General features: G+C 40.7%; 1 protein-coding gene and 1 long non-coding RNA gene across 11 annotated transcripts; both read right to left on the reverse strand.

Annotated features, from left to right (window-relative positions):
• Window positions 1–17,206: 17,206 nt before the first annotated feature.
• LOC120402972 lies at window positions 17,207–129,825 on the reverse strand. 2 transcript variants are annotated; one of them, XR_005597392.1, is made up of 5 exons: window positions 129,461–129,825; window positions 86,313–86,406; window positions 65,574–65,652; window positions 25,608–25,895; window positions 17,207–18,661 (listed from the first exon to the last, which is right to left on the reverse strand). It is a non-coding gene; the product is annotated as an uncharacterized LOC120402972 (long non-coding RNA). The 2 variants fall into 2 exon arrangements; XR_005597393.1 differs by lacking the exon at window positions 129,461–129,825 and adding an exon at window positions 116,222–116,313.
• An 85,188-nt stretch (window positions 129,826–215,013) lies between these two features.
• Window positions 215,014–280,658, reverse strand: VRK1 (VRK serine/threonine kinase 1). 9 transcript variants are annotated; one of them, XM_039536436.1, is made up of 14 exons: window positions 280,543–280,658; window positions 253,696–253,857; window positions 251,769–251,824; window positions 244,938–245,007; window positions 244,045–244,132; window positions 242,607–242,715; window positions 242,368–242,460; window positions 241,179–241,311; window positions 239,503–239,623; window positions 236,586–236,644; window positions 234,820–234,998; window positions 226,228–226,333; window positions 225,855–225,927; window positions 215,014–216,455 (listed from the first exon to the last, which is right to left on the reverse strand). In XM_039536436.1, exons 2-14 carry the CDS (start codon window positions 253,850–253,852, stop codon window positions 216,368–216,370), a joined length of 1,332 nt encoding a protein of 443 aa, XP_039392370.1. In that variant the 5' UTR covers window positions 253,853–253,857; window positions 280,543–280,658; the 3' UTR covers window positions 215,014–216,367. The 9 variants fall into 9 exon arrangements, 7 of the variants coding, with proteins under 7 accessions (XP_039392370.1, XP_039392371.1, XP_039392369.1 ...); XM_039536437.1 differs by lacking the exon at window positions 280,543–280,658 and adding an exon at window positions 263,509–263,739; XM_039536435.1 differs by lacking the exon at window positions 280,543–280,658 and adding an exon at window positions 263,370–263,488.
• Window positions 280,659–287,207: the final 6,549 nt, after the last annotated feature.

Raw genomic sequence — 287,207 nt, forward strand, 5'->3', positions numbered from 1 at the left:
TTCTGGATTTAGTTCAACATGGGTCTTAGTACTAAACACTACAGAATGCAAGCACCTTCCTTAAATAATATTTCATATGTTTAACTCTGTCAGTGACTAATCTGCTTTCTAAATTCTGTATTTAACATACTTTATCATGACAGAGCCATAGATTCTGATATCCTTTCTCATATTGGTTAGCACTTTCCTCCCCAATTTGTTATTACTATTTGATTATGGTAGCACCCATGGTCCCCTGTCAAGATCAGGGCCTCGTTGTGGTAGGCACTGTATAAACATAAGATACAGTCCCTGCCCTGAAGCATTTAGAATCTAAATTGACTTTGATAGGACAATTTGTGGAATAAGGTACTACTAAACATGAGACAGGATCAGGGGTCAAAGTAACATTCAAAACTTAATGGTACGGGGACCAGCTCTGGCCCCTGGAAGGGGCGAGGCTGGACTGGGGGTCAGCATCCTCCAGCCAGCCCATCCACACTGCTTGGCCCGTGCCACTGGGGCTCCAGTGGCGATTTAAAGTGTCTGGGGTTCTGGCCACTGCTGTGGTAGCGGCAGCAGCGGCCAGAGCCCTGGGCCCTTTTAAATCATGACCCCAGGGCAGCTGCTCTTTTTGCCTCCCCCTCCGCGTTGGCAGCCTGGGGGGAGGGACGGGGCAAAAGGGGCAATGACATTAAGGCGCTGCTGCAGCAGTGGTTTAACATCAGCTGAGTACGAGCCAGTACTGGCGGCCACTTTTTACTGGTACGCCGTACCGGCCCATACCGGCTTATTTTCACCCCTGGGCAGGATTATCAGTCTAGGTAATAGGTAACTTTTGTAACTATAGTTTAAATTTAAAAGAGCTACAACAGAGATGAATAATCCCCATACACAGTGATAATCCCCAACACAGTGATAATCCCCATAGAACATCTCAGTGGGAGGACTGGACTTAACTATTCACATGGTGGGGTGGGGAAGTTGACCTGCTGCTGTCATCTTCAGGTATCTTAGGGTGTTGTCAGTGTTTTAAACAATAGATACACAAAAGTTACTGTCTCCTCTGACAGTAAATATGTTAAATTCAGGAGTAAGTTTACAGATTGATCTGGGAAGAGTCAGTACTGGCTGTGACACATTTTAGGTTCATAATAGATAAAGTGGAGCAGCCTGACCCATTGTCAGTCTATTTTAAGATGAACATTTGTTAAATTTTAATGAAAAAAAAATGTAGCACTTAAACTTTGGCAGAAGGACAATTAGTTTCTTTCTGACTTGAATAAAACTGTATGGCACTGATTTTTGCTTTAATTACAGGCAGTAAATATGCTCCATAACAGTTTTGAAAAGCTATTGTGTTGTTGGTCAAAATGGATATTTCTCCTCCAGTATGGCTGTAGGAATCTTCACATAACAGGCACTGCTATATTCCCATCCCTGTTCCATCAGGTCAAAGCAGATACAGATATGCTTTGGGATGGAGGATAGTAAATTACGCAGTTTCCCTTCTGATGGCAGTAGATTCTTAATAAAAGTGGGCCCTGTTTAATAAGTGACATGCCTGAGAGTAATGCATGGGCAGTGATTGCTGCATACTGCTGTGTCTGTTTGAATCTCATCTTATATTCCTAAAAGTATTAAATTCTGTATTTCTTACCATTAAAAAAAAAAGTGATGAATGGAGAAAAAAGTTCAGTCTTTATTGGTTTGACACAAAATAATAAAAAATTAACCAATCATTTTCCTTTCCTTGTATGTTTCAATTTAAGGAATTCTTTATTATGGATGAAAAGTAAAACATTTTTATTAAACAGACTGTGGTAATCATGAATGGCATTAGTGATCTCATCAAGTTGTGGGGAGGAAATACACTGTTGTTACTGAATCTCTACAGGCCAGGGGCGGCTCTACAAAGTAGGCTGCCCCAAGCAGCGCGGAGCGCTGCGCCGCCCTTCCCCGGTCCCGCGGCGGGTCCCCTCTTCCCGCGGCTCCGGTTGAGCTCCTGCCGGCATGCCTGCGGCAGGTCCACCGGAGCCCGGGACGCGCGGACCTGCCGCAGTCAGGCCTGCGGGAGCTCAACCGGAGCCGCGGGAAGACGGGACCCGCCGCAGTCTTGCCTGCGGCAGGTCCGCTAGTCCCGGGCTCCGGTGGACCTGCCGCAGGCATGCCGGCGGGAGTTCCACCGGAGCCAAATGCCGCCCCCCCGGGAAACGGCCGCCCCAAGCGCCTGCTTGGCGCGCTGGTGTCTAGAGCCGCCCCTGTCTACAGGAGGGACTTTGATGGGGAGTCCGGAATATGGACCAGTCCAAACATTACAACTTCAGACCATTGTCTGTAACGCAATCTCCACTCTCTCTAATGTCACTTGCAAAATTAATTTGACTAGACATTGGTGTGCTAGATATAGTAAAATATATAGCCAAAAAGTTTCTCCTATCACAATAAACCCCTGTCTAATCCTACCTGCTCTTCCAACTGCCACCCAATCTCCTCTCCTACATGTGTTTGGATTTATTGTCCTCCAGTTCAATGCTAGACCCTTTTCAGTCTGGTTTCCACTCTATACTCCACTGAAATTGCTCTCAGAGCTTTTAAGGAGCTTTTCCTAGCCAAATCTGACTTTTCCCTCACTCCCCTGGGCCTCTCAGCTGCTTTTGACACAGCCAACTGTTGTCCTCTTTGTGAAATCTTGTCCTCTCTCAGCTTTTGCAACTCCATCTTCTCTCTAATCACCCCTTTAGCATCTCGTTCAGTGAATCTGCCTTGTCGCGCCCTTCACCTACTTTTCGAGTGATCTCATTCAAAAACATGGATTTGGCTATTGTTATGGTTTGGGCTAAACCTCATTGAAACCAGCCACGCAAAGGAGACATAACTAATTCCCAGTTCAGACAGTGGTAAGAAACAGTTACGCTCCTTTATGAAACCAGATAACTGAAACAATAGCACCCTCCACCCCCAACCGCAGGCACACAGTACCACCCAAAACACAGGCACATGCAAGGCCAATGTGGGTGGAGGGGTTTCTCCGGGTATTGACTTGTGAAGAGTTGTGTGTTAGTGAAAGAGAGGCAGAAAGAGCAGAGAAGCTGAGAGAGAAGGCACCAGACACAGCCTGAATAAGCACACAGAGTGTGGCCCTGAGAAAAGTTTAAAGAGAAAGCTTGGGGGGCTGTGTAGTCTGAATGCAGCTTGGAGCTGTGAGCAAAGAAACTATCTCCTGTTTGATTCTTGCTGTATTCAGAGAAAAAGGACTCTGCACATTCTTTGTAAATCAACAGGATTGCATCAAAGAAACACGTGACTCAGTCATCGATTTCTCCTCCCGGTGGAAACAACCTACAACACTCTGAACTAGACTAACTGCTCAGGTACAAAAGAGGTAACGCTATTATCTGGATTCTGACGACTCCCAAATCTACCGTTCTGCTCCAGATCCCTCTAGTTCTGTCCAAAGTAAAATCTCAGCTTGTCTTCCTGACATTCTCTTCATGGATGTTCAGTCATCAGTTTAAGCTGAGCATGGCTAAAACTGAGCTCTTAATCTTTCTCCCCATATCCTGCTCATTTTCTCAGTAATCATGAACAACACCATCATCCTCCAACTCACTAGGCAGCTTCATTTTACTATCAGCTACAATCTGTACCTTTGTGTTGTGTGACCCAAAGGCCTCTTGATGCCAACTGGCAGAGAGCACATGGGTACATAAAGATTACAGAAATCCCCTGGGTCTGGTATCTATGTATTACACTGCCAAAGAATGTCATGTGGGTTCTTTAACAAAAGTCTGTGGCACACTGGTCATCATAATAAATGTGAAATATATATATGGAAAATATGTGAAAATGTTTGAGGTACACATATTGCTAATGGTCTAAATTCCATATTATTTCAGGAAATGAGCAGGACATTGCAGTGAAAATTAAGCTAGTTAGGTTTTTTCAAGGTACGTCGTATATGAGCAAAAGATGAGGGGTCTAAATTAGCTGTTACAACTCAAGAAAGAGATCCTGGGGTCATCGTGGATAGTTCTCAGAAAACATCTGCTCAATGTACAGTGACAATCAAAAAAGCTAACAAAATGCTGGGCACTATTAAGAAAGGAATAGATAAGACTGAAAATATCATAATGCCACCACATAAATCTATGGTACATTTACACCATGAATAGTGTATGCAGTTCTGGTCACCCCATCTCAGAAAAGGTATATTAGAGTTGGAAAAGATACAGAAACGGGCAGCAAAAATGATTATGGGTATGGAACGGCTTCCATATAGGATAAGTTAAAAAGATGGGGACTGTTCAGCTTACTAAATAAGGGCTAGTCTACACTTACCAGCCGGGTCGACGCGGTGAGTTCGACTTCTCGGAGTTCGAACTATCGCGTCTAATCAGGACGCAATAGTTCGAACTCCGGAAGCGCCGGGGTCGACTCCGGTACTCCACCACTGCAAAAGGCGGTGGCGGAGTCGACCTTGGAGCCGCGGACTTCGATTCCGCGGCGTCTGGACGGGTGAATAGTTCGAACTAGGGTACTTCGAATTCAGCTACGCTATTCACGTTGCTGAACTTGCGTACCCTAGTTCGACCCCCGCTCTTAGTGTAGACCTGCCCTAAGTGAATTATAGGGGACATGACAGAGGTCTATAAAATCATGAATGCTGTGGAGAAAGTGAATAATGAAGTGTTATTTATCCTTTCACATAACACAAGAATGATGGGTCACCCAATGAAATTAATTGGGAGCAGGTTTAAAACAAACATCAGGAAATACATCTTCACACAATGCACAGTCAACCTGTGGAACTCATTGCTAGAGGATGTTGTGAAGGCCAAAAGTATAACTGGGTTAAAAAAGAATTAGATACATTCATGGAAGGTAGTTCCATTAATGACTATTCACCAAGATGGTCAAGGATGCAACCCCCATGCTCTGGGTTTCCCTAAACGTCTGACTGCCAGAAGTTGGGACTTGACAACAAGGGATGGATCACTTAATAATTGCCCTATTCTGTTCATTCCCTCTGAATCGTCTGGCCCTGACCTTTTGCCTGACCCCATATGGCCATTCTGATGTTCTTAACTTCTAAAACTATATCTCAGGTGCAGATGAACCCCCCAGGTAGTCCTTCAATCTGTGAGAACAAGCCGCTAGCAGGTTTGATCTTATGCGAAGGGATTTCAGCCAGACTGGTTGAAGATGCTGGGGAAAAAAAACACAGAGTAAGCTATCTTGTAGGACATAAGCGAATGCCTTGTAAGTTAAGTTTAGGCTGTAGAAAGTGTGTTATGATTTTTTGTTTCCAGTATTTTCACTCTATCACTTGAAACTGTATTCTTTGATAATAAACTTATTCTTGTTTTCACTATATATATATATATATATATATATAACTGCTGAGTGTTAAGTAAAGTGGTGGTCCCAAATTTAATCTCACAAGCTAGTGTGTACTGTTCCTTTGGAAACAGCGGATATGAGAGTTCTGTGACTGTTCAGTGGAATAAGGGCTGAGCTCAGAGGACTCAGGAGCTGGTGTGTGCCTGTCGTTAACCTGTACAGAAAAAATGAGGCCTGCAAGGTGGTGCTTATGCTACCAGCAGCCCATGGTTTAAGGGCACTGATCCATAGAAAGCACAGACAAGACTGCCTCATGCTAAGAGAAAATGGTGGCAAGGTGCCTCACAACCCTAGGTACTGCTGGGTAGCGTCACATATATAGAATTGTTTAGTTGAATCTGAGAGCATACAGGAGCCAGGGGTCAAAACTGGGGGATGTAGGGTTCAATTCACTGCGTGTTCACAGGAGCTGTGTGGCTTACTCCAGATGCTGCCATCGCTATAGTAGCATGGAGCTCCACATCTTCCCATTCTGTATTTTAAATGTCTCATTAGATGTTTCTAGCCACACCCATTGGCTACTACAAACAGTTTCCTGGTGACTGAATGGCCTGACAATATTAACTTACACAACTCAATTTCATACTACGTAGCCCTTTCTGGACTTTTTTTTTTTTTTTAAATACAAAGGATAGCATATGGCCCTTTGTTAATAATATGCCTTTTCTTTGATGCGATATGAATAAATAAATCCTCTAACACAATTACATTTATAAATAATACAAAAGTGATATGTGATCAAAAGTATTTATTATGCAGTAACTGCCAAGTTAGGAAAAATCCAAGCTATATAAAGATGTGATATCTATTTTTTTAAAAGGTATTAACCATTTCAGTGGCCAAGTTAAAACAAGATACATTTAGGGCTAAATTGGCCTCCTTCCTAAGCTTCATAAATTCACACATGTGTGCTCCAGGGAGAGAGATAATGCAACCCTAATTGTGTCTTGTTGAACTTGGACATTTAGATGGCTAACCCTTTACTAACTTGGTCCTTTTTATATATTAATAACGGCTCCAAATGATGTCTTTTTCTATTAGAGTGTCATTCTGTCAGCAATTTGGGCCTGATGAAAAAGACCACGAGGCAGTGAGGCAAAGCAGACTTGGCAAGATAGAGAACATGTGACACTCAGCAACAGCCTTTGTTAATTTATTATAAATACCCTGGAGTTTTGGGGGTTTTTTAAATTTCTTTTCAAGATAAAGTCTACAAAAATAACCCTTCCTCTCTCTCACACACATACACCCTACTCCAAACACAGACAATGCAATAATCTACTATGTAAAGTGGCATTGCTTCTCCAGAAGGAGATGTCATATTGTTCAGTCAGTGGAACAGTCTGAGTGGTTGAACATTCTTGGTACCGTCATAAAGATACAACACTCAGCTCTAATTTCAGATTTATGTTTGACCCTTTTTATCCACTGTTCTCAAAGCAGTTTACAAAAGTGGCTCAGTATTTGTCACATGTCACAGATAGTGGAAGTGCTGCAGTACCTGGGGTGGTGAGGAATCTGCCTAAGGTTATACATCAGGTTAGATGCAGAACTAGGAACAGAACCCTTCCATGTTCTATCCTCTAAACAGGTGTTTCTCATCTTTTCCAAAGCATGACCCTATGTTACCGCAGAAAGAACTTGAGAGACCCTCCTCTCATCTAGCCATAAAGAGGGTGGTTGCAACAAACCTTCCCACTGATCTGTTCATGACCCATTTGGACTCTCATTCATCATTAGACCATGTAGACTAAAGTACTTATCACTTTTGTATATGATTGACTTTTCCTAACTTGGCTTCATTTTATCACCTTTTTGTTCAAACAATGTACTGTCAGATAAAGCAGGTGGCCCCAACCCTGTCATATCAGTCATGATGCTGACTTCAACTAGATTACACATGTGAGCAGAGCTGGTCATACTCTGCTAACAGACAAACATATCAGTTGCAATTTCATGATGAGCATTACTAATTGCAAAACCAAAACTTGATTGGCCTAATTTTTGCCTTCCAGCCTCAGTAGTGTCATCTATAAGTTATGACGACTGCCTGGCTCATTTGTAATCTAGGAACATAAACTGGTGAAAAGTCATATTATTATTATTATTTTATTTAATAATTATAGTGCCCAAATAGGATCAGGGCCCATTCTGCAAGGATCTGGAGAAAAACACATGAAGATACAGTCTCTGTCCCAATGATCCTGAACAATCTAAGAATTTGACTCCAGAAAGCAATTCCCCCCATTATAATTATAATGCTCAACATTAATATCGCCCTTTTCCTTCAAGATTGTCAAAGTGCTTTACAAACATATGCAAGCTTCACAATACACCTGTCTTTCAAACCAGGTAAATATTATGCTCCCTATTTTACAGACAGAGAAACTGAGGCAGAGAGAACATAAGAACAGCCGTACTGGGTCAGACCAAAGGTCCATCTAGCCCAATATCCTGTCTACCGACAGTGGCCAATGCCAGATCTCCCAGAGGAAGTGAACCTAACAGGTAATGATCAAGTGATCTCTCTCCTGCCATCTATCTCCATCCTCTGACAAACAGAGGCTAGGGACACCATTCCTTACCCATCCTGGCTAATAGCCATTAATGGACTTAACCTCCATGAATTTATCCAGTTCTCTTTTAAATGCTGTTATAGTCCTAGCCTTCACAACCTCCTCAGGCAAGGAGTTCCACAAGTTGACTGTGCTCTGTGTGAAGAAGAACTTCCTTTTATTTGTTTTAAACCTGCTGCCCATTAATATCATTTGGTGACCCCTAGTTCTTGTATTATGGGAATAAGTAAATAACTTTTCTTTATCTACTTTCTCCACATCACTCATGATTTTATACACCTCTATCATATCTCCCCTTAGATATGATATCATATCTTCCAAGCTGAAAAGTCCTAGCCTCTTTAATCTCTCCTCATATGGGACCCTCTCCAAACCCCTAATCATTTTAGTTGCCCTTCTCTGAACCTTTTCTAGTGCCAGTATATCTTTTTTGAGATGAGGAGACCACATATGTACGCAGTATTCAAGATGTGGGCGTACCATCGATTTATATAAGGGCAATAATATATTCTCCGTCTTATTCTCTGTCCCCTTTTTAATGATTCCTAACATCCTGTTTGCTTTTTTGACTGCCTCTGCACACTGCAAGGACATCTTCAGAGAACTATCCACGATGTCAGAGCCAGGATCAAGAGCTAGCGCTCCTGCCCCATAAGCCTGTTCTTTAACTACAAAACCTTATTGCTTCATTACGTGAACATTATACCTAGGACCACTCAACTTGAGCCATTTGTTCATTATGTTGTTTTGGAAATTGCAGGTTCAAAGCATAGTAATACCAGGAAATACTAATCTCTACCACTTGGGGCATCTGTCCTCTGATGCTCAATGCAAGTTATGTGAAACCATGGGCAGAATTTGAAAGTCACCCAAGGTCAGAGGGGCTCACCAAAGCCCATGTACTCCACTTAAGTCCTGCTTTTGTCCTGTGTGTGTGACAAGTATGGAGGATGCCATTAGGGCAGGTAAGAGGAGAATGGCCCGAAACCCGCACAGATATAGAGGAGAAGCAGCCATTGGTATACAGCAGCTTCTCAGTGTGTGCAAGCTGGGGCTGCAGCATAGCCCCTTTGGAGGCTACTATTGTAACTATTTTATGCTGGGGCATTGGTCCCATACTGATTTAAAGAGAAGAGTGCCACCTACTGAATCACCAATACCGATTACAGCACCAGTTCCTGCTGCCTGGGATAATGTATTCCAGTCGAAGGCACAGACACAGCCTGACATCTGAAATGAAGCAAACAAGTTGCTCTGGATCTGAGCATGAAAGTAAAGAAAAAATCATGATGTGAAAAATAGAAGTGTTAGATCATAGAGCAGATGTTGCTAAGTGTTGGTAAGCAGTACAATACATGCATGTGACTGTATTGCATACGTCAGCATCTGAGGCAAGAATACCACTCCAGAGAGACAGAACTATAACATGCAGTGGACTAGGAGAAAAGCAGGAGCTAGGAATCCTGTCCCAGAGGACTAAGATGCCCCACAGCCATTCATAGTGGGGTTGCTGAAGCTAGCTAGAGAAGAGGATACACATATTCTGTCTGACACTGTGAAAGAAACATGTAGAGATTAAGATACACTTTAAAAAACACCACTTTTCTTTCTGCTGTTTTCATCTTTGGCTCCATCAGTCTGTCTGCAGGGGAACGCAGGACTATTCTGTAGCTGCTAGGCTTGCACTGATGAAATACTAGTGACTCTACCCCCAGTACATAATGTAGGTGCTGTGTTATTTATAGCCATAATCCAAATCATGCAAAAATGACTTTTTCCAAATAGAATCTAGTGCGTGGCATCGTGCCATATATGCATCCATGTCTAAAAATACATACACGACGTACCTTGAAAAAACCTAACTAGCTTAATTTTCACTGCAATGTCCTGCTCATTTCCTGAAATAATATGGAATTTAGACCATTAACAATTTATGTGTACCTCAAACATTTTCAAAAAGCACTGTAAGAAAAATAAACCAGAAGTGAAATGGTTAACCATGTTATTATTCATGTTGCATTCATAGTAAATTGCGTAATAGTTTTCATGTCTTAATTACTTAAATTTTATATTGAGCTATAGTGATATTATCTCTCTTTTTGTCTCCACACAATTGTATTTTATAATAGCTTTTATTAGAGCTTACATGAATGGAATTTAAAATGAATGCATCATTTCTGTTACTTGTGCAGTTGAGAAAAGAGAGCACTTTTCTGATATTTGGCATGAAAAGTGCCTTCCTTTGTGTTTTATGACATATAGCAAATTGTATTAGTTAGGGACATATTTTGAACTAAGAGGAATAGAGAACAGTTCTGTTGCTTATAGTAGCTCCCTCTTAATGTGAAAGAGGGTGTGAAGTTCAGTGTAAGGGGGTGGGGGCGAATCCCCCAGGAAAGGCTTGATCCAGCTCCGAATGAAATCAAAGACAAAACTTCCATTGATTCAATGGGAGAAAAACTGGGCCCTCAGAGTAGCATCTAGTTAAATAGACTGTACATTAAAGCAGTTTGTCTGTCTACTCCCTGACTTCACCTCCTTACCCGCCTCCTCTCATGCATCAATCTCTCTGCTCCACCAGCAATGTCAGTCTTGATACCCTCACAAATATCTCTGGAATTTTTTCCATGTCATTCCTTATGTTTGGGACACCTTCTTCAAGCCAACTTACTCACCTCATTCAAATCCCTATTAAAGACTCACATCTGCCACCCCACCTACACTCAATGTGTAGGGAGGATGTAAAGAAAAATATTTGTTTGAAATCGTTAACAGAACCATCAAGACCTGCACATGCTTTAACAAATAACTGTCTAATCGTATTACTGTCATTACTGTCAATACTTATTACTGTCATTCTTGCCCTTCCTCACAAGGTATTTCAAATAAAAAAAATTCAAAGGCATTTTAGACATATTTCACATATTAGAAATTTTTGACACAGTATTTTTTGGGCTTGGAGGGGTGAGATTGGGGCTATTAACTAGAGGAAGAAATGTAAAGAAACCCATTGGCATGTATGAGATGTCTTGTTTATTACTTTGATCAGAAACCAATAACAGATTCTAAATAAAATCAGGTCCAATCCTGCAGTCCTTACTTGGGCAAAACTCCTATGTATGGCAGTTAGCTGGAGATTTTGCTCAGAAAGGACTGCAACATTGAGCCCATACTACAGCAAGCAAAGGCCATTGTCCCAAAGTATAGATGAACACATGAACAAAGGATGGCTACCAAACAAAGTTTATCTCCATAGGAATATACACGGGTGATCCTCCAACTCCACATCCAAACTTAGAGTCAGGTTTTGCCCTAAGTTATCCCTATCTGCAATGGGAGGGCAGAATTTGTCCTTTAAGCCCTTTTCCAAAGCCCAGTGCTATGAAATCTCAAGCTATTATTTCCTTACTTTACGAATCTCAGCCCTTTTAGCAAATCCTAGAACCTGCCTAGTGATTCCATTCAGTCCCTCCATGGGTTTTGCTAAGTGCAATACCTTCTGTATTGATCTCCAGGAACAGTCATTCTTTCTGAGCTTTTTTATTCCAAGGACTGGTTCTTTTTTTCCCTCTCTTTTTTATTAACATGTCCACACTATTACTAAACATAAAGGGTTTCTCAAGGAACCAATTTTACCACATTTGTTTGGGTGTTATATGGATGTTCGGAATGGAAATCAAGAGTACAAAAATAGATTTTGTTGATTTATGAGACAGTCCTGTTTTCAATTCACCATCAGTATGTGCAGACACGATGCAGTCAAGAAATGAAGCATCTGGTTCCCCCACGTTTCATTTATGAACTTTAGCACCAGATGTAAATCATTCATAAAATCCCAAAGTGTTGGAAGGGTCTCTTCCTTCATTTTAACAAACATATACTCCAAGTACTATACCTAACACTTCACATCATTTGTTATAAACGATGGGATCTGAATTTTAACGATGTACAGAAATAAATTTTCAAGGGGGGGAAAAACAGAAAACAGGTGATTGTGGCAATCCTCATTTCTAACCGTGAATTCTCTTTGAAACTAAAAGATGTCACTTTAAGTTATTATATCCAAAGTCTACATGTTATTCCCTGCATGCAGGATGCTTTGAAAGAGAACAAACCTATTAGCTTGTAACTACTCTTCCCCAAATCCTTTCCATTAGTGTCACATCCATGTCAATAAACAGTGATTCAATATCAAATCTGAATAGCTGCCTTGGTCTCATCTGCCAGTCGCCCTCCCTCTCCTCTTTCAAATCCCTGCTTGAATCACACTTGTTCACACAGCCCCCTCCTCCCATCATTTATAATCCCCACACTCTCCCTCCCCAGAACAGTTGTGTCTGTTTCACTGCATCTGGGTGTTGAACGCAACAGGACAACTCACAGGTGAAAAGTTAAGCACCTGCATAAGTGACTGTAGGATAAGGGTCTTAGACTGTAAGCGATTTGGGGCAGGGAAACCTGCCTTCTCCCATGTGTATAAAAATCCTTGCAGTGCTCCACACAGGATTTAAATCCAATGCTATTATTAACAACAAACATTTTCTTCTGGCTCTTGCATGACACTATCCAGCAATATCAGGCATGCATTTCACGTATTCAGGATGTTCATACTGTATTCAGAGTTGGGCAAATCCTGATTGCTGGGAAGGTGCTGAGCAGATACATGGGTGGAGGTGGCAAGAGGAATCCTCTATGAAGACTACTGCAATCCAATGGCCAGAATGGCCTCTGCTGGCCTTTACATGGGGGGATCAGACAAACTGGGAGTATCCAGGTAGCAGTGGATCCTCCGTTACTGCTCTCAGCCTGCGCCTGGTTCACCAATGAACCCCTTGTGCTGACACATGGAGCACCTCCTACACCCAAAACCTGTCCTCTTTCTTCTTGCACAGTAGAACCCACTGGTACCATTGCCAGGACCTTAGAGGCAGGGGCATAATTTGCCCCTGTGTACAGACATATGGTATGGCACATATATACAATGTATATGGTACATATTAGTAATAATACACTGAGACAGACTATACCCTTGTGTTCACACCCTATACACTATTGTAATAGTATTTGTAGAAGGTTTGCCTTGTGAGGTCTCATTTAAAAACTCATAACTTGCTAATCAATAATATCATGGCACAAGGCATATTGCAACACTATATGTGATGTTATGACCATAAGCTGAAATAATGACTGGAGGATGTTTCCCAGATAAGTCTGGAGAGGAGCCAAACCAGTTTCTCAGAGACAAAGGGCAAGCTGACAGCTCAGCCAGGGGTCAATAAGGCTGATGGACCATTAGCTGCTAAGTGGCCATTCTTTGGCAAGGAAGGGGACAGGGACAAAAATCTACATATTAGCAAAGAAACAGCACGGAGTTTCCTTTTTCCACATAGACTCTGTCTCCTGTGTCGTAGCTGGAAATGTTTTTCAAGAGAGGGATTGAAAGGATAGAAAGGAGGGACAAACACTCCAAGGCATCCCTCTCTTTTTTCTTGCCCATCACGGTCACCACATAGAATTTCAGGGTTGGAAGGGACCTCAGGAGGTCATCTAATCCAACCCCCAGCTCAAAGCAGGACCAATCCCCAACTAAATCATCCCAGCCAGGGCCTTAAAAACCTCTAAGGAAGGAGATTCCACCACCTCCCTAGGAAACACATTCCAGTACTTCACCACCATCCTAATGAAATAGTGTTTTCCAATATCCAACCTAGACCTCCCCCACTGCAACTTGAGACCATTACTCCTTGTTCTGTCATCTGCTACCACTGAGAACAGTCTAGATCCATCCTCTTTGGAACCCCTTTTCAGGTAGATGAAAGCAGTTATTAAATCCCCCCTCATTCGTCTCTTCTGCAGGCTAAATAATCCTAGTTCCCTCAGCCTCTCCTCATAAATTATGTGCACCAGCCCCCTAATCAATTTTGTTGCCCTACGATGGACTCCTTCCAATCTTTCCACATCTGTCTTGTAGTATGGGGCCCAAAACTGGACACAGTACTCCAGATGAGGCCTCACTGATGCCGAATAGAGGGGAAAGATCACGTCCCTCGATCTGCTGGCAATGCTCCTACTTATACAGCCCAAAATGCCATTAGCCTTCTTGGCAACAAGAGCACACAGTTGACTCATATCCAGCTTCTCATCCATTGTAACTCCTAGGTCCTTTTCTGCAAAACTGCTTCCTAGCCACTCGGTCCCTAGTCTGTAGCAGTGCATGTGATTCTTCCATCCTAAGTGCAGGACTCTGCACCTGTCCTTTTTGAAGCTCATCAGATTTTTTTTGGCCCAATCCTCTAATTTGTCTAGGTCCCGCTGTATCCCATCCCTACCCTCCAGCGTATCTACCACTCCTCCCAGTTTAGTGTCATCTGCAAACTTGCTGAGGGTGCAATCCACACCATCCTCCAGATCATTAATGAAGTTATTGAACAAAACTGGCCTCAGGACCTACCCGGGACACTCCGATTGACACTGGCTGCCAACTAGACATGGAGCCATTGATCGCTACCCGTTGAGCTCGATGATCTAGCCAGCTTTCTATCCACCTTATAGTCCATTCATCCAGCCCAAGCATCTTTAACTTGCTGGCAAGAATACTGTGGGAGACTGTATCAAAAGCTTTGCTAAAGTCAAGGAATAACATGTCCACTGCTTTCCCCTCATACCCAGAGCCAGTTATCTCCTCATAGAAGGAAATTAGGTTAGTCAGGCATGACTTGCCCTTGGTGAATCCATCCTGACTGTTCCTGATCACTTTCCTCTCCTTGAAGTGCTTCAAAATTGATTCCTTGAGGACCTGCTTCATGATTTTTCCAGGGACTGAGATGAGACTGACTGGCCTGTAGTTCCCCGGATCCTCCTCCTTCCCTTTTTTAAAGATGGGCACTAAATTAGCCTTTTTCCAGTCATCTGGGACATCCCCCGCTCACCATAAGTTTTCAAAGATAATGGCCAATGGCTCTGCAATCACATCAGCCAACTCCTTTAGCACCCTCAGATGTAGTGCATCTGGACCCATGGACTTGTGCTTGTTCAGCTTTTCTAAATAGTCCTGAACCACTTTTTTCTCCAGAGAGGGCTGGTCACCTCCTCCCCATACCGTGCTGCCCAGTGCAGTAGTCTGGGAGCTGACCTTGTTTGTGAAGACAGAGGCAAAAAAAGCATTGAGTACATTAGCTTTTTCCACATCCTCTGTCACTAGATTGCCTCTCCCATTCAGTAAGGGGCTCACACTTTCCCTGACCTTCTTCTTGTTGCTAACATACTTGTTGAAACCCTTCTTGTTACTCTGGGGGAGGGGTCCTGACCTGAGAGTTTGTACAAGACAGTAATATGCTGGACCATCTGGTGAGAAAGTTTGTTTTGCAACTAAGAGAGTTTCTTAAGTAAATACTAGTAAATGTTTTATCTTTATTTTTCTTGTAAACATTTCTGAATTTTATGCCTCATTACTTATACTCACTTAAAATCTCTCTCTTTATAGCTAATACACTTGTTTTACTGTTTTATCTAATCCAGTGTGTTTAAATTGGAGTGGCGGGGTCTCTATTTAAAATAATAAACTGGCATATTAGTCCCTTAAAGGAATAACAGAGTTAATATATTTGTATTATTGAGGAAAGGGCTGGGCAGGACATACATTTCTAGGGGAAGATCCAGGACTGGGGATATGTTGGGGTCACCCTGAAATATAACCAAAACTGGTGAGAGCTAGGGTGCAGCTGGCAGTTGGCAGTTACACAAAGACACTCAGGATGTAACTTGCATGCTGGAAGGCTGTTTATGAGCGTCTCAGGTGGGAGCTACTATTGCTAGGCATTGTAAAGTACCTCAGGTTGCAGGGCAGGGTTGATTGAGTCCCCCTCCCCTATTCTGGGCTGGTACAGTTCCATACACCTCCTTGTAAATTATCCCCAAGACATTTCCCTTATGAGCTTCAGCAAGAATATAACCTGACATTTATTTATTGCCATTTCTATAGTGCTCATCACTACAGAATCTGAGCAACTATAGCCATTGATACGATGATATTCAACTCCAAGAGTTATATGAAATTAGGGAGAACCCTCTCAGCTGTGGACAGGCCATGGGTAGGCTGCATGGATTTGCCAGGCCCTGGAGCAGCCACAAACAAGGATACATATAGCTCAGTCCACAGGAGCATGCTGGGAACATAGCAAGTTGGTTTGGTCAGGCTGGGGCTGTAGCAGGGGCAGGTCCACTGGCTACAAATCCCATGGAAAGGTCACAGTTACTACTATAACCGATAGTTTATAGTATTAATTGTGGACAGATTGTTTGGACCCCCTAAACCCTTGGGAAGAGAAGTATTCTTTCCATTCTGTCTCAGCCTTGGACCCCTCCATAATCCGCAGTTATCCAAACTCTGCATCAGGGATAAGAATTTCTCCTTAAACTCCATAAAAGGATCTCTTCACCCACAATTAAAGTGCAACGTTCTCTGAGGTGAAACACCACACACGTTCAGCAATGTGAACAGCAACACTGCACTATAGTTTAAGGCAATAAATGAAGAATACTGCATCTAATTTAAACTTCAGGGGAGATTTAGGTGCAATATTAAGTACCCAAACTGAAATTTGACCAGAATATTGGCCTTAACATCTCTATTCTTAAGGAACGCGATATGAGAACTTTAATTATTAGCATCTCACTTTCATGCATTGTCCAAAAGACTCCATTTCTAGGAACACAAGGTCCCTTTAGCACCATTCAGGGACATTGGCTCTTTTCCCCCATAACCACTTACAGAATGATCAGCACCACTTCCTGTGTCCTGAAGATGCTCTATCTTGCATTACAGACCAACTGATTCAGTGGCTCCCAGTTACAGCCACTTTTGCACAAATCCTTTACCACTGACCTCCACTGGGCACAACAGAGCTGAGCCCCAGGATCTGGCCTAGAATGCTGTAACATTATTACAATTAGGTGGTGATCAAAGAATGGGAAAATGATTTCATGAAAAATTTCCAAGTGTCTCAGAGGGTTCAGAATGGGCCTCTTTTCCAGTGCCTCCAACATTTGCCTTGATATTTCTTACCAACATGTTTACTGAAACTGATTTTAAAATCATATTTGATTTACTGAAAATCCCAATTTTCTGCAAGGAAATTCAGCTTTTGGTAAACAAAAAATTTCAAAAAACAATTTTGATTAAACGTATAATGGAAAATTTCACAAAAGATGGGACATGCCAATAGTGTTGACAATTTTTTCCTGAAGGTTTGGTTTTATTTAAGAAAAGGTCATTTTTATGACAAAAACTTTGATAAGAAATTCTGATCAGCTTTCTTTATAATGTTTAATGGAAGGAACTCCCACGTACTCCCAAATTCATACCCTGTATCAACAGAAGTGGACTGGCAAAGCTTCAGGAATTATTGCAGTATGTTATGCACCCAACTGCACTCCAGTATCGTAAAGAAGCTGAATCCAAAATTCTCTCCCTCTCCCCTATTGGAATCTGGACTCATACATGTATTTAGGTAGATAATTAACACCATTCCATTCCATTCTCTCTGATGCCCTGTGTATCTCCGTATTATCTTGTAATATGAGGCCAGATTCTGAAAGCCATATTCATGTTAAGTAGTATGTTATTCCATGAGTAGTCCCCACTGATTTCAATGAGGCTACTTATGAAGTAAGATACTACTCATTGTCAGTGAGGGTTTCAAATCTGGCCCTTACATTGTAAACAGAGTGGCATGTACTTATAACATTTAAATGATATAGCATTTATATTTTATCCTCTTGGAATTTGTTGTGTCAACATATTTCCAATATATGCGTAACTGTTGCATACCTCCAAAAGATATTTTACCTCACTTTGCATTCCTTCTTTATCAACATTGACAATCCATGCAAGGGGAAGGAAAAATACCAGAATCCAAATGAGACTGATGGAGGGATTTGTTCAAACAAATGACTAATGTCATGCCCGCTATTCGAGAAGCACCATTAATTATTTTATTCCCCTTCCCACCACGTCAGAGGCTGCAGATTGATCCTTTCAAAGCTCCACAGGCAGAACTGACAGTCTCATCCCTGTCCCACAGTGCTTGGGTGGTCTCTCTCAAACTCCCCAGGACAGGAATACCACCACCTTGATCCATAATGGGATCATCCATTTCAGTTGTCTGCTCAGGCTTCCCAGACTAATGATTTATTGCAGAGGTGAAGCCAGTGAAATCCTCCCACCCCCTGCCACCGCAAACAGACACACACACTTTTTTAAACTGGTCAAAATGTTCAGTAACTTCCCAGTGGGGAATGGGTTCCCTCCTCCCTCTTGTATATATTTGTATGGTTTTTGTTATCATTTGATAAATGTGTTATGACACGCTATTTACCTCAGCCTGCAGCTCTGGGGAGCTTTAAGTAGCCCCCTTTCCCACCTCTGCCACCCACTAGGAATTTCCCAGATAAATCATAGTCCCAGATTAAGACAATGCAGTTTAGTGCTGAAAAGGGAGAAGAGATTCAGGATCAGGTTCACTGGAAGAGCCTCTGGCTTCAGTTCTCTCTCTGCTTCTGTTAGATGTGTAGGAGTTGCTTCTGAGTCTGTGGTGGAGTCTCTGTTTCAGTTGGCCATGTTTTGTCTCTCAGGGTGACGTTTTCTATCTGCTGCTATGATTCACCGTCCTTGGATCCTCCAGAGAAACACTCTGGATACAGTCCTGGTATAAGTGGGAGCAAGTGCAGGGAAATCAATAGCATTGTATCCATTTATACCATGGCTGAATTTAGCCTTTTGCGTCCAAGAGCAGGAAGTCTGCCTGCATGTACAATATAAAGGATCTAAGGCAAAATCTTTCTGTTGAAAAGAAATATATGTTTAACTCAATAATCAAATAATTCTTTGTATATGCTTATTCAATAATCTATAACAATCAGGAAGTCTCATGTATTTCTGTGTGAACCATCTGCCCTCAAACTGGTGACGAAATAAAACATCTCTGTGGCAACTACAACAGTTGCCTACATGAAAGAGTGGAAACAGGGAAATATTTGATGCAATTTTAACTTTTTTTTTAAATGAGATTTGGCAACAGAAAATCAGAGAGAACACCATAATCCAGGTTTTCAAAAGTGACTAGAGTTTTGGGAGACTCAGTTTGCGGGGGGTGTCTAGAAAAATCTGAGTAACAACACTGCAGTCCATAAAATCTGTGTGTGCATGCCCAGAGGAAGAAATTCAGGTTCCTGCAGGGTTTGGTGAGAGCTTTGGGGATTGCAGTGGAGCCAAAACTGGGACTTGGGCACCTAATCCCAGCCTGCAAGAGAGTAAAGCGCTCAGTGACCTTCTGTATCAGCAGTTCTAACCTCCAGCCTCTATCTGAAGATAGATTGGCCTGTTCCTAGGTTATTTTGACATTGTACAGTGGCAAAGAGTAAAACAACAGCTCTTTAAATAGCAAAGCTGGATTTGCAGATGCAGCAGCAGCAGCAATCCATCTGCTACATGGCTAAAAGAATGTCCATCCTTACCCCTCCAGTATCTGTTTCTGTTTATCGGAATTAGGATGAAAGGTAATTATGCCTATGGGTATGTCTACACTGCAGTTAAAAACCCATAGCTGACTCAGGCTTGCAGGGCTTGGGCTAAGGGGCGGATTAATTGAAGTGTAGATGTTTGGGCTGAGGCTGAAGCCCAGGCTCTAGGACCCAGCAAGGTGGGAGGGTCCTAGACTTCAGACTTCAGCCTGAACCTGTACATCTACACAATTAAACAGCCCCTTAGTCTTGCAGGGCTCGGGCTGAGTCAGCTGACATGGGCCATCCATGGGTATTTAATTGCAGTGTAGACACACCCTATATTTTTTAGCACCAACCCCCAAAAGAGTGGAAAGTAGGTTCTTTCCTACGAATATAGGTCTACAGTAAAAAAAAAACAAAAAAACCCCAATATATTCTCCTGCATTTGAACTCTAACAAAATAGTTTGGCAAATCTCTGTCAGAAATAAAATTTAGAAATATGAGCTAGATAATGAATGGGATGATACATCATGCCAGGTTATATTAATAGATGGTGTTATGCAACAAAAACAATATGCCAGTGTAAGTAGGTGTGATGTATTATAAAGATGATGCTTCAAGCCTAAGCAACAGTAAAAGAGAAAAAAAGCACTACTAAATCAATCATGGCTAAAAAGTAGTTAGTGGTACAAATATAATTAACTGAGGACTCATCATCTGACTCCGTTAATAACTCATGTGGCAAGTGTGGCTATTTTGAATGACAAGTCATATTTCTATATTTCTGAGTCCAGATTGCTACAGTGTTTGTTTGCTGTTGTACCTTTCTGCCTCATCAATGCTATTTTAAAAGTATGTACACTCAGCTCATGGTTAAAAAAAAATTCTATTTGATTACACAAAAAAGAAGTTAAAATAGAGGTTGGAATCGGCTGGAAACGTCACTTGATGTTCCATGACTTTGCTAAGGAAACTCATAGAAGTTGGTGAAGTATATTTACTTCCTTTGTAATAAAAAAATCTCCACAACCTCATCAGTGGGTCATCAACCTGGAAGACCATTCACTTTGAAATCTCCAAGTTATGAGCTTTTAACAAGTGGAGAGTAGGGCTGGTGGAAAAAATGGAAACCATTCTGTGTGAAAATTTTTGCAACATTTCCCCCTGTTTATTTCCCCCCTCAACATTCTAAATGTTGATGAAAAATTTTATCAAGGTTTTGCAATTTTTGTTTTTTAAAAAGTCAACTAGCTTTAGAGTACAGAATAACCAGGCACTCCGAGACCATGTTATAAAAAGCTTGATTAGATTATTTAATCAAATCTAGATTTCTTGCTAAATCTATCTAAGCTAAGAAAAAAGGACAATGGAACACCTGATGGATAATTCTACTCTAAAGATTTTGAACTATTTAAAAAAAACATTTGTAACAAATATTAACAGAATCATATTCACCTGATTAAAAACGATTTCCTGTCACTAGTTCACACATGTGAGCTGGGTCATTTTGTGTGCTTGCCTCTCCCTATAGAGTCAGGTAAGTGGCTTAGCAGTCACACTCTCTATGCCGATGACTCGGTGAAGTGCTTTTCCTGTTTTATTCTATGAAATACATAATTTTATGTGACTAACACAGCTCGTTTTGATGAGTCAGAGCCAGGAAATGTACAGAAGACGCGGTTTTCTGAAAAGTACAGTCCAAATATCTGCTGGAAAAACAAAGTTTAAAAAAATGCTTGAACTTTTAAACAAAAAAACAAAACAAGTCCTATGTGGTAGCAAACAAAGTTTCAGAGAGTAAAATGTTACTGTCCAAATGTTTGTGTTGCTGTTGCAAGTAGTGTAGTTAGTTGGATTGAGGGGAAAACCATTATTCCCTATAGCTGTTACAGGTGCCCTCAGTTCAGTCAGACCATTTGGGCTGACATTTTCAAAGCTGCCTAGGGGATTTAGACACTCATATTTTAACACAAATTGGATGCCCAAATCCCGTAGGTGGCTTTGAAAATCTCAGCCTTGTGGTATTTGTTTCATAAAGGTCCAGATTGATTAAACTGGTTCTGGGAAGTGAAAATTACTCCCATTCCTTTCCATCTCCCTTCCCCTCACCCATGGCCCCTACAAAGGAGGAACTGCTTTTGTTTGCACGACAGACTTCATAAGAGCTGGGATTGAGATGATGCACAGAATCAGAGCATCCCCAGCCAGCCTGCCCAGGGCCTTATAACTTCCTTGGTCCAAAGCAGCACTGCCTTTTCCGCTATTAGTTGAACTTTCTACCTAGGTGGCCCTCTCCCAGGATTGTACTGGTTGAATTTAGGCAAATAACTGCATGCAGTTTATTCTTTTTGCTGAAATTGTAGCTATATATGTGTTGTCATTTCTTCCATCTACTAAAGTAACATATTGCGAGCCTATTGCACCAAGTACAATCTATACCAGCGGTTCTCAAACTGTGCATCAGGATCCCGAATGGGGTCACCAGGGCTGGCTTAGACTTGCTGAGGTCCGGAGTGGAAGTCTGAACCCACTGCCCAGGACTTTAGCCAAAACCCGAGGGCTCCAGCCATGGGTGGCAGGGCTCAGGTTGCAGTCCTCCTACCTGGGGCTGAAGTCCTTGAGCTTCAGCTTTGCCCGCCCAGAGTGGTGGGGCTTGGGCTTTGGCCCCTCTACCCGGGGCAGTGGGGCTTGGGCGGGCTCAGGCTTCGGTCCCCCCTCCTGGGGTCGCAAAGTAATTTTAGTTGTCAGAAGGGGGTCGCAGTGCAATGAAGTTTGAGAACCCCTGATCTATACGCATAATGAGACAGTCTCTGCTCAAAAGAGTTTATAATCCAAAGAGAAAAGACAGACAAAGGGTGACAAAAAGAAGTGTTATCTGCACTGTGAAGATGGGGAACTAAGACTTAGAAAGCTTGGGTACATTTTCCAAGGTCTGTAGCAGAATTGAAAGTTGAACCAAAAACTTCCAAGTCCCACTCTAGCGCTATAAACACAAGATCATTCTTCCTCTCTGACCTACCTTGCTCGTACACATAGTTATGGATACTGTGTCCTGAAATGTTTCTATACAATAGAATCAAACCCCATCTAGACACCAGATGACAATAGTTAGAATATTTCATACAGCAGTATGTCTTCTTAAAGAATTCTTTAATTTTAATTTTGCTAATCTGTTATAGCCTGGAAAAAGGCTGCCAGAGTATTCATTCTTTCTCCCTCCGCAAGCTATTGGAAGCCACCTCTAACCATAATGTTATCACCATGCCAAAGGGGAGAGCTGGGGAGATAGCCTATCCTCTCCCCCCAGCCCCTTAGGAGGCCAGTGAAAAACTCCTTTGAGGGGCTGATGGTGAGGACAGAGAAGAGACCTACAGGGGCATTATCTTCTTATTCTACCCTTAGTGGGAAGAGAAGAAGGGTCTATAAAGAGCTTTTTTACACCCCATAACCACCACCTTGAAGAACAACATTCTCCCTCTCAAAGGGGCTGCTGCCCTTATTCCCACAAGCAAAAGGCCCTCTTTCTGTCCCTTGAATAGGTCAAAAGGGGAGTGGAAAAAGCTGCCCAGCAGCACCTCAATCACCACCACTTCTACATGGAGAATAAGCAGAAGCTCTGGCAAAGGAGTCAGACATCATGGAGCAGACACTAGAGGGGACCCAGCTCTGAGACAGTGCTTTGGATGGTTACTCTCTAAAGTGCCTTTACTACTCCAGCTGCAGCAGACCAGCTGTGATTGATCGGGGACAGGCTGCAGAAAGCTTTGTCATCATTGTGGCCCTCTAGCTTTATGAAGTCAATGGCACAGCTGTGTCAAGCAAACCTCAAAATAGTCAATGCATTACATGTGTGGTTTTTTTTTACTAAAAATAAGTTACTTATTTGAAAAATAATGAAAAGCATGATTTTTAACTGAAATGGCAGCCAACAAAGTGTATGAGGCAAAACTTTCTAATAAATGAGATTTACTGTGAAAAAACATCCAATAATTGCATTTTCAGGGGAAAGGTCATTAGTACTTAGAAAGAGGTTAATAGAACAATATTAATATCTTTCTACAGGGCAAAAGAGATAGATGCAGTATTAATATGAATAAAAAATAAGAATGAGGATACTCCCTGTTACCAAAGTTAGGCTAAAATTCAAAAGGTCACATTCATCCCTCGTGTGCCCAAAAATAAAGCATTAAACAGTATAAAATATTATCCAGTCTTTTCATTGAATGAATTTCACTGAAAATAGCAGGAATAAAGTGATCAAAAATTTTAGCCTGAAGCCAACAATTAGAAGCAATGCTCAAGCTGTATGTTTCTGGGAAGCTTGTAAAGTAAGATTGCTGCAGATAAAACTCAACATGACTCCATTACTGAACTTCCAACCAAAGGAATTTCAGTGGTTCTATCTGGCCAATACATTAGATTAGACTAATTTTCTTAAGCAGTGGAAAACCACCATAGATAAAAATAATGGGCAATATACATTAATAATAATTACACATTCCATATCTTAGTGCTTTCCATCAAGAAGTCTGCAAGTGCTTACAAACAGTTTGATTAAGCCTCACAACACTCTGGAAAGTAGGTGAGTATTCCCTCTCTCCCATCCACATATGGGTAAAACAAGGCACAGAGAATTGAAACAACTTGTTTCAAGTCACATAATGACTACAGCTGTTTGAAAAAAAAACATTGGGGATGAGAGGAAAGTATGAAAAAAATAGATAACTATTTTTTGATTTTTATTTTTAAAAATCCTTTGCGTTTTTTATTGTTTTTGACAAAAAAAGTCCTAAAAAAAAATCTCTAAAATGAAATACATTTTCATTTTGGGGTTCTCATTTTTCTTTTTGTTTTTTCAATGAATACATTAAATCTTTAGAAGAAAACAAATATTTTCAACTGTTAATATGTAAAAGGCATTTTTCATCAAAAAACTTTTGAATAAAAAATTTCCACCATCTCTAATAAAGACTCACTGGAGGAGCTGGATACAAAACCCAGGAGCCCTGTCTCTTAGTCCCCTGTTCTGACCATTAACAATGCTGTCTGCCCTAAATATTATTAAGAAAAGGAAGGCAGCTGGGGGGGAAGACGGCGACTCTAAAGGTGAATACAAAGATGCTTATTAACTAGTGGCTTGTACATGCTGTGACAAAGTTCCTCCTCTACCTTGGTGGGTCCTGCGCTTCTTGGCAGATTTGCTCACCTCAGTGATCTTCCTCACAGTCTGGATCAACTCCTCCTGTGTCTGATCAGGAGTTGGGAGGTTTGGAGGGAACCCGGGCCCGCCCTCTACCCCAGGTTCCAGCCCAGGGCCCTGTGGATTGCAGCTGTCTATAGTGCCTCCTGTAACAGCTGCATGACAGCTACAACTCCCTGGGCTACTTCCCCATGGTCTCCTCAAAACACCTTCTTTATCCTCACCACAGGACCTTCCTCCTGGTGTCTGATAACGCTTGTACTCCTTAGTCCTCCAGCAGCACACCCTCTCACTCTCAGCTCCTGGTGCCTCTTGCTCCCAGCTCCTCACACACACTTCCTCTCCTCTGGCTCCTCCTCATCTGAGTGGAGTGAGCTCCTTTTTAAACCCAGGTGCCCTGATTAGCCTGCCTTGATTAGCTGCAGGTGATCTAATCAGCCTGTCTGCCTTAATTGGTTCTAGCAGGTTCCTGATTACTCTAGTGGAGCCCCTGCTCTGGTCACTCAGGGAACAGAAAACTACGCATCCAGTGACCAGTATATTTGCCCTCTACCAGACGCCTGCACCCCACTGGCCTGGGTCTGTCACAATGCGTAAACTATTTTACTCTACCTTATGCCCTAGACAAGAGGATATGCTTGAGGAGTCACAATCAAGCTAGGAAACACACAGACACCATCTTTACAGAAAACTGCACATGTAAGTCAAAAGTCAGAATTCTTCATTGGGAGGAAGAAGTGAGGAATCTTTCTGTTGAGTGTTTTAGCTGAAAGAGAGAGCAGCCAATCCCACTTCTCTGAGGAAGGGAGCTTCATAGCAGATATTTGTACAGTATTTGGAACGCAGTTTTGTCATGGAATTCAATAAAGGAAATTTCAAGGGGCTACTGTATGTATTTATAATGGTGTGAAATCTATTTTACCATTAAACAATATAGTCCACTAACCGTCAGTCATCCAAGGAAGAGGTTATCCAATTACTGTGCTGTTGGTGCTAATTGTATCAATTAGTCCTTACTTTTGCACTATAGTATTTCAAAGGCTTCCCTTTATAGTGCTTGCAGTGGTCCACATCTGAGAGGATAAAGATGTTGCCTAGCCTTTGTCTCAATGAAGTCGCATTGCGTTCATTGCTTTGCTCTACAGGAAAAGAATTTTGGAAGAAATCCTTAGCACAGGTCAATCCATGTCATCTTGATGCAGTGCAAAGGGATTAGGCTGGGCAGGTGCCAGGGCTGAAGGGAAAAAAATGCCAGTTAACTCCACATAATGGTTTAATTTTCCCATCAGTAAAGCACAACAGATTCAAAGCAGGCTGGCAAAACAGGGCATTCCATCATCACATGATTCAGAAGGAATGAACAGAACAGGGCAATTATCAAGTGATCCATTCCTTGTCATCCAGTCCCAGCTTCCAGAGGTTTAGGCACACACAGACCATAGGGTTGCATCCCTGACTAAATTGGTCATCCATGAACGTATCTAATTCTTTTTTAAATCAGTTATACTTTTGACTTTCACAACAACCCCCGGCAATGAGTTCCACACGTTGACTGTGTGGAAGGGAAGAAGTACTTCCTTATGTTTGTTTTAAACATGCTGCCTGTTAATTTCATTGGGTGACCCCTGGTTCTTGTGTTATGCAAAGGGGTAAATAACACCTCCCTATTCACTTTCTCCAAACCATTCATGATTTTATAAACCTCTATCATATCCCCCCCTTACTCATCTCTTTTCTAAGCTGAACAGTCCCAGTGTTTTTAATCTCTCCTCATATTTGGAAGCTGTTCCAAACCTTTAATCAGTGCTTAGTATGTGCCAGGGCTTGCCAGGGTTGAGACCTGGCACCTCTAAGCTTGGACTTGCTGCATCAGTTATGAATGTAAAAAAATTGTTTGCGCCACAGCACCTAATTGCTTGATCCCCAGCACTTCGTTCACTACAAATTAAGCACTGCCCTTAATCATTTTTGTTGCCCTTTTCTGTACCTCTTCCAATTCTAATATGTCTTTTTTCAGACGAGGCAACCAACACAGCACACGGTATTAAAGGGGTGAGTGTACCATGAATTTACATAGTGGCATTAAGATATTTTCTGTCTTATCTATCCCTTTCCTAATGATTCCTAGCATTCTGTTAGCTTTTTTGGCTGCCACTGCACATTGAGTGGATGTTTTCGGAGAACTATCCATGATGACACCAAGATATCTTTCTTGGGTGATAACAGCTAAATTTAGACACCATCATTCTGTATGTAAAGTTAAGATTAGGTTTCCCAATGTGCATTACTTTTCATTTATCAATTTTGAATTTCATCTGCCATTTTGATGCCCAGTCATCCAGCTTTGTGAGAGCCCTTTGTAACTCCTCACAGTCATCTTTGGACATTGTTTTCTTAGAGTTAAGAAAGGTACCTAACAACCACATCACTTACAAAACCCGAGCACCGAAAAGCAAGAAAATGAGTAGTTAAGGATATCAGAAAGCTTACACAGCCCACATAATAAACACTCCAGCTCTGATTCTCAGCAACAACCAACAGTAGATTTAAGGACAGAGGGATGCAAAGGGCAGGATTCTCTTCCCAGCTCTGCTACAAGGTTTCTACATCACATTTGGCAGATCACTTGGGCTCAGATTCTCAATGGGAGTTAAATGAGTTGAAATCAGTGGGAGTTAGGCACCAAAATATCTTTGGGGATCTGGGTCTTAGCCTCTGTTCCTTGGTACCTCATCTGGAAAATGGAGCCAGGAATGTGGAAAGATAAAATCATTTTCCCAGATGTTGTAATTTCCTCCCACTTTTGAAAAGCAGCCTGGTGCAGTTCAAAGTTGGATGACAAAAATATTTTGGGCCTGTGTACAAGGTGGGGTAATGTGCACTATGGGGTTGTGATTTTTAAAGAGCACTGACGTGTTGCACATTAATTGGTCCATGTAGGCCCTGCTGGTGCACACTAAAAGTTCCCTAGTGCTCTCTGAAATAGTACTATGTCAATTAATGAGCCACATGTTAGTGCACTTTAGGAGTCACACCCCATAATGCACATTGCCACACGATGTAGACAAGCCCTTTTGTCTCCCTGATATTTTCCCTGTTGAATTCACTGACAAAGAATTCAGTCTAGTTTTCAAATAATGGCATTTCTTAAACATTTTATTATTCCTGCCCTGAAAAACTGCCTCTTGCACAGTCAGTACAAAAATCTGCTTATGTTTCAGATTCTGTGGTATTATGTGATTTCCTTGGGCAGAGAGAAGGACACAAAGGAACAATAGACATTGCATATTTTGCAAAAAGAAGCTATTTTAAGTCTTTTAATCTGAAAAAGTACTGACACAATTTAACCACAGTTTTCAGAAAGCGTTACCATTGTCAATAAGTCTTAACTCTAAAACGTGATGCCGGGAGGGTTTTTAGTTTTCTTTTTTTGAACTTCAAAGGTGGGGGAGGTCAAAATCAGCCTTATAATGAGGCTGTGGCTGCATGCTTAATTGTGAACAAGTTGTCACCTCTTCAAATAAACTACACACAGGTATAGAGCTACGCCAGAATCCTGGGTCTACAGTTCCTATATTTACAAAAGATTGTGAGGTGTTCAGACGCTATAGCATTGAGGGCCATATAATTGTCATAGATAGATAGATCCAAACACAAGCTTCTACCACTCAAGCTGAAATATCTCTGTAAGCAGCTGTCTATGGAATAAGCCTTAAATTCTTTAGAACATGTAACCATCCAGTAAAGGGCACATGTGCAAACATACACACATGGAGTGTCCAACCCTGCTCCTGCAAAGATTTAATGGCAAAAAAAGTCAATTAATATCAATGAGAGCAGGACTGGGCTAAGAATTCCCATCAGAAATTGCCAGATTATGAGAATTCAGTGTGATTTAACTGTGAAAAGTTTGAAGGGGTAGTAACAAGCCATTTTTGATCTAGAGGGAAACAAAGAAAGATTAGGCAAAACTCATCATTGCAAGTCAGGGTATTTTTTAATGGCTGGACTCAAGAATAAAGCTGGGCAAAATTTTTCAGACAAAAACTTTTTTTCAATAAAACAAAGCAGATTTAGGCAGACCAAAACATTTTGCAAATTTGTGCTGAATTCGCCTAGTCAGTCCAGTAAAAAAGAATTCCAAAATTATTTCAGTGTTTTATTCTGCCATTTTCTAAATAAATTTTTCAATTTGAAACAACTTTTTAGTTTCAATTTTATTTTTAAAATAGGTTTAAAAAGTCAAACTAAACAATTTTATTTTTATTTTTACAGTTTGCAAAAAAAAAAGTGCTTTTTGTTTCTGGTCAAGCTAAAACTAACTTTATTTCCTCTTGGGTTTTTTTGTTTGTTTGTTTTTGTTTTGTTTTTTGTTTGGCCAGGAAAAAAAAAAGTTTACTCTACTCAAGGACCATTTGGATAATTCTGAGTAATTTTCTTATACCTGCACAGTAAACTGGCAATTTTCAGGCCAAATTTTGAGTCCTAATTCAGTCCCATGTCTTCTCTTTGGGTAGTCCAGCTAAACACTTCCCCTTGCTTAGGGCTTGCAATATCTCCACACTCAAGCCTTTAGGAAGCAACAGATCACAGCCAGGGGCGGCTCTAGGAATTGCGCCGCCCCAAGCAGGGCGGCATGCCGCGGGGGGCGCTCTGGCGTTCGCTGGTCCCGCAGCTCCGGTGGACCTCCTGCAGGCACGCCTGCGGATGCTCCACCAAAGCCACGGGACCAGCGGACCCTCCGCAGGCACGCCTGCGGGAGGTCCACCGGAGCCGCCTGCCGCCCTCTCGCGGCACGCCACCCCAAGCACGCGCTTGGCGCGCTGGGGTCTGGAGCCGGCCCTGATCACAGCTATAAGAGAAATGTCTTCCCTGTATTGCTGTTTCTCTGATTATTTATAACCACTGTCCTTTTCAGGTAGAATAGCTTGCTTTGCGCCTCCCCCCCTTTTATATAAGTGAATGCCATGATCATGGCAGATTGGAAACCCTAGGTGGGGGGGTCAGCATTGTTGATGTAGTAGCTAGCATGGCTGCCTTCCAAGCACTTGATCTGGGTTCAGTTCTCAGCCAGCACAGTGTCTTGTCAGCTGGAAACATTAGGGATGGGATTTTCAGAAGTTCTCACTAGTGATCTAACTCCACTCACAGTGAAATCTGGGAGTAGAGTTAGGCCAATGCTGAGAGCAAGTTTGGAAAATCTTACCCTAGGAAACAAGTCCTCAGTTCATCCATTGCATGGATGCATTGGCAGGATAATCCTTCCTCACCTTGCAAGCCAATATACTTTTACCCTGACTGAAAAGATAACCTCAAAAGATAGTTCCATTTCCATGTCCATTCTGTCTTTGATCTGAGGCTGCCAATTGTGATGCGGCCACTTATCCGCTAGGAATCAGACTGAAAATGCCACCTTATTTCTCTTAGGCCACTAAACAGAAATCAAACATTAACAACTTTGAGTCATTTTTGACATAGGTTGGTTTCAAACTGATGCGCTATACTCTCTATATAGCAGTACAAATCCCTTGAGATATCCAGCCCTCCCGCCCCCCGGCTTCCCTCAAAATATTATATTCCATACTACATTTCTCAGCTTATGGTTTAAGGGTGTTTGATGGCTTCATTTTAAAGATGGGCCCAAACCAAAATTCTGGATCTGAATGTCCCTGAATTTGGGGAAAGTTTGAATGTGGATCCAAACTTTGTGGGACATTCTTATCTTCACAGGTCTAAAGCAAAACTCCATATACCAAAACCCCACACTCTGGAAAGGTTTCACATCCAGATTTGAAGGCTGTGGTCAAGGGTCATCTTTAATTTACATCAGGGTCTGTAAATAAAGAATTGGGAACAATATATGTGCTTTTCTAGTTAGGCTTTTAATACAGTTGTGATTTTATATTTGTTTTTCTTACTTTGAGATCTTTCCAATTCATTGCAACCTTGAGTGTGAATATTCTCCCATAATTTTTTTAAATCCGTTTAGTTTACCACAACCAGGAATGAAACTGATCTAGTATGTGTGAAAAAATGTTTATGAAATAATCCTTCATGCTATCTAGCATGAATGTATTGCCAGACAGACAGTTTGGCGAGCAAATTATTTGTTTTCCATAATATGACCTATAAAACTATTCCATCTTATGTGCTTTTCTGAACTTTACTTTCACATAATCTACTTAATAAATTGTTTTGGCCCTTTGGCCAATTGCTGGATCTACTGGTGTGTCCTGTGTTTCTGTCTGTCTTCTACATTGTGTGTAGGGCCAGACACACATTTTTTTGATGAACAGCTTTTTAACCTTAGAATGCATTTTTTTGGTGCTACAAAATAAACAGCAAATTCTGGTCAAATTGACAACTAGTTTCTACCAAGAAAAAAATAAAAAACCAATTCAAATATTTCAAAATATATTATTTTGACATTTCATTTTGAAATGGCTTTTCAAATTCAAATTTGACCAATTTAAAAAAAAATACAAAAAAGGGTGACAAACATCTGAGAATGGCCAAATCAAAATGAAAACCTCACAAATAACAAAAAAATAATTTTGAGACAACCAAAACACTTCAGTCAAGTAGAAATGAAATTTTAAAAAGTTTCAAATTGACCTGAAATTGTTTTTGACTCAAATTAGAATTTTTTCAAGTCTTTTAATTCAATGAAAAAATTTTTAATGGTTTCAGTTTGAATCAACCTGGATTTTTTCCTGATTTTTTTGTTTTGTGGATCATTATTTGCTCAGCTTTAAGTGTAAGCTTTTCAGGGTAGGGGTTGTCTTCTATTTATGCCTTGTACAGGACCAAGTACACTGTCAGTGCTTAATAAACAATAATTAAGGCATATGTACATGGGGAAAAGTGGTCCGCGAGGTATAGTGATGGACAGGGCATGCAACTTGTAAAATAATCTCTAGGAGTGATGGCTCACAGGGCTTGGTTACAGAATACAGATCCTTTTACCTCTAGATTGCCAGTTTAAATCCAGTCCTACTAGGTAGATATTACAACAGCAGCAGTTTAGTGTCTTATGAGAAAGGAGTTTTTTGATCCCGGTCCAGTTTGCAATGGGTGTTTCCCATCACACAAACAACCACCATGTCTAAAACTAACTGACATGCCTGTTTGCAGTTTCACTAGATTGACTGGGGATGGGAACTGATTAACCCTTTCACCCTTAACTGTGTTTCTTCCAGGTTAGAGATGAGGAACACTGTGAGGGAAGTGTGTGCTGCTACCCACGCTATTTGTATTTTTGGACACTGGATTTATCATCCCAGGGGTGACAACATTCAATCCCCTTCATCGGAGATAAATTCCCTTCAAGAGTTAAAGAAAAAATATTTCACTAGAATGATCAGATTGCATCCAACATAAAGTAGGTGTGTAATCAGAGTATTAAATGTGAAGGGGTGGACAAGTATAGTAAAAACAACAGAAGTTGTCAATGAAATATCTTCATAGAATGAAATATTTGGAAAGATTATAAAGAGTTATGTAACTTCTAATATATCAGCATGTCAAAAAGATTGGTAATGTTTCTTACACCAGTAAGAAAATAAAGAGATTTCACCGAGGTTTTATCCTGACAAAGATTTTTATTTTAAATACAAAAATATATTGAAGTATTTAAATGCCATGTCAAATGTAAACCTACCCATGCACTGACACTTCAAAAATATAATCAGACATCATTTGTACCTGATAGAATTTTTCATGTTATATTATTAATGGTGAGGCGCAGATGCAGAAATACTAGTGGATTTGTAATTTCTACTTCTTTTCTCTTTAATTTCCAAAATGTCATTCTGCCCCCAGCTGGTTAAAACATGGTTGACATAGGAGGCTGAAAGGGAGAGAATACTGAACCTATGAACTCTGCTGATCCTCAGATGATGCTTACAATTTGCATGCAAAGTATCAGCAGTTTTACTGTGCAGCATAGGTGCTAACACGATTCTCAGTTCTTATGCAAGTATAACCTGCACCTGCTTCATTATAGTACTAACAGCAAAAGATTGAAACAGTTTTCAGAAAACAGAGCTCATTGACTATTGCCACAGTACATTACAAATAATGAACTACAGATAATTAGTCATACGGTAATTTCTTGGCCTGTATCAGATAAACTGAAAAACAGAAATTTAATAATGATTCTTATTGCTGTGAGACTCCAGAAAGTTGCATGTATCCGCTGGGGTTGAATTTCTTCATGCCTGCTAATCTACCTGTCCATTTCTCTTTTTCATTAGAGTTTTAGTCTATATTCCTGAAAATGGCACATACATACATAATGATTTACATGACTTTTACTTTCTTTTTCAGATATAATTCCACCGCATTCTGTGTCTCTTAGGGAGAAAGAAAAGCAAAGCAAAAGAGAATGTAAGGAGGTAGAAAAGGAGAGAGAGAAAATGCTATTCATCTTCAGAGCCAAAAACTTTCATTCACCCCTCAACTTCCCTCTACCATCTCCTATCATAGATCAGGGCATCTTTTCTGATGAAGCTAAAGAATAGATTACAGACATCTTCAAATCCATTTAACTTACTTTCTATTCCATATTTACTTTCTATTTTTCATATGCAGCTGCCTGTGTCACTTCAGCAATCCACTCCCTTTTTGATGGCTCTGATGCATCCTTCCAGGTTCTCAGAGTTCGTTTTTGACATCACCAGACTAAAGGGGACGACATCAAGTAGCCTAGGCCCAAAATTTAGGCTTTGTGCATGAAAGTAAAGGTTTTAAAGAAAGTCTAATACAAATGGAAATGTTCATGTTTTGTTTTATCTAACTTAAACATTCTGTTAACACTTAACAAAAGAAACAGAAAAAAGAAGGGATTTTAAACAGAACAGTGAAGTTGACTAACAGACCAGTCTAGTTTCCCTGTCTGAGCTGAAATTCAAAGCACAAAGAAAGCACTCCCTCCCCACAGCCTCTAGTAATGATGTTATATGACACAGAATCTACCAAGCACGGCTATCCAGAGTTTTCTGATATTACCACATTCTCATCTGGATCTGCAGTCCTGGGTATGGGTCATCTCAAGAACCGTTAGTCTCACATGATCTGTGCTGGAAGTGAGGGAGCAAGACTGGGAGTGTTGCAATCCCACAATGCATTATGGGAGCATAAACTTAATTGTGAATTTACACTGTCAAAAGATAAAGCTTCAGGACCTAGCAGAGGAGTTGCTGGGACATAATGCTTCAGGATTGGGATGAGGATCATTCAGTTACCCTCAGAAGAAAATTAGCAGAGTGGATTTGGGAGGGAACAGGCCTACCAAGAACTAAAGTTGCCAAAGGATGCAGTAGATGCACCAGGTTATCTCCAAGAGCAAGCAAGCTCAGCAAGCCCACTGAAGATGATAGAGAAGAAGATGGACAGAAATGGCTGTCCCTGAAGACTCTACTCCCTGAAGCAGAGAGGGGCAGGTCTACCAGGCCACACCATGAGATGCCTGTTTGGAACATGAGTCCACCAGATCACAGAAGGCTACTCCCCAATGAAACAATAGCAGGTGGAAGGTACTAGTGCTGTTTCAGAGAAGGTGATTGGAAGTCTGAAGGGGTGGGAGGAAGGCATCCTCGGATGTTCAGCTAATTCCATTAAGAACTCTAGTCTCTGTGGGAGTTACTTAAACCATACAGACATATTTGACCCTTTTCAAATTTTCCTTTCATTCATTTTAAAGCTTTAACTTCGCTTAGCCACTCACCTTGCAACTCTGGTTTGAATTTTCCATTTTCTATAACCACACCCTGGTGTGTGTACATTATTTCTTAGATATTACAGCAGCCTTGCTCCCTCAGTTCCTTTGTTTTCCTCCTCCTTTTACTTGTCCCATGGCAGTGTCTATAACATATTCCTAATCAGATGAGTGCTGGATATGGTAGCCCCTTTCCATTGTCCTTTTTAAAATGTCTCTTCATTGTGCCTCTGATCAGAGATGATCAGAAGAGGAGCCTGGGGAAGGGCTGAGCACATGCCAAAGACATTGAGAACAATTCTCTTTTGACAAGCAGCCAATCTGTGAACTACTGTGTCGGCAAAGAAGAAAAAAAATATACAACCAGATACTTCCAATCTGACATTGGAGAGTGAACTGACAACAAGGATCCAATAAAAATAAATGTGTTCTCCATTACATACTAGCTATCATGCTGTGATTATTTTCCATAGGGCCAAATTCTCTGCTGGTGAGAGTTCAGTGGAACTGTGCCCATATACACCATCAGAGAATTTGGGCCATAACATGTTCCAAAATTACAGTACCTGGTACTTGCCGAGATCACAAACTCATGGAGGCCACTAAATTGCTAAAAAGAAGAAGTGAGAATGACATAAAGAGTAATTTGACACATTTCCAGTTCTGATTTATTTTTTCTGTGTAACCTTTTCATTTAAAGAACCACAAAAAATTATGATCCTAAAAGCTTTGATTCTATATTTGACTTTTGCAGGTTTCCTTGACCCCAGCAGAATTCTTTTCAAAATCCTGTCATGATTTCTGGTCAAACCTAAATCCAAATCAAGTCCACGTGAGGCGAGTGGAAAAACTCTGTCTACATCTTGTTGTCTTGAATGTCCTATGGTTGCATAATAACAAAATGCCTTTGTTCTCATGACTAAAGTATGCATCAAGAATCAAAGAAGCAAGAAAAAAAGGAATGTTCCAAGCTATTACTGTAACAATCCAATTACAATGCCTATCAAACTTAACTTCACAGGTTATAGCTCCTAATTGCCTGACAAAAATTGACACTTCAGTCGCAACAGCATAATATAATCAGAGTCCAAATTAAATTTGATCGTGGGCAGAAAACGATGCTATCATTCGGCGGCATGGAAACAGGAGATCAACTAGCATGATATCAAGGATCAGAAATGAAAATTATTCATTAATGGCAATGGTTTCCTGATAATGGAAATGACACAGTTCAGACGGCTTCGTAAAAACACTATTAATTAAAAAGATGATAGACCTAACAAGGCATAGAAACCAGTGGAACCTTTTTGCTGTGCTTGTTAAGGTGAAGGATGACAATGTTTAAGAACAGAAGTTTATGCACTTTTGTGAAAAGTATTCCGCTGATTCTGTAGCAAGTTTACTGGTTCTTGCTTAGTGAAGCATCTTTCTCTAGGGTACTATGTTACAGGGACATAAAAAGTGGCTAAGGCCATAATATGGCATTGTAATAAGCATGACTAGTAGTGGCTATAAAATAGAAGGGTCCAATTCATAAAAAAATGCACATGGGATTTTTGCATACTCCCAAGAAAAAAGTGCAGAGAAAACTGTTTTATTTTCCTGTGCAAGCAGCTGTGTCCTACAGAGGCACAGTAGCAACCCAGTAACCCTCCTTCAAACATTAAAGCTTTAGTTGTTCATCAGAAAGAAAGGCAAATGTCCAAAACACTGTTCTAACATCTACAGTGTGGCATAGCATAGCCTATGAGATCCTGTGGATAGGAGAGACACTTATAAGTGCTACTATAACACTACTATGTTAGAATAATAGAATCATAGAATATTAGGGTTGGAAGAGACCTCAGGAGGTCATCTAGTCCAACCCCCTGCTCAAATCAGGACCAACACCGTTCAGTTCTGTATGCAGTACAACAATAGCTATGCCCCCTGAGATACTGGTCATTGATGCCAATGAACATTTCACCACTGACTTCACTGGGAGTAGAATTAAACACAAAGTGCCCAGTCCAGCAAGATGGTGGGCTTGCTTGGCTGCCATTGAAGTCACAGGCAGATTAAGGTGCTCTGCCAGGAGGCATTCATCATCCCACAGAACAGTGAACATCAGCATTTATTTTCTAAACTCATTTTCTGCAGTATGTTTCTTTGCCTTAGTCAATTTAACAGGAAAGACAAAAACATGAGAACAAAAGTCTGCATTGTATTGTCCTCTGTGCTATGATTCTGTTACCATTGAAGGAGTCATGGGGTGCAAGTTTATAAGATCCTGAGTTCCTCCTGCCAGGCCAAGCATTCCCCCCAGGAACAGGAAAAGGAGATTATTGTTCCAATTTAAGATTCACAAAACCAGTTACTTCAATGGATTTCAGATATATCTCTCTACAGTTGTATATGTATGCCCCCATGAGCCTCATCACCACTGAAATACAGATCACACATTTTAAAATACCTTGAATCCCAAATTGGAATAATAATCTCCTTTTCCCCTTGAAATCATTTCTTAATATACTTCTAGTATATTACAAAGAAAAAAATAAAATAAAGAAAAACCCAACACTAAAATAGCAGAGCTAGATTTAAAGAGTATGAAGTAAACAAAGTTCTCTACTGCAAGAATTTCTATAAATCTCATGATGAGAGATTTCTAAAGGTTCAGGATTGAATGCTTTTATCTAAACTTAGTTTAGCCTGAAGGCCTTCTGTCTCCATACAATCCTACCCCTTCCAATGGGCTCTTTGACAGACCTCCCCCAGGGGACAACCCACATAGTCAGTATAGTCTTCATATGGATGTCAAGGGATGAAAAAAGATTAGTGGCTTGTTAACCTCCTGCACTATCTACCCTCCTTCTGTTATCTTTGGAAATTGCATCATGCAGCAGGGACACTGCACAGATCCGGGACAACCTTCAGTGGCCCTCACCTCCTTCTTCCTTAGCAGCTGGGAGAGGAAACGGGCATTCTGTGTTGCTACCACTTGTTCACAGGAATCTGGTTTGGAGACACACCTGCACAACCATCTGCAAGTTGTTACTAGGGAAAACCCAAGGTTTAGACCCCTACATGGTCCCATAATTGCCCTTAACCTCCTCTGTTCTAGTGTGGGGTTCGTATACCACATCACAGAGGTGTCAGAGCACCAGAAAATCTTTACTGTATTTAGCCTGAGAGGTAGAGAAGTGCTTTTATCCCCAACAAAGAGAACAGGGAAACTGAGGGAGAGAGACTAATTTACTTGTCCAAGGTCACACAGGAAGCGTATGGTGGAACAGGGAATCAATCTAGGTTTCCCAAGTCCCAGCCTCATGCCCTAGCTACTGCACCATCCTTGCTCTCCTCTCAGCATGCTATCTAAATTGCACAAAAACAGTTGCATCACAACCACAATGTGCATAGTAATCGTCCTCCAGTTTCAGTGGGTCTTGCTAAGGCAATTTGCAGCTTTTTAAGTATGAGAATAAAGACAGATGTCAGGACGTGTTGGGAGGGGAACGAGTAAAATATTAAAAGCAGCTACCCAATACTGGCAGCAATTGATTCATAAGTCAGTAATTAAGCTACTACATGATCATACATAGGCACTAATATACTGACCCCTGCTGAAAGGACTTTTACAGAAGACTAGAATAGAAAAAAAAAAGTCATGTAAGATTTCCCCCCACCACCTCCATTTTATAAGGAAAAACTACATTTCCATCTCCAACCTTTCTGATCACCCCATGGTAAATTTAAACTGAGGTAGATGTGATTATTTTAAGAACATAGGGTCAGATTCAAACCTGACTGACACCAGAATTACTCTAATGGATTTGCTCTAGATTTATGCTGGTGTCAATAAGGTAAAAAATGGCTATTGTGGTTAAAATATAAAAAGTATTGTTCTTATGCTGCAAAGAGATCCACCCATCCAGACTCTTATGCCCACATGGAATCCCATTACCTTCAATGAGACTTCACCTGGGCATAGCAGTTGGGGCAGGAGGACCTTTGCAGGAGCTAATGTACACTAGCTACCATTTGTATGGTTTTAATGTGGGTTTCAGTATTTGATGTATACAGCCTGATTCCTCAGTTTTCCAGCAGTGTGCGCTGGACCAGGAAATACAGGGCATTAGGAGGAAAATAAATAATGGAATTCAGCTTAACAGGGTTGCTGGCCCATTTTCAGATCCCCCATTCTAAAACTTGCAAGAATCACCATTAGGCATTTTGCCAAGACCATTCCCTTGGTGAATGCAGGCTTATGCACCACTCAAGAGGAGTCCGTTAATGACTACAACGATCCACAGCTGTTTACAGTTTTATACTCAGTGGTGGACCAGGCAATAAGCTTGATCCGACAATGAGGCTGTTGGGCTCTCACGGCAAGAGGAGACATCATGTCAGCTATTTATTTGTTCATATTGTGAGTGACTAGCCGCATAGCTTGGAAGAGCTATAGGAAGCAGGCAGAGGAGCAGGTGTGGGCAGTTGTGGAGCTGTGCATGGGCTTGAAAACGATGGAACAAATGTACAAAGATACATTTAGAGACAGACTTAAATATAGTAGAACCTCAGAGTTAGGAACACCTCAGGAATGGCGGTGGTTTGTAACTCTGAAACGTTCGTAACTCCGAACAAAACGTTATGGTTGTTCTTTCAAAGTTTACAACTGAACATTGACTAAAACAGCTTTGAAACTTTACTATGCAGAAGAAAAATGCTGCTTTTAACCATCTTAATTTAAATGAAACAAGAACAGGAACAGTTTCCTTACTTTGTCAAATCTTTTTTAAAAAACTTTCCCTTAATATTTTTTAGTAGTTTATGTTTAACACAGTACTGTATTGTATTTTATAACCAGAACTTCTGGTTCCAAATGAGGTGTGTGGTTGACTGGTCAGCTTGTAACTCTGGTGTTCATATCTCTGAGGTTCTACTGTAGTTCAAAAATGTAATGAAATAAATAGGAAATTTGGAAGACTATTAAAGTTGCCCTAGAAAAGTATATGGAGATATTCTTGGTCCCATATGTAAAGAGACAAAAAAGGATAGAAAGGATTCATCAGCTAGATACACATTTAGTGCAGTCTTCTATGAATTAATATAATCCACTTCAAACTCAGTGCTTTTTCTGTGAATGAAATAAACTAGTACAGCCACTTTCCATAGTACAGGCTGGTCTCCAGAAAAATGACATTTGAAGTATAGACCAATTGCAAAACAACTGTTAATGGACCAGTAGGAGGTTATGCATAAGGGACATGCATAGTAAGCTTTTTATTAATTATTATTATTATTGGACAATACACAAACATTGCAACTTTTACATATGTGGTTATTTGGTAGTGTTTGGGGTGAAAAATAAGGTAAGAATATACCATGGTGGCAGGTGTCTTAAAAATACCTCAGCTAGACAAGGCAAACATTATGGAGTCATTTGGGCATACTAGCATTTGATAGCATGAGACACAAAAATAATAAAATGAAAATAAGGATTGAGGCCAGTTTATGCCAGCAAGGTTTAGGCTACAAATTTAGACCATGTCAAGGACTAACATGATAATCCAGTTCAAAAAAGAATTAAGCACTCCTGAAACAAACACTCCTATATATCAAAAGCATTCAGCACATGGTAATTCCCAGGCAGCTTTGGAAAGAGACTAACCACACAGCAGCAATTGATTAAATCAAAAAAATTAGCCAATGAGTAGGTTTTAGATTTTATAGTATGACCTAGCAACATGTCCTAAGCCCAAGTGACTTTGTTCAAGCTATGAGACCATTTACACCAGCTGAGGATCTACCCCAAAATATTTTGTCAAAGTTTAAGCAATTAAAAGACGAAAAAATGTCAGGAAATGCAAAAATGTAAATTTCTTTAGGGACATCAACTTGGCCATGTTGCCTACATGTAGTATTTTACAGGATATATTTAACCAAAATATAGGCATAGAAAATAATAGATATGTACAATATATGGCTGTAGGAAAATGATCTTTCATTTCTTGATTCCTCAATGTTAGGTGGGGAAAGCACCTATAATATGAAACAGGGAGCAGAACAGTGAGTAAAAACTGAACCATACAAGAAGTGCTGAAGATTCTATTGACTATTCTATTGACCTACTATCTGCCTGAGTGCATTCATGTCCTTGAGAACCCAAGACAAAGCAAATTTCCCAGTAGGAGCCCAGGCCACATTCAGCTTTGAAAATTCCCCTTTTTATGTTAGCACCCAAAACTGGATACCCAAAACGTATGTTGCATGATTTTGAATTACCTTCTGAAAATTCCCCTGTTCATTTCTATGCCATGTATACTTAGAAGGACCTTCAATAAATAGGATAAAGGTGATTCTGAAATCATCCACATCTTCCTAATATAAGTTCTTGTCAAAGAGTGCAGCTGGATTTTGAAGGAAAGCCTTTGTATTTTACCTTTATATATTTTTCTTGGAGTGACTGCCATCTAAATATTGACAGCCACTCAGAATGACAATAGTACACTGCACTATAAAATACTATTTCAGCTTGAACTATTATCCTAACTGCTTGTTATTTAGGAGTTATGGGGCTTTAAAAAATTTGAAATAAAACTCCACAGTACCTAAAATGTATCATGTTTCAGGGGACCAGGACTTGTGGAAAATAAGTATTAGATACATATAGCGCTCTTTTAAAGTTTTTTGAAATCTTACATGCAGTTTCTTAAGGCTTGGAAAACTCCTTCAGTATCATGTTAGTCAGATCAAAGTAAATATACAATTAGTATGAGCAGATTCACTTTGTATAATATTCACAATCTGATTTCTGAGAGAAAAAATAAATGATGAAAGTAAAACAATTAGAATATGATTAGAGGCAATGCTGTAGCAACAAGCCATGCCAGGGGTTTGGAAGAGGATTTTTTTAAAAAAATATGAATGAGGTTTGTTGCTTTCCCTCTCACCCCATTTTATAGCCCCTTGCTTCAGCAACAACTCTGCTTCTGGATTTTATTCTCTATTGATACCTAAGGGATTAAACCAGTGAAGAATCCCTATTTCATATATATATTTCTTTAGACACTCAAGATGCCAGTTTATACTCACAGACAAAACTAAAACTGCAGTCTTAGCAATCTTCTGTAGACTCTTCTCTTATCAGATTTTGTTACAGCAAAGTGCTAGCCAAGTAAAGACTTACACACTTCTACTTCTATTCATTCTTACCTGCAACTATCAAGGTGGAAGTAGCTACTGTAACAAGTGCATAGTACTGTATCAGGATATAGGATGTCATGTGATCTAACAAAACCTGATGTAACAAGGCGGATGTGCCATGATTCATCAGTCAGGCGGAGAAACGCTACTTCTCTTTTTTATTTTACTTTAAAAAAATAAATGGGTAATTCCCCAGAATTCAGCTATCAGGCTTCAATGCATAGGAGTCTGCTGCTATCTGCAGGTAAAATATTCTACTACTGAGCAAAAAAAATTAAAAAAAAATCAGAAAACAAAGCCAAGCAATTAGCTTTCAGTCTTAATTTTGCTTTCTGCAGGATGAATGGAGATGGAGATTCCTCAGACGGGGTGTAAAATACCTTCCCTTCACGCTATTGCTACAAATAATACTAATTCCACACTCACAGTGCAATTCATTGCTGCCCTGGTTCCAGGGCCAGCCAGGAACAGAGGGCAGGTTCAGTCCAAGCCCAGGCCAGGGCAGCCCTGATTCAATTAACTCTAAATGCCATTGCAAAAGCATAGAATCAGTGGGCATAAGAGCACTCTGGCCACTCCCTCTCCCATTTTACCCCCAACATGCTTCTCACCAGCCCTGGAATGCCTCCTGGAACTGAGATCTCCTGCTGAGGGGGTGAGACACAGAGCTGGTGCAGTGGGTGCCAGGATTATTCTTCAGGAGAGTGGCTGCTCTGCCCACACACCAAATGTAAAAGAGCCACAGGCCAACAGTGATTTGGGCCTTCAGAGTCTCTGCTGTGAAGGTTTCTGCCATCACAGTAACCCAAGTATCATTCAAACCTCTACAAACTCTACTCAGTCTACCGCTGGTAGGTTTTTTCCCTTGCCTTTTTCTCCCCACTTTCTACCATGAGAATGAAACTAACAAAGTCTTTCAAGTCTGATAAAGGTTGAGTTGTTAATCATTCCGAATTTGGATAATCTGAGGGAGGCAAGGAGTTCTTGAGAGGCCTTGTAGCTCTCCTGGTATGACTCACTCTTGGATTTCCCAAAGCTAAATCTACTGCAGAGCAGTGAACCACGTGGAAGGGCAAAAACTCCAGTATCCACTTGACCCTCCCATGAGCTAGGAGTTTAAATTCCCTAGCAAAATGGGGGAAAGTAAAGTATACCAGTAAAGTAATAATATCCTTAGCACTTGAAGGAACGGATTGTTACAGGCTCTCAGAGAAACATGCGTGTGCTAAAAGGGTATGGTATTCCAAATGAACCCAGCTGAATGGTTAATCAGGGGTTCATACAGCTCTATCCTCACTTCTCTAAGAGGGGAAGAGAAAATGGAGGCTGAGGAATTAAAATCTGAAGAACAAAGGGAGACAAACTTCTTGGTAAGTAGTCCCATTAGTTTCTAAGAGGAAAAAAGCCATGTTTTTTCAGACTTAAAAGAGTCTTTTTCTTAACCTGTTACAGAGTTGTCCAGTAGCATGAACAAAGACTTGGAACTTGCTGATAAATACTATATTTTCCTTTGATGGCATCATTTTGGTCAGTGGGACACCAATCACGAGAACTGTTCTGACTCCTGAACTGGGCAGAGGAGAATATCTGAACCACAAAGACCAGAAATTAGAAAAAATGATTGTCTCGTTCCTGTACAAAACACACCAAAAAGACTGAACTTTGGGGAGAAACCTTGGGTGACCTGTAGAGGTTTAGGCTGTGTTATTTGGGCAAGTTCTGAATGATAATATCAGGGTATATGAGAGACCCACCTGTAACCAACACCCACAGTTCATAGTTATATAATTTCACTGACTGTCAAAGAATATACAGTGCTTTGCTTGTCACTAAACAATTCCTAGGAAGAATTCATTTAATTCCCCAAGAATACTGCAATGGCATGCACTGTCTCTTCTCCATTTTGGGTAGAAATGAATATTTTACGATTGTTCTGACTGAAATGAGGCTGTTTTGACTATTGTTCTGTCCAAAGGAGATGGATTTGAGTGATTAAACATGCTTAATCATGCAGGCTCATATCTGAGGAGCCATTACAAGAGATATGGGCAACAGGAAATGACATCTCCTACAGCATCGCATCAACGCTTAGATGTTCATCTTACGGTTTTGCAGTGCTGTGTTGTAGCACAGCACTGCCCCACCTTTCCAGCAAATACACATCTCCACAGCTGTGATCAAAATGTTAAAAGATCATCACCATCCAAACCAAATGTTGGGTAGTGGGGGAAAGTTTAAGTACAGCCTCACTTACACAATTAAAAGAAATCTGGCTGTTTTGTTGAGAAAGGAAGGTTTAAATGTGAGCTGATTTGTACACAGATGAAGAATTACAAAATTACTAGCACCAGAAAACCAGATTTTAACCCTTAAAATGTAGTTAAAACCTGGGGATTAGCGAATTTCCAGGAGTTTAATGAGGTCACTGAGGGCACATCTACATTGCAATTAAGCAGCTGGGTCTGGCCCATGTCAGCTGACTCAAGCTTCCGGGGCTCAGGCTTTGGGGATATTTAATTGTGGCGTAGACATTCAGGTTCAGGTTGGAGCAAGGGCTCTGGGACCTCTATTTTTAGCAGGACTGCCCAGAGGATTCAGGGGGCCTGGAGCAAAGCAATTTTGGGGGCCTCTTCCATAAAAAGTTCCCCCAAAAAAGTTGCAGTACTATAGAATACTATATTCTTGTGGGGGCTCGAGGCCTGGGGCAAATTGCCCCACTTGCCCCCCCACCATGGGCAGCCCTGATTTTTAGCCCCGCAGTCTGAGCCCTGCAAGCCAAAGTCAGCTGACCCAGGCCAGCCATGGCCCTGCCACGGGTCTTTTATTCCAGCATAGACATACCATAAGGGAAGACTGTGCTGCAGGGCACCAAGTCTATGACTGCTCTCAGGATCTGGGTTGTGGCTCTGACCTGTAGTGAACCCTCCTCTGCCCCAATTTGGTGTCTAAATTAGGATTTTTCCTCTGCCAAAATAATGTCCCATTGCTACTGCGATCAGTAATTTAATCAGTGTGAGCCCTAGTGTAGACCAGGCTCCAGGAAGCTGCCAGAGTTTTAAGTGCTGTGTTGACTAATCTTGCTCAGAGCAGATCTACCCATTGCAGTGCTTAAAATATCAATGGCCACTAGCACTTTGTCTGTACTTGGAAACCCACCGTTTTTATCAGCAATGGAGCTGAAGCAATGGGAGCAAGAGTGAGAAAATTCCAAGGATAAACCTGGCCTCTGTGTAAGAGTTGCCTCTCTCTGCCACCAGGTCCTATTGTCTCAACCTCTTAAGCAGCAGGAGAAGCCCTGGGCTGAGCACTTCCTGGCATGGAGTCCTATTGAGCAGGCTGACCACTAAGAACAGAGGAGTGCAGACACAGAGGCTGGCTGGCCAGTCTAGGGGTAAGGGAATATCCTCAAATGACCAAAGCTGAAGCTAGGACAGGGCTAGGAACGTAAGGGAAGGTTCATCTTGGAAAGGAAAAGAGCGGGGCTAGAATGGTACATGAGCCACATATTGCAAACATGGGGCTGAGGCCTCAGGATGTCCAGGAAAAGTATACGCACACTCAGTTTCTCACAAGAACACCATGAGGGTGATAAGGGTTAAAGCCAGGATTATTATCTACATCGTTCTTGTTCCTGTTGATTGACAACAATAACAGTAAAAAAAAAAAAAGCATCAGACAACCACTCTTTTAGTCCATAAGATTCACTCCTTTGGAGGATGCGGTTTGGATCCCAGTGCTATGGGATGGTTTAGTGTTGTGCCCTTGGTGTCTACCCATCAGCCAGATCTCAATCATGAATAAAACTCCAACCAAGCAAGGGAAATAGTTCTAAGAGCACATGCAATGCCTGATGTGGGGGGAAACACCATCTCGTCCTTTAACCACAGGAATGCACGCATTTCGTTGGGTCTCGGCCCATTTGAGAGTTAGTGCATGAAATAAATGGCTGTACAACATATAGGGTTAGCAGAGCCAATTAATACTGTCTTCTGGAAATGAGTTTGGAGGTTATTTCAATTAAACTGACTATACTAAAGAAATTGCTGTACACTGTATTTTTAGTATTTCTAAGAGGTTGTCCTTTTAGCCTTCCTTGGAGGGTAGTTAAAATTCAACGTAGCATTTACCTCCCATCTCAATTACTCCCTAATATCCATGTCGCTCTTTTCCAGCCCAACTAAATGCAGCTGTTAAAATTACTTCCTTGCTCCATCATACCATGTCAGCTCCACAGTTCAACTTCCCCACGGCCCATCACATCAATTTTTAGATTTTTGTTCTCACTTTCAAGGCCTTACACAGCTCTATCCCCTCCCAAAATGTGCTAGACGCAGTCTCTGCCCCAATGAGCCCACTATCTAAAAGACAAAGAATGCTGGGGCAGGGATTCAGCATACAAGGTACAAGCAAGAGAATGATGGACACATCTTGTTAGGTCCATGCTTTGTTTTGTTAGTAAATAAAAGTTTTCCCCCGCTGCCCCTCGAAGGAGCTATTCATTCCTGAGCCAACCCTCACCTACAAACCCAAAGTACTTGAATTAGTTTTTCCAAAGTCACTGTTATTCTGGCTAATCTACTCAGAATCTCCCCTGTCCTTCCCCAATGCAGCAAATCCTGTGTCCTTCCTGCCAAGAATCTTCTCCCTCCTTCTGCACAAGTTCCCCCTTCTCTAGAGAGAGGAGAAATTCAGCAAAAGCTACTGGTGTCAGAGAGGCTCTTGGGATAGTGGAGGTTCTTCCTTCACATGCACACTTCCATGTTGCCTGACAACTGCTCAGGAGTCTGCAAGCTCAGTCTCTGGGCTCCCAGGGCCTGGTTTTGTTCCTGAGAGAGACAGGCTCCTGTCCCCAATGCAGTCTTGATGGCGTACTCGGGGGACTCTAGGTTCCCTAGGTTCTCCTTGCTGATGTCACTGCCAGTGTGTTCTTCTCCCTCCCTCTATCACGCTGTCTGCACCAGTTGCCACAGGCTAATCTCCAGGCTCCTGGCCCAGCTCCAACACACACCCTCACTCCCACTGATTCGTCCCTAGTTAGAGCGAGTTCCAGCCTTGTCCATTACTTACTTCCAATGCAGTTATTACCCATTTTCCCACCACAAACTGCAGCCCCACAGAACAGCTCACAGATGGTCTGAAATTCCTGACAACATTGGGTCTCCTGAGGCTGTAAGGGCATCTCTCACTGGCACTGCTGGCTTCATGTGCCCCCAACCTCTGGCTCAAGTGGCAGAGCAACCCCCCTCTCCTTGCCCCCTCATGCTGCAGGCAATGGCAGCTGTTAAAGATTCGCTCCTTCCAGGAAAATGTTGGTGATGGGGATCAGGGTGTCTTGTTAGAAGACTGCTCCCTGGTATCCCCAGGAAGGAAAGGGAGGATGCGTGCGAGGGGGCGGGATAGGTTGCTTGGCCTGTGGGTCTACAGAGTAATTTCTCCACAAAGCTATGCAGAGTTCTATCAGGTGCCATTCCACTGGTACCACAGAAAAGTCCTGCACTGCTAAGCAGAGTTAGGACTGCCACCCTGCAAACACTAACCTTCCCATCCCAGTGCACAAGGCCTCTATTCTCTCTATAATGGAGCCACTTCTAAAGACTCAGTGCTTCCACAGGGCCCACGAAAACTGACATATATCAGTCAAACGGTATGTCCACACCTCCCTTTCATTTGGTGTTTAGATTTGCATAGAGAGTGTAGTAAATAATCTTTTAGTTAAGACACTGGAGGGTTCGGGTCCTGCTCTACCACAAACTTCCTAGGTGACCTTGGGCATGCAGGATTTACTGTCTCTTTGTGCTTCGGCAACCTATCTGTAGAATGAGGGATAATAGTACTCCCCTTTGTAGGCCTGGCTTCTTCCTCAATGCTTAGCCACAGAGTCAGCCATACTGGTCGTTCACTATTTAGTCCGTTCCTGTGCAGCCGCAAGAGCTTGATGGGCTGAGAGTCCAACATTGGGACAGACTGGATGTACCCATGTAATAGGGGGTTTGACTTTGGGCCGCCTTCACCCATCGGTTGGTGGAATTTTATCCTGGATATTACAAGCCACCTGGAGAACAGCATTCGCTGGAACATCTTGTGGCATTCTTGCGACATATCTGAAAAAGTACGATGCTGACTGCGGACAATGGCCCCAGTAGTCTGTAGATGGGAGCGACAGTAAACATCTGCATTACAAATGAAGTCATTCCATTTTATGCACAATATACAACGTTGGCATTTTGTGTGGAAAGCCTCCGGCTTTGCTCAGTCTGAGTGGCATAGTGTCCCTGTTTCACAACTGTGGGCCTGGCTGGGCATAAGAAACTTGACATAAGTAAGACCTGATTTCTTACTGGGCATGATTGGGAAGGTGAATGGAAGGTTAAGTTGTAACAAGCAGCATTCTGGGAGTCAGGATGTCTAGGCTATGTAAGATAAGCAGGAACACCCTACTGCTAGGGATAATGGACAAAATAAACTTGGAATGTAAAGATCAGCTTATGTATGAACAGCACATGGACAGAGCCCCACACCTACTGCACAGTGGTGTTGCAAGCGTAAGTATAATAAAGATTGTGAGATGCTCAAATACTGTGCTGCCAGAAACCTTTTAAGTATCTTAGATAGAATACAGATTTTTAGAAGTATGGGATTGGAGGACACAGAAATAAATTCTTATAATGTAATACCTTCCCCTGACCATCTTCTCTCTCTGGGACTTTTAGTCCCCAATTCTGGAAGTTATTCAGTGCAAGCACAAGGCTCTGCCTGTGTAGTGAGACTTGTAGGATTAGGGCCTTAGTCTGCAAGCTGTTTTGGGCAGGTATTGTCTTTGTCTTGTATGACACTGAGCAAATTGTCAGAGCTTACCAAATGAATAACAAAGCCCCCAGCTGTACATTCTCTCTCTTTATGTGTGAACGGATGAGCAGTTTTCTTTCACAACTGTTAAAAGGCCAAAGAGGCCTAACCACTCTCTTCATAGTCCTTCTCCAACTAATGCCTCCTCTGACTTATGAGGCGACGCTGAGGGAACTGGGCTTATTTAGTCTGCAGAAGAGAAGCATGAGGGAGATTTGAGAGCAGCCTTCAACTACCTGAAGAGGGGTTCCAAAGAGGATGGAGCTAGGCTGTTCTCAGTGGTGGCAGATGACAGAACAAGGAGCAACGGTCTCAAGTTGCAGTGGAAGAGGTCTAGGTTGGATACTAGGAAAAACTATTTCACTGGGAGGAAGGTGAAGCACTGGAATGTGTTACCTAGGGAGGTGATGGAATCTTCATCCCTACAGGTTTTTAAGGCCTGGCTTGACAAAGCCCTGGCTTGGATGATTTAATTGGTGTTGGTCCTGCTTTGACCAGGGGGTTGGACTAGATGACTTCCTGAGGTCTCTTCCAACCCTAATCTTCTATGATTCTATGGGGCCTGCTGCATCTGGTTCCCTCTCTTGTATGGTGTCTAGTGTTTCTCCCTTCTCCAGACCTGAGTCTCCTTTACCAGGCACCTTAAGCAGCCATCTGCACCTATGCAGGATTAATATAAAACACTAGAATGGTTATGTCTTACACTCACTTTGCAGGGGTGTGAATGAGTACACAAGGAGCAAAGAAGTGGAACATAATTCCCTCTGACTTCAAATCCCCCTTCTCTTGCCGCTTACATCTGCTCTACATAGATTCAAAGATTCCAAGGCCAGATGGGCCTTTGTGATCATCTAGTCTGACCTCCATAGAACTTCCCTCAAAAAATTTCTAGAGCAGATCTTTTAGAAAAAAAACAGTCAATCTTGATTCTAAAATTGTCAGTGAGGGAGAATTCACCATGACCCTTGATAAATTGCCCCAGTGGTTAATTACACATAGAAGAGTTATTCTTTATTTTACTATAAAAGGCAAGGCAAAGCAAGAAAACCCTGTGTACTGCCCTGTCACACTGTGACTTGCTGGCATCATACGCACTGTCTGTGCTTGTTGTTTTGTTTGCCTTCTTAGATGACAGTCCCATTGTAGGTAGAGCTAAGGTGTCCTTTTTATTCTACAGCACTGAGGACCTTGTCAGCGCTCCACATACACAATAATAAATAAATAATAATAATAATAAAGGGAAAGGAAATAAGAGTATGGCATGATCTAATCACTCTCATTCATGTTTCCTATATGAATCATGTTCGCTAACCTGTTTTGCCAGAATTACTAAATTGTAAGACAAAACACAAATGAATCGCAGAGAAACGGCAACAAAAACTATGAGTTAAATATCTCTCATTGTAATAGAAGTTGGTCACGCTTAAACTTTGCAGCTGACTTATATAACTGAGTACCATTACATTCTGTTGTATATCTTATTTATTCCGGTTATCGCCTCAAAGCTAAAACAGTCCATGAGAAAGTGAACTGGATTCTGGTCCTTTGTGTGAGTAAAGAGAATTCCTTACTAAGTTCCAATCAGTTAGATCCATACCGCCCTACAGAAGGCCATGGCATATACAAAAAATAACAGAGGGAAAAATTTTGGCCTGCAGAATCTTTATTATTGGAATGAAGTGTGAGAAGGAAATAATCCATCTTGACTCTGAGAGCTTAGGTTGAGTCTGCAGGGCTGGCACTTAGAAAATACATCATTTTGTTTGTAAACTGAGCACATTTGATCTGGAATCAATGAGACCCAACAAACATAGACATAAATGATGTTATTTGTAAACTGTTCAGTTTTCAGAGTAGCACCAGATTTTAAGGGTGATCATGGTACACAAGTCTCAAATGTCTTCCCTTTTGAGAGGCATTACTTGTTACAATACCAAAGTTACTTGTGTTTCACACAAATTAGCTGCCCCTTCACTTTTATTATTGAAAATTATTTGTATCAGAGATAAATCATCATCAAACTGAGGATCTAGAAAGAGATATTTGGATGAAAGGAGTGAATCCCACAGCAATCTTAATTTCCTGGAAGAATAATTTTTAATGCTCATTATTTTGAGTCTTTGTCCCACATTGCATCCTCCAGCTGGGCCTTGGTAGGTAGAAAGGTATGTTCTTGAGTTTTGCTAGGAGACCGTGACCTACGATATCACAGTGGTAATAAGTGGCAGGAAAATGCAAATTTATTCACTGAGCAAACATGAAATATCCCATTTATATCACATTACCCAATATTTTCTATTGCGCACAGTATTTGAAACATATGTTTGATTGTCAGGGTTTCTGTCAGAAGGCTGTGCAGGTTAGAAGTGGAATCTGACTGACAATTCCACCACAGATGCGTTAATTAATGTGGTGGCAGTTTGAAATGTTGGCAGGCAGCCAATTAGAGTTATGTCTGTTTGCTTTTGGTACAGGTGTGAAATGACTGACAATTGATTTCAGACAGTGGGGTACTACTTTCACCCTCCATGGACCTTAAGTGATGGGAGGAACTAAAATAAAATGCTTCATTATGAAATAAAAAGTATGTAAAATTAGGGTCAGCCTGGAAATTGCTGGGAACATCTAACATTTGGGGAGACCTTAGCACTTCAGCCAGAAGGATGACTGATTATGGAGGTTCCTGAGAAAGAAAGTGAGCATGACAAGTATGCACTACCATATGTGTTTCCCATAGAGTAGGCCGCAGGTGTGGTTTCACTAATGGCACTTGGCAAGGAGCTGGTGGAAGGATTTAATGGCTTAAAACTGGCCCTCAGCATGGTGAAGAGAGAAAAGAGCAAAGAGCTGGCACCAGAATAAAACGTTTCAGAAATAGCCAGATTACCAGTCTAGTCACAATGTTTTCAAGTATCACTCAGAAACATTCAGCTCTGGGTATTTGGGTCATCCATCCTGCCCCTCCACTTCTCTTTAGTATCCTTCTCCCCTCACAGCTCCTGAGATCACCCAACATACTGCTGATGTCTGGTGAGTGGTTGCATGAAAACACTCCTTGCGTTCATATCCAGACCAGGGAACCCGCTCTCCATTTCTATGGCTCTACAGAGAGTGCCAGTTTGCTCCTCCCTTCAGTTAATATCTTCAAGGAGCTAACTGGTGTGTTTGCTCCCTCTCCAAACCCAGTTCAAATCAACCCACCAGAGGGCAACAAAAATTATTAGGGGGCTGGAGCACATGACTTATGAGGAGAGGCTGAGGGAACTGGGATTGTTTAGTCTGCAGAAGAGAAGAATGAGGCGGGATTTGATAGCTGCTTTCAACTACCTGAAAGGGGGTTCCAAAGAGGATGTATCTAGACTGTTCTCAGTGGTACCTGATGACAGAACAAGGAGTAATGGTCTCAAGTTGCAGTGGGGGAGGTTTAGGTTGGATATTAGGAAAAACTTTTTCACTCAGAGAGTGGTGAAGCACTGGAATGGGTTACCTAGGGAGGTGGTGGAATCTCCTTCCTTAGAGGTTTTTAAGGTCAGGCCTGACAAAGCCCTGGCTGGGATGATTTAGTTGGGAATTGGTCCTGCTTTGAGCAGGGGGTTGGACTAGATGACCTCCTGAGGTCCCTTCCAACCCTGACATTCTATGATTCATTTGGGGATACTGAGACCCCCTGAATGAAGCCTCTGAACCCCTCAAAAGATCCCAGAGCCTGGAGGAATTGGAGGGATGCAAGAAGAGTCCCAAGGAAGTGGTAACTGTAGAAATAGGATAATATTCAGATTCAGGGTCTGATTATCACCTGAATCTAAATGTCATCCAGCCCAAATATTATACTCTTACATACACAGCAAAAATAAAAACAAAAACTCTCCCATTCAACCCAAGCATTTTTCTTAAGCTCCCTAATTTTCTTTATAGTAGCCATGATGGGAGAGGGGATAAGGGAGCCCACATTATGATATATGAGGGTCACTCAGTTACAAAGATTTTAATTATTTGCAGGAAGCATTTGAACATTCCAATTATCCCAATAACTAAGAGAGAGATGAATACAATATAAAAATTGAATATGTCAGGGGGACATGACATAAACTCTTTGTTTTCAAACAACCAGTACCAATTTATTCCTAGAAATAGCTGTGTACTTTTTTGAACTTGGGACAGAAAATAAAATAATAATAATATAATCTGCACATCTATGGCACCACCCATCCCAGGGTCTCAAAGTCCTTCATAAACATGAAGAAATTTAGTCTCACAAAACATGTGCGGTAGATCTATTTCTCTATCCCTATTTACAGGCTGTGAAACTAAGACACAGATATCAAGACGTCCACTTGTCTATGGGAGAGCCATGAACAGAATGCAGGGCCTATTTTTACAAAAGTAGATAGTGATTTCAGGTGCTCAATGTGAGACTTAAAGGGGCCTGATTTTCAGAGGAGGTGGGTGCTTGTCATTTTCTGAAAATAAGGCTCCTTTAAGGGGTCTCAATTTGGGTACCCAGAAACAGAAGTGCCCAAAGTCACTAGTTGCTTTTGAATGTCTTGGCTCTCGTGATGCCTAGCTTCACAGGAACATCCTTCTTCCCTTTACTGTGCAAAACACACCCTTCAGAGCCTGATGCTTCACAGCCTTGAACCTTCTATAATCATTTTATAGCTGTGCAAGTATCACTCCACTGGTAGCACTGTACGGCCACTTTGAGCAACTGTAAATAACTCTCAGGTGCAAGGCAGTGGAGAATTCGAGCTCTTTGTCTTGATTTTCTGAAACTTTTCTTCATTCACCTTGCCAGTCTACCTCTACCTAAAACCTTATGAGAACAAGTGTGGCTGCTGAAGATGTGAGCTTTGTGATGTGTAGATATTGTGCCTTAAACAAAGGTAACACTAATGAATTCACATTCAACCTTTTCAGCCCTGTGATAGAAAAAGATTTTCAGTCACTTTAGCCTGAGCTACATTTGCTCTCAGGGTCACCAAAAGAAAAGGACAACACATTCATCTTTATCCTCCTTGAGTCATAGTACCACTCAGATAATCTATAGCGAGTTACAAAGTGAAATTAAATACCTTAAAATGCCATCTATCTGATCCCCAATTAAAACATAATCTTTTTTAAGGCTGTCAATAGCTGCTGACCAGAATCAATAGAGGGAAAGATCATGATTGACACTTCCCCAGTGATCCTTAGTCAGGCAGAAAATAAATTGCTGTTGTCAGGTCAGTAGGAATAAGGAAACACTGGACCTTGGGCTTAACCTCGCGGCAGGCAAGCAGAATTTGAGATAGTTTGTGATTATTCTGTTTTTTAACCGATTGGGTAGTGTGGGGGAGAGAACAGATACATCGGAAGATTTTTAAAAAGTAATTCTTAAGTTCTAAAATTATGGATCTTTAGAAAAGTATTTGCAAAAGTAGTTTTTCTTTGATCTTCCTATATACTGAAGTTATTGAGTCAAATACAACCAGTCTCCTAAGAGTACAAGATTTAGTTCCTTTTCATTTGCATTTAAGAAATATAAGCTTACACTTGTTTAAGTATATCCTGGATATTCCTCGCTTTCGCTACAGGAGTTTTAACTATCTAAATCTAGTGTTTGACATCCATGACATGTGAGTGAGCCTTACTACCGTATGTAAGCTTAGGGTAATAGGACTAAACTTCTCCTATGCCTCCTGACCTACATTTTGATCTCTTTTATTTCTAGGTCAGCTTGGAAAGTTCAGGATGAAACAGTTTTCTGGTGTGCAGAGGGCATAACAGCCTTTTCTCTTACAAGCTGTTCTTTTTCTCCAACTTTCCACAGTAAAGATTGTCACACTAATGCTCCAACCTGCCTCTGAAGTCAGAGAAGTCAGCACAATACATTTGTTGTACTGACATAAAACCACCCTAGCTCTAGGTCAAAAGGGAATTTCTTCCATTACAGACCATGGTCAGGGGTGAGATTGTTCCCAGACCCCTAGGTCTACATAATGGTTCCCCTCCATGTGTGGAATTCCCCCTCCCTGCTTCCTTCAAACATCATGGAATGTGCTCTGGAGGCCCAGGGTCCAGTGATTAGGACACTAGATTAGGACTTGGAAAACCTGTATTCAAGATCCTGCTCTGCTACAGACTTCCTGTGTAACATCAGGCAAGTCGCATAGCCTCTCTGTGCCTGAGTTTCTCATCTGTAAAATGGGAATAATGATTCTTACATACCTCATCTGAGTTTTGTGAGGAGAAACACATTAAGATGGTGAGGTGTTCAGATACCGTGATAATGTGGGCCAGGTAAGTATTTAAGATATTTAAGATAGGGTCTGCAAGGTGGTGGGATGAAAGGGAGGAACTGGCTGTGTCAGAGGGAGGACTGGGTGAGCCAAGTACAGGAGGTGAGTTAGGGGAGGGGCTGGGAGAATACGTAATTCTCCTCTCTACAGATTCCCAGGAGGAGAGAACACTGGCACAGCTATGGCCAGAAGGAGTCCCTGGCTGTGCAGCTCCATTGGAATCATGCTGCCAGGTATGATGGGCACTTGATGTCTACCAGGGGAACCAGAGCAATTGCAAAGGCTCCTGGGAATCCTCAGGGTACCTTTTCCATGGAGGAACAAACTTTGCCTTCCCTGCACTGGGAGGATGTGAAGGAAACCTCTCCTGAATACCAATAAAATGTGAGAGATAGAAGTGATTAAACTATTTGCAACAAAAATGCAAAATCCATTTTTGACATAGTTTTCTCACAATAAAGTCAAGGCAATGCTGACTAGAAGGAAGAAAAAGAAAGATAAAACTATCATTATTTATATGTCTGCAGTGTAGTGGTAGTTTTTGATAGTTGTTTTGGATTTCTTGCATGATTTCTGGGTAACTTTCCACTAAACTCCAGTTTTTGTTCTGTGACTGCACAGGTGTTAACAGGCCACGCTACCTTACAGTATGTGCTAACTACCTATACTAAACACTCTGTTCCACATCACATTTTGCTGTGATGCTGGACCTTTCCCAAACCTGAAGAGCTCTGTGTGGCTCAAAAGCTTGTCTCTCTCACCAACAGCAGTTGGTCCAATAACAGATATTACCCCACCCACCTTGTCTCTCTAATTTTTATGCTCCTTTTATAATTCTGGCCACTGCTCAGGTAACCACAGTGAAAGGTGTCATATAAGAACCTAGATAATTTAGTTACATGGTGAAGGTTTATTTATATTTTATTATGAACCTAAAAGTGGCCTATTTTCATGATACAATTTGTTACAATTTGCAAAGGATTGATGCAAAAAAGGGTCCCTTTGCAAGTAAAATGAACCATTTTGGAGTGGAGAAGGCTTTGTCCAGATAATCTGTGAAAATGCTACATTATGATTGCTTTTCAAACAAAAATAGCCACATTTCCCCCAACGTTGCAGAAACTGAGGCATGCAAAAATCTCTTGCAACAAACTGGTGAAAATGCCACTGTGAAATCTCTGTATGGGTCTACACTTAGATTCATGAGTACCACTTGGCATAAGCATTCAGGAAGGAAAAATTGGTAGCACAAGGCTAGCCAATGAGCTCCTCTGCTCGGTCATTACAGGGCCAGACACAAGGTTTTCTGTAAAACGTCTACACTGCCTCAGCACTTTGCAGAGCTTCTCTCTATTCATCCCCTGAGCAAAGAATACGGCTGAAACGTCACATCACCTACGCTAAGCAACAATATTTATAAATCACATGTAAACAATGTAGTTAACCTGAAGTTAAGATTGCCAGCACTCATCTAGAAGAACATGTAACATTACCACTGCTGCCAGCCCCCATCTAAAATCTGAAAGGGGAAAAAGGAAAAATCCTTAACCATTTATCGCTAACAAACTTAAAGTTAATTCTTTTCTGAATTTCCTGCTGCTCTGTTTGCCAAGCATTGTATTCAAAGCAAGCCACCACCCCCTGAGAATAAGGCCCTTTGGAACAGCTTCCAAAATCCTCAGTCTACATCAGGAAATTGCACAGGGCTGACAAAAGAATCCAGCCAATCCGTGAAATCAAAATGAACCTATGCAAGGTTCGATGAGAACGGACTTTAGATACTGAGCATTAGTGACTTTACCAAGCAGAGCTTTTTCTATTTCCGTGGTAAACAGAGAAAAAACTGTGATAAGCAAAGCAATAAAAGACAAAGATGAATTAAAACGATTCTTATAATTACATTAGCAGGACACTCACCTTGAAACTGACATTCTCAAACACAACTCTGAATCCTCTATGATACCTCATTACACATAATCGGGAGCTGACTATCCCAGAAAGAAAACAAGAACTTCCACCAAAATTTAGGATCCTAAATCAATAATTAGTTACTTTAATAGAAGTGGCCTGATTTTCGGAGGTGTTGAACAATCACAATTCCCCTAGAAAGCAATGGGATTTGGGTGCCTAAAAAGGGTTTCAGGAATCTGAATTTAGTCATCCAGGTTTCAAACCATTCGTTTTTGTGTGAAGGCACGAATTGCACAGGTTTGGAACAGAGACAACCTAGTGACGGTTTGCTTCAAGCATGCATTTTAACAGATTATCAATTACAAAAATCAAAGATCATAAGAAAGGCCATACTGAGTCAGATCAGTGATCCATCTAGCCCAGTATCCTGTCTCCCAACAGTGGCCAACGCTAGGTGCTTCAATGGGAATAAACAGAACATGCAGTCATCAAGTGATCATTCCCTGTTGTCCATGCCGAGCTTCTGGCAGTCAGAGGCTAGGAATACCCAAAGCATAGGGTTACATCCATGACCGTCTTGGCTAAAAACCATTGATGGACCTATCCTCCATGAACTTATCTAATTATTTTTTGAACCATGTTATAATTTTGGTCTTCAGAACATCCACTGGCAACAAATTCCACAGGTTGACTGTGTATTGTATGAAGTAGTACTTCCTTTGGGTTGCTTTAAACCTGATGCCTATTAATTTCATTGTGTGACCCCTCTTTTATACCTCTATAACTAAGTAAGTGATAAGAATACACCTAAATTCTTAAAGTATAGGCCTTTGCAGACAGGCCTGAATATCTATATCCTAACATCCAAGATCTTTCTTGAGTGGTAACAGCTAATTTAGATCCCATCACTTTGTATGTATAGTTGGAATTATGTTTTCCAGTGTACATTATTTTGCATTTATCAACATTGAATTTTATCTGCCATTTTGTTGCCCAGGCACTCAGTTTTGTGAGATCCCTTCATAACTCTTCACAGTCTGCTTTGGACTTAACTATCTTGAGTAATTTTTATCATCTGCAAATTCACCCCCTTTCTCCAGATCATTTCTGAATATGTTGAACAGCACTGGTCCCAGTACAGATCCCTGGGAGACACCATTATTTAACTCTCTCTATTCTGAAAACTGACCATATTTTCTTTCTCTTTGTTTCCTGTCTTTTAACCAATAACTGATCCGAGAGGACCTTCTCTCTTATCCCATGACTGCTTATTTTGCTTAAGAGCCTTTGTTCACTGACCTTGTCAAAGGCTTTCTGAAAGTTCAAGTACACTATATCCACTGGATCACCCTTGTCCACATGTTTGTTGACCCCCTTAAGAATCCTAATAGATTGGTGAGGTATGATTTCCCTTTACAAAGCTGTGTTGACTCTTGCCCAACAAATCGTGCTCATCTATGTGTCTGATAATTCTGTTCTTTACCATAGTTTCCAGCAATTTGCCCAGTACTGAAGTTAGATTTACTGGCCTGTAATCGATAGTATCACCTTTGGAGCCTTTTAAAAAAAAATTGGTCTCACATTAGCTATCCTCCACTCATCTGGTACATACCACTATTAGTAGTTCTATAATTTCATATTTGAGTTCTTTTAGAACTCTTGGGTGAACACCATCTGGTCCTGGTGACTTCTTACTGTTTAATTAATCAATTTGTTCCAAACCCTCCTCTATTAAATCTCAGTCTGGGACAGTTCCTCAGATTTGTCACCTACAAAGAACAGCTCAAGTGTGGGAATCTCCCTCACATCCTCTACAGTGAAGGCTAATGCAAAGAATTCATTTAGCTTATCTGCAGTGACCATATCTTCCTTGAGTGCTCCTTTAGCCCCTGAACTGACCAATGGCTCCACTGATTGTTTGGCTTCCAGCTTCTGCTGTACTTAAAATAATTTTACTGTGAGTTTGAGTCTTTGGCTAGGTGCTCTTCAAATTCCTTTTTGGCCTGCCTAATTATACTTGAAAAAAAGTATAGGAGTACTTGTGGCACCTTAGAGACTAACACATTTATTTCAGCATAAGCTTTCGTGGGCTACAGCCCACTTCTTCGGATGCATAGCTGTAGCCCACGAAAGCTTATGCTGAAATAAATGTGTTAGTCTCTAAGGTGCCACAAGGACTCCTGTTCTTTTTGCAGATACAGACTAACACGGCTGCTACTCTGAAACCTGTCATTATACTTGGTTTGCCAGAGTTTTATGCTCCTTTGAAAGAAAACATAAACCAGCTATAAAGAACTGAAATCCGTTTTCCCCCTTAATCATTTAATTCCATACACCTATATTGAGACGTCGCATTATACCTTAGTGGGGCATTGTCAAGGCACAACACTAGAATGCTGGTAAGAGTTAAGTTAAGAGTTAAGTAAGTTCATTCCATCTCTGCTATTTTGTGTTTTAAAGCAGTCCTTACTCTAGGCAGCGTCTTTCTGTTATTATTACTTCTTGAATGATAAGAGCTGGGATTGACCTTCAAAAAAGATTTAAATGGCTTTATCTGAAAAATAGTCTGTGAACATCTATAAACTAATGTGCTGCCTTTACAACTCCTTTCTGAGGTGTGAATGCAGCACATCAAAGTCAGCAAGGAACTTACAATAATGGATTTCAAAGTAAAAATCTAATGCAAATCTAAGTATTTGCTTATAGACTCTTTGACGTCTAACAGATTAAGTTTAGAAGTATTTTCATAGATACTATCTACGTAATCTAATAGAGATGATTTCAGGAACTGAGTCAATGTTTCCAGTAGATGTTTAGACTAGCAAACCCCATTTTCAATAATATTAATAAGGAACACATTTTTGTTTATTTTTTTTTTTTTAAGTTTCTAGTACAACACTGAGGGATTATAAATGAAATTTGGAGTTTGTGGAATCATTTTCACCTCAGCACAAAAAAGTGGCAGATGCACAGGATAAAGGAGTTCCATCTCTGTTAAGCTTATATAATGTAATTGACTTTGTTAAAGGACATTTAGGTGTTGTTTGATTTACATCTAGTGTCGGCTTGATGCATCAACCTCATAAGGTTCCACTTGTTTAAATATTTCATTTTAAAAGGTGCAGTAAGCTCGTAACTTTATCAGCATCCACCCTTCCCTGACTGAAATGGATTCTCCAGCTTAATCTATTACACCCATGACTAGAAGTAAATGAAGTTTTCGCCCCTTTCCTTGACAAGGGAACTGAGGCTGTCATATTACTTATTACCATCAATGTTATACATGGTGCTGGTAAAATTCTCACAGCATTTTTAGTGCATCTTTTATTTTAATCTTGTGAAATAAGACTTATAAATGTAGCTATGAAGAAAGCCAATGGTGCTTATTTAAACTATTCTTTGCTGCAATTTGCCATAGGCATTTTGCATTTACAGGGGAAAATGTGTTTTGTTCTTTTTCCAGGTCTAGTTTGCATTATGTTTATTTGTTAATATGTTATCAGAACAATCTTTTTAAAATTAGACACTCTTACAGAGGATGCAGTGTGTGTTTGTAGGCCTTGCCTACACTGGAAAAGTTTTTCCAGTAGAATTATACCAACAAAACCTCTTAGCGTAGACAGTTATATTGTCATAAAAGTGCTTTCAGCAGTATAGCTTATACCACTGCACCAAGTGAAATAAGGACATTTTTGCCAGCATAATTGCATCCACACTACAGCTTTTGCTGGCATAGCAGTGTTGTTAAAAAGCATGAACCCTAACCAACATAGCTGTGATACCAAAAGTTTCTAGTGTGGACCTGCCCATACTTCCATGTTTTCCATTCAAACATTAAGGTGAACTACTCCTTTTGTCTCCATGCCATCATTCAAGACTGTTTATGAATATAAATCAATCATATGAATACTTAGCACTTATATAGCATTTTACAACCTTAGATCTCACAGCACTGTAACAAAGGTGAGTTTTTCCACACAAGGGGAGATTGAGGGGCAGAGATGTTAATTGGTTTGCCCCAACTATTGCAATGAATCAAGAGAACATAACGGAGCAACTCACAGTCCCTGAATTCTGAGTGGATAGCATTTTACACCCAGTTTGCACTGATGTAAATAACTACCCAAGGTACAGGACAGTGGAGACCAGGCCCTCAATCTCCTGTAGAGAAGGCAGCAGACTAAGCAAGGCACTAGAAGAAAGGAACTGGCCCTAACAGGCACAGCATGGATGCTGTCTCTCCTTCTGTGGCCTCAACCAAATCCCTGAACTTCCTGCCTTCCTTTCCTCATCTATGAAATGGAGCTAACATTACAGTGATCTTGTGAGATTAGTTAATGCCTCTAAAGGGCTTTGGAAATGTAAAGCGTTACGTAAGTGCTAAGTATGATTAGAGATGGGCCTGAACATGAACATGCCATCTAAACTCATGCTTTTTTCATGGCAGTTCACAATTCGGGCCTCTCTCAAAATCAGAACACAGAATACAAACGCAGCAGATCTGTAGAAATTCAGATCTGGATTAGAATCCAGTTCTGCATTCCATGTCTTGGTAAAACTTCCTAGTATTATATATCAGAGTCCCTTCTCCCAGTCTTAGAAAATAGACCATGGCTAATAAATGGATCAAACTGCCTTCCCTTCCTAAATCAAATAACTCTTAGCAAAAATTATCTTCAGTTCAGAAAAGTAAATATATTTTGTTTATTGCACCATCTATGGAAACAAAATTGTGACTTTTGCTTGGTACTTCTTCATAGATTATAAATAGGGCCATACCAAATTCACGACCATGAAAAATGTGTCACGGCATGAAATCTGGTCTTTTGTGTGCTTTTACCCTATACTATAGGGATTTCATGGGAGAGACCAGTGTTTCTCATATTGGTGGGTTCTGACCCAAAAGGAAGTTGCAGGGGGGTTGCAAGGTTTTTAGTGGGGCTGCAGTATTGCCACCCTTATTTCTGTGCTGCCTTCAGAGCTGGGTGGCCAGAGAGCGGAGGCTGGTGGCCAGGCACCCAGCTCTGAAGGCAGCGCCCCACCAGCAGCAGCACAGAAGTAAGGGTGGCGATACCATACCAGGCCATCCTTACTTCTGCGCTGCTGCTGGTGGCGACTCTGCCTTCAGAGCTGGGCTCCTGGCCAGCAGCTCCCACTCTCCAGCTGCCCAGCTCTGAACGCAGAGCCACCACCAGCGCAGAAGTAAGAGTAGCAATACTGCAATCCCCCTACAATAACCTTGTGACACCCCCACCTCAACTCCTTTTTGGGTCAGGACTCCTACAATTACAACACCGTGGAATTTCAGATTTAAATAGCTGAAATAATTAAATTTATCATTTTTAAAACCCTATGACTGTGAAGTTGACCAAAATGGACTGTGAATTTGGTAGGGCCCTAATTATAAAACCAGGAGAGACCACTATGGTCATCTAGTCTGACCTCCCGCACAACACAGGCCACAGGATTTCCCTGCATGAATCCCTGTTTGCACTAGAGGCTATCTAGTTTTAGAAAAACATCCAATCTTGATTTAAAAATATAGAAGCCACCATGAATTGTTCCAGTGGTTAACTACTTGGAGGGGAGGCAATATGGCCTTAAAGCACTACACTGGGACTTAAGAAACCTGGGTTCTAGTCTTGGTTCTACCACTGGCCTGCTGAGTGACCTTAGGCAAGTCACTTTAATTGTCTGTGCCTTAGTTTCTCCATCAGTAAAATGGGGATAGTGATACCAAGCTCCTTTGGAAAGCACTTTGAGATCTGCTGTGTAAGATGTAGGCATTATTATTATTTAATTTTAAGAGCTGGTGCAATGGACTTGTTCTCCTAGCAGTGATTCCTAATCATTTAGGGATTATTGTTCTAGCTCACCAGTGCTAACAAATTGTACTAATTACATCATCCTGTGCCCCGTAGCTTCCAGTTTGATTGCACATGCTGAGGGTAGAGCAATCCAGGTTTCCCTGTGGGCCCGGCTTGACAAAGCCCTGGCTGGGATGATTTAGTTGGGGTTGGTCCTGCTTTGAGCAGGGGGTTGGACTAGATGACCTCCTGAGGTCTCTTCCAACCCTGATATTCTATGATTCTATGAAAGTAGCAACACTACACCAGTGTCCAGAAAAGAGACTTGCACTTAAGTAGGGAAGAGGATTTAAACCCCTTAGCAGTGATTTCTTCCATTGCCCTACAGTGCCTATTTTTCTTTAGTAAACTGATCTTCCTGAGCTATCCTGGAGAAAACCTGTGTGCACTAGTTTTACTTTTGAGGTATGATGAAAGTGAGCACTAGCCCTGTAATCATTACATGCATTTTGGCTAGAGTTTTGCCTTCTTTGAAATTCATCCCTTTTCTGTTGCCTCAGAGGGTCAAATATTACCTCTAGGTAGTAGGGAAGGTTTACCATCCCTTTAAAATCTCACACCTGCTTTATCCCATTAGTTACCCTCATGCGGGCAGTGTCTTTCCTCCAGGACCATACGGCTTTGTCTAGACTAGGATTTAAGTGTGAATTTTAACATGGTGGTGGCAGACCCGCTGACAGCAATTCTGGGCCCCAAGGCAGAACAGTCAATGGGCCCCAAAACTCGCTTCCAGCCCCCAGCACTGAGAAGGCTGGAACCACCCTCTAACTCACACATTCCAAACGTCTATGTAGATGAGGCAGTGTATATTTTAACACATGCTAAGCTGGTCGTGTTGAAGCGTAGGGTATATCTACACTGCAGTCATGGGGTGTGATTACAGCTCTTGTAGACATACCTCAGCCAGCTTTAATCTAGCTAGCTCAGGTACTGGAGCAGTGAAACTGAGGCAGCATGGGCTTCAGCACAGGCTACCCATCCTAGTAATTACCCCGAGTTCCAGGCGGGCTTGTTCAGTCTCCGCTGAATCCCAGGTTGCTGCACCTTTGCTGCTCTGGTACCTGGGTAGCTTGGGTATGTCTACATGAGTGGCAATCCAGAGCTTAATTTGTGCCAGGACTTAGCCCTGGCACCTCTAGGCTTGGCAGTTCATAGCCCTGGCACTTTTAGGCTTGCTGTATCAGTTCTGAGTGTAAAAAAATTGCTCGATTCCCAGCACCTCTTTCACTACCAATTAAGCACCGCTGCAATCACACCCCAGGACTGCAGTGTAGACATACCCGATTCTTCAACATGGCTAGCTTAGCATTTGTTACATTATACACTATCCTGTTTCCACTGTGGTTGATATCCTGCCCCCATTGAAGACAATGAAAGTTTTGCTAGTGCTTTTAAAATGTGTTTGTTTGTTAGAACATGTTAGCTAACACATTCTACCCACACACCTTTAAACCCCAGTCTAGATGAAGCCAGTGAGTCAACACTGCAATGCAGTAGGTTCCTGGGACCAAAATCTCCAGCATTATTTACAAACTGATTATTCAAAAGAACATGAAAAGCTGTGGCACTGGCTGTGAGATGAGTACGGGGGATCCTTTTCCTATTTCTGTATGTTTTGGATTGGGATAATGGAGAATCAGCTCCCAGTGACCTTGAACTCTTAAGAGAGACAGAATTTTGGAAGAAAATACATTGTTTTAAAGTATCCATGTGATTAATAAGCTTTATATAAATGATTAATAAGCCATCAAAGGCTTTAATATCATTTTAACATGTGTTTTGTTTACTCTCTATTTGCCATCTAAAAATGTTTATGCAACATTATGAGGCAATGCATATTTATCAAAGACTGCAGGTTAATGGGGGATGATCAGGAAACCAGAGGAAAAAGCCTGACTGGCCTATTAAGTAGAATAAAAACAATCTGGAGACAGTGTGCATGGCAACTACTCTCCATGTCTGCCAAATTCTAAAATACCATCTTACATCTTTGCAGCACCTTCAATCCCAAAGGATCTCAAATAATTTACAAGCTATATGGAAATTTTTTCACATACCACCAAAATGCAGCCACTTCTAGAGTAGAACACAGCAGCATTTTGGCAGCACACAACAACCCTGCACAATAGTTTAGGCTGCAAAGTGAACAGGAACACCATATCAAATTGAAAGTACAGGGAGAATTTTAAGAAGCAGAGCATCCTTACTCGATTGGGATTTAACCCAGACACTGGGTTTAATATCACTACTTTGCAACAACAACAACAAAAGGTAAGAATACTATGATCTCTTTAATAAACCACAAGTGGGCAGGACTAAAGTTTAGGGGACTTAATGAAAGATTTCAAATGTGGACTCAAATACTTCTGCTCTATTGACTTTCACGTCTTCCTCCCTCTCTTGAACTCCAGGATTTTGTATTTTATTCAGTCCCCATTCCCCAAACTCCACCTTTTTTTTCTCACCAGTTTCCATTTCTTATTTATTCTAACACTTCTTTTTCTGAGAAGGCGGTGGCACTTGAGATGCGACATTTAGGTCCAGATTTGAGCCCCACCAAACTTCAATGGGTTTCAGTTCCAAAGTTTGGGTTCAGAGCTACTTTCTGGTTTGGATTCTATAGTTCCTCTGAAACACCTCCCCTTCTCCTCCCCACCACAGGTTTGACAGTGTACAAATCATGGCTTTTAGTCTGGAAAATAATAGAATTAAGTCATCTTTGAAATTCTCATGCAGCATAAGTCAATAGATCTGAGGGAAAATCCTCAGCTGGTATAAACTGTCATAGCTCCATTGACATTGACATCATCAGTTGAAGATCTGTCTTGTAGGTTCTATTTGCAGCTCTGCCACTCATTCACTGTGTGAAGTTGGGCAAGTCACCCTATCTGTCAAACACAATTAATATCTTCTTTGTACCAAAAAAAAAAAAGTGACTACTAGAGCCTTAAAAAAATAAATGCAGTGATTCATATTGGTATTTCAGGAGCTTCCACTGTTATTTTAGGAATATGCTGTCTGATTAATAAGTAAACACCTAATGTTCACGGAACCACTGGCATGAAACAACACTTTATTCTCTGTGTATGTAGAAAAATGTTACTCACTCTCTTCTCCTTGTCCTGTCTCTCAAAGATGTTGCTAGAGCAGATACAGATTGTCCTCATTCCATTTTCTATATTCCTCCTAAAAAGAACTCCAACTGGATATTATTAAAATTATTATATGCCACTCTGAAAGAACACATCTCTCTCTCTGTTTTCCATTTTATAGCTTTTATTTCCAACACACAGTATAAGCAAGTGCTATACTAAAAATATGAGACTGTATCATGTGCACGGTTATTCTTGGCATGCGCTGTGGAATGTTTGGTTGGACACAGTCATCTGGTTTAAACCTAGAATTCAGACACAGCATACGTTGTTGGGATGGAATTCTTAGATAATAAAGCAACGCTGCAGATGGAATCTTCCATTGATGGTGGTTGTTTGCGTAGGTTGGATAACTGGACCTAAGGGGCTGATCCTGCAAATGCTTACTGTTATGCTGAGAGGTACAGGTGACTGTATAGGTCTTAAAGAGGTTTCTGACCAGGTGTGAAGGAATGCTTTAATTTATCCTTACAGTTATGTTAATTGATCACCAGTCCCCCACCTAAGACAAAAGGGGTTGGGAAACCACCTACGAGTTTTTGACTGAGTGGGCAGAAGGGTTTTGCTGAGTACTGTTGGAGCAAGTGTGTGTGGAGTAGGAGTGGGGGATAGAATAGCTAAGCAGTGGCCTGTAAACACAATCTGACCCTGGAGAAGCCTAGAGGAAGCTCTGGGTTTGGTGTTGGCTACAGAGGCAGGGGGCTATAAGCAAAGAAGAGAACCCCTGGTTCCTCCTGTGTTCGGTGAAGGACGACTTTGTACATTTCTTATAAACAAACAAGTTTGCCTCAAAGAAACTACCAGGCTCCATCAATTTCTTCTCACAACTGGAACCTCCCCAGGGCCCCAAAATTTTACTAGCTGCTCAGGTCTAGAAGGGATGTGGGCAGTTCCTCTGAAGTCAATGATTACAGCAGTTAATAGGTCTTCACTGAAGACTGTAACACAGTCCACCCTTAAAAAAAGATATTTCAGAAAGGTTGACCAGTGCTCTCAGATTCCCAAGAAAGGTGGCCATATTTCTATAAATTAATTCTGCTACTGGCATAAATGAAATGCTACTTTCCATAATACTGCAACTCATAATGCTAGTTGGGGATGGGCTCCTCCTTCCTCTTCAGGAAAACCCTGGCTCGTAAGCTGTCTTGGTGAATTACAGAGCACACAGGTCCACCAAGATACCTTTTTGTTGTTTGTTTCCTTCTTAAACTCCAAGAGTGCTTTCCTGCTCCCTGCCTTTTATACTGCCTGCCAGCCTTCCTTCCTGGGTTCTCCAGCTGGTGAGCTAATACCTCATTAACTCAGGCTATCACCAGGTATCAGTACTCCCTTCTACCTTAAACACACCCAGTGTCCTGGGTGTTCTACGTGACCTGGGTGATGGCTTCCATAGAGCCCAGCTGGAAGTTGTTAATAGCTCCCTGTCACATACCTCCCCTCTTTAAGTGTCCCAGCTCAGCTAAGGGCCCCTCTTTTCCACTAGGGCTGTTTTCTCCCTGACTAGCCTCTACCTTCCTTATGAAGACAGCAATTCTTAACCCTGGAATTCCCTTTGTCTGCCCTTCCATGGGCTGCCTGTGAGGGTTTCCCATCCACAGAATGATCACTTTAGATGTAGGTTTACTCCACAACTCAGTTTTGTCCTACAGGTCATCACACCAGGGACAACCGACAGTCTCTGGCTCGGGATCTAACTCCACCCTTTGTAGAGGATGCTGGGGTACATCCCCCAACTAACTCCTCACACTTTGAGGTCTCTGATCCCCCCCACTAGGAGTTAGGCATCTGGAGTCACTGCCTCCTCTGGCCCCCCTAACTGGGATACGGTGGGTTCACCTCCCATCCTTTCTTCAGGTTGTCCTTGTATGGGTGTCCCCTGCTCCTTCACCCACTTTTCTAGCTTCTCCTGTGCTGTGGTATTCACCATTTGGATCTCATGTTCTTGGTATTCATCTAGGGTTTTCACTTTCCTGCTTCTCCTTTGCCCTTGTCTTTCCTACCTGGGCCCCACTTTCTTGGCTTGTTGTTTTCCATTGAGGGTTTTCTCATCTCTCACCGCATGGGCTCTGGGTCCTATGCTTAAGCCCAGCTCCTCTTTTCCTTTACTCCCTATTGAGGTTCCTTTCTCCAGCCTTCCACTCTTCTTAAAGAGAATGAGTTCCAATGGTTTCCTTCTTGGGTTCTGTTGAACTAATTACCTCATTAATTCATCAGGCTACCAGCAATTGTAAGTGCTCCCTTCTACCTTAACCACACCCAGTACCATGGGTGTTCTAAGTGACCAGGATGTTGGCTTCCATAAAGTCCAATTTGAAGCTGTTAACAGCATCCTGTCATATCAATGTAGACTAAATTTAGGCTTTTTGATTACTACTGTTATTGAAAGATCAACCACTGTTAGCTTTTAAGCTATCTCTTAGAAGGAGCTTTCCTATGGTTTATTTATGCTTGTCAAGTTGCTGAGGTGGCCTGGTCTACAAGCTCTAGAAGTCCAAAGTAGATCAGGCCTCAAGATTGCATTGAATTTATGTAATACCTCAGCCCTGAACTTGGGCACAAAAAGACCCACCCAGAACACATGCATCAAATTAACAAAGAATGGAACATTGCGTTAGCTCTGTTCAATTCTGCAGTTTAGAAAATGTTATATATGTGGCTGGACTGGGAGGATCAAATTATAACATTAGCTCCAAGTTCACTGTTTATGGAAAGTATAAGGGTTCTATTCATGTAAGCAGTGTAGTTGTAATTGTGTCAGTAGCAGGACATTAGAGAGACAAGTTGGATGATGTAAGATCTTTTATTGGACCAACTTCTGCTGGTGAGAGGGACGAGTTCTATTCGTGCGCATGGGCATAAGATTACAGGGAACACAAATACATGTGAGACTTGATGGTAGTGTTTGTCTACACCCAATTTACCAGCAGGGCAAATGGTTCCCTGAAGTTGTGCTACTAGTAACACACAGTCCCTCTCATATTTTATCAAGATCACTGCTTGCGGTGTACTGAGTACCCTAAGATTTTGTGCTCGCATGTGACATTCTGTAATCTGCTTTGAGAATAAAGGAACCCATATACATCAAAAGAAGCCCTGACACACTGAATATACCCTTTACCCTTTAATAACACAAGTAGGAAGCATTTTGTAGATTATAAAGAGATTATGTTGTGGAAGTTAGGGGATAATTATAGTAATTATAATGGACTTTAATGTAGTTGAAATGCCTGATGAGAGTCACTTCAGCTTCAGTTCCTTTCCTTATACTTTGGAAATGAAGGTTGAACATACAGACCTAGGATACTGATGTTAATTAGTGTTAGTCTCAATTTACATCAGAATAACAGTGCAGAATTTGGTTCCACTGGCTGGGAAACAAGTTCAGGAAATGCAAAATAAAACATTAATGTGGTGGTGCAACATACTACTACGGAATTCTACCCCCCCCTCCAAAAAAAGGTACAACCAGAGTTGAAGCAGCTATAGAAGCCATGCAATTTGAGCAGAGAAACAACAAAAATATACTTCTTTATTGGGTCTGACTTACCTTAAGTTTTAAATCAAACTAAAGCAATCACATTTTTAAAGTCTGATCAGCTGAGAAATAAGGATATTAAATATGATTAAATGTGATTGCATTTGAGTGTAAGGACTGTTCTTCCATTACTGCTTTGATTAAAAAAAGCAATCTGAGCTGTGAGGTAGAAAAGTTAAATGCACCAGGAAAGAAAAGAGCCTGAAATTTGCTTCTTTTCTTTTTATACATTATTTCTTCTTTGAGAAAATAGTATTATTTCAAGTGTGCACTTTGCAAAAGTGAAAGCACATTTATGAAGTTTCTGTAACTTAATATTCCTTCATGGTTTTTAATTACTGGAAATGAGAAGAGAAAAAAAGGAAGAATAAAAAGTTGTTCTTATGGGACATATGGGAACAAGAGAGAGATTTTCAAATGAAACATGGACTGGTAACCTTGGTTCTGATGCTGGAATTTAATTGGTGCAATATTGAAGTTTAAAGAGTAATAAAGTTTTTGTCCTCAGGTTATGAGGGGAAAATTACCCATAACATTTTTTTGGATTATAATATCTTAGCTGCTGCACCAGTCTACCTTTTTCTGGTATTATCATCATTACCGCTCTGATCATTTTCTGTGTTTCATAGCTTCACCTCCAAGCATTTTGAAAGATGCTGAGAACCTCAGTGAACTTTTCAATGGGAGGCGGAGATCTGCCACTGATCAAAATGGATTTGGACTTGAGAGAACTGCAGTGATAAAGTCTATGGAGCCATTTTCAGAAAGGCAAAAAGTGTCTCTCCTTAGAGATGAGATAAATGGCAAAAAAAAAAAAAAAAAAAGCACAGATCACTCGCTCTCACCTCCTAATTGAAAAGTTGGCTGCTGATCAAGAGCTGGCAGAGTGACCAGCTTAAGCCATCAGGATGCCAATATATGCTTCGACCTTATTTCTCCACCCCAAAAAAGATCAATCACAAATTAATGTTATATTAGCAAAAGCAAGGACTTTTATAACGGGGGGAAAATCCATAAAAATAGCATCTGACAAAATGGTAAAAAAAACAGACTGAAGAGAAAATTAAGCCAGACTGGTAGTGAACAGACTGCTTGCTCATTCCTACAGACATAATCTAGAATCTAAATCCTATCTAAAAATGATAACCATGAAACATTGGTATTAAAGGAGAGTATAGTGCATGTTAGCTTGTTTCCTTAAGGGAGTCGATAATCGTTTTTTTTGGTTAATATATATACTATAGTTAGCCCCTAAGAATTATCTGTACAGTAGTGCTGATCTATTGTCATTGCTCTAAAATGTTAAACACAGGAAAATGTCTAAAGGATATTATGGTTGTGACACAAATAGCACATTAAGGTTGCCAGTAAAGAAAGAGGGTCAGCATTTTTTAACTGACTTCAATAAATAAAGAGTTTGCAGTTAATCTCTGCCTCTCCTGCTCTTGTCCTCCTCTCATTTTAAAAATATTAAACACAAACCATTGAACACACTAATGCAACAACGTGATCTGACTCCTGGACACAGACCGCAGGTGGGTGCACATGCATGAGTGGGTACGGTCTGTGTATTGAGCCTTTCCAATGCACACAAAGTGCCTGCCTGCATTTGTACACCCAAGAGCCACACCTTGCAGACTCAGGAGATATGCACAAAGGAGTTATTTTGTTGTGGTCAGCAGCTTGGGCTAAATTCAGACCTGTTATAAGCCATTGGAGTCCAAGGGTTACTAGTAGCTCTGAATGGGCTTGTCTTATGCATTAAGGGAGGAACTCTCCCCCTCCACCATTGTAGTCAGTGGGAGTTTTGCCATTGATTTCAGTGAGGGTGAGGTTTCACCGAGAATATGTTCATATTTCCTGAACAGTCAGATTGTTAGAAGAAGAGGAAAAGGGGTGTACTCTCCCTAATGGATGCCAGTTTCCTTTTACTCAGGTAAGAAATAGATAGAGTTTAGAGACTCATTTGATTAAGATGATTATTTATTATTTGAATTACTGCAGAGCCTAGTGGCCCCAAATTAGATCAGGGTCTCATTGTGCTAGGCATTGTATGTAATCATATTCGCTAAGTAGACAAGACAGGTGAAACAGGTAGGAGAATTACTATCCCATTTTACAAATGGGGAACTGAGGCACAAAGAGCATAAGTCATTGAAAAGACTCCAACTGACTACAGATCAAGCATTAAGAGACTTGCCCAGCGTCACACAGAAAATCTGTGGCAGAGCTAAGAATAGAACTCAGGTTTCTGGAGTCCCACTCCTATGACCTAGCCACAAGGTCATGCCCTTCCCCTGGTTTTAGCATTATAATTATTAGTAAATGGCAGGACTGCAAACGTTTCAGAGCATCAATTGAGCACTATGAAACATGGACAGGATTCTAGAGACTACAAACACTTCTTAAAATTTTGTTTTTAAAACTTTAGCTAAAAGAAAAAAAAAGTTCCTGCAATGTCCTAAAACAGATGGAGTCTGACAATATTTGATCTGGGGGGAGGCGGACGGGAAGCATTTATAATGCAGGCACTGAAATTAGTTTAACTATAGCAGCATGAATGGCATCCATATAATAAAACAAACTAAAAAGTCAACATAGCATTCTTGGTCTTACGAAAGAGCTTTGTGCACTTGCTCTCTGATACAATGCAACAGAGTCTTATTCTCCATAAAACAGTTAAAATGCTCTGAGGCCTACTGCTCTTGAGAGACTGAAGAGCATTTATTTCATGTATTTAAACTTTAATTTGCCAGGACAGCATCATGAGATAAACAATCTTCTTTTTACAAAGGCCCAGGTAAAGCAGGAAATTCATTCATTGTACATTTCAGTGCCACGCTAACGCTTTCATAAGAAGCAAAAAGGAGGACGTGTAACTATGTACAACGTGCACAGTGGCTTAAGACTTCTAGTAAAACATCAGAATTCTTTTAATGATTCACATATTCCAAGGCCAGAAGGGATCATTGTGATCATCCAGCCTGACCTTCTATATAACACAGGCCATAGAACTTCCCCAAAATGATTCCTAGAGCAGATCTTCTAGAAAAACTTCCAATCTTGATTTAAAAATTGTCAGTGATGGAGAATGCACCAGGACCCTTGGTAAATTGTTCCAACAGCTATTACTCTCCCTGTTAAAAATGTACTCTTTATTTCCAGTCTGAATTTGTCTAGCTTCATCTTCCAGTCATGGGCTCAAGTTATACCCTTCTCTGCTAGATAAAAGAGCCATTATTAAATATTTGTTCCCCATATAGGTACTTACAGACTGTAATCAAGTCACCCCTTAGCCTTCTCTTTGTTAAGCTAAATCGATTGAGCTTCTTGAGTCTATCACTATAAGACAAGTTTTCTAATCATTCTTGTGACTTTTCCCTGAACTCGCTCCAATTTTTCAACATTGTTCTTGAATTAAGGACACCAGAACTGGACACAGGATTCCAGCAGCAGTTGCACCACTGCCAAATACAGAGGTAAAATAACCTCTCTATTCCTACTCAAGATTCCCCTGTTTGTGCATCTAAGGACCACATTAGTCTTTTTGGCTACAGCATTGCACTGGGAGTGCATGTTCAGCTGATTATTCACCGCGACACCCAAATCTCTTTCAGAGACACTGCTTTCCTGGATATAGTCTCCCATCATGTAAGTATGGCCAACATTCTTTGTATACAGTTAGCCATATTAAAATACATATTGTTTACTTGTGCCTGGTTTACCAAGCAAACAAGATCTCTCTGAATAAGTGACCTGTCTTCTTCATTATTTACCACGTCTCCAATTTTTGTGTCATCTGCAAACTTAATCAGTGATGACTTTAAGTTTTCTTCCAAGTCATTGATAAAAATGTTAAATAGTGTAGGGCCAAGAACAGATCCCTGTGGGACTCCTCCAGAAACACACCCACTCAAAGATGATTTCCCATTTACTATTACATTTTGAGATCTATCAGTTAGCCAGCTTTTAATCCATTTAATGTGTGCCATGTTAATTTTATATATGAGCACATCAATCTCCCATTAACATAATAACAGTTAACTTATGCCATTTACCTGTGGCTAAGAAAATGAAAGGGGCACCACTTTGTCATTAAATAAGGTGCTTTAAGTAACTTTTTCAAACAAAAAAGTTCATTGAGAGCCTGATGAAAAATCCATTGAAATCAATAGACATATTTCCTTTTTTCTTTTTTTAATCAGACCCTAAAGCAGAATTAAGTTTGTGAATAGACAACAATTAACTTAATATAGCTTTCGTACTCTCTAGTAATTTGTTTTAAAGATAGGCAATGTAGCAATCGCCTTCAAAATTAATTCAATAAAGTCTGCAAAACTAGTCCAGGGCACCATTCCTCATTGAGGACAGTGCAGTAAAACCAGGTCCAAACTATCTTTTTGGCAACACCAGCCAAAGCTCTTCATAAGTTATGACATTAAAAAAAATTAATAAACTTTCACAGAAGTGAAACTCTCCGATAACCCAAACTAAGCCAATTGACAAATGTCTTGTCCACTTACCACAACTTTTACAAAAAAAAATTCCTTTGGCAAAGGCACCTGGTATCTATGCTGTTGTTATTATTTAACATTTACGTCAAACGGTGCTCAAAGGCTCAAGTCAGGATCAGAGCTCCATTCTAGTTGGTCTCGACAGCAGTAAGAGACAGGCCCTGCCTTGAAGAGTTTATGGTCTAAAAACCTTGAAGCATACCTGAGAAATTTCAGGCAGATTGGCTAAATCAGCTCAAAGTCAGGGCTATTATGGAAAACTTGTTGCAAACACGTCCAGGTTATACCATCCAGGCATAGACAGGCCCACAAAAGGGGCAACGCAGAGTTGCTTTGCTCCTGGGAGAGCTCCGAGAGGCATTGTCCCTCAGCCTACAGTGACAGCATGCCTATGTCAGTGCCCTTTAGGAGGCTACCACCATGACCTCGGCTCATCCTCATCCTTCCCTACCCTGCTGGTATGGCTTACACCCCTTTTTGTGCCCTTCCACTCACCTTGAGCACCCACACGTGGCCCAGAAACAACCTGGCCTTACCTATGGAGAAACAACCATTTCTTCGTGATTCAGGCTGTGACACAAATGGACCACAGCCAGGAAGTTTCAAAGTAGATTGACACTTGGTCTTTTAATTCCAGCTGTCATGGAGAAGGAAAAGAAAATCAGCTTCACAGCACAGGTTGCACCAGCCTTAAGTTCCAGTGTCCTGTTTTTTGTGGTTTATGTCCCAAGTATGCCACTATTCAAACAATGGTGGGGATGGTATTTTTTTTTGTTTTTATTTAACTTCTTTGCTTTTTAAAGGGAAAAGAGAAGCAAAAAGTTTAATGGAAAGTTCTCCATTGCATATTAATTATCTAAGACACCAGAGTGAATCCTTCGGTCAAATACATATTTATAAATCTTCTTAAAATGTACATTATTTACCTAGTAGACTAAACATGCTCTGAAGCGGCCATTCCTATCTAATGGTAAACATGCATTTACAATTTTTAATTGAATCACACTATTTCTCTGATCACTAAGAATGACTCTAAGGAGCTGCTCTGGTCTGTTGCGAAAGTCCATAGTACAAGCTTGATCCTGCATTCCTTACTCAAGCAAATCTCCCAATAACTTCAGGACCGGTCTTCAAGTTATCCTCTGTCACTATCTCAGTGCAGAGCTACAAATCACAGAAGTTGTAAAACAAGATACTGTCCAGAGAAAGCCAATGATCTTTAGACACTTAAGGGGAAGCTCCTTTCCCAATCTCCACAATAGATCTTTACTCCGTTTTCTGCTTTCTATTCCCCTCAGAGTTGAATAATGCCTACTGGTCAGAGGTTTCAGGAGTGTCGTAACTAACTTTTTTGTCATTTCTGCTCATGTAGTTTTGCACTCCTACAGCTCTGCACTAAGCAGAGATGGACCCAAACCAAAAATCTGGATCCAGGCATCTTTGATGAGGGTATATGGTGCTTGGAATCCAAACCCATATCTGGATCTAAACATAATGTTATCATAATTTGAAAATGGTCATCCCATTCCACCTTGATCCCCCTCCAGAAAAGATCTGAACAGCTCCAGACTTAGTGAGATTCAAAAATGGGGATAAAATTTTTGAGGCTTGAGTCCATCTCTAGTCTCAAGAGTCAGGGTTGTTCAAACCAACTGCAATATAGGTGAAACGGCAAAGGTTTATCTAATCCAGATGATTTACCATGGGACCAGCTGAATCTAGAGAACAAAACCATAGTACTGAGTCTTGGAAAAGTCATGCTTATATAGAAATAGAAATAACAAGCTTTTCTATGAAAATTTTTGGGGCTAAGAAAATTTCTGCATGGAACACTGCTTGTTTTGTTTCCATGTTTGAACTAAAAACAGAGTTTTGCATAACTTCAGATTTTATTGTGAAAGGTTTACATAACTCTAATCTAAAACTCATACTGACGTCAATGAATGCTTTGTGCAGAGATCAAAGGTACAATATGCAGTTGAGATCTCCTTTGCAGATAAGCCAAAAGCAGAGATTTGACTTACAACTCAGCAAAGAAAATTAGCTACCAAGTAAGATATCAGTGGGTTAAAAATGTTCATCTCAAAACCTAAGGCAATGCTCAAAACCTTATTATTATACTGGGTTTATACCAGTTTTTGTTTCTTGCTGTCTTATAAGATTACAAAAAAAAAAGAAAAAAAAGATTTGTTTGAAAACCCATCAGACATAATGAGTCTGTATTTACATAGGCACTCAACCTGCTTTCCATTTTTGTGACAGCAATTCTGGGCCTACAAATATTGATGGGTGCAAATTTCACACCCACAGTATGTGTGATGCATGTGATATCATTTGGATGTCTATGTCCCTGATATCCAAGCACAAATAACTGGAGCTACAAACTGTAGGCTCAAAAAGAAAAACTGGATTTTCAAACACTGGCCCAGTATACAACTCCCCATTTTAGGGATGCTTATTTACCAAGGTCCAACTCAGAATATTTTGGGAAGGATGCAGAGCACATTTTTAAACCATATTTACCATGACTGCATCTAAAAAAAATTATCATAATCATGTCTTTTCATCTAGCCACACTAGGTGGCAGGCTCTGCCCCCATGCACAAAAGGCACAGCTCCTACCCCAAAGACCTTACAATATGAGATGCGTAAGCATCTACCACTTGGGCCATGTCTAAACTACACAGTTTTGTCGACTTAAGTTATATCAATGATCGTCTACCGCTGTAATTAAACTGCTTTTTGCGATGGAGTACATCAACAGAGAGTTACTTTTCTATAGTATTGCAAGCACTGAGGTGTCACTGAAGTTGTTTCACCAACATCAACACAGGATGGTCAGAGAAGCATGATGCACTCATCTTCAGACACATTAGACTGTATAGAAAGCTGCAAGCAGGGACTTTCTTTCCAGACCAGAAGATTACAATTGGGGATTTTGAAATTCCAATTGTGATCCCGGGAGACCTAGTCTTGCTCCTGTGATTCATGAAGTCTTACACCAGAAACCTTAACAGCAGCAAGGAGCACTTCAACAACAGGTACAGAAGGTGCAGACAACCATTGAATGTGCCTTTGGCAGATTAAAGGGTGGCTGGTGCTACCTTTTGGACAGGTTAGACCTCAATGAGGAAAATATTCCCATGGTCATAGCAGCCTGCTCTGCTCTGCATAACATTTGTGAAGCTAAGGGGGGAAGTTTCTGCAAGGGTGGAGCATTGAGATGGATTGGCTGGTGGCTGCTTTTGAGCAGCCAGATACCAGGTCTGTTACGGTGGCTCAACGGGGGGCTATTCGAAGCAGGGAGGCTTTAAAGGAGCCTTTTTACAATGAGCCCCAGTAATGTGTCTGTCTGTAATGCTTTGAGCTAGGCATTGCTTTCTTGCACCATAGTATGACCCTTGTAATGATTGCTGTGTGTGCGTTCACTGTACTCTGCTAATGCAGATTGCCACTGTGTATGAATTTCAGCAGCAACCACTGTGATTTGTAGACAAAGATTCATTTTCTTTCTATGAGTACATTTTTATTTATCACCAATACAAACATTTATATTTTCTAAAAGGGACATGACACTCGAGCACTTTTTCAAATGAGGCTCTCACAGCTGGGTATATGTCCAGCTGGCATTCAGAAATATGTTCCTAGGGTTGGAGTGCATGGGGTACTGGGATGGCCTGGGCACATGCAAGGCATGGGGAAGAGGGTGTGGGGAGGGCATGGAAGGCAATTCTATATTGGCTGCATGGGGAAGCCACCATGCATGTTTTCCACCTGCAGAACAATCAGGGACATCAGCATGTCTGTTTGGTCCTCCAGAACCTGTATCGTCTGCTCCTGCCCTGGCTATCAGTTCTCAGTCTTCCATTTATAGACTCTCCATGCTCTCTGTTCACTATCAGCTGCATCAGACAAACCCAACTGCTCCCTGAATATGTCTTCCTTACGCCTCCTGGTTCGTCTCCTTAGCACTCAGAGCTGCTTAGCAGGAGGAAACCCACGAGGGCACATCTGTAGAAGCTAAAGAAACAACAGACAGAGGCGCTCTTGTGAGTGCACTCACAATATTGATTCATATAAGTTAGATAAACCACTTTTTCACTTTCCCTTGGCAGGCACACAGCTCAGTGAGAGCCCTAACCATGGAGCGTTTCACTCGGGGATGAAGGTGGGAAGGGGCAAGATAGGACAAAAAGGTCCTGGCTACCCATGCCACTAGATGTCCCTGTTGCCCATCCCCCATCCTCCTTCACTTGGGGTTAACGCTGCTGGCCACTGCCTCCAGCGCCCTTGAATTATCCAAGGGGCTCTTGGTGGTGGAGGTGGGGTCACTGCCAAGGATGGCATGCAGCTCCTTACAGAAGTAGCAGATGCCACCAGACCGATGACTGGCCTTCCTTTCCTTCTGTTACGCTTACCTCAGCTCCTTGATCTTAGCATGGCACTGCCGCATGTCCCTTTAGTGCCCCCTTCTCCTCCATGCCATCAGCAATCTGCCCGTAAGCATAGGTGCCAACTCCGTGAGCACCCACTGAAAAAAAAATAGTGGGTGCTCAGCACCTACCGGCAGGGAGTGGAAGGGGCAGAGCCAGGAGCGGAAGGGGCGGGACCAGCGCTGCAGTGTGGTGGGCTGGCGGCTCCCTGAGAGAGCCTGGCTGGGGGGGCAGCTTCTGCTCACCCCCCAGGCTCGGGGACCAGGGGTGAGCGAGCCAGAGCCCCCTCTCCTTCCCAGCATATTTTCCAGGTCGCTCAGCCTGGCGAGCATGCCTGGGCAGGGAGCAGAAGCCATCTCCCCACCCAGGCTCTCTCAGGCAGGCAGCTGCTGGGTTGCAGAGCAGTGATTGGCAGGGGCCAATGTCCAGGGGCAGCGCAGGGTGCGGGAGGAACAGCCCGTGTCCGTGGGGCAGCGTGGGAGGGAACAGTTCAGTGCACTGAGGGGGCAGAGGGCCAGGCTACAGCCACGGCAGCTGGGGAGCCAGACCCGAGGGCTGACCTGGTACTGGCTGTCCCCAGTTTGGGCCGTGCCCCCACCTCCAGGCACAAAGTTTTCCGCATGTCCAAGTCGCGCACGCCGGGCCCAGGAGCGGGGCAGTTTTGCTTCGTGAGGTGCCTGGGCTGAGCTGAGTTTTCCAGGCTCTGGTGGGTGTCCCATCCAGTAACTTCCGAACCACCTCCCCTGGAGAACTGACCCTGGGCCTCTGAGCTGCCAACAGCCCTTGGCACAAGACTCATGCTCCCAAGAGGTGAATTTCACCAGCACAGCAGCAAGTGCCAGGGCTGCTTCCCCTGCCTCTGAGACCCTCCAGGTTTGAATTTGCTGGGAGAAGCCAGAGGCAGGAGGCACTGGGGAGGAGGGGAAGGAGCAGGGGCGGGGCGTACTTGGGGGAGGAGGCAGAATGGGGTGGGAAGAGGCGGGGTGGAGGTGGGGCCTTGGGTAAACAGGTAGAGTGAGTGCAAGGCCTGAGGCAGAGCATCCCCAGGAAAATTAGAAAGTCTTAGAAATTAGAAAGCCTGTGCTCGTATCAAAGTTCCTGCAGCTGGAGCAGAGCTGCAACTGCACAGCCTACTCTCCCCACAGACCCAGCAGATCCAACAACTCTGGTGTACTCCAGGTGAAAGTGTGTTTGCTGCAGAGAGCCGGCATGGTCAGCTGGGAAGATGCTGTGTGTTCTGTCCATGCCAAGAAAACAGGAAGTGGAATTTCAAAAATGTCCAGGGCTTTAAAGTGGGAGGGGCGCATGCCTGTGTACCTGGCTGCAGGGCAGCGGACTTCTTCCTACAGACCTCCTAAGGCACCTGAGATAAAGTAGAACCTCAGAGTCACAAACACCAGAGTTATGAACTGACTGGTCAACCACACACCTAACTTAGAACCAGAAGTATGCAATCAGGCAGCAGCAGAGACAAAAAAACAAAACAAAAATGAGCAAATACAGTACAGTACCGTGTTAAACGTAAACTACTACAAAAATAAAGGGAAAGTTTTAAAAAAAAGATTTGACAAGGTAAAGAAACTGTTTCTGTGCTTGCTTCATTTAAATTAAGATGGTTAAAAGTGGCATTTTTCTTCTGCATAGTAAAGTTTCAAAGTTGTATTAAATCAATGTTCAGTTGTAAACTTTTGAAAGAAAAAGCATAATGTTTTGTTCAGTGTTACGAACCTTTCAGAGTTATGAACAACCTCCATTCCCGAGGTGTTCATAACTCTGAGGTTCTACTGTAGTGTGTTCCTGTGATATGGAGACAGTTTTGGGTTATGGAACTACTGTTAGAGGAATGTTACTGTTGCACATTTGAGCATTCAAAAACCAAGATCTGCCACAACTAAGGCTGTATGCTGCTCTTGTGTATTTATTTTCCTTACTGACCTAACCAGATTGACTTTTATTGTGATTTGGCTTTTGTTTCCACTAGGGCAGAATATTGTGACTACACAGATCCACCCTCCATCAAACTTTGGTACCAATTAGTGTTGCAGGGTGGAAACAACAACAACATAACATTGTCTAGATTATCTAAAAGGCAAACTCATTTGCTGATATTGGACGGAGCTCAGCTAAGCCCTCCACAAAAAGCAAAGGACAAAACTCTGCAAAATTGCAGCAGCATATGGGGTTGCAAGTCCACTTAATAGTGACAGGGTTAAAAAAATCTTGCAGACATAGGTATCCATTGTTACCCATGTTCCTGTGGTTAGTGGGCTATTACACCTCTGCAGCAGCTTAAGCCTGCCAGAATTCAATGCACTTGGGTCCTCCACTTCCTTGAAGATTCAAGCTTCAGTCTCTCTCAAGAGTGAGGTATAAAGAGATTACTAGCAACATCTCATATCTTCTCCTATCCAACCTTGTAAATCTGAAGCTGCCCTTGGTTAAAAGCACTGATGTTAAATACTAACACTGCTTTTCTCCTCATGTCTTTCCCACTCTTCCCTTTTCTTTGCAGATTTCAAGGTGATGACAAAAGAGAGAACAGTCTTAGCATTTGTTAATACCCACTTGACCCACAAAAGAAATTCACTAGCATTCGCAGCTCCTAATTTAAAAACCATTAGACCGTTCCGCTTGGCAGACCAGATCTAAATATTCTTAAAGGGGTGGTTTAATTTAATCATTACCTTAACAAGCCCCCTTTTAAAATGATGATCCGCCAAATTCAAGGGATTTGTTTTGGAATCTGATCCAATAACTGGCTTTGTACAAAGAGAAGCATAGCCGCATCTGATTTGGTTCAGAACAGGGTGATAATCATGAAAATTACTTTGCATATTTAATCACTGTGAAAACATGAGTACAAACTACTTTCTAGAGATTACCTTAAAAAAAAATAGCAGCTTCAGGCTTTGCAGCAAGCATGCCAATTACTTTGATTTACAGAGAATTATTTGGATTTTATAGAAAGCTCAGTGTTTCAAAGACTTCAAGCTAGTCAGCCACCGGCAAAGAAACATTTTTAATAATGAAAGCAAAAAGTTTTGTGTTTTTTGAATGATATTTAAGCCTATGTCATCCTTTAACACAGATTTGGAGCAAAATACCCCCCGACAGAAATAACCAGTCTTCTGAAAATATGAAGAGAGCAAAGAGGTTGTATTCTGTTTAGGTTTGATCCCAACCAGGCAGCTGTGGTCCATCTCTGGATCTTGATCAAACTTTCACAAAGTTTTGAGGGAACATGTATTCACTGTTGTTTGTCACAGGAAGAATTGCGTTGTCCGCTACTCCCAGACACAAAGGCAAAAATATTCTTTGAAAACTTTCCAACAATGAGTGAATCAAAAAAAATGACTAGAAGGGAAAGGCAGTAGCCTTCGGAAAGTGCTGGAACTGACACTATAGTTAAAAGTGACTAAAGAATAAAGCATATATATTGATATAGAAAGAGATATCTTTATCAGATAGACAGACAGACAGACTGGAGCTTGTGAGGCAGTGGGAGAGACACATGTACACATAATTTGCAGGAATATTCTCGAACTGTAAGAAGTGGACTCCAGATGATAATTTTGTGATACTTAGGATGACATTTGCTGCTGGTATAAATGGGCACATCTCCACTAAATTCAACTGAGTTGCACCTGGTTATGCCAGCCTTAAATTAAGATCACTCTTTATTGTCTGCTAAATAACCTACTGTATTTAAATCCTTGTATTTGCAATCCAAAGGCATTTGTAAATAGACCAGCATATGAGGGCTACAATGTATGCCCCTAGAAGATAATAGCCATTGCCAGCTAATATGTAGAATGTTGTACTATAAAATGTTACCCAGGTATATTTATGTGTTTGCATGTATGTGTCTGTATGTTTATACACATAAACATGCCTCAGATTGATTATATAGACCAGACAGGTATACTGTGTAAATTCAAACAGAGATACATATATACATAAATACATATACCTGTATCTTTAGTATACTTGTCATATAGAGTGGATATTCCTTGAAGCTTTGTGTGTTCCACAGCTTCAGCAATCTAGAGTTTAATGAACAAGCTTTTTCTCACATATGCACAGAACAGATAATTTTCTTTACTGTTCACGATAAGTTGAAGGAGCATTTGAGTGACAGACCAATTTGTCAATCAACTACAAAGTGTTGAAGAAGCCTCCTCTGCATAATTGTACACACCGAGATCAAATGTGACCTTTGCTTGTACACTGGGTATGGACAGCCAAGGTTATGAAGTCCAAAGGAGACAGGCAAATCAACCACCACTTCTGAGTGCTGTGCCTTTCTGGGGTTATCTATGCATTAAAATAATTACTGCTTTTATAGGAAAGATTAAAATAAAAAAGTCCTTTTTTATTTTTTAAGTGTGTGTGTGAGGAGGACGTGTGTATAAATTTGTTACTGAGCCTCAATGTCTGTGTTTTTATTTTATTATGTTTTTAGGTTTCAACACAGAGCCCTTGGTACTGACATCTCATGCAGTTTTTCTTGAAAGCAATGTTTTAATAGCAGCTCCCTTCATTTAATGTTAGCCACTTCAGATGATTTCTTTGCTAAAACCTGAATTATGAAAATCACTTGTCAATTACCCAGGGTAGCTGTGTAAAAGAATTATTGCACATTCACAGTGAAAAGAAAACTTTATTTTCACCACTTTCCAGTAAAAGCTAATTCAGAATAACTCCATTTAACAGTTATTTTATGCTGAAATACTGAATACCTCAGGGAGTCTTTTAGGGATTTTAAAGTCTCTTTATTTATAAATGATTCATGCTGCATTTTCAGAAAAACCTACAATTAGTGTGGGTAGCACAGAGACTCCTTTGGGAAAGGTAAAATATATATATATACACACACACACACACACACACACACACACACATGCATTATATACAGCCTTTTTATCTATTGTTGTTTTGCAGTGGACTATAAAAAGAAAAGAACTGGAAAAAAATGGCAAAGAGATATTTTATCTAACCTTTTAAATATACGCCTCAGTTGACAGTATTTTGTGAAGTACTTACCCTTATGATTTGTACAGCCCACAAAATTCTTTTAATGCAGGTTACATTTTGGTTTGCACTTTCCAGCCCCAGTTACAAATGATCAAGCTAGCAAAGAGGAGATACTTTCCATGGTGATACAGTAGGACACCCCCGCCTACACTCAGCCCCTCACAGACATGAGGGTCCCTAACATTTCTATATTGATTGCTGTCTGGAGTGGTGGTATAACTGTAGGGCCTATTGAATTTCTTAAATTTACACAGTCTGGAGAGGACTTAAATCCCTTAGGCTTCATCATTAGCCTTCCTGCTAAGGATAATAGTGCAGGGGGGAGGCCACATAAGGAGTTCCTTTACAGCCCTTTTATGGACTACTAGCATTGTCAGAGCTTACATGATGAAAGCAGACACCACCAAGCTGTTACGCTCCCTCCCATGTCGGTGGGCAGGAAGTGGGCAGGCAGGGACTGCGAGATGGCAGAGTTTTGGTTCTACCCCTCAGCACACCAGCCTACGTACCAGCTCCACCACAGAGTGGGATGTGGCACAGATTGCTTCTCCGCCAAAACAAAGGGGAAGCAGGAAGCAGATTGTGATCCTCAGAGTCACAATCTGGTTCCTGTCCTGTCCCTGGGGCATCCTAGATATGTGCTGCCCCATATTCAAGCAGGACTGTAGAGTAGAATCCAACCCAAAGAGATTGTTTGGGTCAAGATCTCATGGTTTTAAGGAGCAGGGCTATAGGCTGTTCTTGTGTATTTATTTTCCTTAATGAGATTTTTTCTCAGGAGTGGAGCTCCCTTTATCATTGTTACCTCAGGGTAGCAAGGATATACTCCTAACATACAAAAAACCTAAACTCAAACCTCCACTTATGACACCAGCCCTTGTCTATATTAGAATTTTGCCCCAGTTTTAGCAATCAGTGGCAAGTCTCTGATGTAGCTGCACCTGGGTAACCCTAGCAATTCCACAACTATGGGTCGCAACCCTGAGTGGCATCATGCCATCAGTGGATGGGGTTTCGGCAGTCCTGACTGTGCAGAGGATGCCATTTTGCGCTGAACAGCATGACCTCACGTGTACAGTGTTCTACAAAATGGTGTCCTTCTTGTTGTTTGGGGTCACAGGAAGCAATAAGTCTGAAAATAGGGTCATTCAGGCAAAAAGTTTGGGAACTCCTAAGTGTAGACCTGGATATGTGCAAATGGAGCTCACTTTGGTTTCAGACCAGAGGTGCTCCATCAGCATTAATCCTAGTTTTCTCTGTCTTTCCTTGGGATTTGCACTAGTGCAGCTACATAAAAGGCTGACTATCAATGGCAGGAATTGTTTCAAATTCCCAGTGCAGACAAAGCCTCGTGCTTTGGGAGAAAGGCAAGATTTCCAGTGCTACTCAGTTACTGCAACATTAGTTATAGGTGGCTACTGAGGCAAACCTACAACTAAATCTTACAGCTATGGAAGATCTTCCAACCAAGTGGTACTGGTAAGTGAAGAAGAATCCCGGGGCATGTAAAAGGTGTGTCAGGGGAAATGTGAGTGAGGAAAAGTCTGATCTTCTATCATATGATGTACAGCTTTATGAATGACGCTTCTACTACAAATGGAAAACCTTGGAGCTGACAGGCTCAAACTTTGAACCGCACAAAATCTGGATCATAATTGTGTTGACTTGAGCCCATCTTGATAGCTTTCCAAATTCCTAGAAATATGACTGTACCAATTAGAAGTGAAAACTCTTGATTTGGAGTTTGATGGTGTTTCTTATTAAACTACCATAAACAACAACGTGTAGTAGCAGTGACTCTGCAACATATAGCAGTATGTGCTTTGGCACTGTCACAGTTGCTTGGATACCAACAGGTGGAAGACAAGAAGAAACCACTTGAATAAAGAGAATTATCATCAAGGCTGTCAGTAGATGGTGGATAAAACAGAATCACTAGCATAGTGGAATTTGCTTTGTTTTAATGCTTTTGAAAGGGGAGGAAAGGTGCCTTGGCATAACTATTGACATCTTAACTTGTTGATCTTCATTTTTTAATCCTCTGCATAATCTTACATTATAGTATTATGAGATTCACAATACGCAACTTGTTCAGCACTATTTTCAATGTAGCATCAATTCAGTGAGCACTGACAAGGTTACAGTAGGTTTTATGAAGAGGGAAAATGAAAGGATTTTTCTTCTTTTCTTTGAAACCAGGGACATAACAAAATTATATCTTGAACTTAATTCTCTCTAGTACTTCAACATAATCAGACCAATTGGTTCTAAATCTGTCCTTTTGAGGATATTCTCAATCTCTGCAGAACTAGAGCAATTAAAAGTTAACTGTAACTTTCATAAGAAACCAAATAACTTTAGATAAATAAAAATAGAGGTGTGTGAGGGGGAGAATATTTTAAAATATTATTTCCTGCTACTAAATATAATGGCCTTATGAAAATCATGGCAGTGAAAAGAAGTGGCAGAAAGTCTCCATGCAGTTAAAGGGCCATAACTTTTGCTCCATTCATATTGCCACAAATCCCACCTCTATAGAGGGGGAAGTGTGTGACAGGCTCTCTGTTATTTTCAAGCCAGGGAGATTTCAGGGGGCTATTTTTCTTCCCACAGGTTTTCGCATGGAAAGGAGCACATAGCCTAAAAGATTTAATGAGTCTATAGCAGAGTAAGATAACAAGGCATTAGAGCTGACTGAAAAATGGAATTTCCATACCAAGGGAAATTCTGATATTTAACATTTGTGTTCATCCCGATACAGGACAAAAAGTCAAAATATGTAAACTTTTTGCAGACATTCAGAAATTGAAACAGAACCTTTCGGTTTGTCAACTACAAACAAATAATTTTGTTTCAGGTATGTTTGACATTGGTCTCTGCATCCACCTGAGCAACTGCAGTACCTCATGGGAGCAGGAATTGTGGTCTCTCGAGGCCCCATTCACCCATATGAGTCTTGCTCCTCAGCTGGACGACATGTGCTGCTGTCTCTATTCCTGGCTAGGCTGCTGCGGTGCATTGTGGGAGCCTCAAGAGAGACCCAGAACTTCCCATGAGTATCCCAGCAGCTCAGGCGGATGTGGAGATTAATGTCAACCTGAAACAAAACATTTCATTCCATCAAAATGGATCTTTTCCAGGAGAATATTTCCATTTTCTACAAAATCCCATTTCTTACCAGAAAATGTTTCATTCAAAACTTTTCAACTCAGTCTATTTTTTCTGGATGTCATATTGAGGTGGGAAGGCTGGGAAACTCCACCGTACCTATGCTGAGGTAAAAATAGGCACATTTAATGAAATCCCCTGGAGCATGGGAAAGAAACATTTTTTTAAAAATTGGAAGCCACAAAAATTGGCAGGGGACTTGAGCAGATGTAGTACCTGAAACTACTTTTAATCCACTTTTTAAAATATGATTGGATTTCAAGTTGATGGTGTCTCTGTGGGACCCAGAAAAAGAGGTGTTTCCCTATTCTGTTCTTTTGCTGCCTGTGAGAATAAAACTCCAGTGAATGAATTACAAGGCCTGACCCCGAATTGTAAGTATTATGGTCCTCCAACCAGGGGAAAAAGCAATACCAAATGGCTGACCAATCACAACAGCTCATATTTTGAATACTGAATATTGAACATTCACATTGAACTTTTTGCAATTAATTTATGGAGTAAAAGACTCTCTGAATTATTTGCCCAATAAATTTGAATGGGAAGTAAATCAGATCTGCTTGTTGACACTGTATAAGCAGAAAGAAAGCTAAACTAGTTAAGCGAATTATTCTCTATCAATTAAAAGCTCAGGCCTGTCTTTACTCAAGCAAAACTTGCATCAGTTTCACCAGAAAATTTTCTTGAATAAGAACCAACCAGGGACTGCAGGACAAGCCCCATAAAGTGGTAAGGCTTTAAAAAGCAATCCCACTCCTCCTTCACAGAGGAGAAGGTGCCTTATTCAATGCCCATTGAAGTCAATGGCAAGACTGCTGTAGACTTCAAAGAGCACTGACTCAGGCCCCAATAGACTAGGGCCCCAGTCCAGGAAAGCACATGCTTAACTTTAAGTCCCAATGAAGTCAATGGGACTACTCATGGACTTAAAGTTAAGCATGTGCTTAAGTACAATGTAGGATTGGGGCCTAGATGATTAATTATGGTGATGCACAGACACAGTAACAGCTAAGTTATGGGAGTTTTAATTCTGGTACGCCATTTTGAGATGTAACCCTTTGAGTCATCTAACATCATCCACTCTTCACTGAGCTTCTAAGCACATTTAGGGGCTTAGAGAAGAATGAATGAGCAGCACTAAATGCTCATTTTGTGCAACGTGTAACCAGACGAGTAGTGAGAATGTTAGACATACAGATGGGTTTTCTGGCAGGTGAAAAACACTGGTTCTATATTTTTTTAAAACCCAATTATTCTTAATTCTTCTCTGAACCCACAAACCTGTATAAAACCATTTGGGGGTTATCCACCTTATACTGATTTCATACTTGTAGCATCAGCACCGGTAATTATGCAAGGAGCAGTATTTCCCAGTGCCTGTGTGGTATGTATGAGCCAAATCATCCTTAGGCGAAGTGTGCATTGAATTCAGTGGGCCAAATTCTATTTTCATTTTCACTGGTGCAACCCCACAGAAGTCAGCTGAACCTGAATTAGAATACTCTGTATGATATACTATAACTGGAAGCTCCAGAAAGATTAATATCATAATGTCCTTTCTCTGGAAAAAATCATTACAATTCCATGATGGATTTAGTTTCAGCATTGAAATAATATACTGGCCCAAATTTTGCTTGGTTGGCTTTAATGGGGTTATACTAGTGACACTAAGGGCTAGATCCATAAAAGGATTTAGGTACTAGGGAAGAAAGGAGCCACAAGCACTTCCTCTTCTGGTTTTTAAGAAAAAGGGCTGACCTGGCTTTGGTGCCTAATTCCAGGAGTTCACAGCTGTGAATCCCAAGCGGAGAAAGGTGCTTCCTGTCAGGCACCTGTCTTTGAAGGGTAGGCCTTCGGCTACATCTTTCTCTACAGCATCTCCTATTGGTTAGTTTAGGCAGCTCCCTGCTCAGCTTTTGTGGACCCCATTGTTAGGTGCCAAACTCTCCCCCTGCATTGTACAGGGAACCTGGATGCCTAATGTGGGGCTGTGGATTCCATCAGGTGACAATTAAGTGTTGCTAAGTCTAAATCCCTCTTGTGGATCTAACCTTAAGAGAAAAATTTAGCCCATTGACTTCATTGAGAAGTCTGCCCTATTTGGCACATAGATCTTATGCTATATATGGGCACTTGGAAATACTATTCATCTTATAATTAAAAGGTGCATGCACATGCTGCTCTGCCAGGAAAGATCATGACAGATCTGAAAATAAGTCTCTCTAAAACAATATCACCATTTGAGATAGTCTGTTACTACTGCTGCTTCAGTTACCTAGAATGCCATAGTATGCCAAAGGAGAAGGTACAGATGCTTTGTCATTTAGAAAAGAATTACTATTACACATCTTCTAAAGCTTTTTGTGTTACATTACCTGATAGAACACTGCAATGTTATCAATCTGTTTAATCAAATTATATGCCTGTATTGTGTATCTAATACACTTTGAGTTTTGCTGGATCATTGGCTGAGCTTGATGGCATTTATTTCTTTGGATGTAACATGGTAACTTTTGAAAGCCACATCTGATCAATTCCAAACTTTCAGTAGCTGTTCTATGCATCAGTGGGCAGAAAATGGCTCATTAAAACCATATTCTATAGCAGGACATTTTTGTTTCTGTGCCCTGCCCAGCTATTAGTAAATGAACAAGAATCTGAATTAGGCTGACCACACTCAGTTATGCCTTGATCTCTTAGGTATGTCTACACAGCAACTAGACACCCATGGCTGGCCTGTGCCAGACAAGCAGGGCTTGAGGCACTCAGGCTGCAGGGCTGTTTCATTGCTGTGTAGACTTCTGGGCTCAGGCTGGAGCCTGGGCTCCAGGACCCTGCAAAGTTGGGAGAGTTTACACAGAAGTCTACACAGCAGTGAAACAGCCCCACAGCCCGAGCCCCACAAGCCCGAGTCAGCTGGCATGGGCCAGCCGCAGGTTCTTCTTTGCTATGTAGACATACCCTTATAGCCTGGACTTCTTTTGTTTGTGTGGGTCATCATTTGCAATGGAAATACTGTCTTGCTGCAGTATATTACAGTCTGTTGAGAGACTTTGCATGAAACTTGTGCAAGATCTCCAGAGCAATTCATGTAAATCTGTCATGTAAATATATATTTATAGAGGCTTTAGAGCTTGGACTGCTGCCACACAGACAGCTCCCTATCATCTAAATATATATTTAAGGACTTAAAAATATGGAGCATTGACCTGACCTGTTACAGTAAATCTCATTACTCCCGGGGCTGCTGTGCAGGCACAGTTAGGGCTATTGTATATCTCTCCTCTCCAAGCACATATGTAATTTAGAACCAAATCCTGTCCTATGAGACACTAGCGCAAGTGGCTTAGGGACTTGCTCCCCCTAGCACACAGAAAGGCAGAATTCCTACCTCTCGATAGGGCCTCACTACTGCATCGACTGGTGTATCACATCCTTGAGGGAGCATGGCTTGCCTCTGAAGGGCCACGGTCAGGCCCAACCCAGTCAATTCATATGCTGTGATTGGCAGCACATACTATCGAGGGGAGTGAGTGCATGCTACTCCCCTTCAAGCAGTTTCCACTGCCCATCAGGTAATCTTGGCTGTCACGTGCAGCTGGCATAGCACTATTCTACTCCGGCATCATCTGTGTCAGCACTGCTCTGGGATAGCATTTGGTAATTAATTCTTGCAGTGGGTCCAACATGGCGGGACACACTATTCCTTTTAGGTGCAAGTCCTGGAAAAGTAATAGCAACTGGGGAGGTGGGGAGGGGAGTCCTCTAGTGTTGCAGTATTTCCATTTTCATTATACTAAAAGCCAGTTGGAATCCCAAGGATACCCCCAACCTCCACAAACTTCCAGGCACTGTAAATTTAGGGCCTAAACTACTTGGCAAAGTCCTGTGTTATCCTGCACTATAAAATTCCTCCAAACTCCTATGCAGTGTGTTAATAGATTGCAGGTGAAATAGGGTTGCCAGGTGTCCAGAATGCCCGGTCGAAAAGGGACCCTGGCATCTCCGGTCAGTGGTGCAGCAGGGGTCCGGGGCAAAGGCAAGTTCCCTACCTGCCCCAGTTCCACGTGGCTTCTGGAAGCAGCCGCCAGGTCCCTGCAGCCCCTAGGCACATGAGCGGCCCTCCATGCACTGCCCACACCCCAAGTGCCAGCTAAGCCGCCCCCATTGGTCGGGAACCATGTGCTGGTAGCCCGCACTCCAAACCCTCTCCCACACCCCAACCCCATCCCAGAGTCCCCTCCAGCACCCAAACTCCCTCCCAAAGCCCACACCCCACAACCCCCCCCCCACACACAGCCCAACCCCCTGCCCCAGCCCTGAGCCCCCTCCTGCACCCCAAACCACTCATCCCTAATCCCACCCCATAGCCTGCACCCCCAGCCAGAACCTGCACCCCCCCTGCACCCCAACCCCCTGCCACAGACCCTCAACCCCTCATTTCTGGTCCTTCCCAGAGCTTGCATCCCCAGCCCAGAGCCATAACCCCTTCTCCCCCTCACCACAACCCCCTGTCCCAGCCCGGAGCCCTCTCCCACACCCCAAACCCCTCATCCCCGACCTCACCCCAGAGCCCACCCCCCCCCACCCATATCCCAACTCCCTCCTCAGCCCAGTGAAAGTGAGTGAGGGTGGGGGATGGAGCAAGCAGGAGTGGGGCCTTGGAGAAGGGACGGGGCCAAAATGTTTGGGAAGGGGTGGAGTGGGGCCGGAGTGTTTGGTTTTGTGTGATTAGAAAGTTGGCAACCTAAAGTGAAAGCATCTGATACTGTCTGACTGTGTATGTGGAGGGAAATGATTACAAGGAGAAAATCCTATATTTATTTTAAAGGAAAAAATTAAAGCGGAATAAAGACTGGACTAGCATTTGGAACATATAGTAATATTATATATCGAAGTCCTACTTTTTTATTCTCTTTTTAGATTTATTTAAACTTCCTTTCAAATATAGTCCTGCTTCTTAGGGCTGAATTAGTCCCCAGATGCCTGTGTTCATGTACTGTGCACCTATATCTCAGAAATACCTGCTTTTGCAGATATCCAAACCTGCTAATTAATAACAAGAACTCACAATGGGAGTTTTCTAGCTGAAACCACAGCAGAAACCAGATAAGAGGATGCTATATGCTTTTTTTTTTTTTTAATTTGCTATACTGCATGCTGCCGGTTCTGCTATGTCATATAACATTCGTCATGAGTTGCGAAATAATGAAACATGACATGATGTAACCACTGGTATGACCCAACACGGCATAGCCAAATGCAAAATGATTCATTCTGACTAAGCATGTCAGAATTTTTTTTAAGTCAGCCTCGATAACCTTCTATTAACTGGTTAAATCCTTTCAGGGATCAGGTACAGGACTAGACCATAGTTCATCTATCAATAATAATGTCAGATACAGATATACAAAGAAAACACAAACCATGTTCAAGTTCCCCATGGTTATGATGTAAGCTAATGTCCCAGTTTTGCTTTGAGAACTGTGTAGGCAAGATGGTGTAGAATATGGCTCTAAATGCAGAATTGGGGCATAAAAAAGCGTGTGTATATATACACATACACACACACACACTTTTTGTTTGTTCATAAGCAAAGACTACATAGCAAGTTTAGGATAAAATGGTCCCCTAAGGAATGAATATTAGGAAGAAAGCGTGAAGTGCAAAGAAGTAGGACTTTGAATCACCACAGTATTGGGAAAGGTTTAAGACACTAACATGGTCTCAGAATCAGTAAAATGTGTCAGTTTTGTACCCCAGTCTGGTAGATTGGTTATGGAGTTCAGTTATTGTGTACAACCGTACAAAATGAAAGCATCCTCCTGTTAATTTAAAGAGCTGATAATGTATCCCGGACTTCCACGCCCTATCCTGAAGCGCCAATACACAATATGTCATGTAACATTGTTCTTGTCCCCAGTACTAGTCTGGTACAATAGCGAGGCTTAAGGACTGAGTATAACTTCCTCTAATTACCATTCAGAAAAATACCATTTCATATTAAGGTAATTGTAATACAAGGGTATGCGTCATGCCCTTGTGTTACAATTACCTTTAATATTAAATAATAGTTTCTGTGATAGTAGTTTCCTTTGGGGATTTTCTTTTTATGTTCGGTATTTCTAGCTGCTCTCTCTCCATATACAGATATCTCTATCAGCCACTAGAATCTCTCCTGTAAATAGGAATTCATGTTCACAAACATGCCAGGCCAGATTCTCAGCTGATGTCCATTAGTGTAGTTCCATTGAAGTCATTACGCTTTATAGTGGATACCTCTTTTATCTATTAAGAATTTTGCTATTTGACTGTTACTCAAATTGCATCTTGCACATTGAATGGAAGAAACATAGGTTTCTCATTCTACTATGCTGAAAACAGAGTTTCACTCTGTCCATGTTCTCAGCTGTACATTAGCTTCAATGGAGCAACACCAATTTACACCAGCTAAGGATCTGGCTGGAATATTTCACCTTATCACATGTAGCACTTTTGCTGGTGGTTGTTGTTTTTAAATCAAGGTTTCACAAACTATTATAGATTCAAAGACATTGTTAAGAGTAGTTTTAAAACTTCTAATTGATCAGGGTTTAAGAAAGTAATCCCTCTATGTAAAATTGTTATGGTACATGCTCAGAAATCACTTTCTAGGGGTAAAGCCCATGCAGCCACTTTTAGTGGACTCCTCTTTGATATATTAACAAGTCTATTATTTAACTGTTACTGGAATAGCAGTAGGTTTTCCATTTTACTGTGCTATAACCAGAGTTTCACTCTCTCTCTGTTCACGGCTTTCACTAAACAAGTCGTTTCCAGAAAGGCATGTTTTTGTTTTAAAAGACAGAGACACTAAAAGCAATTAGATTATAATGTAGACTAAGTTATGAGTGAAAAATTATTGTTCAATAGAGTCCCAATTTTCCAATTGACTGTATATGGGCAGATCTCTGCATGGAGCCTGCTGCACACCACAAGTTGTAGGCTCAGGCCCTAAGCCACTAGGGGACAGATCCTGTCCCTGCCCCAGCCAAAGAATACACAAAGGGCATTAACCTCAGCTGAACTACTACAGTTTTGCCGCACAAGAGAGAGGGAGAACAATGATTGTGCACTACAGTTGTGTTCTCTGGGAGTACTTGGGTCACAGAGCAGGCCAAGGTAGGAATAGGGTCAGGGCTGGAGGGTCTGTGACTACGTAGCTCCACTAGCCATTCCCCTCCACCTACAGATGGAGATGAGTGGAGAAAGGTGTGGAGTACTGCAGTCCTCCTGCCTATGTTACAATAGCTGCAGTGGAAGGGTTTTGCTGCCAATCTAAAATGTGGGCATGGCAGGAAAGTGGATTCTGGCATCTCCAGCATAAAGCCGAGCTTGCGGGGCTGCACAGTGGGACCAAGTTTTAGACCTTAATGCCCATTAGTTTTCAGTTAATTTTTAGATAACTTGTAAGTTCCCCCTTCCTGATTAATACCTTGTGCCATATGTCAAGCTTCAGCCAGCGGCAGATTTATATGGCAGATATAAATCCTTGAGAAATTGGGTCTTATAATGGAAACGCTACATGAAATGACCATAGCTTCAGTGTGAAAGAAGTATAAAGCATGTTGTGTTCTTTCTTCAGTCTTGCTTGCCCTTGTCAGTCGTGACCTTCCTTACTCGCTTCCTTGTCTGTCTCTTGCAGTAGTGTGGGGAGTGGGAGGGAATGGGGGAAGGATGCATTATCAGTGTCGTTTTTAAAAACAAACTTTCACACAGAGCAAGCAAGCTATGGTGCACCTTCACTATGCTACCTTCTTAATAATACAGGTAAAGAAATATTGGTGCTTCAGATCATTCACTACTTAGGATTTTTGTTTGAGTTTAATTAAAACTAAGCTTCTATTACGAGAAGAGGTGCTTACTGAACAACTGAAACATACTAACTTTCAGTTAGCAAATAGAGACTCTCCACTCATACACCTCAGCCTGGAAAAGCAACACCTACCTCTGACATAGCACTTTTCATCTGTAGAGCTCAAAGCCTTTCCAAGGGAGGTCAGCACTATTAGCCCCACCTAGGGAAACTGAGGCACAGGGCTTGAAAGTTACTTGCCCAAGGTCACCAATCAGGCCAGAGGCGGAGGCAGCAGTAACATCCAGGTCTTGTGAGTCCCACTCTAGTGTCCTTGCTACTAGCCCACACTTAAGTTACTTTGAATATACCACAGGGTCACTCACTAGTATTTCAATACCCATATGTAGGATCAGATACTCAGTTGGTGTAAATCAGTGTAGCTCCATTGAAATCAATGGAATTACAGCTATTTGTAGCAGCTAAGGATCTGGCTCATATTTTTCAGAAGTCACTCTGTTCATTTTTTATGAATTTGTTTTTCCCCAATGCCATCCTGTATATATTCATAGCAGAGAAACTGAAAAACAGCAAACAAAATCTGATAACACATTCATCTTTAATCTGATGAATGCATAACCAGAAGCTAGGATGTGTGTTTCAAGGTATATTGTTTGAGAGATCAGTTCTCAGAAATCATGGTGCGGGGGTTTTCAAAAAGAAATATTCAGAAATGCTAACAGAGTGTAACTAAAAGCTGATTGGCCTGTGTATGTGATATATACAGAACTGAGACTAAGACAAGAGTATTGATGTAAATTTCCATACCATAGCATTATCCTCAGCAATTTTCAGGATGCAATGTAACATGGCAAAAATAGGGGGAAACAATGGGCTTCCTTGTTCATTCGGGGCCTGAGCCAAAGTCAGTGGGTGGCTTTCCATTGACTCTAATGGCCTCTGGATCAGGCCCCAATACCTAGAATTTATCCTTCAGTATAGAAACAAAAAATCCTAAACCACAAATAAGCATTTTATATGGAATAGTATGATCCCTGGGTGAGAACTCTATTCGGTATACTGCTGGATAGAGTCTAAACAAGGCACCTCTCTGCTATTAGTTCTTTTATGATAATAGAAGGTTCTGAATCCGATATTCAACATAAAAATAAGCTTTGGGGAGGGCAAGGGGGAAAAAACAAAAACACTGTGACATTAATGTTCAATTGATAAAAACTTTGCAGAAGTCTCTATATTTATTTATTTATTGTAATTCTAAATCCCTGCCGCCACACAACAATGTCACATTTTAATGTAATATCATGTCCAATGCATATTCATGAAATAAAAATCTTGGCAGTGGCACAAGAAAAGTGGGATGAAGTGTGTTTGGCGGAGTGCGTCACGTTTCCAGACCAGCGGATTTTTTGATTAAAGTCCCTTATCCGTTTTATCATGCATATCCACTCTCTGATTAAAGTGATCTGGAGCTGACACTCACAATGTCAGTATGCACTGAGACCCTTCACACAAAACATGGTTGGAATTTATATCCTTAAAAAAAAAAGAAAGAAAGAAAGAAAAAGAAAGAAAGGGAAAAAATAGATCAACTAAACTTGCTATATTAATTTAAGTATATCTGTGTGTGTCTATGTATTTGAGAGAGCCAGACTTTGGATTCTTTATTTTAACCTTAAGTATCTTGTTTAATATTGCCAGACTAAAGACACACTGAATTTTTATTTCCATTCCAAAAAAGTACACATGGTCTAAGTTCATCTCTGTTATGTTGGGCTTACTATCAAAACATCTCCACATTGCTGTAGGGGAAGGAACATAGCTAGGGACTCTCAGCAATATATAAATAATGAATTCCCCTTCTCCCCCATATATGCTTTTTTATTCTAGGTAATCATTTTTCTAGATTTCCTAATTCCTAATTTCGGTGTATGCAGGCATTTGGGGCCTGATGGAAAGACTACCATTGAATTCAGTAGGTTTTGGATCAGGCCCTTGACCCTGATTCAGGAAAGCACTTCAGCATGTGCTCAATGTTACTTAAGGACTTTCTTGAATTGGGGCCTTAGAAATGTTCGGAATAAGCAAGGTATTACAGGACCTTCACATTTTTAAATGTTGGGAACTGTACATTAAATATATATGGTAGTGTGTCATTATCATTCTTAAATTCCAATTCTTCACATAGGATCTCCCATTGTGCCTACTGCTTCCAAGAGTCTGGCTCACTTGCTCTAATCCAAAGAAATCTGGATCTTGAAAGAAGCTGTGAAAACCTATTTATAAGTTACTTGGAAACTGACATTTTGTTAACAGCTGCTTTAATTTTTCCAGTCTAATATTATTTAAAATATTCACCTAAGTTCTGGTTTCTTCTGAGTTTTGCTCATGATTATCTAGGTTTTTTTGTTTGTTTTCCCCTGATTTGGGTGTTTAAGTAGTAAATGTAAGTGCTTATGGTGGCAATTGATACATTGGGGAGTGCAAGGCATGGTGCTGTACAAATTCTCTGGCACTGAAATACATAAGCAGAGCATTGTGAAAGAGCAAAGCTTGTTCTATTCCAATCCAGATCTTTTCCTGAGCAGAGACTGCCAGTCATACTGAACTGTGTTTCTACATTGTGAAGGTGACAGACATTCAGTAAGAATTAGTCTGAGAGTGTCAAACTCATTTCACTTGTGAATTAAGCCTTTCACTTCTTGACAAATATAACTCTAATAAGTAGACAGACAGGGAAAAGTAAATTAATTTCTTTTGTTCATTAAGGCAATGGCTTAAAAATAATAATAAACTGAGACTAAGGGCTCTTTGCACAATGAAAACAAACAAGGCAGGTGGACCTGCATGAAAATAGATAGTACTTATATTCATTGCTCAGCAACAAGCCATGCTTTCACTATCCTGATTCAGCAAGGAGACTAGGGTCATAACTGGAGAATTAAAGAGAAAACAAGTGGAAACATGAGAAAAATCACCTTTTTGGAAATACCACTGGGAATGGATGGCATTTTCACTAGCCTGCACATAAACTTACACAGGTGGGAGTTTTTACAATCAGAACAGCACAGGAACACTGTTTGTGTGCCTCTATGATACATATGCACTGTTACAGTGGCAGTTTGTAAGCACGTAGCTGGCATTGTTCCTTCCATACAATGGTACTAACTCTGTCCTTCATTTGCAATGTATGTGGAGAAATTAACTGTATGTAGGCCATTGCAATGAATATTTCCTGCATGGAGGCTTTTCTAATATGACAGGAACCAATGGTTCTAGCAGACTAAAAATAAACTGATGACCTGTATGAAAATAGTCAGGTAGAGCAGTTCAGCTAATAACTACCAAGGCCCTCAGAAGTCTTAGTCATTCTGCACAAAAAGAGTACAAAAGAGTGATTAGTCTCAGGTTATACACTGCTTTGTGCATTTGCTTCCTCATTGTATTGCTTTTCTTCTGATATGGGAGACCCATCCAGCCTCTTGGTGCAGAACATATGGCATAACATAAGGACCTTATTTAGGGTGATCATCCATCTTGCAGGTCATCCCATGCTGCCATCTCATGACCCATACCCTATACAGAGATACTGAGAAGCATTTGATTAAGCAAAGTCAACAAAAATTGTAAACTTTGGATGCCTGAAGTTAAGACCTTAAAACTGTACGGAGGCACCTAATAATTTCTTAGACACTCAAGTTTGAAACATTTGGCCTAAGTTTTCAAGCAATAGTCCATTAAAAGTATATTCACTAAGGGTGAAACACATTCCTATGAAGAACATCAGAGCAAGGCTTGTACCAGTCAGTCCAAGTTATGTCCTGTTTTGAGGGCTTAACTAGTCTGTCTAGCTATAAAGGGGTGAATTTCAGCCTGAAAGTGAATTGTATAAATCACATGTAAAATTTGCATCTTGTGCTGGGTAGGTTAGTTACAAGAGGTGAATGCAGGAGTGTCGTTGCCGTCACATCACACAAAATGTTTTCACACTCCTGCCTGGGATTTTTATTTGCCTACACCCTGATGGGTCAACTCATTCCATAATGCTGATGGAAAACGGAAAGTTTAAAAAATGCCCCCACCTTTTTTTTAGTGGACTGAAGATTGGTTTGTGCCACATGTCATGATTAGAGCTAGATGAAAAATGGTTTTCCCATTTTGTGAAAATTTCAAGATTGGAATTTTTTTCCCCATCCCCCTGGGATGAAAAGTCAAAATCTAAAAAATGTCCATGAACCAAAAATCTAAACAAACAAACATTGGTTCTGGTAAATTGAAATGTTTTACAGTATTTTGATAATTCTGAATATATTTCATTGTGATTTCCACCATATATTTACTTAAATTTCCACTACAATTTGTTTAAATTTTGGTTAGAAGTATTTTCTTCTAGAAAATGTCAGTATGAAACATTGATAATTTTGAAACTTTTTTCCAAAAAATATTCAAATCAGTTTGTCAAAACATGAAAAGTTTCAGTTTCAACAAATTAGCTTTTCTGACCCCTCCAAAAAAAGTTTTGTAGAAAAATTTGCAACCATCTTTAGTGATGATCCACACAACTCTTCTTTCTTTCCACACATAATCATGAATATTTCCATGACCTTCACACTCACTCATGCTTACCACAGTTCCTCATACATGAGCTATCCCAAACAGGGAACATAAACAAAACCATATAACCAAGACCTTCTCTATGCTGAGGGGTTTTTCAGGGTTTTGTGCCAACCCCTACAGTGCACATGTGTTCTGCCACAATGTTAAGTGTGTGTGTGGTGGTGGTGGTGTGGGAGGAGACTGAAATGATGTGCTTTACACTGCTAAATTGCGAGGTTAAACCCCATTTTGGGCTAGTATTGTGTGTCTACATTAGAACTTTACATTAGTGAAATTCCACTGATTTAGATACACTGGTGAGAATGTCTATAGTCTAGACAAAATCCAGCGCAGCATAAGATACAAACCTTTAATTGCAATGAGCTGTTTGTGAACGATCTGCAAACTAATGATTAGTCCCTGACAATATTCACAGATAAGCCTGGTAACAAATACATTTGAGGATTTTTAAATCTGCTCACAGACTATTCCGAAACAAAACACAGGCAAAATTTATCAAAACAATTACTGGATGTGGATTATTCACTCAGCTCTAATTATTATTATTACTGATGACCCTTATTAATCGACATGCTTTGTCATTTGTGCCCAAAAATGGCTAAGCTGTCCCCACTTCTGAGCCAAGGTTTAATAGCCGAGGCAGTGCTGTAGTGTCTCATGTCACTTAGTGTCTCATATTACTACTTCCGTACTTTTACAAAATACCCTGCAGTGGAGTCACTAGTACATGAAGCATTATGAATAATTAAGCATTACATTATAATTGTCAATGTGCTTTATTCATTTACAACCTGTGTTCCAGCGCCCTTGCTTTTTAAATTAAGTTTGTTTACTTACTGGAGGAAAAAATTAAGACAAGGGTGGGAGAAGGATACAAAGAGAACAGCGAGGCAGGAGTCTTGAGTGGAACAAAAGGAGCAGGAAAAGATTAGAGCAGAGGTCGACATAGGAGTGAGGTCAGCAGAGCCTTAAAATGGCAAGTGAGAAGCTGAACTTGATGTGCAGGAAAAGGTAAAGCCAGTGAAAAGATTCAAAACAGTGAGTGATGGGTGACATGGGCTAATGGGTGAGAGTGTAACAAGATTTGTGAGGCTGCCCTGTGACCAGAAGGGAGAGACATTGGCACAGAGTGCTTCCCTCCCCCCACTCCCCCCGGGCCCTACATTTGGATAGGAGCTTCCTCCCTGATTCAACCTGTTATTTGGTGACCTTCCCAATAGATTACTGCAGGAAGCATTGCATGGGACTACCTTGGAAGTCTACTCAGACCATAGCTAAGGTGCACAGCCCACCTATTTAAAATGGTGTGAGTATTACACATTATACCATTCTTAAGACTACACTGACTTCCTATTTGCTCACAAATTCAATATTTGTGAAGCTGTGAGCTCAGGGCTGAGACCACCGCTCTTCTTTTTGCACCATCCACACAGATCAGGCTGCTTTTGCTTACAGCTCCTAAGGGCTTGTCAACATTTGAAGTGCTACAGTGGCACAGATGAGATGCTTCAGTGTAGACACTACCTATGCCAATGGGAGGGGTTCTCCCATGGGTGTAGGTAATCCATCTCCCTGGAAGGCAGTGTGCTAGGTCAACAGAAAAATTCTTCCATTGAGCTAATGTTATCTACACTGGGAGTTAGGTCAGCTTAACTGCACCACTCAGGGGATGTGAATTTCTTACATCCGTGAGTGAAGCAGTTAAGCAGACTTAATTTTCTAGCATAGACCAGGCCTAAATTTGAAAAATAGGGGGCTGCAGATAAGGTCCTTGATTCTGAGCTAAAGCCCAGGGTTGGGAAGCAAAGGTGGCTATAAGCCATCTTCACATCTCCTGAATTCTGTGACAAACTAGATATCTTCCCAGCCCCCTAAGCATGTTAGAAGAGCTGCTCTAACTCATGCCAGCTTTGAACAGTCACCTACAGGGCTGTCTGTAAGCCCAGAACAGTTGAAGTGCAGATATTCCAGCCACATACATTTCCCAAACCGAACATGCCTCCACACTGGCCCTGTGTTGGGTACTAAGGAGGCCCCATGTACTGGAGGTATTCATCAGGGATGCTCTGAAACATCAATCCTCTGCAGCAGCATAAAGGGGGTGGATCCTCATGGAAAACCAAAAGTTACAGTGTTGTCAGTAGCGAGTCGGAATCTTTGACACACCGTTCCTCTATTGATTGACAGAGCCAGAAGGGTACCCAGAAGTCACCTACTACAGGACAGGCCCAACAAAAAGAGTAACAGAATACCACTAGCCATCACCTACAGCCCCCAACTAAAACCTCTCCAGCACATCATCAAGGATCTACAACCTATCCTGAAGGATGGTCCCTCACTCTCACAGAGCTTGGGAAACAGGCCAGTCCTCACTTACAGACAGCCCCCCAACCTGAAGCAAATACTCACCAGCAACTACACACCACACAACAGAAACTCTAACCTGGGAACCAATCCCTGCAACAAACCGCAATGCCAACTTCTTTTCACCACATCTCTCTTCGCTACATTACAAGGAAAGAGGGACTGATGGAAAAAACAAACAAACATACAAACTGACACTCTGCGTTAGCATAGCATCGGTTCAGATTTCTTAGTTAATTCTTGAACTCTGATTCCACTAATTGCTGTACTGGTTCCTGTAGGGCAGGAATGGATGGTCTCTCATGTTGTAAAGCTGGAGTGGGTGCTCAAGTCTGTAATAATGGTTTTAAATTAGGAGGGAGTGAAGAGGGAGAAAGAACTTTTAAGCCAGAGGTGCCCCTCACAATAACAGTCTTACTGTGTGGGTTTCAAGTATCCAGTTTGCATTTTGTCTGATAATGTACCATGCACATCACACTATTCTAAAACAGCAGGATTATTTTCTCCATTCTAATTGATGAACAGCTGTGCTGTAATAGACTACAAAGCACAGCTTCAGTGATCTCTCCTCAGGCCACCCTAGGAACTGAAGACTCCACAGGGAACCAGAAAAGAATTAAAGATTTAAAAAAATAAGTTTTGAAATGTCCTATTTTGTTTTTAATTTTTTTTTCCATTTTGTAACTGCAATAATTAACTCCAATTTCTCCTTTGTGTTCCAACAACAGCTCCAGTCCATGGCCTAACCCTAAACACAGCATGTTTTGTGCTAGCCAAACACTGCTGTTTAGAAATATAGGAATTCATGAGTGACTGTTCACTGTACGTCAGTGTTTGCTTCAGTCAAGTCACTTGTGGGATCACTTGTTCCCTATAATTATTCCGAGTCCCAATAAACCCCTAGTAGCCATTAATTAATCTGCTGAAGCTCACAGTATTTCTCTCCGTTCTACTTTATGAAGGTTCTGATTGTTCCCACACCCATCACCATGGATTCTTAGCTCCTCTCAGTCTCCTCTTGTTTATATCTAATACACAACCATATTGTAGCAAAGTTTACAGAAATCTCAGAAAGCATTATTGATAATTTTTGGATATTGGGTACAGCTTGGGCTACACAATGTATTTGCATGGGCTGAAGAGACAGTTTTCAGATCTGGATCCTGATCTAAATTAGCTTTAGGCACAGTTTGGGCTTTCAGGGAAGGTCAGCTCAGAGTAAGGGTTTCAGTTCTGATTAGGTAGAACTGAAATTTTACAGTCCATTTTTGGGAGATTTGGGCCCCAAATGATGGAAACTCATGAGATCTTCTGATCAATGGAGATGTCTGCCATCTTAAATGGTAGAAAGCTCATAAGATGAACTGCTCTTCTGCATTTTCCACTGTGTTGGCCTGAAATCTTATAAAAATGATTGTTTTCAAAAGATTTTGTCTACATCCAAATTGGAAAAGGAAAATAGACTCCTCTGAGTTTTGGAACTGACTCAGGATCAGGGCGAGCTGATATCTTCAGAGTCCAGTCTGACCTGCTACCCCCACTAAATTCAAAGCAGGGAAAGGTCAGAATCAAGTTCTGAGTTTGAGGCCCTCTCTAGTTTTCACATACTGTATTTTTCTGTGCCCAAATGTGCAAGAAATAGTTAAATGTTACCTCTGGTGGTATCAGTGACCCACTTCAGAGAGTGCCGACTCAATTCAATCAAAATGAGTGACAAGAGAGCAATTTTCCCATTCTCTTCAATGAAGGAAGGTTTTTGTTTTATTTTACTGGCGATTATTCACTGTATCTTTTCTATAGGTAAGTTTTATGCTTATGTCTCCTTTTGTCTAGATAAGTGTTATCCAGTAAAATGAACACAATGAGACTTCTGTTTACCTTAATGTTGTTTAAAAAACCCTCATAGATTCAAAAAAATCAATAATTATCCAAAATAATTTACCAAGGATTCAGTCTGGGTAGAAAAATGCAAATTGCACTAATATTTTTTAAAGGAAAAGAAAAAAAACCCTGTTGATAATAAGCCCCAAGTAGCAAAATGTCATGTGAAAAAATAAATTAATTAAAACAATTAGGAGGTTAGCATTTTCAGTAGCCATTAAAGACATTAGAGAATAAAACCAATGTTTTAAATTGCATTCAGAAAGCAACTGAAAACCAGTGCAGACTGGGGGAAACACAGTTGTTATATTCTATCTGTGAAAAAAAACCACTAAACACCCATACAGTGGCATACTGCACCAGATGAAGCTCCTGAATGGAATGTAGCACTTAAATACAGAAGCACTTTTCACCTTTGGAGCACTTTACAGTCATTAACACACTCACAATATCTCTGTGAGGCAAGTATTGTTACCTCAATTTTATAGCTGGAGAGCTGAGGCAGACAAGGGACTTACCAAGGTCAGACTCAGGATTGTCATCAGTGTTAATTGACATCCCAGTTTTTAGATCATTGGCTTTCTTGGTTTCTTACATGTCATCAGCAACCCTGAGTCTGGCATATCGCCTTGGGCAAGTCACTTAACATGTCTGCCTCGGTTTTTCCATCTATAAAACTCAGGTAACTATATTTACCTCACAGGGACATTGTGAGTATGTTAATGTTTGTAAAGATGATGACAATGAAGATGAAAAATTGCTTGTATATTTAAGTGCTACAGTCCACTACATTCCACTCATTCATCTAGTGCAGTATGCCACTGCTCACTTTGTGGGGGGATTTTTTTCCATAGAGAGAATATAACAATAGTGCTCCCCCAGTTTGCACTGGTCTCCAAATGGTTTCTGGGTGCTATTTCAAACATCGGTTCTATCCTATAAAGCCCTTAATGGTGCATTTTCCACTGTGTTGGCCTGAAAATCTTATAAAAATGATTATTTTCAAAAGATTTTGTCTGCATCCAAACTGGAAAAGGAAAATAGACTCCTCTGAGTTTTGGAACTGACTCAAAATACTAACTGCCTCAATAATAATAGGAGATATACCAATCTCCTAGAGCTGGAAGGGACCTTGAAAGGTCATTGAGTCCAGCCCTCTGCCTTCATTAGCAGGACCAATTTTTGCCCCAGATCCCTAAGTGGCCCCCTCAAGGATTGAACTCACAACTGTGGGTTTAGCAGGCCAATGCTCAAACCACTGAGCTATTTCCCCCCCCATCTTTTTCTGCCTCCTCATCTTCTTTCACAACTGCTAAGATCAGCTAATGTGTACAAGGTAACAGGCTGCAGATTTAAAGGTCAAAGGACTACCAGCCAGGAATTCTCAGTGAGGAGTTCTTGACTGGCTTTCACTTCCCCCAAACTGGTCTGAGGCCTTGTCTACACTACGCAGCTTGTGTTGACACAGCCTTGTCACTAAAAGTTAGTGTGTGTGAACGCTTTCTGTTGGTATTTTGTAAAAATACTTCCAGCCCTGCAAGCGGCTGTAGCTTTGTTGGCAGGAGAGCGCTCCTGCCGACAAAGCCGCGTTCATATCGCCACTTGCGTCTGCAAAACTTTTGTCTTTTGCGGGGGGGAGGAGGGGTGTTAAGTACCCATGAAAGAAAAGTTTTGTCGACAACGCCACACTGTAGACAAGCCCTGAAAGAGGTAAAGGGCCTTAGGCCTCAGAGCACGCTGATAGGCCCATCGGGTTTTTTATGAGGTGGTAGGTTGACAGGGATTGCGGTCTTTATAACAGCTTGAAAATTGGGTTGACTCCTGCATGTGCTGGCTAGTGTGGAAGGATAATATCATTAAAGGCAACCAGAACTGTGAATAAATTTCTAGGTGGGGGCTCAAAGCAATGGTTTTGTTTACTTCCAAAGGAAACTCCTAGCTATAAACTGGACAATCACGTTCTATTAAACCTGGCCTTTTTGACTGTTCTTAACAACTGGGTTATACTAGTGTCACAGAACAGATTTTTAAACAAGGTAGATTTCTCTAAATACATTTCCCAGGTTTCTAGGTTTCAGCTGAAGTCACAACAAATAAAGGCAATTACCTTAGTGAAGCCGAATAAACGAGAGAAAGAGAGGGAAAGTTCTTCTGCAGTATTAAGCTGACTCATGTCCTCATTGCAATGTCCAATATTTTGACATCGGCGCTGTAATTAATCTTGCAAGAGGATTGCACTCTTCCTGGTATCACTGCATTTCTGCTGTGACCACTATGAAATGCTCTTTTGTAAGGGGAAAGAATGAATCTAAGTGGGAAAATTACTGGAACTGGAGAGAAGCTTTAATGGCAACCTTGGCATCCTGCAATTTCACACATTAAAACGTATTTAAAAAAAACACTACTACAGTGCTTATTGTACAAGGCTAAGCTTTCCACTCTTCTAACTATTAATAAGGGCTTCCCATTGAGAAGACAAATACACGCTTGATGCATTTTTAATCCTGTGCCAATACATTTGACTAAAGCTGTTTACTGTTTCAATGACAGGATTTAACTTGCCCTTCTGTATTCAACATTTCTGATTATTAATGACATTTGAAAAAAAAAAACCCACTGATAAAGGCCATCAATGTTATATTCTGGTCAATTTTTCCAAAGAGTAGCAACTAAGGGCCAAATCCCGATCACTCTATAAACATGAGTAATCCTCCCTGAAATCAATCGGCTGAGTGTAATGGGACCATTCATGTACATAAGAAAGGTGTGTTTGGTCCATTATTTAGGTAAATATTAGAGATGTTACTGATTCTCCCTGTTTCAAATACACCCCTGGAACCAGAAAGTGTAGCCTTCCCAAATCATCCTCATATTCAGTCTAAATTGGCTCGTCTACACTAGTCCACTGTACTTCAAGATCCCAGGACAGTGATTTATACTGTAAATATGTCCCACACTCAGGAAGAGAGCATCCTGGGAACTGAAACAATTGTTTGCTGAAGAACTTTAGGCCATTCAGGAATTTCTCTCCGAAATTTACCAGCAGTGTTTCTTTGAAGGAAGACACCATGACATTGGTCTCTGCAGCACAGGAACAGGGAGACCAAGAAGGACTCATATTGAGTTATTTTTTAACGTAAAAAAAAAAGAAAACCCTTCCCCCAGCCTGATTGTTATTTTGTTACCTAAGTGATAAAGTAAACCTAAGGTTAAAATGAAATTACATGTGCTGATGATCTCCTAGTGACCTCCATTGTGCAGTTCCATTACATTACATGTTAATAACAGCATTAACAAAATGCACACACTTGGGCACTGTCAAGCACCAATGCAAATCAAAAGACACGGGAGGTATTTTACTTTTGTTTTAAGCATTAAAGGCTCTTATGAAACACAATATGACAGGCAGAAGAAAGCAGGGCTGGATTTTCAAAAGGTACCCAGAGTAGCATTGATTTGCATTCTGCTTGGTGTCGTTTTTACAGGGCCTTTCACTCTGCTGCAATAGTGCATTCAAGTCCTGACCTTTTCTTATGAAAAGATATTCTGTGTCTCTTACTGTATAAACTAGGAAATCAAAACTGTATTTTCTAAATAGGAGTTAATTTACATATTTCAGCCTTGGGATGGAAAAGACTGCTCTGAAAACTAGAATTCTTCTTTATTTTTCCCCACCAATCTGTGAGTTTCGGGTTTGGCAAACCCTATCACTGTTTAAAAAAGGTTTGGAGAGATTTTAATAGCTAATAATAGGAGGAAACATAAAAGCACAAATCCAATTTAAGTGAAAGGGTTCCTGTGTTAGCATTACTTGTCAGTCTTTGGTCGTACTGTATAGGGACCAGCTAGAGAGCAGTGGCAGCAAAGAAATATAAAGTCCAGATTTAATTCTGATACAGAGAAATACAATTTCAAAACCGGACGTCTTATCATAGGCATGTCCCATTGGAGAACTCATTTCCCTAGCAAAAGGCTGTCACTGCCATTATGTTGTACAAGGAACCAATTTACTACTACAGCTAAACAGGGTGACTGGTGCTGTTGGAACTTAAGCATTTGAAGTTATCGCTAGAAAAAAATAGCATTTCAAATGTCAGTGAAATGGGAAGGTATAATTGAAAAGTATCAATCAGAGAAGCAAAAGGGTTTAGAAGGCTAAGACTGCAGTTTTAGTACCGGCCTCCCTCCCCCCTCTCTTTTTTTCAGCTTCTCTCTCTCTTTCGTTTTTCCCCCCTCACATGCAAATTCAGATTTAGCTCTGTACAATAAAAGATTTTGGCTTGATACTCATTCTGTGTTAGACATGAAATACATTTTGATGGTTCTCTTCTACACTCCAGTGAGCGTAATTTCACTATACAAAGTTGCTCACCCCACCCCAGATCCAAAGCTACCAATCTGTAGTGCATCTAAATTCATGAAACCAAAGCTGATTTGGTTTTTACAAGTCCCATTAATCTATCCATTTACCTGAACCTCCATCACTTCGGGATGACTTTTTCCTGCCCCACATTTATCTTGTAGAGAATAAAACTATTAGCTAAGATAACCTTCTGTTTGAGAATTCAGGGGTAGGAAAACGTTGAGGAAAAAGAAGAACTGAATATAGGATGAAGTGGATCTATGTAGTTTCATAGTGTTACTATTCATGCCACTATAGTAAAACTATACTAGCTGCCTGTTTAATTTTAAAAACAGCAAAAAATATCCACTTCCCTTTCCATATCTTATAAGGAGTCTTGAAGTTTAAATCTCCTCAATGTGATAGATATGCTTGCTTTGATCTGCTTAGCTCTTGGAAGTCCAGGGGCTCCGGGCTGCTGGCCCTGTGCTGCCCGGGGTCCCTAGGGACAGCTCTGTCTGCCATTGGGGATTCCCCCCCTCCCCCAAGAATCCCCTGTAACATTTCATGAACCCCCAGGGGTTCATGAACCCCAGTTTGGGAACCACTAGTCTAGATAATACATAGTCCTGCCATGAATGCAGGGAATGGGACTAGATGACCTCTCAAGATCCCTTCCAGTCCTATGAGTCTATGGTTACATTCTTAGTGTAATTTATTTATTTTACACTATATAAACCAGTCCTTGAACAGAGATGCCTGCACAGTGTTTGTAACCAATACGCTTTTTTAGTAATTGCAGCTAACATGAATGCCCAGTTCCCAGGGAGCAATTCTACTCAAAGAATTTTTTCTAATTAAAGAGATTAAGGGACAGAGTCAACTCTCCTGAAGCTCCCACAAAAACAACAAAAACAAAAACCAAACATTACAAACATTTCTTCAAAGATTGAACAGCTCTTACATGCTAAGAAAAAGAACTTGTAAGTCTATGTGCAAAATCATCATTTGGTATCTCTGCCAAAACATTATAATCAAGTCCTGTCTTTTTAGTGCAAAGGGTACTACATTCCCCTGCTTCACAGCATGAGGGGAGCAAATCTATGCAAAGCATCATGGTGGGGACATTTGGAGGGAAAAGTTTCTATATAGACATCTCCCCCCTTCCCCACTCCATGCCTACCTGCTGTCCCAAGGACTGGAAAGGGAAAGCTTGCACTCTTCCTTTTCAATAGAATCACAATGTCATCGCACAGAGAGGGTCATAAAAGATAGCGCTATTTGGGGGACTGGAAGGCTCAAAAAATTTTCAGAAGGATGTGGATACCCACCCTAATTCACTGGTCCTAATCTGTAGATTCTAAAATTTGTTACATCTGATAGTTGTTTTGAAAATAATTGGAAGTCTCAAGCCAGCCTATAGAAAGGTAGCCCCATCACAAACCTGCCACACTTCTTTTATGCAGTGATACGTACAGTATTTTAAACTTGTCTTCCTTCTAAAGTAATTTTACCTCACACACAAAATCCTCTACCTACATTAGAGTGTAGATATATTCCTCCTCCACCACCTTTTTGATGGATTTCGAATTCAAATAACTTAATGGCTAACAGCCCGCAATTGTTCTTGATATTAATAGCAATCCATGCTCTCTTTTGAAGATTAAGGTAGTAATTCAGTTCTCAAAATTCTTCTGCTGTTTATAAATTATTTGAGCAGAGATGTCATAGCTTTTGATGTGTCATCTGAACCCTTATGTTCAACTCTTCTGTGCTTGATAGTCAAGCTAAAAGTTGTGAGTAACTTGAACTCCTGTGATTTTCAGTTGATGTGGACTTCACTGTAATCCCAAGATACCATTTAAAATCATGTGTGTATCACAGAAAGCTGCCTGAAATCACTTTCTAATTCAAATAGGCTTTTTGATTATATGGAAATTTTCACCAACAAAAATTGGAAGTTGTTAAAAAAAACCCACACACACTAAAGTCTATAAACTTCAACATTTTCAGTTGATTAAAACTGAAAAAAATCAGTTTTGGGATTTTCAATAAGAAAATAATTAAAAGAAAAAAATTTTAAAAATGAAAAATCAAATAATGTTTGTCAACAATTTTCATGGGAAAATAAAATAATTTCCCAAACTGTTCTGATATTGGATGTGGGTTATATGTAAGTTACAATTTGCCATATATATGTATATATACATATATATATAGCTGTCGAGATACAGCACCTTCAGAGCAACCTGATTCTTCCACCAGAGGGGATAAATAATTCCTAATGACTTCAGTGGGGATTACTTGATGTGGTTAAAGTAGATTGAAACAGGAGGAGGGATTTCTTACTACACTAGCCAAAGAAAAGAGGAACTGTGGGAGAGCAATGCTATCCCAAACCAGGGAGGGAAGAGGAACTTCAGCAGTTCCTGCACTCCCTGTTCCTTTAATCTGACCCTAGACAACAACAGTATTGAAATATATATTTAAACAAGTTTTGGGTGACCCAGGAAGGAAAAAGGAAAAAAGTTTGGTGTCCTAAAGTCCCCTGCCCCTACTAACCTTGCTTCTGCTGCCTCTCTCAATATGAGAATCAAAAACCCCATTATTTGTTCAAGTCCTCCTATTTACAAAAGTTTCAGTCATCCAATCAACAAAAGGAAAAATACCATGTGACTTGGGTGTCCAATCACAACTCAGTTAGCAAGTTCCAAATACTGATTTTTCACAGTGGTCACTATTTATAATAAACTCACAGGCTTCAATATGCTCACATAAAACATTTGAAGAACAAATAAAAGGGGGAAAAATCAGTCTTTCACGGGAAAATGACAAATAGAAATAAGGGATACATTTGTCAAAATACTTCATTATAAACCATCTACCCAGCTCTGAGCTCGGGTTCAAGGCATTTCTTAAATATGATATTCAAACACTTTGTTAAAGCAAAGCCTAAATTTCTCTGATACAATACAATCAAAAAGGGAAGACAATAATACTTTTATAGTATGGCACTGTCTCTTTAAAGAGGCAGAGGGGGAGAGAAATCCAGTAAAGAAATACTGTCTCATCATAAAGAATCGCTAGCCACTCTTGAGTCCAGCAGTAATACTGGACAGTTTACTACAGAAGGCAAAAATAAAGTATGCATGAATTGAATACAACCACTCATTTAAAAAAAAAACTAGGAATGATTTATTTATTTATTTGTAGGACAAAAGGCATCAATCATTTCCTCTCTCACTGTTTCATCTCAAAATAGGAAAAAGCCAGCCTTTCTTCAACCAGAGGAAAAACTAGCAGGATTAACGTTGATGCAGCAATGGCAAAAGCAGACAGACAGGCAGGGACAAGATTGCATCCAGCCTCCAAAACACATGTAAAGTTGGAGCTAAAATGTCTTATGCATTTGTAATTTATATGCAAAAGTCTTTTACAGAAAGCCACCAATTGCCAAGTCGCCTTTCGCAACTGTTTTAGGCTTGCAGAAATTATGGAATTTTATATTATCCATCACCCTACCAAAGGCACGACTGTGAGAAGAACATGTAAACTTTCTTAAGACCAAGGTATTAAATTTTTCCTTACATTGCTGTGTTGGTGGCTCAGCAGGAAGACCTATTTTTTGCTTGTGTTCAGGCAACTTCCCTGGCAGTTACTGCCTGCAACAGACTGTAGGGAAGCTGCCAACATTCCAAAGCTCTGATGATGCGAGCCAACCTTAGACTAATAATTTTATATATCAATATAAGTGGAAGAATTACATAAAAATAGAAAATTTTAACAGTATGGTATTCTGTTATGAGAGAAGGCTAAATAACATGGGTGCCATATGAACATCTTTCTCCTATCTACAGTACCTAACTTTAGCATAGTCCATATGTCTATTTGTCTGATAGCTGAACTTATTTTGAAATAACTCTAAATTACAAAAGGGAGCTCTGAAAGCCCAGTGTCTCAAAACCTTCAGAGGTGAAACACCTGTCAGTGGTCTTTCTGCAGCAACGTTGAACATGAAAAGTCAAATTAGCAGTAGTACTGGAATAGTCCTGGGAAACCCAAATACATCATTTATAGAGCCCCAAATCAGGACCGGTGGAGGGGGTAAAGTAGACATTTGCAGCTGCTTTGTGTCTGTATCCTGATGCATACAATGAACTTCTGCAAGCAGCTCTTTAGAGACTGGAGGAGGACGTTGTAGGTTGGGGATGGAAGTTACTAAAACCTCAGCAGTTGCACACAAATGAGTCAGTGGCCAAACACTGGGGGTGATTTATGGAGGAGTTGGCAATGATTATACAGTTTTCAAGTTGCTTCAAGCCCAGCCATAGTGGCTCCATTCAGACAGGAGGAATGGGTGAGGGTAGTCAGAAGCAGATAGAGAGACAGACAATGGCCTCATGCACATTTTGCTTTCTCGTTTAGTCTCTGTTGGATACTTTACATTGGCAGAATGTTTAGTAAGAACACATGAGTTTTTCAAGAGCAGAGGCTCTGACATCTCTGCTCCCAGCAAAGAGTTGAAATGTTGGCTTTAAATTCCTTAACAGATTCCAGACCATCATCTTTTTTAATTAAATGCAAAAATACTATGTTAATGCAACGTTAATGCTGAGGTTGTCATTGGACTGATGTCAAGAAATTCAAAGTTATAGTTCCCACAGCAACCATAACTTAGAGACTCCCCTCCCCCCACAACCCTCCTGAAACAAACTGGGCTCGGTTATGCAGAACAGACACCATACTGAGGGGAAGCTCTGGGAGGGAGAAATTGTGCACAGTACCTCTTGGAACTTCTCACTGCTCAGTGGGAGTGTGTCTGCTGCTTCAGGGGGTGTAATATTCTCCCCTCTGTTCTTCCAGCCAGTTCTGCTAGCTAATGGGGAGGGATAGCTCAGTGGTTTGAGCATTGGCCTGCTAAACCCAGCGTTGTGAGTTCAATCCTTGAGGGGGCCACTTAGGGATCTGGGGCAAAAATTGGTCCTGCTAGTGAAGGCAGGGGGCTGGACTTGATGACCTTTCAAGGTCCCTTCCAGTTCTAGGAGATTGGTATATCTCCAATTATTGCCTTAATGTGGCAGGGGCCGGCAGCAGAACTAGAGCCATGCCTCTTCTCTACCTACCCCTTCTGGGGTAGGTAGCAAGTGTGGAAGCACTAGAAAGGAACAATGCCTGCGGTAAGGTGAGCACAGTGACTGGTTGCACTTGGGGTCACATGTACCGCATGCTGGATAATAATATGAAAACACACCCATTTTCTAAAACTAAGCTCTTTATTAAGATAACTATGGACAGAGATGCTGCAACTGCAGCTAGCATTTCAGCTATGTGCACACAGACTGGCTTCCTGGGCCTCCTCTAAACTCTACCTCCTGCAGCCTGTGCCCTTCCCTCCAAGTTCCATGTAGATTGCTACAGAAGCCTGTTGTATGGGTACATTGGGGGAGGGCCTCTTGTGCCCTTCTCCATTTGGACACCAGCATGCTGGCCATTGACAACTTGATCCACAACATGTAGTTACTTGGACACAGACAATGGGTTCATTTTAATATTAGAATTCCAAGCTGCATGTTGCATTAGTATCACTTCGATTTTGTTTTTCTTGCATTTTTCTGGCTGATTATTAAGTGCTTTTAGAAACATTTATGAATATGCATTCATCAGTGGAACCAGGAGTGGAGGGATAGAATTCAATAGAATGGGATTTGCACCCACCCAACCATCCAAATTTAACTTCAGTGGCTTAATACATTCCTTTTTGGTACTTGGGTAGTTTTTATATATGCACAGCAGTAGCCAGACTTACGCACCAAAGTACTTGTTCTTCATATCACTTCGGTAGTGCTTGGTCACTTCCTAATTGCTATCTTTATCTTCTGCATAGTAGAGGATGAGGAAGGCACACACCATGGAACATTGTCTAAGCTCATTCTGAGAACATATTGTTCTGCTTAACTGTTTTAAGGTTTTCTATGCCACCCATCACCACCATAGTATTTAAGCGTTATGCAGGTAAATTGGATTGGCATTCCAGGGTCGTTAGTGGATGACACAGAAACTTCTACTTTTCTCCCTGTTTATGGAAGATTCTGCTTGGGGTATTTTATTAATTTAATTCCAGTGGGAGAACTTTATCAAAGAGGAAGTTTTGATAGCATGTCCTAACTGTGGTCACACACTTAGATTAATCTCATCTGGTCTAGTTCCTTAGCCATATGCCATCAACAGAAGGCACTTTGCCTCCAGACTCTCATGTAATTCATCATAGGTTTTGTGAGTTGCTTTTCCCAGAGGAAACCCAGCAGTCTCAGTGGGCCCTGGATGGAGTTGAGACTTGATTCATGAGTTACTTTAAAGATCAAGACCCAGGGTTTAAACTGGCAACAGAGGCAAATAGGTAGCTAGTGCAGGAAACAGAGCACAGGGGCCCACCTTGCTGAACCATCAAGTTCTGGTGAAGATGGCTGCCTGTTGCACAAGTTGGAGCTTTTGAATTGATTCTATATTCAGCCCTAGATCCAGTGAGGTACAGTAATCCCATGTGGAAATAATCGCTGTAGCCAACTTTTCATCTGAGAGGAAGAAACAAATTTCTTAGCAAACTGAAGACTGGAGACAGAAGAACACATTATTGACACTGATGCTACAACTAGATTTAATTGGGATTTTGAGGCTTTGCAACATTTTGATAAAGGTAAAGGTTTGTTGGAATAGGAAGGCAGTGACTTTGTTAGCTCTTCAGAGCATTTACCACTTGCCCAGCTGAATGTGAGCCAACTATTCCTTCGTCCAGGTACTAATCTTGTAGGCACTGTGACAGCCTTATGACCACCCAGCCTCCTCTGTGAAATGCACAAAGGAGTGTATTTTGGCACCAGAGAAATGACATTTTACTACATCGCCAGGTGGCCTCAGGAAGATGGGGAAGAGAAGGGGAAGAAAAATGGACCCAATAAAGGAGGACTTTCAAGGAAGTGTAACAATTACCTATCACCATTCTCTTGGTCCCGTATTATGGGTACTGAGACATGGCCTCTATTAAACTCCCAAGAAGGTCATCTTTTAGTGCTACTAGGGCTATTACCATACTGTACCCTGGTCTGAAGCCTAATTATAAGGCATCCATGGTGCTGGCAGATGTCACAGGTTGTGGAAGCTTGTCTGTCACTACCTTCTCAATTATTTTGCCAAGGAACTGGAAAGTTGGAGGGGTGGTGAAAGAAAAACATTTTCAGGATAAATTTTCAATGAGTAAGGAGGCAATTTTTCATCAAAAAATGTTTTCCAAACAAAAAATTTCTACCCCGTCTAACAGAGAGCCTCAAGAGTTTTTGTGTTTGGTTTTGTTTGTTTTTCCCACGTCACTCTAGCGGGTGCCACTGTTGCTTTGTCATGTCTTTTGTCCCTTTTTTCTAGTCTTTTTGTTCTTTATGAGACTTGCACAGAGGCTCTTTTCACATGGGGCCCTTTGCCTATGAAGTACTTGACCTACATATGGAAAGGGAGGAGAAGGTGACAGAGAAAGAGGAGAAGAAAATCATAACCTGTAGGACATCCATCAAGTGATTTAAGTCTATACATATGGCTGCAATTTTTTCTTTGAGAAATGAATCAAGTAATGCTGCCGACAGTCATTCGTTTCTGTCAGATGCTTCTTTTACTCTCAAGTATGTCGATAGCTTAAAAGTTACATTATATCTTCTCCAGTGTTAGTGCAGCAGTTTCCCATTTGATTTCATATTCAGTTCATATTTGTGGAAGCAGGAGGGGCTCTTTACTTTACTTGATAAATGGTAACATCTGGCTTTGTGATGGGCCATCACCAGCATGTTTAAGGAGCCGCTGACTCTTCATGGAAAACTTGGTAAAACATTTCATTTAGAGGCAATTCTAGTTATTTATTCTATTTTCTGTATTTCTCTTCCTCTCATTCATGTTCCTAGAGACATTTGTATGAAAAAAGAATTGCTGTTGCCTAAGAATTCCTCTGCATATTCTTCACCTGAGGTCATAATCATGTTTGTGACTCTGTAATCATTTCCACAGCAACCATTTATGATGTCACTGAAAATTATGGATTCTAGTGAGGAATGAATAATACACACAGGTGCACTCTTAAGAAATAAAGACTCTGGGCCAAATTCTGTGCTCAGTATAAATCTGGAGCTACTCTATAGCAGAAAATTGAATTATTCTACATTTGCGCAATAGTAATTGAATGCAGAATTTGACCCTCTCTTTTTATTAGAGACCAGCCCAGCTAAAAACCATGGATTCAAGCATTCCCAAACACTGGAATGTTCATAATTCTGGAATCCAAATTTGGTGGCTTCCACTCATGTCCACAACTATCATTAACTGATTAAAAATTGGCAGGAAAAAAGCCACACCCATGCAGGCAGCTCCTAAAAAAAAGAACACCCAGATAGGCAGCTTCTAAATAAGATATTTGCATAGCCTCCCAGGAGGCTCTTATTTTCTTTGAAGAGACAGCATCAGGTCAAATTTGGCTAGAACTTAAGCTTTTTGCAAGACCAAAAAAAAAATGTTTCCATGGATTTTGTTTATGCAATGCAATGGAAACCATTTGAGGTAATTTTTAGGTCCTCTCTTTGTACTTCATCCTTGTCAGTGAGGGCCCAACCTAGTAGAGGGGAGGATAGAACACAGATTCATGGCTCATGTAACTTCAAGAGCACATAAGTTCCAGAAAGTCTCATATTGGGGCTGCAGAGAGTACTGGCCTATCCAGGGAAATAATGGTGAAGCAATCTGAAAGGTTTGAGGACCTACTGTCCAAGAGCTACTTGGAGAGAGAAGAATCTATGTAAATGGGGTCTGTACTCCTGAACAGCCAGCTCACCCCTTTCTGCCTCCTGCTGTGGTTGCATAGGGAAAAGAGATTATGGAGGGATGTTGAAGTCAGCAGGTGATGTTCAGCCCCTTGCACAACTGGGTCTTCAGGCCTTTGTAAATATAAGGAGACTTATGTCACAATTTTGCTACAAGTAAATGCCGCAGGTGCTCTGCCTTGCCTGAAGTTGGATATACACTGCAACCCACTCTCTAAAAATGCCCATTTATACACTTATATACATTGTTATAATTTGCAAAAACTTGGAATTGAAAAGAAGGTAAATAGTGTATCTTTAGGCTATGTTACATTTTCTAGTAGTGCAATTGAAATATCAATCATTCTATTCCGGCCACATTGATCGGTAATTTTCATCTTGTAATTTCAAATAAAACCTCTCTCTGCAGCAGCTACGGCAGCACTTTCCAGCATATAACTTCACAGTTCATTTTAGCTTCATGACTTAAAGATATTCTCTCCCCATCGTTCTTGCACATCCTTTAAGTGGTAATTCCACTCTTCCAATTAGATTACTGGAACGCACCAAATAAATGGGCCCCTTTTCCCAAAGCCATAATATCCAGCTAACAACTGGGATTAGTAGCCAATCGCCTGGGCCAAATCCCCTCCCTTGTGCTGTTGCATTTCTTCTAAGATCAAGTCCTTTTGAAAATTATATTTTATAATTGGTGCTAATCAGGTTGACTGTTGACCATCCAAATGCTGAATTTACACCAGTTTTCAAGAGAACACACACACAAAATAGTTACAGACAATGATAGGAATGTAAAGATAAGAAAGAATAAATCTGGCCTACTGGTGAAAGTACACGCTGGTGGGGCAGGCTATCTGTGTTCCATTCCTGGCTCTGGCACGGACTTGCTCTGAGCAAGTCACTTCATCTCTTTGTGCTTCAGTTTCCCAATATTTAAATGGGGAGAATAATAGGGCTGATCAGAACCCAAAATTCCCATTCCGTGGACAATCCAACAATAAAAACATATAACCATTCCACACAGAAACAAAAACTCAACATGTTGAGATTTTCTGCAGGAATTCCGATATTTTGATTTTTAAAAAAACAACTCAAAATGACTTTTCATTTGAACTTTTTGAAATGAAATTGTTGTAGTTCCCTGAGCTGCCCAGAAACTCAAGAGTCTGGCAGCCCTAGAAGCCCCTGGAGCACCAGCTTGACCTTGGGCTCTCAGGCCTCTAGCTGCATGACAGGGAGTCTGGAAGATCTGAGAGCCCTGGGTCCAGATGGACTCCCTGCCCCAGAGTGGGGAAGTGTGTTCAGATTGGCCTGAAACTATTTTTTCCTGATTTTTTTGGAATTGCCAATGCACCAAAAAAATTGTTCTTCGTACAGCTCTGTTTGTGACCTTGGCCAAGTCACTTCACCTCTCTTGCCTCTCTCATGTCTTGTTTATTCACATTGTAAGCTCTATCAGGCTGGGACTCTGACTCAGTTGGGGCCTCTACTGTAGTATACATAATACTACACTTTAAAATAATAATAAAAAAAAAAGACCTAACCAGTATTCCAGGTTCGAAGAATACTGCAAGCCAGAGAGACTCTCCACCACTAATAGTTGGACTGGGCTGGCCACGGGTGTACAGCCACTCACCACTATGTTTTTCTTTCCAACCCACTTCAATGAGCGATAGCCAGATTTTTTGCCTGTCCATGTTGGCCAGCAAGAAAAAGTGCACACACAGCTTTGCATGATTGTGTTGGAATGGCTGCGTGAAAAGATGACGTAAGGAGGGCTGATTCTCCGCCCTTTGATCACCCAAAAGTTTGGGATGCATAAGAAATGCAGGATCAGCTCTTTAGTGCCCTGAGCCCATAACTCTGTTGATCTCCTCCCATAATGTCTGTGACATTGGTGAAAATACTTATAAGGGCTGCACGTTTCCTTGTGTACCATGTTCCCCATGCTTCAATAATTTAACTATCCATGGCTTTAATGGCAACATGAAAATGTGGAAAGCATGCTGGCCTGTAGTGCAGATATTTATTTACAGCCCATCACATTTTGTGAGAATTGCAGATGGAAAACAGCATGCCCAAGACCCCAGCTCAGATAGGAGACACTGCCCAGGTGTTTTATCCATTGCTGCACAATAGAAACAACCTAACAGGGTTATCATGCAATGGGACTAGAAAACACAGAACTGAGAAAAGATCCACCTGGGGGGGACAAAGAACAGAGGCTGATGAGCAATGGAGGTCTAGCATCTCATTCACTGTGAATCACAGAAGGGATGTGAAAAGGCCAGCTACCCTCGTAGCAGCATTCAATAATAGTAATCAATTATCAAGATGAGACATAACACCTGAGAGGGAAGCCAGAACAAGGTGTCCATGCTCTTCCTCTTATTCACACAATATGTCTAAAGACACTTCCTGTAGTGGCAGTGAAGACTGAACATTGATTAAAACATGTGTCATTATTGGCACAGAAGTTACAAACTGTGGGCCTGTCTGCAAGTGCCCCTGCAGCACCCGAAGTCAGTAGGATTTGGAAACAAATGCACACCACAAAATAATAAAATTCTACAAAGCACAAAAAACATGCATCTGGCTCCCCTACAGGTATCTGCAAACCTAACACTACCACCACAACAAGCTGGCCATTGTCACTGTGGCAATAGCCCTTTGCATTTCCTGAGGCCTGTCTGCTGCAGAAACCACACCCAGACTAGAACCTCTGAAAAATATAGAACCAGATTCTTGGAATAAAGGAGATGGAAACTGCCCCCTCTCCCCAGGAATTCCCTGTGTGTGTTGAAGTCAATGAAACTATTAAAGTCAGTGGGACTGAAGCACAAGCTTAAATGCTTTGGTGAATAGGGATGGGATTACTCATGTGCTTCAACATAAGCACGAGTTTAAGTGCTTTGCTGAGTTAGGGTCTTATTCACCAAAAAGTCCTACCCGATGCCTGAACAAAAAAATAAGCAAACTTCATGTGAAATCCCAGCAGTTTATGTTATACCATGAGAAAGGTATTTGCTGGTGGGCTCCAAATTTCTTCAACTTTTTTCATTTTAATTTTGTTCAAACAGTTATTCAGTCTGGCAGTAATCGCAATGGGTGAATGGGAAAAACAACGGTATGCTCAGTTCAAACACAGTGCAAGTATTATCAGCTCTGTGTTACAGATGGGGAAAGCTGAGATGCAGAGATGTTAAGGGGCTTGCCCAGGTCACAAATCAATAGAAGAAAGGAACAGACCCTAGATTCCTTGCCTCCCAGTCCTATATTCTTCTAACCACTGGACAACAGATTCCCACCCCCTCTCCACACACATCCCTCTGACTCTTAGCCTAAATTTCACCAAAAGTGATGCATTGACATGAACTGAGCTGAGGAACAAATAAAACACGCCTGAAGCAACAAACAGCTTTTTTTCCCAGGTTTCCATCTCGGTGGTGTCTGTCGGCAATGATTAAGGTGACAAATGAAGTTCTGAGTACTAATTAAACTGAAAATAGCAGGTACACCACAACAGTGATCTCTCTCCAAAAATGATCCTGCATGGCTTTTACTGCTCTGCTAGCTCAGAGCTTGTTTTCACTACCATGCTAAATCCGCACCACTGCCTTCAATGCAGTGGCACCGATTTAGTGCATCGGGTGAAGACGCATCATGTCGATGGGAAAGCGCTCTCCTGTTGACATAAATTACTCCACCTCAAGGAGAGGCAGAAGCTATGTCAGCAGGAGAGTGGTCTCCCGCCAACATAGCGCTACATACATGGGTGTAGACACCGCTTTAAGTTGATGCAACTTTCATCGCTTGGGTGATTTTTTCACCCCCCTGAGCGACGTAATTTACATCGACTTAAGTGGTAGCATAGGCAAGGGTGCAATATCATCCTAAGCAGGTGCTAATTCACCAGGGGTAGAAGATGATGGACGTCCACTCACACACCCCAAAGAGTAAGACAGTGGGGACTTTGGTGCATGAACATTAAGGTCTAGATTCATCATTGAGCTGGTACAGACGCTAGCACAGGGACTGACTGAGCAGGAGACAACTTATGCCTTCCCTGTTTTGGCAGAGGCAGCTTTCAGCCTCCAATGCAAGTCAGGGCACACCTGGAGCTGCTCTATGTTCTCCCTGCTGCCATAAACCCCACCATAGCTCCACCTTCTCCCACCCCAACCTGTCTAGTCTATCCCTGCCCTACCTCCATTCTATCCAAGCCTACCCCATAATTCCCCCTGCACTCCCCCAGCTCTGCACTGGGCAAGGGGTGTTCAGCACCAGGGGAATTAACTTGTGAGGAGGCTGTGCGACCTCTTTGTAAACCTGGCCATAGCACAATGATGATTTTCTCCAACACTCCACAAAAGTGAAGCGGGAATAAGCCCATGCTGCTGTCATGGCCACCTCTGGCTCATGTCTTTTACAAACTTTGAGTGCTTTGTGGGGTTGGGTAATTCCCTCCTGCCACCCTAGCCATTTCCCCATTCTTTTTCATTTTCCCATTTCATGGGGTTTCCTCTTCTCTCCCTTTCTACAGTCCTCTTGATCCACAGGTCCAACAGCAATTTTAAAAGTCAATGAACTTTATGGTGAGTCTCAGTGCATTGAGGTTACAGAAACACCCACTCTGTATCACTTTGGGGTACAATCCGTGAAAATTCTAGGTCAAATTCCCATGATGCCTGTGGAATTATGCTCAGAGATGAATTTGGCTCTGTATGTTCAGTTGCTCTCAAAATGTCTCTTTCCTTGATGGTGTGGCTTTTTGCATTGGGATATAGAATATAAAGCATATAAGGACACACATATAATCAAAGTCCTTCTTCACTTCACTTACAATACACAAGTGGTTCTTTACCTGGCAACTCAATATTCATTTATACCTTGTACATTTAGGAGAAGACAAACGGATGCTACTTTCACAGATAGAGGAGACCAGAGTAGCCATGTAATTACTGTGGGCAAGACAGGGAATTCATATGAGAGAGATAAAAGATACAAAGGTTGATCTGCAAGTCTCACACCACGAGCAGTAGATATATACTATATGAAAAAGGTAAAACTGGGATTGGGAAGATGTGATATTAGCTCCAGTCCTGTAGTCCAATCCATGACAAAGTCTTCTCTAATATCACCCATGTACCTATTATATTTAGGTCATTTTAGAAAGATAGGGATTACACTACCCAATCAGATCAGTGGTCCACCTAGTCCACTATCTTGTCTCTGATAGTGGCCAATACCACATATTCCAGACGAAGGTGAAAGAAATCCCATAGTGGACAACCGTAGCCATAGTGGAAGTTACTTCCTAGACCCTATCAACAGCTGTTTGGCTTGTGCCCTGAAGCATGAGTATTGATCTCTTCTAAAAATAACCCCCAAACAAAAACAAATTATTTCCTTGTTTAAAGTTGCTGTGGATGTTCTCATTATCCAGATAGATGCCCAATCATTTAGATGATTAGCTCCTGGAGGCAGGAGCTGTCTTGTTGCTGTTTTGTGAAGCACCTAGCACAATGGCATCATGGGCTATCATTGGCACTCTCACAATACAAACAGTTAATAATAATAATGCCCACATCCCAGGTGGGGCAGCGCAGTGACTGGGACGCTATCAGAGAAGATAACAGCAGACAGCTTGGAAAGCTGATTGATGAGCAAACTACCTATTCCTCCCTTCCTTTCAGATTCCCACTGGAATGAGTGACTCCATTCACTTGAAAAGAACTTTTGCTGGTATTAAGGATGGAAAGGAGTCAAACAGCATAACCCATCCATGACAGGTTAGAAAAGTGGTCATGGAGTAAAATACTCCAGCCTACTCTGAGCTCTTCCTAACTGATGTAGCCTGCCTCGGTCCTACGCATAGTACTTTGTCCTTTATTCACCCAATTTCAAGGTTATACTCAAACACGTACTGAAAGATAAAAGCTTTAAATAATGTACGTTCTCTTGTTGTCCTTTTCATCAGGAGCACAGGTGCATGACCTCGTCCCGCAGCACAAAAAAGCTGTTGTCATGGAAACTGCTCAGGATGCCAACTTGACAACAAGTGACATTCAAACCAATAGGGACACCATTTCTTTCCCCCTCCCCCACCAATTTGACCAGGGGCCAAATCTGCTATATTCCTTCCTCTCTGGAAATTGAGTACACGGTATTATGGGGGAATACGGATGCACTGGGGAGGGTTTGTCCTTCTAGGAGTCCCTCTGGAAAATTACAGTTGACAATAGATTCTAAATAAATGGTGCTGAGATGAGCATGATTATTGTTTAATTTTAGAAAAAATGGGGTGAGGGAATAGGCAACCTCTCCTAATGGTTAGAGCAGAGGACTACGTGTCAGGTTCCCTGACTTTTATTCCAGATTGCCACTGAAGCACTGCTTCACTGTAGGCAAATCACTTCACCTCTCTGTTTTAGTTTCCTCACCTGTAAAATGGGGATAAGCTCAGGGAGATCCTCAGAGGAAGATCACAAAGTCCCTAATATTATTACTCATTTTTTTCATGAGTTTCTTGCCAACTGTACCAATACACTGGGGCAATTACCTGAACATCTATTCCTTCTAATTGTATGTGTTGTACACTGCAAAGTCAGGGGAGCAGCAGATACACATATGTTCATATATGTAGGAGCAGCGAATACACATTTTCTATAGAGGAGTAAACTCAAGTATAAAGATCCCTTATTAATTTTAATGTTATACCTAAGGGACATAGCTGTGAGAAAAATATAGAGTTAAAATACACACATTGGCTAATCCTCCCCACTAGAGGTTTGGAGAATCAATGAAACACTGAGGATACACAACTCTACAGGTTAAAAAAAAAAAAAAGCATCTTGGGGGGAAAATATACACAATGGCATTTGCTTTTCTGTGGGCTTATGTGTATTTTCATGTCTGAATGCTGTCTTGTGATCTCTACATAACCTTTGAAACACAAGTGCATATTTCACCCTTCCAGACTAGCACTACCATTTTTTTGTCATTCCAATTTCATTTCCAGTGCTATGTGGACTGCGGGCTCAGCAGTCACTGGAGTCTGAAGTGACTCTTGGGACCTCCTCACTGTTCTATATGCAAATGTCCCTGCACCTGGGCAGCAGAGCGGGCTTGCCGACAGTTTAGTTATGCAAATCTGATTGATCGAGAGCATATTGCAGAAGAACACACGCAGGCCTGAGACACTGGCAGCTATATTTCACTGGCTAAATTCCCGAAGAAAAAAAATTAAATGCCAAGCATTTTGATGCATATTCCTTTCAACCCCCGAAGTGCAATAGTGTTTATTTCAGTATGTTTTCAACACTTTGGTTAAATGTTGTTAATGTAATTTCTTGTGCTATTGCTGAATTAACAGAAGGGCTTGTTTTCTCGGCTTTAAAAAAAAAAAAGACTTGCTATGATGTCACAGCACAATAGGTCTGTCAGTTTATTTGAAATAATTCTCCAGGCAAATGGAGTAAATGCAGTGTTAAAATATAATTAGGTCCTACAGTACAGAGGAGTGCAAAGAAACTGATGTACTAGCACAAGTTGCTCAGACTTTATTCTTTCTGTAACAAAAGGTAAAACAAACAGTGGGGATGTAGATTACATACTGTCACCCCAGTCTAAAGCACTTCTTTCTATTTACCAAACAAGCTGTATAAAAAGGCAGAGAAGCTAAAAAGAAGGGGAAGATAAAAGAATCATCTGGGATCAGCTTAAAATAATAAATTCAGTGTTATTTAAAAAAAGAGCCACCTACATGTATGGATGTGGAAACCTCTAACGCTGAACAAGCTTCAGGCATCAGGTTGCTCTTGGTTTATTTCATGCAACTGATTTATCCTCACTTATAAATGAGTGGTGTGCCCGGTTTCTAGTATTTGCATTCTTGTAGCTGTGTTTATGTATTTTAATGTTTCAGAGAGCCATTTATGGGGTTGAAATAACATGCGATTTTTCAATTCCTGGATAGAGAGGACATAAAGTACTTCAGTGCTTGGACAGAGGAAATATCACATTGAGAAGACCAGGAGTCACATTTTCACTAGCACCTAAGGCTATGTCTGCTCATCAAAGAAAACCCCCTGGCTGGCCCTGCCAGCTGACCCAGACTCGTGGGGTTGTTTCACTGCTGTGTAGATTTCCGGGCTTGAACTGGAGCCTGGTACTCTAGGACCCTGCGAGGTGGGAGGGTTCCAGCCCAAACCTGAAAGTTTACAAGGCAGTAAAAGAGCCCCACAGCCTGAGCCCTGGGAGCCCAGTCAATCAGCATAGACCAGCCATGTGTTTTTCTTTGCTGTATAGATATACCCTATGTGACCTTAGGAACCTAAGTTCCATTGTCATAAGCAACTTGGGGGTTGATTTTCAAAGGCACAAACAGCAAGTGGGCACCTTGCTCCCACGGCAAATCTGTCCCAGTTAGGCCCCTAACTGCCATTTGTGTGTGAAAATATAACCCACACAGGCACTTAGGACCCTGAAACTCATTGAAAGTCAATAGGCTTTAGGATCCTAAGCACATAAGTTGCTTTTGGAAATGAGATTTAGACACTTTTGAAATTTTTTTAAAAGATCTTCAGTTATTTGAGCTCATAAATGGCTCCTCAAAGCACCAAGAGACAGAGTCTGTTTCTTAATGTGTTTATGTAGAATGCCTAACACAGTGGGATCCTGATCTTGGTTGGAGGTTCTAGGTACTACCCTAATACAAATAAATAATAAAACCCCAAAAGGCCAGGAGAAACAAACACAAAGACCTATGATGGAGAAATACAGTTCTCACTCTCAGGTTGGGTGCAGCAAGTCAGATACTTGCTTTACTTCCGCACCTATATAGTCTGGTGCCTGCAAATCCTGAATTCACAACCATGCTCTAAATAAAATACACCTCCAATGTAGATCAATGCCCCAAAGCACATATATGGAGACATTTTAGATAAATAGAAATTAAATATAAATTATCAGGGTTAACTCGGGAGGGGGAAGGCCACACAGTGTTACATTGTCATATTCTCTAGAGCTCTGTATGTCAAACACAATTTCTTAATAATATGAAAAATTCCAAAACCATTCTAAAGCAATTAAAAATACAATTAGAATTTGTACAAATAAGCACTCGTTATCAGATACTCTTAAAAACAAAAAGCAACCTCCTGGAGTGTTGTTAGAGCATAACATACTAAACAAGAAACTATTTCCTATTCCTTCAGTTGTGTCACCCTAGGCACAGATTCATACTCTGAAAATTTTGTCCAAAAACATGTACAATACACACTAGAAAAGCACTAAAGGAAACTGGTTTAGATGGACACTTTATAGCTGACAGGGAGTTGATTCTGAGCATTGTCCACTGTTTGGGGGGAAGCGGGGAAGAGAGAGCGAGAGAGAGAGCGTGTCTTTGTCTGTCCCTCCAATCTCAGCTTCTCCCTTTTTAAAAAAGAAATGGCCATCTGACAAGCAAAGCCTAGCCAGAGGGTCAAAAATGAAGATCCTGGGAAAGGTCAAGTTTAATCTCTACCCACGATGCCCTAGTGCATCCCTCACAACAGCTGACTAACAAAAGGGGCTCAGCACTGTGACTGACAGAATTCTTAATTGTATCCACTCATTCATGACAATTTGATTAAAATATTACGCCAAAGTCTCACCCCCTGTTTGCTTCGATCCTCCAAATCTAATTTTGAATTTTCAGAAAGGAGATTACCTCCACAAGCATGACTGGGATGCTATTAACTTCTACTTAATCTTTATTACTGATGTGAATTTAACATATGTATGGCTTCGTCTCGCTCCTGTTGTTTTCTCTCTAAAGTAACGTCTAGGCAATATACAAGTGGCGGACATTAATTTTCACTTTGATATTCTGTCATACCAAAGCTCATACTTTCATATGAAAACTTAAAAACATACTGTCTTAATACCACAGCCCAATTAGGCTGCATAACAAAAAAAAAATGTTGAACAGCCTTCAGGCTTCAAGGTTTTATAACCTTCTGGCATTATATCTATCTAGATCCTCTTCATTACCGTCTGTTTCAAGGACTGACTAAAACTGGCAAATTCCAGTGAGTGTCAATAGTGCAATCACAAAGAAGTCAAGCAGGCATCTGAGGATTCCAGTCAATTTAGATTACTCCCAAATTCATGAAACTGGTATTTGGATATGGTCATTGTTACCCTTGATCTTATTTTCAAAAGACATTTAAATAAAAGCTTTGATTTGATTTTAAAAGTTACTTAATTTTCCCCCTTACAAATAATGCAAAGCAAATCAACATTGCAACTGCATGCGCATGTGTGCATATACATATGCATTTTACACAAGACATGACTAATAGGTAGATCAGGTTGGAAAGGTCCATCAATTTTTTTTTCCAATTAAAAACATTTTCTACTATATTTTCACAAAGCATTTCCCCCAGTTTCTGACCAGTTCCAGTAGTATGTTATTGTACAATGGGAAGCAATACATTAATCTTTTCAAATTCAGATTCAGTGGCTCTCTTATTTGCCTGTCCAATTGTTGCTACTACCAGGAGGACATTTGAATTTAATCCAAACTTCTATAAGAAAAAATATTCACCTACAGACTCAGCCTCTAACATTAGTATCAGCTCACAAGAAGTTGTACAACTGATGAGAGCTCTCTCAAATCCCATGTTATTTGGGCACTGGAAAGTGGATTGATTTACAATGCCTCCAGGGGCACTGGTCATTCTCTTTTTCTCAGGCTCCTCAGCCTTCCTCTCTGTCAAACAATAGGTGAGTTTCATGCTCAACTTTGATCAAAGAAATGTTTGCAAAAGTCTGTATTCTCTGATCAAGGAAACAGTCCACACACCTCTTACACCAATCATCCTTGCCCAGCTCCCAAAATAATGTTATGAATCTATCTCAGGTACTTGGATAAATCACTAAATCATTTAACTACCATTGCAGGGGCCTCGGGCACTGCACCAGCACCTTGGTCCCTCCTGGTCTCTGTCTGTGGCACACAACAGTTTATTCTTCTGAAGGCTGCAATACTACAGTCTACTCCCAGTTATAGGACTCAGTGCAGGAGTAAATAGGTGGTGGTTAGTGGTCTGTGATAAACAGATGATCTGGCAGACCCCTCTGGCTTTGAACTCTATGATTCTATTTATGAGGTGCCTTTCATCCTAGTATATCGAAATAAATGCACATTTTCTCTAGACTGTGCTTACTGGTGGTCAGCATTGGGCTGCTGCTGCATTTGTATTAAGAGTAGTTCTAATGCCATTAGGGCAAACTTCTCCATACTGTGATCCCATATTGTAACAAAGTTCCAGGAGCTTCCCTCCCATCTAGACATAAAAAAAAGTTTCAGGGGGTCATGATCATCCTCCCTGTTTGCAGCCTCTCTGAGGAATGAGAGTCCCAGATTGAGAACCCCTGGCATTAGGGCAATTAACTAGAGCTGGCTGCGAAAGCATGGTGAAAATGAAATTTGGACTAAGGATGAAAAAAAATTCAAAAATTTTAAGAATTTTTTTTCCATTCTCTGACTAACTCAGAAATAAACACTGCTTATTGTACCAATAGAAAGCACAACCCAAATGAGAATTGGAGGGCTATTGCAGAGAATGCTCCTACCAGGAATGTAGCCTAAAGCCCCCACCAATTCATCTGGTATCACTGAAGTGCTTGGAAACTACACTTTCCTGGACTGCGGCTAGAGATAGTTGGGAAAACATCTGATTCAGTAATGGCCCACACTGTCTCTGAAAATACAGCGCAGTCTTACACGCTACCACTATGGCGAATCAGTGCCTGATAACAACAGCACAGAACTCTCTTTAAACTGTTACAGCTGCTCCCTTGCATGCCCCATAGAAAATTAGAGGGCAAAATTGCTGGGCCAATGCATTTTCTCACCAATATTGCCTGGTTTTTAAAGAAGTACAAAGATTAGCATGAACCACACCACACAGTTGTGAGGATAAGGAACTCTGAGAAGCGTGAATCGTGCTTTGCATTGTTATTTTACCTCATCTAAACTGTCTTACTATATTGAATATGGTTGAAAATTTAATCTTCCTAGTTACCGTTAGGCCCAAGCAGAGGCCATCTTTACAATCACTTACTCGTACAAGCCCATTACAATTGTTGTTGGGCACATGCACATTAAAAAGGACAATAGTACTATAACCCTTCTGCCAGGTTCTAGGGGTTCTTCTCAACATTACAAAACAGCGCCCACTGGGTGCTTCTAACTGGCAATACTTCCTCACTCACAAGCACTGAGTCTGTGTTTAACAGAAGAAAACTTGTATTAAAAGGGAAAGGAACCCAGCATTAATTTTTGAAAATACAACCACACTTCAAAAGCATATAACCATAACCACTCCCCCCCACAGTATGTTAGGCAGTGCCCTTTGCCTCAGTTTCCATATTGCAGTGTGAAAGTCTGACAAACAAATGTCCCTTTAAAATGCCACTTGCCTTTCCCTCCACTGCATCCCACTCTCAGTCAGCTGTCCTTGGTCAGCAAAGACCCAGCATTCAGGGATGCATTCATGTGGGTTAGCCCTTAAACCTGCTCATCAGTGATTTCATCTCTAGTAATCACTGAATAGAAACAAGGACTTCCAATTGAGTTCAATCAGCTCTGACTTTACATACCGGAGAGGGGAGGATCAAATGGTGTCTAGGACTCTTTAAACAGAGTCCACACCATCAAGTGGAAACACCTGGCTCCCTCCCCACCCCCTCTTTCACTTGAATTTGGCATCCCTAACCCTTGCTTAGTGAGTGAAGTTCAATTTAGGGTAATCCCCTGAGTCAGGACATACTAAATACAGTTCTGCTGCCCTTTATTCATACACTAAGGTTAAAACATTTCTTTACTCCTGCTTTCAATACTAAAGTGAATTGTAACCCAAAACCAGCCCAAATTGATCACTTTGGCAAAACAATTCTGTCTGCTGAACAACTAGGCAGAATAGGTGAGTCTATGCAAAAACATTCTGCTCCTGAAGTCTTTCCCCCCAGTTCGTCACTAGATGTCAGGGGAATGCTCATTTAGACCCTGCTTACAATATATTAACCACAAATACAAAGTTCAGATCTCAGTCAAAGTTCAGAGATGGACTTCCCCAAAGTTTTGGGTTGGACCTCTCTTGAATTAATCAATATCAGGTACTGTTTACTTATCCATTTAATATTTCAAATAAAAACCCAAGAGAAAGATTGAGCCTTTGTTACAGTACCAGGTTGAGCTGTACCTTTGATCCCTGTGGGTATCTCTTCCACATGATAGGCCCATGGCTGTTCTTCTCTCAAGATGGAATCCTGAATTTCACCACACTATCTCTAGATGACATCACCCTGCTCAGCAACTGTGATTCCTCAGCAGATCCAGCTGGGTTTTGGCCTCTGCTATAGACTTTTCTATGGAGGGGGTCTAAGATCAGTATAACAATGCAGTGACGCAGAACAATCTCTTCGAACAAAGATTTATTTATCCATAGGAACATAACAAAGAGGAAAGGGCTGAGAATAACAAAAGGCCAAGGTGTGTATTATATTACCTAAAACCTTAGCCTTTCCTTGCAAGTTTAGATAGGTCCCATTTGTTCCAGGAACAAACCCCTCCCAGCATTGCAGTTGGGTGAGACATTCTGCTGCCACTGCATCTGTCTCAGGCTGACCCACCCTGAATTTTGATGAACTGCACAATAAATAATGGCCCTTGCTTTGATTATTAAAGTAATATTGCTTGGCTTGTTAGCCTACATAATTACAGGTGTCCTTTCATCTCCCACTAATTTTAACACAATTGCTATAAACCACCAGACTCACCTGCAGCCTCACTCTCTGTTTCTAGCAGAACACTAGTAAAAAGAAGTTAGGCTGATCTCAACTGTATTTCATCTATAGTGAACATTAACACAATTCAGCATAATGAGCAGCCTCCTCAGAGCAGCTTTGGGGACTGAATATCTGGAGACTGAATTAGCTTCTAGCTTTGGTTAAGGCTGGATGCACCAGGTCAGGGTGATAAGGTGACTGTGAAGATAAAACACAGCAACTCAATCTCTAGCACTGTCACTCTCATACACTTGAGAAAAGTCTATTGGCACAAAGGGAAACGAGTCATCTTCATTTCATCATGTGATATGTGCAGCTGTTGTTGCTCCCTCACCATTCCCAGACCAAAAAGCCCTTCAATAATAAAGTTAATGCTCCTTTTGGGGCCTGATCTAGAGTTCATTGAAGCCAATAGACTTAAATAGACTTTGAATCAGGTCCATAACTTACAAAACTACATATGTCAAGGAAGTTACTTTAAAAATAAATCCTACATTTTAAATAGTATGGCAAGTCTCCATGGTATGGAGGCACACTGCTCCAAGCCACCCACCCCCTTGGCTATATGGATACCGTGGAGAGCCAGAGGCAGCCAGCCCTAGAGAGAGATGTGAGATGCATAGTTTCAGTATGTCTCCTGGAAAGCCTCTCTAGAAAGCTCTAGCCAGAGTTTAAAGGAGACTTTAAAAAAGTAGGGTTTGTGCACTTTATCCTTTTTTACACTATAGCAAGAATATCTGATTACTCGCACCCTTATCCCTCCAAAACTAAAAAGAGAATTTTCCTTCTTGTTTTTAATTCTTGTCTTTTCTACCTGGAAGGCTCTATGGAGAACTACAGAACTTGTAGAATTATGACAACAGATACCAAGAAGTGAAACCTGATTAAGGGCTCAGTCCTGCAAGGTTTGCTGAAGCCCTTTCATCACATTGTAGCCACAGGAGTGAATCAAGCCAGTTAACATACATAAAAAATGTGTAAATAAATGCAAAAAAAATATTACTTAACATGTGACTTTCATTTTTAAGGAGGCAATTTACTGTTCTCTGAAGCTTAAGGGCCATGTTTTTCAACCATATGGAGAGCATGCAAACAAATGCATTTCATCCATATTTTCATGCATATCTGCCTATGTGCATTCAGCATGTGAAAGTGTGCATTCAAATGGGTAGTCAGGTGTTCATGTAGGTCAAAAGTGTAGGATAAGATCCTACAAGGAAGTTGTGATTTGCATGTGTAATTCCCTCCGTTTTCATGGCCAACTAGCTGAGCCAATGGGTGATGCATGCTGAAACTCACCTCACCCTGTTGGAAGTGTAACCATAAAAATAAGAGTGTGGTATGATGTGTTTCGGTGATATAACAAATTTGAAATCAAATGCAAAAAAAAATCCAAAAGCCCCAAGACAAATCTGGCAGCTGCTTAAGGATTCAGCCAATGTTTGAATAAAACAGCCCTGCTTTCTGCTAGATGTATGCCAAATGGTTTGCTGTTATTTTCAGCAGTGGCAATATTTTATACATTTATTTATTTAATTGTTGCCAGCTCACAACAACTGCTTTCTATTGTCAATGTAGTGAATAGACAACAACAATGATATAAAGTAGCGGGCTCCTCTCAGCATTGTTCTCCTGTTCAGAGGCACAGTGAACAAGAATACATCTATGTTTTTCATACAGCGTAGAAAAATGTAATTCTCTGTTTAGTGTCATATCAACAACTCTTGTTCCAATTCACCGCCATGGGCAATGAATGACAGGCTGAGCTGTCCATTCTGACAATGTGACCGTGATATCTGTGGTCGAGGCCACTATATCATTTTTTCATCCATACACACAAAAAATGTCTGAAAAACCCCTATTTTTATGTCTTTGTTTCTTTATCTACATACAAAACACTGATAAAATGAAATTGAGTTCATTAAATAATGTTTTGATAGCATAGGAAATGTTACATTCTCTAGCACTGTAGCATGTACACTGAGTAGAATGGGGATTTCTTTATAATACTAATAAAAAAATAGCTGTATTCCCCTTCTTCCCACAAAGAATCTCTTGCCCCCTTCTTCCCTCTCAGGAATCTGGTGCAATTTTTCCCCCAGTATAAACCAGGGGCATTTTCACCTCCACAGTTAAGCAGACACATCAGAGCTAACAATATGTATCCAAAGGGTGATTCATTTGGGTACCAAAGGACTGGAACTAGCAATAAAGGGGTTGCTTGGAGCTCAGCACAGAAAACAGCATCTATTCAAGGGAACAAAACAAAACTTTGACAATGCTGGGAAATGGTAGGAAGCAATAGGTTGTGGCAGCTACAGCACAACAATGATTTACATGCCATTAACGTACACTGGCTGTATGTTGCATTTAGGCCAGTATTTAAATAAAAGCAGCGTTAGCCTTGGCAGCCTGTGTATTATCACACTGAATTTATGTTGCCTCCAAGGTAAAGAGCATCATCTTATTGTAACACACACAGGTAGTATAATGTGTCAAGTGCACTTTTGGCTGCATGTTCAGGAAAAATGTTCTGCACGACGCATAGTTTGCTTGGTTTTATTTATTTATTTTCCTCTTCCCTCGGTTTTATGACTGGCTTAGAATGATTTTCATTTGTTTGTAAGATTATTTTTCCTCTTAGATGTTCTTTTTATTGCTTGAAACTTAAAGCATTTCCACCAGAAGGGGGTGGAGGGGAGAAATAAATGAGATAAATGGTTATTCTACAGGAAAACAGAGATTTCAGTGCAATGGACAACTGGTGTGTACTTTAACATGTGAGATGCAGCAGCTGTATTTTATGCTGCCATTGAGTTGCACAAGGCCTTCTTATAACATGATGGTTGAAAATTAACTTCTTGAGGTTTGGGGGGTTAGTATGTAGGAGAGCAGCTAGAAGTGTGATGTCTCTGAGCAGGCCTTCTGACATTCTGCCAGGGTCAGTGTCATCCTAGTGCTGATCTTCCTTCACTTCCTACATGGCCCTCCCAAATCCAAATCCCAAGCTGCCAGGTAGTGTCGGTCATAGGGGAATCTTAGCAGCTCGCTGTTTTGTGACAAATGACACAGTATCAACAATAGCATATGACCTTTATGAATTCTGGCTGTAGCTAGAAGTGTGCAAAATATTCACAATGAAATGCAACACCTACTTGAAATTCAAGTTGCTCCTCAGACAATTAATATGGAACCAAAACTCCTACCTGCTTTATAACGGTAGGATATTTATATTGCTGCTGTCTGTAAAGTTCTCTATCTTGTGCATCGCTATACAAAGTAACTGCTAGTCAGAGTTTTTGAAGTACAAGGCCAGTGCTGGATGACTGTCTAAGGTGCAGATGAATAACAGTAAGAAAGAGCAAACCCACTAGCAGCAATATGATCTGGAAGGTACACTGTGGGAGCTGAAGAAGTGAAACACTTCAGTCGTAGTTGAAATAAGCCATCGCTACTAAAAATTTTCAGGGTAAGATTCAACCTTCATCTCAGAAAAGCAATAACAATTTTTGCTAGAAATATTTAAACAACACAGACTGGATCAATAGCCAATGTAAATCACAACATCCTTCCCACCCAGTCAGCCCAAGAAGATTAAAACTGTTCAGATGCCAGGCCCGCCGACAGAAATTCCAGGACCCAGGACCAGGGCCGTCCCTAGGGGGCAGGGGTCTGGGTGGAAGTCACTTCCCGTCACTTCCAGGACTGCCTGAGCTGGCCAATTGTGCTGGTGCATGGGACCTGGAGCAGTCTCATGTGCCTAGGAGCCCTGGGGCCCGCCCGGGCAATTGTCCCCTTTGTACCCCTCCTTTCGGTGGGCCTGTTAGCTGCCACTGAATCACCCTTCATCTTTGGAAACCAGGGGAAATGGGTGAATTTGGTAGCATGCCCTGAAGGTCAACAGACTCACACCAAATGTGAGGAAGCAATCGCCACTGTTGAAGCCAACACTATACTCCATGCCACACTGGGACACCTTGCCCACCTACCTACCTCATAGTAAAGTTATAGTGTCTTCTCTGCACTAGGATTTTATGGCAGAATAGCTACTGTGTATTCATTGTCCCACAAGTCACCTTTTTTGCACTGAAGACATAGCCCAAAGCTCACATCATCCTGAGAATCCCAATCCCAGCTCAACAGTTCAGATGCTCAGGACTTCTCATCAGAGCACTGGAACCTCTGTTCCTCCTGCCATTATCTCCAGATCTCCTGTCTCAAACACCGATAGGTCTTTCATCCTGATTCAGGCTCACTCCACCCAGCAATTGGATATGGATTTTAAGCGCTCAGATAAGGTAAAAGGAATTCTGCTAAAAAAATGCAAGCATTCTACTCAGAAAAAATATATGCTCTAGCAGGGGAATGATTAACTCTTTGAGCAAAACTGATCTTGCTTAATTCCTCTTTCATTGTATTTGCTGTCTGTACAGAAGTCTGGGCTTCTTTTGCCACCAATAGGGTACACTTGGTATCTATACCAGGCCATCATGTTCTACCAAAGGGTCTCAGTTTTTCTCATCTGACAGTATAAAGCAGTGGTTCTCAAACTTTTATACTGGTGACCCCTTTCACATAGCAAGCCTCTGCGTGACTGCCCTTATAAATTAAAAGCACATTTTTGTATATTTAACACCATTATAAGTGCTGGAGGCAAAGCGGGGTTTGGGGTGGGGGTTGACAGCTCACGCCCCCACCCATGTAATAACCTTGTGACCCCCTGAGGAGTCCCGACCTCCAGTCTGAGAACCCCTGGCAAAAAGATTCCCTAAGTGCCTAGCCCAGGTTTAAGCTCCAGCATGGCATCCAAGCCCTATAAGGAATGTTAACTTTGTGCTGATAAGACCCTTGGAATTAGCTGGGGACTGGTTCCCTCAGCACTTTTGAAAGGACATGCCACAGGAACAGAGCTGCATAATTAACATATGCAAATAATTAATTATTTCATCATATTTTTTCAGGACCTTAACAGAGAACTTCATCTACTGCCATTATTATTATAAAATAAAATAATAAATAATAATACCTAGCTCTTATATAGCACTTTTCATCCATAGATCTCAAAGCACTATGTCCAGTTCAGTGTCCAGATTCACAGCCTGGAAAATCTGAGAGAATAAAGAAGCTCAATCTTTAATTTATCCAAGAGAAGGTTAATAAGTGACTTAAGTCAGTTTATAATTACATACATGGAAATAGGATTTCTGATAGCAGAGAGTTCTTGAACTTAGCAGACAAAGGCATTACACAATCCAGTGGCTGGAAGCTGAAGCTAGTCTAGAAATAAAGTTAAAAAAAAATTAATAATAAGGATAATTAACCACTGGAACAACTTACCCAGGGACATGGCATATACTCTATCACCTGAAGTCTTCAAATCAAAATTATCCAATCAGTCTTTCTAAAAATTATCCCCTAGCTCAACCAGAAGTTGTAAGCATGATGCAGCAATGACAGGAATGAAATTCTCCAGCCTATGTTATGCAGGAGGTCAAAATAGTTGATCATAATGGTTCTTTCTGGCCTTAAAAATCTTTAAATCTATGAATTATCACAATGACCTTCCTTGGCACTGGAAGTCTCAATAGCTCATTGCTCAGCAAAAGATGCTGCTCTGGGGAAATATGACATGAAATTGAATAAAGTTATATGAAATTATTACAAACCTATTCATTAGTACGGAATGGGGTTGCATCAAGAAAAGTTTATGCAGATAAGTGATTCCTAGAGTGGAACACTAATGTTAGGGAAAACTAATATCCGATGAGCTAATGCAAAAGCATATGAAGTTACTATACAGATACAAAGTCCACATTGATTATAATGCAATCTGATTTAAAATGTTCCTTGGGGGATGGTTTTAATTATAGTTAAAAAGGCTTGACAGCCCCATGTCATAGCATGTCCATGTTATTAAGCCATAAAGCAACTGTCTTGCTCAGAAAACAGTCCAAACTGCAAAACACATGCTGGACAAAGCCAAGGACAATGGCAAAAATCCCTACTTAACCTCAGTTCGCTTAAGTATTGAAACACATCTACTGAGAACTTGCCTATCTTCACACAAATCTGCCCTGTTCTGAGAAACAGCTGAAACATGAAGTAATGAATCCCAACCAAATGTAAGCTAGACTGAAAGGTAACAAGGATAGGCGTATCACTAGGACAAATTTTCTAAGCCACACTCAGGCCAGACCTACACTACAGAGTTAGGTTGACATAAGGCAGCTTACGTCGATCTAACTCTGTCTGTACACTATGGTGTCCTTCTCGCCAGTGTAAGTCCCCCACTACACTGACCTAATAACTCCCACCTCCACGAGAGGCATAGCGCTGTAGTTAGGGTGGTGCAGTGTCTGTGTAGACACTGCATTACTTACATTGCCTGTCAGCACCGCTCTGCCTGGCACTGATAGCCCGGCACTCCATCTGGGAGCCCTGCTGCTGGGTGCTGAGACCCCAGGCCATCAGCTGGGAACCCTGAGCAGGGCTGACAGCTCGGGCTGTCATCTCCCCCTCCCCTCTGAAGTTGGTGGAAGCGCTTCTGGTGAGGATGTGCACCACCAGCAGCAGGAGAGTAGTGTGGACATGGAAAACCACAGTAATTACTGCAGTGGCTGTAAGTTGACCTAACATAGGTCAACTTAATTGTGCGATGTAGACAAGGCCTCAGTGTTGAACACTGGTACTTCAGTATGAGAGACACTGTATGACAATCGGTGGAAACCTTCTGTCATTATGACAAGCAAATGCTGAAAGATCATTTCATGCCCACACCCTGGTGGGTGCGATTATCTTCACAATCATTGTCCATTGTTATCTTTACCCATATGTGGTCTGAACTTTGGGTCCTATGGTTTGTCCTCAACCTCCTTTTCTCTCCATATACCACTTATGTTCACTCGCCTTGCTGTTCTTATCCCATTACTGTCAATATTCTTTTCCCTAAGCTTCTTTTTGCTTTTTTTGTTTATCTTACTGTATTATTAATCCCCTCATTCTTTCAGTGATTTCTACTGTTACATGCACTTTTTATCTAATTTTGATACTTGATGACTTTCTTTGTGCTTTTCCTGATAGAACTTGAAGTCTGCGGTGCATTGGAAACGATTTATGCTTTTCACAAGTTCTATTTTCATAAGATAATCATCATCATCTTTGCTAATTAACTTTGCTCTCTCTAGCTTAATGTTTACATGGCTCCTATATTTCACCATCACGTACTGTCTTCCTTTAACGGGCTGAACATAGTAATATCTTGCTAAATTTGGCCTAATCAGTCAGAACAGCATCAACCACATTGTTCCTCATGTTATTATCTGTGCAACCTACTGGATTCTTTTCATGTAAGTCATATCTATGCATAATTTACATTAGTAGTACATTCCATCAACCTGTCTTCTTCTAAACCTATTATACCATCTCTTCCAATATAACTTGTTGCTGTTTCGGGCCCTGTACTGCTGTCTATGTTTGACATCAATATCTCCATGGCTCCATGGAGATACATTTTCTTCTTCAGCTAAATACTTAGCATTTGCATCATGCATTCTATTTTCAGAGGTATATCTAACTATTAGCCCTCAGAACACTTCTGAAAGTCAGTGTCATACCCATTTTCCAGCTAGGGAAACAGAAAAGGCAAGTAACCTGCCAAATATAGAGTCCCACTCCAGAGTTCCTAGCTCTCAATTTTGTGCTCAAACCATCCTTCTCTTTTAAGTGTTCATTATTATTTGTATTATAGAAGCACCTAAAGGCCCCAACCAAGATCCATGCCCCATTTTGCTAGGTACTCCACGTACACACTGTGAGACAGACCGTATTGTGAAGAGTTTACAATATAAGGCTGGGATTTTCAAAGGAGCCTATGAAAGTGGTAGAAGATGACAGAACAAGGAGTAATGGTCTCAAGTTGCAGAAGGGGAGGTTTAGGTTGGAGATTAGGAAAAACTTTTTCACTAGTAGGGTGGTGAAGCACTGGAATGGGTTACCTAGGGAGGTGGTGGAATCTCCTTCCTTAGAGGTTTTTAAGGTCAGGCTTGACAAAGCCCTGGCTGGGATGATTTAGTTGGGTTTGGTCCTGCTTTGAGCAGGGGGTTGGACTAGATGACCTCCTGAGGTCCCTTCCAACCCTGAGATTCCATGATTCTATGAAAGTCAATGGGACTAAGGCACCTAACTCCATAGACAAAGAAAGCTCCATTTTATAGACAAAGAGACAAGGGCCCAATTTATTTAAGGCATTTAGTAGATGCCTAGTGGGATACCCACATTGAAATCATTGGAAGTTAGGCTTCAAAGTACTTTTGAAAATCCCACTATGTGCCTATTTACACACCTAAATACCTGGCCCTAAGTGACCTGTCCAACAAGATTACAAAGCAAGTTTCTGGCTGAGCTGAGACTTGAACTTAAGTCCTCCAACTAACAGCCTAACCACTAGACCATCCCTCCTTTACAGAAGGCTTTATTAATAGATGTGGATGCGTAACATGACTGTATGCACAATAGGGGACAAAAATGCCACCAACATCCAATCTGGCTAGTACTTACTTCCAGAAGGCATTCAATAACGACGATTAATTAGACAGGAGAGAAAGGCAAGGCAGGAAAAGTTCTGGCATTTGAGTTCATTTAAACTGTCAGCAAGCAGAACTGACAAAAGCCTTAAAAATAAGGGCCACTGTAGAAATTCACACGAAAGAGACAAAGAAGATGTAAGTAAATCATAAATGGCTGGACTGGCATGAAGGCTTTCAAAACTGACCCTGGCAAAGGCAAGTTCCCCATGGTGGCTGTTACTTTATCGTCCCGGAAGTCACTGTTATTTTTAGTAATGCATTTATTGATGAGAGTACTGCTAATGCTGCATGAAGAAAAGGACAGATAAGAATGCAATTTATTTGTCGATAACCTGTCGCTATCACCTCGCTTTGGAGATGTTACCTAAAATTAACAATTGCCTGATTGTCAGAGGTATCACCTGAAATTGTGGGTGCTCAACATGTTTGAAAATCAGGCCACTGTTGTTTAGGTACCCAAGTTTGGAAAGTGTTGTCAATGTGTGTATTTGTGAAATGCTTTGGGTTCCATTGGAATAAAAGGTATATAGCTATGTAACAGTCTTTCCAATTTTCATGATTTTATTCTGAATCTCTTGTTATTGGGTATTTTTCTTATAACCCCAACTTCTTAGCATGTTATTAGGTGAGTATTTTGGTTTTCATTTAAAAATAAGTAAATTTCAAACCATCATAGTAGCAGTGAAAAGCCTGAAGATATGAACCTCTAAAGACTCAGAAACCAGAAGATAAATAAAAAGACCCAATATTTATTATTTGAAATCTCATGATTTTAAGCCAATCTCATGATTTTGGGGGCCTTGTGATTTTTTTAAACGTTGGGGTTGGCAACACTTTGTATGTGATTATTTTTAGTACTCTATAGTTTAGTAGAACAACCTCAGACTGAAAATATTTTTTGCTGATTCTGGCAAGATATAGACTTACATAAATTACCCCAGGACTATCAATTTAATGAAAACAACAAGAAGTCCTTGTGGCACCTTAGAGACAAACAAATTTATCTGGGGATAAGCTTTTGTGGGCTATAACCCACTTCATCTGATGCATGGAGTGGAAAATACAGTAGGCAGGTATAAATATACACAATTCAATTAGGGTGGATATGGCCCATTCCCAACAGTTGACAGGAAAGGGTGAATATAGCACTACAAAAAGTAATTTTCCCTTTGTTGATATTCACCACTTCTTGTCAACTGTTGGGAATGGGCCACATCCACCCCAATTGAATTGGCTTCTTTAGCACTGACCCCCTTCTTGGTAAGGCAACTCCCATCTTTTCATGTGCTGTATGTTTATACCTGCTTACTGTATTTTCCACTCAATGCATCTGATGAAGTGGGTTATAGCCAACGAATGCTTATGCCCAAATAAATGTGTTAGTCTCTAAGGTGGCACAGGGACTCCTCGTTGTTTTTACTGATACAGACTAACACGGCTACCCCTCTGAAACCTATCAGTTTAGTGGTTTTTAATAGCCTGAAATTGTAAAACAAGCACAGTGTATTCCCTCACTTCAACAATAGCCCAAAAGTGCCGAAATCACTTGTATTTATTTTCAGTCATTGAAGTAGATGGCAGGACCAGAAGGAATCTTTATCTATTGATAGCTCTGGTGCTTTGCAATTGTCTTAAATATTTCAGCAAAGACATACCTCAGTGTATTTTCCTGGCTACTGATGAGTTGCCAAAGGTCAACAATTTTAGCTTCAAACATTGAGAGTGATCTCTAAAGCTTTTCTTGCAGCTGAGAGATTAAGGCAGACTCTTCTAAACATATTTATAAAATAAGAGCAAGGGACTTCAGCTTGGCAGCTTGGAATCTAACACCATTCTGTATCTATATTATTTTCAGGATTAGAAGCCATTAATTCCTAAAATTGTGCTCTGGAGCATAAGTGGCAACAGCTGTAGCTATCTGTTCACTGTCTTTCCACATGGGCTGCTTTCTGTGCAAGATATGCATGAAAAACACAATAAAATGAGGTGCTACCCATTTAGACAGTGTTTGGCAAAATAAAATAAAAACCTGAAAAGCAGAACCATGTTTGCTATAGAATGATGAACTTAGGTGTTAATAAAAATGGCATCTTAAGGCAAGTGCTTACACACTTCCTGTTCTGTAATCCATTCTTCTTGCATGCACAAACTAATAAACTGCCTCTTCTTATTATGTCACTACTGTACACAAAACATTTCATGCATGAAATATTAATCCCATACACAGGTCTTTGAGGGACTGATTGCACTGGCTAAAGGAAGAGAGCGGGATGTTTTCTGAACACAGCTCTGATAATGCATTTCAATCCTGACCCACAGCATCTCAGCTTTTCAAGTCCTTGGCTTTTCCACAGCACAGACAAGCAAACTCTATGACAGTTCTGTGGTGTAGACAAACATGCATAGGTAACCAGAATGAGACAGCCAATGCATTTCACATCAGAGTTGAAATTTGGTCTACAAAGATGAACGGTTAGTGCACTTGCCTGCTGTCATTTACCTCCCACTAAACCTAACTCTTAAAGAACTTACTTAAAAATACAGTTAGGAAGCAAAAAATTCAGTTCTCCCTATGTCCTGCCCACCCCACCTCCAAAACAAAAACAATTAAAATTTTTCAAAACTGAGTAATAACAGAATTTTCTCCTGATAAAAATGAAATGAAGGCACTTACTGGTCATTAATATTTCACAAGTTTAGAATTCCATGTTATAGGTAGCCTACTTACTCTGAAATGAAATAACCAGTACAGTTTCTGCCATTTATAAATTTTAGCCATGTTTGGGCTGAGATTCCCACATGTTCTACTCATAGACAGTTACAGCTAGGGAAAAAGTAATCTAATCCATTCTTCTGTCATCAAAATTTTCTCTTCTACAGTTTATTCTCCAGGGCTTCGTCCATTCTAATTTTAAATAACTTCAGTTACAGACCTCTTCCACTCTTTTTGCAAGACTGTTTCACAGCATGAGAGGCCTGACCTGCAAACTCTTACCACATGATCAGTCCTTGTTCAAACAAATAGTCTAATTGTCTCCAATGGGACTACTCACCTGAGCATAGGGTTATGGGGTCAGTCCATAATAGATTTCAACTTCAGGAAGTCTCTCCCGATAGCTAATTAAAATTTTCTTTTGAGTCACTCCCAATAATACCCTCTTGGAGCAATCTAACCAACTCCCCCCCATTTAGTATCTAAAATTATTGTAGATATTTTGCTCTTTCCTTTTCAGTGATTCCTCCAGCCCATCCTTTTCTCCCTTTCCATATCTGTTGTTCTTCTCTGCACTCCCTTCAGCTTATTGACCTCTATTGTGGCACTGAAGCTCCTAGAACAGTTTGTAGTATTGTAGTTGTGCTCTCACTGCTGGTCCATGACTTGATGCCTCTGCACATACAGGCCATGAGTTCAACATAATAAACAGAAATCAGACTGCCCTATAGTAAGAGTAGACTCACATTAGGAAGTGCTTAGCTCTGCCTGGATGAAAACGACCACTTCCGCGTATGATTTCTTCTGTATTGGGTGGGAACAATGTCCAATTATAGGCTTTTCTTAGGAAATAAATTAGAACTTCAATGGGGGTATCAACTAATTATCTCCTAGGAAAAAAAGCTTTAATTTGATGTTAATAGGGCTAACGGAATATTTAGCTCTGTCATTTATGTATGAAATGGAGCTATAAGCCCTACCATACAGAAATGCTAAAAGTGTTTAAATCAGTAGTCTTTGGTGCCACACAGTAACCTTGCCACCTTTTCCCATGTGGAATGATGTACTGGAAATTGCCATAGCTGCACCACAGGATTAATTACAGGCTCATCACAGAATTCTAAAACCGCAATAGTTAGTCAGCTAAGCAAGTACAGTTCTCTTAATAGATTTAATCAACTGTTGGGTAAACCCTCAGCTTGTATTAGCAGACTTGACATACGGTAGAAATGATATCAATGAATTTGAACTGGCAAAAATGCAATTTCATGCAGATAAGAGAAAAAATGTACCAACCAGTTAAAAATATGTTATTCAAATATAGTTAAATAGTCTTTAGAAACTATGGAGCTCATGGTTACTCAATATGAAACGAATCAGTCAGTTTTGAACCTACTGTATGGAATCTCATTCCCTTAAAGGTGATCTTCCTTGCCAGAAGGACTCCGACCAGGGAAATGTAAGAGTGACTTATCTGAAGCATTTGCAACTATTAGAATCTATAAATGTCATCCCCTACTGTTGGCACGAGACTGCCATTTAGCTCTCAGTATATAGAACAAGAAGTGCCTTTTCCTAAATTTGTTGTAATGCCCTAGGTTATTGCCTGTATTTCTCACATAGTGTATTATTTTATAACACAGACACACTTGAATTCTTATAACCAATTAAAAATAAATTACACCTGAACAAACTCATTGTCATATTTTCATTTAGCAAGTAGTTGAATGTTTTGCTAATCACCTCACATAGGGATTATCAGTAGAAATATAGTTGATCAAAAATCAAGGTATTCTGAAGCACAGGCTGATAAATACAACGTGGAATTATAGAGCCATAGTAAGGTTGTTATTATTATTACTATTTAAAAGAAAGAGAGATGGAATCTGGCCATTTTCCTTTTAACATACTAAAGCTTTCAACAGCTTTCAGGCAGTTTAGAAGCAGTAGTGCAGTGTTTGCTTGCCACTTTCAATTAAACATGGTACAACAGTCTGATGTCACCAGTATTTGCTAACAGGAAGAATTTATTTAAGAGCACTCAAACCCTATAATTTGCTGCTTGGATGTCTGCATTTTCTGGGTAAACAGGATGGTATTCTCTCAAGATGGGGAAAACACCAGAACCATTTACCTGCCCATACCTCCCCCAAACATAAATTAGAACCTAGAGCCAAAAATATTTGACTCTCAAGTTTCTGCAAACCTAGATTTTCCCCATCTTGGCTTGAGCGGTAGGTAACAAAACATTGCTGAGCAAAGTTGTTTAGAAAATTAAGACTTACCCTAATCTTATCCCAAGCTATTACTTTAAGTAGGTTCAAATAGTCTTCCCTCCAATCTCCAATCAGTGTTCTTTCTTCATGGCCTACCTCGCACTCTCAGAAGGTTCCCCTGAAACAGACATGTACATGTGAGATGCTTCTGGTATGGGAAGGTCTCAGAGAAACCTAAATTTAAATGCAGCCTCCTTCTAGTTCCATTAGGACCTAGATGGCCAGACCAATGGAAACATCAGCAATGATGGGAAAACTGTTGGAAAGGGTGAGTTAGGGATCATGGTGAAGGAGTTGGGGCAAGGGAGACAGAAGTGAGAAGTCAGTAGTCCTATTAGGAGAATGGGAGAGTGAGATTGGCAATGGAAAGAGGAAGATGGAGCTAGGAGACAGAGAACAATGTGGTAAGAAGGTTTGAGGGAAGGGAAATCTCAAAAGGTTGGTATAAGTTTGGAAAAGCAAACAAAATTTGTTGTGACTTGTCTGTTTGTGCTTGATGGGGAATCCATACAGAGACAGTCTCTGATTTTATAAATATATCCCTTTAGAGGCCATTGAATATCCCTTTAAAACCCATTTGCTGTAATAAATGGGCCTGCATATAGAGATTTACTGAGACCATTGTTTTTAAATGGATGGCATAGGTCTGTCCAAAACCACGGCCCTACATGCATGCCCCTAATTTCACATGAAGTTACTGCAATTATTTCAGAGCTAACTAAACATTATCTGTAAACTGCAAAGTGTTACTAAGGTCATTCACTCGGAAAGGTAGAAACAGAACTCACTGAAAAGTGACCGTGTATGACCAGCAGCCTCTTAAGCAGATCATCTCCCGGTGTGTAATTAGTGTCACGTCTGCCTACTTTCCTGACAAAAAACATTTTTTGTTGTTTTTTATTCCTCTTAGCACTGCACAGTCAACACACCTAAGAGAGTGAGATTCTATTCCTTCTTTTACATTATCAGTGTTGTTGTTTACTAAATTCCAGTCAATGACACTTGTGGGAAACTTACTGACATCATCTGGTTATACAGATAAGTGATAGGGTTAGTGGGGGATCAGCCTCCCCAAATCTCTCTTTCCCTCAGGGTGGAGCCACGAATCGGGCTGGGTGAGTAGGCACCTAGGCCCACCCAAATCTGAGCCCCAAGCACAGTACTTAAACTGAGGGGGATTGTTAGAAGTCACAGGCCCAGAAAAAAAAAATTAAAGACTAAGCCCGGTTGCTGGCGGGGGCGCAGTCTTTTAGTAAAGATGCTGCTGCCTTATGCTGCGCCACTCCACTTCCCCTAAACACAGGCTCCAATTCCAGCTCATGCCACTCAGCGCCAGTTACCTCCCTGCTGGCTGATTGTTTGGGAGCTGAGAGCCAATCAGGTTCTGGCCAGGCCCCCTCCAACAGTGGGTGGGAGAAGTATAGTGCCCACAAGGCTAAATGGGTCATTAAGCACCCAAACTACAATTCCCATGAGACTTGAAGAAGAGCTCTGTGTAAGCTGGAAAGCCTGGCTCTTTTGCCAACAGAAGCTGGTCCAGTAAAAGATAGTACATCACCTGCCTTGTCTCTCTGTAATGGAGCACTTCAGGCAGACAAATTAATGCTGAACTGAGAAACATTTCAACATTTCGAAATACAATTTTTCTGAACTTTTTATTACACACACACACACACACAAATGATAGTTCTTTTATCCCAATTTGGATGTTGCAGGATGGAAATTCTGTTTCTTATCAGCTCTAATAAATAGATACCATTCCCTCATATGCTGGCTATACTCAGCTATAATATGTTCTACTGCAGGGGTCAGCAACCTTTCAGAAGTGCTGTGCTGAGTTTTCATTTATTCACTCTAATTCAAGGTTTTGTGTGCCAGTGATACATTTTAACGTTTTTAGAAGGTCTCTAATATATAACTAAACTATTGTTGTATGTAAAGCAAATAAGGTTTTTAAAATGTTTAAGAAGCTTCATTTAAAATTAAATTAAAATGCAGAGCCCCCCGGACCGGTGGCCAGGGCCCTGGCAGTGTGAGTCCCACTGAAAATCAGCTTGTGTGCCGCCTTTGGCACGCATGCCATAGGTTGCCTACCCCCGTTCTACAGCCACACATACAAGAGTCAAGCAATGAAATTCTGTTCACATATTGAACAGTTTGGGTAGAGATTACCTTTCTTGCCTCCATCAACTGCACTTTAACTGATGTTTGCCACTGTCTTTACTCTGAGCTCTCATTACTTCTTATTTTAGGATATCCTTCAAGCTACTTACTCTCCAAAAGTGGGAATCCTGTGATGATGCTATCTGGTAGCTCAAAGGAGGGAAGTTATTTACCCGGAATTCTGCTTCTTTGAAGATATCGCTACACAGGAGTCCCGTTGCCCCACAGAGTTTTGAGAAATGTAGCGGAGGTGGTGTTTTTTGTTCTGGTTTTTAATGTTGCATTCCCAGCAATTATTTTTTGGCATTCGTTGTATACACTTCAGTTTTCACAATTTTATTGCAAGCCTTGCAATATTTGATATTTTTATAAAGCTCCAGCCCCTGGAGGCAAGTGATTAGGGTTGAATCTCAGCTTTCATTTTTTTTTAAAAAAAGAGCACATTTTTGGGGACTGGGGCAGTCCTGCATTTTTATTTATTTGATTGCTGATTGGCTGGCACTGGAAGCTGACTTAAAGATGCTCAGGTAGCGCCAAGTTGGTTTACTCTGAGCTGTTTCTGCCTGCAACTTTTCACATCTTGTCCCAGGATAAATCCTAACTCTGACAGATCCTAAGGATGCTCGTGTGGCATATTTGCACTTCTCTACGCTCAGTGGACCACATTCTGGCCCCTGCTCCTGACCCTGTATGCAACTGCAGTGGCGTATCAGAGCTGTAAGGAGACAGCAACAGGCAAGGGAGAGTAAGCCAGCGACTGGGCCAATGTAAGCAGCCCAATACTGCACCTTCACAGGCCCTAATATAGAAATGTGCTGTTCTTAGCACTCTGGGAATTCTGAGCTGCAGAGCAGGTCACACAGGGCCCAGGTAAGGTCACCACAAGATAGAGCAGCCTTGTTTCAGGCCCTGCAGCCAACCAGAGTCTGGGCAGCACAAATAAGGTGTAAAACTGCCTCCTCTCCTCCTGGGCTGCACCTTAGGAGACAGCACCAAACCTAGCTCTGAGTCTTTTGCCTGCTCACAGGACCTTCCAGGGAAACCAGGTCCTAGAGAGCATTTCTCTTTATTCCATCTTAGGTTCCGATTTCCAAGATACCTTAAGAGTGTCTCAGAATGACTGTTTTCCCAACAGCCGCAGAACCTTCTAATCCTACATCCCTTTTTTCCTTTTATTAAATGGACAGCACCAGATATGGTATCTTGCTGTTTACACCACTCTCACCCCAGGAAAGGCTTATTCAAAGGGGATACCTTGAGCCCCTTTGCACTATCATAATTAGAGAACATCCCTTAGTGAGCCCCCCAAAAAAACACTTCAAGATTAGTGTGACCCCCATTAGAAACCTCACACTGAGGATAAGACATCAGCCCTCCATCAATCTGCCCTGAATATTAAGGAAAAAATTCCCCTTCGTGGCACCCTGTCGTATAGGTGTTCCCATCAAACATATACACAAGCACATAACGTACAGTAATTTTATCACACCCTTTGGCATTCTCTGGCTTAGTAGGAAAGATGGCCTTCTAGCAAGGTATTTGACTTGGAAGGTTCAATTCCCAGCATGACCATAGACTCCTTGCGTGAACTTGGACAAGTCACTTGGTCCAAAAGTCAACACTGGTTCTGGAAGTGGAACTTGACAGCTCTTGGGCTTGATTTTCAGACGTTCTGAGTACTCGCAAATCCACTTGTACCCAACAGGAGCAATGGGTGAGCAGCACCTGCAGAAAAGGAGGCCCAAGGTTTCTCACCTCAAACACTCAAAATCAGTGGCCACTTCTGAACATTTCATCTTTCATCTCTCTGTCACACTATTGCAATCCAAAAATGGGGACAACAATATTCCCCTACCTCAGATGGGTGTCACGAACATAAATTCATACGTTTATGCGGCACTTCAGTAATGCAGCCATAGGACACAAGGACACAGATTCCCTGAGTTTAAGTAACTATTCTTAAAAGAAAAGGCATGACTGAGTTATTGGTGTCCATATTATTCACAACACTAAACTTCCAAAGGATAAAAAAATATTCAAATAACATGTGATATCAGGAACTCCCCCTTCATCTCTTCATAGCAGGAGGGCTCTGTTCCTTTGGCGATGGTATGTATTTCAGTAAGGAGGATTCCCTATTGTTCCCTGCCCCCCTTCTATTCTCTATGGTACCAACTTGGTGATTTACTCTGCCCTGATTTTTTATTTTTGTCTTAGAGGTCCCTTTTCATGTGGCAAAGGCAGTTCATTTAATAATGTCCTATTAATCCCAGAGCACTATCAGCAGGCTTTAAACTTGTTCCAATTGTTTGATTGCTTTTTAGAGATTATAGTCAACTTCACTATCATCCATCGCATAATGAATAAGTAAATTTAAATAATTAGATAGATAGATAGATAGATAGATAGATAGATAGATAGATAGATAGATAGATAGATAGATAGATAGATAGATAGATAGATAGAGCACACAGTATATATACATTTATATAGCTTGCACAGACAAAAAAATAAGCTACTTCTCCCTGTATGCCATATGAGAAAAATCAAATCAAGGCACGGAGAAACTGAAAAAAACCCTACATGTATCATTCACCTGATTTCAATTGTGACTCCCTTTGAACCTCGGCCAAATCATTTTGTACATTAAAAATTGGTCAGGGATGATAAGATTCCATTTTCATGGTTGGTAATGCAGAACCGGTGAAAGAATACAATTACAGACCCCTGAGTAAACTCTGCGAATGTCAACTTGATGTAAATGATCAAGTGTCGACAAAGGGGCTGGTGGAGGGGGAGGGAGCAAAGAGAGGAGGACAGGGAGAGAGTTGAGAAAAAGAAAAGCTTCAACTTCCTCAGCAGTCTCTCACATAGTGGAGAACATACACCTCCATGGGCCCTGTGCTTTGGGGCCCAGTCTTTCCCAAGCCCACAACATGCCTGGAGCCTGCTGCTGCTCTGGTATCTCTTCAAAGCACTGGGAACAAAACACAGAAGATGTGCTCCTGCCCGTAGCAGAGAAGCCAGAACAAAGAATTTCTAAAAAAAATAGAATTGCTCTTCTTGACCCAGATATTAGTCCTGCAAGATCTTGGAGCCCTGAGTTTGCATTGAAGAGAGAACTCCAGAGACAGAAACAGTCTGCAATTTAACCCTTGAAGAGAGGATTAAAGACACTGCAGTTACAAAAGTCCCAGCAGCCTCCTGCCCCCAGCACAGCAACCCTCCCCAACAAAAGACTCTGAAAATTAGCCAGCCCTTAAGCGACCCTGCTCTGTTCTTCTCTCCCCCTCCCCCCAGAGCTGCCTAGGACAGAATCAATATTTTATTAACTTGTTACAGAATTTATTTTTTTCATATTCAGATGATATGGGAATATGAGAGAGAATAGCATGATACAGAAAGCACGGATGCTCTAAGTGTGAAAAGTAAATGATAACACTCTTCATTTAATGTATATAGCAGTTTTCTTCCAAAGACTTTAAAGTGCTTTACACACATTCACTTTATGCCGCATGACATTCTTGTGAAGTGGCTAAATATCCCCATTTTATAGGTGTGTAAACTGAGGCACAGAAAGGTTAAATGACTTCCCCACAGTCGAGCTGGGAATGGGACTCAAGAGTCTCAGATTCCTCAATCTCCATTTTAACCACTAGACCACATAGCTTCCTGGTGATAAGTTTATTTATATAGCCAGTTCTGCAGGCTAATTTCCCCCCCAAAGAAAGCCAGCACCAACGTCAGTGGGTTTAATCTCACCAGGACAGGAGCTGAAGTGAACTTCTGGGGAACAATGTAAGAACATATATTCAAGTCCCATCGCCATTCATGAGCTGAGAGCAAGACTGATTTCCCAATTTATTTTAAAATTATCATCTGATCTGATTAAAGCAGTTATCAACTTCAGTTGCTCTTTATACGTTTTTTCATTTCACAATTCCAATGTTTTTTCATGTGCACACTGCATAAATTATTGAAACATTATTTTATTTATCCATCCCCCTGTGACAGGAAAAGGTTTCCTGAAAGCAAGTCTCTCCCTAATCAGTTTTGTTTGTCTTGGTTTCTCCTCTCAATATTGCCACTGCTTTTAGGTTAGTGAACAAGTAACACTAGTTTGCTTTTGTGGAGAACAAAAAGCACTGTGGGCTGATAAAGACAGGGTACTAAATTACAAGGTTACTCCAAAATACATCATCAGTGGCTAGGAAACAATAGGCTTCCAAAACTTTTAGCAAGCTGGGTGGGAAAGAAAGATAATATACTGAAGTTACACAGTGTGGGGATGTCTAGTTTCCAATGGCTCAGATTCCTATTGAGCTTTAACCTCAGTACATAACTCCCCTGGTTTATAACTACCTCCAGAATTGGCCATTGAGAATATAAGGCAGTGAAATAAGCTAGCCCCAGGATGCTAGTACATAGGCTCAGGTTTATACCTTATATAAAAATGGCATAATAGGATTGTCTATTTCTAGCCTTGTGCTCAATTCTTTTTATACACTAATACATCAACAAAATCTGATCGCTATAGCAGGGCACTGTTACAGATACATTTAGAACATCACATTTCCCTCTTGCTATACAATTATTTGTATTGCATTCTAATTATCAGTGTAATAAAAATTAACATTGTTCCTACATACAAGATCTCTAGATGCCTCAAAAAGAACCTAACCATGATTGACTTTGGCATGAGGGTAAAGCAAGTTTTGTTTAGTTTTGGAAGGTGTCTAAACTCTGGTTAGCTACCTCTACTTTAAAATCAGCTCCACTCAAAATATCTCAAGTAATATTATTAAAGAGCCAAGAGAAGATCAGAATGTTAGCAGGCCCGTTCTGCTTTTGAAGCACAGTTTCAAATAAAATGAATTTTAACTAGTCCAAAATGTTGTAATTTCTCACCTGCACATATGGCTTAAGACAAATTTGAATACTGAGTGTTATCTGAATCTTAAACTTTGAACCAGAATATACAAATACGGCTGGGGAAGTGGGAAGCTGCAGTCAAATCCCTTTGCTTTCAGTCTGAAATTATTTAAACACCAGGTTTGATTTCTTTCCCAGTCCTTATCCTTGATTCCTTTAACTGTATATCCTATATTTTATTCATGGATCCCCTAAACAGCATAAAATGATTATTTTCCTCCATGTCACAAACATATTAACTGGATTGAGCCCGTTAAGAGGGGGGTTAAGTCAACACATATTATCCTTTTGACAAACTTTACTGCATGTTGCCAGTCTTTGCAGATCATTACAGAAAATTAAATGCAGTTTGTCTTTATCAAATATAAGGAAAACAGAGCATCTTTTTTCCTTATGGAAACAGAGCTAATCAGAGTAAAAAACATCACAGGTAACATGCACTAACTTATTTCCTATAAAACCCAGCACAATCTCTTTCATAAAATGCAGAAGTGACCATTTTTATCAACACATTGCCAAAGCTCTAAAGAAATTCTAGATTTGAGATGTAAAATCTGCAGCTTTAATATTAGATTTAAATAGTTCAAAATAACTGTCCATGTTAAATAATAAATATTTCTTTGCATATTTATAGCTTTAACTTCTGAACTTCTTACCATCTCACATATTTTTCACCTGATAATTTTGAAATTATCTCATAGGATTTATACTTTTATTAATAATAATTAATATGTATGCATTGCTTGTCATATTCAAATTGCTTTATAAACAAACAATCTAGTTAATAGAGCTGGTGGAAAATTTTCTATCAAAATGTTTTTTGATGGAAAAATGGCTTTTTTAACTGAATGGATCTTGTGAAAAAATATCTATTTTCATAAAAAAGAATTCTTGGTTTTTCAGGAACACCCCAAAAATTCTGACCACCAAAAATTGCATTTGTGTCACAAATTATCTCATCAGGTTTGCTTAACTAACCCTTACTACAGCCCTGAAAGGTGGGTACTTTCCCTCTTTTATTGACGTCTAAACTGAGGCAGAAGGTGAAATGCCCAAGTCTGCAAGGTGGTGGGCTCCTCTTGCATGGAAACTTCACCTCTAATTGAGATGAATGGACATCAAAGGCGCTCACCACCTGGCAGGAGGCACTCAGCATCTCAAGGACTGAGCCCTAAGGGACTTACCCAAGTCCATAGAGAGTCAGGAGAAGAACTTGTGACTATATCTGGTTTGAAATCTTACATGCAGATTCCTGGACTGTTATGGTCAGATCTCCCTCTCCCTGGACAAGAAATGGATTCTTTCCTTTAAAGAAAGATTCATTTTAATTTTTAAGATGTACCTAGGCCATTTTACAGGGAAAACGCAGCTTTATTTAAAAATATCAGAAACCTCACCATTGCTCACTCCGATAGTTGAGCAAGTCAATCCTCCTAGCCCCTTCAGTGAATTACTGGATGGCCAGAAAATAATGACTGACTGTCCACTCTCCAGAGGAGAAATAGGATCTTGTAAGCCAAGCACATTGTGGTCAGAGGAGGAAAGAAAGGCCTGGTCTACACTAGGCGTTTAAATCCACACTAGGAGGCACCATATATCGATTTTAATGGCTCTTTAAACCGGTTTCTGTACTCCTCATTAACGAGAGGAGTAACGCTAGTATCGGTATTAACATATCGGATTAGGGTTAGTGTGGACGCTGATCAACGGTATTGGCCTCCGGGAGCTATCCCACAGTGCACCACTGACCGCTCTGGACAGCAATCTGAGCTCGGATGCAGTGGCCAGGTAGACAGGAAAAGCCCCGCGAACTTTTGAATATTTCCTGTTTGCCCAGCGTGGAGCTCCGATCAGCACGGGTGGCGATGCAGTTAAAAATCAAAATAAAGAAAGAGCTCCCGCATGGACCATGCGGATGTGATCGCGGCAGGCAAATCTGTTCTATCAGCGCTCCGTTACAGAAGACGAAATTCAAAATCATTTTTAAAAAATCTCCAGACAGACGCCATAGCAGGGGCTCAGCGCACTGCTGCGTGACAAACGTAACGGAAAGCCCAAGAATCAAATGGACGCTCATGGACTGGAGGACTCAAGCTATCCCACAGTTCCTGCAGTCTCCGAAAAGTATTTGCATTCTTGGCTGAGCTCCAAATGCTTCTAGGGTCAAACACAGTGTCCGCGGTGGGTCAGGGCATAGCTCGGCAATTTATGCACCCCTACCCACCCCAGAAGTGAAAGGAAAACCATGCTCTCTTGACTCTTTATCTTCTCTCCCTCTCTTTACTGACTTCGGCAGATAGACCCGATGCTTCAGCACTCACCACCAACATCCTTGCGCCATGGGTGGCTGATGGTGCAATACGACTGGTACCCGTCCTCATCATCAGCCTATTGGCAAAAGGGGCAGTGCAAAAGGACTGGTAACCATGATGACCAGCATCTGTTAGGTCGATCAAGGGTGCCTGGTCCTAATTTTTCATGGTAGATGGTGCAATATGGCTGATAACCATCATCGTCATAGAAACAGGGGGCTGAGCTCCATCAGCCCCCACCCTTCATGTGTAAAGAAAAGATTCAAGTGCCCCTGAACTAGCAGAGGGATGCTGGGCTCCTCTCCTACACACTCCTTACTGTCCTGTCTGGACTATCATAGCAGCTGGAGGCTGCCTTCCACTCATATCTCACTAACAAATCACTGTGTCTTATTCCTGCATTCTTTATTACTTCATCACACAAGTGGGGGGACAATGCTATGGTAGCCCAGGAAGGCTGAGGGAAGAACGGAATCAACAGGTGGGGTTGTTGCAGGAGCACCCCCTATGAATAGAATACAGCTCATAATTTCTGCAGGATCTGACACAGAGCAGCTGTGCTCTCTGGTTCTCTGATACAGTGGTTCTCTAGTACACTTGCCCATATTCTAGGGGACTTGCCCATATTCTAGGCAGGACTGATTCTATTTTTAGATACCAAAAAGGAGGGATTGACTCAGGGAGTCATTCTGGCTAAGAGCAGCCAGGGGCACTTATGACAGCAGCAAATGGAACAGTGCAAAAGGACTGGTAGCCACAATCATCTTATTACCAATTTATGGTATGGTAGATGGTGCAATATGGCTGATAACCATCCCTGCTATCATGCAAAAGCAAAAGCATGCTGCTGTGTAGCGCTGCTGAATCGCCTCTGTGAGCGGCATCTAGTCCACATACGGTGACAGTCACAAAAGGCTACACAGGCTCCATGATTGCCATGCTATGGCATCTGCCAGGGCAATCCAGGGAAAAAAGGCATGAAATGCTTGTCTGCCGTTGCTTTCCCAGCGGAAGGAGTGACTGACGACATTTACCCAGAACCACCCGCGACAATGAATTTCTCAACCCGGAAATTCAAAGGGGCGGGGAGGGGATGCTGCGGGAACTATGGGATAGCTCAATGCTCCAGAAATCGACGCTAGCCTCGGACCGTGGACGCACACCACCGATTTAATGTGTTTAGTGTGGCCACGCACACTCGATTTTATAAAATCTGTTTTACAAAACCGGTTTATGCAAATTCGGAATAGTCCCGTAGTGTAGACGTACCCAAAGAGTTAGGAGATCTGTGTTCGAATCCTGGCTCTGTGTCAGTCTTTCTGGGCAACCTTGGGCAAGTCATTTCAATTCTATGCCTCAGTTTACGCACACACAAGCTCTTGCCAGCTCTTTTTTCAGCTGCATCTTTAGAGCTTATTTGTTTTGACTCCAGTCTGAAACTTTAAAATGTAGTTCTTATATAAGGTAAAACACAGGCAAATTGCGGTAAAAGACAGAAAAAAAAAACAACAAAAGCAGTTACAGTTGCCTCTCAAATGAACAGAGTATGATGTACTTAGCTTCTTCAGAACATGCACAGTGCTCCTCAGAGCTGAGAAGCTGCTATAGCAGTCAAGATTAGAGCTCTTCAAATAACCATGGGTTTTTTTGTTTGTTTGTTTTTTGTTTTGTTTGTTTGTGGTTTTTTTTTGTTCTCTGGCAGTTCCAAAAAAATTGGGAAAAAATTATTTTGGGTCAACCAGAAAATTAATTTTTTCAAGCTTTTGGTAAATCAAAAAGTTGAAAAAAATAGTTTGGGGTCATGTTTAGTTTGACACCCCACAAAATGTTTTAGTCTGAGTTCAATTCTTGGGGTGTTTTTTCTATTTAAAAAAAATAAAATTGAAGGAAATTTATAAACAAAGTCATTCTGGCTCAAATAATTCAGAACATTTTGTTTTAAACGTATCAAAATGAAATGATTCAGTGTTTTCAGATTTTTTTTGTTTTGTTTTTTCATTCTGTTTTGTTTTGTTTTTTTCCAGCTGAAACAATTAACTGAAAATTGACAAGAAGTCACAAATCCGTTTGGTGTCATTGAATCTTCATATTTTGCCAAAAATGTTTTGGACAGAAAATTTTGCCCAGCTGTAGTATAGACAGAGAGGCAGGGAATTAGGTGGGTGAAAGGATTTCCAAACAAGGAAGCACAGAGTCTAGTGCTGAAATAACTCTATGCAGAGACTGTTGCAGCAATGTAACCTCAAGGTGACAAAGGAATAGGTGTAAGGGCCTCACCTGAAAGAAAGGATTGCAACCTCTTGGTCATTCATAGATGGGGGTGGGAAAAAGCGCCAGCGCTGCCAGCGCTGTCCCACACCCTGCTGCAGCGCTGCAAATTTGTAAGTGTAGATCCTAGATGGCATGAGACCAGTGCTTCTCAGGGCATGTCTTCACTGCAGAGTTAACTCAGGTTATCTACACTCGAGTTATTTCTCTTGAGTTAGCCTAACTCAAGTGAGAGTTTGACCATGCTACAAAATAACACTCAACTGCTGCCTCCACACTGGGACTATACTCACTCATGTTTGGCGCTAAGAATTTGTGGTGTACAGCTCACGGTTCTTTGAGCTGGATTAAGCTGAGCCTCTCTATGAATTCTTTCCCAGTGAATCATGGGAGAACTGGTCTGTCTTTTTAGCATACATGAGAGAAATTATGGGAAGGCATTGAAGGACTAGCCTGCATCCACACCACAGAGCAGTCACATTAGCAGCTAACAAATTGTGTTCACTTGAGCATTAGCCTATACTCCTGAGGCGCCAGCCAACTTGAGTTATGTACCACCACACCCAAATTAAGGGTGGTCAGAATTCAAGTTAGGGACAACAACTGAGTTCTAACTCAAGTTAACCTTGCGGTGAAGACAAACCTGAAAAGACCCACAACTCCCTCTTCCCCCATGTGATGCTGCCACTGTTGTAGCCTGCAGTCCCCTCAGCTAGATCCCCATTGATATAAAAAAGAAAGGGCTGTGGCAGGGGTTCCTCAATTTGGGCCTTGTACCTTTGAAATCCGCTTCCTACTTTGGTGTATAACAACCTAGATTTGTTAATCTTTAAAGCTTGCAGCAAGGTACATCTTCTCTCTAGCCCGCTGGACAATGGGTGACGCAGGGACTGTGGTGGTGATTTTATTGGTGGAGTCTATTCAATCTGGGTTTAGTCTCAGGGCTGCTGAGATAGTTTTTCTGTGGGTAGTTGCTGGAGTCTGTTTATTTTATTAGATGTGTTTTTAAGAGTTTGTCCATGGATTGGGATGAGATCTCCTTTGTTTAGTGTTATATTCATTTGAATAATAAATAGCAGAACTTTGTAAAGCCAGGGAAATAGAGAAGACTCACTGAAATCCGCTAGGGTACCTTGCTATGCACACCTATTGTACCTGAGCAGCACTTTAGAATTCTACCATGATGGGCACTATAGAAAACCGTAACATGCATCAGCTTAGATTAATATTAATGCCCTGAACTAAGTGTGCTCTTTGCCAGGTTATAGTGATGTTTTCAGTTTCAAGCTCATGTTATTAGCATGCATTTGGTGCTCATACATCTCACTTTATATGGTTATCTTATTTCACCAAGTGTCTAGTTTGTATAGTGTGATTGTCATGTCTCTGCGAAGGCTTCTGCGTATGGCATTCAGTGCTGCAGCATTATAGCTGTACACCTCATGCATTTTGGCATCAACTCTTTTCAGTGTGCTGGTATTGTATACTGTGTGCAACATGGAACCATTATATATTAATGTGGTGTGCGTCACGCTGCAGAACCCCTCAATATTTGTGTTTCCTCACTGAAGTGCGGCTGTGCTATCTGTGCTGGATATGCTCCTCTGTGTATCATTTCTATGTTCGGTAGGCTATACTCACTATTATTACATTTTTAGCCAAACTTTTGAAATTTTCTGCAAAAAAATCATTTCAGGTCAATTAAACTGCTAAGTTTTCTTGCAATTTTGACTTTTTAATTTCTGTATAATATAAAATAAATGTCTAAACAAAAATAATTTTGCAACCTAACCTCAAAACGTTCCATTCAGTTTTATTCATTTTGATTTTTTTTAACATGAAGTTTCATTGAAATTGATATATGGAAGGTTTAAGTTTTGATAAAACAACGTTTTCCAATGGAAAAAGGATCCGCTGGAACATTTTTGACCAGTTCTAGTAATTTGTTTATATCAGTACCATGGGCTCACATTTGTGTTGCAATTTATTCCTTTTACTGAACTGTTGTGGCAACGTGTTGTGTGATTTGGCTGTAGTACCACTCAACACATTGTGGTTGTATGATGCTGATTTTGTGTGCTGTGCACTTATTCATTCATTATTACCATTGTGTACTGTTGGCCTTCATTGCGTAGTAAGGGTGTGCACTCTGTGCAATGGTCTGATTTTGCTGTGTTAGCTTTATTGTGGATGTTTGTGCTGTATTAATTTTGTGTGATCATGGTAAGTTGTATTAGCATTGTAGCCTTTGTTCTGTACAGCTATGGAATGTATTGTGAGAGCACTGGGCAGGATACTGTGTTGTATAAACATATGGTGCACCAATGTACAATACTGGTTTGGCATATTTTTGTGACTGTGCTGTAGAGTTGTTCATTTGTCATTTATGCTGTAGTGTAGGGATGTGTTACATTAATGTTGTCTGGTTTCAGCTGGTATGCTAATGTTATATCATTGTGCACTCTGTGTTGAGAGGTTGTGCTGGATTTATATTGTGTGCTGTGTATTATAGTAATGTTGTCTACATTGTGCTTGAGTAGCTGTGCTGTTTATTATATTAGTGCAATGTGGTGTCAGTTTCTTGTGTGACGTGTTGCCAGGCTGTGCTGTGAGAGCACAGATGACTCTATGCTTGTATTACATTATGGTTATGTGCTGCGTGAATGTACTGAATTAATACAATGTGATCTGAACTTTTGTGGTTATTTTGCATTAGTGTTGTGTGCTCTCTGCTTTTGGTTGCAGTGTATTAGTATCAGAATCTTGTGTGATTTGTTGCCGTACGGTTGTGGTGTACCTTCTGATACAATGACAGCTTCATCTCTTCATAACGTAGAATTTTAAAAGAACAGCAAAATATAGAGGAATCTTTATATTAAAAATGCAGCATAATTGTATAATTACTGTATTTGCATCATGCTAAACAGATTGGCTGGGTTATTTCACATTCTTTAAAGTTGGGATGGCATCAGGCCTATGGTATTTCTAAACTGTTTTGCATGTCTGCAGTTGTATAATGAAACACCACAAATTCTACCCAGCAATACTTGTGTTTTTCTAAGTACCGCATTAGGGGCATAAAATTACCAAATGTACTGATGCACTTACCAACAGTGAACTAAAATCTCTTACCTCTCACCCACAAATTAAGTCTCTACAGATTTTTTTACAATGCTGAGGTAATAAATATATATATTTCTTTTATTTCAACAACCATTTTAAGAAATTAGGAAGGAGCCCACACTGTAGTTCAGCAGTTAATTTATAAGAGTATAGCCTCTTGAGTAAGTATGTAATAGAAATACGCAGCATTTATTTCCATCATTTGAAATCCCTGTTCCCTGACACACAGACAGACACATAGACACAGATCACTGCAGCCCAAATTGGACTTCAGAAAAGAAGCTCGGACTTCTTTCCTATCATCCCTGATTGCCCTGCGGGTTGAGGAGTGGCCAATTTAAAGCATGCATACAGTCTGGGGATACATGAATCATGAATCATGTTTGATGTATGGAAAGGCACAGTCATTCTGAAAGGCTGCAAATGCAGTCATCTGCTTTTTAAGTAAAAAAAAAAAAAAACCAGCAGCAGCCTTCAGAACAACAACAACAAAAGGAGAGATGAAATACCTGGGAAATATTTTTTAAAAGATACTGTCTTTGCTTTTTTATTTTTAATTGGGTTGGAAAGGGTTACTTCATTATGCAGCAAATTAGAAAATTCATAATTTATCATTGCACCCAGTCGAAATGCCACCCAACTGAGTCGCACCCCTGCGAAAACCATCACATAGTAACAAACTGTCAAAGCCTGCTGCAGCCGACGGGCAAAATTAATATGCAAATGTATGCAAGAAATTAAAAAGCAGAATTACCCAGGCAAATGAGGTAGCTATACTTGAATTGTTAGAATTATGAATAATTACTGCGAATTTTCTGCTCCTAATATAACTTGTTTTTTGATAAACAAAGACTTAATTATCGAGATGCGCTGGAGAATTTCCGTGGCGCTCATTAATCTTGCAAAAAAAACAAGTCCCTGGTGCCCAAACTGTAATGAAGAGCGCGTGCCCTGAATCTTCAGAAAGATCAGAGGCACCAGGGTGCCAGGGCTGGAGAAAAAAAATGACAGTGCCAATGTCCCCTCCTGTACCCTGGAGTGTCATAACGTCTTCCACTAACTATCAAAGGGACTTATTTATGCCAACAGCTGAGCTATAAGTCCAATTTACGATGCCTTAAGCAGTGGTGAAATGATCTGTTGATGTGCTGCGGAAATGCCATCTTGCAGTACCTCGATTTGGTCCCAGAGATACCAACACGATGAGGACCCCTCTGCTCCTGTGCTAATGGATACAGCATGACAGACCATAATACACAAGAGGGACAATCTTTTAGGACTGGTCTCAATGGTCCTCCATTAATCTTGGTTCTGCAGTGCTGTGGTGTCCATGGGAACAAGGGCATTATCATAAGCACTGGTTTTAAATGTCCCCATTAGGGACTGCAATACAGAGGAGGGCTGTGTGGGGTAAGGATGCAGGGGAGATAGTCCACTATGAGTTTACATTTTTTGTTATGACCTGGCTTCCAACTGCAATGGGCAGTTTAGGGAATTTTCTCTTCCTAAATACCATATAGAAAACAACAAAGGGGGAAGCAGCTAAGTGTGCCGTGAGGTGCTGCATGCTCGTCTCCTCTGTTTTTACAGCTAGAAAATCAGCTTGGCCCTGGTGGGCTGAGATAATTTACCATAAGAAAGCAAAGGGAAAATAACCCCAGGTACTCTCAGCGCAGACCAAATTGAACCCGCTGTGAGCTTATTATTACTTAAAAACTGGCATCTAAGTGGAAATGACTGACTCTCTGTCATTATCCCTATTACCACCATGATAAACCCAAGCAGATAAGGCAAAATTACAAAACATCAGTTCTAGAGCTCGGAGGCTACTTCAGGAGCTCAAGGCAGCCAGCATTTTCAAACGCATCCTTTCTGAATTCAAGTCCCCAAATTTCCTGATGCCTTGACAGAACCATTTCACTGCATAGGCAAATTGTCTCCTTTTAAGCCAGGGCATCTGTCATTTCTATACAAGGCTTCACCTCTCGCTCAGTCTCTCCCCTAATTCTCCAATTTCTCTACATACACAGAGGCTACACAGCACCATAACATTTGAAATTTTTACTCTTACAGCCTGCGCACACACTACAAGGGGAAGGGGTGGGGGGAGAAACACCTCTAACTCTGATGAAAATGCTACCTCTCCAGATCATTCATCTCTGGGTTTTATTTTTTATGCAGAACGGGGAGCAGCTTGCCTGCTCCTGTCACCTTCTCTGAGATTAATTCTCACTGTGACAGTAGGTCGAGGTGAGAAGAAATGAGCGAACACACGAAATAAAATGCAACCCAGCACCTCCATCTTCATATCCAGTGCTGATCCCTACAAGGAGTACACTAGTACCCTCTGCCACCTCAAGCAAACAGGCCACCACTCCTGATCTGGCCCCTTCTTCTCCCTTCCTCTCATCCAGGGTCCTCTGAGGGTACATCTACACTATAACCACTACAGCAGCACACCAACGACACGGCAGCTGGGCTGCTGTAGCACTATAGTATAGACACTTCCTACGTTGACAAAAGGGGTATTTCCATTGAAGCAAGTAAGCCACCTCTCTGGGAGGCAGAACCTAGGTCAACGGAACAACCTACCTAGCCACATCTACATCAGGGGTTAGGCTGACCTAACTACAGTGGTCAGGGTGAGACATTTTCCATAACCCTAAGCAACTTAGTTAGGTTGACCTAAATTTTAGATGTAGGCCAAGCCTTTGTAACCCAGCACAACTCCCACTTAAGAAAAACAACCAAGAAGAAATGCACCAAGAGCAGCCAGCATTTAACTCCATTTCTCTCATGTTATCATGGCCAAGAAACAAGATTGTGCTGAAACAGGTATGTCTGAGTATTCCTCCTGCATCCCCCATCCCTCTTCCATGACCCAAATAAATTTCACATTCCAGTCCCCAAATATAAAATGGCTAGATTTGCAACACAACAGAATAAAAAGTGGCATTTTTTTGGTAAGAAATACAGTGGATCAAACTCTGAAGTCAAATGGAATGTCTCTGGAGTTAAACAAAGAATAGAATTTGACCCAGTCAGGAAAGTGCTAGCTAGATCTGAATTTATTAAATTTGGCAGAGCCTGCTGATAATTCAGCTTTACACCTGTTTGGAGATACAGGGCATTAGGAGGAGGCTACACCTAGAAGAGGTAAGGTGAGAGGGAGAAGTAATGGAGTGTTATCCAAAGTTCTTAAGGAAGTAAATTCTCTCTCTCTCCTTTTTTTCATGGCAATAGGGGAGTTTAATTTTCAACTCTTTCTATTACCAAGGCAAGTTTTGTACGCAGAGCACCATGGTTACCACAGAAACCGGCACACGAGTGTTTCGCAGTCCTCTTAATAACTGTTACCACCTCGGGCTGAGTCATGTAAGTGTTAGGGAAGCTTGCCTGATCCCTGCGCTTTGATAGCATGATGCTGCTGAACCTGCTGCCATCTCCCATCTATTTCAAGGCACAGGATATACGGGATCATGCTACTGTTGACACTAAAGCCTGTTTCTCAGCTAAATGCCCACAGTATCAGTTTAAACAGTTTATGGTGATAAAACTGCAGTTGGAATAATGCTGTTCAAGGGAGGAGCCTGTGAAAACCCCTGCAAGAAGTCAGATTGCCTTCAAGGTAGGTTTCCCTATCTTACAGGAGCATTTCAGTGCATGGTGCACAGTCCTCTCTCCATCAGATAGAAATGATTTCCCCTCCCCCAGTCACAGGCACCTGTCCTGCATGTAACCATTACCACTTTAAACCTTGTCTTTTTCATTTATTTTTCTTATCTTAGTGAAAGGGAAAATGGGGAGCTATAAGTAGAGCTGAGCAAATCCACTATGAGTCTAGCACCATCCTCCACAATTTTCAATGTACCTGTCCTAGAGGTGGAGGGACAGCTGCAAAAGGGAACCAATTCGTACAAAATTTCAAAGTAGCAGGTTGCTTACAACAACTTGAAAGGCCCTTCTAGTGACAAAAATATCAAACTTGAGAGGGAGTTGAGGGAAGACAGGTGGGCCCTCCAAAATGCTACACTAGATGAGGACAGTGAACAATGTTAGGAGCCAGGAGATCCTAAGCTCTGTCTGGCCCTAATGCTGTTTGGCACTTATGTTCATTAATTAGTTTTTTTAAGTAGAACAATTGCAGCTGCTGAATTTTACAGATGAAGAAACAGAGTGGGGGTGTTAAGTGACTTGCTCAACAGGATATTCTGACCCTTTAAGAGAGGCATTAACCTAGCATGGCTCTGTTCCAGGTTTCAATCCAGAACAGGGGAATTCTGGGAGGTGTAGTTCCCTGGACTGATGTGACTGGAAGGCGTCTCAGCAAGGGATGCTGAGAAAGGCTGCCAAGGTACAAAAGCAGCTATTCCATCAGAACAGAGACAGACAGAGGGGCTAAGAAAAAGGATAAGAGCTCTGGGTCTCTTCAGGACAAGGACCTCAGAAAACCTGGGCAAGCTTTTAAAGAAGCCAGATAAAGGGTCTAGAAAGAGGCTTAAAAAGAGACAGTCAGATGGCTGGATAAAGGAGTCCAAAGAGGGGATATTGCTTTGGCTTGAGAGAGCCAGGTTCCAAGGAGGGGAATCAGTGGACTTTGACAGAGCACAGGAAGGAGTCTTAGTGGAAGAGAAACAGGTAAAGTTGTTGATCAGAACGATGCTGGCTTTCGAGTACGTCTACACTGCATTTTAAAACCTGCAGCAGGGAATCTTAGGGCCCACAGCAGTGTATATGTTCAGGCTCATGCTTTAAAGCACAGGGAGGGTGGGGGTTTCAGAGCCTGAGCCACAATGTCTACATGGCTGTTTTTAGCACCATAGTGAGAGACCAATTCTGTACACACGGGCTCTGAGAATTGCTGCCCTAGGTTTTAAAATGCTGTGTAGAAACACTCTAAGACTCCAAGGCTGCAGCTCTTGGAAGAGACCAGCAGGAGACAGAAACCAATAGATCCTTGAGAAAGGGCTGTGACCAGGGAAGAGACTGGATAAAGGGCTTGAACTTTTGTTTACTCCAAAAAGGGTAGAGTTTTTGGTTTATCTAGATGGCTGAGCTACCCAGTCAGCATAAGGAAAGTGCAGCACAGCCCCCTTTGCATAGAGGAAAGGTAGGGCACCATGTTGAGGAGAAGAATACAGGTCGCCCCCAAGACAGTACCTAACACCTCTGGCCACAGTGCTTCCTGGGCAAACTGCTTGTGTAACCCACTGATGACTGTGTGGTTCCCCTCTGTGCTGAGCCACAGAGGATATGAGTTATTACAGCTTGCTGAAGCAGCTTGTGCTTTTAGCTCATCGGACAAGGGAGGGGAGCAGAAGCGGCTTTATATAGGAATGGACTTAAGCACTTCCTGAATCACGACCTGAGGAAGCAGCTCCACAGGGAGCTCCTCTCTTGCTTCTTCCAACCACCACAACTAGCGGTTGTATAAGTAATCATCTTACCCAAAGAATGTCACATATCTCTGACTGAGGTGGATAATTGGGGGGGGGGGGAGATTGTTAAAATTTTGGCATCACATCACTTGTCTCCCATTTGCAAAACAATTGCAATAGCTCTTGTAGAACAAATGATTTGTTCCAAACGGTGTCCTTTCCCCAGTATTATGGGCTGTGATCATGAGATCTTAAGTGAAGGTTTCAGTTCCATGTAAATGTGTTACCACTTTGTTTGATATAAGTCAGCCTCTCTCACAGAAGCACAAACATGGTTTCAATCCAGGTCAGTGTGCTAGCAAGGAACACTAGAGGAAAATATACCATGTGCACCTGTCCAACAAAACAGTTGCTCACTCAGTCTGCTACATCAATCCCAAGGGAACCAAACAATTAAGTATATTTTTATAACAAATAGTTTTGGGGTGGAAGGGTTGTGCTCCGAGTATCAAATTGTCAGCTTGAGAGTTTCAACTGTGCTGAAGAGGGGGAAAATGGCTAATAACATTCCCAGTGACCCACATACCATGAAACATCTGCTGGCAACATGGCTGGCTTATTGCCCAAGTTCAACTATGAGCTATCTCCAGCTGATCTGCTTTCCCTTACCATGATCAGGAGATGCTACTGCAAGCAAAGGAAATAGTTAGGAATACAAAAGTAAGTAAGTTGGCCTTATCAAATTAAAAGATAAATCTCCACAAACTTGTCCATTATAAAAAAAAACACTACCACTATTTAATGTAAATCTTGCTAAATGTTCTCCCCTCCCCGCCCCCAAATAAAGATAAGAATACACAACATTTTTATCATGACCCTTCATGCTTGCAAAATGCAGGTTGTTAAGCTGTAGCTTTTGGCGATGTTTGTGCACAGTGTGATTAGACAAAGCTTTGAGGCAAAGAAAGCACTCAGAACAGAAGTACCTTTTGTACTGTCATATTCCACCATTGTATTAAGTACAGTATTATTCCGTTTGTAGAGACAGAAAACAATATTTTTAGAAGCACTTGTGTTCCCTCCTTGTTCTTACATCTGAAATGGTGTTACCCTGTCATGCAAGCACATTGATCTAACTTGACTGTCATCCTCCCCCTCTATTATTTAGGGTTATTACTTTTTGTTATTATTTTTATTCAAATCAGTAATTACTCTCCACTTTCACTTTTTTTGTGATTTCTTTGTTCTTACATTTATGCCGTCTCCTTTATAAATGCATATGACTGCTCAGAATATAGCCATAATCATACCTAATATTGTTCAAATTAATAGTCACTCACTTGTGATTATTATTTCTTTTGCACCTTTTATTGCCAATGTAACAAACCTTGCCAACCCAATACAAAAAGGCTTTCAGCATTTAGTTTTCCCAGCAGAGAATTCTCTAGTTACTCTGTAGAACTCGTTAGTCTCAGTAGAGGTCAAAGAGTACCATTGATACAGTGGGAACAGAGGTCACTCTGAAACTCACTGGATAACTTGGCCTAAAGCAAGATTCACACCACTTTGATTCAGCACAGAACCCGCAGGAACGTTTGCTCTATCAAGCTAACATCAGCCTATCCTTCAATATACACATGGCCTCTCAAATTTTGTTTTAAGCAGTTGTGTTAAAGGGCCCAGTCTTGTGATGTGCTGAATGCCCAGAACGCCCAGTGATTTTAATGCGACTTGTGAGAATGTAGCATTTCACAGCATTGGGCTTGAAAGCAGAACTACCGATTATCTCACCAGTCCTGAAGTACATGTAACAAACTTCAGGAGTCAAAGTAACCAAGCCTCCAGCCCCCACTTCCTCAAAGCCACAGAAATAGTCAGTATAAACTCAGTGAACCAACCAGGCCCTAATGCCGTTGGACAAATACATCCATTTTCTAGCCTGGCCTGCTCACAGCATTGCAGAGCTACATGAAATTCCAGAGCAGACAATAAGTGCATGCTTTAGTGTGGGGCACAATGTACACCACCTGTATAAAAACAAAGCAAAAAATACGACTGAGCGACAGCAAAGATAATCCCTTAGGTACCATAGCTAGAGGCTTAATGGCAGATGATACTGCAAAATGTCTTCAAGATGGAGTATTTACAAACCTACTTTACAAGAATTTTGTGCCGTTCATCACAAGACTTTAATACTAAGTCTTACCTTATTAGTACCAATCCAACTAAGTGGCTCTGTAAGTGTTTTCAAAGGTTTCCTTTGTTAAACACAGGTTGGGAAATCACAACATGCTATTCCAATTTCCCACCCCTGCCTCTTATCAGAGAGATTTTTTTCAGCTTTGCCTCAACCCTTCTGAATATTCCAGACGTGTAGGGTTATTCATTTGATTCATTCTGATAATTTTTTTTAGTCAATATTACTTTTTAGACTATACTGGTATTGCAAATTAAATATTATTTATAGCTTTAATTTGTGTCCTGTTTGGATTATACATGCACAGGGCTAACTTGGCTATCATCATTATCATATTGTTTTATACTCCTCCTAAAATTAAAATCCATTCTTGTCTTTAAATGTTTTATTGTACTTCTCTTTCTTGTTTTGCATTGTACAGTCCATGATTAATTCTGTTAGCCAAGTGCATATGGATTGCTTAGCTATCATCCATTATCTTCATCATTGTTGCCTCAGAATGAGTATTTTATTATTACTTTTTTCATCTTTTCAATTACCAGATGTGCTCTTACATTCCCATAGTTTTCATACTATACATAGGCCCACATTTAGGGTCAAGAACCGAAGTACTTACTTATTTTAAGGCAATGTGTATTTTCCCTGGGTAAGGACAGAAGAACTGAGAAAAAAGGTCAAGATTTCACCCTTATAGTGGAATTCTATTTGTTAGAAGCAAACACAAAGAGGATTTCTTGTGGCACCTTAGAGACTAACATATTTATTTGGGCATAAGCTTTTGTGGGCTAGAACCCACTTCATCAGATGCATGCCCATGAAAGCTTATGCCCAAATAAATTTGTTAGTCTCTAAGGTGCCACAAGGACTCCTCGTTGTTTCTGCTGATACAGACTAACACGGCTACCACTCTGAAACCTGTCACAAAGAGGATTTGGCCATTCTTACATCACCAAAACAAGATTCTTGAAAAAAGCTGGTAGAGTCCCGGACTTGGGATAGAGGAACTGATTTAGATTAAATGAGAATCCCCATGAACTTTTGGACCTTAATAACGGAACTTGAATCAAATCTTCTTCTAGAGCCTCAAAATTGTCAGAGAAATGAGAAGGTTGTTTGAAGGTTCTCGCTCATCCGCCATTACTTCTAGGACTAGCACCAGAAATGCCAAAATACCACAAAACAGATTGTGTTTGTAGAGTTTCTACTCAGAACTGGAAATGTCAAAAATTACACAGGAGAACGTCTGTTCTTGTGAAATGAGTCCACTTTTTCAGGTTCAGGGAGCACAGATAGATTAGTTCAGCATCCCAACCCTTAGATATTCCTCTGAACTGAACTCTAACTCCACACCTTGCAAAGTTGGCTTAAGTTTAGATGAGTTAAATGTGTTGTGCTGGGGTACACCATGGAATGATGGAAACAAGGCCAAATTGATGACATCATTTCTCTAGTTCATTCATTTGCATTCAGACAGAACTGACTATCTCTGAGCCCAACTCCCATTGTAGTCTTTTTCTAAGAGCCTTCTGTAAGGGGAAACTATTGATTTTGGCTGTTGGCATTTTTACAGTCCCATTATGAAGCATTAAAAAAAGAGAGATCACTAGAGAAACATTTCATATAATGCCACAAACTCTTTTTATGAGATGAATATTTCAAAGTGCCCATTAATTCTTGTAATGTTCTAATTTAGGTCCTTTGATTAAAAAAATAAATGAAATAGGGGAATCTCCAAAATCTTTGTACAATAAATCTGTATAGCCCAGAATCTACTCATCATTCCATGAATCAGTGATTAAACTAGACCAATGCGCATCCTTAGGTTTCTTAAGGAACACTGTATGTGGAAACAAGGGAAGAAATCAACACACGAGATCAGAGTTGCTGCTGGTTGCCTGGCCAAAGTGCAGTGGTGCTGGCATGAGGAGGCCTCTTACTAATCTTTCAGTCTTAAAAAAAATTGATGCTGGTAATTGAGATTAAGGAGGAAGAGGAGGAGGAGGAAATAAGAATAAAAATACCTCTGAATGGGGTGGGATAATCTAGGCTTGGATTTTCAGAAGTGAGTAGCCATTTTGGTTGCCAAAACACCTTACGGTGGCCTCATTTTCAGAGGGTTTTGTGCTCGTTATGGTCTCAAAATCTGGCATCTTTAACTTATCTCAAAGTTGGACACTCAAAAACTGAGATATTCAAAATCACTAGGGAATAGCTTTTGAAAAACGTGGCTGTATAATCCTGTCAAGGTTAGAGCAATAGACGAAGAATCAGCACTCAGAGGTTCCATTCCCTGCTTTGCCTTTGGACAAGTCACTTCGGCCAAGATTTTCAAAAGTGATTGTAGGTGCCCAGCACTAGATACCTTAATGGAGTCTGCCTTTCAGAAAGTACTGAGGACCCATCCTCTGAAAACCAGACCTCTTTAAATTCTCTAATTGGGAACACTAAAACTTTAGCCCCTTTTGAAAATATTGGTCTCAATATCTCTGGGCCAGATTCTGATATCCTCATTCATGTTTTATAGCACCTTAGTCACACTGACGTCCGTGGGACTTCTGGAGTAAGGTGCTACGCAGTGTGAAGGTATCAGAATTGATCCCTCTGTGCCTATACTTTCCTGTTAGTAAAATGGACCCAACATCTATCGACCTCCCAGAGGTATTGGGTGCCTAATTAACTAATGCTTATAACGTGCTTTAAAATAATAGAACAAAATGTTATCCAAATGTTATCCAAACACTGACTGATTTTTATCAAGAAGAGTTCCAGATTTTTACCCAAATCATTAGTTTGGAATGACCACTTCCCTCATTTGTGCTGTTGTGTGGGAGAACTATTTCTACCTGAAATGATTTTGCATTGGTTGGTAACTACAATCTCTGCCTCTTTTAACCCTTGTTGTAATTACTGTCACATAATAGCTCACATCTTTACAAAGTCCATCCAAAATTACCTTTTAGGTGGCCACCAACAGTATGCGCTCCTCCATTGGAATACAGGAATTTGCAATTGCATAACATCTTCTCTTGCTTTTGCTAAAGAGCAGGATTAGCAATGGTAGATTGTCTTCTGTACTCCTTTGCTCTGAACACTTTTAGTGACAAGGAGTCTAGATACAAAACTTTGTCACGTTATGGTTTAAGATTTCGTAGTGGCGAAAAAAATGGCGTGCATCTAGGAGCATTTATGAAGGAGGAAAGCTAAGTGATAAAGTGCACCTTTAACACAATGACAGTAATTCAGTCTCAGACAGTGAATGCTATTATACCCCCTTTAAAAGACTAGAATAAGTCATCATTGAAATGACAATTATGATAATCCTCATGTAATGAAGATTATTTTGAAACAAAAATCTTTTTTTGGTGTGTGTATAATTACTATACCTCAGTACAGTTTGACTCTTCCGTTTGGCTGAGGAGTCTAAGCGAATATACAAGTATTTCCTACCCATTTTGCTGCTACAGCTCCTCTCTCCATTCATGTATAGTAGAAGGTGATTCCCTCCTTGTCTAAAACAAAAACATTTGACTATTTAGATACACAGCTCAGTCTTTTGCCGCTGATCAGATACCCCAGAGATAGGCAATCTTATAAAAGGTTAGTTGGATCGGTTAGTCATAGAATTCCACATAACCCCCAAAGAATTCAATGCATTTACACTGTGTTTCATCATAGCTCTAACAAGGAAGCTACTGCAAGTTTCCAACAGCACTGGCATTTTACAAAGGACAATGAGTTACAGCAGACACTTCTGTAGCTGGGAGCCAATACATGGTAGGTAGCCTTTCAAATAGTATGAATTGCATAGAACACAGACTGACCTTCTGTAGGCACTAATAATAATGTTGGCTTGGATTTTCAAAGGTGTCTAAGGGATTTAGACACCCAAATCCCATTGAATTGCAATGAGAGTTGAGCCTCTCATTTTCTCAGGCTCCTTTGAAAATCCTAGTTTTTCCTAATCAAGCACCCCCCAACCACAGCACTCAGATTGTACAGCTCAAGCAGAATGGGACACAACCCTACTCCACACTTATCCATATAAAGGCAATCCAGGAGAAACAGAAGGGAAAGGATTTGGTGGAGGAGGGAAGGAATAAATGGGATTACTAGAATAAACCCTGAAATAAAAATTCTTTGGTGAGCTGAGATGGATGTTAAGAGGGAGGCCCGCTCCCCAATGCTCATGACAGCAAAAGCACTTCTGAACTAAAATGTAATACAGAGTAGCATAAAGGTTGCAACCCAATCTCTAAATGCTAGAGGCGTCTGAGGACCGATACCCAGCAGGACAAGGAAAAGGTGGCAATGTCAAAATGTAGCCAGAGCCTAAAATGTTTAGGAGCTTTAAAAACCAACAAGGCCAATATAAGGTGCCTCTCAGGACTAGTCCCATAGTTTACACATTGCTTTCAGGTCCTCGGGGATTAACAGTACTATAGAAGGTAATTAAAAAATGAAAAATACCAGGAAGCCAGTCTGGTCCAGTGGTCAAGGAACAGGCCTTTGAGCAAGGAGGCCTGCATGCTAGTCCTGACTCTGCCATTAGCCAGCTTTATAACCTGGGGCAAGTCCTGTTAGGGTGACCAGATGTCCTGATTTTATAGGGACAGTCCCAATATTTGGGGCTTTTTCTTATATAGGCTCCTATTGCCCCCCACCCCCTGTCCTGATTTTTCACACTTGCTATCTGGTCACCCTAAGTCCTGTACTGCCTGATCCAACTCCCATTGCAGTCAACGGACAGACTCCTGTGGGACTGTAATGAGAGTTGGATCGGGCACTTAATCTCTGTCTCAGTTGCCCTATCTTGTCACAATGATACTTACCACCCTCCTTTGCAAAATTCTTTGAGGTTTACATGTGAAAATTGCTATGTAAATGTTGTGAAATGTTCCGGTTTAGTTCAGGATTTTGTACTTTCCTTTGCTCAGTTCATTTCAAAGCGTAGAATTAATGAAGAGCCTTTGAGAAAATCCCTGGGAGACTTCCTAAGGCCAGGAGCTAGTTTACCTGTATTATTTGGCAATGGAATAGGATGTGTTATGCCTTTGTTGTGGGTTTGTAATTAGAACCAGGGAATATATAGATATTACTTGCAGAGCTTTATTAATGTGAACTACCGAAAGTGGCTTTCAAATGGTTATTTCTTCTTAGACCTGACCTAGTTCTAATAATTTGCCATTCAAAAGATGCAGAACTTAGATCTTTGCAGGAAGTTGTTACAATTCACTGTGAACAGTGGCCTGAAAGGGTTGCCATATGTAGTCAAATACATTAGCACAGTAGGGAGATGTGATCTTTTCTAAGGCTATTATTCTAATCATTTCATCTAGTCCCTTGTCCATATATAATATGCACTGGCACAAAATTAATTTAATGCTCTTTTTAAAAAAAAAAAATCCTTGCAACAGTACAAAAACCCTCTGACAAAGCACAGTGTATTGAACATGTGCTTTTAGGAAGTCCTTCATTCCCTGTTAACTGCACAATGCAATTGCATCAGAGTAGTCTAGATGACCAATTTTTATTTTATTTTATGGCAACATATAATAATAGCTGGAAGGCAAATGGGGTAGCTAGCACTACCTTTCCATATTTATAATTACTGTGAAACAATTGCATATTTATATACATATGGCCTATATCTGATTGCATCCCTCTCCATCCCCTCCCCTTTCTTATGTCACTCATCTTAGTCCCCGATCCTGCAAGCTACTCGATGCAAACTTCATTGGGGATGAACATGGATCCATCTCTGAGGAGCCACTTGCATTATACTAAGGTCTTAGACTGAAAAGCTGTCCAGGGTGATGACCATGTCCTCGTGATTGTGCAGTACCTCAGCACAATGGAGCCCAGCTCTTGATCATAAAATAATTAACATTTTTAAAGCATCATCTACACATTATGGCCAAAGTCTACTCTTATTTATGGCTGGGGTAACATAGAATTTTGCCACACTTCAGTTTTTTCGTTTTATTTTGTTGTTAATGCAGAAAAGGAGCACAAAATATAGTCTTTTGTCACTCGAAAAGGTTGTCATACAATATTTAAGGAGCAGATTAGTAGATATCCGTATGAATAGACTCTGAACCAATGTGTTACATATTCTGAGCTTACATCACTGAAGAATGCATAGCTAGTGAATACTCCTATTTGGTGCTTATATAGTGTTTTACACATTCAACACTCTGTACAAATATGTAACTAATTAATTCTCACAATAACTCTGAGAGGTAGATGTTGTTAGCCCCATTTTTCAGGTGGGGAAACCGAGGTAAATAGTTAAAGAGACTTGACTTGGGGCTCAATGCAATGGTTTCCTGAATGGAATATACCCCTACAGATCAGACACAAAATATTGTACCATGACTGAGGTTAAAATTTAAGGTTTTGTTCTTTCAGCTTGCTTGGAAAAGAGACACCTGAGCAAAGGACCAAGAACAGAAACTCCAGTTCTGATCCTAGTGCTGACACTCTCTATACAATTCACTTCACCTCTCTATTTCAGTTTCTCCATAAGAAAAATGGAAAAACTATGGCTATGTCTACACTGCACTTTTGCCAGTAAAACTTTTGCCGGTCAGGGGTGTGAAAAACACACCCCGACCGACAAAAATTATACCAACGAAAAGCACTGGTATAGACAGCACTTTGTCGGCGGGAGACGCTCTCCCACTTTTACCCCAGGATAAAAATTCTGTTTTGTAAAGAGCTCTAATCAGCTCTTTGTATGTGCCTATGTTTATCAATTGAGTTAAATATTTCATGTTGGAAAAAAAATTTTGTTTAGTCTTTGATATTTAAAATCCACTTCTTTAATTAACTCTTCTTCTATATATTACTTCTGTCCAAGATGTGGATGTGCATATTACTGACTTTAAAACAATAATGTTCCAAAGAAAATAATTCAACTGCTCATATTTGTGTTGTACATTAAAGTTCACAGTGATTAAACTTCATCAGAAAGCTACGCTTTCCTTACCATACATGACAGGCTTCCCTCAGTATATGGGCTTTACCTGCAAGATGTAAACAAGTAAACATTACATTCTGTAGAACGGAGAATTATTTAACAAGATAATATGCTAGATATCAAAATAATTAGCGTAAAAAGTAATGAGGAGTTGATGCAATTTTTTGCACAATTGAAGGACAGACACAAATGCTTTGGATTTTTTTTAACCTACCTTGTGGCTAATGACCTCAGGTGGGAATATGAGAGTATTGCATTTAAAAAGCAAGAAATTCAAGGAATGAATCCAAATGTGGGCTTTTATTGCACTGAGTGCTATGTAGAGAGAGAGACCAAAATCCAAACCTTTTAGCCAACCCCCAAACTTCAGCACTTTTGATAAAGCGGGGCACAGCAAAACCTGAAAACAAAACACAACACAGATTTCTAGGCCCATCTCTACTGCTATTTTGAGTTGGCAATGTGTGAATGAGTGTGTGTTTTAAACAGCGGCCTGCTTGTTTGTTTAATTTGACACCACGGCATTAAAGATGAAGATTGGAGAGAGTTTAACACTAGCTATCTCAACAAATTTTATGCAAGGGCCCCAATTCTGCAATCAGATCCATGCAAGTAGACCCAGTGCCTGTGCAGAGACCTAGCTTCACACAAAGGTCCATCTACATGTATCCAGTTGCAAGATCAAGGCCAACTTTTGTTGAGAGTGGCTTAGCCTGCTTTTCTTCCATTTAAGCTTGTCAAGACAAGAAATTGCATTTTCAGATTGATCCAACATCCTGCTAGCTTCTACTCCTCAGAAATAACTCACTGGTTGAAAATCACCACTAAAGATAAGTAAAATGATATTGTTTTAAAAGTCACAATGAAAGCCACTTACATAATTTTGCATTTTTATACACTTAAGGAACGTCATTTTATTAAAAAATTAAACAGCCCTCTTTTAGAGCCAATATATTGAACTAATAATAATGATGTATTTTATAGCATATGTACTTTGCCATGTGAAGTGTAGGCATCAAAAAAGTCAACAACAGTAAATTGACAAACTTGTCAATGAGTGAAATTAATTTTCTTTTTCTGGTGCCTCCTCACTAAAGATAATGTTAATATGACACACTGGAATTAAAGCTGTCCGGCATGAGGGTTATGTAGTTGGGAAACAGTGAGCTTATATCTGAGACCATGATAGAAAGTATTGTATCACAAGCAAACAAAGAGAATAGAGTATATTTAAATGCTGTAGCAAATCATTTTCCAATTTATCTCCTAGAATCCCAGTCTCTTCAAAGTTAAAAGCTAGAATTTCCAAAAGTCTCCACAGATGTTGGGTGCCCAGCTTGAGGCATTTAAGACCCAGTTTTCTGAGATGTTAAGCTCCTAGAACTTCCAGGGATGTCTATGTAATTTTAGCTTGATGGAGAACAGCAGAACTTTTGCCATTATACAACCAAAAATAATTTATTTACCTGATAGATTATTTAGAAAACAAATATCACAATAGTGCAATGTATTAAACAGCATTGGGTAAAGCTATGTGTCATGAAACTCTGAATAGAAAGAATAACATTAAGAGGTTCATAGTAAAAAGGCCTTTGCATCCTGAGAACATAATGGCTGAATGATGGCAGTTCTCCACTGCATGATTTAGCATTATACAACCTTAATCTCAGGTTTGGAGGGAGTGGACAACATGTGCATATGAAACCCTCACTCTTAAATATGTGGAAAGGAACTGAGAAATGCAGCTAAGGCACTCAAGAGGTTTTTTGTTGGTGAGTTTTTATTTTTCATTCTGTTTTTGGAAGAGGATAAAATTAATTTAAAGGAGAACAAGTTGTTTTATTCCTTGATAGCTTGGGTGTGATTTGTTTTCCTATTTACATTCTGGGCAACAAGGAATAGGATTTTCCAGAGTAAATATTTTGTTGTTTTCAGGTGTGTTTCTGCAGCTGAAATCAAGCAACTGGATTAGAAAGATCCTCTGGGATAGGTGCTAAGGACCATGTTTTTCACCTTGGTCTTTTGGGCCATGTCCTTAATTGGAGCTTAGTGTCCCATTAATGATTGCATCTCCTGGGATTTATATGACCATTTCAGCACTGCAGTTACTGCCTAATGGACTGCTGAACAACAAAGAGTCCTTGTAGTCTTGTCCCAGAGGTCCCCCTATTAAATATACAGCAGTCCTCAATTAACCTGATGTTTAAAAAACATAGTGGCATGATAGCTTTAAAGGCTACCTCCTTAGGAAGGTCCCTGGTCTAAACTGATATGATTTAATTGTCCCCTAATGCAAATGTGTCCATATGCAAAGACCAGCTTGCAATGTAATACTAATAGTTGACTTTATGCACTGCTGTGACCAGGCTAACAGATTTCTATACCCACAAGTATCAGTTTCAAGGCATTAGGATACTGAAATTGACCTTGATTCTATCACAGAGTTCATATTATCTGCAATTTTAAAGAGAAAACACAATGAGTTCTTATGAAGTTTGAGCCATTACAATAATAGCAGAGTGCAGCTCTTCCCATGAGTCTGCAGGGTGGCTGCGAGATAAGCGGATGATAAATTCTCTTATCTCAGCTGCAGTGTGGAGAGATGGCACTGACATGTTTTCATGTTCAAGAAAGGGATTTCTGAAGCTTGCACAACACATTTGTGCCAGCCCAGGGGATTTCCAAAAATCATGGTGGTAAGGCCCCAAAAGGAGCACTTTTGGCCTGCTACATTTGTACAGATTCTCCCCTCAAAACTATTTTAAAACCACATTTGGTCAGCCCTTAAGTCATTCGATCAAAGTATATTTGGCTCTTTTTATCTCTCCTCAGAAATCAAATTCCTCCAGCCAGGGCCGCCCAGAGGATTCAGGGGGCCTGGGGCAAAGCAGGGGAGCTGCAGCGCTTGTACTCACCTGGCGGCGGTCTGGGTCTCCGGCGGCATTTCGGCAGCTGGGGGCCCTTCAGTCGCTCTGCATCTTGGGCAGCACTGAAGGGCCCCCCGCCACCAAAATGCCGCCAAAGACCCAGACCACTGCAGGGCCTGGGGCAAATTGCCCCACTTGCCCCTCCCTCTGGGCGGCCCTGCCTCCAGCCCCCCAGTTACTTTTCCTCTTTTCTGAATTTTCACCAATTTTCCAATATCTTTGGTGCAATGCTGTGCCCAGAACCAAAGAGATGTGTCCACATCAGGCCCATATAGATAAGTATTACTGGTTCCCAGCTCTGTGATATCCTCCCTCTGTACACAAAGATCAAAATTTGCTGTTCACTTGCACTGCAGCTTCATGTCTAGTTCACTGTCCATTCTCACCTTGCAGCATTACCCATATGCAAGGGGGTCTCCCACTCAATATTGGGGGACTATGATTAGGGTGAGTTTGTTTTCTAATGAGATGATCCACTTCAGCGCCATGTATTGGACTATCCCTATAGACCAATTATTTAACCCCTCCCTCCCCCCCAACACACACGTGTGTGTCACAGAATCAGTTTTTGCCAGATAGACTCATGTTCCAACTGTACTCAGGAGAGTGAAGAACAAAGAAGCGAGGTCGGCTTTTGCGGATTGAAATATGGCCCCTTGTCACAGCAGCACATATACACAGACCTAACTCCACATGTGGGACTAGTCTATGGATGGAGCATGGGCCACACGTGCAGGAGAGCACAGAAGTAGAACGCCCTCCCTTGCAACCAGAATTGCCTGTAAAGGAGATGTCATGCAGTGATTTACTGGCTTTGGAGAGCACTTCACATGGATTGTCCCAGCAGGACGGAGAACTGAAAAATGTCAGTTGGGATCAGATTCAAGATCCCATGGGCTAGGATAAATCTGTTTCCTGGATGCCTTCTAATCCCAGCTCTGCCACTGCCGTGCTGTGTGATCTTGGGGTAGCCCCATCACTGCTCTGTGCCTCAACTTCCCCCTCTTTAAAATGATCATGAGAACTCACTTCCTCAGGAAATGTTTGAAAAGCCCCATATAAAAGCTAAGTACATGGGGGACCAGCAAATTCAGCGCTATCACTGAGCACATATCACAGTCATACTGGAGCTAAGGAAGACACACACACACACACACACACACACACACACACACACACACACACACACACACAGAGTCTCTGCAGCTGTGCCCAAGATCAGCGTAGCAGGTCCCACAGCATTTCACCCATTATTAGAACCACTTGAAAAATCTAAATTAATTCCCATTAACCATTTTAGAGAAAGTGAACATTTGTGTTTCATGTAGAATACTTTAGTCAAAAAATTAAACCAAATCAAAAAATTTTTGTGAAAACTTTTGATTCGGTTAGCGAGATTTCTAGGCAAAAAATGTTTGACTAGCTCTACCTGTTCTATATTAAGCAGAGCTCTGCCTGTCTTCTGGCTGAGGCATTAGCCTAAGACTCAGGAGATCTGGATTCAATTCCACAGGCTTCCTGTGTGATTTTGGGCAAGTCACTCAATTTCTCTTTGCCAGGGCCAGTTTAAGGAATTGGCATTAGGTGGTACTAATGTGGACAGGGCTCTGCTCCTGGAGACATATGGTGACTTCAGAATCTGTGGGGGGGTGTATATATGTTTTTACATCCCAGCATGGTGAAGAAAAAGCTTGAAAACACGTCCTAAGCATAATTGATGCAGGGTGCCTGCCTGAGTCTGCAGACAGCCTGAAACAATAGTTCTCAGCTGTGATTGCCCCATCATCTGAACAGGTTAACTCTGAAACCCACTGCTCTGAGGTGCCAGCATGCCAGCAAAGCACTCAGGGGCTCAACGTCACCACTCCTGTTACGGCTTTGCTGGGGGGTGACAGCAGGGGCCCCGTGCAAAGTGCAGCCTGCCTGAAAACAAGTAGTTCTGGGGCTGGGAGGAGAAGGCACAGCTTCACCAATGAGAAGTGGTAGTGGCTCCTTCACCAACCCAGAAAATGGCTCATGCAGGTGGCTGGAAAATTCTAACTCATGGCAGGAAGGACCATTGGAGGGGTTTCCTAGGGCCCAAGGGTGCTTTAATCTAGACCTGCTCTGAGCCTAGGATCCCTATCTGTGAAATGGGAGTAATACTCAGTTGTTAGCGTAGGTTGAAACACTAACTGAAGAGGGAAAGCTGTGTGGGAGCACTGCTATCCCAATGGGGGAGAGGAGCATTCCTGTTTTTAGCAATAAGAGGTACCCTATGCACTTACTCCCTCTGTTATGTTAATAATTCTGATAATGATAATACTACCTTTGTCTGTCTTGTTTATATTGTGAGCTTCTCTTACTAAATTGCACTGAATGTTGATCTTGGTTGGGGGCCTCCATCTAAGGTATTTACATGTCCCCCCCCTTCACTATAGTGTCTGAGCACCTCAGTCTTTCATGTATTTATCCTGACAACACTCCCATGAGGATGGACAGGCAGGCTAAGTGACTTATCCAAGGTCACATGGGAAGTCTGTGGCAAAGCAGGGACTAGCTCTTCCAAGCCCTAGGCTAGCACTCAAACCACTGGACCTGTCTTTTGTCTGGGAGCTACTGTAATACAAACAATAAATAGGAATGCCTGTAGTCAAACAATAAACACAAAAAGTTGCTCCTCCTGACTCTTGAAACCCCAATGGAGTTGCTAATGAGGCATCAAAGAATAATGGTACAATTCGGCATCAAAGAATCCAATCATGCAGATTTCCTCTCCGAGGGCTTGGGTATTCGACATATGCTGCCTTCCCTCAGAGAAGGGCTTTTATTATTAAACATAATTTTATCATTACAGATTTTAAATAAAATTCAGTAAATACAATAAGAAAACAGCAAAAGGTTTGTACAGTACAAAGCCACCATTCCCCTCCTCAGGAATTACAGCATGGAGAACCTAGAAAAAAATCAAGTGTACAAATTATCTGATGTCCATTGTATGACATCCTGACAGTAATTTAAGTACTGTTAAAAGCCATATAGGAGAACTTATATGCATTGTTGTTGTAGCTGTGTTGGTTATTAGAGAGACAAGGTGGGTGAGATAATATCTTTTATTGGTCCAATAAACCAACGACACAGTGCAGATGATACTTCATAATGCTTTAGCCTAACTGTAGTCAGTCTCCTCAAATAGAATATGACTTGCAAGAAAGCCATGGGACATTCAGCTCAGTTCAGCCAGTAAAAGCTGTTTGACTGAGAGATTTGTTTTTTAATTTATGTATTTATTTTATGCTAGAAAATGTAATTAGACTTGGGGCAAAATTCATGGCCTTGAAAATTCCTTGCTTCCAAATGTTACTAAGGCCATAATGTTAACTTGAATGTAGTGCTTTCTAGTCCAATTAATGATTTTAAATTCTCTGTTTTTCTCAGAAGAATTATCGGGTTATAAAAAGATGGGTTAATGCCCTGGCCTTTCACCTCTGAACTTAGGTTCAGACCTGGCTTTCTGTAGATCACTGGTGAAACGACTGGATAATTATTTGTCAGTGCCACAAAGCTGGTAAACTACTAGCTAATTTCATATGATTAATAGTCTCTGCTAAAGATGGGCTCAGGACTGGAATATCACATCCAGACTGAATACGCAGACAGACTGTATGGGAAAACTTCAATATTATAGCTGACTATTTCCTGATACTAGTTCTCTCTATTGAGAAGTAAAAAAAAGGTTTGCTTAGAATATGGTGTAGAAGGATCTTTTTTAAAAAAAAAATCAAGGGGAGAAAATATAATTTTCTAAGCAAACAAGACATCAGCTCAACAGTACAAATGTTATATTTACATTAATTTCATTATTAAGCTTTATACCATTTAATGGTTTTAAGAATTACTCCATAAACAGAATATCATTTTCATATAAAAGGGATGGTATATTTTTAAATCGAGCCTGTAAAAACTTGCTCATCAGTGGTTTATGAAACTTGAGTACACTGATGCTTCGAGTACTCAATTAATGTCAGGCAATATGGATTTCAATCTGGCTTGAAATATATTTAACCAAATGAAGTAGATACAAATGTTGCCTCTTTGGCCAGCGAGAGCTAAAAATCCATTTTCTACCCCATTTATAATAAGAAGTAATTTGAATGTAATTTATCTAAAGCACAATATGTTTCCTAATTTTTACATGTAACCATTACTTACAGTTTAAGTAATAGTTATATCCATGGATCTTAGTGCACTTAATTGAAAATGCATGGTATTAAAATGCAAGGCTCTATCCTTCAAAAAATAAAAGTGTTGTGCTGAAGAATAAATACTAGATTGGGAGAAGAATCTTTTTTAAAAAAAACTCTAAAAAAACCTCTTTAAATGCAAACATCTCGCCCCTTTATGATACATTAGATTTGTGTTCGAATGAAATTAGTCTCTCTCAGTCCAGTATTTCAGTTCAGATTACAAAATTCTCTCATCTGACTGTCACATTTCACACTGAAGTCCAATTCTTCTGCGGTGGAGTGACATGTCAAGGGTGACAGTGACAAATTGTCAATAAGTAAGGAATAACACATGACAGGGTGTGCGGTCATAATGAGATATATGCATGCCTCGAGAGCGTTTGGAGGCATGAGGCTGAAAGGCGAGTGCTCTCAGCTCTCCCGGTGTTGCTAGATCTCATTAAGACTCTACACGCACTGGGATGGGTTTTTAGACATTAAAAAAAGATATTTGAATGAATAAAACACAGGAACAAGTTTTATTTTTATTTATTTACAAAAAGTTGGGTTTGAGTTATAAAGGCCCGGGAAAGGTATCGTTTATCTATTTCTGAGCATTTTATGTTACCGCCCACCACCATTTGAGTGCCTTCTACATACAATCAATAGCAATAGCAAGGTCACAAGGGAACATCAGAGTGTCTCTGGCATGTCTCCCTTTTTGGGTAAACTCTGCTTTGGGGATGTTTCGCGCTCTCTCTCTCTCTTTTCTCTGTAGGTGTATAAAGATTTTATTAATTTCCCGTTTTTGTTGGTAGGGTTTAAGGGTAGAAGGGGATATGTCAGTGTTGGGAATGCCATTCTTATAGTGGAAAGCCTTTCAACTTCATCTTTAGGATTTGGTTCCTAATGATTTTAATCTTAGTATCTTTTGATTAATTATAAACAATTAGTTATAAACACACTTCTAAAACCTGGGGAAACTGTCGCAAAGTGAGCAGTTTTAGGAAAAAATCAGTCTTGTGGTTAAGGGGACTAGAAGTCAAATATATATTCAACCCAAGCAGAGCCTTTTGAAATCAGGTAAGGGAGAAGAGTAGAAAATGATGCTATGGAGTCCATTACAGGCTTTATGCTGTAGATCTAATTGACCTGGGTAGATCTCAGATAGTATAGTGATAGGTATTTTACAAAATCCCAAGTCAGAGAGACAGACTTCCTGTCTGAACTTGGGCAAGTCACTTAACCTTTCTTTGCCTCTGTTTCCTCACCTATAAAATAAGGATAATACTTCCTTCCCTTGTATTGTGCAGTGTCATTCATTAATATTTGTGGATGTAAGGGGTGGTCATAAAGACTACAAACATAAAGCACTATTAGCACTATTAACTTTGACTCATGAAAAGTTTGTCACCAAAAGCAACAGTTGCCAATTGCTAACATTTTTGTCAAACAGAAAAACAAAAGGCCTCCGCAATTTCTCAGTTCCTTTTTGACCATAGACTTCCCTCTCCCCCCACCGCCCCAATAAATGCAGTGTGTTCATTTTTGCTTTGCAAAACAGGAAAGCGCTATGACTTTTTCATCATTGGAGTGGCCACCCCATGCCTGAAAATTCAGGAAACAGCCTAGTTTGGCACTTGGGAAATTTTTCAGCAGACTTTGATGACTTAAGAGCCAGTCAAATCGGACTGGTTTGGGGGAGGGGAGAAAGGTAACTCTCAAAACCAAAGGCTTGGAGTCATGCCTGGTTGGATGCCAAGACGGGAAGCTGCTGCCAGTTAAACAAAATTAAGGAAGCAAAGTGATCTACTTATTCTAATAATACTTTACACTTCCATAGCAACTGCCATCTGAAGCCCTCCCAGCACTTTACCAAACCCAATGAATTAAACTTCACTTACCTGTCATGCGGTAGGTCACTCTTAGCCACTCAGGATACAGAGGTACAGAGAAGTTAAGTGACTCGCTCAAGTCTGTAGCAGAGGAGGAAATGAAAAACCACAAATCTGCCAGACCTGGTGCTTGTCCCACCAGGGAGTGCTTCCAGATACGTAGAACACTTGTCTCAGGGATGTGTGGAACCAGACATAGCCCTGAAAACCTCTCAATTCTGATTCGGAATAAAAGATATCAGATCCACCTACTTAATTACCAGGACCTGGGGAATTCGGAGGAAATTTACTTGGGAAATATCTAGAGCCTATCCGATTGACCTAAGGCCCCTGATTGTTTACTCAACCCCTTTGCTCATGCAAACAACTCCCACTGTGGCATTTTCCTTCCTCCCAGGATAGCAGAATGTGCTCTTACCTCTCATCCAGCACTTAGCCAACCATGCACTCCATCCTCTAAATATCAGTGCCAGCCTGGGGCCTGAGCTATCCCATTCAAACAGTTAAGTTACAGGCCTGTTGGATTGTGGCACAACCCCTATGGCTAGAGCTGTAAACCGTGGAGTCACCTCTCCCTGCAATAAATGAGTTATGTAAGTATGTAAATTTCAATTACTGAATGCTTTTGAGGGATATTTCCAGACCATATTATTTGTGTTTTTTTCCTCTGGCGATGGAGCCATCCGTGAGGTTTGTAAACCAGAGTGACACCTGGGTTGTAGCATTTATGGGAATGGCCCATTTCATATTTGGCACTCTACGTGTCCCACAGAAAATTGTTTCACAGATGGGGTGATCATTGAAACAAACAGGGAAGTGAACACAATGTTGGCAATTGTTATGCTTTGGCAACATGTCTATTTTAATTTTAGACTTCCTCGATAGATGTGTTGGCCCTTCACAGCCATGGCCCCTGGATATTGTGGAACAGAGTTTGGTTTTTTATAGTACTATTTATACTTATTGTATCCCAGCATTCTACAAAGTAACAAATTCACTGAGGCTATTTAAGTGAATAAAGAAGCTTTGAGATGTCCATTGGTTCACATGCACCCTTGGACATTAATTTGATTTACTATATTTATTATTTGTAATACGGTAGCCCCAACTAGATGCCCCAATTGAAATTAGAGCCCCATTGTATAAGGTACTATGCAAACAAACAGTGAAAGAACATCCATGCCTCAAAGAGCTTGCAGTCTAAAAAAGACAAGACAGACAAGGGAGAAGGGAAAGAGAAGTGATTTGACCAAGGCAGGGGTGGCCAAACTTTTTGGCCCGAGGGCCACATCTGGGAATAGAAATTGTAAGGAGGACCATGATTGCTCACAAAATTGGGGTTGGGGGTGCAGGCTCTGGGGTGAGGCCAGAAATTAGGAGTTCAGGGTACGGGACGGGGCGCCAGACTGGGGAGAAGGAGTGGGGTGTGGGGGCTTTGGCTGGGGGTGCAGGCTCTGAAGCGGGGTTAGGGATGAGGTTTGGGGTGCAGGAGGGTCTCCGGGCTGGGACCCAGGGGTTTGGAGGGCGGCAGGGGGATCAGAGCTGGGGCAGGGAGTTGGGGCATGGGGAGAGGCTCAGGGGTGCAGGCTCCAAGCGGCGCTTACCTCAAGCGACTCCCAGAAGGAGCAGCATGTCCCTTCTTCAGCTCTTGTGTGGAGGCACGGCCAGGCGGCTCTGCACACTGCCCCATCTGCAGACACCGCTCCTGAAGTTCCTATTGGAGCACTGGAGGGGGCCATTGGAGCACATAGGAGCTGGAGGGGGCCATGCTGTGGCTTCCGGGAGCTATGTGGAATGCCCCCCGACCCTGTGTCCTGGCTGGAGCACCAGACAGGGGCAAGTCTGAGATTGTGCTCCCCAGCAGGAGCTCGAGGGCCAGCTTAAAATGGCTGGCAGGGCGGATGCGGCCGGGGGGGGGGGGCATAGTTTGCCCACCTCTGGCCCAAGATCACATAGATCAGTGGCAGAGTCAAAATTTTAGACTTCCAGTCCAGTGCCCTAGCCATTAGCCCATAGTGCCTCCCATTGTGAGGGGGAATATTGCCCTCAACACCATGACTATCCCTTACATTTTCTGAGACATGACACAGTATCTGTAGTAGTCATGTGAACAGTTGATGTATCCCAGTTAGCAAGGATGAGCATGAGGAACAAACCCAAAATTCTGTAAATTTGGGTCTAGGTTTAGGTTCAGCTTATTACAGAAAGAAGGGACAGAATCAAAGTTTGGTTTCTCAACATAACTTCCCCAAAGACCTAGTCCATTCCCATTTTATTAGCAAACCACTGATTACTGCTTTGAGTATGGCCTTTCAACTGGTTGTGTGCCCAATTTACAGTAATTTCATCCCACATTTTCCTGTGAGAAAGCCATGTGGGACTGTGTCAAAAGCCTTACTAAAATCAAGATATATTGCATCTACTGCTTCCCTACCCCCTAGGCTAAGAAGGAAAATCAGGTTAGTTTGACATAATTTGTTCTTGGGAAATCCATGTTGGCTATTTCTTACAAACCTATTATCCTTTAGGTGCTTCCAAACTGGTTGTTTAATCATTTGATCCCAATATCTTTCCAGGTTTTGTAATTAGACTGACTGATCTATAATTTCCCAGGTCCTCTTTGTTCCTCTTTTTAACAGTAAGTACTATGTTTGCCCTTCTCCAGTCCTCTGCAATCTCCCCCACATCCTCCATGAGTTCTCAAAGATTACTGTTCCAAGGGACTTTACTTTGTCTCTCTCTTGCTCTGAATGTATTTATAGACCCTCCTCTTAATGTCTTCTATGTTCCTTGCTAGATATAACTCATTCTGTGCCTTAACCTTTCTGATTTTGTCCCTACATGATTGTACTATTCTTTGGAATGCCTGCTTAGCAATTTATCTATGTTTCCACATTTTGTAGGATTCCTTTTTGATTTTCTGGTCATTAAAGATCTCATGAAGCAGCAATATTGGCTTACTGTTCTTCCTATCTTTTCTTCGCACTGGAATAGTTTTCAGTTGTACATTTAATATTGTCTCCTTGAGAAATTGCCATCTGTCCTGAATTACTTTATCCCTTAGGTTTCCTTCCCATAGGACCTTACCTACCACTTCTTGCAATTTGTTAAATCTGCTTTTTTGAAGCCTATTGTCCTTATTCTCATTCTCTCCTTTCCTTAGAACCATAAAATCTATCATTTCATGATCACTTTCATCCAAAATGCCTTCCATCTTCAGATTTGCAACTAATTCCTCCCCACTGGTCAGAATCAAGTCTAAAATGGCGGTCCCTCTGGCTAACGTCCTCCATTTTCTGAAACAAAAAGTCTCCAAAACATTCCAAGAACTTATTGGGAATTTTGTGTTTTACCACATTACTTTTCTAACAGATGTCTGGGTTGTTAAAGTCTCCCATTATTACCAGGTCTTGTGTTTTGGGTATTTTTGTTATCCACCTCCTCTTCTTGATTCAGTGATTTATAGTAGACCCTCTACCTGGACATTGCCCCTAGTTTTACTTTTATCTCTACCCAGAGACTTTCAGTTGGTCAGCCTCTCACCCCCTTCTGCATCTCAGAACAAGTTTATATATTCTAGATGTATAATGCTTCACCTCCTCAATTTTTCCCCTGCCTATTCTTCCTGTAGAAGCTATATTCCAGTCATGAGATTCTTCCCACCACATCTCTGTGATACCATTTAATCCATAATTAAGTTTATGTACTAATACGTCCAGTTCTTTTTTATTCTCCGTGTTCCTTGCAATTGTGTCCAGACATCTAATATATCAAGTAGATTCCCCCACTGATTTCACTCTTATTGCTCCTATGACCTTATTGTAACGTTCCATGTCTCCCCTTCCCCCAACATTTAGCTTTCTATTGAGGCTGCTTTTTTTTTTATGCTTACCTGTGGGCTTTTGCACTTGCCCCTTGTCAAGCTGTCCGGAGTGGCTCAGGAGCATGAGTACCAATCTCTGGACAGACTTAAGAAGCAGGGCACACATCCCAAATTGGCTGTGAGCACTATACTTAGATTTCACCAACTAAGTATCAAGTGTGAACTCCTCAGGCACTGTAACAGCCTCAACATGGAGTCACAGATAGTCCCAGTGGATACTCCGATTCTTCTTGCCATTCAGGTAAGCTTGCCTTTGTAATAGATGGTCCCTTACACCAAAAATCACAATAATATTCAGGTTACTTTGAGTCCCACAGGACTGGCCACTTACCCCAGGTCAACTGCACCTCAATTGCACACCAAAGGCAATCTTTAGAGCGAATCCTATAATAAATAAACTAAAGATTTATTAACTAAGACAAAGAAATGAGAGTTATTTACAAGGTTGAAGCAGGTAAACATATGCACACAAATGTGTTACAGTCTTAGGTTCCAAAAGGTAATAGAGGTTTCTGTAATATGCAAGCTCTATATGTCCTCTATGGCTAACCAAGGCTAACCAACTGGTGATCCCTTGCTTATGCTTTAAAATCTTGCCCTCTGAAAGTCCAAACAGCATAGAGATGGAGTTTCTTCCAGTCAGGGATTTGTATTCCCTTCCCCCAGAGTTCAAGCTGATGTGACAAGTCCCCATGCACATCTGTTCCAGCATGTGGGCAGGAGTGCACACAATGTTCCACAATGGTTTGTCTACTGTCTATGGACCTTCTTTTTGGGGGCAGGAGATAACACCTCCTGTGTTTCACACTTGGTACTGCTTCTCTCCCGACTGTGGGGTTTACAGTTTCAGAGCAAACACATTTACGATTACAGAGCAAACACTTAAATATTACCTTATAACATTGGATAGATATACTATAAAACAGATTAATGCATGCAGCAACCTACAAGCATTTCATAAAGCCCAAACACTAAACATTTTCATAATCCTAATGCCTATTTTAACAATAGTAACACATAGGTAAGCCAGACTGGGTTTCACCTATGCATTTGTCAGTGTTCAGTTGAGCCTAGGGACCTTGGCATGAGCTGGCACCTGGTTAGCAAGCATCACACCCCTTCTGAACCTAATTTAAAGCCCTCCTCACTAGACAGGCAAGTCAGAGCTCAAAGATGCACTGCCCTTTCTTGGAGATATATAATCAATATGTTCATTGGATCTTTTCTTTGTGGCATATTCCCCCCAAATACCCTATATTTATGGTGTTTTTACTCCATCCCAAAGATGTATAGCACTAAGTTTGGTGTGTATGGAATAGTTTGTATAACAGAAATTTCCTGCAGATTTCTCAGCGTAGACACTGATGACTGAGGTTAAGGAACTTGACAAGAGGTTTTGTGTGGTAGAATCTTAGAACTATAGGGTTAGAAGTGATCACAAGGGTCATCTAAGCTAACCTCCTGCCAAGATGCAGGACTTGGGGGGAGAAGGCACAAATGCAGTGTGCATCTCTTAAGAAAAAGCTTTATCATGACTTCTTGTCTGTCATCTGTCCTGTACCTGTTTGTGAGCTAGATTTCCTCATTCTGCCCTCCTTGTGCCACCTCACCAGTGCAAATTACATGGAAAGCTGTCCTACGGGGGAGGGAGGAAACATGCTGGGGTAGGAGGGACACAGCAGACTATACACTGCTCCATCTGATCACCAGCTGTGCAGCACTCACGTGGAACTGCTGCATCCAGTGTAATTTAAAGCAGCCCGTAGGCTTTTTTCAATTATGCCCTTGGCCAGCCCACGAGCAAGAGAGCAGAAAGGTGCTCTAAGCCACCTTTCACCCCATTCTCCTCAGTTATCCTGAGTTTAAAGAATAACATTTCCCCAGTTAGTTTCCTAGGGAGAGGGTTACGCAAAAAGGGGAGTGAGGAGCTATACAGAAGGAAAAGAAAATCTAGAAAATTGTCTTGAGCCACATATAGCTCCAGCTTTGCCAGAAGAGGACCTGATTTTGCAGCCCTACATAAGTAGCACACACAATTAGAGCCTTTGGCTGTAACAGGACTACTTGTATAAGTGCTATTCAGCTTGAGTTAAAGGTTAAAGACTCAGGGCCAGATCTCTTATGTTCCTTTCTTCTGCACTATTCACTTGGTGCATGCTTAAGGCTCTTTTTGCGTCAAACTTCAGCATGCTCTGCCCATGCTATGGGTAAGATGGGAAACATCAGCCACTTTCGCTCTAGCTGTCTATACATAAAGTGTTTTTTCCCATCCTCTGCCAAAGTTAAAAAACAAACAAAAAACAACAGCTGAAGGGCTTGTGCTAACATTTTCTGAAAAAAAATCCTTTGCTGGGAAAAGGGCTGAGGTCAAGTATGGAGCATTTTAACCTCGAAGGCAAATGTCTGGTGATGTTATTTGTGTGTGAAAACAAGGTATTCAAAAAGAAACTGTTTCATAATCTGAACTACATCTGACTCTACCAATCACCGCTATCATGACTATAGATATGCAAGAAAAATAGAAACAAAAGGGGAAATGATGAAAATGAATGGGCTAGTCATAAAAATGTGCATTATACATCACAATCCTAGAAGTCATCTCCCACCCCTCCAAAAAAGAATGTATATTCAAATACTAAATCACAGCGACTAACTTGTTACCATTTTAAACTTCTAAAGCATGTAGAAATCTGTGGCTAAATAAATCCCCGCATTTTTAAACCAGCAGAACAGTAGCAAAGATGCTGACTATATGCCATTCATTATATAAACTAATTCATTTGACGGCTGAGCGGAGACTGACTGTTACCTTTAAACTTGAACTTCGACTTGACCTAATCCCATATCAAATGATAACAGTTTACCATCTGTCCTTGGTCAGCCCAGTGGAAGACTTCAAAGGGTAGATTTAATAGCATATAGCTTGGCCTTGACATACAGACTGTATCTGTTCTTACTTAAAGAACAATAAAACCTCGTATTTAATTTCTTTTTAACAGATGGAAGGCTGGTGTCTTATTCCATTCTGTCACCCCATCTGGATGCCTTAAAAGTGATACTAAGAGAAATGTGGGGTGAGCCCACCAAAAGCTCAGTTCAAGTCCAATTACAATGAGAGGAGAAGAAAATAGACTGATACCTATCCTGTGTCACCACAAATTGACTGCCTTGAGCCTTGACTCCTGAATGCTGACTCCTGAAATAATGCTAATGAAATTTGATGATACATTGGTGGGGTACACAGCAAGCTTTCCAAGTAGTACAGGCGCTTCACCAATTAAGGCCTGAGTTGGAATAAACATCCTTTTCAGTCAGTTTATATGGTGTAAAGTTGCCCACCTCAAGTCTAAACTTCACAGAAATCACACTTTCTGCCGTTCTTCCTCACATGTCACCTTCCTATGTTCTAATAGCAGGAAAGATTTGTGCAGAAATGCAAAGAATGTGTTTTCATTCTCCAAAAGAAACTGTTTTGCTTTTCTGAATTAGCACCAAACTCAAATGCTTTAACATAGGCAAGACTTTTTTTTCAGTTCAAAATACTGTTAATTCATATATTTTAAGGCAGGAAGGGACCAATGTATGTTCATCTCAGCTCCCGCATAACACAGGCCAAAGAGCTTCACCCAGTAATTCCTGAAGTGGAGGGAATTACTCTTCACTAGTATGTAAGTGAACACTACTGAGTCCAATAACATCACTGAATTATAGAAAATCGTTTAGGGATATTCAGTCTCAATTTACATCAATGCCTTCATCTGCATGTGGTCTATTTAAATAGCTAGAGACAGATCAAGTCAGCCACTAAAAGAGAGTGAACCCCAACCATGTCAGGTCCTTCTCCCTTGTCCAGACAGTCCTGAAATACAAAGAACATGGAGGAACAATGCAGTGTGGCTCCAGCATACAGGTTTGGTTGCTAGAAAATTAATCCTGCAAAAATGGAAAAGTTGATCTCACTCTTCCAGTCCTATGATTCTAGATTAGAGTTCAGGTAGTAGATCAACCAAAAGGGTACCTGTGTTTTGAAATAGCCTTTGGATTAAGTATCAGAGGGGTAGCTGTGTTAGTCTGGATCTGTAAAAGCAGCAAAGAGTCCTGTGGCACCTTATAGACTAACAGACGTATTGGAGCATGAGCTTTCGTGAGTGAATACCCACTTCGTCGGATGCATGACGTGCATCCGACGAAGTGGGTATTCACTCACAAAAGCTCATGCTCCAATACGTCTGTTAGTCTATAAGGTGCTACAGGACTCTTTGCTGTGGATTAAGAGCTAGTCAGAAAATTTTCATCAAATCAATTTTTTTTGTCAGAAAAAAAGTTTTGATTAAACCATTTTTTGGAGAGAAATCAGAAATGTAGGGCTGGAAGGGATATTGAGAAGTCATCAAATCCAGCCCCCTGCACTGAGGCTGGTAAGTAAACTTACACCATCCCTGATAGGTATTTGTTCAACCTGTTCTTAAAAACCTCCAATAATGGGGATTCTACAACCTCCCTTGGAAGCCTGTTCCAGAGTTTAACAACCCCAAGTCAGAAAATTTTTCCTAATGTCCAACCTAAATCTCCCTTGATGCAGATTAAGTCCATTATTACCTATCATACCGCTTTTGACAAAGTTATCCATGGGGGAAAAAAATCTAAAGAAAAGTTTCTTTCACAAAATTCTGAAATTTCATTTCAGGAAACATTGCTTTGAAATTTTAAATTATTTTTAATTTTTATATTGTTTTTACATGTAATGACATGTCAGCAGTAACAGTCAAAGTCAAATATATCAAAGTTCAAACTGTTTCAACACAAATAGGAGACATAAACCTAGAAAAGATGTTTCTTTTTGTACTAAGTAGAAGCTGCCCTTCATGGGTTTTTTTTTAATTAAATAAAAATTGGATATTTCAACTATTGTCATAGTATGCATTACTACTACAGATGTCATGAACTAATGTAAAAATATAAACAAAAATTTTAAAAAACATTAAAAATTCAAAATGAAATTTCAAAATTAAAAAAAAGTCCAAACAGAATTATTTTTTAGAATTTTCATTCCATTGGAAATTTAAACAAAACTATATTTATTTTCATCCCAATTTGAAACAAACAAATTTTTAAATGCTGAAATTTCCTGAGAAACATGGAAATTCCAAGTTTGGACCAGCTCTGCTGAGGATGCCTGTAGCTGAGGCTAGTAGGGGTAAACAGCAGCATAGAAGTTTGTATGCCTGTTCCTCCAGAAGAAGGTGGTTTGATTCTGGCAGCACTGGGAGTACTTACAAACAGCCATAGAATATGAGTGTATAAGGAGAAATAATTAAAAATATAAATTGGAGAGATTTTAACATCAGGAAGATGAGTATAAATCTATAGACCCAAGTCAGACTGACTCAATAACCTGGCTCAGAATCTGGAGAATAACCTCTTGGTTATAACCCAACATACCTGGTTGGGGTTGGATGAATGAGGTTCTCAGATAATTGGAACCACATACTGCTAACAGGAGTACCCTCCTGCATCCAACTCAAAAACTCCCCACCACAAATGAAATCAACTTCCAACATAAAACTAGTTCTGCCCTAAACCATTCACTCTCCCACCCTGGGAGGCAGGGGTGTGGGTTTACATGATGCTGTGCCTGCAACGTTCAACAAGCAAATGTGTATCTTTTACCTTGATGCTCATTTAAAGGGAAAAAAAATAAGATTTTGGATTTATCCTATGCCTGTTCATAACAGAGGAATGCTCTAGGCTGGAATTTTTCCCACGCAAACACATTGTTTGTATATGTTTACAGTTTTCTACAATTTAACAGGCTTTGGCAGTATCTCAGCCAGGGTTGTGATGCAATTCCAGGGCTTATGTAGAGGGAGCAGTTTGGGCACCAGAACAGTGGGAAGTTTCAGCTGCCTTTGTGGCCTTATGGACATTGTTAACCAACAGTCATGACTCCAGACTAGAGGATTCATTGTGTGAATGTGAGAAAACAATCTTTTTCTGCAATGTTGTTGAATGGAAAAGCACACTGTCACTGCCTTGAACCTTGCTGTAGGGGCAGCATGGAATCCACAGAAACATTAAAAAAAAGCAGATTTAAATGTTCTTCCAATATATGTACATGGCCCCACCAACACACCTGTCACAACTGCCAACAAAACATTTGTTCTGAAGACTCCTGTTCTTAACCACCTCACTGTACCACACTCTCTTGAACCTTGCAAAATAGCTTTTCACAGTATGCAAAATATTTGGCTTCAAAAGGACAATGCAATATACACTGGAGTGTTTTCATATAAAACAGACATTTAAGATTAAGAAAAAAAATCACAGTAATAAAATTCAGGCCAACAAGGTCAACTTTCTTCTACTCTGCTATGGCAAGCAATGGAAAGATAAAAATGGAATCCTTTCCCATGAACAGTAGTTATTCACCCTACCCAGGACCATGCAATGTATACTCATAGAGATTATGTTTAACATTGATAGATGTAGGAATGCTGGAGGTTGTAGTCTGCTTTCCTAACAATGCTTCTACATCTATTTGAAGCTATTTTCCTCCCAACTAATTCTTCCCCTCACAATTTGAGGAAAATGTACTACAATGTTGGTTTGGTTTTGTTTTACCTAGAAAGTGAAATACAGCTGTTTTGTTAGCATTACAAAACATCTTTCATTTAAACCCAACTTGCATAAACAACTGAAGATTGTTGTACATTTATATGCTATTATACTCACTATTTGTTGTTCTTTTTTTATTTTAGTAATGTAATTTCTATCAATATGTACTGTCGGAGAAAAACTCAGTTCTCGCTTTTTGTTTGGGTGCAGCAGAGTTAGATACTTTATTCTGTACAGCAAGCATTTATACTTTTGTTACAAACAATAATAAGCAACAGCTGCATTTTGCTTATACATCGGTCATTCTAATATTTTGTTTTTTTTACTTTTAAAAAAATGCCAGTCTACATATTTTATTATTAATGCAAGGTCGCAACAACTTCTCACACAGTTCTTTTTCACTCACCTCACACAATTTTTGCTTCTACAAATTTTGCATTATTAGGGTTACAGTTAGCCTAACTCTTGCTAACAAAAACTGTTATGCATTAAAATCCCCTACAAATCCCTGTCAGTTCTTTCTGTACTTCCACAGTACTTTTTATTTCCCTCCTAATAGCGGATGAATTTGTTGTAGTCACAATACTACTTGAGAATACACAAACTGAAAAATTATAGCAGTTCTGGTGATATATTGTCAACTTTTTCTTCCCATTAAAAGAGGCATCCTCTTGAAAAGAACGCAATTCATTAAAAACCAAGGAAAAGTTGTATCAGTTCATTTCACTGCACGGTGTGGAATGCAAGGAGTGGGAAGATGGGAAGCAACTAATTTAACAATAATTTACTTTTATATAGCGCTTTTCATCCACAGACCGCAAAGCACTTCACAAAGGTGGGTTGGTGTTATTTAACCCCCAGCTTTTACAGAAGGGGGAAACTGAGGCCCAGAGACTCAATGATAAAGCAAGGAACAGAACTCAGGAGAGTTCCAGTTCCCACCCCAGTACCCAGAGCACAACCACATGTATTGGGAAGTTGCCTCTTTTCTAAATAAGATGGTTAAAGTCTGCCTTCATCAACATCAGTGTGCTTCCATTGATGTAGCTGAGATAAGTCTCTATTCAGCTTTGTATGGTACTCAAAAGAGAATCTCCACACTTCACATTTTGTTGATCTGAAGGGTGGGTGGAAAGCTCTCCAAAGCACTCTCTCACACAGGCCATGCCTACACTCAGAGCCGTAGCACTATGCCAGCAAAATGTTGTTGTGTAGACCAGGTCATGGTCAGAGAAGATTTACCCTTCTTCCCATACTTCCAGCTAATTCGATTTTAACACTCAAAAGAAAATAAAGGAGACTCTGGGCTAGCAGTCAAGTGAATGTTGAGACTGTCCAGAAAATACCTGTTTGCAAGCTTTAAAAAGATACATCTAATTCCTGGTCCAGCAGAGTACTAGACACTGAACCCATTAGTTCATCCATGTGCAGCTGTGAAGGAGATTTGATCCAGCACAGATCTGGATAAATTCCCATGTACCATGGATGAAAAAGAATTTGAAGGGTTGAAAAATTGGAATCCCCCCTTTACCCCAAACTCTACTATAGTTAGTCTCTAACTTTTGGCTACAGAGCTAAACTGTTTTATTCTACAGGGCAACCATAGGAGGCCAACATCACTTGTAAATAATTAAGCCTGCTACTCAGCCAAGAACTAGTAAATTCCGGGATTTGTGTGGTGCACCAAGAGAGAGAAAGTGATATGTAATGGATAGAGCAGGAGACAGTCCTCTGTTGCATTTTGTCTCCATTTTAGCATCTGACTTTAAACAAATCACAGCCTTTCTGTACCTCAGTTTACCCACTGTAAAATGGTGATAGTACCTAACTCGCAGGCATATTGGGAGGCTTAATATTTATAAAGAACTAAGATCCTTGGATGAAAGAGGCATTACATTTACACTATATTTTTGAGACCTGAGTGTTTTGCATACTATGCTGCTGGCCTCCATAATGGCCAATGATCACTGTGTACGCCAATATTTTTTTTTGTTAAAAATCAAATATAGAACACATTTATGCAAAGCCTTTATGCAGAAATCCTCTGTCATCTATTTTACAAAGCAATCCAAGGTGATATTTAGATTCTTTACAATATTATTTTCAATATCAAGACTAATTAGAGATAATTTCATCCTTCTCGTTCCCTGTGGTTTCACTCTCACACAGGCAGTACATATATGCACTTTTTGTGTATGTGGGAAGTATTAATTGTAAGTATTAATTTAGGGTGCAGACTCCCAAATGAAGGCATGACATTTTGAGGTATTCTTCTACCCTTAAACCAAAGAATAATTTTGTGGGAACTCCTGATGATGTATAATGGGGTATGTACTTAGGAGATCTCTGCTTGCCTCTAACAATGTATGCAGAATGATGTCACAACTCCACCAATGATTTTACCAGTAACCCAGCACGGCGCACAGTCAAAATCTTGGATTCTGAGCATAATTATAGCAGCACAGGAATTAGCCAGTGCTGGCTTAAAGGTCAAATGCAACCACCCTCAGCTTCTCCCTCCCATTTAATATTTTAAAGCTTACACCCACTTCAAGCTGAGCTTCCATTGAGGGGCCGCTGGAGTCAGAGGGTCTGAGCATGTCTATTGGCAGCCCTGGGAATTTATTCTAAATCAGTGCATCACCTTTCATGATTGCAAAGTTAAAAACATCTGCAAATGGGCATTCTCCACTGATCCCCACCACCGTATAAATGGTGATACAGAGTGTAGCATAAATGCCAGGCTGAGAATGACTGCTTCAAATGACACTAAGTTCTACTTCTACAAGCAAAGCTATGAAAATGTAGTTAATTGCAGCTTTTTTAAATTGCCAGTTCCCTTTTACCCTGCAAAGGTTTTCTTTCAGTAATTAACTTGCACATGCTACTTATTACGTACATTTTTCAGTAGGAAAAAAAAATCAGTGTTGGACCATATGATGTATTTTGGTCTTATTCTATGTTACTTTCCCCATCATTTGTAGCAAAAAGGATATTTTGGAGAAAGGAAGATTTGGGTTTTGAGGGAAGGCAGTTTTCTCCAGCTAGGTAAAACCTCATTTTGTTTTTGAGGGTCCCCCTTGAGTTTAAGCCTTGTAAATTGTGTGGGTAGAATGGGGGCTTTCTTCCCCCCCCCCCCCACTTTCCTTCACAGTGAAAAGGATAAGCCAGATGTCTGCTACATTTCTAGTTATAAGGGGGAAAATAGGCTGGAGGAAGAGGAAGTTGTTCCCTTTGTGTCAGTCTTATGCAACATTTGGGGTGGTGGGGTAGAGGGGATACAGCGTACACTGGTGCCCCCAAATTTCCCATTAATAACCGCTTAGTGGCATTAATGACCATCCTGGCTTCTCTCTGAATATGGCTTTTTTTTCTCCCTTCTAGCAGTTTCTTAGTTGCCCGGATGGGGGGAGGGAGAGGAAAAAATGCTGGGTCTTAAAAACAAAAAGCTAGAAAGATTGGGGAGAAGATATTTCTAAGGATATAAGGATGATGGAGAAAGCTTGTATTCTGCTTGTATTAAAAACCTCCAGAAACCTACCTGGGTGAGGCCAGGACTCATGCTAGCTCCTGAAAGTGTTTGTTAAAAGGAAGGAGTGGCAATTAATGGCCAGAGAATGTGGTCTAGCGAACTAGGGGCACCAGGTTTTGTCTTGATGTACTGGGAATAGCAGGAGTCTTTTCTTCACCAAAGGCAAAAAGGGACTGGATATAAATCACTGAATCAGGAGGGAAAAGTGATTGGTGATTAGAATTTTCAGGGGAACAAAAAGGGGTTACTAACCTCCTGTAACCGTTCTCCAAGATGTGCGTACATGCCAATTCCATTTCTTGGTTTGCGCGCACTTGGCGCACAGTCAGAATTTTTTCCCTCAGTAGTGTCCGGTAGGGCAGCTCAAGCACCCTCTGCTGCTGCACACCACCGTGTACCAGTATAAAGGGCCCAGCCCCTCAGTTCCTTCTTGCTGGACAACACTGATGCAGAGGGATGGGGGGTGGGTCATGGAATGGACATGTTCAACATCTTGAAGAACAAGTTATAGAAGGTTAGTAACACTTTTTTCTTTGAGTGTTTGCACATGTGCATTCCACTCTTGGTGACTCACAAGCCATGAAGTAGGAGGAGGGATCAGAGTTCTTGTATGCAGACTGGAGTGCAACTTGTCCAAATTTAGGATCAACTCTAGAGTACTGAGTGATGGCATAATGTGGGATGCAAAGGTGTGAATTGAAGACTAGTTTGCCGCTCTGCAAATTTCCTTGACAGGGACTTGCACAAGGAATGCCGCCAAGGCTGCTTGAGATTTTGAGGAATGTGCTGTCACTTTGTTTGGCAAGGAAATGGCTGCAGATCATAACATCCATGAATGCAGGAAGTTATCCAAAGTGAAATTCTTTATGAAGAGACAGGGAGATTTCATCCTGTCTATGATGGCCATGAATAGTTGGACTGACAATCAGAATTGTTTAGTCCTGTCTATGAGGAACGCCTAAACTCTTCTAACATCTAAGGTGTGCAGGTAGTGCTCCTCTGTATTGGGGTGTGTTTTTGGATAAAACATGGGTAAGTAAATTGAGTGGTTAATATGAGCATTAGACACCACTTTAGAGAGACATCTTGGATGAGGGCATAAGTATACTTCATCCTTCAAGAAGATTGTATGCGGCAGTTCGGATATCAGAGCACGCAGCAAAGCCACCCTCCTGGAAAAGCTTACCTTCAGTGATAAGTGTAGTAAGGAACATATTGCTAGAGGCTCAAATGGGAGCCCCATGATCGCCAACAAAACTAAGTTTTAGTCCGAAAATGGAATAGGTTCCCTTATCTGAGAGTACAACCTTTCCAGGCCCTTCGAAAATCTGTCATATTTGAAAATATGGAACGGTATCCACGTGGGGATGAAAACCTGATATTGTTGCCAGGTGGACCTTGATAGAAGTAATTGACAACCCTGGTCTTACCAGCATCTGTGGGGTAAGTGACTGTCTGTTTGTTTGTGTTTGGGGGTTACTTGCTGTGTGCTGAGCTTGTGTTTGTCAGTCTGTTTGGTTGTTTGGTTGTTTGAGGGACCGTGTGCTCTGGCTGGCAGTTAGAGGCAGGTTTGAAAGCTCGAAGCCTCTGGTAATTGGCTGAGCCTTAATCAGTGGGCGGGGCATTCACTCAGGCCAGGGCTTTATAAAGCCGCGCACAAGCGACCAGGGAGCTTTGTGAACAGGGGCTGCTAACAGGGAGTTTCGCAAGGGAGTGTGGGAAGGGAGTGGGAGCCCCTCGCCAGCCCTAACCCCTTCCCCGTGCCCCCCCCCCAAAACCTATAAACCAAACCACATTGCAAAACTACTTTCCGTAAACCACCCTTTCACTAACTAGGAGACAATGCAGGCAGAAGCCCAGCAGCAGAGTGGGGGCTATCCAGTTTATTGCGCTGACTGTCGCATGTATGATTACCTGCCCTGTGGGCGGGCGGCGTATGTGTGCAGTCGGTGCAAGGAGCTCCTGGCCCTCAGAGACCATGTACGGACTTTGGAGGCCAGGGTGGCGGAACTGGAGGAGCTGAGAGAGGCAGAGAGGTATGTTGATGAGGCTTTCCGGGACACTGTAGAATTGTCCCACCTCCGCTCAGACAGCTCCTGTGCTGTTGAGGAGGAAGAAAGGCCCAGGGAAGTAGAGCAGTCAATGGGAGCAGAGGGAAACCTTCCCGTAGTTGGGACCCTCCTTCCAGATGGTGCTGGGGTTGCCTCTCGCACTGAGGTTGCCTCTCCGGGGGAGGGAACTCCAGTTTCTAGGAAAAGGCAGGTGTTAGTAATGGGAGATTCGATTATTAGAAATGTAGATAGCTGGGTCTGTGATGACCGGGAGAACCGTATGGTGACTTGCCTGCCTGGTGCGAAGGTTGCGGATCTCTCGAGGCATCTAGATAGACTTATGTGTAGTGCTGGGGAGGAGCCAGTGGTCGTGGTACATGTAGGTACCAATGACATAGGGAAGGGTAGGAGAGATGTCCTGGAAGCCAAATTTAGGCTGCTAGGGAAGAGACTGAAATCTAGGACCTCTATGGTGGCATTTTCAGAAATGCTCCCAGTTCCATGCGCAGGGCCAGGTAGGCAGGCAGAGCTTCAGAGTCTCAATGCATGGATGAGACGATGGTGTAGAGAGGAGGGGTTCACGTTCATTAGGAACTGGGGAAACTTCTGGGATGGGAGGAGCCTATACAGGAGAGATGGGCTCCACCTAAACCAAAGTGGAACCAGACTGCTGGCACTAAACATTAAAAAGATTGTAGAGCAGTTTTTAAACTAGGAGATGGGGGAAAGCCGACTGCTGCAGAGGAGCGTGTAGATCGGACACAGACTTCTCTTAAGGGAGAGTCTGATGATAGAGAATCTCCAGGTTATAGTCAGGAGCAGAGGAATGAGAAGTATAATGTAAGGGCCGGATCAGATGATAAACAGTCACATAAAAAAGAATCTGGCACATCAGAAAAAGGCAGGCTAATAAACAGGGACAAGTTTTTAAAGTGCTTGTACACAAATGCCAGAAGTCTAAATAATAAGATGGGTGAACTAGAGTGCCTTGTGATAAAGGAGGATATAGATATAATAGGCATCACAGAAACCTGGTGGACTGAGAGCAATCAATGGGACACAATCATTCCGGGGTACAAAATATATCGGAAGGACAGAACAGGCCGTGCAGGGGGAGGAGTGGCACTATATGTTAAAGAAAGTGTAGATTCAAATGAAGTAAAAATCTTAAGCGAATCCACAGGTTCCATAGAGTCTCTATGGATAGAAATTTCATGCTCTAGTAAAAATATAACAGTAGGGATCTATTATTGACCACCTGACCAGGACAGTAATAGTGATGATGAAATGCTAAGGGAAATTAGAGAGGCTATCAAAATTAAGAACCCAATAATAGTGGGGGATTTCAATTATCCCCATATTGACTGGGAACATTTCACTTCAGGACGAAATGCAGAGATAAAATTTCTCAATACTTTAAATGACTGCTTCATGGAGCAGCTGGTAAACCCACAAGGAGAGGCGACTCTAGATTTAATCCTGAGTGGAGCGCAGGAGCTGGTCCAAGAGGTAACTATAGCAGGACCGCTTGGAAATAGTGACCATAATACAATAGCATTCAACATCCCTGTGGTGGGAAGAACATCTCAACTGCCCAACACTGTGGCCTTTAATTTCAAAAGGGGGAACTATACAAAAATGAGGGGGTTAGTTAGACAAAAGTTAAAAGGTACAGTGACTAAAGTGAAATCCCTGCAAGTTGCGTGGGCCCTTTTTAAAGACACCATAATAGAGGCCCAACTTCAATGTATACCCCAAATTAAGAAAAACAGTAAAAGAACTAAAAAAGAGCCACCGTGGCTTAACAACCATGTAAGAGAAGCAGTGAGAGATAAAAAGACTTCCTTTAAAAAGTGGAAGTCAAATGCTAGTGAGGCAAATAGAAAGGAGCACAAACACTGCCAACTTAAGTGCAAGAGTGTAATAAGAAAAGCCAAAGAGGAGTTTGAAGAACGGCTAGCCAAAAACTCCAAGGTAATAACAAAATGTTTTTTAAGTACATCAGAAGCAGGAAGCCTGCTAAACAACCAGTGGGTCCCCTTGACGATGAAAATACAAAAGGAGCGCTTAAAGATGATAAAGTCATTGCGGAGAAACTAAATGGATTCTTTGCTTCAGTCTTCACGGCTGAGGATGTTAGGGAGATTCCCAAACCTGAGCTGGCTTTTGTAGGTGACAAATCTGAGGAACTGTCACAGATTGAAGTATCACTAGAGGAGGTTTTGGAATTAATTGATAAACTCAACATTAACAAGTCACCGGGACCAGATGGCATTCACCCAAGAGTTCTGAAAGAACTCAAATGTGAAGTTGCGGAACTATTAACTAAGGTTTGTAACCTTTTAAATCGGCTTCGGTACCCAATGACTGGAAGTTAGCTAATGTAACGCCAATATTTAAAAAGGGTTCTAGGGGTGATCCCGGCAATTACAGACCGGTAAGTCTAACGTCGCAAATTAGTTGAAACAATAGTAAAGAATAAAATTGTCAGACACATAGAAAAACATAAACTCTTGAGCAATAGTCAACATGGTTTCTGTAAAGGGAAATCGTGTCTTACTAATCTATTAGAGTTCTTTGAAGGGGTCAACAAACATGTGGACAAGGGGGATCCAGTGGACATAGTGTACTTAGATTTCCAGAAAGCCTTTGACAAGGTCCCTCACCAAAGGCTCTTATTTAAATTAAGCTGTCATGGGATAAAAGGAAAGGTCCTTTCATGGATTGAGAACTGGTTAAAGGACAGGGAACAAAGGGTAGGAATTAATGGTAAATTCTCAGAATGGAGAGGGGTAACTAGTGGTGTTCCCAAGGGTCAGTCCTAGGACCAATCCTATTCAATTTATTCATAAATGATCTGGAGAAAGGGGTAAACAGTGAGGTGGCAAAGTTTGCAGATGATACTAAACTACTCAAGATAGTTAAGACCAAAGCAGATTGTGAAGAACTTCAAAAAGATCTCACAAAACTAAGTGATTGGGCAACAAAATGGCACATGAAATTTAATGTGGATAAATATAAAGTAATGCACATTGGAAAAAATAACCCCAACTATACATACAACATGATGGGGGCTAATTTAGCTACAACGAGTCAGGAAAAAGATCTTGGAGTTATCGTGGACAGTTCTCTGAAGATGTCCACGCAGTGTGCAGAGGCGGTCAAAAAAGCAAACAGGATGTTAGGAATCATTAAAAAGGGGATAGAGAATAAGACTGAGAATATATTATTGCCCTTATATAAATCCATGGTACGCCCACATCTCGAATACTGTGTACAGATGTGGTCTCCTCACCTCAAAAAAGATATTCTAGCACTAGAAAAGGTTCAGAAAAGAGCAACTAAAATGATTAGGGGTTTAGAGAGGGTCCCATAAGAGGAAAGATTAAAGAGGCTAGGACTCTTCAGTTTGGAAAAGAGAAGACTAAGGGGGGACATGATAGAGGTATATAAAATCATGAGTGATGTTGAGAAAGTGGATAAGGAAAATTTATTTACTTATTCCCATAATACAAGAACTAGGGTCACCAAATGAAATTAATAGGCAGCAGGTTTAAAACAAATAAAAGGAAGTTCTTCTTCACACAGTCAACTTGTGGAACTCCTTACCTGAGGAGGTTGTGAAGGCTAGGACTATAACAATGTTTAAAAGGGGACTGGATAAATTCATGGTGGCTAAGTCCATAAATGGCTATTAGCCAGGATGGGTAAGAATGGTGTCCCTGGCCTCTGTTCGTCAGAGGATGGAGATGGATGGCAGGAGAGAGATCACTTGATCATTGCCTGTTAGGTTCACTCCCTCAGGGGCACCTGGCATTGGCCACTGTCGGTAGACAGATACTGGGCTAGATGGACCTTTGGTCTGACCCGGTACGGCCTTTCTTATGTTCTTATGTCTTTTAGGTGCAACAGAAAATCCAGGATATGCTGGATAGGGGATTGCATTGGCAAGACCCCAGATTGATGAGACCACTCCACTTTGACAAGAAAGTAGACTTGGTAGAGGGCTTTCTACTATTTAACAAGACATGGCAAAATTGCTCCAAGCAAGACTCCTCTTTAGGATTTAGCCACGGAGCATCCAGGCTGTTAAATGAAGGGCCAACAGGTTTGGGTGGAGCAGTCAATCATGCTCTTGGGAGATCAAGTCCAGATGCAATGGATGCGAAATTGGAGCTGTCACTGATAGGTTCAGTAGAGAGGATAACCAGTGCTGCCAGGGCTATGCTGGGGCTATTTGTATAACCCAGGAATGGTCCCACTTGAACAACATTCTGTGTAGAAGTGAGTTTGGAAGGAAAAAAGCTTAGCAGAGCTTGTTCTACCAGGGTAGTGGGAAAGTGTCGGTGATGGAACTGGGACTGTGCCCTTGTAGGGAGCAAAAACTGATGGTAATTCCTGTTGGCCTTGGTTGCAAATAGGTCTATCTGAGGATTCATACTTTGCATCTTCTGCCTTTATTCCACATTTAACTGCTTAACTATTAAGATTAATTTTATCTTTTTATTCTCTTAAGGGAGCGTTTAAAGCCAAGGGTGGGCAAACGTTTTGGCCCAAGGGCCACATCTGGGTATGGAAATTGTATAGCAGGCCATGAATGCTTATGAAATTGGGGGTTGGTGTGTGGGAGGTGGTGAGAGGTCTGGCTGGGGGTTCAGGCTCTGGGCTGGGGCCAGAAATGAGGAGTTCAAGGCGTGGGAGGGGGCTCCAGGCTGGGGCAGGGGCAGGAGGGGGCTCCAGGCTGGGGCAGGAGGGGGTCAGGGATGGAAGCTCCAAGTAACACTTTCCTCAAGCAGCTCCCAGAAGCAGTGGCATGTCCCCTCTCCGGTTCATACGCAGAGGCATGGCCAGGCAGGTCTGCACGCTGCCCTGTCTGCAAACACCACCCCTGCAGCTCCCATTGGCACAGTTCCCAGCCAATGGCAGTTGTGGGGGCAGCACTTGGGGCAGGGGCAGCATGCAGAGCCCCTTGGCTGCCCCTATGCATAGGAGCTGGAAAGGGGACAGGCCACTGCTTCTGGGAGCCATCAGGAGTTCTGGAGCAGGGCAAGCCCCAGACCCTGCTCCCTGGTGGGAGTTCGAGAGCCGGATTAAAATGTCTGGAGGGCTCAATGAGGCCCCCAGGCCAGTTTGCCCAACCCCAGTTTAAATCAATAGATTTGATCCATTAGGTTGGAAGCATTGTTTTAATATACTCAATTTAGTGGATTTCAGTCTCTTTCCATTACCCTTCCATAAAGAACAGGTGAAAAATAACATCTCTTTATATCATTTAGTTTGTTGTTGATTAATTCTCTTCTCCTGATGCTTGCTTAGTTTTTGCAGGTTAGGGAGAACAGAAGTGCTATTATTCACGGCATTTTTAAAGGAGTTCTCAGAGTTTTAACTTGCAGATTCTTCCCTTTCATATCTACATCTCATCAATGAAATATGAGGGTTATTGATAAGGGCATAGAATTTAGATAGATAATGGGTTCAAACTTAACTTTGAAATCAGGCTTAATTCTAAAAATACTAGCAATAAATTACAACACAGAGCATTCTTATGCCAATGGCATAAAGAAGTTCAGAGAGCCAACTACCTTTGCCTAATATACAATACTTAATACAGAAGATATGAATGAATTCCAAGTAGAAGTCTTGCATATTTGATCCATCTACTTGTTCATTCTCACCACAATGAAGAAATGATAGGCTTCTGCCTTCACCTGTGTGACAGAATATACCCATACGCCCTGCACACTATTGTAATAATTTTTGTATAAGTCATGTCTTGTGAGGTATCATTTAAAAACTCATAATTTGCTGATAAATAATATCATGGCAAAATGCATGTAGCAGTGTTATAGGTGAAGTTATAAATATAAACTGAAATCATGTCTACAAGTATGTTTTCCAGATAAGTCTGGAGAGAGGCCAAACCAGTTCCTCAGGGACAAGCTAATGCCTCAGCCAGGCGTAAACAAAGCCAGTGGGCCACTATGTGCTAAATGGCTGTTCTTTGGCAGGAAAGGCAGCTTGGGTGAAAAATCCACATTTTAGCAAAGAAACATCATGGAGTTTCCTTCCACACAGACTGCTTGTGGCCTTGCTCCCAGCTGGAAATTCTTCTCACGGGGGACAGGACTGTAAAAATAAGGGACAGACACCCCAAGACACCCCCATCACATTCATAGTACCTGAAGAGACAAGGGAAGCAGCCATTGGACACTGAAGGAGGGGTCCTGACCTAAAGAGTTTAGTCAGACTGCTGAAAGCTTTGAATCTAATATAGTTTGTTAAGGTAGGCACGAGTAAGTATTTTATCTTTTCTTGTAACCATTTCTGACTTTTATGCCTCACTACTTGTACTGTGGTATTGTTTTATCTAATCCAGTGTGCTCAAGTTGAAGTATCTGGGTAACTCCATTTGGGTAACAAGTTGTGTGCATATTATTCCCTTAAAGGAATAATGGATTCAGTATATTCGTACTGACCAGGAGAGGGCTGGGAAGTACAGGATGTACATTTTGGGGGGGAAATATGGTAATTTTTAAGGCTGATAAGAGCCAAGGTGTGGCTGGCTAGTTGCAGCACACACAGAGACATAGCTGGGAGTGACTTAAATGCCAGAAGCTGTTTGTGAGCAGTTCAGATTGGAGACCACAGAAGCAAGGCATTGTAAAGGGCCCCCCAGGTTACAGGGCAGGGGTGACACAGCTACTCATTAGCCTGGATTGTACCCTGGTATGTCACAACTGCTCACTGACTGGCTTTGCTCATTGTTCATTCCCCATAACTTTCTGCTAACACTATCAATCTCACTGTACTTTTCTGAGGACTGTGTGCACCCAAATCAGAGTACAGAATTTGGTCCAAATTTACCATAGATGTGTGAGGATGGACATGGCCTACTTAACAGTGGAAACATTTATAAAATGAGTTTCTAGCCATACATACTAGGTCACATCCATATCGTCTACCTAGCCAGTTTAAGAGAATATGAAAAATTCTGTCCTTTCTATCTTGTCTTCAACATAAGAGGTAGAGGGATGAGGGAGAGAATGCAAAGAAAAGGACATTTTACCAATCCAACTATGGATGCCTGGTTTAGAACCTATTCATGTCCATCCCTGGACTAGGAGGTTCCCAACAGTCTTACTCTTTCTGATGCAATTAACTTGTCAAATAATTCCTAATAGAAATTCCGTTCTCCTTGTGTCAACCATTAGTGTAACCAATTTCCTTTCTCAAAGTTCCCTTTGTAAGTAGGTAATTTCTCATTCTCTAGTCATTGAAACAGAGGGAGATCCCCTTGCTAATAGAGCTTTTTATCCTTATTTAGCTGTTTGTGTACAAGACTGATCTTCCGTTGGACATTTTGAGCACAGAGTGTCCCCCTAGATTCCTCTCAAGAAGTCTGTCAGGTTTTGTCTACACTGGAACCTGAATGACAAAACTTTTGCCGTTCAGAGGTGTGAAAAAACACCCCTCCGAACGACAAGTTTTGTCAACGAAAAGCTCAGTGTGAACAGCACTTTGCCAGCAGAAGAGTTCGCCTGCTGACAAAGCTACTGCTGCTCGTTGGGGGTGGCAGTTTTTTGTCAGTGGGAGAGCTCTCTCCTGCGGACAAACAGTGGCTACATGGCACACCTTTTTAGCAACAAGGCTGTGCTGCTAAAGGTGCGTAGTGTAGACCTAGCCGTAAAGACAAAGCTTTTAATTTTTAAAAGTTGAATGCTCTCCAATCCTAACTACTTCTCCAGACTGACTGATGACCTGAGTAGGCTACCCAGCCTTTCAGACTAGCTTCCACAATAAACAAGTTTTCAATGGAATTTGAGATGACACACAACATACATAAATACAAGAAAACTGATGAGATAATCAGGGGTATATAATCTAGACACTCACTCTCTTAGGAGACTCTCTGAAACACTCATGAGAAACCATAATCAAGTCAATACTTCTAGACACAAAATCATCATTCCTAGCAAGTGAAGGAATTCTCTGGTGGTTAAACAGGATACTGAAATGGCAGGCTGTATCTTGACATAAGTGTCCCAAAAGCAACAGCTTCCTCAGTAATACCTTCATTCCCAGCTGGATGATCCTTTAAAACAATAATGGTATTCTTTCAATTTTGTACATGACTGTGTCCCTAACAGACCCTCAGTGCCCACTGGCAAAGGGTTCACTGCCATGTAACAGCAACTTCTATCAACCTGACAAACTCACTACACCTTGTTGTCATGACATTTATAAAAAATGTCATGTAGGATACCAAATGAAAGCCAGTGACACACCGGTCATTAATATCACTGTGAAATGTATGTATTATCACTGTATAAGGAATTATGGATTCTTATTGATATACTTTAAAGTCTGTAACTAAACAAAGGGAGAAACAGGTTTTCTTCAGACAAGAGGGATGACAGCTATCTCCCTGTCTCTAGTGTAAATTGAACATGGTGATGCCAGAGACAATGGACAGTTCATTTGCATCAGCATGAAACAGGAGAAGAAAGTTAATATGAGGATGTGAAATCAGCATGGGTAGATACTGGAGTCTGAACCCCAGGGGGTTATGTTGACTATGGTGACAAAGACAACAAGTCTTGGGAATATAAGAAGCAAAAAGACATTTTGGTTATCCATTACAGAGGGAACAGACATAGTGCTCTTTGCATTCCATGAACAGTGGATCCCAGGCTGTGAAAGTTGTTGATGCTAAGAAGTTGCTGAAGCTGAGAAAACTTCCTTATACTAGGATTGTAACCTGTTAAATTTTAGTCACTAGAAAGCGTGACTATATTTTTGTTTTATTTGTAGCCATTTTCTGTTTCTATTATCTCTGCTTAATATCATAATATGTTCTTATTAATAAACTTATTCTTGTTTTATTATAAATTAATCTCTGGGATGGTATATTAAAGTGAAGTGGGCATCTCCAGCTGAGCCACCAGGCTGCGTATTCTGTCTCTTTGGAGACAGACTTGGTATTTCTGTGGGCAGTCAATAACAGGAGCCGGATGCTGCAGAAACGCACTTCTGGAGAGTTCGGAAACTGAAGTACACACCCAGGGCTAACCTGCACGGTAAAGTTACGACTGTCAGAGTCTGAAGGAGTTTGTGGCTAACAGACTTGGCAGGGAGCTGTCACAGAGCAGCACCAGCAAATTCCTCTTTTGCTAAGGCAGTGGGGTAACAGGGTGACCGGCAGTTCTGGATGCCCCAAGAAAGCTTCACAATGACTAAACTGTGCTGCTGTAGGGAGAGCGCTGTAGATTTTCTGGCAGATTCTAAGTATGTGCTATGAACTGCAGCGATTAAAAGTTGTTTTTTCTGATTTTGTGCTGTGTTGTCTTAATCATACTTTTTAGTTGCTGCATCTGATGCATCACTCTCATTTTAAATTATCTACAGAGCCACCCAAAATGAAAGTGTTAATAAGACCAAAGATTTTTTGTAGGGGCTTGTGTAACTGTTTATTGGAACAGATGAGGATTGGAATAGATTAGAAAAACAAGAGGAAGAAATATAGACTGAGAATTAGATAAAGCAATTATTTTAATACTTAACTTACCGGGGCAATAAGAAGTCCCAGTCAGGAACAAGACACCAATTTTGCTAGGCGCTATACAAATGTGTTAGACAATCCCTGCCCTAGAGAGTTTATAGCAAAGTACATACAAGAGATGGGAAGAGGATACAAATATATATAGTTTTATGTCCATTTACATTTCCAAATTTTTTCAAATAAAGTATAATTACTTCCATTTTCTAAGAAAGCCTGTTCCTTGGGGGAACAAAATTACCCTTGTATGAATTACCATTACCTATTTCAAATGTAAGGTTTCCTCCAATCACAGTGACTGACCTAATCAGAAGCAGGGGCAGCTCTAGCAATTTCGCCGCCCCAAGCACGGCGGCACGCCCCGGGGGGCGCTCTGCCGGTGGGAGGTCCACCGGAGCTGCCTGCTGCCCTCCCGGTGACCGGCAGAGCGCCCCCCGCGGCATGCCATCCCAAGCACGCGCTTGGCATGCTGGGGCCTGGAGCCGCCCCTGATCAGAAGGCTATTCCAGGTGGGATTCTCTGTCTCTCTTATTGAGATTGAGAGAGAGAGACTGTGTAGCCTGATGTTCAGGGTGCTCACCTGGGAGTGCGGATATCTAGGTTCCAGTTCCTGCTCCATCTAACTACAATATTTAATGGTATGCCTGGTTCAGACATTTTTACCAATGTTGTCTCCTATATAGAGGCTAGGTGAAATTTTTTTTTGGACAAAGCTTTTTTCAGTCAAAAATCCTGATTTGGGTTGACTAAAAATATTTTGTGAATTTGTGTTGATTTTGGCAAATTGTTTTAGTTGAAAAGAAAATTGGAAAAGTCAAAACAGTTTGTTTTGACAGAAAACATTTTGATTTTTTGGGCTACATTCATAAGGATATTTAGGCACCATTCATGGAACAACAGCCATGACGACGGTCTAGTATAGCATTGCTAACAGTGGTAGAGCTGATCAGTGGCGAATTTCAGGTCTTATATTTTTTTTTTTAAAGTGTAGACAAGGTCTGGGAAGTAGCGAGATCAAAGTTTAGCTAACCATCCAGGCCAATGGTCCATTGAAATGCTTGCTTCATGGAAAAAACCTCTTATTTGTGCTGTCTTCACTCCATTTCACTGCAGTGCATGTGAACAGCTATCTGAAAATTCTCTCTGTTCCTCGTTGCAAAAAAGGACAATTTTGAAAACATGTCAGCCATTTTCTGTCATCACTACATAACAGAATTTTCTGATAACCTTACAGGGCAATATTTAATGTGGTAGAAAATATTAAAAACTGTATCATGAAGTTCAGTTTACTGCTGTGCTACATACAAGACTAATTTACAACTTTGTATTAAGGGAGAAATTTTAATTAAATATCCATTTGTTTTTAGGAGTTTGCTGTTGAACAAAAGAATGTGGTGGTGGATCTACTGGGTGCCTCTTCAAGACAAGGATACAATTTTTGTTTTCATATCATGCTAGAAGGTTATTAAAATATTTAAAGATTCTTGTATTCCCTCAATAGATTGCAGAACGCTCACTAATGTAAACAGGAGCATGCGAATATATCAAGACCAGAATGCATTCTTGGATCTTTATGGTTCTGTATGCCGTGCAAAGGAAGTTTTACTCTCCAGGGTGAATTCCACTGAATGACAGAATGCCTGATTTTCAGAACTTCTCAGCACCCAGCACTTCATTTTAAGTCAATAGCAGCCGCAGATGCTCAGCACTTCTGAAAATCAAACCCAGAATTCCTTGAAAGACCCTCCCCCTTTCTGCAAGAATTATATAAGATGTCAGGACTGCCATCTGATAAACCAGGAGTAGGCCAATACCTCTGAATTTTAATTTTGGAAGAGGTAATAAAAGGAGAATGGGGAACCCCCTAACAGGAACTGGAGAATACATAAATAGGGTATGAATTTGCATGTTACAGCAAAGTAACTGGATAATTTTACCCATATAACCTTGGTTCACGTCCCTGCTCCAAAGTGCGGATTCAAACCTGGGTTCCCCACATTCCAGATGGTTGCCCTAATCACTGGGTTATGGACATAAAAGGAGGACCACCACCACTGGCATTTGTTTTGTTAATGAGGCCTTAAATCCCTCTGTGTGTCCAGAATTCCCTGTCTTGTTAAAAAAAGAGTTAAAAATGCCTGAAATCAAAACAAAAATGTTTTGTTCAACCCAAAATGAAATTGTGAGTTTTTCATTGGCTTAAGATTCTGAAAATTTTCAGTTAACCTGAAATAATTTTTATTCCACATTTTTCAGAACCGCCAGTGAACCAGTTATTTACACAACTCTTGTGCTATATACCTGAACGTAGACTACTTTGTAATTTCTATCACTGGTACTACCACAGAGTGTTGGTGGTAAATCATGGGTCTCATTCTTGCCAATGTAGATTCCTCCTTTAAGTTCAGAAGGAGACAATCCTTTTATGACAGATTGGTAGGCATGCTGTATTAAGAAAAGGTCTTTTTATTTTATATTGATTTTTCTGCTTTCAGGCAGGGATTTGGTTTATTGGTAAAACTACTTTTGTTGGGGTTTAGCATGGGCAGGAGCTAAAAGTTTGCAGGACACAGACTGTTGCTTTGAAGTACATCTAGCATTTCACTCCTCTACCTGCAGAGAGATAGGAGTACCTTTTGTTTTTCAAGACATAGATCATGCATTCCTTGTGGTATAAAGCAATTTCTTTTAATATTCCGCAGTGCAATTCATTAATTCCCAAAGCTGCATGTTATAGTATGCTCTCTGAACAAAGCAAAGTACTTTCCCTTCCAGGGCTGTTTTGTCTTCTAAACGTATCCTTCCTGGATGTGTCTCGCATTATTGTGTATGCACTGGTTCCATTTAATAAACACAGTATTAATCCCTAGTTCTTTTGCTTAGTTTGTAATTTGTAGCATTTATCCCCACTTTAAAAATTCTGGATATGGATTATTATTGTGCAACTTCTGTCCAGTGTGGAGTGGACTGAAAAATAGAATAAAGTTCTGTGTTAAATAAATAAAATGCATATTTTCTTTTTGCTCCTACTGTATTTCAGCACTGTCTTATTGTATTCTCATCACTATTTCTTCTAGAATTACTTACAAAAAATCTGTCAACACCTGAGGTCTGCAGAACTGGAATTGCTGACCATCCCAAGGTAGAGAGAGAGGACAAATATATGTAAGGCAGAGCCTTTTCCATCAAAGAGCACCTACTCTGAAATTCTCTTCCCTTCTCTATATATGCCAGAGTCCACCTGGAGCACCCATTAGAGTGCTCAAGACTTGCATAGTGTGTTCCACAATTTCCTGGAAGGTTAAGGCAAAAAATTGGGGCATTTTGTTTCACTTTCCAGTGGCTTTGGAATTTGTGGAACCTGTTATCCATTTTGAAATTACTTACATTAATTTTTGTATGTTGGCCATAAACCTTAATGTGTTGGTTCCATAAAAAGTTTAAACATTTGGGTTGATGGAACTGCATGGGTATGAACTGTTTCCATGTGAAAGGGGACAGTTCTTGGTGGAGGCAAGGTAATAAATGGGCAACAAGGAAAGAGCATAATTGTGTTCGCATAGCTGGTGACATCAAACTTAACATGTTGTAAAATGAACAGAGAAAACCCTCACCTGTTCAGTGGCATCCGATGAAAGTTTTTGTTTTTTCTGAAGGGACATCAGCCTACCTCACATCCTGGCATAGCTCAGTTCAGTTCACAGTGAAGGCGCAATTCCTTTTTAGCATCTCTCATCGGGCAAATAAATAAATACATTGTCATAGTGGTGGCATTTTGCAATAAACCACAGGACAAAAATGAAGCAAAAGGGTGAATTCACAGACTCCATCATATGAGAAACCTTCAATTGCAGAAAGAGAAAGTCCAACCTGGAACACATCAAGGAGGACAGATGGAGTAGCATGAGAAGTTGTGCTCATCTGCATATGGTCCCCACTTCTAGCAGCCAGGGATCACGGGTGAACGAGTGATCCAGCCATGCCACCTATGCTGGTGTCTGAGAGACAAGGTGGTCCAGAGGCAGCAGAGCCAGCCAGGGATTCCTCCACAGATGGCTAGTTAATCTGTCCCTTTGAGCACCACAGCAGTTGAAAGGAACCATAGCAGACTGAAGAATCAGCCAAAATGGTTACATGGGAATAGGTGGTAGCGGGTTGGAAGGCCCCTATATACAGTGCCACAAGGGGGCATCTCCAAGGGACACCAGAGCCAACCTGATGGAATACCACTGAGGGAAAAACTTTCCGGAGGCGGATCACATGGTGGGCACACACCTACACTATAATGGACATGAGCAAACACTCAAAGAGCTCGGGGGTTCTGCTCACTGCAAAAAAACAAATACTGTGCCAATGGAACACAACTTCTGTCAAAAGCAAAACTTAAATATCATGGTTAATAACCTAGCATTATCCCTGCACAGTGTGGTCAAATCATATTTTGAGACAACCGTGCCCGTAACTGGTAAACTTAGTGTTAAGTTATAGTGGGGACTAAGGCCTTAATTTCACACTAGCCCAACCATCCTTCCACTTTTTTTTTTGTTTTAAGTGGTAATGGCCAAGAAACAGTTACTTGTTACGGAATGATCCAAAAGCTGTTAATCTCCTACCATGTTCTAATTGCAAGTTATAAACTCAAAAATGCAAAATCTTCATTAATTTAAACTACTGCTACAATGGATAAAAATCTAGAAACATGCTACATTAAATTGCTAAGGGAGGTAAGGTATCCAGCAAAGGTCTTCAAAATAAAAAATATATATATAATAGGGTCTCTCAATTAGAGAAGTGGCACTCTGAGCCTACGTGCTGGCATGCCTACAGTTTTTTTTTTAATGTCTGGCAGGATATTTTACAAACTAAACTCAGCAAGCTTACAATTCTACCAGAAGGTGCTTCAGATGGTTTTGCGAATAATTTTGATCAGCTGAAATTAGGGGGAGGGGGGGAGAGAACATTTCTTTCTTTTGGCTTTTCAAACAAACCTGTCAAATCTAAGCAGGACCATTAACTTCCCCCCTGAATACCCTCTGTGTGTGTGTCAAAAGTAGGTTATAAAATCAGCCTTTGTTTACAAAGTTTGGTCATTCTTTGTGCATTTCCCTCACTAGAAGGAAGTACGTTTCTTCAGAAAATTCATTGAAAGCTGGCATTGCTTCTACTGCAAACATGTAAGTGCTAACCACCATATATTGGCTTTTGTTTTAATAGCCTTTTAACCAACTTTGTTAATGGACTGAATGCAATTTAGATATGGAACTTGGCTAAAACGTAGCTTCAATTGGCTATTAAAATTTAAGAGCCAACTAAGATAGCTAATTACAAAAAAAAGCTCCAGTGATAATGCTAAGCAGAATTAGTAATAGCAAATGACAGTCTGTCTAGTCTTATTCCCAAAGGGAAAGAAACTCTTAACTGAGAAGTCAACCAGACAATGTGCAGAAAACCTAATTGCATTACTGGTATTATGGCATCCCAAATCTGGCAGCTCACTGGGACAAAACAGTGAGTAAAGTCTGTCAAACTACTCACGAAAGCAACTGACCCTTTTTTACATACCAGCAGATTCCAGGAATTTCATTTTGGGATGTCTGACCTTACTGGGAAATATTCCTGTAAAACAACCAGGAAAAGGTAAGACCATCAAACTAGCACCATCTAAAAAAATCCTGCACCCATCTCAAATTAGATTCTCCCTCCAGATATTTTACATTACTACAAAAAACAAAAACAAAAAAACGATCTGTCTGCTAAATGTTCAGCACTAAAAGAAGAATTCTCCACTTCATTATCGATATCCTCATTACACCATAAGTTGAAGTGCAGACTAGTTCTCCTGTGAAGATTTATCATGTATGGTGGCCACTTTGAAACGTAGGTAGTGGAGTCTTTAACATTCCCTACTCAAGTGTCTCCCTGCTGTGCCTGTAAATGTCAGTCCAGTTTTTTCACGGCTGTGCGCACAGATTAGAAACAGCAGGAGAGCTTGGGAGTATGACTACAATGCCAGTAAGGACACTTGTCTTCATGGCACTGCTCAAGTGATTCTTGGAATGTAGGACCCTGCTGTTTTCTAATATTTACACACAACTGGAGTCATCAAGAGCAGTTAAATGCAGTCTAAAGGCAGCTTGCTTCCTTTGTGTTACGGGTTTTACATTCAAATGGCATGTCAACAAAAACTACCACCCTACTCCTTCAACTAAGTGGTATATTTTCCCCACCTTTTTGCCATCCAAGTGTAACTATCACACTATTTCATCACAATCTTCCACTTAGCTTTTCACTGCTGTTACCCACACTTTATGCATCATGTAAATTCACACATAGCACCTAGGGAGATTCTTGACCTCTGATCGTGCTTTTGCAATCTAGTTTTTTTGTGACCAAACAAGAGCAGAGAGGGCCTAAGAGGCCATTCATCTGGAGTCTAAAGCACCTTCACTTCCTAGAACACTTTGAAATAACGACCTCACCTCAGGGACCATTCTTTTTTGTTACCAAGAAATTAGCACAAACTAAAATATCTTCATGAATGTAAGTTTGATCTTGGTTGTTATCAAATGGAAGCACAGGTCTTGACCACTGGGAAGGTATGGAAGAGAGATCTGGCATGCCAGTAAAATTCACAAGTGTTTCATTCAATTTTTTTTAAACGTTCAATAATCAATAAAGAACAAATGCAGGAATAAAGCTAGCTTTGCACATTCAGATATTGTAATTTATATTTGCTTGCCTGTAATATTTCTCTGGAGGGATTTTTGAGTGCTGTGCTTTTGAATTATTACTTTAGCTTTCACTTTAACTTTTGATAGTAAACTTTAATTGGAAAAAAGATTGAAATGTAAAGGCTGCCACAGCCTCTTACCTTCACTTCTGGAAAGATCACTAGACAGACACTGAGGGGTAAAATCTGAGGTAGCCAAAGTATTAGCCCATGGCGGTACTATACTTGCAAATATCTAGCCATATTTCCATAATCCCTATGCACAGCAGATCCTAGGAAAGCCTTATGTTTATTTCCTCCCTCAGGTATTGAGGGGGGTGGGAAGGGATAGCTCAGTGGTTTGAGCATTGGCCTGCTAAACCCAGGGTTGTGAGTTCAGTTCTTGAGGGGGCCACTTAGGGATCTGGGGCAAAATCAGTACTTGGTCCTGCTAGTAAAGGCAGGGGGCTGGACTCAATGACCTTTCAAGGTCCCTTCCAGTTCTAGGAGATAGGATATCTCCATTTTAAAATAAATAAATAATGCCAGAAGTGAGAAGGCAGTAGGTGTTCTTCCACTGGTCTATTTAAAAATCTTATTTTAAACATTAATTTCCTTGTTTAAGAAGAAAAATCTGGTACATCACCTAATCAATGAACACTTTACACTTTGTGTGTTAACATACCCATTTATTTCAGTGTGTGGGATACCTGGATAACTACTTTATACAAGCATTTAAATCAGCAAGAATAAATTGGCAATGTACAGTATGGTATTTCATTTGTTCATAACTACTACTTTTAAGCAGTTTATCACACCACCATTTCCTTCTTGAGATCTATGTCCAGGCCAAATTAAGAGGATTTTTTTGAATTGCTTAAGTGCAAAAAAGTGTTAATTTTCAGTATGGAGCATAACAATTTATTCCATTTTTCCAAAAAATGCCTGTTGGAGCTAAGAATTACCATGAGGAAGTTCAGCATAAAAGTAGTGCTTTTTAAAAAAATTGGAATTTCAAATGAGAATGTCATCTCACCTATAAACAAAGGTAAAGCATCATTCTGATGTGACAAGTATGAGACCTACGTTTTTATTGGAAAAAAGTGTCCAAGTAGAGAAAAAATTGAATTTGTACCCTTTCTTGCTTCCCTATGATATAAAAAGAAAGCCTGAGGTATGTTTGGTTACTGGAGGCAGGGGAGGTTACAGAAATTCTACTCACCCTCCTGGAAGACAATGAATAACTGGAGAACTGATATAAAGACAAATACCGTTCAAATGAAACTTGATTAAGTAAAACTCATCTATATTATAAAATTTAGACATGTCAAAAAATGGTTTTCAGCAATGCACACTAACTGAACACAGCTTAGTTGCAAGATGAAACAGCTAACATGATTGCTCAAAACTATGTTCAGACTGTTAAATTTTGTTGTGTAAGCCAGGCTTGAGAACGGAAGTGATTTTTATTCACTGTTTAAATCTGTTTTGTTTAATGCTTATTTAATTCAAACACTTGAGAAATACCTGAAAGAAGAGATGTCTACGCAATGATCAAGAATGCCTTTCCCTCCCCCAAGTTAACGCGAAGTCCATATTTCATGCCTCCAAAAAGTCTTCATGCAAAAACAGGAAAGACCAGACGTGACATTGCTATTTTTGAGGTAGCAACAAGGAGAAAAAAAATCATTTGAACACAGTTTCAGGTTTTCTTACTACATCATAAAGGAGCAAAAGAGGCACAATTTTCTCTTCTCTTCAGGTTCCTTCAAAAGCATAAAAAATATGCAAATACTAAAAACAACCTCACTTCAAAACTTGAAAACTTCTGCATTTATGGATAGTATTTTTTTTACATGGAGTACACAAATACACTTTAATAAAACATTTATTCTTCCAAACAAGGTACAAACTGCAGCATAGCCATTTTTCAAATCCTGTAAAAATAAACATTAAAAAGAGAAGCAAAGATTCCAGCATTACACAGTAGCCAAACAAAGCGAAGCAAAGAAGAGGAGCATGTTATTCTAGTTCTTCTACTTCTGGACTCTCTTTCTGGTTCTTCTGCCTTTCGGTGAACTCTTCTTCAGTGTTTTGGTGGCTTCTGAATCTGTAGTTTTTAAAAATAGAATAAAATTAAAGTACATTATCGTTACACAGTAAAGACAGCAGGAAAGTTTTATGAGAAGATGGTTTATATTATTAGCATTTTAAAAGCATAATACCTCAAATTAGTTTGGATCTACTCTACAACTAAAGAGTTCCCAATCCGAAGCTCCTCTATTTACATCTCCTCTATTTACACCTACTCTATTTACTGGGAAAGGGAAAAATTGCCTCATGACTGGACCGGGATTATAATGAAGATAACAAAGAAAGGAACTTTGTGATTGTAATAACTGGTATGGTATTTTATCTGTGCCAAGCAAAGTATTGTGTAAGATCATAGTCCAGTATATCAGAGGCAGTTAGTGTTCTCAGAAAAGAGCAAGCTGGTTTTCAGAAAGGACTTGGATGCACAGACCAGATCTTCACAGTGCAAAACATAATAGAACAGTGCTTAGAATGGCAACGGCAACACTACATAAATTTCATAGACTTTGAGAAGGCGTTTGACAGCATTCACAGGACCAACCTATGGTGCATTCTGCAGGCATATGAAATTCCTTTCCATATAATCAACATCATCAAAAGCTTCTATTTCAACTTTACATGCAGTGTTGATCACAGTGAGCTCAGTTTTGAAGTCAAAACAGGAGCATGTCAGGGGTGTGTCACATCTGCAATAATCTTCAACATTGCCATTGTTTGGGTAATGCGGCGTACAACAGAAGACATACCAAGAGGCATTAAATGGACATTCTTCTCATCCCTTGAAGACCTGGACTTCGCAGATGTTACTCTCCTATCACATACCCAACACAATATACAAGAAAAAACAACTCGACTCAATGCATTCAGCCAGAAAATTGGGCTGAAAATCAACTGCAATAAGACAGATATCATGACCTTTAATATTGCCTCACCATCACCAGTACAGATAGAGGATTATGGTCTCACCAATGTAGAAACATTCACATACTTGGGCAGCACCATGAGCCAGGATGGTGGAACAAGCCAGGACATCCCGAACAAAATCAATAAAGCCAGGAAAACCTTCAGTCTGGAAATCATCAAAATACAACACCAAACTCAAGATTTATGAGAGCTGTGTACTTTCAACACTACTTTATAGTGCAGAATTCTGGGGAATGAGAAAATATGACAGGTCCAAACTGTCTTTATTCCATACATCCTGCCTCAGAAAAATCCTCTGTATCTTTTGGCCCAGAACAATCTCAAACCAAGATCTGTTGTCACAGTGTAGCCAAGACAATCTGAGCACCATCATTGCCAGGAGGCATCGGAGATGGATCAGTCATGTGCTTCAGATGGAAACTGATTCCATCACCAGAGAAGCAATAAGATGGACACCTGAAGGCAAGCAAAAACGAGGCTGCCTGAAAACAACATAGCAAAGAGCTGTGGAAGCCGAGCTGAAAAACCTAGGGCACAGCTGGGGAACCATAGAAAGACTTGTCAGAAATAGACAGGAGTGGAGGAGCTTCGTCGGTGCCCTAAACGCCAGAGGCATAATAGGAACATGATGATGATGATGATAGAGAGTACACTTATAAAGTTTGTGGATGATATCAAGCTGGGAGGGGTTGCAAGTGCTTTGGAGGATAGGATTTAACATTCAAAATGATCTGGACAAACTGGAGAAATGATCTGAACTAAATAGGATGAAATTCAGTAAGGGCAAATGCGAAGTACTCCACTTAGGAAGGAACAATCAGTTGCACACATACAAAATGGGAAATGGCTGCCTAGGAAATAGTACCACGGAAAGGGATCTGGGGGTCATAGTGGAGCTAAATATGAGTCAACAGTGTAATGCTATTGCAAAAAAAGCAAACATCATTCTGGGATGTATTAGCTGGAGTATTGTAAGCAAGACACAAAAAGTAATTCTTCTGTTCTGCTCCGCACTGATTAGGCCTGAACTGGAGTATTGCGTCCAGTTCTGGACGCCACATTTCAGGAAAGATGTGGACAAATTGGAGAAAGTCCAGAGAAGAGCAACAAAAATGATTAAAGGTCTAGAAAACACGACCTATGAGGGAAGATTGAAAAAATTGGGTTCATTTAGTCTGCAAAAGAGAAGACTGAGAGGGGACATAACAGTTTTCAAGTAAATAAAAGGTTGTTACAACGAGGAGGGAGAAAAATTGTTCTTCTTAACCTCTGACAGTAGGACAAAAAGCAATGGGCTTAAATTGCAGCAAGGGCGGTTTAGGTTGGACATGAGGAAAAAACTTCCTAACTGTCAGAGTGGTTAAGCACTGGAATAAATTGTCTAGGGAGGTTGTGGAATCTCATTCATTGGGGATTTTTAAGAGCAGGTTCAACAGACACCTGTCAGGGATGGTCTAGAAGATAATACTTAGTCCTGTCTTGAGTGCAGGGGAGTGGACCAGATGACCTCTCAAGGTCCCTTCCAGTTCTATGATTCTAAGCTACTTTTACAATTGTAAAGGAATACCTGTATTTCAATTATTTTGTTGAAGACATCCCAACAACCAATTCCATATACATCAATAACCATATATAGTACATGTTTAAAAAAAAAAAATCAACCCTTCCATTAGGCAGTGAATTAAATCAGAAAAATTATTTTATTTAACTATATTGCTTAATAAAATCTTGAAAAGGTTTCATTTCACTGTAAGTAAGTGCTTCAGTGAGTCAGTAGAGTATCCCCCCGCCCGCTTCCATCCCCAGCAATAAATTTCACTTCCAGGTCCTTAAACCCAGGTTTGGACTGCAAGTACTGCAACACCCACTCAGCATTCTGCAATATATCTAACTACGGTTTAACAAAAGAGAGATGACTTAATTTATTCTTATGAAACAATTCAGCTGAACATGAAAAATTTCTATTACACAAAATATTGACCAATGGAAGATTTTCCCCAGAAGTCTTGCACTTCGTTACAGGAGCAGATCATATGCAAAATGCTATCCTTATTAATTTTGAATAGAAGGTAAACACAAAAAGGTTTCCACATTTTATTAGGTCCAACAAGAATTATCCATGTCCTCTGTTCTAAATTAAACTGAATTAAGCCATTACTGTCTCAGAAAGCTCTTAGAGGACTGATAGAAAACCTATTTTCCCAAACATACAGAATTTACTCTGTATGTTTCATATACTGGAAACAAACTATTGTCTAATTTACTCTATAACAATATATAAAACCAGTTTTCAATACATTTATTTACCACTTTTAAAATGTGTTTGGAAGACATTAACCAGGAAAAACTACAAAAAAAGTGTTAAGAGTTTTATACTGACTCACATGAGTCAAACACCCTTCTCCCACTTACAAGGATCTTTAATGTAAGACACCTCTTATCTCTATGGTTCTATTTGATTCATGTAAGAATTTTTACTATATTTGACTTTTTTTCTTCATAGATAGTGCCACTCCCCAACCACCATAACCTACTGTGTCATTCCAATGTATTTTGTACCCTGGTATTACCATGTCCCATTGAGTATCATCATTCCACCAAGTTTCTGTGATACCTATTATATCAATATCCTCATTTAATAGCAGACACTTAAGTTTGCCCAACTTATTTAGACTTCTAGCATTTGTATATAAGCATTTATTAAATTTGTCACCTTTTACTTGTCATTAAATTGAATGGCTCTCTTTCATGACTGTTTCTTCAGTTCCTTCCTGTACTTTATAACCTCTACCCTCTCCTCTTTACTAGGATACAGAGAATCCCATTAATAGAGCCTCCCTTATAATACATGTGGCTCCTCCGCAACTGTCAGCTTCCCCCACCCTTAGTAAAAAAAACTCCTCTACAACCTTTTAAATTTTACATGCCAGCAATCTGGCTCTGTTTTGGTTTAGGTGGAGCCTATCCTTCATTTATAGGCTCCTCCTTTCCCAAAAGGTTCCCTAGCTCCTAATAAACCTAAACTCTCATCCCTACATCACTGTCTCATCCATGCATTGGGACCCTGCAGTTCTGCCTGTCTGACTGTTCCTGCGCATGGAACTGGAAGCAACCATGGAGGTCCTGGGCTTTAATGTCTTACTTAGCAGCCTAAATTTGGCCTCCAGGACCTCTCTCCTACCTTTCCCTATGTCATTGGTGCCTACATGTACCACTTCCACCAGTTCCTCCCCAACACTGCACATAAGCCTGTCTAGATGTCTCAAGAGATATGCAACGTTCACATCTGTCAGGCAATTCACCTTCTCCTGGTCATCACAACTCAATTATCTATATTTCTAATGATCCAATCTCCCATTACTATTATCTGTCTCTTCCTAATAACTGGGATTCCTTCTCCGGAGAGGAGTCCTCAGTGAAAGAGGATATCATGACTTCATCTGGAAGGAGGGTCCCAATTATGAGATCAGAGTAGCAGCCGTGTTAGTCTGTATCCACAAAAAGAACAGGAGTACTTGTGGCACCTTAGAGACTAACAAATTTATTTGAGCATAAGCTTTCGTGGGCTACAGCCTACTTCATCGGATGCATGCTGTGGAAAATACAGTAGGAAGATATATATACACACACACACGGAATATGAAACAATGGGTGTTACCATACACACTCTAACGAGAGTGATCAGTTAAGGTGAGCTATTACCAAACAAAAAAAACTTCAAAAACAGACACCGAGAGACTGCTGAATTGGAATTAATTTTGGACACCATTAATTTTGGACACCATTAAATTAGGCTTGAATAAAGACTGGGAGTGGATTGGTAATTACACAATGTTTATTCCCCCCCCACACACACACAGACACTGTTCCTCACAACTTCTTATCAACTGCTGCAAATGGACCATTATGATTACCACTACAAAATGTTTTTCTCTCTCCTGCTGGTGATAGCTCACCTTAACTGATCACTCTCGTTAGAGTGTGTATGGTATCACCCATTGTTTCACGTTCTCTCTGTGTGCCTGGGTGTGTGTCTATGTATATATATCTTCCTACTGTATTTTCCACTGTATGCATCCGATGAAGTGGGCTGTAGCCCACGAAAGCTTATGCTCAAATAAATTTGTTAGTCTCTAAGGTGCCACAAGTACTCCTGTTCTAATTATGGGATCGTTTCCCTTTGCTCTAGTTTGATGTTCTCCCTCCCCAAGACCTTCACCCTCCTCAACAGCACAGAGGTTGGGGTATACCACGAAGTCTCATATATGTTCCTCTGTCTCCCTTAGCTCTTCCAGTTCAACTACTCTGGTCTCCAAAGCCTGTACTTGGTCTCTGAGGGTCATAAGCTCCCTGCACCAAATGCACACACATGCCAACTGCCCAAAAGAGAGGTAAATCATACATGCTGCATTCAGTGCAATGAACTGGATAGCCCCCACTCTGCTGCTGTACTTCTGCATGCATTCTTTTTACCTCTGCAGTTTTTTTGTTTTTCTTAGGGTTTTTTGGGAGGGGAGGGAGCATTTATTGCCAAAATTCAGAAAATGTTGATCAGGTGTTATCTGGTTCTCCTACTCCCTCTCTAAAACTCCCTTGCAAAACTCCTATTAACTGCTCCTGTTCAGTATCAGAGGGGTAGCCGTGTTAGTCTGGTTCTGTAGAAGCAGCAAAGAATCCTGTGGCACCTTATAGACTAACAGATGTTTTGCAGCATGAGCTTTCGTGGGTGAATACCCACTTCTTCGGATGCAAGCAGTGGAAATTTCCAGGGCAGGTGTGTATATATAAGCAAGCAAGAAGCAAGCTAGAGATAACGAGGTTAGATCAATCAGGGAGGATGGGGCCCTGTTCCAGCAGCTGAGGTGTGAAAACCAAGGGAGGAGAAACTGGTTCTGTAATTGGCAAGCCATTCACAGTCTTTGTTTAGTCCTAAACTGATGGTGTTAAATTTGCAGATGAATTGGAGCTCAGCAATTTCTCTTTGGAGTCTGGTCCTAAAGTTTTTTTGCTGCAGGATGGCCACCTTAAAATCTGCTATTGTGTGGCCAGGGAGGTTGAAGTGTTCTCCTACAGGTTTTTGTATATTGCCATTCCTAATGTCAGATTTGTGTCCATTTATCCTTTTCCTTAGAGACTGTCCAGTTTGGCCGATGTACATAGCAGAGGGGCATTGCTGGCATATGATGGCAATAGGAAAAGGATAAATGGATAAAAGAATAAAGAAACATAGGGAGTAGAAGCCTCTTACCCTGTACTCTTAAGAAACTTCTCCCATGCTCACAGATGAAACAAGGCCACTTCTTTTAGTAATAGCTTCTCACAAGATGCGCCCTTGAAGAGGGACTGGGAGGATAGTGGGGAGCAAGCAAAGAATGGCTACAATGTCCACCACCCACTTGTTGGCTTTATCTCTGACCACATCCAATGGAAAGGGGCAAAGTAATTTCTGATTGTCATCCCTGGGTTGGATCCTGACATGGCTCTTGATGCTCCCATCCAACCTGCTGACTCTGGGATGGAGCCTGGTGTGCAATGGAAAAGGATGACTGCCATCCCATCTCCTGGTATATCAGTGTGTGTAATCTGGTTTGTGACTGCGGGGTACAACAGCAGGAGCTGGTACTGAAATGGCTTGGGTGTAGATCCCTAGTAACCTCAGCACTGCTCTCAAATCCTTGATGGAATGGAGTGCCTCATTTGTCTTATTGCAGAACAGCTCATTCCCTTGAAGACTAAGTCCTCTATAGTTGCCTAGACTTCTCAGAATCCCAGACAGCTGTTGCCATGAGACAGATCTTATTGTGATTGCCATGGATATGCTCTAGAAGCTGTACCAGACAAATCCATTTGCTGTCATCTGGCTCCGTTCGATAGCATCTCTGAACACTTCTCTACAGTACTGTGGCTTAAATAGGATGGAAAAATATTTTCAATAGGCCCTGGTTGTTTGTGATACAGAACTGGAGCAAACCAGATGAATACAACTTGTGACCAAAAAGGTCCAATTTCTCAGGATCCTTATCTTTCAGAATCCCCTTAGTGGACTTGTTTTTTTTCCCTGGACCACAAGTACTGCTAGTGGACACATGTGACCATGATCTGTTCCTTGACACACACGAAGGTGAACGTCAGTAGGCCCACAAAGGCCAATGTGGAACATTAAGGGTACTGGCCAGATTGCTGTTGACTTGTCCACTGCCAGTCACACAAGTGCCCAAAATGGAACACTTCTAGAACTCCAGCTCAGATCCTTTTATGGTCTGACAGGAGAGGTTCCCTATATGATGTAGGGGAGAAGGAATGAGTTGGAAATGGTGAATAGAAGTACATCCTCTGGGAACAGAGGTCCTGCTGGGGTAAATCCAGGTCCAGGGCCTCTGGTGAGGTGCCTGTCCTGGTACTAAGGAGACAGGAGATGTCAGTACCTCCAAGGCATATCTCAGTACCCATACTGGTTCCGGTGTCAAAATCAGCATAAGTACCACTGTCTCTTGCATGTTCTTCAGAGTCAGTACCGTGCGTCCAGCCCTCAACATCGAGGAGGACTTGGAAAATGCATCTTTGGAGGAATGTTTTAAGTCCTCCTGGAGGATGAATCCACTACACACACTGAGCTGCATTTGCACTTGGTGTGGGTCTGTTGCTTGGCACTTTGTAAAGCAGATGACATGGGTCTCCTTGTCCTGGAGTCTGTGCTAAAGCATCCAGTGCAGAGGTCACTGATGCAGATGTCAGGGTAGTCAGTGTCTTAAGTCTTGGTGCCAGTGGTCTTGGTGCCCTCTTTGATGACTTCTGGCTGGAACAAGTGGTCAGGTGCCTGCTTTCTGCAGCACTTGCTGTCGATAGTCTCCTCTATTCACATTCCATGGATCTCTCCTCTCCAGGATCAGACATGACTTTCATGGATTGCTCAAAGAGGTGTAATTTGAGCCTTGTCTCTCCACTTTCAAGTGTGGGCCAAGAAGAAATGACAGACTGAGCATCTGTTGGGGATGTGCCCCTCCCAAAGCAGAAAAGTCATCGGCTATGCCTGCCAATTAAGAGCACAAGATCATTTCACAGTGGACAGAGCTAAACCCATAGGGGTTAAAAATCCACCATGATGACTGCTAGCACGAAATGCCTCAATGCTCAATGGGGTCACCACCTGGGTTTTATTTAAATTTTTTGGAACATCCAAATCAGTTAGAAACATGGAATTGAAGAGGGTTTTCTTCATAATATAATTTGAAGTGAATTTGAAGCTCAAGGAAGAATACCAGGTCGGACATTTGCCAGGTTCTGTCTTGTTGGCATACATGGTAAGAGGGAACTGAGGGAGTGTCGCAGCCAATCGACCCTTTAAGCCCTCACATGAGAGCATGAAGAGACACAGGACATGTATGGCCCAGACACTGTTACTCCGAAAAGATTCCAAGCTCACATGCATAGGCATGTGCACCTTCAGAGAGATCCAAACTGATACAAAGAACTGTTTAATACTGAACTCAAATTTTAGAAGGCAATGCAATAAGTAAGGATATGCATCAGTCATAGAAGATATCACAAATATTTTAACTAGGAAGAACCAAAACGCAGTTTTCAGATTTGGATCAGGTTTAGGCCAGTACCTGGGGTTCAGATTAGTGGCCAAACCACTGCTAGTGTACAGATTTGGTGGTCACAAAAATCATAAAACATTGTGTCATATGGTCTTAATAAAAATCTGTTTAAACTATAGAATAAAATTCAGCATAAAACTGAATCCCTCTGTTGCCTGCATAAAGTGTAATCTAGTTAATTAACAACCTTCCAGGACTGAAAAAAATTATAAATAAATTGAAGTTAGCAATACAGAAACATTCATATTAAAAATGCACAAACATTTTTTCATAGTCAGACTTCTCTGTAACGTAAACAACTGAAACATGAAGGGACAATGTCAAACTTGGGTATGAGACTAGTCTGATCGCTGTAGTTCATGTCATGCTATCTAGGTATTTATACCAGGCTCAATTAATAAATTACCAATAATTCTACTTCCAAGTGTAGCATCACTTTTTCCCCTGCCTTCCTTCTTTCCCTTCTGCATTTACCATAAAATCAGTTTTGCTTGTTAAAAACTCAAGTGTCTCTGACTTCCACTGTTTTGTTATTTTTATAGTGCTTAACCCTGGACACTGCTTTGCACTTTTATTTGAAAAATATAACCTGAAACAAAAATTCTTCAGAATCATTTACTATTTTTCTAATTAGTTGAATTTTTTTCATCTGTGTGAGGGATAAATAGCAAAGGCTAAAGCCAGAAATAGCATGAATATGTACTACACAAGTTTTTTCAGACAGCTCTACCAATGAATCTTAATCTTGATTTACAGCAACCCTATTGTACTAGACTACGTTTTTTTCTAAGAAAAGCAATTATGTCAAAATGTACCAAATTATTTTAATTCTATTTTCATAATTCTCTGTCCTTAAAACTACTCCTTTCCTTTACTTTAAATCCACTCACTGTTGTAAGCTGCTGCTGCTAGCCTCTGGCTGTAACATGCTGTGATGAATTGGTCCTGAGGAGTCAGCGTTTCCTGACAGCGAATTGGACAAGACAGGGGAAGAGAAAAATGAAAACGAAGAGGGACAATGACCAATGGCAAAAGGGGCAGGGAGCAACTACCAATGTTTATCAACTAATAGTCCCATTAGCTTTATATGATATGCAAACATAATGAACATATTCATATAATTGCTGTACGTAGGACAGATAGTTAAATTTCAATTTTCCTAAAGTTACCTGCCATGAAAGCCAAAAATTTAAAGGTAGGACTAATTCTTATCAGTGTGGGAGTGAATAGCACAGACTAATGGAAGTATGTCTCTTGACTTACTACAACGAGCAGGTCTCTTCTTTCGTGGACTTTCCACATCTTCCATGTCTGTTCCAGTGCTTTCCTCTGTTGTGGCTGCTGCTGATGCCGCTGCCTTTCTTTTCTTCTGTAAAAAAGAAAAGAAAGTAAGTGGTTGAGACAACAGCAGAAATTCCACATAGACTGACTAAAGAAGAGTGAGGTAGAAGCTATTTACATGTGTTACTCCATGGTTCTAAGTCATTTGTCCCACAATCTCCATAACACCTAATCTGAACATTCACTATACTCTATATGCAGAAGGCAAATGACTCAAAAATATTAATCTAAAAGTTAGACACAGTACTGATTACAATATACAATTTTAAACAGTTCAGTTTTAGCTTTCCACAAAAAGCTATTTGTTTACATTTTAAGAATGTTTTTATTTTAAATTATAACAATCCACATTTCTAAATCAAGGCCTCTCTAATTTTAGTTATTAAATTTAAATTTAATAATTATCAAAGGATCAATCTATCCTAAAATACAGAAAAATGTTCTTACCCAACATTAAAATTAATTATATTTTTAGTAATTAACATATACCATATTAAGTCAAACTTTATCTGAAACCAAAGGCTTAAAGCCTTTTTTTGCACAGCTAAAAATTATCTACACCCACAGACAGCACATTATTTTTTCCTAATGGCAACTATAGGTTCTCTTCCAAAGAGAGCTACAAGGGAATGCTGAACTCTATTCAAGACACATTATCTTAAAACTTGTGGATATATAGAACTTATCTGTGTATTACAAAGATAAGTTGCAAAGTATTCTTAAGGTGGCTATGGAACCTTTCTTTAAAAAAAAAAATCACATTATTTTGCAAAGGATGCGTTGGCCCATATACATAACTTTGCTAAACATTGGGAAAGTTTAACTTGCTTTACTAACTGAATAAGAATGTACTGCTTTACTAAAATATCTTTAAAAGTGTTACAACTTCACATAGTTGATAGGAGAAGGGGAGAGCACATTACATCTTTCTTTTCCAAAGTGTTGCTTCATGATTACCATCTAAACCCTGCTGGGCTGAACAGATTGGTTCGATAATTACATACAATAACTGCAGTGGGCAGGTAACCCTCAGCTGGCACAGGGCAGCTCCCCTGTGAGAACTTCCATATGCAAACTGCACTGATGGAGTGCATTAGGTACATCTTTCCTGCCGGTGCACAGGCCTGATTAACGCCAGCCAAGACTCCAAGGTTAGCATGTCAGCAGATTTGTGATGCATTAGGCAGGAATAAACACAGACACTTTTGTTCGTTCTGACCAAAATTAAGGAGGAATATTTCAGCACTGTATTGCCTTTATACAGGAGATAATGCATTCCCCCTGATTGTACTGTGAGAGATTTTAAATGCTCATCGTAAAAACAGATATCAATTACGTTCTACACAAAAGCAAAGTACATTTATCTTGTTTCCAAGATTATTTAATAAAAAAAGATTTCAATCTTGATGCAGGTGAATCACATGGCAACAGAAATCAGGCAGTATTCATCTCACAAAAGCAACACCTGTGTGTTTGAAACAGAATGTGAGAAGGAAGTATGAATCACTGTAACCCATATTTCCACTGTTTATTTTCCAACAATTATGGAGTGCTGTCAGTGTGCTATGCACGGAAAAAACATAAGACATGGCCCTTACTCCAAGGAGTTTAGTTTAACAGTTACAGAGGCTTCCTATGGAATATAATGTTGGTATCTTCTTGTTATGCTAGAGCTTGTGCACAGAACAGAGCAATTATGCAGTGATCTGCTTCTGTCTTCCACTCCCAGCTTCTGGTAATCTGAGATTGAGGGTCACCCCGAACATGAGCTTGCAACCCTGACTATTTTGACTAACAGACATTGATGGATCTGTCTTGCATGAATTTATCCAGTTCTTTTTTGAACCATTTATACTTTTGGCCACCATATCCCACAGGTTAGCTGTGCATTGCTTGAAAAAAGTACTTCCTCTTATGTGTATTAAATCTGCTGTCTATTAATTTCATCGGGTGACCTCTGGTTTTTGTATTGTGCGAAAGGGTAAATAACTTCTCTGTTCACTTTTTCCATACCATGCATGATTTTATACACCTATCATATCCTGCTTTAGCTCTCTTTTCTAAACTGTGAGCACACCATGGATTTATAGTGGCATTACAATATTTTCAATCCCTTTCCCAATAGTTCCTAACATACTGTTAGTCTTTTTGGACTGCTGCAACACATTGAGCGGAATTTTTGAGAGAACCATCCAGGGTAATGCCAAGATGAATGGTAACAGCTAATTTAGAACCCATCATTGTGTATGTATAGATGGGATTATTTTTTCCCCTAATGTGCATAACTTTACACTTATCAATACTGAATTTTATCTGCTTTTTGTTGCCCAGTCGCCCAGTTTTGTGAGATCCCTCCGACTCCTTGCAGTCTGCTTTGGACTTAAATATCTTGTTAGTTTTTGTGTCTTTAGCAAGTTGCTTCTCAAATTCTCTCATTGTCTGCCTTATTATACTTTTAAATTTTACTTGCCAGAGTTTGTGCACCTTCTTCATTAGGATTTGACTTCAAAATTTTAAAGGATGCCTTTTAGCCTATAATGGCCTCCACTACTCTGCTGTTCAGCAATTGTGGCATTCTTTTGGTCCTCCTACCATCTTTTTAAATTTGGAATACATTTGGTCTGAGCCTCTATGTTTTTAAGTAGTCTCCATGATGTTTGAAGGCATTTTACCCTTGTGACTCCTATTTTTAATTTCCATTTAAGAAGCGTCCTTCTTGTGTAAGTTCCATTTTTAAAGTTAAATTTCACTATTTGTTTTTGGTACTTTCCTCCCTAGAAGGATGCTAAATTTAATTACCATATATACTCGATCATAAGTTGGTTTGTTCATAAGCCAACCCCCTGCCCCTAAGATGGATAAGTAAAAATGGAAAAATGTTATAACCCGTTCATAAACTGACCCTATAATTCAGGGATCTGCAAACTTTGGCTCCCAGGCCATCAGGATAAGCTGCTGGTGGGCTGAGATTGTTTACTTAGGTTTACCTCCATGCCTGTGGATGCTCGAGGTAAAAAAAAAAAACTAAGTGTCCCAGCATGCCAGCTGCTTACCCTGACGGAGTCAACATTTTTATCAATTATTTGTTTATGTCACTGTTTTATTAGCTTTAACATACTATTTCACTACAATGAAGTAAAAAAGTCTTACACTTCTGCTGTAAGTTGATTTAGAAATATGTTACGGATTAAAATTACATTGTATGACATAGGGCTGTACAAAATACAAACAAACAATGATGTTTCAATACCTATGTTTAAATACCTAGGCCCATCTCTCAATCACAGAAATGTAGGGCTGAAAGGGACTTGAGGGGTCATCTAGTCCAGGCTCCTGCACGGAGGCAGGATCAAGTAAACCTAGACCATCCCTGACAGGTGTTTGTCCAACCTGTTCTTAAAAACCTCCAATGATGGGAATTCCCCAGCATCCCTTGGAAACCTATTCCAGTGCTTAACTACCCTGATAGTTAGGAAGTTTTTCCTGATATCTAACCTAAACCACCCTGGCTGCAGATTAAACCCATTACTTCTGGTCTTATCTTCACCAGACATGCAGAACAACTGACCAAAGTCCTCTTTATACCAGCCCTTACTATATTTGAAGACTGTTACTAGGTCCCCACCCCAAGTCTTCTTTTCTCAAGACTAAATATGCCCTGGTTGTGTTTTGTTTTTTTTAAAAACCTTTCCTCATAGAAGGATTAGAAAACCTGACCCATCATTCTTGCTGCTCTCCTCTGGACTCTCTCCAATTTATCCACATCTCTCCTAAAGTGTGGCACCCAGAACTAGATGCAGTACTCCAGCTGAGGTCTCACCAGTACAGAATAAAAACAGGACATTTACAAGCAAGGTTTTACACACAGCACTCTTGTTAATACTCCCCAGAATATTAGCTTTTTCCGCAACTGCATCACATTGACTCTTATGCAATTTGTGATCCACTATAATCTGCACATCTTTTTCAGTACTATCACCTAACTAGTTATTCCCCTTTCTGTAATTATGCATATGAATTTTCCTTCCTAAGTGTAGTACTTTCAACTTGTATTTACTGAATTTCATCTTGTTGAATTCAGACTAATTCTCCAGTTTGTCAGGCTCATTTTGAATTCTAATCCTGTCCTCCCAAGTGCTAGCAACCTCTCCCAGTTTTGTGTCATCCGTAAATATTATAAGCATACTCTCCACTCCATTATCCAAGTCTTAATGAAAATATTAACTAGTACCGGACCAAGGATGGACCTCTGCAGGACCCAACCTGCTACCTCTCTCCAGTTTGACAGCAAACCATTTATAACTACTCTTTGAATACAAAAAGAACAGGCATACTTGTGGCACCTTATAGACTAGCAAATTTATTTGAGCATAAGCTTTTGTGGGCTACAGCCCACTTCAGCAGATGCATAGAATGGAATATATAGTAAGTAGATATATACATATACATATACACACACACAGAGAAAATGTGGAAGCTGCCATACCAACTCTAAGAGGCTAATTAATTAAGATGAGCTATTATCAGCAGGAGAAAAAAAACTTCTGAAGTGATAATTAAGATGGCCCATTTCAGACAGTTGACAAAAAGGTGAGGATACGTAACATGGGGAAATAGATTCAATTTGAGTAATGACCCAGCCACTCCCAGTCTCTATTTAAGCCAAAGCTAATGATATCTAGTTTGCATATCAATTCAAGTTCAGCAGTTTCTTGTTGGAGTCTGTTTTTGAAGCTTTTCTGTTGCAAAATTGCCACCTTTAAGTCGGTTACTGAGTGACCAGAGAGGCTGAAGTGTTCTCCTACTGGTTTTTGAATGTTATGATTCCTAATGTCAGATTTGTGTCCATTTATTCTTTTGCGTATAGACTGTCCGGTTTGGCCAAAGTACATGGCAGAGGGGCACTGCTGGCACATGATGGCATATATCACATTGGTAGATGTGCACGTGAACGAGCCCCTGATGGCGTGGCTGATGTGATTAGTCCTATGATGGTGTCACTTGAATCGATATGTGGACAGAGTTGGCATCGGGCTTTGTTGCAAGGATAGTTTCCTGGGTTAGTATTTGTTGTGTGGTTGCTGGTGAGTATTTGCTTCAGGTTGGGGGACTGTCTGTAAGCGACGAATGGTCTGTCTTCCAAGATCTATGAGAGTGAGGGATTATCTTTCAGGATAGGTTTTAGATCTTTGATGATGTGCTGGAGAGGTTTTAGTTGGGGGCTGAAGGTGACAGCTAGTGGCATTCTGTTATTTTCTTTGTTGGGCCTGTCCTGTAGTAGGTAACTTCTGGGTACTCTTCTGGCTCTGTCAATCTGTTTTTTCACTTCAGCAGGTGGGTATTGTAGTATTAAGAATGCTTGATAGAGATCCTTTAGGTGTTTGTCTCTGTCTGAGGGACTGGAGCAAATGTGGTTGTATCATAGAGCTTGGCTGTAGACAATGGATCATGTGGTGTGTCCTGGATGGAAGCTGGAGGCATGTAGGTAAGTATAGCGGTCAGTAGGTTTCCGGTATAGGGTGGTGTTTATGTGACCATCGCTTATTAGCACAGTACTGTCCAGGAAATGGACCGCTTGTGTGGATTGGTCTAGGCTGAGGTTGATGGTGGGATGGAAATTGTTGAAATCATGGTGGAATTCCTCAAGGGCTTCTTTTCTATGGGTCCAGATGATGAAGATGTCATCAATGTAGTGCAAGCAGAGTAGGGGCGTTAGGGGACGAGAGCTAAGGAAGCGTTGTTCTAAGTCAGCCATAAAAATGTTGGCATACTGTGGGACCATGCGGGTACCCATAGCAATGCCACTGACTTGAAGGTATATATTGTCCCCAAATGTGAAACAGTTGTGGCCACACTGGCTAATGAGAACGCAACATGGGACTGTGTCAAAAGCCTTATTAAATCAAGATATATGTTTACTGCTCCCCCTACCCAGGCTATAACCCTGTCAAAGAAGGAAATTAGGTTGGTTTGGCATGATTCATTCTCTACAAATCCATGTTGGCTATTACATATAACCCAATTATCTTCTATTAAACAATCAATCTGTAAGCATCTGATCTGTTCCAGTATCTTACCAGGTACCAAAGTTAGGATGACTGGCCTATAATTCCCTGGGCCTTCTTTGTTCCCCCCTTTTAAGGAGAGATATTATATATGACCTTCTCCAGTCCCCTGGGATCTTACCTATCCTCCATGAATTCTCAAAGATAACTACTAACAGTCCAACATTGTTTCAGTTTGTTCCTTAAGTATCATAGGGTGATTTTCATCAGGCCCTGCCAACTTCAATATATCTCATTTATCTAAATACACTTAAACCTATTCGTTCCCTATTTTGGGTTGAATTTTTTCTCCATTGTTGTTAGTACTGTGTTGCGTATCCGGCCACCATTAGCCTCTTTAGTGAAGACAGAAGCAAAATAGACATTAAACACTTCAGCTTTCATGTCATATTCTATGACCCTCTCATTGTCTTTTATGTCCCTTGCTAGATGGAACTTGTTTTGAGCCTCAGCCTTTCTGATTTTATCGCTACATGCTTGTGCTATTCTTTTGTATTTCTAAGTAATTTGTCCATGTTTCCACATTTTGTAGGACTCCTTTCTGATTTTCTGGTGATTAAAGAGCTCCTAAAGGAGCCATATTGGCCTCTTATTATTCTTATCTTTCTTTGGCTTGGGATAGTTTGCTGTTGCACATTTAATCTCCTTGAGAAACTTCCAGATCTTCTCAACTACTTTATCCCTCAGATTTTCTTCCCATAGGACTGTACATACCTATGTACATAGCTCTGAGTTGTTGAAGTCTGCTTTTTCGAAGTCCATTGTCCCTATTCTGCTTCTCTCACTCCTCTCTTTCCTTAGAGTTTTTACATATATTATTTCATGATCAGTTTCACCCAAATTGCCTTCAACCTTCAGCTTTGCAACCAATTCCTCCTTGTTAGTGAGGATCAAGTCTAAAATGTGTCTCCCAGTTACTTGCCTTTGTCTATCAAGTTTTGTCCTATACAGGCAGTAACAGTAATGCTTATTTGATCACCTAGCTTAAATTTTAGTTATATTAATGCCTCAGTATCATTCTTCATAACATATTCCTCATTTTAACTTTTCCCCAAAAAATTAGGGGGCAGTTTTCATGAAATGATGAAATAATGATGAAATAAATTTGCCAGAGGGCTTTCTGCATATGTATAGTACTATAGCTTTCACTAAGAACTGGTCCCACTAGCATATGTTTCTTCTGTATAAACATCCACACAGATTCCACACAAGCAGTTGCCTACTGACAATGGGAAATCACTATTTACCTATAAAGTTAATATGCTAGAATCCTTTTCTGAAATGTGTGAATTATAAAATCTCCTCCATGGTGTAAGTATGACTGTACTTTTTACTAATTGGAAAGAGCTACTTGTGCAAATGTTCTGCACAACAAGGTTCCATATGTGAGAGAAAATTTACAGTTTAAATACAGTTGTATTTAAATACAAGTACCTCTGGAAGTATTAGATTTTTGTTGGTAAACATCGATTTCATCATACACATACAAACAAAAAGTATTTCCATTGATAATACTCTAAATGTACAGATAAGCAAAGAAAAATGTTGCTTGAGAACTTAGGAGTTTGATTTACGGATATTTACTTTGTATCTTCTGACATGTGATGCTGACAATTTATATTTTAATATTATACAGCTAACTTGCTGAATCTCAATATCTACTATCATTAAATAATTGTCTGACCCTCCCTCAATTTCCCAACTGTGAAATTTAAATTGATAAAATAAATACTTAAAAACAAGCATTGCTATATACATCAAAATTATAGTAAAACAAAATCTGCCACGCCTAAATAAAAAGATTAATATACCCCTAATCTAGTACTATACTAATTGTAAAAAAACACCTTTTTGTTCAGTGCCTAGCACAATGGGGCCCTAGGTCCGTGGCTGGGTCTCCTAGGTGCTATGATAATACAAATAATAATACTGTACACAATACCTGAATTTCAGTAGCAAATTGATGGCATAAGGATGTTCATTTAAAAGTAAGTATTTAGATCTAGTTATGTAAGGTAAGAAACCTGAAATGAAACCAAAAGGTAACTAGACTTCTGATTTTACCTCACACTTTGGCCCATCTGGAATTTTTTAGACTCTTGAAAAAAATGTGTAAATTAACTGCAATGTTCATCTGTTCAAATGTCATTACAACTAAATATACATTCTCTTTCCCAAGGTATTATTTACTGCATGTGAAAGTATACCTGCTAACATTGTGCTATATTAAAAACTTTCAGAGCAATTAGTTAAATTAAAATTAGCCCACGGGTCTGCTTATGAAATATGCTGTAAAGCTAACAAACATTTGAGACTAACTTTCCTTTTTCCTTACTTTCCTATCTGGGCTAATTATAGCATCCATTTTCCATATCATTTTATTTAATTCTTTTATTTAGTTTAAAACAAGATCCATTAAAAGCTGATTTTAAAAGTAAAAAGAAACAACCTTTTGTACAGGCTTGGTTCGCAAATCTCCATTCTCTGAAAAACTGAAGTCCAGTATGCCATCATCCTTTTGCCCAATAGCCTTAAGACCTTGCAAAAGTATTTCTCGGAAATGCTGATAAAGAGGTTTCTCTTCGTAGCTCAATAACTTCACCTTTTCCATGTACTTGGCTATTTCATCTGAGGGAATGGTACGTAAAATTAATTTCTATTTAAAGCAGTTGGTAATCAATAGGTTTTACCAAAAAATGTGAGAATTATGTATACACCCTTTTTGGGATTCTTTGATATGGATATTTAAATATAATTATAGCTGTTTAATACAGCATATTTTAGAAATAAGAAAAAATCATCCCAGGGCTCATTAACAAATTATCACAGCACCACTTTTCTACATTAATTACAATGAAGGAAATATTCAGCCTTTAAAAATTATTTTTGAATATGCTTATCTCCTCTACAGTGAGCCTTTTATTCAACTGGTATTTCTTCCCTGCATTTAAGATGATCTACTACAGGTGAAATAAGAGCCTGAGCCCAGAACTTTGCCAGGTAAGTTAAGGAGAAATTATTTTTCATGTATTTTATTTTATTCAAAGGCCGGGACTTATCATCATTTCACCTTTAAAACTATAGTTGCTAAAATACTAATAAGCATGAAACAATCCTGTATTGACAATTAGGATTGGGTGACCCAAGAGAATTTTTCCATTTCTAATCTCTGCAAAAAAGCATGTATAGTTAATGTCAGGACTTTGAAAATCTGCTAGCCAACTCTCATATGGCGAGTCACGAGCTTTCTCAGACAAGTGTTTCTTTAGCATCTAAATTTATTACAAAAATTAATTTCTAATCCTTACAGTTGTGAAGATGTTTCCAAATAGAAATGAGTGTGAGCCAGTGCAATGCTATCTTCCAGTCTGCAGACTAAACTAGTGACTACTACTGTTCACACCTTTCCTATAACGGAAAGAAAACTTACTTGTCTTGTAAATTTAATTACTACTATTCAAAACATTGGTCAGTTTCACTTTACTGCTGTTTGGGAAGGCAGAAGCAGAGGCAGGTACTGGCTCTAGTCACTGGGGAGAACTTAAAGGGTATGTCTACACAGCAGCTAGGAGGTATGAGAGTAGACAGACTCGCATTAGCATGCTAAAAATACCAGTGAACACTACCACATAGGTGCAACCTAGCCAACCACTGTGGCCTGGCCCAAGCCGCTGTGGATGCTGCAACATCCACACTGCTATTTTTAGCATGCTAGCTCAAGCTAAGCTAGCATGAGTCTGTCCATCCATGCTGGGATCACACCTCCTAGCTGCAAGTGCAGATATAGCCAAAGATGTGTTAGGAGGAACAGAATATTAGAGACACCTCTCCCAGATGGACTACATGCTGACAACAATCCGACACCCACTCAATCTTTCCAAGCAGCTGAATTGTCATCTGTCTATGTTTGTATTCAGCTCAATACAGAAGAAATTACTACACATACCCAAATATTACAGTAGTTACTGCCACATGAAAATGGGAATTTCAGATATGCTGTGAGTGCATTCCTGGCCTAACTGAGTAATCTACCTAAACCCTATTAAAGTTAGCTGTTGTATGGTAGAGGTGGCCAGTTGGGTTTCTTTGAAGAATGAATCATTAATGCTTTATTTCAATGTGCTTCATATTTTTTGAGAGACTAACGATTAAAGGTTTGTCTATTAGAATAAAACTAATAGACAAAGAACTAATATTTTAAAAAGCTCTTCCCACCTGGTTTTTCTGTCTCAGGAAAGCACTTGTTCATCAAATCTGTAATATTCTCACTATACCTGAGAAATAAAAGTGGAAGAATCAATACTTTAGATTGTGGATAAATTATATTTAATAACAATTGCGAAACAGTTTGTTCATTCACAGGTGATCTATATTTCTTTTAAAACAATCGTATTAAAGCATTAAAACAAGAATTTTTTTAAAATATTGACATGTAAATAAAAATAGTTTTAATATTGTATAATCCTTTTCTTACAGTCATTTTGTTTTGATTCTGTTACCTTTTACACTTGTCTAGTGATCACAGCAAGAAACTGGAAAATCGGAAGCCTCAGTTTTGTTTCTATCAAGGTAACTGGCTCCTTACATGACAATATCTGTGCTAAAGTCTTCCTTTCTATGAAAGGGGAATACTTATCCACATTTGTAAAATGCTTTGAGATCTTTGGATAAAAAGTGCAATGCAAGCACTTTAAATTCTGCAGGATCCTTGTGATCACATGCTCTTCACTTCACCTAGACAAGAAAATTCCCTCTGTAGGGCCAGTTGAATCCCTTCTTAAGGAAACAAAGTTGCAGCACTGTGCTATTCCTGAGCAACTGACTCGATAAGCTAAGGAACAAGGCTGAGATCCAGGTGTGAGAAAAACAGAATAAGAAATATAATGCAGACCCTATATAAAATTAAACATCTTATATTTAAAGTGAGTTTCATCTTGAGATGCTTTAAAGTAACTTCCCTGTGTCAAGATGAAACTTTCAAAAAGGCAAACTGCATGACCTATAGGCCAGTTCCAAGTATTACTGTAAATTGTCTTGTTTGTGAAAACAGTGGCAATATTGGTCACAAGATTTCATTTATTTTTAATTTAGTTACTAAGTTGTTGGGTTTTTTTTTTTTAAATCAGCTACTTTTATAGCATGTTTCATAATACATTTTCCATCAACTGATGACATGTCACAAAGATCTTTTGCCTAGATAAGACCATGCCAACTTCCTCAAGTGGTTTAATATCCACCATTCTTTATATATTATATTATATTATATATATATATATATTTATTTATTTATTTTGGGGGGTGAGGAAGGTGTAGGGGGTACTACAGTCCCTGTAGTACGTAAAATCCCAGATTTTAAAAATTAAATTACTAGTTTAAAAAAGGACTTCCCAGAATTGACACAAGCTAATGACCTAATTCAAACCTGACTGGACCACACTGCTGCATGGCCCCAAGGTAGGTCTTACACATGATTTGTCCATACACCTTGGAGGGAGATGATGCAAGGATGAGTAAGCAAAGTTTGGAAACTATAATAATCAACAGGAAGTCCAAGAAACCATCAAGGATTAGCCACCACACAAAAACAGAATTCTAAGAAGGAAACAATTAGCTCTGAGCTCTGTGTCAGTTATTAGATATTTTCATTTCAGGACTGAATTTTTAACCAGCTCTAAGTCCCAGATTTGATCAACATTGGTTATAACTCCCAACTAAAGAATTCAGACCGGCACCTTCCTATAATTCTCTTTAGCATTTATAAGGATTATTTCTAGAATTAATTTGATGATTTAACTCATTTTATGACATAACCCCAATCCAATGCATAGACTAATTCATTGATTTGATATTGATTTGGTAGTTGTACTGCTTTATTCTTACTTTAGTTTAATAATAATAGTGAAGTAGCTTTGGTGATTTTTATTTTGTTTTGGTTGAATTAATAAAATTTAACAAAAGATACAGATGCACTTCTTTAAATAAACATGGGTTCAGAAAGGTGGAGGGATAGCTCAGTGGTTTGAGCATTGGCCTGCTAAACCCAGGGTTGTGAGTTCAATCCTTGAGGGAGCCACTTAGGGATCTGGGGCAAAATCAGTACTTGGTCCTGCTAGTGAAGGCAGGGGGCTGGACTCAATGACCTTTCAGGGTCTCTTCCAGCTCTATGAGATAGGTATCTCTCAAATTATTTAGAACCTTTGTGGTCAGGGGTGAATATATCGGCCAGTCAACATAAAAGACTTTGGCTCTCTCACCAACCACTCCAAACTACATACAGATAGAAAACTGTGACTCAGAAGATGTTCCACTTTAAACCCTCACATGTCAATTCCTTCTTGCATCCATGCAAGGCCAATTTCTGCTCTAGCCACTGTTACTCAGAACTATTACTACTCCCTTTCACTCCTCCTTGCACTGGTGCCTTTTATCAGATCAGCAACTAGAAGAGGAGAGAAGTTGCTGCTCTGAGAAACATTGAGGCAGCAGTGTTAACAGGAGGGACAAGAAGCTGCTCTGAGCAATGACTGCCAGGTAGTGGTGGCAAAAGCAGTACTGCAGGCACCTGACAGCACTTACTCTCTGCTAATATGGCAAACAGTGGGCAGAGGAAATGAGGGAGGATGATCCATTGTTTAGGGCAGTAGTCAGGAACTCAGGAGATCCAAGTTCAGTTCCTTAATCTGCCAAAGACTTCCAGTGTGACTTTGTGTAGGCTATTTAGTTTCTGTGCCTCAGTTCTTCATCTGTAAAATGGGGGTGGTAGTGCTTTGTCTACCTCACAAGGGTGCTGTGAGGGGCTAATATAAAGATACTTAACAGAGGGACATGGTGTTGACAAGTACAAAAGTTATGGGGGTGTAATTAGAGAAGGTTTAATTATTATTTTGAAGGTGGGATGGGAATAAAAGGAAGGGAATGTAATCAAGGGGGAGGTTGAAGGGGAATATAACCTACAGTTTTGGACTTCATTATAACTCTGGAATCTCCATTCCAGCCTGCAAGAGTAGACATAATATTACCCAGCTCTTCACAGAAGAGGAAGCATTGTTTATGAGTACATAGTATTGCTACACTGAAATATTTTTATTCCTAGATTGAGTTTCAAATGAGAAAAATATAACAAGTTCCTTACCTAATTTTTGAATCTCTGACATAGTTGGGGTCTTTTAAATTGTCCTCCCATGGTAGATGGCCACTGAGCCAATGAATCATACAGTAACCTAGAATTTCCAAGTCACCCCGTCTTGATGGAGCTACAAATATACATATAAATACATACACACATTTAAAGTTAGTTTGTAAACATAGTAAAACAACTGGAAGCCAAAGTTAACAGTAATTAACAACTACAGTATGCTTTGAGTTTATTTCAGAGGGAAGCAGGAAGGAAAGGAAACAAGAAGTATTGCTCAAATGGCTGGAAGACTGATAAAGGAATTTGAAATTAATCTCTTTCTTCCGCTCACGAATATGACATGCTGCAGTTATCCCAATTTCTGAAGCATTTTAAGTCCTCACATTGTGACAAAATAGAGTGAACTGACTGAGTTATGTTCAAAACACTTTTACTTCCCCATTCCCCAAAAACAGAGAATAGTGTTGAAACGTGAGTTCTTCAAATTATTATTCCACAAATGGAAATATTTCAGATTTCCTGAATACTGAAACATTGCTTGCAGAAGATTCTGAAATCTTGTATGTTGACAAGACGAAGGATAGAACATATTTGCTTTCACGTGTTCCACAAGATACTGATTAAAATTTTATTAAATGTATCAACGGGAAAATCCCCTTTAAGGTCTGTTAGTCAATTTTTAGCCCAGGTGAGAGTTTACATCCAAGCAGATTTTAATTTTTAAACTAAAACTTGTGCAAGACATCAAAAACTTTCCTAAACATTCAAATATAACACTTCTACTGCATTTCTATTGCAAAACCATGCTCTGAAGCGACCCTACCCTCTGTTTGCCAGAAACTGGGAATGGGCAACAGAGAATGGATTACTTGATGATTACCTGTTCTGTTCGTACCCTATGAAGCACCTATCATTGGCCACTGTCAGAAGACAGGATACCAGGCTAGATGGACCATTGGTCTGACCCATTATGGCCATTCTTATGTTCTTCATCCACTAATTCTGTAATTTTATCAAAACAAGCAACAAACTTGGTCTGGCAAGATTTGCTCTTTATAAAATCATGTTACTATAATGTTTAATATTTTTCACTTTTTGCTTTATTATTTTCAATGGACACAGATTAGATTTAAAGGATGGTAGTTTACATCAAACAGAATTTAAGGCTCAGCCTTGGCCAGATATGGGAGAAGTATGCTTCAAATTGAATTTAGGGACCATTAACTCCCTCAAATAGCTGTGTATTTTTCCCCTCACCAGAATCACCCCAGAATCATTATCACACCTGTCCACTTACACAGTTAGTACCAATTCAATAAATATGTCTCATACTAACAGATACACATGATCAATCTTAAGAGATTAGATGGGTTTCTTATATAAAGGAGATATAATCATGTCTATATGAAAAGGAATACAAATGATTTCCAACACTACAGCAAAGTAACAACTGACAAAATTAGTAAATGCTCTAATTCTGTTGCCCAGCAAATTTCAGAAAAAAACATAGCTGAACTTCTGCTATACAGTTGGAACGTTTAGTTTTTTAAACACAGTGTTAGGACTTCACAGTAAATAGGAATCTATTTTAAAATGTCCTCTCTAAAATGTTTGTGATTAAAATAAAAACAGTCTTGTATGGAACAAAGTGAATTAAAGCTTTGACTACTTACCTACACCCTTATGTGCATCAATACTAGTATATTCAATTGTACCATCGTGACATCTTTTGGGGTCTTCTTTATATTTTTTGTGCACTCCTTCTGGACAGTATCGATAAGCAAGGCCATAATCAACCAAGTACACCTATTAAATCCCACATACCATGCAGAGATCAAAGGACTACTCATACAGAAGAATTCATATAAAATAAATACAAGTGACTCTCAGAACTTCTTTAGAACAAAAACTCTAAAAGGTCAGCTCTTTGGATTAAAAAGCTCATTTATCCATTCTTAAACATGAGAGACATATATAAAATTCTGAAAACTGCAACAAGTTTTCAGTCACTTCATGCACTATGTGAAAAATGACAACCAGTTTTAGAAATCATTTACTGCTGATCTAGTGGCAGTGCAAAGTAAAATGTTCAGTTCTTATCTAGGAGCAGGCTGGATTACAATGGTCTATTGGACAACAGTGAAAGAGGCTCACCGTATTGATATCAGAGATTAGAATACATTTATCATGCTGTATTTCTTGAGTATTCATATAAAGCTAGTGTTGTTGTCCTATTGCAACAAAAGGAGTACTGCAAAAGAATAGATGCCAGGTAGTACTCTTCATTATCCCCTGACTACTTCTAAATATACTGGCAATAGTTAATCTACTTTGTGAGGTAAACTATTTGGACAGGGAAACCTGCAGAATTATGGAAATTAAATGCACATTTTCCAAACACTAAAGGGTTTAAAAAATTAGAAAACTAAATATATTTCTGTAAATCAATTGATTTGACTAATCAACATGTTAAGAGAACAAAATTTCCAAGTAACAGAACACTTGTATTTGATGGATCCTTGAACAAAGGAAATAAAAAAGTGACAAAGCAGACAGGCAAACATAATTTACTGGTGTACTATATAATTTTAAGCTTCCACCCCCAAATAGCTATTTGAAATTCATTTTGTATCACGAGCACTCCTCCTGAATATTATTTAGGGCAGAATAGCCAACTTGATAAACTGCCAGCAAATTGCATCAAAAATGTAGAATATTAAATATAAATGTCAAGCAGAAATATCACCGTATACATTCATAAAAATAAGACTTCTGCTAACATTCACAGGTTCAAAGCACCTCAGTTTGTTGTCAAATAACAGGATTAAAACAGGAGAAATGAAGCACAGATATCAGAAATACCTGATTAAGATTCTTGTAGCTCAGGAGAAGATTTGAGGCCTTGATGTCTCCATGCACATATTCATGCTCATGGATATATTCCAGAATATCAAGCTAACAAAACACAATATACAGGAGTATCAGCGTAGTACCCAACTCCAGCCAGCAGAGGACCACTATTCAGCACAAATTGCCTTTTAGCAAAAGGCTACATGAGGAAAATGGATTTTTAAAATGTTTCAGGAATTACTATTACTTACTATTCTCAAGCTTAATTTTAACACAGTTTTGTGTGCAAACTGCTTTGCATTCTCTTCAAAAATTTTCTGAAGATCTCTCCCAAATCGGTCCATTACCATAAATCTATAGCTGAAATTCAAATCAGGGGAAAAAGTTACTGAATTAAAATGTGTACAGTATTTTACCCATGTATTTTACCCCATTGCACTAATTACTGAATTCAAGTATGTTTATTTTTAGAATAAAAATCAGCTATGCAGGCAAACATATTTATGAACACTAGAATTTTTGTACTGTACATCAACCCTAATATTTGTTTTGTTTGCTTTATATCACCTAAACAAAAGGTCCTCCATCAAAAGTATGATACTGAGATCTAGCTAGTTATGCAGTATAGCAAGTGCCCATCTTGGAAAGTACTATGGTGTTTCATTCACAACAGGAAAGAGCAACTATTAATTGCCTGTTAAGACCAATATTTTTTTTTTCCCAAAAACCTTTTATATTGTACTTAAGTGGTTACTTTCACAAGTTGGCTGCTTTAAAAGTAATACTACTAAGATTTAAATGAGCATTCTACTTATTGAAATGAAGCTCCCCTATCAAATATGTTTTGATATTCATCTTTAATGTCACCATAGTTTGACTTTATAATAAAAGCTCATTCCATAAAAGCCCTGCACATGAAACATTATGAATCTGAAAAGCTCATTTGGATTGAGACAGTTACATTTTGTCATACTGCATTTTCTTTTGCATCCCAATATCACCTGAATTCAAGTTCTTTACATTAGATTACTGGATGATTTAATGCACTATTCAGACACTTGAGGCCATATGTATTAATTGCACTATGAATTGACCTAGCCAGAGAAAGTTAGCACTACTGTGCAAGGTCTACAAGATCCCTAATTCTACAAGTTCCACACTTAGCATGGATCTCGCTTCTTCCACCACCTTTCCCTGCTGATGTCATATAGCCTGCTGGAGTAACCACTACTGTTTTGCCAAAGAGTTAGCCATCCCCATCCCAACTGATTCTGTGCTATTAGAGACCAGCCATAAATGCATGTAAAGTCAGTATATCTCTGAGCTAATGGATTCCTCAATCTCACATGAAACAGTATAAAAACCTAGCCTTGAACTTTTGAAATAAAATAAGGATTGGATTGTCTATACCAGCTCTCAGATTAAATAAAAAGACTTTCTCTCCCAAGAGTAAACAAGCTGAAGATAAGAAGGCAAAGTGTAGTAAAACAGTGCATTTCCTTCTTTATACATGTGAATTAAAAGACTAATTCTGCACACATGTTCAGGATAATTAAAAGAAAAATTCTAGAATTTACCTTATAATGGTCAAGGATTTATAAATTAAGAGCTGGACTCTGAGATGGATATAAAAGAAGTTGTTGTGGGTGGGAAAATATTAATATGTCCTAAACACAAGACTTATTTTACCTGTTTCCATTTTTTTGATGCAAGCCAGAGCCCCAGTACTTCGGTACACCTAGGTACTTCAGTTTATGGGAACTAGTCCATTTCTGAACTAAAAATATAAATAAAAACAAGGTTATGAACTTGTACTGCAGGAGTCCTGTGGAAAAGATTACTTATAAATCATTTAAAATTTATGCATGTCAGATCTGATCATTATCTGATAGTGAGAAGCCATGAACCAAGTATACCAGATAACAAGTAGGCTCTTCTATCTATTTCTAAATCTGGTAATGAAACATATCCTAACACGAACAGGTATTTGATAAAGGAGATCCAACTGTAATGTATACTGAAACTAATACAACTAATACTGCTGATAGAAAACTACATACCAAAAATGTAACTGCAAGACTACATTTTAACACAGCAGATTCCGTTTTTTCCAAATAGTGCCTCAACTATTTTTAAGTTCTCAAATTACTATTTTTCTTCTAATCTCATTAAAATCTTGTTTGGCTTTAAACACTAAGAAAATCCTATTTGTTCCGATGATATTACAGGCTGAGCCCTCAAAGGTTTATGACCTTAGGTGTGAGAAAGAGGACAAGAGCAATGGTTCTACTTCAGTAACTCTTATTTATAAACAATTATCTTCAGTAATTATCCATTTAGAAAAAAAATTGTGTCATTGTAAAAAGAAACATCCATTTATGATTAAGGAATACAATTAAGAAATGTAAATGAACATAAGGAGGTCATTTTTAAAAAATGAATCTAAACAGGCTCTCTTGATGAGCCAACCAATACATTTAATGTTAAAGGCTACCACTTCACCTTTATTTTTATTAAAAACTCAACAAATTATTATTTATAGGGAAACATGGTCTTTTAGTTCATTCTGATAGACTGCTTACTTTGCTCTGGTTTAGCAGCTCGCATGTAGAACTTTAATTCAGTAAAAAGAGGTCCATTCTGGCTGGGTTCCTTTGAAACAGTAATTTAAAATTAGTTAGCTTTAGCTGCTGTTTTTTAGCTATTATGAACTGTAGCTCTTAAAATTCATATAAGCTGATATACACCCACATACAAGCATATCATTCTTTACCACCCAATTCTGGATAGTTTGATATTTCAATAAGAATTCATTCCCTGTGTACTAAAATGGCTTTAACAACAGACTGTTCAGAAAGTGTTAGGAGTATAAGGAAAGTATCCCTCCACCACAGCCAATACTGATTAAATAATAAGTTAACAGAAAATATGATGAACTGTTTACAGCAGTGCTTTAGCAGGCCTTATTAAACACACTTTTGTCATCATCTTTAGGTTCTCTGAATTAAGGGTATTGTAATGTTGGGGTTCATCATACAACAAATTGTCCTCTCAATAAAAATCTCAACTCTTGAAATGGTTGGACTGAAAAGTATATAAAACTGATCTCTAAATATTCTTGCTAAAAGTATATCCCCCTTAGAAGTCTTGAAGCCATGACTGATTACAATCGTATGTCCTTACAAGATAATGCCTCTTAGTATTAGCTCCTCCTATTGAATAAGACATTTAGGCCTGGTCTACACTGGGGTGGGGGGGTCGAACTAAGGTACGCAAGTTCAGCTACGTGAATAGCATAGCTGAACTCGAACTACCTTAGTTCGAACTACTCACCCGTCCAGATGCCGCGGGATCGAAGTCCGCGGCTCCCCCGTCGACTCCGCCACCACCGTTCGCGGTGATGGAGTTCCGGAGTCGACGGGAGCGCGTTCGGCGTTCGATATATCGCGTCTAGATGAGACGCAATATATCGAACTCCGAGAAGTCGAACGCTACCCGCCGACCTGGGCGGGTAGTATAGACGTAGCCTTAGGGTATGTCCACCCTGCCATCAGGAGGTGTAACAGCAGCACATGTAAGTCCACCCAAGCTAGCTCACAAAAACAGCAGTGTAGCTGTGGCAGCACAGGCAGTGGCACAAGCTAGCCACCCAAGTACAATCCCGCCCAGGATCCTGGGAATATACTCGGATGGCTAGCCCATGCTGCTGCAACTACACTGCAATTGTTAACAAGCTAGCTCGAACACATGTAGCTCAGGTATTCCTACATGCAATGTGTTTTACCCTTAGATGATGATACACACACTCAACCCTAACTCCATTTCAATGTAGATTTTTTCCTTTGTTCATAATTATTACACATTTCATACATGAAAACTAAGCAAGAAACCCAAAGAGAATGTTACCGTATGATATTATCAATGACTTGAAGATACGTGGAATGAATCTTAAATCATTTTTATAATTGTAACTTTTAAGGGCAGATTCAATGGTACACTAGAAAAGGGCAAATAACCAGAGTGCACTGGCCAGTTAACCCAGGTTTACAGCTGCTTTGCATCACCAGAGCAGCGCAAAGCAGATAACAGAATCATAGCCATGTAGGGACATGGGGGGACGGATACTTCAGTGGTTTGAGCATTGGCCTGCTAAACCCAGGGTTGTGAGTTCAATCCTTGAGGGGGCCATTTGGGATAGGGATAGGGATAGGGATAGGACAGTGAGGGACAGTACTTTGTCCTGCTAGTGAAGGCAGGGAACTGGACTTGATGACCTTTCAAGGTCCCTTCCAGTTCTATAAGATAGGTATATCTCCATATATCCAGGGCTAGCAAGGACTTCAAAAAGTCATCTAGTCTAGCCCCTGCACTGAGACAGGACCAAGTAGACCTACACCATCCCTGAGAGGTATCTGTTCAATTTGTTCTTAAAACTGAACTTTAGCTTGTTGAATTCAGATCAATTCTCCAATTTGTCAATGTCATTTTAAATGCTAATCTTGTCCTCCAAAGTGCTTCCAGCCCCTGCCACTTTGGTGTCATCCACAGATTTTTAAGCACACTCTCCACTCCATTATCCAAGTCATTAATGAAAATACTGAATAGTACTCGACCCAGGATGGGCCCTTATGGGTCCCCACTAGATATGCCTTTAGATACTTACAAATTGATTAATAATTTAGTCCAGTATCTATTTGGGTACTGAAGTTAGGCTGATTGGTCTACAATTTCTGAGGTCCTCTTTGTTTCCCCTTTTTAAAGATAGATACTATGTTTGCCCTTCTCCAGTCCTCCAGGACCTCACCCATTCTCCATGAGTGCTTCAAGATAATTGCTAGCAATTTTGAGATTCCTTCTGCTAGCTCCTTAAGTACCCTAGGATGAATTTCATCAGACCCTTAATTTGCAACTATTTATTGATTTAGAGCACTATTAAGAAGATCATCATGTGAAGAATGGGACAAGAGTAGTCCAGTTCCCAAGTCCTAATATTCCTGCACTTTCAAGGTTTCTTAAAGGGTCCTTAACTCTGTTCCCCCAAGAGTACTGTCCTGGTTTACAGTAGAGCCAAGGCAGCAGTGCTATGGGTAGCCTTCCAAGTACTGATACCCAGGCTAGCAGGCGGAACCTTTAAAGGGCAAGGACAGTTGGGCCAAGTAATCTACCACTGAGAACTCTGGCACTCATCCAGTATTCTTTATATCACACTCATTATAACCAACAGAATTGTGACATGCAAATTTGCGGTAGAAAAAAGGTGGTGATTGGTTGATTTATCTAGGCTATCGCAACAGCCCCACTCACCTGAGCTGCTAACCTGACCACATATTTGCCTATACAATCATAATACAAAAATTAACCTTAATTATAACAATTTCTTCAAATATAGCCTATGTACAAGATTTAAATTAACTGCAACTATATAGAAAGCTTGAAGAGTCTTATTCTGTTACTAAGATCATTTGGAACAAAAAAGGCTGACTGATGCTAAATTCTTTAAAAGCACACATTTTAAAATTCATTTTAACCCAAACTAACAGATTTACCTATAAATTCTCAGAAAATATATTCTGTACATAGAGTAAGTGCCATGAATTTGCTGAGCATAGTTTTTTTTTTTTTTTTCCCCTCAAAACAGGGGTTGATTCATGCTTTAAGTGTAAAACTGAATTCAGCCTTACCTATGGAGCGGCAACTAATGCCTCCATAATAAAGTTAATTCTAAACAGTGGTCTCCAATCTTTTTACACACAAGATCACTTTTTTAATTTCAGTGCAACCCAGAATCTACCCTGCCCCTTCCCCGAGGCCCCGCCCCGCTCATTCCATCCCCCCACTCCGTCTGTCACTTGCTCTTCCCCACCCTCACTCACTTTCATTGGGCTGGGGCAGGGGGTTGGGGGAGGGGATGCGGGCTGGGGCAGAGGGGTTCTGAGTGTGGGAGGGGGCTCCGGGCTGATCCTGGGGCAGGGGTGCAGGAGGGGGTGAGGGGTGCCAAGTCTGGGAGGGAGTTTGGGTGCAGGAAAGGGCTCCGGCCTGGGGCAGTGTGTCGGGGTACAGGAGTGTGTGTGGGCGCAGGAGGGGGCTCTGGGCAGGGGCAGAGTGTTGGGTTGCAGGAGGGGGTACGGGGGCTGGCTCCAGGAAGGGCCTCAGAGCTGGGGCACAGGAGAGGGTTCAGGGTGCAGGAGGTGGTATGGGGGGCTGGCGGGGGCTCAGGGTTGGGGTGTGGGAAGGGTTCAGGGTGCAAAAGGGGGTATGGGAGGCTGGCTCTGGGAGGGGGTTCAAGGCTGGGGCAGGGGCTTGGGGTGCAGGAGAGGATATGGGGTGCTGGCTCCGGGAGGAGGCTCAGGGCTGGAGTGCAGGCTCCCCCAGGTGGCACTTACCTCAGGCAGTGCAGTGAGGCTAAGGCAGGCTCCCTGCTGCCTGGCCCCACGTCGCTCCCAGAAGCGGCCAGCACGCCCCTATGGCCCTGGGAAGGGGCGGGGACGTGGCTCCCCATGCTGCTCCTGCCTGCAAGCACTGCCCCCGCAGCTCCCATTGGCCACAGTTCCCCATTCATGATGCTGTATTATGATTATGTATTATGATAACAATGTTCAATACCACAGTGATTGGCACCTTATAAAATACTTAGATTTCAAACGTGATGTACTCTAGAAGTTCATGCCCAAGCTTTAAGAAATTGAAACTAAAATTTGACTAGAGAAAATACCACTCTCTGCCATTACATTGTATATGTCAAAACTCAAGACATATCTGCCTCTCTTTTCTTTAACAGTATTTTAAGAATTAAATTGTCCCATCTAGAAAAGATAAGCAATGTCATTAAATAAACTTTGCACCCACGTTTGCCCAGAGACATCTGAAAATTCATACTTTCAGAAGCATTTCTTCATTAGAAAAAAAACTGTGAAAAATTTTACAATTATTCATTTTATACCGATTAGATACCAAAACCGTAAGAACTCTATACCAGAAGACTAAGTCAATTTCTATCCCACTTTAATAGTCTAACCATTTGAAGAACATTGCTGGGTGAACAAACATTTTGTTTAACTACTGAACATTAATAATCCTTCAGCTATTAACCTCTATCTCTGCTGTGAGTTAACTTGGCTCTCAGGGTATCAAAAACAGACCCTTATTAGAAGTTGCATCCCAGCTGAGAGGGAAGCAACAAGTCATGGGTCATTCACGTAGGTATGACAAATATCTGTTGAAGAGGAAATCAAAACGTATGGACTGGGAGAGCAGAAAGAAGAGCACTAACTGCTTAACAAGTAGAGAAGAAAACAGCAGTACAAAAAAAACTGGGGTGCAGAGCACTTCATACTGGTGCAAAGACATCCTGAATACATAGACAGGAATAAAAGGAGATGAATTAACTTTCAGGAAGCTTAGCAATAGAGGTACTACAAAACGCAGTAAAAAGGCAATTCCATTATTACAGAACAACAAAAATCTGTTACAATACCTTCTATTTCTTATCAGGCAAAATGTCTCTTCGCAGCAAATGATCGTTTCCAACAATAGCCTCACCACCAATTGTCAAAAAATAAGTATATTTTATAGTTCATATGATGTGACACTGTCAGTTTCCAAAGTGATGCACTCAGCACAGCAGATTGTTTTATCCTAAATTAATTGGATCTTTAAACTGGAATAAAAATCTACTATAACATTTATATTTTTCACAGAGGGCCAACTATTAGTACAGTAGATTTCACTGCTGCTGAACAAATGAGCAGATAGAGGAAAAAGCATGATATAAACCCTCATGCTTCAGAGCTAAACTGGGGAACAAAAGTCCATACTAACAAGTTACTGCACAATTTTCCAATAAAAGGTCATGCACTTTTCTCTGAAGCATCTGGTCCTGACCATTGCCAGGGACAAGATATTTGATCAAATGGGCCACTGGTCTGATCTAGTATGCCCATTACTATGTTCCCAATTTCTCAAGTGGTTCCTGGAGCTACTTTTCAAAGTCAGAACCCAAATTAAGGACCACATTCAAAGTAATCAAATGTAACCTACATATCAACAAGATTGGGAAAAGAACATGTTAAACTGGAAAAAAGTTAAAATGCAATACATATTATTACAAAGTTTGGCCAATAGTTGCATGAATGTATTATCATTAACAAATATATAGCCTATTTTCTCTAGTGCAAGCAATTACAACAAACATATTTAAATGTATACTTCTTTTGCCTTCCCACCAGGTAAAAAACTAAGTGGCAACAACTTTCTGATTCAACAAAGCTTACACTTAAACTTCAGTATTTAAACTAAGGTGTTTTGTTGTCATATGCTCATACTAGGCTCAGTTCTCCTATGTCTGAGTTCCATCTTGGTACAGGGTAGGGACCCATAAGGGAGTCAGTTAAAGTCAGCATCAGTTTTGCCCTAACATTAGTCGGTGCAGTCATGGGGCCACTCTAATTTACACCCGCCATATGAATGAATGAATGATGAATGATAAAATTCCTAGTGGAGAATTGGTGTAGCAAAGCTGTGCTCTGCTATTTCCCTGGCCTTTACCCAGTCTACTCCTGCCACCAGGAGAAGGAAGAGGCTAACTGGCACAGGAACTGCCTATATCAGTCTTACACCAGAAGGAAGTTCTTCAATAGCCATTTACAGACATTTAATCCAGTTTGTGCTGCCTGAGTGGTGTAAAGTAAAGAATTAAGCTGCATTATCTGGGTGACTGCATCAACTTTGTGCTTTGTGCTGGTGACTCTCAGATCTGCCTTTCCAATTCTGATCTGTTGTCTTTCATCTAGACTCATGTCTCAGCCTCTCTTGATGTCTTTCCATTAACTTAAATTTAACATGGCCAAAACTAAATTTCTGATCTTCCCTCTGCAATACTCATTTCTCCCTCCTTTCTGTCACTTTTAATAACACCATCGTTCTGAGTGTCATTCCAAACCATAACCTCCAGGTCATTTTCAATTCCCTCTCATCAACTGTCCCATACACCCAGGCTGTGTTCAGATCTTACCACTCCTTCCTAACCAATATTTGCAATTCCAACTTTTCTGTCCAGACAGCCAAAACTCTAGTTTAGATTCTAATGTCTCGTCTTGTTACAGAAACCTAGCCTTCTCTAGTCTCCCTACAGCACAAATGTGATTGTTTCTCTTTTCCTCTCTTCATATATCACTTTGTGTGTTTAGCATGTAAGCTGTTTGGGACAGGGATCGTGTCTTACATGTTTGTACAGTAGCTAGCACAATGGGGTCTTGATCCTCACTGGGGCTTTTAATTATTATTAAACATACATTAATGAAGCTCACACTATATGACTGTATTAATTCTAGCTGAGGGGATGTTTCATGTTATACATGCAATACTAGAGAAGCCATTTGATATCTTGAAATAAATAGATTCAAAATTTCTCTTACCACTTTTATAACATAGGGTGCATCGCTGCCAACCGATTTTGAAGAATTAACATCAGCTGTTAAAATATGAAGCGTTTATCAGTAGAATGAGAGGCAACTATCGTAAAACACATACAACTACTACTTGTTATGTCATTTGGTTAGCTACTCTATAAAGTAATTAAATATTAACATGAATATAAATTGTTCAGTAGCTTGGTGTCAGAATTATGCAGAAAACCAAGTTAAATTTCCGGTCTTGATTTCTCCCACTGGGGACATTTACTAAATGATAAAGGAGTCCCCCACCCCCTTGCCATTCAATAGTACCTTCTCAAGTGACTTAAAGGTAAGGCCTAATTTACAGTGTGGCTTACGCACGGGAGGCCATTATTTTTACCTTTTTACGAAGATACCCTATATATCCGAAAAATATTTTTCTATCTTTCAGCTCTCAGCTTGTCTGACTGCCATTTTAGAAACGCCACAGGAGATGTGTTAATAGGGGATTCTATGGCAGGCAGTTTTAAAATACCAGCTACTCAGGGAGCTGGGGCACACATCTGTACCAGTGGGAGAAGGGGCTTAAGCACTCTCTGAGCGAGAGCAAGGTTAGTCTTTCCTGAAAAGACAACTACTAACATGCACAAGTGTATAACATGAGCAGAGTTCCACCTCTGGTAGGATAACAAGTTGAATGGGCAAAAACATGCAGCAGTGGAGGACCCCATGGCAAGACTAGAAACCCCACTTGGTAGCTACCTTCTTTCAATACAATGCTTAATCCCCTCCTACTGTTGCCAGTTCATTTTAGGAGCACTATGGCTTACCAAATGATTTTGTAATCAATAAGTGACTGCATGCCACATAATTCAATGCAATCACGCCACATAAATTGCAAGGAGAGGGAGGACATCTTGTCACACAGTGAAGGCACCACGTAGTCAAAAGGGCCTTTGGCTAGAATGTTCATCTAAAGTTTCATCCCCTCAACACTGGTGTGTAGAATGATAGCTATAATAGGACCACCTTCACACTGCCCATTTATTCAGAAAACAGATACATTTAAAGATTAGGTGCCATATTATTTTTTACATGTTTTCTCACACTCAACAAACAGACAGCACTACAAAATGAAATGTAATGACACTCTGACAGTGAAATTCTTGGACTTGATAGATATTGCAGGGAATTGGTTATGTAAAATATCAAGCACTTGACCATGTCAGTTCAAATGCAACCCAGCAGAGAGGAAATGGAAAGCTGTCATCTGTTGTCTGGTCAGCATCCTGTATCAAATGAGTCAATAGTCTCAGTTTAGAATTTAGGTGCCCAGTATCCTCATGACAAATAATACCATCAAAACAGAGAGCAAAGATCAAATTAGCATGGAGACTGAGCAATCCTCTCACCTCTACAGGTAGGTCCTCCAAAGTCAGAGTTGAAATACCATGGCAAGGCAGTGTAGGGAGGATGCCTAAAGTGCTGGTGGCCACACCAACAATCTGGCCTCTCTCACAAGTACTAAATTTAAATTAAAAGTGCATAAATGACCTTTAAGATAATAAACTAATTAAATATGAGAAAGAGGGAATTATGAAATCTGTCTACAAACATTTGAGGGATATTATAAAGAAATGGATGATTTATATGGGAATAAAGAATGTCACTTCAGCTAAGAAAAAATATGATCTGTCATATGAAGTAGTTGGGGTTAGAGTAAGAACCAAGAGGGGCTTCCAAATACAGCATATGGAGGACTATATCTTCAATGCCTTTAATAACTATTTTCTACCTACATTTCTCAATTCTGCAAGAAAAAACACTAAACGGCAGCTCTAACCAAACTGTTGTTAATTTGAAGACAATAGGGTCCCCAATTTATTGGGGAGGGTGGGACCTTAAAGACCCTCATTTTAAGAAGTTGTAGTTTGGGTCACAAACTTACCAAGATATAGGCATCCAAAGCCACCTTGCCCTATAGGCATGCCTAACTTCCACTCTTTTTTTGATGTGTCTGTTAACACTTCTCCAGGAGCAAACTCTTCCGCAAGCTTCCTCTTCACAGGACCTCTTTTTCCAGGCGTCTTCTTTATATATGGCATTTTCACTATAAGAAGTAAATGCCAGGGTTATAAACTGAGCAGATTTTCTTTTGCATCCTTATTCTACTCCATATGCCAGTTTTTTATGGTCTCTTTTGCTCATGACAGACTTCCACACGGCAACCATAGGTTGTTTAAATTGCCAAATTGTTACTACAAAAATACTTTGTAAGAAATGTGCAAGGTAATCCTGTTGGCATGAATCCTAGGTGAAAAGCAATGTATATTTCTTCAGGGATCAGAAAAAAAAAACTTCTCAGCTGATAAGAAAAATCTGATAAAAAGTAAAAAAGGAAGCTTCAGAACAAAAGATTTTGTATTAGAAGGCTTTGCATAATTTAATACATACTGGAGAATTACAGAATCTATTCCATTTGATAATTAATTATGATCTGACAATATGAAAAATATATTTAGCTGTGATACAATAAGCTTTATCAAGCCTGTTAAATTTACAAATTTTCATACAGTCCATGTCTTTAATAACTGGAGTCCTGAAGCTAGATATATCTAAAAAAGAACTCTCAACTTTCTCTTTAACCATGTTTGCAGTAGTTAAGTTTGTGATTGGCATGATGCCACAAAAAGATCAAACACCTGCAAGAACCATTCAAGTAGTCCTAGAATGTTCTCCCACAAATATGTATGTAACCCAAATGCAACAGTGAATTTACTGTATCCCAGGACAGCATTTAAAATAATCCAGAAACCTCAACAGTGCAATAAATAACCTCCAGTTTCAAGGTTCTGAACATAAATCTTATTTCTGCCTCTTGACCTTCAAATTCCAGCTTGGGAAGAGAACACTTTGAAACTAAATAACTTAATGGCTTCTTCACAGTCAAATAAACATGTCACCCTCCAGAATGACTGATCTTCACTAGACAATAAGCCCCTTTGGGTTTTCCAACACTGGGACAAGAACCAAATTTTCACTGAATCAATTCTTTCTATCTAGATTGTTTGGATATGATGTGTCAAGGAACGCATATACATCTTTCATGTGAAAGGCCTTCTTAATTTGTTTTACACAGAACTTGATCTCTGTCTGTTCCCTATGAAAAAGAAAACCATATAACCATACACAGAGCTTACTTTTTTTAAAAGTACAGTTAGTCTTGGGTCTTCTAATCCTAACAATGCTCAATTTGTGAGGTTCCTGGACAGCAGAATAATTATTTGTATTTCGTCTATGTAATCACAGTTCCTGACTATTCCCATGATGTAGGAGCCATATACTGTTTGACACGAAGTGGAAGTTTACAACTTTGAAGATGATCAGCAAATTGGGAGTAACTGCCACCTATTGCCCTTCTCCAGGACTCATCTGGTGGGCCTGGTCTACACTACGCGTTTATACCGAATTTAGCAGCATTAAACCGATTTAACCCTGCACCCGTCCACACAACGAAGCCCTTTATATCGATATAAAGGGCTCTTAAAACCGATTTCTGTACTCCTCCCCGACGAGGGGAGTAGCGCTCAAATCGGTATTGCCATGTCGGATTAGGGTTAGTGTGGCCGCAATTCGACGGTATTGGCCTCCGAGCGGTATCCCACAGTGCACCATTGTGATTGCTCTGGAAAGCCATCTGAACTCGGATGCACTGACCAGGCAGATAGGAAAAGCCCCGCGAACTTTTGAATTTCATTTCCTGTTTGGCCAGCGTGGAGCGCTCACCAGCACAGGTGACCATGCAGAGCTCATCAGCACAGGTAACAATGCAGTCTCCTGAGAATCGAAAAAGAGCTCCAGCATGGACTGCACGGGAGGTACTGGATCTGATCGCTGTATGCGGAGAGGATTCCGTGCTAACAGAACTCCGTTCCAAAAGACGAAATGAAAAAACATTTGAAAAAATTTCCAAGGCCATGATGCAGAGAGGCCACACCAGGGACTCAGTACAGTGCCGTGTGAAAGTTAAGGAGCTCAGACAAGCCTACCAGAAAACCAAAGAAGCAAATGGAAGGTCCGGGGCAGGGCCGAAAACATGCCGCTTCTACGCTGAGCTGCATGCAATTCTAGGGGGGTCCGCCACCACTATCCCACCCCGTCCGTGGATTCCGAGGTGGGGGTGGTAATGTCAGCCATGCCTGAGGATTCTGTGGACGGGGAAGATGAGGAGGAAAAGGAGGATGGGCAGCCCAACCAAAAGGCTGTCATTATTTTGAAATGTTTTTAGTGGCCTTTTCCTTCCCTCCTATCCTCCTCCCAAACCCGACCTGGGCTACCTTGTCAGTTCTCGCCCTCTTTTTATAATTAATTAATAAAGAATACATAATTTTTAAATGAGAGTGATTTTATTTCCTTAGGAAGCAAGCGGTAATCAAAGTGGGAGGGTGGGTGGCTTACAGGGAATGAGTCAATCAAGGAGAAACAAACACAACAGTCACACCATACCCTGGCCCGTGATGAAACTGGTTTTCAAAGCTTCTCTGATGCGCATTGCTTCCTGGTGTGCTCTTCTAATCGCCCTGGTGTCTGGCTGCGCGTAATCAGCGGCCAGGTGATTTGCTCAGCCTCCCACCCGGCCATAAAGGTCTCCCCCTTACTCTCACAGAGATTGTGGAGAATACAGCAAGCAGCAATAACAATGGGGACATTGATTTGGCTGAGGTCTGAGCGAGTCAGTAGTAAAGGCGCGCTGGCGCACAAACGGCCAAATGTACATTCCACCACCATTCTGCACTTGCTCAGCCTGTAGTTGAACAGCTCCTGACCACTGTCCAGGCTGCCTGTGTATGGCTTCATGAGCCATGGCATCAAGGGGTAGGCTGGGTCCCCCAGGATAACTACAGGCATTTCAACATCCCCAACTGTTAATTTCTGGTCTGGGAAGTAATTCCCTTGCTGCAGCCGTTTAAACAGAGTAGTGCTCCTGAAGACGCGAGCGTCATGAACCCTTCCCGGCCATCCCACGTGGATGTTGGTGAAACGTCCCTTGTGATCCACCAGTGCTTGCAGCACCATGGAAAAGTACCCCTTTTGGTTTATGTACTGGGTGCCCTGGTGCTCCGGTGCCAAGACAGGGATATGGGTTCCATCTATCGCCCCACCACAGTTAGGGAATCCCATTGCAGCAAAGCCATCCACTATGACCTGCACATTTTCCCAGAGACAACCTGTCGTAGTAGCAGCTTAGTGATTGCTTTGGCTACTTGCATCACAGCAGCCCCCACAGTAGATTTGCCCACTCCAAATTGATTCCCGATTGACCGGTAGCTGTCTGGCGTTGCAAGCTTCCAGAGGGCTATCGCCACTCGCTTCTGAACTGTGAGTCCTGCTCTCATCTTGGTATTCTGGCGTTTCAGGGCAGGGGAAAGCAAGTCACAAAGTTCCATGAAAGTGCCCTTACGCATGCGAAAGTTTCGCAGCCACTGGGAATCGTCCCACACCTGCAATACTATGCGGTCCTACCAGTCTGTGCTTGTTTCCCAGGCCCAAAATCGGCGTTCAATGGCTAGAACCTGCCCCATTACCAGCATGATCTCCAAAGCGCAGGGGGCCACGGTTTGAGAGAATTCTGTCTCCATGTCCTCATCACTCTCGTCGCCGCGCTGCCGTAGCCGCCTCCTCCTCGACTGGTTTTGCAGGTCCTGGTTCAGCACTGACTGCACGAGAATGCGTGAGGTGTTTACAACATCCATGATTGCTGTCTTGAGCTGAGCAGGGTCCATGCTTGCCGTGCTATGGCGTCTGCACAGTTCACCCAGGGAAAAAGGCGTGAAACGGTTGTCTGCTACTTGCATGGAGGGAGGGGTGAGGCTGTACCCAGAACCACCCGCGACAATGTTTTTTTGCCTCATCAGGCACTGGGATCTCAACCCAGAATTCCAATGGGCGGGGGAGACTGCGGGAACTATGGGATAGCTACCCACAGTGCAACGCTCCGGAAATCGACACTAGCCTCGGTACATGGACGCACACCGCCGAATTAATGTGCTTAGTGTGGCCGCGTGCACTCGACTTTATACAATCTGTTTTAAAAAACGGTTTCTGTAAAAATCTGAATAATCCCATAGTGTAGACATACCCAATGTGTCACTGAATTAAAAGGGAGGAGATGGAGAAAAGGAGTGAACAGGTTCCTAATATGCACTAAAGCTAGGACAATATGCCACTGAGTGGAAAAGCTTGTAAGTGGTAACTCAGCAAGACCAGAGAAAGGCAAACCCCACAGTGGAGATTACACAGAAGGGGCAATGAGAGGGCGGGGGAAGCAAGGCTTCAAACAATTGCTTGAATTGGCCTATTTGTGCTCCCTTCTGCCTCACCTCTCTGCAACTTCGTCTCTGGCTCCCCAGTGTCCCCCTTTTCCTTGTACTTTGCTTTCTTGGTCTTGCTGAACTTCTGTTCCCTACTCATAAGCTTCCCCTCCTGGCTGCTATGCACTTTTGGGACCCTCTCTCCAGCTCCCCCATTTGAGAAATAGAGGGCCATGTGACTGTAGCAGCAACCCCAAACACCACACCCCTTCCTTGAAGCTCCCTGGTCTGAATAGCCACTGCTTTTCCCCCAAGCAGCCCCCTGCCATGCCAGAGTCTGCAACACTCTCCTGGGGGACAGGACAACAGGTATCATGTTCCCACCAGCTGCCAGCACCACTTCCTGGCAAATGAGATGTGCCCCCTACCTAATAAGTCTGCAGCCAGGAAATGTGTCACCTAGATGAAAAATAGAAATGTTAAACAATAAAATGCTTTCATCCCCCACCCCCGAAATAAAAGAAATAATATATTGTTCTACTCTTCAGGAGCCTCCTAAATGTGCACAGTTTTATAAGATAGTAGAACTACACTAGAATAGTCATAGCAGATGTAAGCACACCAGCAGCAGAACAAATATGAAATCACTACCTCAAGAGAAGGGTACCTCTAAAATGTATTTCTAAAATACTGTTACCCACATCTATCACATCTGAACATTTTAGTATCCAAAATGCAAAGATTTTTTTTAACTCCGAATTGCTTTCCAATATTTCTAGCTTTTACTGTAAAATAAAACCTTTTATATATAATCCAGACACAGCTTTGAGACACTTCATCTAAATTTATAAAACAAAGTTTACCCATAATTTGCACTTGGTCTTCTTGAAATGTTTTTCTTAACACTTCAGGTTTTTTTTAAAATGAGATACAATAGCATCAGGTTCAGGTTAAAGTTTTTCGTCCATTTATAACTGCAGAGAAATCTGATTTGTGTGATTTGTACAAATTCAAATGTTCCTTGAACTACCTGAGAGAGAGTGGTCCATATACACCAGAAATTACTGCTTCTTCCCCACCACCATATACCTGACTTCAGAAAATGCTATATTGACCTGTGCTGCCACATCTTCTCTTGGGATTTATTCTTTGAAAAATGCTATCAACCAGAGATAAAACTTGAACTGTTTATATTCAACATATATATCAGCTTTATTAATGGAGAGTTATGGATATATTTCACCCTGGAAACTTCACCATTAGATCTGCTGCTGACAAACCTCCTTACGGGGAACAAAACAACTTATTTCAACTAACTCCACAAGAGGGGTTAGTGAAAAGTGCTCCCCTCTCCCCTCAGTTTTCTTTATCCAGCTGGGTCAAAAGTTACACTCCTGCAGACACTCAGTCAATAAATGAATTAATTACGACATCCCCTTAACCATAAAAAGGGAAGCTCAGAATGAACAGAGGTTTTACTGTTCCCAGCTGAGAATCCTGCCCTTAACAAATACACTAGATACTCATACATGGTTTCTTGACTGTCTACATTCATACCCATCTGTTAGCATGGCATTATGCCTACTCACAAGTTGGTCAAGCTATCACTAGGCCATAGGTGCAAAGCAATTATAGTTTTAAAAAGGCAGTATGCTCAAGGCTAAGCATTCTTTTGCAGAAAACCTGTCCTCTGGAAGTACTGAAGCTCTGGCTCCCCATGCTTCCACATTTGAAATCATATGTTCAGATACGTACCTTCTCAGAAGCTACACAGTATTAAAACAGGAAGATTTGGGGATTGGAAGCAGTTGTAGCTGCCCACAAGAAATATTTTTATGACAATCTGAAGAGACAAGGTAAACAGCAAAAAGGAAGGAAAAGACAACCTTTTATTGCTACTTTTGTTATTGTACATAATTTGCCACCCAAAGAATGAATGGCCTGTTAAATGTTGTAGACCACTACACTTTTACTTTAGATATGGAGAGGGTAGTATTCCAGTCATATATTTGGAGGATGTCCCTTGTTTCAAAGCATCTACTTCTCACTGGGATACTACTAACCAACCAAAAATAAACATTCATTCCATATGATCTTAAAATGCTTTATAAAATGATGCACAAAAATCATTCATCTCTAGAGAGGAATGCTGCAGCTATTTTACAATATAGTACCAACAGAATTTATAGGGCAGGAAGTGAAGATAATAACAAAATGAAAGTGATTGCGGGGGGGGGGGGGAGGGGAGTGTTTAGATATAATCAAATACAATTTACTCAAATTAGAAGTCTGCCAGAATACCAGCACTAAAATTATTCCTCTTGTACAATACATACTAAGGACAGAGCATCAGTTTTCTCTCTCATTCAAACAGCACAATACACACTAACACCACACTAGGGCATACATTTAGTACAGCCTTAGAAGACTTCAAATTACCTACATTATAGCTTTTTTTGGTTTCTGAAATCTCCCACGAGGGGGTGGTGGTCCCAGAGCCCGGGCCCAAACATCTATACAGCAATTTTTAGCCCTACTGACTGAGCCCTGTGAGCTCAAGACAACCACAGCTGTGCTATGGGCCTTTTATTCTAGTGTAGACATACCTTTTGAGAGGAGAGATGGTCTATTGCCTGGAGATGCTAGAGTCTCTCTCTCTCCATAATAAGTTATTGCAACTTCACCATTCTATGTGTGTTACCACTCCCCGCACCTCACCCCAATCAGTAAACAGAAATATTTTCTATCTCACAGGAGTATTGTGATGCTTAATTGAATTGGTGCTCACAAACTGCTTTGAAATCCTTGAATGTAGGGTACTATGTAGATGTCAAATAATATACTCTCTCTTAAGTACTGAAAAGATTTGACCCTGCTTACTGGCAGGAACATATTTTTAAGGCACATGGCTGCATCTTTTTATAGGGCTGTTTACTCAGAACTTGCATAGACTGAATAGTTTAGACTTTACTCCTAACAAATAGAAAAATGACAACAGAAGTAGAGGTTTGTTTGTCTGAACTTTTCTCCAAAACTTCTTTACTGAGTATAAGGTGACTGTCTGCTTTTCCACATGCTATTATGCACACAATTTAGCAATTCAGTCTCGCAATCAGTAATCTTTATAAATGCAATCTGAAATAGTATTCCAGTTACTGCTGTTGTACTCTTAAATAAGCTTGACTAGACATTTCCCAGTTTGTGTTTTCTGCCATTCTCAGTAAAAGTCAAATGACTATAAATCAAATTCATTTTAAGGAAGTATTTCTGTATGTGGCCATTCAGAATGACTATGCTGCTGAATTCCTTCCTGGTTCTTTTCTTATTTTCTACAAACTGTCATTTTTAGATTTGTTTATCTCAATAGGATCGCTTTTTATTTTTCAGCATAGAGGACAGTGCTGCTGACCTGAGAACCTTTTAGTCAATAGGCAGTTCCAGCTAGACATGAAATCTGCACGTCATTAATATTGCTTACTCATAGCAGAACTCTCCAAGTCTGCCAGCAAAGAAGAAAAAAATACCTTCCTCCTCACCACAAAAACACTTTCTTTTTTAAAATTCCTAAATACTTTAAACTGTTTGCAGTTTGGGGATTTTTGTTTATTTTATTCAAAACAATGGACACAATTTTGCTCATTTCAGAGAGAAACACACCAAAATGGCCACTGACATTTCAGATATCTCCAGTGTCAAAACAGGTAGAAATTGAAGGTCTAAATTTATGCAAGAAAGTCTTTTCCCTCCTTCAAGCCTCGGTTACATGTTTAGAATAACACCGGACATTTCAGATTAACTTGGGTTATTAAAAATCAATTGGTAGCAAAGTAATTGCTTTAGTTACAGCTGTTTAAAAGTTCTTCCCTCTCAGTATTTTATGTTCAAACTAGACAGGGTGAACCTATATTGGTGGATTTTAAAATATTTTATAAAGTTTTGTCAAGACAGCAGAATTTGGGAAAACTGGACACAGACCTCTTCATGTAGTTAGAGGGAAAGACATTTTATTTTTGAATCTCTCAACGCAGCATGAATCAGACCTGACAAGTCTAGTTCTTTTTAGAAGCAACCTCCCTGATTCTGGATTAATTTTAAACCAGTTTAAACTATCTTCTCCAGCCATAATTAACACTTTGTACTTCAATTAGATTTAAAATCTCCTTCAACTTTCTGACTTTCATCCATACAATTCTCATATGAATGGTTTTATCAGTCTATTTCTATTATCTGGGAACATGTCTAAAAAGCCAGACCAGATATAACCCCTAAATCTCTACATCTTTGGACCAGCAATAGACACTTACACAACAACTAGGAAGTCCTTACGTTTGAGGTATTTGGGGTGATTTTGCAGAGGTGGAGGACTGCTGTTTTGATATTCATTTGGGGCACTCTATGACCTGGGGAGTCAATGCTGATTCTCACCAAGTAGTAAGTGGTATCTAAAAGTCTGTCTCAAACAGCAATGACTTTAATGTGGGAAACTTAATCAGGAACAAGAGTCTCCAAACATCACAAAAACCTTTAGCACCAGCAGAAGAGACTCAAAATTTCCTAATGAACAATAGAGAATATGAGGGATGCCTTGAGGTGCTCTCCTTGGAAATCCATGGGGACAACAGGTTTGAGCCTGTACCTGCGCAAGCTGAGTCCTATAAACAGTAGAAAAATGGAGCCAACTCATCTCCCCAGTCCCGGTGGCAATAGGATGGACCTGCCCGAGCCTAACTCATTTAGGCAGGATTTTAAGGCTACATTTGTTATAAGGTTAAAACTTATTTTCCTCTCGAAACTTCATTCCCTGAAGTGATGACGGATTTCAAGTGGTCCCCGCTCTCCACTTCCCCTCCACACCCCTCCCAAGAGATGAGAAATACACTTCACTCTTATCTGCACGTGCTGGACTGGTCCCCCCCGGCCTCCCTCCCGCCCATGACTCACACCCTGGTGCAAACAGCATTACCCGCGTCCAACCCCACGGCCATCAACAGCCCCTTGACCGGGGGGGAGGAGGGGCAGGTTCCGAAGCGGGGCACTGCGGGGTTGTGGGCTCCACAGCTGGGTAGGCCCCGCGCGAGGTTAAGGGGCCGGGATGAACCTCGAGACCTTTCAGGAAACGGGCCCGTGGGGAAGCCGGGTAGCTCTCGGGGAAGGCGTGAGCCTCGTCGGGGAGCGAGTGGGGCCAACCCCCGTCTCCCGCGCGGGGACTCGACACAGCAGCGTCTCCCGCCCCTTTCCCGGGCCGGAGCCCAGCGCCGGGGAGGAGGGGGGCAGGCTGAGGCCGCCTCCCCGGAGCCCCAGCTTCAAATACCTGCAGGGTCTCAGGAGCCGGGCCCGGCCCAGCCGCTCCTACTTCCCCGTCCGAAATTCCCGCACTGCATGAGCCCTCAGGCAGCCCGCCCGCCCGGCTACGCACATCCCACTATCGCCCTAGCCTATTGGCTACCTACCTGACGGAGCCCGCCTACGAGAGAACAGAGCCGGCCGCGCACCTCACCGGCCACCGTCGCTCCCTCCCCAGCCCGGTGCACCCTGGGAGTTGTAGTTTTTGTTCGCTTGGCGGCGCCAGCCAGCACTGTCCAAGAGCCGCACAGCGGGGCGCGAAGACAGCCGTGCAAAGGAGTCGTGTTCAGGACCTGCAGTTCGGAGCAGGTCGGCCACCATCTAATGAGTAAACCCCCAGGAGGCAAGTGGAACATACAGCCAAGGGCGATGCATCTGCAGAATTGCCAAACCGCACACTCAGCTCCTGGGACAGGCTTAAAAGCACGAGATTTTAAACACTGAACGGGAGGTTCCCCCCACCCCCTCTGGTGTTCGAGCGTTTAAAGGTCACGTTAAGATTTTCCAGAAAAATGAGGGCTAGAAACTTTTCTAAAGAAGAATGTTGAGAGTCATGTGATTCCTGGAGCCAGAGCTTTATAAAAAAAAAAACCACCAGATACCAGGAAATACCTGCAAGAGCTGGCAACATTGCCATCCTTATTCCTACAGGAAGCGCTTTCAGGCTGTGAAAGGTAGTGGAAGACCCATTCTTGAAACATGTTAAAACTGGACTGAGCTAAACTACATGCTCAAGTCATGCTTGCTCTGTGCCATTTGTGCCAGCAGAACCCAGTGCTTCCAGAAGGATTGATTATCCACCATACAGTCTTTGCCCGTCAGGTGCAGAGCCACTGGACTCCAGCACAGGATACATTACAGAGCAAGTCAGGTATGGTCGGGGAGATAGAAAGAAGCAAGGCAGTACTGCACCCTGATTATTCCCTAGCTGCCATAAGGCCCACTGGGGCCTTAGGCAGCAGGACAAGTTAGGCCACCAACCAGGGCTGCCCTAACTTATGTCAAGGCCAAATACAAGCCACTCTCCTCTTCTTCCATGCCAACACCAGGCTCTGCAGTGGCACATGGATGAATTTCATGATGTAAATGGACACTAGATAATCTAAACAGGTCTTTTTAGCTTCTGTGATTCTAGAGGTACACCTACCTCTAAGAATTTCACAAAAAAAAATCATTATGGTAAATTATTTCATTTGTTTGCTGTGCTGAGGAACCTTTTCAGTCAATTTTAAAGTCAGTTTGTGTTAAAAAATACAAATTCTACACAATATTTTTTATATATGTCAAATCACTTTACAGAAATAATGATACAGTTACAGAAGAGATAAATTGCAAAGGAAGCATTTTGGTTTGCCCCCTTTCAGACCTTTTATAGGGTCAAAGCAGATTATCCTCCTCACCACATATTGGTTTTGTAGGAGTCAAATCTTGATCACCTGGCAGCTCTGATCCAGTTGTCAGCAGATATCACTACATTTCATTCTTTTGTTGTCAGAGACAAATCAAAACACACCCACACTTGCTTCTACCAAGCTGTGAACTTGGAGAGACACATAGTAGGAAGATAGGAATTCAAGGAAAGCCAAGAGGGGGAGGAAGAAACTGCTTTGTTTGGAGGGGTGGTGGGGATGTCAGCTCAATGATTCCTTAAATAGAGAGAGATGGTTTGATGGGTACTCTTAAGAGGCTCCATTCTTAGGGATTCCAAACAAAGATTAGAATGTGTTAAGACCAAACTGTAATACCTAGATACCTGTTCCCTTTGAAAACCTAGGTTGACCCCACATACTCCGTTGTTCCCATATAATATATTTCTGCTGCTTTTCAACAACCTGTACTGCTTTGAATTCTATACCTTACAACCTGCTACTCAAGCTCATAGAAAAAAATCAGAAAAATAAAAGTAAAAAAACCAGAAGATGCTACACACTCTAGCACTTTGCCCACAAGATCATTCTTACAGTTATGACGGAGGGGTGGATGGGCCAATCTGAGTGAGTGGCATTGTGACCCCAAATCCTGTTCCTCCTGAAATTCAAAGGTGTTGGCATCCCAAATGCAAATTTTGGTCCATCTCTAATTTTTGAATAACTGAATTAGAGAAAGTTCTTGTGAAACATGTGGTCTTATGGTCTGAGCACAGGACTGCAAGCTGGTAACGCCTGACACTGATTCCATTGGACTCCTCTGTCACCTGGGACCATTCCCTTAACTTTTCTGCCTCACTTTCCCCATCTTTGTAATGGGAACAGTTCTTACATATAAGAACATAAGAACATAAGAAAGGCCATACCGGGTCAGACCAAGGGTCCATCTAGCCCAGTATCTGTCTACCGACAGTGGCCAATGCCAGGTGCCCCTGAGGGAGTGAACCTAACAGGCAATGATCAAATGATCTCTCTCCTGCCATCCATCTCCATCCTCTGACGAACAGAGGCTAAGGACACCATTCTTACCCATCCTGGCTAATAGCCATTTATGGACTTAGCCACCATGAATTTATCCAGTCCCCTTTTAAACATTGTTATAGTCCTAGCCTTCACAACCTCCTCAGGTAAGGAGTTCCACAAGTTGACTGTGCGCTGCGTGAAGAAGAACTTCCTCTTATTTGTTTTAAACCTGCTGCCTATTAATTTCATTTGGTGACCCCTAGTTCTTGTATTATGGGAATAAGTAAATAACTTTTCCTTATCCACTTTCTCAACATCACTCATGATTTTATATACCTCTATCATGTCCCCCCTTAGTCTTCTCTTTTCCAAACTGAAGAGTCCTAGCCTCTTTAATCTTTCCTCATATGGGACCTTCTCTAAACCCCTAATCATTTTAGTTGCTCTTTTCTGAACCTTTTCTCAGAGGAATGCTAGAATGACATCTGTACAGTGCTATAAAGATAAATATTAATATGTTGTTGAATCATGCTTAAAATGGCTTAGATCAGATAGGATTATAATCCTGGCCGAAGAACTAGCGCTCAGAGGTGCGAGCAAGCCTTGTGAGAAGACAGTGATACAGCTGGGTCTGTAGTGAATCTTAACTGCCAAATACAACACAACACTGCCATCCACACCCAGAGAGTTTTGTGATAAGTGCACTGTTACTTTGGGTATGTCTGCACTGCATAATGTATGCAGGTCCGTGTACCCGCGCATGCAGACCCAGGCTTTTCAAGATTACTTGTGAGCACTCAAACTGCATTTCAGGACATGATGCTTCCATTCATATCTATGATAAGTTGTGTTAATGCTAGAAAAATGCAGTTACTGCACGCTTTTTCCTCACCTTTCCATTTTATACTGTTTTCTTCAGTGAAAAGAATGTATACAAGAAGCATTGAAGAGTTAATTTAATTTTTATTTTTAAAAGAATAAAAAGCATACTATATTTAGACTTGGCAGAATTCAATGGATTTTTTTATTATAATTCTGACATAATATCAATGTTTATTTTAAAGCCTTTTTACATGTATCTATTTAAATTTTCACAGTTATGCAAAATTATGGATTTGAAATAAAAATAGAAAATATTCTTATTTAAATTTTAACCATTGTTGGGACCATTGATGGGGGATTCAGACAATTTAATGACAATTGACATCGTGATTCAAAAAGTTATAAAGCTTTATAACTGTTAAAACACAAACTGTCAACACACAAAATATACAAAGTAAACATCATTAAAGCAAACTAAGAATAAATGCTGCTTGAGAACTTACTACTTTGACTATCTGAAATTTCAACATTAGATGAAATATTTTTTCTTCAGTTTGTGTATGTACAGTAAAATAGACATTTACTAATAAAAATCTAATTCTTCCAAGCCTAAATATAGTATAATAGCAACAGGACACTCCAGAGTCTTTTTGTTGCTCCATTAGTATACAATTTAAAAGTATGTAAGGCAGTCTGCCCAATGACCTCAAGCCTCATGATGCATCCAAGGTGTATATTAATAGGTCAGTACAACATCCTATTGTGTCTGAATGCTATTAATAACTAGTTAGAAATAAAGTTATTCCTGCCACATGTTTAAGGATTTCCCCATGTGTCCTTTCATTAGCTGCCGCTAGCAAATTAGACAAATGCATTTGATTATATCTGAACTTAAAGTTTTTACAAGGTGAAGAACACTGTTACCAGTGATTAAGAAGCCAGAGGAAACTGAAAAAGTTGTGCGGAGGATGAATGGAATTGATGGAGTGGAATTAGACAACAGTTTAACATTTTTATCCAACTCTAACAAAAAAATTTAGGGTGAGAGTGCTAACGCCCTTAACCCAGGATTTAATGAACGATATTTTCCTTCAAAGGAAAGTGAATGATGGAAATGAATAATTTTCATGTCTCTTAACACCACCTACTCAAGCTTCTCCAAGCAGTTTATAAATAGTGACTTAAGCTTCAATGTCCTGCTGAAGCATAAGTCACTTATCCCCATTTTACAGACGCAGAAACTGAGGCACAGAACAGTTAGGACATTTGCCAAAGTTCACAATAGAAATCTGCAACAGAACAGGGAAAAGGACTAATTTTCTGACTCCCAGTCCTATGTCCTAATCACAAAACCATTCTAATAGCTCAAATTAAGTGTCTTAAGTTTACAATTCAAATGCTAAGGGAGGGAGACACAGCTCTTATAACTGTTTGAAAATGTTCTGCAGGACTTCATCCCACTACAAATTAAATGAGTTTTTCAAATGCCTTCCTATGAGTCACATATCCTGCTCTGCTAGGTGAACTGTGGGCAGGGAGGCAAAATGGCGGGGGGAAGTCCCTAAATCTGCAGACGGGGAGCTGTACCTCTGCAGTATACTTTTTGTCTCCTTCAAACACTGAAAACTCTCTATGTGAGATTTGCAAGCTTGTGACTCTCCAGGTCAAGAGAAGTGTTCTGGGGGTCAGGCAATGAAAGAACACCTGTCATACACACACAACCTGGTTTCCCAGAAATCCATGCAAAAATGAAGGCTGGAAGAACCAGTAACGAATCCCTTCCAGAGAGGTGACTCCTCTCAAAAAGGAGGGCAGACTGCAAGGGCCATAGCAAGCAACAGGTTGGCTCCGGCAGTAGCCCTGCTGTTAGACAGGGGGCAGAATTAAAGGAGCAATATTCCTTTTCTGAAGAGGACAGAGCCCTTCATGGGGACAGGTTAGTGTTTCCATATCACTCCCTCTATCCATACCTCCATCTAGATTTATATATCAGACCCATCGTATCTCATTGCTGTTCTGCATGGATTTCCGAAAGATTACATGTATTCCCTTTCCACACAGGACTAAATGCCTTGCCCAAGGAGATGTTGCAATTTACATCCACAAGTTATCAAACTGGGGAGCATGTTTCTTCCTTTTGTGGGTTTACCTGCCGATAGGTAGCATGAGGCTCCAATATTAGTACTAATGCTAGTTTTGCCTTGATGTTGACTTCAGCTATTCTTAATTGGCTTCTTTTTAGGATCTGCTTAAAAGAGAGATTATATAGCAAAACAATGTATCCAAAAATGTATCATATTCTGATAAGAAGGAATGTCTCTCCAAATCTAGCCAGTCATTCATGCTCAATTTACATTAAAAAATTAATATCCAAATTCCTTTTTGTTACTTGGCACACAGCCTATTATTCCTGGCAAAACTGCACATGGATGCTAAAAACAGAATGTTTATTTTATTATTTAATTTCCTGAAAATGAAAGGTAAAAAAACTGAGTAAAGATATGGATGAGTCATAAGTCAGTTCAATAAATCAAGAATAATCTCCTGGAAAATTCTATAAATCTTCAATTTTAGATTAAAGTCATACCAAAATCATAGTCCTTAGTGACCTGTTACATTTTTCATTCTGCTATCTGAAGAAAATACACACAGGTTGGAATGGCCAGCAATCTCCAAAAATATTGAGCAGAAAATTGAATAATTTTTGCTCACATAAATTTGAAATGAGTCAAATTTTTATTTTATTTTATTTTATTTTATTTTATTAGCAGGGGGCAGTGCCCATTTTTCTGTGATTTGGTTCTTCTGCAGCATTGTTGGTACACTACTTCAAAAATACAAAAATACATTTTTACTTCTTACAAAAACCTTACAAAACAATAAAATGATTAATTGTAAAGATTATAACATCAAATTATTTTGAAATGGTTGGGGAAATAGAAATATACATCACTTCTATTGATATAAATAAAATACTAACCAGGTCATTAAAATATTCTGAATCAGTATTTAAACAGTGAGTGAAATTCACCCTACACTTTTTGGGGCTGAAGTGCTATGCGGGGCTTGTGTAGCATGCACTGAGGTGAATCTCTTCCAGGGGAGAAATTAAGTGGGAAGAGTGTATGTAAAGATGGGGACTAACTTAGCTGACTTGAATGGAATTACACTAGGGTGACTGAAGTCAGTATGGCCCAGGATACATACAGCAAGTGAATAAAGAAAAGGGAAGTGGGGTTGGGGTGCTGGAGGGAGAACATTACTGCATTACCACAATGCTGGTGTAGAAAAGCTCCTAAAGAAAAACCATTTGGAAAGTTTCTCTTTTCCTGTTTGTGATGCTAACTGGCAGATGATTTGAAGTGGTTAGTCACTCATGTTAACTAACATGAGGCTTCTAAGACTAGTCTGTTTGAAGTGCACTAAATTAATCCAAATTAAAGGGCTTTCGTGATTTTTTATTTTTAAAGAGCTTGTATGTTTACTTTGGTTGCAGTCTAAAGTTTATATGGGTGGCAACACTTTCTACTTTCATTTAATTCCTTAAAGTGAAGTGTTTCACTCACCTAGTTTGGACATGTTTTTATAGAGTGCATGTGTGTGTGTGTATACACACACACACACACACACACAATTTTATTTATATATGGAATACCATATGCAATAGATGTGTCATAGTACAGGCACAAACAATACATGGGGTCTTACTATAATGGTACAAAGAACTTCTGTTTATCATCAAACATTTCATATATCCCATTACATGTGAAAGAATTATTATCTATCCTGTTGCAGTGAAACACTTTTTCTTATAATGGAATTTTACTCTGGAAATGTATTTTGGTATTAAAAGGTTCCACTTTATAATGTCTATGGTTCAATCGGTGATCTAAAAGGCACTTAAATGCTTTGAACAAGATACATAAAACGCCTTTATTGCAAAAGCTTTGCTGTATCTACCAATTTTACCATTGATCTCTTTCCATGTAAGGCAGTTCTGGAAGCTGCCCATGATGTATAAAATCACATGGTGGCTTTTGATCTCCCGCTGGTGATTAAAGCACATTATGGAGGTTTGAAATTTTCTTGTGGCCATTAGCATACCTCTAAACAGTTCTCTATTAAATGGTAGCAGTATTTTTAATACATATTATTTAAACAAGAAACCAGGAATCTATAAACTTTGTGTGTACCGTACTTTGTAGCTTAGAGGACACAGATCTCTTGAATGAAGTGAGTTTGGTTTTAGTGGTACACTGACTGATCAAATAGTGACTTCTTGAGGTAACGAGGGTCAATGCAAAATGAATAAAAATGTATATTTATTTTTAAACCCTCATTTAATACAAACAAGCAGAGCCCCGGGCTCTGTAGGAGCTTATGTAAATACACTGGTATCCTCACTCCCACACCGCCTGCTGTTTAAGGATCTCACCATCATGTCTGAGGTCAGCAGGCGATCATGGTTTTGCCATGGTGGGTTTTACAGTACAGACCTTATTTCTCAGCCTGAAATCAGAATCTTATCCTTTCCCAGTTTTAAGAAGTGTCTTTAAGAACAGTTACCTTCCCTTCCAATCCCTTTGAGGTTCCCTTTAGTAAAATCAGACCCCTCCCTCCTCATTTTTAATGCATATCCATTTCATTATGTTTATTATATTGTCCTTATTATTGTTTACTATTTATATTATAGTACCAGTGTAAGTGTGGTGGGTGCACCACAGATACACAGGAAGACATAGTCCCTGAGAAATCAGATGAAGAGCTCCAAGACTTTCTGTGATTCCCCCCCCCAAATAAATAAAAGTAAATGAATATTTCTGTTTACTCAGTTTTTTATAGGCATGACAACAGAAGTAAGGTCTGAAAGAGGGGAGAATATTGGCCTGGAAAGGATGTTCCAGTTGTAGGGAGCACATATGGAGATGCACAGCAACCACTGTGGGAGAAGTAAACAAAACAGCAAGGCTATTAATCACTGGCAGATAGAGGAGTGCACACAAGACACATCTTTGTTTTGATCCTGTGTTTATATAATGCCCCTAGGACTGTGGCAGGACCCATTATAGTTGTGTTCAAGAAATCTCATGCTCACATCACAGTATTATCAGACTGCTTGATAAAAAACTAGGACAGTCCCTGTCCCAAAGAGCTTACTATCCAAGAAGAAAAACAGATGAAGGGTAGATGGATGCAGCATAGATGCACAATACAATATACAACCAAGTAGCATGTTTGGCAGACTGGCTGACCATGCAATCTTTTCATTTAGTGAAAAAGTCATCATCCATTTAAGAAATTCCTGATATTACCCATAGGATGGCAAAAACATTCACCTTGATGGTAGTATTATACCCTGTATCAGAAGGGTAGCCGTGTTAGTCTGGTTCTGTAAAAGCAGCAAAGAATCCTGTGGCACCTTATAGACTAACAGACGTTTTGCAGCATGAGCTTTCGTGGGTGAATACCCACTTCTTCGGATGCAAGACTTGCATCCGAAGAAGTGGGTATTCACCCACGAAAGCTCATGCTGCAAAGCGTATTATACCCTGTTGCTATTGGAATCCCAACTTTACCAGCCCCTGGCAGACTTTAAGCAGAACTGCCAGGAGAACAGCAACACTTCTTGCTGCTCTCCTGTACTCAAATCTAACAAGCAGTCCTTCCTGTTACACTGCTCTACAGCATACTTCTGGCGTTCATGGCCATGCTAATTTACATAAAATGTACATAATGTGAATAAAAATCTACAATTTACATAAAAACTGTCTCCCACGGTCCTAAATGGCACCACTTTTTTCTCAGACTCTGTACCTAGCCCCACCACTAGGTGGCCCATTGGTTACAATATACTTCAACCTCAGAGTAAGAAATGCTCAAAAAATGTAACAAAAATGCAGTTAATTACCACTGACATTCTCTCCTTCATTACACAAGCACACCCTGAGTTTAATCACATGCATTATTGTAATCAACCTGTCAATCACATTTTGAAATATTTCATTTTTTTGACATAATTACTGTAGAATCACTGCAGCCCGTCTAAATCATGGATATGGCAAGACTGATATTGTGTTGCAAAATGCGATCTGACAAAAAAAATTGATGCTTCTGCACAGAAATTAAAGAAACATTGAACTGCTAATGGTTTTGCCCTGCAAATATGTTACATTAGGTAGACTGTCAAGAGTTAATATAACTGCCTGCCCACTCACTGAAGAACATAGTTATTCCTGTCATTCTTTAAATGCCTAAACATTGTCCATGTCAATTTTTTAAAAGGGTTCTGTGGCTATATTTTGTTTAATTGGCATAATTTGTGTGGGGATCTGCTGCTTCAGATGGACTGGGTTTATAGCCTAGCAGATGAAGGAAAAATTTAAAGAACCAAGCAGCAAGGAAATAGGAGGCTGGGAAAGGAGTTGGCCGAGGAAGGGAACTCTGCTGAGGTGGTCCTTACATTGAAAAATTGGACATCTATACTGGAACAGACAGATCAGCAGTTTGCAAATAGCTTGTGCTCAATATGAAACTCACATAACATGCTGATCATTCTTTTCAGGAATACTAGCTTGTTTTGGGGTCCAGCAGAGAGCACTTCTTTATGTTTAAAATTACACTTCCAAAACACATGAACTATATATAGAGGTAGGAGGTGCTTGAAGAAGGATACCCATCTGTTAGGGATTTGAAACTTTTTCATTTAATACAGAATGACATGTCTCTGGCTCAGGTGATTGGTAACAAGATATGGAGTCTTAATTGCTGGACATTAATTCATACCTGAACTAAGCCAGTAATGACCAGAAATTGTTACCATCTGATGATTCTTTGGTGGGCTCTGTGAAATGAGTTAGTGATCCCAGTCTACTTTCGATGCAGACAGATGTCTCCCTTTCCAAAAACAACTGTCACAATGGGTATTGGTCATCACACTTGTTGGCAGATTCAGCAATGTAGCCAGGGACTGATCAGATTCCTAAAATCAGGGTTGAGGTACATTGCTGAGGCATTGGGGGTTGCTTGCAAAGGTTTTCTACAAGAACAGAACATTTCAGTTTGCAACACTGTCAGCCATAGCACCTTTCACATGAGCAATATCATTCACTTTAATAAACCAATTTATCCAGGTAATTCCAGAAAAGTATTTCAATAAAATCATTTAATCTAATTGTATATGAATAATTTCATCTCTTATATAAGGCCAAATTATCTTTTCTCTTTAAAACATTTTTCTTTTAAACTCTAAGTGACTTTAGTGCTAGAGAGGTGCTGGATTGACAGTCCTCTATCAAGCAATAGAATAGGCATAAAACTTTGCAGACCTTCCCCATACTGTACCATCCCTTACCTGGAAAGACCTATTGTAGTTGTGATCAGTCTCCTCTCAACATCCATTACGTCCTTAGCCTCTCAGATGAGACTGCCAACATGTGGAAGCCTCTTGTTGCCAACCATAGTGGTAGCTTTGATGTCGTGGACATTTAGTTTTAACTAAAACTGATGTTGGCACAATTCAGAAAATTAATGTTTTCATAGAAACATAGAAGATTAGGGCTGGAAGAGACCTCAGGAGATCATCTAGTCCAACCCCCTGCTCAAAGCAGGACCAACCCCAACTAAATCATCCCAGCTAGAGTTTTGTCAAGCCAGACCTTAAAAACCTCTAAGGATGGAGATTCCACCACCTCCCTAGGTAACCCATTCCAGTGCTTCACCATCTTCCTAGTGAAATAGTGTTTCCTAATATCCAACCTAGACCTCCCTCACTGAAAGTTGAGATCATTGTTCTTTGTTCTGTCATCTGCTACCACTGGGAACTGCCTAGCTCTATCTTCTTTGGAAGCCCCCTTCAGGTAGTTGAAGGTTGCTAACAAATCCCCCCTCAGTCTTCTCTTCTACAGACTAAATAAGCCCAGTTCCCTCAGCCTCTCCTCGCAAGTCATGTGCCCCAGCCCCCTAATCATTTTCATCGCCCTCCACTGAACTCTCTCCAATTTGTCCACATCCCTTCTGTAGTGGGGGGGCCCAAAACTGGATGCAATACTCCAGATGTGGCCTCACCAGTGCCAAATAGAGGGGAATAATCCCTTCCCTCGATCTGCTGGCAATGCTATTTGGCAATTATCTCACCTCCCAAGAACCCTATTTGTAAGATCTGTTGTTGCTAGTTGAGTTTCCATACCATGTGTACAGACATCTACTTGAGGCATTTAATGAATTAATACATGAATAGCAAATGAGGAAGCAAGGATCAATCAACTTTGCTCTTTGCCATAGTGTGACTGCTACTCACTGAAAGTGCATGTAGAGATTCTGATGGTGTCCACACTAGGAAATGAGTAGTTGGTGAGGTGTACAGAACTGCTCCAATCTCCCTCCCTTCCATGTTTATTGAAAACAATTGCCCTTCTGTGGTATACAAGGTCAAGAGTTCTACATACATTATAGCAAAGCATGCTACATACCTGATAGAATGGGTATCTGGCACCTTTTGTTACAGAAGGTGTCAAACTCTGTTGACCTTGTCTACACCCACTTGAGAGGGACAAGGAGGAAGCAGTTTGACACCCACTATTAAAATGGTTAATTTTCTTGGTAAGGACAGGGTCCTAGAGAGCATTAAAATGACTAAGCCCACCATAATGAAATAAATAAAAAAGTGAGTTCTGCAGTTTTTATGACACAGTACTCACTGGCAATACACTAAAACTGTCCACTAACCATTTTTCATTCTCTATGGAATATCAACATACTGAATTTAATATCCATTCCTATCTGTGTTCTTTCACTTGTTAATAATCAAATTGCAGCCATCAACCTTTTCATTTAAAAATACTTGCTCTAAGAAGTAAGCACAGCCATCTGAAACAATTTTGTAGTGATCTGGGAATGGAATGTAAGCTTTAAAATGTTGAATTTGTAAGACTGCCACTTTGTAAACATATTATAATGTATATTGGTCTATTTTAGTGAACAGCAGAATAATAATGTACTTTAAAAACAGTTTGAAATGCATCTCCTAACATATAAAGCAGTGAAGATGACTAATATGAGAATATGGCATTTCACTGCAAACCTAATGAAGGCTTCTGAAAATCACAGTATCTCATCACCACACTGACTACATTGACTGCAATAAAGTCAATAGTATATTTGCTGCTAGAGAGGATATGAGTATAAAGTATTCCCTCTCTTCTGATAAAAGTAACTTAACCAGGCTTTTCAGCCTGAAGTTGATGTGTAAAAGAAAATTTTTCCTGTTTCATAACTTTTATATAACTTATTCTCGAGGATTTCTGTAGTAATTATATCCTTTACCCTTGACCAATGTAAATTCTGCTTTTGCTTCCGATTTTTTTGGACCTTTTGAGAATGACCATTAAAGTAATAGCAATATTTTAATGGATATTTTAGCAGCAAAGCCCTCAAATTAGTGCCTGCAGTGCATAGATTTTGATAGCTTCAGAAGGCTCTAGAGGAAACAATTACTTGTAAAAAGATTAGGTTACCTCACCTATCCTGGGTATTTTAAATAAAACATTTTATTCACTTAGAGCTGACAACCCTTTCTAAATGTTTGGTGTTTACTTATGTTTTATCCGTTTATGTTACACAGGCAGTATTTTAAGCCCAGTTCTGGAGCTGCCCAGAGCAGAATGCTGAGAATTGTCCCTTAGAAAGGCTGTGATACTCAGCTCATATTTTCCAGGAGTGAAGGAAAAGGAGCTGCCTATCTTAGGTGCAGAGGGAAGGAGGCAGCAGATGTGTCAGTGTGGGTAGCTCTGGCAGTGCCTGTTTGGCTGGGCATAGTTGACAACAATTGAAAGCGTTTCCAAGAACAATCTTTCAAACAAGTCTGGGGCCTGAGGGCCACTAAACCTCCCAGCAATTGGACTGTGCTGTGGATTCAGAAACATTTTATATTTGATATAGTATCTTAGTTACCAAAACCTCAGAATAGAGAATTTTCAGGAAATACTTGCAAATCTTTTCTGTTTGCCCAGTAGAGCAGAATCTGCAACTCTCAGCTCTGTTTACCCCCAAAAAGTTCTGATCCCTCCATTGAGACATTTCTCACTGTTTGTATTACATGGCATTTAGCAAATTACTTCCTATGCACCACGTTGGATTCAGTGAATCTTTTTCAAATTAACAATATGGCTTAAAAATACAAGGCCTAATTCTCTATTAAGCTATCCTTTGTGTGGTCATTTATACCAAGACAAAGAGATTACAAAGTGAGTATAAATTCTTACCATTGATTTAGTAACATTTTATTTCCACTTTGACCTATTGTAAATTTCTACTCAAAATACAGAGTATCTTTTGTAAAAAACACAAAATATAGGATAAAAGCAAGCACATAACCAGAATCAGCCCTGTAAAATACATGCCAGTACATGCATAAATTCCAGCCCTCAGAAGTATAAAAACACAGAAGAACACACAAAGTCCAAAACCAACATTGTAAATACATATGAAAAGCACTCACAAAACTCATGGGAGAGGCGCCACAAAAAAACCAAAAGAAATCTGCCTATTATTATTTCATATTTGTACTATTGTAGTGCTGAGGGTCCCTAGTCAGAGACCAGGACCCCACTGTTCTAGGCACTGTACAAAAACAGAACACCAAAGGCAGGTCTGGAGCGGGTCTCTTTAGCAGCTGAGTGAAAGAAAAGACAGGTGGTAGGAGTGGGCAGCTGAGGGAATCAATCTGGTGGCAGAGAGAGGAGAGTTGCACATAGTTGGGCATGAGAGACCCAATGGGAAGCCGTAAAGCAGAAAGATGGCACAGGATCCAGAGAGGACAAGGAGAGCAGATCCACAATTACTGGAGACAAGAACTGATCAACAGGAGGGAGGCTCTTTCAGTCATCACTGGAGGGGAAAAGATTGGTGCCACCAGGAAGAGGAGGCAATATCTATTCCAAGGACTTTGTACTACTACTGTACTATCTAAGCACTTATCAGCTGAGGAAGAAGAGTAGGAGACTTAGGCAGCCAAGGAGGGTAGGAGACATTCACCAGCTCCAGAGTCAGAGGTGTTCCTCAGCCAAATTTGTTTAACAAAGTGGGGACCAGGTGGTATGTGCCAAACTTGGCACCAGCTAAATCTACCTCTTGCTATTGTGATGTTTTAGTTCTTTAAGCATTAAATGATAAACAATGGCTAATATATATTTTAGAAAGTTAAGGTGTGAATTTGTAGTCTATGAAAATAAATTAATGGCCAGGTATATTGTAGGTGGGGATTGCGCTGGCTTCCACACCACTCTGCCAGTGTACTTCAAGCTTGACTTACAATTCCGTTACAACATTTCAGTGTCATCTCTCTCCACAGGGGGGGCAAAAAGATGATGCTGAACTTGTGTAGTGGAATGAAATCTATTCCATAAATGCTTCATATTGTTGTTATTCAGTTCCAAAGTGATATTAACACAATGCACTACAAAAGCACCAAAAGTGTCTTTACGATGCAGGGCACTAATGCTTATTATTTTCATCATGCATTCAACAGGAGACTCCCTGCAAATGGAATCTCATGTCATTACACAGTATGGATACTGCATCCTGACTAGAGGATGACACCAGAACAAACCAGCTCACATTGTTCTAGGTCTGTGGACCAGAAGGGCCTGTTAAGGGAAAGAAAGGGGAGGGTGGTGGGTTTTTTATACAACTGTCCAAAAACCAAAGGGACTGGATGGCTCATGGAGATAGAAACTCTCCTTCCTATTGCAGGTCACTGGGTTAAACTAAACAGGAACAAGGCACTTTTATTCCAGAATATCATCTACATATGGAGCTGTTCCTGAATAACTCTGTGTAGACAAACCCTTAGCTGGCAATGAGTGAATTACCCTCTCATCTCTAAAGGCTGTTCCCCATGTCAAGAGGCAAGGCACACTGCAGAGTAGCACTGCTGCTGCCCAACCCTGCACCTACTTTCTGGAGGGAGGACTTCATTATGCAGGGTTGTCAGTAAGACCGTTCATAAAGAGTAAATTCACATGATTTTTCTTCTTTTCTTTTTTTCTTGAACTTCGTAACAAACCTATGGCCAGCTAGGACTTCCCTGAGCAACTTGGAACTTCATATAAACACCAGAGAGAATGCAGATCTCTGCCTGAAGCACAATCTCCTAATGGCCTGGGGTACAAGAGAATCTCCATTAGCAGGATAGCTAGTGGTATACACTGTAATGAACAGGCCATTGTGTGTATATGTTAAAACAGAATTATCTAGTCCTGTCCCTTATATAAAAGATTCACATCAGTGTCTGTTTTGCATCATAAACTACTTAGTGGTTAGCTGAACAGAGCACTAGTACTGGGTGAACTTTCCTAATCCTAAAGGGTGTCTCATGACACTGTTTTAATAGAAAAGAATACGCTTTTAACTCACAGTGATGATTGCAAGCAGCATCCTGGTCCATTCTGTTAACTGAAATGAATTCCCCTCTCTTCAAAAGGTAATAAAATTCATATTCTGAGCTTCTCATTGCCTTATTCTGTCATGCTTCCTAATGCCTCTGAGGTTCACTTCTGCCAGAATCAAAAGCGCTTTATTCGCTGCTTTAACATTAGGATATCATTTCTCAGCTTCACTTTGGAATCCTCTGGCCTGATGTCAAAGCAGCTCTTGTGGCCACCCCTTCATTGTTATCCCTACAGTATTCTTTATGTGCCTGTGATTTTCCTCATGATATCATATAGAGCACGGTTTAAAACAAAACACAAGCAAATGGAAACAATACTGATGCACTTATCAAGTGCAAAAGAAAAATTAAGCAACTCACCACTGGTGACTGAACATGTACGATCAAATTGCAATAAGGGAAATGTCAGAGGCACTTGTGATTAACATGATCTCACTAAGGCCACAATCCTGCAAGTGACTCCATGCTAGCAGACTCCTATATATGGAGATCCCCATTAGCTTTAACTGGAGCCTGCCCACATTGAGTCCCTCGCAGGATTGAGACCTAAATGATTTTACAAGATACAGCTCTGCACCGCCATTTATTCATCCATAGGCATTTTGAAAGTGCCTATCACAGAAGTAGATAGGATCTGTATCAAAAAGTAGTATTAAGCACTGGATTTCAACATAAGATACCAAAAGGAAATCAGAGTTTTGGCTGTCACTCTGTCTTTAACTCACTCCATTAGGTCTAGGTATTCTAGATATATGATAGGTGGCATCAGACTATTCTGTGGCTCCTAGAAGTCCATCTCATGACAGCTTAAGTTAAGTCTAGAGTGGCTGCTTTACCTCTGAGTCACCTTGCTTTTGTCCAAGTTCCTATCTTGCTACTTTAAAGCATCTCCTCAGCTAGAATAGCAAGAGATACATCTCCCTAGTCACACACACCACAAGCACAGATGCAACAATTGAGCGTTTGAACAGGGTAGGAACTGAGCAGAGATTAAAAAAAAATTATTGTGAGTGAATTAAGTGTTGTGATAGGGTATTGGCTAGAGCCAGGCTGTGTACAGGCAAAGAAGAGACTTAGCACGAAACAGGGAGCACTTCAGGGGACACGCCTACAGACAGTCTGTCACCCACTGCTTTTAACATTCCATTTCAAAGTTTAATTAGATATTAATTTCTGAATGCTTAAATAAAATTAACCCCTTTGAGTGGCCTCAGTGTGCATCAGCTTCCACTGACAAATCTATAACAGAACCCCTGTCCCCTTACCCATTATCCTGAGAAAGAAAATTTAAACACTGAGCAGAAAGGAAATGTTTTCTAGTTACAAACAACAAGTCTATTATCTATCAACAGAAAACACGTCTGATGCCAAGAATTACTTCATCACTGCTACTCTGGAAGAAATATTATATCCTTCACTTAAACGCATAAGCAAATAATAATAACACTTTATACTTGAATAAGTTACAACACTTAATATCTTACCTCAGACAAAGAAAAAGTTCAGGTGCTCTAGTAGAACTTCCCTACAGAGAGAAGCTAAGAGTATGTTTGGGGAGTGGTATACCTAAAAACTACATAAAGCTCCCTTTAGGGGCAGGTGTTGCTTGACTTTCCATTTATATAAGGGAGTGTCTAGGGAGGACTAGAATTATTGCTCCACCCAGACCACAACTGGGCCCACCTTTTCCTGGAGAGGTGCTATAAAAAGCAAGTGCCTAAGAGAACTCTTGTTTCTTGGGATATGAGCTAAGTATAGGGCAAAGGCTTAGTTATTGTTTTCTTTCACTTCACTGTGTTAACAATGTTTTAATGGTCATTCTAATTTGGTGATGACTAAATGGTGATAACCAATGTGAGAGTTCTTAAAATAACTTCATTTGTAAACCTTAATTCTGGATATTCTTTGGCTAACAGACCCCAGGAAAATCTTTCATTTTGAACTGCCTTGTATACCTTATGGGCTAAATTTTGCCAGTATAACTTGGCCTGAGTAGATCCTTACTCTGTGCGCAGTCCCAGGAATGGCTTAAGGTGAGTATTGTTTGCAGATCCCAGCCCTAATTAACTGAGCTTTCCATTTTACAAATAGGTAAGATTTAAGCACAGAGTGAAATTAATCTTGGCCCCATTGAATTCCATGGGGCCAGGATTTCATCTATAGTAATTATTGATCTGATGATCTCTGCTGCCCAATGCTGTACCTACTTTCTGGAGAGAGGACTTCATTATGCAGTGGGGCTCCTTGCGGGTGCAATGATCTGCCCAGGCAGTTGCAGAATTGGGGTTTGTTTAAGGTGGCAATGTGGGTAATGGATCCCAGAAGTTCTGTTTTCTATCCCATTGTCTAACTACTAATTAATGCTAGCTTCCATAAAAACAATGGCAATATGACAATTCAAAATCCAGGCTAATATTGGAACTGTAGCTTTGTCCTCCACAAAATAAAAACAACTAGTCTTTTGAAATATCTGTTTATTACTTATAGGTACAGAATGGCTGTGTAAACATTTGTGGCCAAGTTCATCTCTGCTGTTAGAGTTTCACTGATGATACATTCATAGATTCCAAGGCCAGAAGGGACCATTGTGGTGTTCTAGTCTGACCTTGCCTTCTGTATAACACAGGCCAGAGAACTTCCCCAAAATAATTCCTAGACCAGAGCTTTTAGAAAAACATCAAATCTTGATTTAACAAATCAGTGATGGAGAATCCGCCGTGTCCCTTCGTAAATTGTTCCATTGGGCCTGCACTATTATTTACTTTGTCAAATAATCAGATACCTTTTATCATGTGTATAACTATTGTGCCTAACTACTACAGAATGTAGCTAAATCTACCCACCTGCCAATACCTATGAGGAATTACCATGCTATTTTAGATTATTGGCCTGTCTGTCTAAGGTACTGATAGTATGCTAATGGGGGCTATCTGAGTCCCTCCAAATGTTTAATGCATTTATCTTCACAACCCAGTGAGGTGGGAAGCACTATCAACCTCATTTTACAGATGGGAAACTGAGGCAAGATAGGCTCAGTGACTTGCCCAACTTCACACAGGATGTCTGTGGTGGAGCAGGGACTTGAATCGAGCTCTACTTAAGTCCTAGCCTAGGGGCCAAACTACTGGACTATCCTCCTCATCTACTATAGCAGGAGTTCTCAACCTTTTTTTTTTCCTGAGACCCCCCTCCCCCCGCGCTGCCATGCTACAAAAATTCCATGGCCCACCTGTGCCATAACTGGTATTTTGCATATAAAAGGCAGGGGTGGCATTAGGAGGTAGCAAGCAGGGCAATTGTGTGGGGCCCCTGTGAAGCTACAGTGCTCAGGATTCCGCTTCGGCCCCAGGTGACAGGGCTCAGGGCCCCGAGCTTCAGCCCCATGTAGTGGAGCTTCAGCTTTCTGCCTTGGGCCCCAGTGCCTCTAATGCTGGTCCTGCTTGGCGGCCCCCCTGAAACCTCAGGCCCCCAGACCCCTGCTTGAGAACCACTGTACTATAGTGTCTTTTCACTACCTATGGCTAATGTTGCTGCTGATTTGAAAGAAGTTGACAACCCTCCATTATACCCTTAACAAATAGCACAGGGCTGCATCATGAGTGAGGAAATCCATTCTGATCCTGGCTGGAGATTGTCATCTTAAACCCCAAAGCATACTTCAGCAAGAAGGCAGGGAGACTTAACACGTGTGACACTTGCCAATGCAAAAGTGGTGGTGCAGGAGCAACAGGCTAGAAGCAGCTGGCTGAGGATGGAAAGCAGGATAGCAGGTGGCCTGAGAGCTGTACGGAGACACACCTGTTGCTGACCGGGGGCAGCGGTAGCCACAGCAGGAAGATACAGGGCTGCATCCTGGAGATAAGAGGGCACTGCAGAAGAGTTACACTAGGTCGTTGTTACCTTTTACACCCCTGGATTGGATGGGTCCCAGGGACTGGGATGGGAACTATTGGGTTTATCATTTTAATTTATCACCATTAAAGGCACTGTGTGGAGAGTACTTGCAATTTTTGTACCAGCAGCCCTCGTAAAGGAACCCGCTTTCTCATCTGAAATGTGCAAATGTTCTTGGAACTGATGGCTGGTGCCTTAAGAGTCTAGTGCATGGAGCACCTACAGCACTTGCCTCTGAGTGCAGGGTAAACCTAGCATGCTAGGTAGGCATTGATGCAGATGTACAGGGGATGGATGTACCATAACACACACAGTGACACGCTGCAATCGGGGCAGTTACAGTAGCCCGCCACATTTTCCAGGGGTTTGGCTAGTTCAGCTAAGCACCCAAACTTGTAGGTACTTATCCGATCCCATACTCCAGACCTTTTGAAGTTTGCCCAGACTGATTTAAATATGTGTGGATGTTGAATGGAAAATCTCTATAGTAGAGACTATCAAACATGGAGGCCAGTGATTTACTTGTGAAATTCCTATAGTGATGAAAGCCACTCAGAAGGAGTTGAAATCTTTTACCAAAGTAAATAGTGTGTCATAACAGAATGTGCAAATGAGAATGTATTTGCAATATATTGTAACAAATATATAGCCACCAAGGCCTCCATGACTGTCACTGTGCTGTACGCTATGGCCAATCAGAGCTTTGCAGCAACAGTAGGAGTAGAACTCAGTTTCCTCTGCATCAAAAGCACTAAGATGTGAACTAAAGGACAATCGATCCAGAAGTGGTCAATGGCATGTGCATACCTACACTTAAAAACACCATCTACTTTGGGCCCATCTGCAACTGATGGCATGGGCACATTCTTCCATCCACACAAAGCCCCACTGACCTCAGCCAGACTCCACAAGGGCACAGTGGTTGCATCCATGTGCAGCCGATTGCAGGACCAGAGCATGAGTCATCAGCTAACAGCCACATCTTATATTTGTAATAACTCCTGTGCCGCTTTCTTCTTCTGCCCCCACACTGTTTACTGCTCTCACTTGTTCCATCTCATCTTCTATGCAGACTGTATGCTCCTCAGGGCAGGGAACACATCTGTCTTATTTATTTGCAGGGCAACTTTTGTGTGCTCAATATAAATAAATTTTATTAAACAGACTAATAGATCCAATGCTCTGTTCCTCACCCGAGCTGCCAGCTGTAATTAATAGGAACAAATTAAAAATTTTGAACTGGAATTTCTACTATATAGGAAAAAAGGGGGGGGAGGTATCTGAAGGAGGTAAAAAGAAAGAGTCCTGCTAGCACTAGTAAAGCTAAGACCTTGTGGCAGCAGGCACTGTTGGGGCACTGAATCCATTGCTAAACTGTAGGGCAGTCTGACAGTGTACAGGGGCCTTAGTGTAAATGAGACTAAGGCCCCAAGTCTGAGGATTGTGTGTTCCCGTCTGTTTTACGCAGGGATGCACACACAGTAAATAATCACTCCCCGCAATGGGCTATCGCCCACATTTCCTTCACGTTCTCATTCAGCATGGCTGAATCCATCCCCACGCATACTGAAGTCAAGGCAAGTTCACACATTGTAAACACCTTTCTTCTGGCACAGGAACACGCAGAAATAATGGGTCTGGAAGCAATGTAAAATTGTCACATTGATGCAGGCACTAACAAAGTGACCCCTGGGCTTTGGCTCAGAGCAGCCAACACTGTGTATCGAGCCCCCTGGGTTTGCAGGAGGCGCTTGAGTCACCAGAGAGAAGGCAGAATGGCTCTTTGCAAAGTGCAGAGAAATCATGCTCGCTGCACGGCGTTTAAAGAAACAACGCAAAGAAGAGTGATTATAGAACATGCTCTTGCCTTTGCACCTTGCCTCTCCCTCCAGCTTTGTCTCTTGTTCAGCATAGTGCAGTTGAGGTGGGGCTAGAGAAAGAGGGACACTTCCCCAGCTTCAGCACTAGAGGGTGCGCCAGGGTCACTCAGCTTCTCGCCTATGCAAAGGGAACAGCTAATAAGAGATGCTGCAAGAATAAGGCAGATTGAATGATCGGAGGTTTAGGGAGGAGAGGCAACTTAACTAAATGGTACATTAGCCAAAACACTTTGTTTTGCACGTGCTTTATTATATACTGGACATGGTGGGACTTGAAGCACTAGCACCTAGGCTCCCTCTGTTTTGCTGATGAACCAGAATGCAAGGCAAACTTTGAGAATGCAATTGGCTTGGGGGGGGGGGGGGAATGCTGTTAAGACCTTGTTTTGTGAGTGTTTAACACACACGCGCGCACACACACACACACACACCTTGGGGATTACCCAGCAGTGAAACTGACACTCCATCTGCTTACCAGGAAAGCCAACATAGTGTTAATAAGCATCCAGGATGCACAGACCATATTGGACTTTAAACTGGAAATAAATTATCTTTTTAAATTTTGGTGGAACACAAAGAAGCTTTTAAAACTAAAGAAATGAATGATGTGTGCTTGAAATGATTTTGGTGTTGCAAATTGCCAGGCTCTTATTGTGGAGCTGATGAAAATAAATGAAGCTCTACGTTGTTGGTTTTTTTTTTCCCCTCTTCTAATAAATGAAATGAAAAAGCACCATTATTGTGCCACCTGCTTCTAATTCCTAACTGTGGTAACTTAATTCTGAAATTGTTTGTTAGCTATGTAATATCCCAGCCATTAAAAATACAGAGAGGCCATTAAGTTCTTTAAACATTGCACTGGATAGAAAAGGTGCAGCTAGCTTCAGATTTTATTTTGATGAAGTGGCTTTTCTAGGGGAGAAATATGTTTAAAATTGTACAAGTGCCTACTGAAAAAATCTGTTAGTTTAACACACAGAGAATCAGGGAAGTAAAGACAAATGAGATGTTTATAGATGTATTGAAACATTTCTTGAAAAGTAAGCCATGCTGCTCTATGTTTGTATTTTTAGTACTAGCCTAGAAAAGTAGGTATTTCACATGAAATTTAATATGAAAGATATGAAATTAATATGCAGTATTTTAGATGCAAATATATAGAACAAGTATGTGTGTTTGCATGTGTATAATGATATATTTCTGGGGTGCCTACCACCATGGTATACAGGTGCAATGTATATATTATGTAGGTGTGTATAGAGGATGTATGTGTGTGTATCATGTATATTATATACTGTCAGGGTTACAGTTCCTTATTTTAAGCATGATATGTGTCAGTTTATATCCTCTGCATATATCTGCTTCACAAATTATTCTTTTAATATAATTTTCAGGACAGGCTAAAAGGTGTGTTTTCTTGATTTTTTTTAAATCAAAAAGTCATTTATTTTGGCATCTACATTTCAGGATTTTGTTTATTTTTATGAGGGACAGGATTGAGGTCAGCTGAACAGATCTTCTGCAAAAGATTTCTGCATAGGAGAACACAGTCTTTGCACAGTGTTATTCATCCCTGGACAGAATGTGATCTTGTCCATCAAATTTACTTCTAGTGCTTAATCCAAGCACAAAGATGAGGAACGTGTTAATATAACTGTCTCTGGATCCAAGTCAGCTGTGACAATTTTCAGCACATTGAATTGCTGAAATATACGTAGAAATAAATAGGCATTCCTTATATCATGAAATCAAATTTTAAGTATTTTATTATTACCTCATGTAAGCATTATTTTAAACATTTCTCGAACCCATGTATGTCTGATAGGGACACATGGAAAAGGAGCTAAGCATTTGTTGCAATGGTTATTACTGTACAGTTCTTCCAAAATCTTATACAACTGCTAACCTAGCCTCTTCCCAGCTCTGAACCCAGAAGTTAAGCCAAGCAGCCTCAGAACAAATTCCATTAAAAAAATTCTTTCTGAGCTTTACATTGGCACATGGAGTTGTCCTGTTAGCTGTAAAATCTGGCTGTATCAAACAAGCACATATTCAAAATACAAATGTGAACACAAGTACTAATTTCAATACTTTCAGTTAATCTGAAAATAAATTTTAAATATCAATTAAAGGTTTTGTTGATAAGAGGCAAAGAGCTTAACAAAAAGTTAGCAGCGAATTAACTATAACAGAAAGAGAATACTTGTGAATGAAGCTTAGCATGTGCTCTTTAAATAACCAAAAGAAGATTGCAACAAGCAATGAGTATGATGTTTCTGTGTATTAAGTGGAGATGGGTTAACTGTTTGAAGGGAACAATTTATTTGAAGAATTCACTTCTTTTTTTGGTTTATAAATGGTATAATCAAGTTTGT

Source organism: Mauremys reevesii, linkage group 4 (genome assembly GCF_016161935.1).
Source record: "Mauremys reevesii isolate NIE-2019 linkage group 4, ASM1616193v1, whole genome shotgun sequence".
In the NCBI taxonomy this organism is placed as follows: Eukaryota; Metazoa; Chordata; order Testudines; family Geoemydidae; genus Mauremys; species Mauremys reevesii.

Coding starts and splice junctions, on each gene's coding strand:
- VRK1 (XM_039536433.1), bottom strand. CDS start 263,043: ATGGCCGTGGGGTTGGACGCGG. Junction 253,858..263,021: donor GGCCGTGGGGTTGGACGCGG/GTAATGCTGTTT, acceptor TACTTCTTATAG/TGAAAATGCCATATATAAAG. Junction 242,461..242,606: donor TAAAATTAAGCTTGAGAATA/GTAAGTAATAGT, acceptor GTGTTTTGTTAG/CTTGATATTCTGGAATATAT.